At 35.6% G+C, this 275,201-nt stretch overlaps 2 protein-coding genes across 5 annotated transcripts; one reads left to right on the plus strand and one right to left on the minus strand.

Annotated features, from left to right (window-relative positions):
- Positions 1 to 54,711: 54,711 nt before the first annotated feature.
- On the plus strand, positions 54,712 to 202,498 carry LOC149533763 (uncharacterized). 3 transcript variants are annotated; one of them, XM_089804256.1, is made up of 9 exons: positions 54,712 to 54,912; positions 55,025 to 55,184; positions 110,072 to 110,160; positions 150,153 to 150,216; positions 150,407 to 150,484; positions 199,347 to 199,423; positions 199,607 to 199,673; positions 199,882 to 199,989; positions 202,160 to 202,498. In XM_089804256.1, exons 2-9 carry the CDS (start codon positions 55,113 to 55,115, stop codon positions 202,187 to 202,189), a joined length of 585 nt encoding a protein of 194 aa, XP_089660382.1. In that variant the 5' UTR covers positions 54,712 to 54,912; positions 55,025 to 55,112; the 3' UTR covers positions 202,190 to 202,498. The 3 variants fall into 3 exon arrangements, with proteins under 3 accessions (XP_089660382.1, XP_089660384.1, XP_089660381.1); XM_089804258.1 differs by having other exon boundaries at positions 54,723 to 54,912; positions 55,076 to 55,184; XM_089804255.1 differs by lacking the exon at positions 54,712 to 54,912 and having other exon boundaries at positions 54,932 to 55,184.
- Positions 202,499 to 222,446: 19,948 nt separating this feature from the next.
- LOC149533764 (uncharacterized) lies at positions 222,447 to 227,508 on the minus strand. Of its 2 annotated transcripts, none has more exons than XM_089802939.1 (6): positions 227,441 to 227,508; positions 227,009 to 227,130; positions 225,131 to 225,180; positions 224,646 to 224,772; positions 224,131 to 224,235; positions 222,447 to 223,251 (listed from the first exon to the last, which is right to left on the minus strand). In XM_089802939.1, the coding sequence occupies exons 2-6, from the start codon at positions 227,115 to 227,117 to the stop codon at positions 222,626 to 222,628; spliced, it is 1,017 nt and encodes a 338-aa protein (XP_089659065.1). In that variant the 5' UTR covers positions 227,118 to 227,130; positions 227,441 to 227,508; the 3' UTR covers positions 222,447 to 222,625. The 2 variants fall into 2 exon arrangements, with proteins under 2 accessions (XP_089659065.1, XP_089659064.1); XM_089802938.1 differs by having other exon boundaries at positions 227,334 to 227,508.
- Between the last annotated feature and the right edge of the window lie 47,693 nt (positions 227,509 to 275,201).

Consider the following 275,201-nt stretch of genomic DNA (forward strand, 5'->3'; position numbering starts at 1 on the left):
GAGGATTTTACTGATACTGGGTGTGACACTGTGTTGACTAGTCCAAATCATGTAAGAGTAGATATCATTAGGGACCTCTCCATAGGTTTGTTATACAACACTAGGAAGGCATTCCAGTCAATATGGTCAAGTTCAATGTCCTGGATCTCTGAATATTCATCCTCAAAGCTTGATTTTGCTAGAACACCTTGAAACTTGAAAACCATAGGTTTTGGAGTCATCTTTGCAATAAGGGAGGATGAAAAAGAAGCCATTCAATCTACACAAAATCAAGATCCATTAGTTTGGAGGTGGAAAAAACTTAATTAAGACAAACTCTAATGATGACAAGAAATAACCCAAAACCCTAATTTACCAAAACTAACTAAAAATATTAAAAACTCCTAAAAACCCTCTGAAAGAAAAAAAGAGGTGCACTATTTGTGCTTTTTTCTTTAGCAAAGCTTTGAAAAATAATGGTGTGCACCTAGTGCTCCTCATGGGGTACGCAGGCTACACACCTTTACAATCTTAAAGGGAAGTCCATGCAAAAATGAAAGGGTGTGCACCTAGTGCACCTCATGGGGTGTGCTAAATGTGCACCTTTATGATGCACAGGGAGTGTTTAACCTTAGCATAAGGTGCACAGCAATGCACCTTGGATAGGTTTACAACTGTGCACCTTATATTAAGTGAAGACCTAGCTTAGGGGTCTTTTTTTTCATTTTTATTAGTTTAGTTAATGAAAAACAAGGTGTGCACCTTGCACACCTCAGGAGGTGCCCAAGGTGCGCACCTTATACCTTCTTTTTTTTTTAATGTGTCGTGTCTGCAGGTGGTAGAGGAGAGATTAGGCATAGCAGCACACCTTAGAATTTACACTGGTGCGGGGGATTGGAGCTCAGAGTGAAAAATAAAGGTGAGGGGTGGGGGGTCTTGGGATTTATAGGCCCAGGATCTAGTGCACCTCTTGGAGGTGCGCAATTGCACAACTGCATAGCTGCACAACTATGCACTTCGAAGATTGAAGTGCTTTCCTTGATTTGCTAGTGCACTAGTGCACCTGGTGAGGTGTGCCAGGTGTACCTCTATCCTTTAAAATTTTGACTTTCTCCCTCAGAATCCTAGTTTCCAAAATCTAGGTTTTTAGGCACTGACCCAGATTAGCCAAAAACATTAGGAAAAAACCCTAGAAAATACTTGAACCCTAGATTAGGGATCTAGAAAGCTAAAAAAATTAAGTAGGTGGTCCCCATTTCTAAGAAAAATGGGGTGTGTGTTGTGAAACCACAACAATGTCCAAGTGTTTCATTAATATTTTAGAGGTGAAATATGAACCCATTGTTAAAGATGTGTTGCAGTTAGATTGTAGTACCGTCAAGACTATTAGAATCCTTAGAAATGTTGAGATGGCCCTACATGCATGCCCAAGTTGTACTGTAGTTCAAGATATATCAACTGTTGAGGTTAACCCACACTTTTCCATTTATCTTTCAAGGGATTTTACCGCTCAGATAGGTGGTTACATATCTTCTGATTAGTCATATATGTTTTTTAGAACTAGATATGGAACCAAAGCTTCAATCAAAGCAGAACCATTAGCCCTCCATTATATTGAGTCCTACACTCCCAATCTCATTAATATGAATTTTACCATCCTAGAAATAGATGAAGATGATATAGTGAATGATCCTACCACTTCTTTAGCTGAGATACCTAATTTCCTCTTGGATGAATGGGACAATACATATCAGTTTGATCCTATATTAGAAACCTTAGAGACAGGCTTTTGTACCTATTATATATCAGAAAAGGGTACTCCAATCCCCAACTTAATGAAAACCAAAGAAGATATAAGTGGGATATGGAGCATGTACTTTGATGGGTCAAGAAATAAAAATGGATCAGAGGCTGGTGTTATGTTGATTTCTCTTGCATTAGAAAGGTACTATTTCTCATTTAGGCTTCAGTTTAGTTGTACCAATAATGGGGTCTAATATGAAGCATTGATTCAAGATCTCTTACTTGTTCAAAAGAGAGGAATTCAAGCATTAAGTGTATACAAAGATAGTGAGTTGGTGGTAAATCAAGTGAGAAATCAAAATCTTACTAAGAATGGTTTGCTCAAATCTTACAAACATAGGGTATGGGATTTGCTTGAAGGGTTCAGTGCATTTAATATTCAAAGCATTCCTAGAAAAGAAAATATACATGCTGATAGACTTGTGGTAGTGGATGCATCTTATGATGTCCCAAGGAGCCTCAAAGATGAGAAGAGGTAGAAGATTAAAATGGTGGTATTCCTGATAATGATATCAATTGGCAAGTCTTTGAATCTGATGCATAAATTGTGAGTTTCTTGTAGAATGAAATAGAGTTCTCAAATAGAAATAAATTAAGATTAAATGGCTAGTATGGTGATCAAATCATCAACCTCAGCTCCAAAAAGTTACCTAAGGGTCTTATTACCTTAGAGAGTTTCTTCAATCCTAAGGACCAAGTGAGGGAAAGAGGTATGAATTTTGCTGCAAAAAAAGGAGACCATGCGCCAATCATAGTTGTTAATGGAAGGATGCTAAACATGGGAAAGGTATGTCCTAAAGCTAAGAAAGAAAGTTTTTTTCCGTCTGTGTCAAGAATTTAATGATATATTTTCTTGGACATATGATGATTTAAGGGGGTCTAACCCTAGTCTGTTTCAACATACCATAGATCTAGTGGATAATGTCAAGCATGCTAGGCAAAAAAATAGACTAGTAAATCCCAAGATTGAACCGCTAATGAGAAATGAACTGTCCAAATTGATTGAAGCCAATATTATTTTCCCTATCAAACACTCCTCTTGGATGGCAAACCTTATCCTTGTTAGGAAAAGGAATGAAGAAATTAGATTGTGCATAGATTTTAGGGATCTTAACCAAGCCTCCCTCAAAGATCATCATCATCTCCCTTCCATGGAGAAAATATTGTCCAAGGTCATTGGTTTAGAGAGATTCTCCTTCTTGGATGGATTCTCGGGTTATAATCAGGTGTTAGTCAAGGAAGCTGACAGATACAAAATTTCTTTCACTACCAAATGGGGTACCTATGCCTATCGAAAAATGCATTTTGGACTAACAAATTCAAGTGCCACATTTAAAAAGGAAATGGAGATGGCCTTCAAAAAAATGATTGAAAAATTTGCGTTGGTTTACCTTGATGATATCACAATATATTCTAAAGATGTAGCATAACATTTTGATCATCTCAAACAAGTTTTTACAAGATGTAGAGAGTATGGGGTGTCTCTAAATCCAAGCAAGTGTGTCTTCACCACCAAACAAGGGAAGTTATTAGGACATATTGTATCTAAGAAGGGTCTAACTATTGATCCAAAAAGAACTAAGGCAATACGTGCCCTTTCTCTTCCTAGTCAGAAGAAAGGTCTACAAAGTTTTCTAGGTAGAATAAATTTTGTGAGAAGGTTTATTCCTAACCTAACAACCATGGTGAAACCTCTTACAGCTATGTTCAAATATAATATGGCCTTCTCATGGACCAAGGAAGGGAATGCAATTTTTGAAGAGATCAAATGAGCCTTGGCTTCAACCCCTACTCTTATCAATCCAAATTTTGATAAAGATTTTATTCTGTATACTTTGGGGGGTGAATTAAGTATTTCTATTATTTTGATGCTATTAAATGATAAAAATGAAGAACAACCTATTACTTTTTTTAGTAAAGGATTGAAAGAGTATGAAAATAAGTATAGCTATGTGGAAAAGCAAGCTCTTGTAGTCATAAGAGCCTTGAAGAAATTTAGACACCTACTATCTCATAAAAAAATCTATTTGTCGGTCCCACACGCAAGTGTTAAGGACTTCCAATTAAGCAAAGACATTAGTAAAAAAAGAGTTGGTTGGATCACCAAGTTAATGGAGTATAATGTAGATATTCAGATTACCAAACTAATAAAGGGGAAGGGATTGTGCAAATAGATGATCTCATCTCATAAGCTTAACAAGTAAGTTGCCTTGATAATGATAGAACAATAGGAGGCAAGAAATGACAATTTGAGGAGTTGAGTAGATGACATAAAGACCTTCTTAGTTGGAAATGGATATCCCCAAGGACTAGATAAAGCCAAAAAAAGATAGTTTAGGCTGTAGTCCATCCCCTATGTAATTGATGGTGTTTTGTTTAGAAGAGACTTCAATGGAGCCTTGTTAAGATGCGTTAATGTGGATCAAGCAAAGAGAATGATAAAAGAGCTTCATGATGGCCCGATGGTAGTCACTTTTTAGTAAAAACTACCACAATGAATATTATGAGAGACAGTTACTATTGACCATCCTTGTTCCATGATTACCACAAACATGTAAGGAAATGTGAGAAGTGTGCTTTCTTCTTGCGTAAGCAGAGACTTGCAGCCCTTCCACTTCATCCTATCTAGGATGATCAAAAATTTTCTCAATGGGGATTGGATTTTATTGGTCCCATCAATTCTCCTTCTAGCTCTAGTCATAAATGGATTCTAGCTACTAAAAATTAGTTTACCAGATGGATAGAATCAATAGCACTAAAGGATGCCATAGAATCTTTAGTCGTTGAATTCCCTGATGGAATTGTGCCTAGGTTTGGTGCCCCTTCAAATATTATTTTAGATAATGCTAAATCATTCGTAGGAGCTTAGATTTGTACATGGAACTTGATCATGGTATTTAATTCAGCACATCCTCTAATTATCACCCTTTGGGTAATGGCTTGGACGAGTCATCCAATAAGAATTTGATCAGGATCATCAAGAGAACTACTGAAGATAGTCAGAGGTGTTGGAACTAGAGATTGAAAACTACCCTGTGGACTGATAGAATAACACCCAAGAGAGCTGTAGGAAATTCTCCCTTCATGTTGGTATATGGTAGGGAAGCTAGGCTTCCTATCTCATTAGATTTTCCACCCTTGAGTTGGCTCATAAGCTGGAATTAATTGAAAATGATGTTACATCTGTAAGAATGGTAGATCTAATGGAGCTAAAGGAAAAAAGAGGTCAAGCATTACAAACCTTAGGGATACATCAACAACAAATGAAAAGGAGCTTTGACAAGAAGGCTAAGGCCATAAGTTTCAAGGAAGGTGATCTTGTGTTGAAATGGGATGCAAACAAAGAAAAGGCAAGGAGACATTCAAAATTTGATGCCTTATGGAGTGGCCCCTATGTGATCATCAGTTGTAAGCAAGCCAATGCATTTCAATTGAGCAGGCCCAATGGTGAAATCTTAAGCCCTATTTTAGATTGAAATTAATATTCACATACATAGTCAAAATAGTTTTTCTTTCCTATTCTTTCTTATTTTCCAAGAAGTGCATGGGAACATGTTTTGTTTTGTAGTAGAGTGTTTTGATTCTAAGTTTGCAAGTTGCAAAGGAAGAAGGCATGTTATGGCTCAAAATGTAGCAAAAATGATGGATTTGATGATTTTTATGGTTTTAGGAACTCCATAGCCCAATGGATCTTTGATGGTCATTGGTCATGTGCTAAGTAGGCTTGCATCCCCTCCGAGTCACCAGAAATGTTAATCAAAATACCCTCTCACTAGAAAATCAAATTTAAATGATAATTCACCCAATAGTCACCTAAGGTTTCAAATTAAGCATTGGTTATATTTTATATTATGCCTTGGAATGTTTTAAGTGGCGACTATGTGATTCACATTATCACAGTTTGTTGAGTGTCAACTAGGGTCAAGGTGGTGAAAGTGCATTTTGCTTTGTTTTTTCCTGATCACATGATGATATTGACATGCTCTGGTTTAAGCTACGATAGTGTGGAAAAGGAAAATCTATAGTGCTTCAAAGACATATCTTGCACCATTAGATCATCCAGATCTACAGCCAGCACATGATCATCACAAGTCAAGAAATGGCTAAGTTTTGATTTGTGATTGAGCGGTTCCCTTTGTTTCACTTGGTTGCAAAGGTTGGGAGGAAACCTTGATTTAAAGTGGCGATGGTGTGGATATGGTCCAACCTCAACCTTCACAAGGTTGCAGAGGTTAGTAAAGAATGCTAAGAGCAGGTTATGAGGCAATAATGATCAATGGGTCAATGTTTTGCAAGTAGTAATGGTTATTAAAGGAAGGTGGTGATGAGGCTGCGATCATGAATGGTCAAATGCAAGGCATAAGGATTGAACTGCTGATAGAGTGGCATAATGGTAAGAAATTTTTGGTACATACAACAAGACTTGATGGTTAAACCTCAATTGACCAAGAGTCACGATCGATTCAGAAGTTGGTGGTAGCAGAAACAATTCCTTGAATGATGGATCTGATCTTTTCGAACTCCTGCAACCACTTTCATTAATCCCTACACTTAATAAGTGCAAAGAGATACTCCACTGCCATCTATTGATCCATTCATTCAGTCATATATTAAATGGCCATTGCTCCTGACCTCTCAGAGATTTTTTTGGTGAAGAAGTGATCCTCTCATGTATGGATTTATGCAATAGTCAAATCTTTTCAGTTTTGTAGTGATTATTCTCTGAAGATTTGATTGTAGTGGTTGATTTTTATCTTATGATGGATGTTATCCAAGTTATGTTAGCACTATAATGAAAAATATTGTACTCCTTCTTGGGGTCAGATCTTCTTTGTTTTCCCTAGTATTGCCTTGGCATGCTATTGTAAAATTCCCTATTTTCCTTTGAATTATATGACTTTCTGCCTTATCTCTTTCAATTGTCACCGTACTGTGCAAGCTTGCCTACCTCTCTTTGATGTACTATGAATATCTATAATCTACATTTTGTTTATCTCTTTGGCTCATGAATGATAAGAAGCAAAGCAATTTTTCTTGTGTCACTCATTTTGTTGTCTAGTCTTTATGTAGTTTACAGATTAAAGAAAGTTTGAATCCGTATATCTTTGGACTGTCATAATAATAGCATTGTGCATGTATGGATAGAGATTGGTCTAAACACCTTATTTTGGTGCATCACCTTTTAAAAATAGATTAGGTAGTTACTTTCATGTATTCCTTCTCTCTTTTCTCTTCAAGAATAGTTTAAGTGCATCCTAATAGTAGAGGAAGTCGGCCTTCTCCAGAGACTCAACCTCATAGTTCAAGTCCCACAACTTGGAGGTTGTTTCCATGTTTCACAAGGTTTTCCTTACATAATACTTTGGATAAGGGTGCAAGCTTTTGTGACAATAGGTACCTAGGGGCTTGAAATGTAACATAAAAGAAGAGATCTGCCTATGGACTCCTACAATAGTCCATTAATGCTTCCAACTCGCTCTTAAAGTGTAAGAGAAGAAGGCATACACAAACTTTAGAGGCAAGGGTTGGGACAAAGATGGAAGAGGTCAAAGAGGCTATGGTGGAAGAGGATCAGATTCTAGGCCATAAGGAGATAGCAAGTTGACTAAACAACAAGAAGGAAGTTTAGGAAGAGGAAGTTTTAGTAGAGGTGGAGGCTCTAACACTAGTTGGAGAGTAATGAGCAAAAACTAAGGAAGAGAATCCTACTTTACCACCATGAAGTGCTACCATTGCAATTAGTTAGGAAACCCTACATATAGGTGCCCTGAAAAAGGCTCAACTTCCCAAGGAAGCACAAAAATGGTTAACTATGTGCAAGAAGAGTCTAACAATAGAAGAAAACAATTTGAAGTACCTTTAGAATCAGAGGAAGGGCATAACTTGATGATAAGAAGAAAACTAATCAAGGATCCAATAAAAGAAGGGCACTTTTTAGAATTAGATGCAAAATCATGGGGAAGGTGTATAGAGTCATCATTGACTCAGGCTCAACTGATAACATAATCAGTGAAGAGGTAGTTAGCAAGCTGAATCTAAAAAGAATCCCACATGTCAACCCATATAAGGTCACATGGCTCAATGAAGGAAAATGTATTCTTATGGGTAGAGTTCACCATAGGGAAATACAAGGATAGATTGTTATGTGATATTCTTCCCATGGATGCATGCCACCTTCTACTTGGAAGGCCATAGAAACTTGATTACCAAGCCATACATGATGGAACCAAAAATGCCTACTCATTCAAGAAGCATGGGGTGACTTTCAAGATTTAGTCCTTGATAGACGAAGGAGAGATGAAGACCTCAAGTCTAAGTGTGCTCATGGTTGGCAAGAAAGAGTTCTTAAAGACCCTAGAGGAAGGAGATAGAGTTGGGTTTGCATTGGTTTTGAAACCTAAAGATGAAACTACTATCAAGAAAATAGAGATGCTAAGGTAAGTACAAGAATTTCTTGAAGAGTACATAGTTATTGTTAATTATGGACAATCAACCACCCTACCTCCTAAGAGACCTATTAGCCACCAAATAGACTTTATACCAGAAGCTACCCTTCCCAAAAAGATTGCCTATAAGATGAACATGTTGGAAATATAAGAGGAGTAATTGAGAGAGGAGGTGTGAATTAATTACCACTAAAATAAATCCTAGATCCCTTAGATGTCAATACAAATCATAAACTCTGTTAAAATTGTTGTTACTTGGTTAACACATAGGCACTCGGTTAACACTAACAATATGTTGTAACTCGGCAAGCAATATAATATCAATTGTTACTCAAAAAATAATAAACATGTAGATCTTAATATATTAACTATGATTAACCTTAATTAACTTAGTTTCATACACATAAAAGAAATAGGATGAATACAAGTGACACCAAGATTTGACATGGAAACCCAATTTGGGAAAAACCACTAATTGCAACTAGTTACTAATTTTCACTCTTCTGAAGTGAGCCTTGTTAGGAGCCAACCCTGTCAAAGGTTACAAAACACACTGTTAGGTGTGACCTTGTTAGAGGATTTAATCACCTTATTAGGAGTGGCCTTGTTAGAAGTCTTTAGATATTTCAATCTAGAAATTCCACCTTGTTAGAGGATTTGGCAATTAGTTGTTAAGCCAACTCTGTTAAGAGATTTGATACAATACTACAATAGTTAGAGAGTAACAATGATATGACCTGATTGTTGATGCAATTGTATTGCTGATTTCAGATCTCAATTCTAGCTCGAATACTTGATCCTTCCTAATCAAATTAATCTTTGCTACCCAACAAGGATATTATGCTTATCCTTCCAATTTTCTTCCTCTAAGAATCTTCTCATCTTCCAAACTCTCACACATAATCAATCCTCAACTTGTCCTTATACTTATTTTTTTGTCTTAGTTTGGTTTTGACATTTGAGTGTCAACACACTTAACCACTTTCTACATAGAAGTCGAGTACACTATGTATGTTGAGCCATAGTATGTGCCAAGCCAAAATTCCAATAGGTGTCAAATGACTTCAGGTGCCGAGTATTATACAGGTGTCAAGTGATATATAGGTGTTGAGTCATAGTTGATGTCAAGAAAATCAAAATCCTTCATGTGCCAAGTGAGCCAGAACTATGCATGTGCTGAGCAAGATAGAATGTAATAGGTGCCGAGAAAACTAGGATCAAACATGTGCCAAGCACTAGTAATCCAGTATGTGTCGAGTAACTCAGAATCAGCATATGAGTTTGTGGCTTCACAAACTTAGATGTAAACCATTTTTTGAGTTGACATAGAAGGATTTTGAAGCATAATAAGGATAAGAATGAATCTTTTATATTTCCTATGCAATCAGTATGCAGCCAATAAGAAAAATGGAGAAGGCATGCAACCAATGAGAAAAGTGCAAGGAATAAGTGGAAATTATATGAATCATATATCCATACCTAACCCTAAGTCTACAAAGTCTTTATAAGAAGGCTTAGACCCCATGATTTCATGTTGTTGAATAGAAGTTAAGGAAGTTGCTAAACAGATAGCAAAATTGCAAAACAGGGCAAACAACAGGGGCATCACAGACTTAGTGAATTGAGCAGCAATTACACATCCATTTGATCAAAACAATACAAGAGCTATGAACAGCTATCAGATCAAGCAAGGATCACATCAGAATTGAGCAGATCAAGTGCCTAAAATCAACAATTAAAGATTGTAAGCAATCAGATCAAGGATTTCTAATACTCTCTAACAATTATATTAGATAGTGAAAATCCTATGATGATAGGTTAGCTTAATAGCTATTTTGTAGATCCTTGAAGAGGTGACTAAATCCTTTAATAGGGTGACACTTCATGTAAAGTGTTTGTAAATCCTTTAGCTAGGTCACTATTGACATGGTGTAAAGCCTTTAACAAGGCAGGCCTTTCACAGGGTAGACCATCAGAAGTGGTCAAACAATTATTGTTGCAGTGATTTTGTGGGTATCATCCCCACCCTAGTTTTACCTTCTTATTCTTGGAGGGTTTCTGGGTTACCAATTTTTGGTGTCATGTGTTTACTTGCATGTGTTTACTTCATGTTTATTTGATATGTTTATATGCATGTAGTTTACTTTCAGTTAAAAGTTTTAATGGATAAAATGTATTACTTCTGATTCACCCCCCCCCCCCCCCCCCAGAAGTACTCTTCCCATTTGAATATTTCAACAATTAGTATCAAAGCTAAGGTTCTCACAAGGAGAAGCCTAACAGCTTAGAGAAAAGATCTAAAGATGGAAGTCTTCAAACTTGGGAAGATCATAGACAATCAAGTGATTGATGTGCATCTTGCTTTGCACAAATTGGAGGAAGCCATAGAGGAATTGAGAAAGTCCTTGAAAAGAAGGAAGGATATAGCCATAGCTAAAATTGACACACACTACAAGGAGATTGAGACCACACAAGTGTTTACCAATAGAGATTCCAAGGAATTTGATGCAGCAATAGCAGAATCAATGGAGAAGAACAGATCTCCAGCAGAAGAAATCAGAATACTCAAGCTTGAACGAGAATCACAAGCCATAATGCTTTGTGAAGTAACTAAACAGAAGAAGAAAGCCATTGAAGATAAGGCTATGATACAAGATGACAAGAGAAATCTTACCAATAGACTAGAGGAGAAGAAAATTGAGTTTGAAAGAATCTCAAACATGCAACTAGACACCTTAAGTCAAATGATGAATGCTTCTCCACCTTGAGAATGTAAAATAAACAATTGTAGAATGAATTAAGGAGAGAGAAGGAGATAGCAGAAAGCTTCAACAAGCCCAATGAGGCTATCAAGTACTTTGAGCAATTACTGAAATCACCAAGGGCTAGTAATGATACTTCGGGACTTGGTTACACCAGCATTGAATAAGGAGAATCATCCAAGACTGTAGAAGAAATGAGTAACAAAGGTAAGAATACTAAACCTACTTATCATTTTTGTGGTAAAAAGGGACATACCTATAATGTATGCAGGAGCAAGGATGGCCATCAGCATGATAAGCCTAAAAATGCAAGCTTTTATCACAAGTACAAAAAGCAAGGACATCAAGCACATGAATGCAGTTTTAAGACCATGAGAACACCAAGATTTGATGGTCACTGCTACAACTACAAGAAATATGGACATAGAGCATTTGAATGCAGATCAAAGCCTATGTGGATGCCCAATCAACCTACAAAGGGAAATAAACATGGTCACCACTGCAATTGCGACTATAACACCAAATATAGTTGTCATTATTGTCAGGAGTATGGACACATTCCTGAAAACTGCATAAGAACACATTTTAGAGGGAACTATAGTAGGTGGTTAAGCCAAACCACATGTTTTAGTTGCTTGAAGACTGGTCATATCAGTAGGTATTTCCCAACAAAGTCAAAGGCACCCAAGTCAAAAGTCAACAAAGGAAAAGAGAAGGTAGATGTTGAACAAATTAGAGGGCAAATGAAAAAGACTTGGAAGAAGAAAGATGAGTGCAGCACATCAAATGGAGGGATCACTTCACCCAAGAGGCCAAGTGATCACATCTAATCCAACTAAGCATGATAGGTGTATGGGGCTGGTATACATAGTTATATCATACATCAGTCCCAAGACAAAGAAGTACTGCAAAGAAGAAATCAGTATAAGCAAACATGCCAAGTCAAAATTTGAAGATGTCGAGCAAAGTTCTAGTGGATGTCGAGTAGTTAGTAGCAACCGAGTTGATGGTTAGTGTCAAGTTGAGAAATATCAATGGAAGTCGAGTGAAGTGGAAATCTAGTGGAAGCCGAGTAATGGAAATCCAATAGAAGCTGAGTCATGTTGAAACCTTCAAGTACGGAGTTCATAGTTCTATGCACTAAGCATTTAATGCTAGGTTTTGAAAGGTATAAGGTTAATTTTTGATCATTTTTATGCCATTCGAACACAAAGGAAAGATGAGAAGAGTGCAGAAGTGATCATACAGCAACCTTAAATCCATTTACATCGATTTCAATAGTGATTCAACATCATTTTTGTTGATCTAAGGTATTTATCAAGTGTCGAGCTATGAAGTGTTAAATTTTTAACATTTTGAAACCCTAGATCGATATAATGGCTTCTAGTTCCATGAACCCCAAGGGAAAGGAAAGTCATGAGGTCCAGCTAGTCAGTAATGAGGTCAAACAACTTGAGTTTAGGCCAATCCCTAAAGTTACCTATAAAAATAATCTTGTTGGCGCATTTTCCATTATTCCATCAAAAGTTGTCATGGTACAGGATGTCAGAAAGTGTTACAACTGCAAGATAGGAGTAGTAGGTGATCTTGATATATTCCAAGCCTATGACAAACTGTGTGAGAACAAAATTCTAAAGGACAAGTTCCAGATTGTAGAGAAGAAGGGTTTGACCCATGCCCTAGTTTATCCCACAGGTTTCAAAATAGAATGGATTAATACTCAACTTCTATGAACTTCTACTAAGTGAGCTCGATTAATACTCAACTTCTACAAACTTCTCTTCAACACCCAAGTGAACTTGGTAGACACTATCTTCTGAACTTGCCAAACACTAGAATGCTCAATAGACACAAGAAACTATCTTCATCACCTAAATGAGCTTAGCATACACTGATTGGCAAAGATATAACATTTGTGTAACATCAAAGACAATATACAATTGATCAACAATCTCCCTCTTTGGCATTGATGGCAACACAACATGTCATAATACAATGGAATTTTAGAGAAAAATAAAGTAAGGAAAATATCCTTAGTTTCATTATGATTCTCATCTACAAGAACTCCCTCTATTACTATGAACTCCTTCTGACTTCAATTTCTCCCTCTGTCAGCAAACTCTATCTTCAACATCTTCTTTTGATACCAAACTCTTGATGTTTGATATCAGACCAAGTTCTTTTTTTTCAAACAAAACTTATGTGATATGACACACACAAACTCTCCCTCTTTGACATCTTATGCCAAAGATAATATTTAAATGTACCTAATGTACAGATTTATACGCAATATGCTCTTTCATTACTACATCAACTTGATTGATCTTTAACATGCTCTGGTTGGTGCATCACTAAACTTCATTTAGTGAGCTTCAGATAGGGGAATAACCCCTAACTTACCTCTTAGATACAAAAATGCATTCTTTACCAATAGTGGCATGTTGTGATGATTAAGTTGTTGAGTTGTTATCCTTGCCATCAAGGTTCAAGTCTAATGCAGATGAGGTCCCCCATTTGTGGTTTCACTGGTTCATAGCTCCAGGTCAAAAGTTTTTACCCCTTAAAAATAAAATACAAAAATGCATCCTTAGGTCATGGCTTTGTGAATATGTCTACAATTTTCTCTTTAGTATTCACATATTCCAATCTTACCTCTTTATCTTGTACCAATTCTCTCAGAAAATGATATTTTATTGCAATGTCCTTGGTCTTGGTATGCATCACAGGATTCTTTGATATATTAATTGCATTTGTGATATCACAGAAGATAACCACTGGATTCTTGATTTCTACCTTCATAATTACCAATAGTTGCTTGAACCAAACAACATTGGACCAATTTTCTACTGTTGCAACATACTTTGCCTCTACTATAGACTGAGAAATGCAATTTTGCTTCTTACTTGTCCAAGATAGTAGTTTGTTACCAAGAAAGAATGATCCACCACTAGTGCTCTTCCTTTCATCAATAATTCTTGCTCAATTTACATCAGTGAAAGCTTTCAAATCCAAATTGCCTCCTTTCTTGTACCATAATCCATAGTCTTCAGTACCCTTTAGATACCTTATGATTCTCTTTATTCCCATCATATGATATTCTCTAGGATTTGTTGATAATCTTGCCACCATACCAACTGCAAGAGCAATATCAGGCCTAGTATGTACAACATACTAAATTTTGTCAATCATTCATCTGTATGTTCTTTAATCTGCCTCCTTGGAATCATCATTTTTGGAAATCTTATGTCCAGTAGAAATAGGTGTTCCAACTGGTCTTGAATCCTCCATTCTAAATTTCTTCAGTATCTCCTTGATATACTTAGATTGAGTAATGTAGATAAAATCTTTCTTCTGTTGAATGTGCAAGCCAACAAAGAATTGATTTCTCCAAACATTGACTTCTCAAATTCCTTACTCATTTCCTCTAAAAAAAATTTGCACAAATCATCATTTCCAGTAAACAATGTATCATCCACAAAGATTTATGCTAACACAATCTTCTTGTTTGGTCCTTCTTTGATGTATAAGACATTGTTATCATTTGTCCTTTGAAAACCCATCTTCATCGAGTAATTATGAAGTCTTTCATACCAAGCTCTAGGAGCTTGCTTGAGACCATACAATGCTTTGTACAATTTACAAACCATATCCTTTTTGCTAGGATCTACAAAACCTTCAGGTTGTTCTATGTAAACTTCTTCTTCAAGAATTCTATTAAAGAGTGTAGATTTCACATCCATTTGATACCCTTTAAATCCTTTATATGTAGCATAAGAAAGTAAGGTCCTAACACCTTCTAATCTTGCAATAGGAGCAAAAGTTTCACCATAGTCAATGCCTTCCTCTTGAAAATAACCTTTGCATAGTCACCATGCTTTGTTTCTTGAAACTTCTCCATCTTCATTTAACTTATTTCTAAAAACCCACATTGTGCCAATTAAATTTGTGTCCTTGGGTTTAGGAACAAGAGTCCAGGTATTGTTCCTTTTTATATGTTTTATCTCTTCATCCATTGCTCCAATCCAACTTTCATTATCCAAAGCATCTTTAACTGTTCTAGGTTTAAATTCAATAAGTAACATGTACCCTTTAATTTTTTCCTTGTCATTGTACAATATGACTTGTCTCCAATGATTTTCTCAAGTGCATGGTGCCTTCTAACATATCTTCCTAATACAAGTACTTTGGATTTAGAACTTGTTCCACTTGCCTCACCATGATCTTTTGCATCATGCATGGGTCCCACTATCTATGACTTGGGTCCTTCAAATTTGGACTCGGGTTGCACTGGTTGTAACTCAGTAGCCTTTGACTGTGACTTGGGTTACACTTACTACAACTCAAGTGCTTCTAGAGATTTTGGGGACTCAGGAGTTGAAGTCTTTTGACTTCTAATTGGATTAGGAAATGTATTAGGTTCAAAGTAAATAAACTTTCTATAATCTTTAGGTTCTTTGATGCTCTCTTCTTCACTCTTTTCTGCAAACTCATCAATCTTCACATGTGAACTTTCTATAATATTATGACTGGTTAGATTCCAACATTTGTATGCTTTACTTCTATTGAAGTACCATAGGAATATGTCGTCGTCACTTTTGACATCAAATTTACCTTTCCTAGGCTCCTTTAAAATATAACATTTGCTACCAAATAACTTCAAGCAACTTACATTGGGTTTATAGACATACCATAATTCATAAGGAGTTTGATTTGAGTCTTTCTTTAGTTGTACTATGTTCAAGGTATAAACTATTGTACTGATTGCTTCCTTCTAGTATTTGATTACAACATTATTTTCTATCGTCAAGGTTCTTGCACAATCCATGATTGATTTATTCCTTCTTTCTGCTATACCATTCTGTTGCGATGTACCAAGGGATTATACTTTTCTTTTGATTCCTCTTTAAGTGTAGAAATTATTAAATTCATTAGAAATGAATTCACCTCCTCTATCTGATCTCAAACATTTCAGCTTCTTTCCTATTTCCTTCTCAACTCTAGTCAGATAACACTTGAACTTCTGAAAATATTCAGACTTATCTTTTAGATACATTGTTGGTGCATCCTAGAATAATCATCAAAAAATAAAATAAAGTACTTATCTCCATTGTATCTCTTGACACCAATAGGTCCACAAAGGTCTGTATGAACCAGCTCCAAGACTTCTTCAAAATGATAGTTCTTGCTCTTGAAACTTGTCTTGCCCATCTTACCAATTTGACAACTTTTGCATAGACCCATATCAAGTTTCCTCATATTAGGAATATCTATTACTCTCTTATTTTTGCTTATCTTGATTAGGTTATCAAATTTCACATTACATAACCTTTTATGCTATAACCAACTTTCTTCTACTTGAGTAATGAAACATGAATTTTCACTAAGATCTAGATAGAATAAGTTACCTCTTGGTTGGTTACCAGACCCAACTATATTTACTTTTTCATCTAGCAGCTTGGCCTTCCCATTAATGAATTCTACCTTGAGTCCAATGTTATTCAATTATGACATAATAAATTATGTTTCAATTCTTCAACCCATTAAGCATCAGCACATCCGAGTTCATTGGTTAGAGAAATATAACCTTTTCCTTTTTATACAACATGGTTCATTGTTTCCAAATCTTACATTTCCGCCATCATAGTTTTCCATATGTTCAAACTTTGTTTTGTCACCAATCATATGATTAGAACAACCACTATCAACAATCCATTTATCATTTTTTCTAACATGAGAAATAAGTGTCATTTTATCTTCTTCATTATCAAATTCATCTTTTACAACAATATAGACCATCTCATCATCATCACTACTATCTGAATCTTTAGCCATGAAACAAGACTTCTTACCTTTTTCCTTGTAGTCTTTGTGGCTCTTGAAATCCTTCTTGCCTTTGTACTTTTTTCTTCTTTTCATCTTTGACTTCTCTATTTGGCACCTTGCAGCAATGTGACCAACGTCTTCACAAGAAAAATAGTTAGAGGAATTTTACCTTTCTACTTTCCTTTGTCTTTGGGATATTTCCTTGCAAGCAATGCTTCAATGGATTCAAGATCACTATCAAAATTGTCTTCCTCTTCACTTTTAGATTGTTTGTATTTAGAGTTTTTAGCTTTATTCTTGAGTGACAACTTAGATTCAAATGCAAACTCAAGATTTCCAGAACTAGGAATATAATTATCATAGTTATCTAGCTCAAATGTTGTCAATCTTCCCACTAGAGAATCCAAGGTTATCTTATTATTTGGATCACATCTCATCTCTTGAATAGATGACACTCTAATTGCATAGATAGGAAGAAGTTTTTTGAGAACCATTCTTATCACTCTCACATCTTCATTTGTCCCTCCAAAGGCTTTGATTGCACTGACACTAGCTTTGATTTTGTCAACATATTTTGCAATGTTTTCATCCTCTCTCATCTTCATCTGATCAAAATGACCTCTCAAGCTTTTGACCTTGGCTCTTATTACATTATCATTGCCTCCATAGATATCCTTTAGCTTTTTCCACATCTCATGAGTAGTAGCACACCTTTTGACCTCATCAAATTCAGCATAGTTAAGAGTTGATGCAATGTAAACCATCATGATATTATGATTCTTATTTTCAACAATATTTTCCACAATCATTGTTCCAATAGGAGCCTTATACTGAGCATTCAAATATTTCAAACCTAAATTATTGATAGTCACTATATGTAGCTTCATAAGTTCTTTCCATGACTTAAAGTCATCTTTTTTCAACTTGGGAATCTCTCTTTTGTAAGACATCCTGATCTTTAGCATAGGTTATTGAAACCTTTTGTGCAAGCACCAAAAGCTCTAATACCAATTGTTGGAAATATAAGAGGAGTAACTGAGAGGGAAGGGGTGAATTAGTTACCACTAAAATAAATCCTATATCCCATATATTTTAGTACAAAACATAAACTTTGTTGAAATTGTTGTTACTCAGTTAACACAAAGGCACTCGGTTAACACTAACAATATGTTCTAACTTCGCAAGCATTGTAATATCAAATGTCACTTGTAAAATACTAAACATGTAGATCTTAAGATATTAATCATTATTAACCTTAATTAAATTATTTTCATACACATAAAATAAATAACATGAACACAAGTGACACCAATATTTAACGTGAAAATCCAATTTGGGAAAAACCACCAATTGCAACTAGTTACTGATTTTCACTCTTCTAAAGTGAGCCCTATTAGGAGCCAACCATATTAAAGGTTAAAAAACACATTATTATGTGTGACCCTATTAGAGGATTTAATCACCCTGTTAGGAGTGGCCTTTTTAGAGGTCTTTAGACACTTCAATCTAGAAATACCACCTTGTTAGAGGATTTGGAAAATAGTTGTTAAGACAACTATGTTAAGAGATTTGATACACAACTACAATGATTAGAGAGTAAAAATGATATGAATTGATTTTTGATGCAACTATATTCCTGATTTTAGATCTCAATTCTAGCTCAAAAACTTGATCCTTCTTGATCAGATTAATCTTTGTTGCCTAACAAGTATATTATACTTATTCCTCCAATTCGCTTCCTCTAAGCATCTTCTTATCTTCCAAACTCTCACACACGTTCAACCCTCAACTTGACCTTATACTTATACCATAGACATTGTCAAGTTGGCTTGAATACAACTTAGAATAATTATTATTCATCTCCTTAGTCAGCTAGAACCAACAAACAAATCCATAAAACTCAATATTCCAAAACAAGAAAATCCTTTGTTAGCCGACCCTACTCAGTAGACACTACGCTAGAATGATTTTCATGTGTTAACTAAGTAAATTCAATTAACATTGCATCTTCAAAAACTTCCTTTAGTAACTGAGTGAGCTCAGTTAGTACTGGTTCCATCCAACTTTCCTTTATCAACCAAGTGAGCTCAGTTAATACTCAACTTTTGTGAACTTCTCTTCAACACCCAAGTGAACTTGGTAGACACCATCTTCTGAACTTGGAAAATATTAGAATGCTTGACAAACACAAGAAACTATCTTCATCACCCAAGTGAGCTTGGCATTTAATAACTAGTAAAGATATGACATTTGTGTAACATCAAAGACAATATACAATTGATCAACTAAACCCTCAACAAAATGAGGAAAATTCCAAGCAAATCCAAGAGCTCCTAGACCAAGGCCTAATTAGGAAAAGCATTAGCCCATGTGTAGTCCCTACTATTTTAGCACCCAAGAAAGGAGGAACTTGGACATTTTGTACTGATTCTAGAGCAATTAATAGAATCACCATTAGGTATAGGTTCTGAGTACTTAGAATTGAAGACCTAATTTATTGTTTAGGGGGAGCAAAATATTTCACCAAGATAGACCTTAAAAGTGGCTACCACCAAATAAGGATAAATGAGTGGAAAATAACCTTTAAAACTATAGAAGGTTTATATGAATGGCTTGTGATGCCATTTGGTTTATCCAATGATCCATCTACTTTTATGAGGCTGATGAATGAGGTGTTGGCAGATTACATTGGTAAGTTTTCTCTTATATATCTAGATGACATATTAAGTTTTAGCAAAACTAAAGCAGAGCATATCAAGCATTTATAGATTGTTTTTAAGAGATTGTATGAAGAAAATCTAATGATAAACTTGGAGAAGTGTGACTTTGTGAAATAGGAGCTAGTTTATCTTGGTTTTGTTTTGTCTCAAGGTAATTTGAAAATGGACCAAGACAAGGTGGATGCCATTCTAAGTTGACTACTCCCAAGACTGTATCAGATGTAAGAAGCTTCCATGATTTGGCCCAATATTATAGAAAATTTATCAAACATTTTAGTGGCATATGTGCTCCTATGTTAGATACAATCAAAGGTGGAATGAAGAAAAGGCTCCATTGGACCCCACAAGTTGATCATGGTATTGAGGCACTCAAAAGGAAGATAGCAGAACTGCCTACACTAGTACTTCCTAGTTTTGAGAAACTTTTCCAAGTGGAGTGTGATGCCATTAATGTAGCTATTGGGGTTGTTCTAAGACAAGAAGCAAGGTCAGTGGCTTTTCATAGGTGAGAAGCTCGATGATGCAAAGAGGAGTACTCTTCATATGACCTAGAGTTATATGACCTAGTCCAAGCTCTAAGGAAATGGAGGCACTATTTGCTTCCAAAAGAATTTGTTCTATACTCAAACAACCAAGTCCTCAGTTGCCTTAACTCCTAAGATAAGCTCAGTGGCAAGCACATGAAATGGGTAGAATATCTACAAGCCTACACATTTACCATCAAACATAAGAAGGGGGTGTAGAATAAGGTAGCTGATGCATTGAGTATGAGACTCCTCACAGTCCAATAGATTCAACTCCAAAGCATAAGCATTGAAAGCTTCAAGGACCTATATGATGATGATGAAGATTTTGGCTAAATCTACAAGGTATGAAAGGAGTTAAAAGGCAATTTTCATGCTGAGTTTTTTGATTAAACAACACAGAACAATTTATTGTTTAAAGGGAGTCAACTTTGTGTTCCTATAGGGTCAATGAGGGGAAATTTGATCCAGAAAAAGCATAATGGGGCACTTAGTGGTCATTTTGGAGTCAACAAGACTCAAGTGTTAGTTACTAGGTTCTATTTTTGGCCTACGATGAATAGAGATATTAGGAAGTATGTTGAACATTGTATGGTATGCCAAAAGGAAAAGGACACATCTACTAGTGACGGTCTTTATCAACCACTCCCAATTCCTAGTAGACCATGGGAGTGCATAAGTATGGATTTTGTAGTTGGTTTACCAAAGACAAGGCAAGGTTATGATAGAATTTATGTGATTGTAGATAGATTTAGTAAGATGGCCCATTTTTTCCCTTGAAAGACCATACATGATGCTTTTTAGATTGCTCACTTGGTTTTTAGAGAGGTGGTTAGGATTCATGGACTTCCCAAGAGCATTTTTTTAGACAAGGACACCAAATTCATGAGGCACTTTTGTAAGAGACTGTGGAGTTAGCTTGGAACTAACTTATCTTTTGGCTTAGCCTATCACCCATAGATAGATAGCCAAATAGAGGTGATTAATAGGAGTCTTTGAAACTTGCTAAGGTGTCTCACAAAGGAGTATAGTCAAACATGGGAATAACTCATTGGGTAGGTTGAATACGCCTAAAATGAAACAATGAATAGATCAACTAGTAAGAGTCCTTTTGAAATTGCTTTTTTTTACATCCTAGAGGGATATTTGAGTTGAGAGAGTTGAAGGATGAAGCACATGATTTTCCCACTCCATCAGGGAAGTCCATGAAAGTGTAAGGAGGAATCTCACTAACAATGTTGAAAAACTTAGACAAAAGGTGGATGCATCAAAAAGGGATGTTTAGTTTCAACTAGGGGATCTTGTGATGGTGTATCTGAATAAAGAAAGGTTGCAAAAAGATGTACCACACAAATTATAGATGAGAAGATTGGGTCCTTGTAAAATGCTTGCAAAGTATGCTAATAATTCCTATAAAGTTGAGCTCCCTGAAGACATAGGGTAGTCACCCATCTTCAATATTGTAGATTTGATTTCATGCAAAGGACCTCTTCAAGATGCTAATAAGAAACTTCAAGAGGTTACACAAGATATAGTAGATCTGAATCCAACTCCTGCTCCATCTCTGATAGCAGATAAGATTTTAGATTCAATAGTCTACAAGAAGACTAGGAAGAAGGAATACATGGCGTTAGGATTAAACCTCAAATAGAAATAACAGTTACATGCAAATATATAACCAATACCAAAAAATAGTAGATCACATAAAAGAGAACACAAAACATCAAGATTTAATGTGGTTCACCCAATCCCTAGGCTACATCCACCAATACTAAGTCCAATATTATTATTATCTAGTGATTACAATCTGCAATCTCTTACAGCTCAATATTGTTGCAAGAAGCTACAATATCACCATTACATTATGAAATCCCTAACCCTAAGCCTTTTTATACAAGTTTTTGTCGCTTACAAAATTAGGGCTAGAATAAGTCGTCCAATAGGAAAAATAGTAGCCGACACCTTTTATAATATAAAGGCATTTTTGGCTTTGAGGACACTACCCCAAAAACCCCCAAAAAGGCATTTCCCTTGACCCCACCCTATACTGTGACAGGGAGCACACCTAGCCTGCATGGGCACTACCCCTTAACCCTATCTTGGGGGCACTACCCCCAAACCCCGTAGAAATAATATGGGCAGAAAACTATGACGAATAAACCTCTGAGTTTGATTAGGCTCCACATCACAACAATCTCCCACCTAGAGACTAATCAGACTCCACAACAATAACCTCCCACTTGGAGACTAATCATAGCACTGCTAAACCTATAGCTCCCACTAGAATATATCAAACCACCCTAGACTCAGTTGTTCGTTTATTCTATTATGTCAAGAAGACCAACCAAAGCTGAAGAGAATTCAACTTCTCCCTTGTTACTACCTTTGTAAACATATATGTTCGATTTCCATCTGTATGTATCTTGTCCAACTTTAACTATCTATCATCCAAAACTAACTTAATGAAATGGTACCACAATTGTATGTGTTTTGTCTTTGAATACAGAGCTAAATTCTTTGTAAGATGAATGACACTCTAACTATCTGTAAACAAATAATTATCCTTCTGAGGGTGTTACAATTCTTCTAAGAAGAATTGAAGTCATATCATCTCCTTGGCTACCTCTGTAGCAACAACATACTTTGCCTCTATAGTGGATAAAGTGTTAACCTTTTATAACCTAGAAACCCAGCTCACGATTGCCCCACCGATAGTAAATACATAACATGTAGTACTTCACCTAGTATCAATGTACCCTACCAAATCTAAGTCAACATATCCCTGCAAATCAGTAGTAGAGCCCCCAAAGTGTAAACACTTACTGGATGTACCTCTCTAAGAATCCATTTTACTGCATTCCAATGCTCAATTCCTGGATGACTCATATACCTTCTAATGACTCCCACTACATGTGCAATATTTGGCCTAGTACATACGATAGCATACATCAAGCTTCCTATAACTGAAGCATAAGGTACCTTGGACATCTTGTCCTCCTCTTCTTGTGTCTTTGGACACATCTCCTTAGTCAAATTCAAATGACCAGGTAAAGGTGTGATGACAACTTTAGCATTCTCCATAGAGAAACGTTGCAACACCTTCACAATACAATTAGTCTCAGATAATTTTAATTTCTTGTGCATCCTATCTCTACAAATCTTCATACTAAGGATTTGTTTTTCTTCCCCCAAATCCTTCATAGCAAATGCATGTGCTAATTATTCCTTTAACCCCTTAATGTGATCCATGTTAGACCCAGCTACAAACATATCATCAACATATAAACATAAAATAATGTAGCTGCTATCATCCAACCTCTTAAAATAAACACAATGATTTGAGTGACACCTACTATATCCATGATCATGCATAAACCTATCAAATTTTAGATACCATTGTCGAGGTGCTTGCTTCAAGCCATATAAACTTTTCTTCAATCTGCATACTAAGTTCTCCTAACCTTTGACCTCAAATCCCTGTGGCTGTACCTATGTATCTCTTAATCCAAATCACCATGAAGAAATATTATTTTTACATCAAGCTACTCCAAATGCAAATCTTCAATAGCTACAATACTAAAAATAGTTTGAATAGAAGTCATTTTAACAATAGAAGAAAATATCTCATCAAAATCAATACCCTTTTTTTGTGCAAATCCTTTGACCACTAACCTGACTTTAAATATTTTCCTACCTCTATACTCTTCTTTCAATATGTAAACCCACTTATTCTATAAATCCCTTTTACCTACAGGCAACTTGTATAAATCCCATGTCTTATTTTTCAGCAAAAAGTCCATTTCATCTTTCATTGTAAACTTCCACTGAATCTAAGTGTCCACCTGCATAGCTTCATCATAACATTCAAATTCACCAACATCAGTAAGTAAAATAAAATAAAAAGAAGGAGAATCTTTCTGGAGGACTACTTAGCCTTGTTGACTATCTAACATTCACTAGTGTGTGTGGTATTTGTTGTTGTGGTTGCTGCACATCACAAGGAATTGTTGGAACAACATCTTTTAGAGTATCATCCAACACTATATAATCATCTTCTTTCTTCTCATGTTACTATAACAGATCTTTGTACAACACTTTCTCATTGAATATGGCATCCCTTCTTACAAATTTATGATTTTCAAAATCCCAAAGCCTATAACCAAATTCATTAATTCCATATCTAACAAATACACATTTCTTTGACTTAGCTTGCACTTTGGTTCTATTTTCAGAATATATACAAGCAAATGCTTCACAACCAAAGGTTTTGAGAAAAGAATAACTCACCTTCTTAGCAGTCCATGATTCCTCTTGAATACCATAGCCCAAAGGAGTAGAGGGACCTCTATTAATCAAATATATATCAGTATTGACAGCCTCCACCCACATATTTAAGGGCAACCCAAATGCAACCTCATGCTCCATTATAGTCCAGTTCATGTGTTCAGCCACTCCATTTTCTTGTGGAGTCCTTAGAACAGTTTTTTGTCTACGAATACCATTAGTGGAGCAACAATCTTCAAATTCATGATTGCAATACTCACCACCATTATCAAATCCGAGACATTTTAGTTTCTTACTAAGCATTTGACTTCTTAAAAGTTTAAAATACATCAGATTTCTATCTAAGGAAATAAACCCATACTTTTCTAGTTGCATCACCAATAAATGTAACATAATAATGAGAGACACCAAGGGAAGATACTTGAGCTGGTCCCCATACATTTGTATGCACAAGCTCTAATTTCTCACTTTTATTTTCCTTCCCAACCTTCACAAAACTCACCCTCTTTTGTTTTCCATACAGACAATTTTCATAGAAATCCATATTAACACATTTTAAACTTGGTAAAATCTTATTTGAATGAATCATTTTTGTACCATTCTCACTCATGTGCCCAAGTCTATTGTGCCACATCGTTGTATCAGAATCTATAGTAGCTATTTGTTCTCCTTGCTCAATTGTAGCAATTGTTCCTAAACATTCATCTTTCTCTAAAACAATCAAATTAGAAGGAACAATATGACTTGTATAAAGATATAAGGTGCCTACTTTCAAACATTTTGCTACTACAAGGGAACCTTTTGAAACCTTCTAATTTTTATCATTAAATGTAACTACACAACCCTCATCATCGAGTTGCCCTACTGAAAATAAATTCCTACTCAGTCTTGGAACATGTCTTACCTCATGTAGTAACCAATGATTCCCATTCGACAACTTAATCTTAATTTTTCTTTTCCAACAATTTGATAGGGTTCATTATCCCCCAAATAAACAAGCCCAAAATCTTCTTGGACATAAACAATAAAATAACCTCTATGAGGAATGGCATGAAATGAAGCACCAGAATCTAAAACCCATGAATCATCAATATTTTCTAAAGAAAGAAGTAAAGCATCCTCTTCGGATTTTTTACTTACCACATTTGCCTCCTTGTTACCTTTGGTTTATCTCCTTTATTGTTCTTTTGAGTCCAGCAAGCTTTCTTCTTATGCCTTGGTTTACCACAGTACCAACAATCTCTCGATCCTCTAGATTGAGACCTCTTCCCCTTTGACTCTCCTCTTGATTTCCCACGATTTTTGGAATTATTTTCTCTCTCAGTCATTTTGCCTCTACTTTGTGTGTTCAAAGCACTTCTTGATGTAGATCCACTTGAGGTTTTCCTATGAGTTTCCTCACTCAAAATAACACCAATCACATAATCATATTTTATGATATTAGATCTAGAAACAAAACTACTCACAGCCATTTCATCTTTTAGGAAAGAACACAAAATCAAGAGAGCCCTAATTTCTTCATCAAAATTAATACCCATAGAAGATAACTAACTAGTAATAGTATTAAACTCATTTAAATGATCTACAACAAATCCACCTTCTATTATCTTCATATTAAATAAACACTTCATGAGAAATACTTTGTTTGAAGCAGAGGGCTTTTCATACAATTTCGCTAGTGTTTCCATCAACTCTTCCGTCATCTTTGCTTTTGTAATGTTAAATGTCATTGATGGTGCCAAGCATAATCTAATGCTTCCAAGTGCCTTTCTATCTAAAATCTTCTAGTCCTCATTTTTCATAGTTCTCTGATTCTTAGTTTTTCCTTCCAATGGCTTCCATAAATCCTTTTGATAAAGATAGTCCTCCATTTACATTTTCCATAACTAAAACTTACACCCATTAAACTTTTCAACCCTTAACTTACTCTCATCTACCATCACTCCCACTCAATCATGAGACCTTCCTACAAAGGATCGCTAAAAAAAAAGACGACGGTCTAGCTCTAAAAAATGACAACCGTCTAGCTCTGATACCACTTGTTAGGATTACACCTCAAAATGAAATAACAATTATATGCAAATATATAACCAATACTAGAAAATAGTAGATCACATAAAAAAGAACTCAAGACACCAAGATTTAATGTGGTTCACCCAATCCTTGGGCTATGTCCACCAACAACAAGTCCAATATTATTATTATCTAGTGATTACAATTTGCAGTCCCTTACAACTCAATACTGTCACAAGAAGCTACAATATCAGTATTACATTATGAAATCCCTAACCCAAATCCTTTTTATGCAATTTTTTGCCTCTTACAAAATTAGGGCTAAAATAAGTCATCCAATAGGAAAAATAGCAGTCGACACCTTTTATAATATAAGGGCATTTTTGGTTTCGAGGGCACTACCCCTAAAAACATCCATGGGGGCGTTACCTCTTGACCCCACCCTATATTGTGATAGGGAGTGCACCTGGGGTGCTACACCAGGACCTCACAAGGGCACTACCCCTTAACCCCATCTTGGGGGCGCTACCACCAAACCCCCATAGAAATAATACGGTGAGAAAACCATGCCAAATAAACCTCCGAGTCTGATTAGGATCCACATCACAACACATGGAATATTTGATGAAATGGCATGGAAAAGATGATATTGATGATACTTGGATAAAAGAAGCAGACTTCAAGAGGATGGGCCTTGACTTCAGCCTACTTAATCCAAGGATGGATTAGCTTCTTTTTGTTTGTGGGAGTATTATGCAGGAACACTTAGTCAAAGCTCCTAGTTTTGATTTTGGCATGTATCGACTCTAGTCAATTCAGGAGTGTGAGTTTGGACCTTTCAAGGTCATGGATGAGTTTGTTCCTAGGTTGAGTTGACTAGGTTCCATCCATTCTAGGAGGTTTCAGTTTGCTTGCTTGTTTGCTTGCTTGTTTGCTTGCTTAATGTTGCTTGTGTTAAGACCATGAAAGCCTATGGTAGGTATGATTTTTAACCTATCTTGTCCTCCATGATTCTTTTACATCCCCTTGCATGGATTGGATATCTTATATACCATTTGGAGCAAAAGATGAGAAAGTTGTCAAAAATATGTCAAAGCATGACAAAACTATAAAATAGGGAAATGTGGTCAAAAAACCATGGATTGATGCTATAAAGGCTAAAGAATGTCTATAAATCATAAATAGACCATGTTAGACCCACTTTGAAGATTCCAAGTGATAGATGTTTTAAACGTGCAAAAATGCAAAAGTTGTCAGCAACTTTGAAAAGCTGCTTGACAACATTTGAACAAGAAATGAACATGTTATGGATTTGAGGTTGATAGTTAATATAAATGTTGGAAACCTCTTGGTAAAATTATAAAACAATAAAATACACTCATTGCAAACGTTGGAGGTTTGAAGAAAGAACTTTTGATATTGGAATCCACAAATTTTGCCCCAGTTTTGACAATTTTTTTGTTTTAGATTGCATGATCACAATAATGGATTGAAGTTTGAGATTTTGCATTAGATTATTGAATTTAATTCTTGTACAATTTTTTTGTTTCATATTACTAGGTTATAGAAGTTCATTTGATTATCTTTTGAAAATCTTTTATAAACAGATTGTGTGTTGTTCCAGTCTTGGCAGTTTTTACTAAAATGGATTCCCCATGAGTTCCCATCATGGATTCATCACAAAATTAAGAATAATGGAAGTGAATACTCCATACATTATTTATATAGCTTTTGAGGCCCTAGAGTGTTGGTTAATAAATTTTAATGTGATGCCCTAGGCAAGTCACAATCACTTGGTTAGGCAATCGCATCGTTGGCAAGAAGCTTTTGGAGATTTGAATGTGATGGATACTTCAAACCATGAGTTGAAAAATGGAGAGGGGTGAGTGATGATTCCATATACAAGAGGGGAAATTTTTAAAAAAAAAAATTTATGGGTATGATCAGACCCTAGTCGATGTTTTTGTTTTCAATGTGAAACCCTTGATTATAGGCATAATAATTGTTTTCAAGTGTACGAAGAGCTTGGGGACCTAAGACACACAAAATCATTTAGGCTTTCCAAAAGAGTACTCAAATATATGAATTTTTTTCTACCTTGTTCAAAGAAATTTGGGGTTATAGTTCAAAACCTAAGTAGGAGGGCTAATTCAATTGGCTCGTTTTGACAGTTTTTGAGTAAATACAAAGAACTTTAGGAAGACTTGTGGGATTTGAGTCCAAAAGTCTAGGTAAGGTTTAACACCTCATATATGAGCACCTCACTCCATGTATTTGAGGAAAATAACAAGATGGATCAAAATTGAAGTTGGCAAATTAGCTTGTAGAGGCATTTGGTGAATGAAGAAGCAAAATCCTTGGGGTAATTGTCAGGCTATCATTTTGCATGATGCTTAACGATAGGAATCCTTTCAAACTCCTCTCTTGAAAACTTAATCTGGGATCAACTCCAAGGTTCTAGGTGATCTATGACCTATTGGAATCTGTTCAGTTGAAAGATAAATGTGAGTGTTCACAAGGAGGCCTTTGCTAGTTCTTTAAACAATTTGGATAAGATTTTGAATCTGCTTGCTATCTCAAAATAGCAACCACACAAAAAGAAAAATATTTATATATTTTTTGTTTTATGATGAATGAAATCTAACTATGCAATGCTATGAATTACTAATTTAACCAAGGGGTTTGTAAAGAAAATAAAAAAGATAGGGTAATAAGAGATTTAAGAAAATAACATGAAAAATAAAATCCTAATGGACATAAGCCATATAAACAATGCATCTATGAGTTGAGATTTTCAAAAGATCAGTGGGTAACCAATGAAAATAGGAGCAGTGCTTCCTTAATTCCACTAATGCAATCGTCGATGGGAATTCAGTAACTATAAGATGTTTCACTTTTCATCAAATCGCAAGGCCATAAAAAGTATGCTCATGCAAGATGAAAAGCTATGCAAGAACAATATGGTGATCTCTTCTCGAACTAAGTACATCAACAAAGTTTGTAAGCCTGTAGCAAACATGCGAATTAAAAGATCACACAACCAAAATAATGCAATAAAACTATTCCATGAATATACATCCACAAAATATAACACACTTAGGCAAGAATCACTACACTCCAAATGTGAGCACCAACAATATATATTATTGCATAAAAAATAATGGAGGCCCGGAACACATATTACATTCTTGAATTTATAAGAAATGTTCTCCTCAATTTGTGTTGAGAGTGAGAGATATCTTTATGCAAACATATGCTTCTAAACTAATAAAACAAATCTAATTATATACAAATTAACTATCTAACTGGTGCTAAGTAGGACTCCATCCATAATTATATCATTAAATGGATGCATGAACCTTTATAGGTCTTAAAACAAAGAAAATATGAGAAAATAAGAAGAAGAAAGCCTTTAGATGATGTAGGAGTGTTTGGGAGTTCAAAAAATAGAAGCTTCATTTTCACTAGGTGTCTATAGGAGTTAAACTATTGTCAGAATGCATTTTCAAGGCATGGAAAGCTCTAAATTTAGAACTAGAAGCTAACTGTCGGCACACCTCTGACTTTTTCAAAAACTTTTGGCACACCTCTGAAAAAGCGCACCTTAGAAGCAGCGCACCTGTACACTTGGCGCAGCTACACACCTCAGAAGCGGGTTCAAAAAATGTAAAATTTCACCATAAAAACTAAAATTCTAGCTTCTAGGTTTTGTTCCCCTTCATACTAGAGCTATGTCTAGGTATTTTCTCATGAATTTCTTAATAATCTCGATGATTTGAGCTGCATTTGGAAAATCTAAGGCTTCATATTTGTTCTTCACTTTCTACCTATAGTTGCCCACCTCGATGCAAGTCTGCAAAATCTCCAAGTTTCACATCTAAATCTAGTAATGCTTCTTTAGTTCTAAATGCTTGTCTAATATCATCATCATTAGAAGCTTCTTCAAAACTCTTTCAGAATTGTTCGACAACTACCTCCATGAAAATCAATTTGTCCTTTGAATCATCCTAAAAAATATCTAAACATGTATCACTATAATATTTCCATGCCTCCAAAATTTGCTCTTGGGCTTGATCCTTGAGCTTTGAATTTCTACATGTAATGTCTTCATTACTTTATTGTCATCTGCAATCTTCTCTATCCAATCATCAATTTTATCCAACTCTTCCATCATGTATACCTCCATTAACATCTGATACCTTTGGCCTTTGATCAACTATAATGCTTGTAGGTCCTTGCCCTAGGTATGTACTTCATCCATCAAACCAAAATCCTGATTCAAAATGGCTACCAGCTTATCTACATTATTTTACATATGGTGTATCAGCTTATCTACATTATTTTGCATATGGTGTATCAGCTTAAGATTTCCTTGTATATTCTGCACACCCTTTTCCTCAAAACTTTATTGTCATTGCTGACCTTTCAAAAATGGGTTTAGCTACACTGTCTCATTTTCCCTTTTCTTCAATGCTACATTCAAAGTCTCCTCGGGATTTTCAAGATCTAAAGAACCAAAAATTTCATTTAGATATACTTTTAGGATCTCATTACATTTTCAAAGTGTTATTAATTATGTGTCATCCTATTCTAAGTGCCTAAACACTTCTTTAATCCTAGTTGTCACCATCAACTTAGCAGTGTCCAACGTGGGTTTCCCAAGTACAACCTCCCTAATCTAATAATCCTTTGGATTCAATTCTTCAACATCTGCATGTAGAAGAGGGATAACAACATGAGCAAATAAATCCTAGTTTTGATCACTCGTGATGAAGGCCAATGCCCGTGCATCTTTTGGCGATGACTCAAGCTTTTAGAGAACTTCAATCAATTCTCCCATTCCTTCTTCCTCAAAATATTATCATTGCCTATTGTTTCTAATCATTCTAATCACCTCTTTTCTTAGCCATCTTGGAACATGCTCCACCAGAGATTTTCCTTTTGACAATGAAGGAGTTTTCTCTACTATGCTCTTCCCTTTATCACTCCTCTCCAGAGTCTTCTCTTTTTGTGAGAGATCCACACCAGGAGTCTCTATACCTATGGAGTCCACAATTCTCACATGTGTCTTGGGAAGTCTATTGAGGTTTCTCACATATTTTCCCTTCCTCCGACCCTTCATCGATGGATATTTGTTGTGGCTCTTCCTCCTATTTTTCTTGAACTTGTTCTTATTCACTGCTCGAAGGAAGAGGACTAGCAGAACCTTTATCCACACAAAATGTAACTTGAATTGGCGATCATGGAGCTACATCAGGTCCTTGTGACTATGATGGCAATTGACTCCAATCCTCTTGTTGAGGTTGATTAGTTGGAGTATCCCTTATTTTATCTCCCACCAATTCAGTGCCAACTGGCATAAAATTAAAATCTGACATCTGAAAGACATCAGTGCCTTCACCCTCCTACTCATCAATCCATTGTTGCAGCTCATCTTCTGATGTAGTAGACTGAATAGGCTACTCAAGAATGGATGGTGGTGTAATTATGGAGATTCTTCTCTATTCCAACTTTGTGGCTCTAGCAAGACAAGTCCTCTGATTCAAAGGAAGGTTATCTTCTTTATCCTTATCATCCTATTCTTCCTCTTCTTCTAGAATGACTTTTGGGACTGGTGAGAAAGGAATAACTCTCCTAATTACTTTTTGTCTCCTCTTGACTGGAGTCTCATTCTTTCTTCTCTTAGGAGCGGATGGGGAGGCGTGTACCTCTTTTTGAGGTGGAGACACTTCTTATACTTTTGTTTCAACTCCTCCTTGCCCTTGTTCAGTTGGTGGCACTTGAGGATTGTCTTGGACTTGTGTAGCTTCAACATTCTCTAACCCTTGTACATTTTCTGCCCCAGGCTATGTCAGTACTTGAGTTGGTTCTTCTTTTGGCTCATCTTTTTGGGGAGAAGTTATCTTCCTCTTACCTTTACCTTTATGAGCCCTATAATATCCAACTTCTCTATCAAGTTGCTGCACTATTTTTGGCCTCACTGGGGATTGAGTTGTAAAAGTAGACATTGATACCTTATCCCCTCAACCTCTTTCTAGGCAAGCTATAGCATGTAAGACTACTCATTAAGGAATTGGATCCAATTTGAAAGGTCTTTTGATCCTATCCTTGGTTAGTTTGATGGCGTGCCTTGCCCTGTGATTAATAGCTAAGTTTTCTTCCTTATCAATCTCAACATTCATAATGGGTCGATCACCAATCTTGTCTCTATTCTACAATGGATCAAGGACATCCTCAGTATCTTGTTGCATAACCTGTAAAGGAACCTTTATTTTCAAAGAACTGCTTGCTAGATAGAGATTCATTCTACAATAATCCCTTATACGGATATCATAGTTGTCTACTGCATTCATCTAGTGATTCTTAATTGCATCTTCATGTTGAAATGTCTTACTAGCTACATATTTCATTCTCCCAATGTTATCAAAATAAGGGCAAGGAGAGTTATATTTCTCCAAGGGATATTGATCCCACTTAGGCTCAAAAGATGGAATATCATATCTCCAGACCACACTAAACAGTCCTATAGTAATAGGCCATACCCAAGTTATTTTGTGTTGCTTCTTACTCTATCATATGCAGACAAGAGTTGTCGAGTGATCTCCAACAATATAAGTATATCACTTAGATATCTAGGGAGCTTCTTGGGATTGATCATTGTACCTGCTACCCTCAAATAAGTGAAAGTTTGAAATTGGATGTAATAGGTGCCAACTTTTGAAATCTTTGTTGCTGCCTCATTTGACATCCTCTTCGCATAGTCTCCTTCAATGAACTAGATAATTGCAAATAGAAATGTGTCATTCACTATCATGTATTCCTTGCTATGCTCTAGAAGCTTTTTCTTCACCAACTAGGGATATACTATATATGGCCATGCATGTGCATCTTGCATAGTGCCCTTTTAAAATAATCGAGGATAGTTTGTTGCCCTTGCAACTAATAGGTACACCAAATAGGATGTCATGTAGCACTTATGATTATTCTTAACTGTCATTAGTTACCCATCTAAGTTCTCACTAAGAATCAAAGCCTAATTAGTTGGCATCTTTGTTGTCTTTATAGTCTCAATAAAATGCACCATGCATATATTCAGGTGTACCGATGTTGGCAACACAATAACTCTACTCAAAAGTATTAAAGAATACCTGATATCCTCTTTCATATACCCTCGTTTCATGTCCACTTAACCTGCTTTACACCCTAGAGGAGTCTTCTCAATGAGTTATGAAGACCAGATGATTTTAGATGCTTCCTCTACATGTTCTCTACACCATCTTTGCACTTGTGATAGGTTAATCTAATAAACTGGTTTGCTCTTGGAAGATGGAATACCTTCTCTATGTTCTTAGGTTAGAGATTTAGGATGATCTCTCTAGTTATACTCTTTACGACCCTTTCTTTAGAAACGTAGTTCTCTGTAGTGTCATGATCAGCTTCGAGGACTGTACCGATATAGGATGTGATGTAGTGTTGACTAGTCCCGATCGGATATCAATAGGAACCTTTTTGTAGGCTCATTACACAATACCAAGAATGCATTCCAGTTAGTATGACCAAGTTTGGTGTCCTGCATCTCTAAAAAATCATCTTGGAAGCATGACTTTGTCAGAACACCTTGAAACTTGAAGATCATTGGTTTCGGGACCATCTTTGTAGCAAGGGAGGATAATGAAGAAGCCATTGAATCTATACAAAAACAACATCTATTAGTCTAGAGTCAAAGAAAAATTGACTAATAGAAACCTTAATGATGACATGAAAAAATCCAAAAAACCCTAATTGCTAAAAAGCATTTTAAAAAACCTAATTTTTAACCCTAGAAGGAAAAAAAGGGTGCACCTCTAAGGTGCGCCAGGTGCACCTACCTTTAAAAAATTAGGGGTGCATCTAGCACACCTCTGAGGTGTGTCAAGTGCACACCTTGGTTAAGGTTAAGTTTATAAAAAGGGCGCGTAGCAACACACCTAGAGAGGTGCACTGCTACCCACCTATACTTAGATATAAGTTCTTTAAAGTTTTTAAAGTTTTTTTGCAAAGAAAAAAGGTGTGTAGCTACGCACCTTTATCTTGGTGTTTTATTGTGTTTGAATTATTGTGTAGGTGGAGCAGAGGCACAAGAGCACACCTACTAGAGTTATGCTAGTGTGAAAAAAAGAACTCAAAGTGAAGAAATAAAGTGAGGAAGGGGTGGGGGTCCCAAGTTTTATAGACCCAGGGCTCAGTGCACCCCTTGGTGATGTGTTGTTGTGCATTACCAAGGGGGGAATGCCTTCCTTGGGTGTTTGGTGCACTAGTGCACTTGATGAGGTGCACTAGGTGCACCATTTTTCTTGCAAAAATATGACTTACCCCCTTAGATGATATTTTTGGAATCTGGGTTTTCAAACCAAGACCCAAATTTGAATGAAGACGTTAGGAAAAACCTAGAAAAGACTCAAACCCAAGACTAGGGATCCAAAAAGCCAAAAAAAAGTAGGGGGTCCCCATTTCTAGGTGAAATGGGGGCGGGCATTTTGAAACCACAACAGTAACTAGGTAGTGAGAAGTTGGAGGATAAAATAGAGATCCTTTAGAGGTTAGAGCTCTAAAGTGAACCCTAGTAGGATAAGATAAATATTGAGTACAAGTCCTGGAGTAGATATGGACTAAGAAAGAAAACTACCCTAGTATTACACCATAATGGGTTTTTTTTTTCCTTCCAAGTCTGTTTCCCCAATTTCTCTTATAGAATTTCTCCATAACAAAGATTTTTATTTATTTTTTATTTGTGGGACACATGTTTAAATGAATATTCCATTTTCTCATTGATGTAATGTATTGTTGCATCCATGTATTTTTATGTTTTCACAAAATATCATAAAAGACCACTTTAGGTCATCTACCTTCACACATTTTTTCAGTTCTTTATAGATAAGTAATGAGGTGAACCATAGAAATTGCCTTGATAGGTGCAACCCCAAATTCACTTAACATAATATCATATGAATTATTTTTAATTTTAATTTTTAAACTTGTTTATGATCCAACACTTTTGGATATCCTCGATTTGTTTCCACTGAAAGACTGAAGTGTCGTTGGTTCATATTTCACAACCATAGAGAACAATTGGTAGCACAAGAAGCCTTGGAAATAAAGTCTGAGTAGTTTTATGATCCCAAACCTCTCTCTTTTCTTTCTACAACCTTCCTAGCTTAAATTTTTGTTGAAATCAATCCCAACGTATTTATACTCTAGAACTTCCTCAAGAAAGTTGCCCTCAAAATAGAAATTATGTTGATGTAGTTTTCTGTTTTTCAAAAGAATCACAAGTTTAGTTTTACTAATATTGGCTTGCATCCCTATCATTTTTTAAAAGTGCTCAAGAGAAAGTAAGTGATCTCGCGAACCATGAGTAGATTTAGCAACCAAATTGAGATCTTTTGCATAGAGGAGAAATCTTATTAAAAATCCACCTAAATGGATACCCTCACCATTTTTCATGTCTAACCATTCTTCAAGTTTGTCAATATATAGCCCAAATAGAGTAGGAGATAGTGGACAACCTTGTTGACTCCTATATAACTCTTAAAGCACTCTGAAATGCCATCTTGAGTTTTTATTTTTACTTTCACCTCTGTTGGTATATCTAACTATTGTTGTCTATTAGTGTCAACCACTTAGTCATTTACAAGGCACAGTCAAACAGTCATCACTACGACCAAGATACTCTACGTAGACTAAGTTATGTACATAATAAAGTATGTACCAAGCTCTATAGGAGTCGAGTAAGTGTATGGTTACTAAGTATTTTCTATACAAGAAGAGCTCAACAATGATCGAGCAGTTTTGAGCATACAAGTGCTAAGTGACATAGTATGTGTCAATCAATTTACAAACCAAGCAACAATAACATTGAGTGTCAAAAAATGGTAAAGGCTGAGCAATGTAGAGTTTTAATAAAAGTTAGGAATGGAATAGATTTTGAGGTAAAAAAAATTCAAGCTGAAATGGAAGGAATATTTAATGTTTGTAGAGGTTGTTACTGTAATACGTAAAAAAATATGTAGCTGGATAGGGTTTTTAGAATAGTGCACACGAAAGAGACCCTAAACCCATATTTTACACATACATATAAATTCTTATGATATGGAAAGTAAATCTAGATGACTAATATTGAAATGAAGAAATAAAAGGTACTTACCTTTGAAAAAGAATTGGTTGAAAACCCTATCAAATGATCTCAAAAATTGTTGATTTTTGCATTCTTTAATTGAAATTGCGAGATCTACAAAACCCAGAAAAAAAAATCTTTTCTGAACCAGGTCGACCTTGACCCAAATAGTGGGGTACAATCTTACCCCTTGCTAAAGGTTGTCCTTAACCCAAAAAATTGACCTTGACCTACACTGCTCCGACGTGAATTATGTTTGTGGATCCTAAAAGTTCGCCGAAAAGGGTACTCAAATCTACACTGGTATTCGTTGTTCCACACTTGATCCTACAAGAAAAAAAGGTTTTGTTTTTTGGATGGCTTCCTTGGTCAAACCCTAGTTTCGAATTAACCTTGAAATTGAAATTGTAATATAGATAAACAAACTAAATGAAACTATTCACTTTGCTTATGTTGTAACCCTTGTGGAGAATTTGAATCCTTCAATCCACAAGTATGGATACTCCAAATGAATGTAGAATAAGATGTAGGATGTCTCAACTCAATTGTCTGAGATCTTCAATGCCAATCTTGAATGGATCTTAGCATTGGAAAAGGCTTGGATGAATGTGGACAGAGAAATCTTCAACAAGAGGGCTCCATAGAGATTGAATCCTTCACTGGATAACAATGGATCTCCTTGATGAATTGGATATTGAATGCCTGAATACTTCCTTTCACTTGAGATCTTGATCATAAAAGTGGATGCTTGATAATGGATCATCTGATATGTTCTTGTCTTATCTTGTTCTTCTTATGTTTAGAGAAAATGAGAGGAGGAGGCTTCCTTATATAATGATCTAGGGCACAAACTCCTAGATAGGCCGACATATGAGAAATAAATTCCCATTGGGCCCTTACCCCTAGAAATGGACCTAGATTAAATGTTATTTAAAATTTTACCATTTCAAAGACCAAAACAGCTACGAAAATAATTCTTTCTGAAACTCGACATCAGAAAAATCATGGAACCTTAAAATTTGGACCTTGGGTCAAGGTCAAGGTTGAATCTAACCTAGGTTAGGGTCGAGGTCATCCTTGTCTTAGGTCAAGGTCAAGGTTGAGGTTGACCTTAACCATAAGGTTAGATATCTCAGGATCTCAATCCAGAATGCTCAAAAAATGTAGAATGAAACTGGAAAGGGGAGCATAATCATGGGAAAAATCTAGATCTAAGCCAAGGACCCATTCAAGGTTCTTGACATGACCCCAAATCACCTGCTCGGAGGGCTAGATACTCTTATCATGGAAGTGCTTCCATTTTAAGATGATACATTAAGCCCCCACTTTAGCAAGAGTATGGACTCGATGCAAACTCTTGGTAAAGGAGATCATAATGAAAAGATAATCTTATTAAAATCAAAGAGACAACAGGATCATCAAGCCCCTAGGGACTCAAGTCTTTGTCAACTCCAAGATTACAATAAGAGAGACATCACTATAAAAAAGAGATAAGAGGGAGAGAGGAGTGGCTAGCTCACCGAGTAAGATGTATGTATCTTACTGAGAACCACAAAATGAATAGGATGGACCACTAAGAAAGAACTTGATAGTCACCCCATAAAGCTATGTGCCTTTTGGCGGCTTTGTGCATGTATGTAGTGTGTCTTCTAACAAATTTTATAAAGTACCCATGGATCCATATTCTTGTATCACCATAGAATACATTTGCAAAATGTGCATCTCTTCAGGATTTAGCAACTTATGTACATTACCTTTCAAGGATTTAGCATATTTGAAATTGGAAATGTGTGTCTCTTCAAGATTTAGCAACTTATGTGTGTTACCTTCTGAGATTTAGCATGCTGCAAAAAAAATGGTTACAAAAAAGATGCATAATATAGAATGAGGGAGGCCATATATATGCCCCCCTCCTTAAGATGGAAAAAATACATGCTATTTTTACATCTTAAGGAAAGAAAAAAACAAGGACAAAGCCTTCTTCAATATTAACACAATATCCATAGACAACACCCAATTCAAGCCAAGAAGGTCATAGCTCCTATGAGGCCCTAGAAGGGACAAATGCAAAGAGATATCATGCAAGAAGAGAAAAAATAATCCTTGTGAGGGATAACACACAATTCAGTTTCCAAGGTGAGAGATTTATCAACCATGGAAACCCAATGTCCAACAATGAAATAGGTTATGATTAACAACATAGATCCTTGATACAAACCAAAATTTTCATGTATAATTGGATATCACATAATAGATAAATATTGCTTAACTAAGGAAAAGTGGATCCTAGAAAGACAAAAAAGAAGGATATAGGAATAAGGATGAAAGGGGACCTATTATATCTCTCGCAATACTATAGAAGATAATGAACCCCCAAAGATTAGGCTAACATTGTTTACATAATGCAGAGCTTCATAATAGGAACGTAAATGTTATTTAGAGAAAATAGGATTGAAAAACAACTCATTTCCACATGATATATAAATAACCTTACTATCAATGAGCTACCTAATCTTATAATGTAAAGTTGACATTCATTAGTAGAGTGATTGTGAAATCTATGGTATAAACCAAAAGGAAGAGTATTTAAGTGTGGAATATGTTTCTTTTTGTGTTTAGGTCTAGTAATAATCTTAAAATGAAGGAGTTTAGGCAAAAGAACTTCTTGGTCAAAATCCTTCATAGTTTCATCATGTTTTGAAGTGTTATTAACATTGATTTGTTGTTGAGGATTAAATCCCAATCCATAAGAATGCTTTTGCCCCCATTTTGTAAGGGCATTTGAATTCCCTATTTATGCTTACCACGTGCTTGACCATCAAATCCTTGTTTAACTAGGAAATGATAACTAGGACCATAATGAGAAGCCACTTCAGTAGTCACTATGTCATCATTAGTAGGTTTGACAATTTCATTATGGATAGAAGCAACAAAAAAGTTGTTACAAAGAGCTTTAGAAGTAAGAACTCATTGTTCAATCTCTCTTTGTGGCTTCATAAAATCAAGATAAAAAACCATATACTCTTTGATAAAGGTAGGATTAAAATCCAAGGTTCCCCAATCATCTCTAGGAAGAGCATTAGAGAAAGAAGGATTACTATTAGAAATAGGAGTAGTGTGGGTTTGAATTGTTAGACAAGGATTTGGTGCATCATTTGCATGAGGTGTATACATCGCATTGTTATGTATAAACTTGACTTTATGGTGAAGGGTGGAAAGGATAACATGCATCTCATGCAACCAAGGTCTACTCAAAAGAAGGTTATAATTGAGAGGTCTAGGCATAACATGAGTGGGTGTGTTCAGGATGATTAGACGTACTTTGATAGGTAAGGTAATGATTCCCAAAGTACTCTTAGAAATGTTATCCAAATCACATATAGGAACATTATTAGGTTGAATAGTTGAAAGATCAGCTTAAATTGCTTTGAGCATATCCACACTACAAATATTAAGCCCATATCCATTATCATTCAAGGTCCTACAAATGATACTTTTATTGATAGTAAAAATCACCATAAGAGCATCATATTGATTTTGAACTTCTTTGGAAGGCAAATCCTTTTGAGTAAATACAATGTCAGAAGCACTTAGGGTAGTATGCATGCATTGTAAGAAGTTATTGATGTTCTCTTGATTCGGAGGTGGAGTGGGAAGAGTCACTAGAGCTTTTTGCAAGGCTTCATAATAGGTAGGTGAAGTTTGAAGAAGCTACCATAAAGAAATATTGGCAGGGGAATTTTGCAATTGGTTTATCAAATCATACTCCTTGCTAGAAAGATGGGGTGGAGGAGGAAGAATGGGTTGAAAAGGTGGAAATGAAGTAGAAACCACTGGATTAGTTTAAAGGTTACTCCTTGTACAATATGTGTGGGCTCTAGAATCTTGGTCATTGAAAGACTCCAAAGACTCCATAGATTTACCTTTGATAGTAATGCGAGGACAAGCTTTGATAGTCAACAAAGGTTCTGGATAAACCATGTTAGTTGTCTCAACCCTACAAAAAAATCACAATAAGGAAGAAAAGAAGACACCATAGGAGGAAATTAGGTAAGATCTTAATTCTCCATGAGATCATCACTAAGAGAATCAAGGGAATTCATATCATTCGCCACTAATGCCTCATCACTAGAAGGAATCCCAAATGAAGGTAAAGCATTTATAATGTCAGCATAAGGGGAGTGTGTGTTAGAAAAAGAGTTATCATCATGTATGAATATGCCATCCATTAATAAATAACCCTCTTGTATCAAAGCTTCTTCATGAGGAGAGAATAAATCAATGTCTTTATCCAAGGGATCATCTATAGTGGTTTCATGAGGAAGAGAGTAATCAACATCAAAATCCAAAGGTTCATCCCAAATAGGAGGATTATCATCCCTATCAATAAAACACATTTTAGGAGTGCCATAAATCACTAATGATTGATACCTAAAGGGGGAAGAAGGTATATTATATTGTAAAGTAGGCGCACATAAAGGAAATATATTAGGAGAAGAATTGACATCAATCCTCAACTCATCTCCATAAAGAGAAATATGATGGAGAGATAGATCAACGTCATCTTCTTGCTCAAATATATCCTTACAAGGTAATTCAAAAGAGGACAAAGCAACATCACACATGCTAAACAAAGTCTTTCTAGGTGTAACACCATGAAATGGTAAGGTAAGAGGAGAATGTTGTGTAATCCCAAAAGTTATAGAAAAATATTTGGAAAACATTTGAAACAACTTATGCAACATGACAATGAATAAAGAAATGCATAAATAATAGATCTAGATGCATTCAAATATACTTTATAAGCATGAAAAGGAAATCGAACACCAGAAACACAATAGGACATATAATTTCACACAAAGCATGAAAAATGTAAACGTTTTTGTATTTTTGAAGAAATTTTGCAATTTTTTTTATATTTTTGAAAAATCCAAGAGCATAAAAGAAATCTACTTTTATATGTATGTAAGATCTAGCATAAAATACAAATTTAATTCCAAAAAGAAAGAGTTGTCTTTCGCAGGTTCACCAATATGTAAGATGAAGGTGAACACACAAGATAATATGAAGGGAAATCTAACACCAAAAACACAATAGGGCATCTAATTCCAAAAAAATAGGGGGTAAGCTTGCTGGTTCACCAAAATGTAATAGTGAAGTGAACACACAAGATAATATAAAGGAAAATCTAACACCACAAAACATAATAGGGCATCTAATTCCATAAAGAGAGGGGGTAAGCTTGTCAGATTCACCAAAATGTAATATGAATGTGAACACACAAGATAATATGAAGGCAAATCTAACACCAAAAACATAACAAGGCATCTAATTCCACAAAAGAAAAGAGGGTAAGTGTGTCAAGTTCACCAAAATGTAATATGTAAAATGTGTGGCTGAATAGGGTTTTAGAATAGTCCACATGAAAGAGACCCTAAGCCAATATTCTACACATACATTTAAATTCTTATGATATGGAAAGTAAATCTAGAGGACTAATATTGAAATGAAGAAATAACAAGTATTTACCTCCAAAAAAGAATCGATTGAAAACCCTTCCAAATGATCTCAGAATTTGTTGAATTTTGTGACCCTCATCCAAAACTACGAGATCTACAAAACCCAAAAATCTTTTTCTTTTCTAAGCCAAGTCGACCTTGACATAGATAGTGGGGCAAAATCTTACCCTAGGGAAAAATCTTAGCCCTCACTGAAGGTCGTCCTTGACCCAAAAAGTTGACCTTGACTTGCATTGCTTTGATGGAAATTATGTTCGCAGATCTTGAAAGTTCACTGAAAAGGGTACTCAAATATGCATTGATATTCGTTGTTTCACACATGCTCCTACAAGAAAAAGGGTTTTTTTTGTTAGATGGGGGGTTTGCCTTGGTCAAACCCTGCTTTGGAATTAATCTTGAGATTGAAATTGTAATATAGATAAACAAAGTAAATGGTACTATTCACCTTGCTTATGTTGTAACTCTTATGGAGGATTCAAATCCTTGAATCCACAAGTATGGATGCTCCAAATAAATGTAGAATAGGATGTAGGATGTCTCAAATCAATTGTGTTAGACCTTCAAAACAAATCTTTAATGGATCTAAGCATAGGAAAGACTTGGATGAATAAAGAGGTAAGTTAGGGGTCATTCCCCTATTCAAAGTTCACTAAATGAAGTTTAGTGATGCATTAACCAGAGCATGTTGAAGATTAGTCAATTGGTGCAATATTGACAAAGGCATATTGTAAATGAATTTGTACATAAGGTAATATTCACTGAATATTGTCTTTGGCATGAGATGTCAAAGAGGGAAAGTTTGGTTGTCATATCAAAAGAAATTTTGTTTGACGATGTCAACAAGGAAGAACTTGGTCTAATACCAAAGAGGCAGAGCTTTGTAAGGCAGAGGGAGTTCACATTAATAGAGGGAGTTCTCATGGATGATAATTAGAATGAAACTAAGGATATGCTCCTTATTTTATTCTTGCTCTAAATTTTCATTGTATTATGACATGTTGTGTTGCCATCAATGCCAAAGAGGGAGATTGTTGGAAACAATTGATTAATTGTGTATTGTCTTTGATGTTACACAAAATGTCATATCATTGTCAGTCAGTGTATGTTGAGCTCACTTGAGCATTGAAGACAGTTTTGTATGTCTTTTGAGCATTCCAGAGTTTGCCTAGTTTAGAAGACAATATCTATCAAGTTCACTCAGGCGACAAAGGAAAGTTTGTTGAAGTTGAGTGTCAACCAAGCTCACTCAGTTAATGAAGGAAATGTTGGATGGAACTAGTGTTAATCAAGCTCACTCGATTACCAACAGAACTTTGTGAATATGCAGTGTTAACCAAGTTCACTTGGTTAATACAAGAAAATCACTTTGAGTTAGTGTCTACAGAGCAGGGTCGACTAACGAAGGGTTTTCTTGTTTTGGCATATTGAGTTCAATTGAATTATTTTTTGGTTCTAGCTGATTGAGAAAATGAATATTAATTATTCTAATTTGTATTCAAGTTGACTTGATAGTGTGAAAGATATAAATATAAGGTCAAGTTGAGGATTAAAAGGATACAATGTGTGGAACATAATTGAAGATTTGATGATGCTTAGAGGAAGTGATTTAGAAGGATAAACAAAATATCCTTATTGAGATGCAAAGATTCATTCGATCAGGAAGGATCAAGTATTCAAGCCAGAATTGGGATCTGTAATCAGCAATTTAGTTGCATCAAAAATCAGGTCATCTCATTATTACTCTCTACCCATCGTAGTAGTGATCTAAATCTCTTAACATAGTAGAGTTAATAGCTATTTGTAAATCCTCTAACAAGGTGGCATTTCTATTGAATTGTATAAATACCTCTAACAAGGCCACTCCTAATAGGGTCACACCTAATAGTGTGTTTTATAACCTTTAATAGGGTTGGCTCCTAACAGGGCTCACTTTAGAAAAGTGAAAATCAATAACTAGTTGTAATTGGTGGTTTTTTCCAAATTGGGTTTCCATGTTAAATCTTGTTGTCAATTGTGTTCATGTTATTTCTTTATGTGTTTGTAACTAAGTTAAAGTAAGATCAATCACAGATAATATCTTAAGTTTTTCTTGTTAAGCATTTGCTGAGTTATTTTAGTGTTTACTAAGTTACAACTTTTTTCCTGTGTGTTTATCGAGTTACAACAAAGTTCAATTTTTATTTGTATTGAAATCTAAGGGATCTAGGATTTATTTTTGTGGTAACTGATTCACCCCTCCACTCTCATTTACTCTTATATTTCCAACATATGGATGGATAAATCTTCAACAAGAGGGCTCCATAGAGATTGAATTCTTCAATGGATAACAATGGATCTCCTTGATGAATTAGATCTTGAATGCTTGAATGCTTTCTTACACTTGAGAGCTTGATCACGAAAGTGGATGCTTGATAATGGATCGTTTGATATGTTTTTGGCTTATCTTATTTTTCTTATGATTAGAGAAAATGAGAGGAGGAGGCTTCCTTATATAATGATCTTGGGCACAAACTCCTAAAGAGACCAACATATGAGAAATAAATTCCCATTAGGCCCTTACCCCTACAAATGGACCTAGATTAAATGTTATTTAAAAGTTTACCATTTTGGAGACTAAAACAGCTGACTTGGAAGTGGGAAAACAATTCTTTCAGAAACTCAACATTTGAAAATCATGGAACCTTTAAATTTGGACCTTGGGTCAGGGTTGAGGTCATCCTTGACCTAGGTCAAGGTCGAGGTCTACCTTGATCCTAAGGTTAGAAATCTCAAGATCTCAGTCCAAAATACTAGAAAAATACAAAAAGAAAGTGGAAAAGGGGGCATAATCAAGGAAAAAATCTAGATCTAAGTCAAGGACTTATTCAAGGCACTTGACATGACCCCAGATCACCTACTCAGAAGGCTAAACACTCTTATCATGGAAGTGCTTCCATTTTAAGACAATACAGTTATAGAGAGTTTTACAAATGAATGACATGGATTACATATCTGTATGTTTTGTGATCAACAATTCAGATGGAGAGGCTATTATGGAACCATCTAGAAATTTCTTTACAAAACTCTTTAAATAGCGAAGATCTTAACCTAGATCAAAGGTACGATGGCATGGAGATGAGAAGAGAAGTATATGCATGCTAAAAATGTCTAATATGCAAGTGAAGGATTGAGATCAAATTAGAAGTCAATGAAAGGGTTCTGTTATCACTTAAAAAAGCAAGTGACCTATTCATACCAATAAATTGAAAGGGGAAGACAAGTTTGTCATATCAAAGGAGAGGATTAATTAGCAAGGAGGAGACTCAAAATCAACTTACAGAGCAAACTGAGAGTCAGGTACTAAATCAGTCTAACCAACTTGAATTAAGGTAAATCTCTTAATAGAGTGGTCTTAACAAATCTTTTTAAATCTCCTAACATAGTCTTTACTTTTTTGTAAGTGTAAAATCCTCAAACAAGGTGAGAACTAGTAGTATCTAAAGCTTTTAACAAGGCAGACCCCTCACAAGGTAGATCGTATTTTATGATGAAACATTGTAAGCATGATAGGATAAATTTATTACTGTAGTAGTGAAGATTTGTGGGTGTCATCCCCACCCTAGTTTTACCTTCACTTTGGAGGGTTTCTAGGTAACAAATATTGTGTTGCGTGTTTATTTTCATGCATTTGATAGATCATATTTACATGATACAACAAGTTATCATTACAAGTTTTACATACACAAGTTTACTGATAAATGTAAGAATTGGTGAAAGTTTTAAAGTGCCTAAGATTCTGATTCACTCCCCCTGCTCAGTATCTTGTTTACTGTATTTATATCTCGATTAGTCAACAAACTCTTAATACATCCTATGAACAACAACTCTGAGATTCTTAGGGATCCCCAATTCTTCCATCTTGAGCCAAATTTTGTCCTAAGGGACAGTGTCAAAAGCCTTTTGAAAGTCCACAAAGCAGCAAAAAACCTCATCCTTTCTCTCCCACACTTTTTTGATAATATGCCTCAAGGTGATACAATGATAAATTGTTGAGTGCTTTGGCCTAAAACCAAGTTTCCCTTTTGCGAGTTTATGATTTTCTTGAACCCATTTGTTGATTCTATTTTATATCATGTTGCCAAAGAGTTTTGCAAATAGAGGGTTGATCAATATAGTCATATAGTTGGAGTGATTATTGACATCACCGCTCTTAAAAAGGTGCATAGCAAGACTAATCGTCCAGTCTCTTGGAAACCCATGTTGGTTGATATTATTGAACATTACGATGCAAGAGTTTTCATGCCCCACTTGATCTACTCTGCTTGAAATTCAACCAAGTATTTTGCCTCACCTATACCCAACTTCTTAATACCCATCTCAACCTCTAAAACAATGAAAAGATCTTGCATATTATTGACCAAGGGTGGCAGATCCACCTCATCTTCTTTTTCATAATTTTTCTTAGCATACTCGAACCATTAAGTGGATGTAATAGTATTTCCAGTTTATGTCTTTCTTGGTTGTAATTTTTTCCAAAAATGTTTTGGGTTATTTATACCAAGAAAAACTAGCAAAATCTACTTGTACACTTTAATGTATGTTAAAGTTGTAGCTTCAATCAGATAAATTCAATCTTAGATACATTGTTGTCATTGGTAAATCATCATTTCCTATCTATAATTATTCATGTTACTTATATATATATATATAATATTTTTTATATTAATTAAATGATGATTAAACCTTAGAGACATGTCTCCTCATCTCATATTTATATGAGATTCAAATATGCATTTGGAACACTCCAATAACAATGGCAGTGTTATTACATTTTTAGAAAACGATTCTATAAAACTCGACATGGTATTATGTATTAGAGCATAGATTGAAAATGAATAGAAAATAAATGAAAAGGCTTTCATAGACGATAAGAAATAATTGTGGAATAAATCAAACTCAACAACATAAGAAGTCGAATGCCAGAGAGGGAATAAGGAAGCAAGATCATAATTTTGTCTGCGTAATGGAAAAGAACTCTAAGCACTCACTAAATTGGCAATTGGATAATATGCTCTATCAACATAGTCATACACCATTAGTAGGAGTATTGAAACATATCATAAGAACAACATTACATAAGAATTCTGCCATTCAATAGAAGTAGGAGTTACATAATTTAGAAAAAGAAATAACATTCAAAACATATGTGACATCTGTGTGTGTGTGTGTGTGTGTGTGTGTGTGTGTGTGTGTGCGCGTGTGTTTCTGAAGGAAGATATCATGTACAACTATCACACTACGTTAAGGAGAACATAAAGGTTTTTGAAGTCACCATTCATGACACCCACATGATCACAAATACATGAAGAAATATAAAGGACGGAGAAAAATTCTAGCGACTATTTTAGATGAAGGGGATATTGGCATCGACCATTACTCAACAAGACAATAATCTAGACATCAATTCCTTTGTTCCATAATATATCCAAGCAGTGGAAGTATATGCCAACATTCAAATCCATAGGAAAATGTTGATATGGCTCAGACCATATAAAGGGAATATAGATGAGGTAAAAGGAAAGATTATTCAAGCATCGTATGCCAAATGATCATCCATCATACGGAACACACCACTATATAGGTTTAACCTATACTAACAACAAATGAATCTTACACGTGAGCAGGCTTGAACTATGTAAAGGAAAAATTATTTGGGGGGATCAATGATTGATAAGAAGCTAGTGAAGGCTAATGGCACTTTCCTAAAATTATCGAATGGAGCTTAATTATTATAGTTAACATCCATTATTACTAGACACCACATAGGAACTGTATGAGGCAAATGGAACATTTATTATAGAAGATTGTAGCAAAAACTATTTATGCAAGGAATGCAAGCACAATTCTTGATGTTTAAGTCATACAGTTGATCTCTCACTGTAGTCTACGCTCATCCCAAGTTCCAATCAAAATTGTCTTCTACAAAATTTGAGAGTTTTCCATCCTCCTAGGTTCAAGTGTCAACCCCCCTTGATCAATGCAGATGAGCTAACAACAGGGATAAAAGAGGGAAGGCAGTACATAACACACAATGGAAGAAGATGGAATTTTTGTCTTAATGAAAGGATGTCAACAAATGATCTAATGAAGGAATAGGAGCTTAGATGAGATTCAACAACAAAGACATGCGTGGGGTACAAATGTAATATACAGGGTTGAGTCTAACAATATTTCACACCATTCTCAATACAATCACTATGAAGATAGTCTCGATGTCATATTTAGACCAACCCTTTCCTATAAGCAAAGAATATAAAATTGACATGCTTCTTATAATTATGAATACACATCAACAGAGATATGAACTGTCTATCCAAGCCATATTGATTAAACAAATCCACTATACAACATCGAAAATATTTTCAACATGGATAGATGATACGAAGGGCATAAACATACAAAGTGAACACAAGATGAGAATCTCATTTAAAGGGAAGATCTTGGACATTGCTAATTGAAATAAAAATCATATACAAGCCATTGGATGTGTTTGGAAGTTCAAAATGATCACAACAACAAACTATGTTGCTCCAGAGAAAAGCAAGAAGAGGTATAACACGTACATAGTCTATATTGAAGGAAAGGGGATCATTGCATATGTCTATTTTTGGACATTGATTTGACATCCTTTTTATCTAGTGTTTATATTGGAAAAGATCTATTGTGGTTGGTTATAGAATTATGAACACATGAACACCATCATATCCTCGGGTGTATATTACTTGTAGAGAGAACATAATCAGATATTCACATCTCTGTAAGTAATTATGGCTAACCATGTTTTCCACATTGAGGAGAATCCTTGGACTCAGAATGCTGAGACATGAGAAGCAAGTCTTGAAAATGGGCCTGGAAGATTGTTGCTTGAACCACTAAGTCTAGCAGTATTCGTATCTCTCTATTCAACATTAGCATTCAATTTAACTAGCCAACTATAAATTAGAGAAATAAGATGAATATGTTGTCAAAGTGATGGACAATAAACATGAATAATCAAGTTCTGAGATCTATTACATAAAAAGAAGTTACTATATTTAATGTAATGCAAAAATCATTCAAACGATCTAAGAGTGAGAACTTTACATTAGGGGGGGAATAATAATCAATGTTCCGTTCCACTTGAACTACCCTTAGAAGGAAGATGCTTCATCCTCAAATAATCTAAGAAGGTATTTTTGCATTGGAGTAACTTGTGCAAATAAGTATTCTTGTCCTTGAGTATTACATTTATCCACTTATTATAGTTTCTCTCATATTTGAAATTATATACATACAACAAAAGAATTATTTGCCTTGATATTTTCCTCTGCGTTTGGAGATGTTTTTATAGGAAAAGAAGGTTGGAACCTTATACATTCTACTGAATATTGTGCAGAACTCAATCTTATTATAAAGCAGTTGTGATTAGAATTCATTAGTCATTTGATGATCAGGTTGAAGCGAATATACTTGATGATTGAGATTATTAGTATTCTTCCACTAAGAGGGAGTATGCCACTTCTTCAAAGGAAATGCAAGAGCTTAGAATATTTGATACTTAGAGGGGGTCTATAAATAGATGTGTATGACTGCTTGAGATTATGAGCCTACTCATGTGTACATCTTGAGGAAATAATGAGTTATCACCAAAAAGTCAGGAAGATTGATATAAGATTTAGAGGGAGTTCGGCAGGCATCCTTAAGTGAAGAGAGCTCTAAGGGAGTAACTAGAGGACTTGACTTCACATGATTGTTATTAAGAGGGAGAAATTTGAAGAGTGATCTCTTCTCTATAAGGGAAAAGTTTGAAGTGAAATTCCTTTGTGAATGATATCTTCTCTCCGAGAGAGAAGTTCTAAGTGAAATTCATTGTAATGTATCCTTCTCTGTGAGAGAGAATTGAGGCGAAGCCCTTGTGCCACCCTCAAACTTGGTTCACGGTTGTTGCTATTTCACATATGATATGTAATGAAAGGTGATGATCTTTCATTGACATATATTAATAGAAGGTAACCATTGTAAGGTGGTGATCTTATAAGCGATTGTTATCATGAAAGACTTCATTAAGTTGTTGTCCCAGAGTGTTGGAAGTCATGATAACGAATGTATTATGATCATACTTTGTTAAGTTGTTGTCCCAGAGTGTCAGATATCATGATACTTGTCATAATAGAGTTCATGATATAGTGATTTCTAGTTACCTGATCGACTTCAATAAGTTGTTGTAATAGACTGTCGAAAGTCAAATAACTCATATCCTACTAGGATATATCATATTCTTTTGGGAGGCATCAAGGATTTGGTGCTAGTGCACATCCCAAAAGAATATACGTGTGATGAACATCATATGATTGACATTTTTTGTTGAATCCAAGTTGATGGATATATGTTGATATGCCATTCCAAAAATATCACATTGAGATGATATCTCTCCATATGCTTGAGAGCACAATATGTTCTATAAATCCTACCTAGCTAAGAGAGAGTGATAAAGTTGTAGCCTTAGTCAAATTAATTCGATCTGAGATACATTGTTGTTATTATTAAATCATCATTTGCTATATATATATATATATATATATATATATATATATATATATATAATACAAATTTAATATATTAATTAAATGATGTTTAAAACCTTAGAGCCATGTCTCTTCATGAGACATGTCTCCTCTCATATTTATATGAGATTCAAATATGCATTTGGAACACACCAATAACAATGACAATGTTATTACATTTATAGAAAACAATTCTATAAAACTCAACAATGTTGAGACTTGTTTTATTAAACTCTCTTAGCTTCCCCCTAACTAGTTTGCACTCCTTATTAAACCACATTGAAAAATGATTTGTTTCAGATTTCCTTTCCTCTCCTCTCCTTTGATCTCTTGCATTTGAAAAGAGCCTTGTGAATGAAGTTAAATAATGCATAGCTATCGTGTGCGCATGTTCTCAGTCCTTATATATTCTCTCTAAGTCAACACATCAAAGACCAAGATCATGGTCTTTTACTTGAGGAAAAGAAAACAACAACTTACTTTCATATTCAAAGGTAATGCCTTAGAAATTGTGGAAGAATACAAGTATCTGGGGATAGATTTCCACTACCGGCTAGGTTGGGAGACATGCAGATCAAAAAGAATAAATGGAGGGTGGAAGACCTCTTACCTTCTGCAAAACAGATGTAGGAAAGCAGAGTTATGAGATTGGAAAATTAGGAAAATCCTCTTTGGGTTGTTGGTGACTCCAATTGTTCTTTATGGCAGTGAGGTTTGGGGGAGCAACGTATCAGACCACAAATCGTAGGAAATTGAAAGAATATAAAAAGCATTCCATCATCACTAACCCCAAAGTCAAGTCAATGATCCCCTATGAGATTCTTTTGGTGGAGATAGACATGTTCCCGGTGGAGACTATGACACTTATTCGACTAGTGAGCTACCTAAAAGAAGTGGATAAAATTGATACGCATCGTTGGCCTAGAATGGTGGTTGACGAGGAGTTTGACAGAAGACATGGAAAAGACAAAACGACAAATGGTTCAACAAGTGGAACATTGACTACCAAGAATGGTTGGAATCCAACCTAGAAATAAAAAAATGGGTGGTAGAAAAAATCGGGCTTGTCATGTGGACACATTAGTTAGGTAGAAAAAAGACTCATTATGTCAAAAAATTTAATCCCACATGTGAACACAATGACAAAGAATACTTAGGGATTGAGATTAGAGGAAAAGGAAAAATTTTAATTGCCCAACTGAGGTGTGGATCGCATTGGTTGAGATGTGAAACAAATAGATGAGAGGTCCCTAAAGATGAGTGGGAGGACAAAGTTTGTAGGTTTTGCAAAGGAGTGGTAGAAACATAAGGATACTATGTGAAAGATTGCACCGCATATGAGGACATTCACAACCAACACAAGGACACTTTACAAGTGACCAACATATAAGAGCTTCTTGAAGGGACAAGACTCCATAAGGGGGCGATCTTGCTTATGCAGATCCACAGCAAAAGGGACAACTTGGAAAAATCACAATAGATTAACTAAAGATTCTCTGGCCCTATAGATCGTTGGTCTTATAGACGTCATTAAAAATTCATTTTATTTCATTTCTAGTGTGGTTCGGAAGAGTTATATCTGCCCGTGGGAGACGACAACGTCTATACAGCCACGGGCATGGGAGACACGTGATATCCCCAACACGATACGACAACGGCTAAAGGGTAAACTATTTTGTTTACCCTTGCCGCTATACCTAGGGCTGTACTGTCTGTACCGCCTGCCATGGGCCATTGTCAGTGCACAGTTGGAGCTTGTGCCCACATGTGGGGGAGTCTTGGCGTGGGAAAAGGTAAGTGGGGTGGATAGTTTAGTTTTAAAATTAGTATGTTTTTTTCAAAAAAGTTTTTGAAGTTATGTAAGTTTTTTTAAATAGTATTAGTAAGTGTTATTAGTATTTAGTCATTTTAGATTTTAGTATTAAGTAAAGTTTTAAATTTTAGTTAATTTTTTTATTAGATTAGTTTTTAGTTTTAATTTTTTAGTAATTTAATTAATATGTTTTAAGTATTAGTATTTTTTTTAAAGTTAAAGTGATTATATTGTTTTTTAGATTGTAGGTTACTTAAATTTAAGAAATTTATTAGTTTAGTTTTATTTTAATAATGAAGATTAGTATTAGATTCAATTTGTAAAGTTTAATAAATTTTAGTTAATTGTTAATTGTTTAAATATATACTTTTAGTCAAACTCTAGATAGCATTTATAAAGTATAAAATAATAGTTAGTATTTTTAAATAGAGTTTTGTTTTTAAAAATTTTTAATTTATAAATGCTAGATGTTAGACATGGTAAGTGATTAAATAGCTCTTTTTAAGTTTTATGTATGTAGATTAATTTTGTTTTATTTAATTGTATGAAATATGTTACGAATTTTGATGTTAAATTTTAGTATTAAGAAATGTTAGTAAGTCAAATTTAGTGAACTTAATTATTATTGCTTTAATCTTTTAAAAAAAATTTATTACGTGTGTTTTTGTCTGCATATTTTGGGCATGATAGCTTTATAGGTTAGTAAGCCTCTAAATTTGTTTTTTATTTTATTGTCTTATGCCCTTTTCAACACCCTAGTCGACCCTTACTTGGGGATTGCCTTATTTTATATATATATATATATATATATATATATATATATATATATATATATATATATATATATATATATATATATATTGGTAATGTCCTTTTCCATGTCACTTCTCACGCTGACATCTATTATTATGTAGGTGACTTAATACTAGTATTTATGTTATATCATAATTTATATTTATATTATTTTACTGTGGGGTGAATATTATATTGAACTGTATTGGGAGGGGATTTTATCAGCTTTTACCATACATTTTCCAGAACATAAATTTGCACCTACAGGCCTCACTTGGAGTTTTTGAGCTATTCCTTCCTTTCTCTTCTAATTCACCAAGTATATATATTGGATTGAGTTGATGAAATTTTCTTTTTATGCTATCTATTTCTTTTCTAGCTCATAGTCTTAATGGTGTGTCTTATTGGTTTTCATGAAACTAATATCTCATTAGATAGATTGTTTGGTTTCAGGGCCCATACTATCTAATCTTATCAATTGCATTACAAATTATTGCTTGTTCGAAGTCAAGAATTTCAAATGCATGGAACATCATCATCTAACATTTAGTTTATTATTGACATCTGTTAAGTCAAATCTATTGAATGCACATTCTACACCTATATAAGATTCAAGATTGGTCATATAATGCCTCTAGTTATTTCTATGAGAATGAAGAATAATAGTATAACAAGGTGCTAGTTTTATTTACATCTTACTAATGTCTACTATGATACTAAATCCATTTTCCCAATACATTCATATTCATGATAATAAATCTACAACAACAATACAATGGAATTCTCTCTTCTATTTCTCATATGATAAGCTTGTTGCATGTTATATGAGAAATAGAAGATAGAATTCCTTAACATTTCTTAATACTAAAATCTAACATCAAAATTCGTAACATATTTCATACAATTAAATAAAACAAAATTAATCTACATACATAAAACTTAAAAAGAGCTATTTAATCACTTACCATGTCTAACATCTAGCATTTATAAATAAGATTTTTCTAAAAACAAAACTCTATTTGAAAATACTAACTATTATTTTATATTTTATAAATGCTATCTAGAGTTTGACTAAAAGTATATACTTAAACAATTAACAACTAACTAAAATTTATTAAACTTTATAAATTGAATCTAATACTAATCTTCATTATTAAAATAAAACTAAACTAATAAATTTCTTAAATTTAAGTAACCTACAATCTAAAAAACAATATAATCACTTAACTTTAAAAAAATACTAATACTTAAAACATATTAATTAAATTACTAAAAAAATTAAAACTAACTAATAATTAAAACTAAAAACTAATCTAATAAAAAAACTAACTAAAATTTAAAACTTTACTTAATACTAAAATCTAAAATGATTAAATACTAATAACTCTTACTAATACTATTTAAAAAAACTTACATAACTTCAAAAACTTAAAAAAATAAAAAACATACCACCCCACTTCCCTTTTCCCACGCCAAGACTCCCCCGCACGTGGGCACAAGTTCCAACTGTGCACTGACGATAGCCCATGGCAGGCGGTACAGGTGGTACAGCCCTAGGCATAGCGGCAAGGGTAAACAAAATAATTTACCCTTTAGCCGTTGCCACACGATACGAGACAAATTACCGAACGAGTTATATCTGTCAGCGGGAGACACGTTAGTCCCGGCGGCCTAACTAATAATTCAATAAATTCGACAGGTATTTATGGAACTAGTTTTTTATTATAGAAATCGAAGATTTATGATGTAATAATACAAAACTACAGCTCTGGACTTTTCACTGCGCGTTTCAAATTCTTATGTTCTGGTAGCAAGCAAACCTAGAATATTCTCATGCTTGTCTGATATCATTCCAACGAAAGTGAAAGTCTAATAAAGGACGAGGGGGAAGAAGAAGATATGATTGGAGTTGGAAGACCTAAGCAGTATGCAAACGTGCTAGAAAAGCCTCTCGGCAAAGGCAAGCAAGAGGTAAATATAATCAAACACATCCAGTCATGTATTTAAACTATAAATTCATCAGATTTAAACTTGATTTCACATATTTGGGTCCCGTTGATCACAGCTACAGTATTAGCAAAACCCAATCGATTATTCGGTTTCAATAAGCAAGTCCTAGCTATTGTTTGTTCCACACCCGGGGCTTAGTCTGCCCTGAAACGTGCGGGGGATTGGTCCTAGGTTCAAATCTCTTGAATTGAGATTTTATGATTATGTTATGTTTTGAAGCTTTTGGGTTTGTAATTGCATATAAATTAGGAGGAAATCGGTTAAGGATCTTGACCTTGAAAGATTTCAATTCAACGAGTCTATTATATAGTTTTCCAGTACGTTAGGATGTCTGGTTGATATGAGTTGAACAATTGTGTATGCTTTGGTATGCGTTCAAGGTATCAATCTGAGGCCCATTTGAGCTGGGAAAATCCTATTTGCAGGTATGCAGAAATCGTTCTACCTGGTTTTTAATGTTTAACATTAATATTGTTGGGGGATAATCTTCCTGCAATTCGATGGAATTCACGGGTTCCACAAATTTGATGTAATGCATGAAAATCCGCTCAATACTACCTGAAACTAAGAATTTTTAGTGTAAGGAGAAATGGTTGTTACAAATGTAAATGGCGGAGTATTTTATTGATTAAACAGAGATCAAAACGATCAATATATACAAAAGGAGATTAGAATTTCTTAAACATTCTATTCTACACTACACCTAAATATTAGAAACATTCTAATATTTACAATAAACTACAACAGTGAGCATTAAAGATTATTCTAATACCCCCCCCCCCCCATAATGCTCAATCTATTTACTACACCAATAGATCCCCTAAATTTAACAAACTTGTCAGGACCAAGGGGTTTTGTGAAAATATCTACTGGTTGCTCTGAGGTAGGAACATAGAGTAACTGAATAGATCCATCTTCTACTAACTGTTGGATATAATGGCAATGAAGCTCTATGTGCTTGGTGCATTCATGAAACACTGGGTTTTTGGCAAGTTTGAGTACTGCCTGATTGTCTGAAAACAAAGAAGTTGGACCTGCTTGAGAAATATGCATATCTGCAAGCATCTGACGGAGCCAAACTGCTTCACAAGCTGCCTTGACAACTCCTCTATATTCTGCTTCTGTAGAGGAGAGTGCATGTGCTTGTTGCTTCTTACTGGTCCAGGTAATTGCTGTAGATCCGATACTGAACACATAACCAGAAGTAGATTTCCTGTCATCAACTGAGCCGGCCCAATCAGAATCGGTGAATCCACTGAGCTGAGGAGTAGTACTCCTTGTGAAAAGAAGACCATAATTTGAAGTACCCTGTACATAGCGTAACACACGTTTTGCTGCAATCCAATGATCAGTCTTAGGGTTCGTCATGAACCGAGAGATGTAGCTGACTGCAAAACTGAGATCAGGTCTAGTAGTGGTAAGATAGATGAGACTACCTACTAGCTGCCTGAAGAGTCTTTCATCTACAGGAGGAGAATCAGATTGTGTGGACAATTTCAGACCAATCTACATAGGAGTGGAGGTAGGTTTGCAATCCTGCATTCGAAACCTGTCAAGCAAATTTCTGGCATACTTGGACTGAGACAAAAAAAATACTGTTGTCCGTCTGCCAAACCTCAATACCTAAACAATAATGAAGCAATCCAAGATCGGTTATATCAAAAGTTTTGCATAGATCCTGTTTGATATCTGAAATCAAATGTTCTGAACTCCCAGTAATGATCAGATCATCTACGTAGACAACAAGAAAAAGAATTTCATTACCAGAGTGTTTAATATACAGATTACTATCTGACGGGCTGCACTGAAATCCCTGAGTAACCAAGTACTGATCAATCTTTATGTACCAAGCCCTAGGAGCCTGTGGATACTGCTTTTGCCCAATATTTTTTGGGAACATTTCTATGTTCTAGCATAGCCCTAGCCATTTCTATGATGGTACGGTTTTGACGCTCTACAACACGGTTTTGCTGAGGAGTGTGAGGTGTGGTGAACTGACGTCTAATGCCATGAGTAGTACAAAAGGCAAAGAAAGCAGAACATAATTCCCCCCCATTATCGGTCCTAAGAGTATGGATGGAGGAACCAGACTCTTTTTCTACTAGAGCTTTAAATTGCTGAAATACAGGAAAAGCATCTGATTTTTGCTTAAGAAAATATACCCACATTTTGCGACTGAAATCATCCACAAAGAGTAAGAAGTACCTGTTCCCGGAAATAGAAGAAGTATTCATAGGACCACATACATCAGCGTGGACCAACTGTAGCACTCTAGATGCCCGCCATGATTCACCATTCTTAAATGGTGTCCTATGTTGCTTCCCTGCTTGGCAAGCTCCGCAAACGCGATGGTTCTGGGTCTGGATGTTAGATAGGCCATAGACTAAATTATCCCGAGCAAGTTGTGCTAGATATTGCATGTTCAGATGACCATATCGTTGATGCCAGAGGCTGCTGAGAGCGGATGATTCGGCGATGAAGGCATGCTCAAGAGAATCTCCTGAATCTATAAGTCTATAAATACCATGATCCTCAAGACCTATAGCAAGGATAGTGCGAGAAGCACGATCAATAATCGAACACTTATTTCCACTGAAGATGACATCTAACTAAGGAGAGTGCTTCGTAATCTGACTAACAGACAGAAGATTATGTTTCATGCCATGAACTTAACATACATTGAGAGACATGAGTTTTCTTCCTCCAGACTGAATCTGAACATTGCCTTTGCCAACAATATTGTATTCTTCACCGCCTCCAAAGATTACTGAATCAGAATAGGGAGTGAATTCAACAAACCAATCACACCTATGAGTAAAATGTCGGGAGGCACTAGAATCGATGTACTAGGCAGAAGATTTCGCATGATTTGTAGGTATGCTGGCCATAAAGGCATGATAGATAGATTCTTTCTGCTTCAAGTGTTGGGCAGCATTGGCTTGCTGTTGAATTGAGTCTGACTTCTGATACCGTTGATATAGATATTCATAATGTGTGAATATCTCAAATGGCACAAACTTCGAGGTGAGAAAATTAAAGACCCAGAAAATTTGGAGAACCCAAAAAAGAGCTCGAAAAACCTAGAAATAAAATGTCAGAATTCGGATCCACTGGCTTGAAAATTGAGGCACGGAAAACAAGACACCCATAATAAACTAATGAAGACCCATTTGAGATCTCGAGAAACCCACCAAGAATATGAGATCAGAAAATTTTTTTGAGGTTAAAAACTAGGGTTTTGAAGAAAACCCTAGTCGGCAGTTATGGAGGACGAATTAGCAGAGAAAATGGTCGATTTTAGTTGCAGAATGGGGGCTTTTTTTTAAATTATTGAGACGGCAAAGGTAACATATAAAAAAACAATGATTTTACCTTAAAACTGCAAGTTTTTTGACTGAAAAATCGTGTTTTAGGAGCTCGCGATTTGCAGTCAAACTGAGAAAATGGTGGATTTATATTTCAGACGCTCATAGTAGAGGATGAGATGCTATTTGGAGCTGAAAACAGACGTAGTTCCGATGTATTTCAAACGTATTTTAGACGCTTAGAGGAAGAGACGTGATTTGGCAGATATGAAATAAAACACAGACATTTTTCCACGAATTTGCAGACTTTTTATTCTGAAACCCTAGTGCTCTGATACCATGTTACAAATGTAAATGGCGGAGTATTTTATTGATTAAACAGAGATCAAAACGATCAATATATACAAAAGGAGATTAGAATAGAATAGAAACATTCTATTCTACACTACACCTAAGTATTAGAAACATTCTAATATTTACAATAAACTACAACAGTGAGCATTAAAGATTATTCTAATACCCCCCCATAATGCTCAATCTATTTACTACACCAATAGATGCAAATTCGATGTAATGCATGAAAATCCGCTCAATACTACCTGAAACTAAGAATTTTTAGTATAAGGAGAAATGGTTCTACAAAACGATTAGCCAAGTCTATTGGCTTCTCAATAGAAGATACAGATCTGATTGGGGTCTGATCATAGATCTGCAACAATGGTATTTGTCAGCAGCAACAATGGCTTCCCAAGCCTCTTCCAAAATCTGAAAGTTTCTTCCTTGTTTCTCTTAAAATCATTCTCCAAAAACTGAAAAAGACTCACTCCAAAACTCACTCCCAAAAATGCTACGATTCCCACTAAAGAAGCGTCCCCACATATCCTTTCTTAAATGTCCACTAAATGCTCACTACTAAGCTGTTGCGTTATTTCTAGGACCACTCACAATTGCCAAATTAGAGTCTTCCTCATAAGTATTTAGGAGAAAAATCTAATGCACACACACTAGGGAAAGTTTGAATTTCTAAAATGGGGTTCCTTCCATGTATGCCCCTGTATCAGACACTCATGGTAGAAAGAAAAATGAATTTTGTCACTTGTCAAGAGGAAAAACCAAGGCCTCTGTCTTCAGCTTCTGATAACTAAATGAGAAATCAATTGGTCTGTCAAGGCAAAATTTCCCCTATCTCCTCCTTCTGTGAAGTAGATGCTGGAATATTCAATTGTGTTCCTGTTACATCTCCCTGAAATTCACCTTCCTGTTAGATCATATGTATTAAATATGGGAGAAATATTAAGCTCATTAGGTAACTCCACTTCATAGGCATTATTAAAATTGTGCGTGCTTACAATCTGGCAAGGCCCAAATTTCTTCTTCTTTAGCTTGTTGAAGTACCAACTGGAAACCTTTCTTTCCTCAAGTAACTATAACATCAACACCATACTGAAGCTTCACATGTCTCCTCTTTAAATTAGTTTTAGACTTGTACTGAAAAATCATTTTACTAAAGGGCTTTCTTACCTTATCACATAGGCTCTTCATGTGCTTAGTAAAGTTCTCGTCCTCTGATTCTGCACTTTTCATGTCTCTTCTCTCCAACATTTCCAGATCTCTAAACATCCTTTGGGCTGCTGCCATAAATAATCTGAAATGGTTATTCACTGGTAGTTATATTGATGGAGTTGTTATATGCAAATTCAGCTTGAGTTACAAGTAAATCTCACCCCCTTGGTCTGTCTCCAAGCAAGCTTCTTAACAAGTTGCCGAAGCTCCTATTTACAACTTTTGTTTGTCCATCTGTTTGTGGATGGTAGGCTGAACAACACTTCAAATCAGTCCTTAGCTTCTTCCATTATGCCCTCCAAAAGTATCTTACAAACTTCATATCTCGATCTGAAACTATGTTTTTTGGGAGACAATGTAGTCTCATCACTTCCTTGAAAAACAAATCTGCAATATGCATAGCATCATTAGTCTTTTTAGATGGGGTACATCATAAAATGAGCCATCTTCTAAAATCTGTCTACCACCACAAATAGAATCATGACCCTTTTGTGTCCTTGGCAAACCAAAAAAAATCCATACTAATCTCTTCCCATGACGTCTCAGGTATAGGTGGTGCTTTTTTAAAACCAGTGTTTTGGCTAACACCTTTTGTCATTTGACATAACCTGCAATGTTTAACATATTTCCTTACATCTTGCTACAATTGAGGCCAATAATAACTCTGTCCAACAACTGCTATAGTCGTATCATAACCAAGATGTCCTGCAAGACGTTCACTATGTTTTTCTTTTAATCAAATGTAATCTCATAGAACTCCTAGGAATGCGTATTGATTACCTTTGAATAACATACCATCTTGGATCAAATAATCCAACCACCTTGTTCTGTCTTTTGCAATAGGCTCCTTACAAGCTTTCCATGCTTCTCTAAAATTGGAATCCCCTTATACAACTCCTTTAATTCACCGAAACCAACCAGTTCAACCTGCATTTGAATTAACACATTTTGCCTTTTACTCAAAGAATCAACAACTCTATTTGACTTCCCACTTCTATGTTTCAAAACAAATGCATAGCTTTGTAAGAACTCAACCCATTTTATATGCTTTTAATTCAACTTCCCTTGACTATTCAAATTTTGAAGTGCTTGGTGATAAATAAACAAAACAAACTCCTTAGGCAAGAGATAGCGTCTCTGTTTCTTAAGTGCTTGAACAATAGCATAAAACTCTTGATCATAAACTGAATACTTATTCTTAGCATCATTTAAATTCTTACAAAGTAGGCAACGGGTTTACCTTTTTGGCTTAAACTATCCCCAATGGTATTATCACTTTATCACAATCAACTTGAAATACCTTGCTGAAATCTAGAGTGCTAACCTAGGTTCTGTCACTTTGGCCTTCAATAAATCAAAACTCTTTGCTCCTTTAGTCCACTTGAACTCCTTCATATGTCCCTTCACTGTCTCAGTTAGTGGACATATACTGCTGAAACCAAAGTTGAAAACTCAGAATTGGTGTGATTCGGCAGCCCGAAATAGGACTTGAACTCGAAACTTGACAAAGGAAAAAACTGTAGTTTTGCAAAAAAACAAAACAAAAAGAAATCAATGCAATAAGAGAACATAACTATAAGAGACATTAGTCAAACATCAGATCATCGGTGAGTCAGTTTTTTTGGGCCACATATGATCATCGGTTCCTTGCCAGTGGTATTCGATTATTGTCAACATCATTTATCATTCCCTTCCTTATTTAATCATACGATGACATGGTGTTAAACGTTTTCCTTATACCAACAATGTGGCTTATTTGATGGTGATCATGTGCTGTGTTATTTCTGGCATTCTAACAACAGTTGGCTCCTTGCATAGTAGCTGTCGTCTTTTTGCATTCCTTTCAAAAAGGCTTTTCGATTTCGAACGAGCTTCAATTGAAGATGATGAGAAACTACCGTGTGTTGGATTTATGAGTATTGGATGATGATACACTATTTTTATGCTTCAGAATTGATATAGACGATAGTGTGCGTGAATTCTATCTAGTGTTTTCTTGAGTCTAAATTACAATGATATATTTCTGGATTGTACATGATACATAAAAAAAGAGAATTCTCCTGTATATGATTGTGTATGATCATTGAATGTGCAAAAGACATTCTTGTTGTCAGAAGTATCTGTGAGATACTTGTAGCATTTGATATTTTGTATTGGCATAGGTAAGTGATCAAACTTGATTGATTGTTAAGTGTCAACAATCAGAAGCTTGAGAAGTTCTCTTTATCTGTTTTAGTATACAGTAAAGGATCTATATTTTGTGGGCCTGGGTTTTTCACCCTCAAGTTGAGGGTTTTTCCAGGACAATTTTGTATGTCCTCTGTTCATTTGTGTTTTGAGTTTCAGTACATTGCATTTTTATGTATTCTGGTTCGAAAATTTAACATAGTCTCATAGTGGGTCTAAGGAAACAATCCAGAGTCAGATTTTTTAAGCTTCAAATTACATTTTACTCTATTCTAAGTGTGCTTGTTTCAAAATTCTACAATAGTGAATGGACTCAAAGTTGAAGATAGGCTGGATGGAGCATCCAATTTCACTTCATGTTAATATAATTTAGGGTCCTAACTGCGCTTGAAGAGAATGATCTTTTTAACTACGTGAAACCTGATGTAGCTGAACCTTTTGATGATACTGAGAAAGCGTAATGGAGAAAGAACAATATCATGGCAGGAGGATTCTAATTGATTGTTAAGGATCATCTGGTACCTGTCATATCCAAGTTGAATTCAGCTAAGGAGATGTTTGAGTGTCTTCAAAGTTTGTATGAATTCAATAACACTAGCAAAGCTCTAGCCTTGAGATGTCAAGTGTTTCATATTAAGATGGCTAACGAAGAACTTGTTGTATCTTTCTTTATAAAGACTGCAAAATTAAAGGATCAGCTAAATGGTATTGGAGAATCAATTGAGGACAAGGACCTGGTTATGTTGGCCATGAATGACCTTCCTCACTCTTGCAATCTTTCATTCAAGGAATTAGTGGAAGAGATGAACTACCCAAGTTTGATCGCTTGAGAGCTGATTGCATTCAAGAGGAATGCAGATTGGAGGCAAGAGGAAATGGGTGAAGATCTCATCTTGAAGAGGATCATGTTCTTTCTGCTCATACATCTAAAGAGAATGGAACTGGATAGAGAAAATGAAATTTCAAGAGATTTAGACATAGGGATTCTGATTCAGCTCTTGAACCAAAGAAGAAGAAGGATCTCTCCAGAATTCAATGTTTCAAATGTGGCAAGTATGGTTACTTTGCCAGAGATTGTTTAGGAAGACCAAAACATCAAGTTGCTGATGCAAATGTTGATGTAGCTTCCCCTTTTAAAGAATCTGGTGACAATTTAAAAGGATTTTGTTTCTAAAATTTTTCTTTTCTGAAAGTAAAGGTGTCATTTTTATTGTTGAATCTGCATTTGTCTTTCATTCTAAGAAGGGTTCTTCTATATAGATTTGCCAAGTTCAACTTCCTTGCTAATGTTTTGTGCTGATTGGTTTATATTCTATAGTTAAGATATTATAACTGTGGTTGAGTTGCGTGACTGGAGATTCAGTCAGCAAGATTCAAGAATTCGTTTATGTTGATTCATATGAAATTAAAGTCTGGTTTGGGTATTTTGAAGTGATCAGCAAGCTAATTGTCTATTTTTATTGGATAGTCCAAAGTCAGTCTAAAGTGAAGCTATATTACTTATGTGGAAAATGATATTTCAATATTTTGAAGAAGATTGAACAAAATCTTTTTGATGATCTCTGGTTGATTAGTGATGGGTTCAATAGTAAGAGTTGTTTAGAACTTGAATTTATTTTGCTGATAATTTCAGATCGTTGAAGTCTGTTGTTTTGACATAAACTATTTTACTCAATGTTGAGGGCATTGTATGAAGCCTAGAAACTTGGTTGCCCTAGTTAATTGCACAATCTGCTACAACAGTTCCCAGATTTCAGTTGCATACGTTGTGTTGAGTTTCCAGATCACCGCAAATGTATTTGCACTGCCATAATGTCTGGTATGTGTTTTCCAAATGGCAGTGTCCTCTTGTATTTGTATGAGGAATAAACCGAGAGAAGAGACATATCCCTTCATGAGACATGTCTATTCCAATATGATTGATATAATGGCAAACTTAATTACAGTTGTGTGTGTGTGTGTGAATGAATCATTGTAATTAAATTAATTTCTCTTAGATCTCACAGGTTTATCCTACTAAAGATACCAAAACATCAAAACTCCCTCTTAGCTAGGGAGGATAAACACAAGACACATATTACACCATTGGTAATATTAGGTATGACAAATTTAAAAGATGTCTTTGATCAGAAGATATCCACTATTTTGATATCACATTTGATATCATGAGTATTAGTCTTCTAGAATATCGACACAAGATATTCACCAAGTACTTAAAAGGTTTTGATATCACATCTGATATCATGAGTCTTGGTCTCCTAGAATAGCGACATTTGATATCCACCAAGTACTTAAAAGTTTTGATATCACATCTGATATCATGAGTATTGGTCTCCCAAAATACATGATATTGACCAATTAATATCACATATGGTATCACGAGTATTGGTCTCCTAGAATATCAACATATGATATACGCCAATTAGTAAAAAATGTTTGATCTCACATCTGATATCATGAGTATTGGCTTCCCAGAATATCAATGATATTCACCAAATACTCTTTGAGCAATGGCCTTTTAGAATATCAAGTCGTGTGATATTCGCCAAGTACTCTGTGAGTAAGGACCTTCTAGAACATCAAGAGGCGTGATATTCACCAAGTACTTTATGTAATGGCCTTCCAAAATATCATTACGCATAACATTCACCATGTACTCAAAAGTGTTTATAAGGTATGTGCACACACATTCTCATAATGCTTACCATATAAACATCCACTATGTAAAGTATAATCTATCGTGATCCGCATAGACGTTGTAAGATATCCATCATAATAGAAAATAAAGTTATTGTAAGATTGTCAACTTCTAATAACTTCTGCAAATACAAGTGATAATCATTTGGAAGTCATCACTTCCTCATGATGTACACAGGGGGTAGGCCTATTAAAATCACATAGTCACGGGGTATATCCATGAATAACAGTCCTCTTGACTACTATGATTTATTGATCACTGGAGAACTTATCTCAACATGGTTCACTCCCTAGGAATCAATATGATCAAAGATCACCAAAGGTTGACTGAATCATATCCTCTATCTGCTCCTTCTCTTTCAAGGTTGCCTCTAATAAAATGTTAGGCTCCCTTTGAATCATAATCTCCCTCTTCTTGGCAATAACATTCTCGGAGGAAAAGATCAAGGCACATAGCTCTTTTATAGTCCGTATTGAAAAACAAATAAGAGAGAGACTAATTATGCTTTAAATGTATATGCATAATAATAATCAAATCAATTCCTTAATATAGAAAGTACCTCTAGTTCCATGATTATTAAATCATTTTTATATGCATTTGATGAGATTCTTCACACACACACACACATACATACATACATACATACATACATACATACATACATACATACATATATATATATATATATATATATATATATATATATATATATATATATATATATATATATATATGTATATGGTTATTAAATATATTTACATATTTGTTCCTTTATAAACATCTATTATATTTTAATTCACAGTTATCAACAATTATATGATCGGGTGCAATCTGCATATCTTATCCCTTCATCGATGGGAGTCCAAAATAGTCGTACATTATAACCTTATCTTCCACCATGGACAATGCCACATGGACATGAATGCAATTACCTTTTTCGTGACCTGCAGTCAATGGTCCACGTCTGCTATGGTTGTTTGTGCATTCAATAATGGGAGTGTCCAATAAAGGGGTCTCTCCTTTGCAAAATGAATTTCACTTCACATATGAAATTGTCCTTGTTAGGCATGCTTAATATTTCCATGTCTTTCACGCTGATTGGCCACATTGGATTTAAGTTTGGTATTTGCATAGGTTGGTTTTTATCTTTCCTCCACTTTTCATTTGCACATTGAGAGTGCCCGATAATGGGTTGCCTTCGTAGTATATCCTCTATTTGACTTTCAATGCTAATCTCGCCACTTCTAGTGTGTTCAACCCTAGCTAAGCATGCCTTATCCATTTTGCAAGAAATGTATATTGCTTTCCACGGTGGTAGTACATATTACAAGAGAATTTCTTATAATACCAATAGGTCAAATCGTAGTTATTTGTCCTTTGAATATGGGTTTCAATTTTTATATCTCTTTGGGACCATATCTTCCCATCAATGTTTTTAAAACCCTCTTCTCTCCCAACAAGTTCTTCTTCATCTATTTGTTAATTTCTTAATTCCAGTATCTAGGTAAATAGATCAGATCTAGATTTACACAACTAGATTTATTTAATGAAATAAAGCAACGAAAAACTTAGAAAAAAAAAACACAATTCATATGCTCTTCAATTAGTTCATCATTCAAAATAACTTCAGAACTTACAAGAGTTCCCAGTACATGGGAAAATGGCTTTGAAACAAGTTACAAATAAAACAACAAACCTGAAATATACTCGGTATTGCTACCTTCTCCTTTATTGTTAACTGTTGTAAACTTCCTTCTTTCTGCCTTGCTGAAAATCAGAAATGTCTTCTTTGATTTTCTCTCTCTCTCAATGTCCTTCTTGAGAAAGATTATTTTTAAATTTAATCCTTAGCTTCCTTTTATATAGCAGTTGGGAAAAGTAGAGTCCTACTTGAAGTCTACTTCCATAAAATAGAGTCCTACTTGAAGTCTACTTCCATAATGTAGAGTCCTACTTGAACTTTTCTTTTTAGGTGACTACTTTAATTAGTTAGGTGGATAAAGTAGAGTTCTACTTGAACTCTACTTCCTCAAAGTAGAGTCCTACTTGAACACTACTCTAACTTTTACCTTTATGAGCTACAATTATCAACACTCCCTCTCAAGCGTCTCGAAAGAAAACGAACTTCCCTTTTACCAAGGGTTTGGCGAGTATGTTTGCAACTTGTTCATCCGTCAAAATATATTGAAGCTTAATTGCTCCCTTCAAGACCTTGTCTCTAATGAAATTGATATCTAATCTCAATGTGTTTTGACCTATCATGAAACATTGGATTCTTTGAGAGTTTTATGCAACTTTAATTGTCACAATAAATCATAGTAGGCTCCAAATTTTGATCAAATAAACTTGTAAGCAACTTACGAAGCCAAATTGCTTCACAACTTGCAAAACTGGCTGCCATGTACTCAGCTCCAGCTGAACTGAGTGCTACTGAGGTTTGCTTCCTGCTGAACCAGCAAATCATGGCTGACCCTAAATTGAAACAACACCTTGAAGTACTCTTCCAATCCGAATCACTCCCCGCCCAATCTGAATCAGAATACCCTTGCAACTTTACCTCATCTCCACAGAGGTATTGCAAACCATACTCCACTATGCCCTACAAATATTTGAGCAAATGCTTTGCTGCAATCTAATGAACTTGCCTTGGCTCTACCATATACTATCTCAAGGTGTTTACATCAAAACAAATGTCTGGTCGAGTGTTGATGAGATACATCAATGAGCCAATTAATTGCTTATATTTTGTAGAATCTACCAATTCCAACTTTGAAGAATCAAACTTCTTCAAGTTGGTTACCATTGGAGTAGCCATTGATCTACTGATCTCCATCTTGAATCTCTTAAGGATTTGTAGTGTATACTTCCCTTGTCCAAGAACGATCTCTCTCGATCTTTGCCAAACCTCAAGTCCTAGAAAGTAATGCATCAACCCAATGTCCATCTCAAATTTTGTTACCAAATCTGACTTGCACTCAGCGATCAACTTCTTTACCGCTGTAAGAATTAAGTCATCCACATAGAGCACCAAGATGAGGATCTCAGATCCAACAAGTATGAAGTATAGGTTGGAATTCGCCTCACTCTTGGTAAGACCCATGCTTTGCAAATAACTGTCGATCTTGGAGTACCATGCCCTCAGAGCTTGTTTGAGTCCATATAAGGCTTTCTTAAGCCTACATACATGCGACACTCTGTCATGTACCTCAAACCCCTGTGGCTGCTCTATATATACTTCTTCCTGTTACATCCCAATTTTTGACCTAGCTTGAAATATAGCCGTTGAGGTTCGCATGAAATCAGTTGGCAGTTTAATTTGATATAATCTGGCGAAATGGTAAGATAGTTGGTCGTTATGATTTCAAGTGAAGATGACATGTTAGTTGATCGTTAATTGCAAATTCATGGAATTAAGATGAAAGGTTAATTGTTATGATTATTTAAGATTAAATAATTTATAATTTAATTAAGTAGGAATTCCTTGCAGGGAGCATGTTGAAGGGGTGAAAGCATTGTCAGAAAAGAATTTGGCAGGGTATCACCATCACTGGGCAGACAAATAAAAGACCCAGCGATCTGAAAGAGAATTACATCTGCGGGATTTGCATGAGTTATTTAGTAATTTAATTAAAATAATCGAGTTTAAATATAAAACGTATCTTAAAGGATTTTAATTTATCTTTTGTTATATTATTTTTAATAAATATTTAAGTGCGTGCTTTTAAATATGAAATGATTTGGCATTATTATAATTTAATAATTAATAAAGTAATGTTGCCTATAAGACTTTAATAATGTTCGAAGTATAATAACATTTCAATTATTATAATTCCCGAATTATAACTTTCCAACTCTTTGCTTTTCGATTTAATATTCCTTTTTAATGATAATACTTGGCGAGGAGATCGATTTAATTGTTTGATAATTTGAATTGTGTAATTATCTTTTTTTTTCAAACTTTATTTCCCTTTTAAAAGTATTTGATTTGAGTGGAATTCGTATAGTTTCTTGTAACGGTGAGAAGCCTTAGAGTCGGGCACTTTATTATTAATTTATTAGACTTCCATAGTCGTTTCAAGAGGAGATCTTTTTCTTCAGTCTTTCAAACCATTACCGCCAGACCAAGATAACATAACTCAGCGATTAATTTCATGTTCATCGAATTTCCTTATCATGCTGTGGGTAACAGTTTAGGAACGGAAGGTGAATAGGAGCTACTAGCAGCAGAGAATAGCGGTTATGCAAGGATTCGGCACCTCTTCACAGGGCACGATAATGGTACGCTCATGTCCAGTCCGAAGAATATATTACAGTCCAACAGTGAATTCCATAATTGATATACAAATGTTGATTCATATTGCACATGATTACCGTGAGAGTTCACACCATGCCATCGATTCATTATCAACACAAACTGCGACTTTTAGCAGACAAAGGATCAACCACAACAATTGGGTATAGGAGCTAAATGGGGGCATCATACCAATGCTAAGCCACATTTAGCGACTCGTATACCTAAGGACTGAGAATATCGCATACTTGTCATTACTGTAGTGACTGGGGTATATAAAGATCTCGGTAGCTATTAAAATGTGGCAACACAATAGTCATAGGTATTATTCATCACGAACCAAACATATAGACAACTAAAACTTACAAGTATCGAATGAAGTCTGCGAGCTATATGAGGTAGGGATTTAGAAGATGTCGTGTATACAGAGCAACTGAAATAGCCCATGAGGAAATGATCAAATGCGTGATTAAGTGTTGAAGGCACATATAAAGTCTCCATCAAGCTATATAGAATATAGGCAGAGTTGTGAATGTATAGTCAAGAGTGTTATATATCATGATGCCCAGTGGATGGTAAGATATTCCCTGTCAATTCCGGGTTGGGAGGGCCTTTCTTATTGGAGATCGTGTGGGGACATATTGTGGTCCGAGGTTGGGTGGTAAAGCCCCTGACAATGTTTCACCTCTCAAGATGTCGGACATGCGTCAGAGAGAGATAAGCTATGCATTCAATTGTTTATCAAAAACATGTATTATCATTTTTGTTTATGAGAAGGTAAGATTTAATTGAAGTATTTCATTTTTATCATCATTTTACTTTCATATAAATGAATATTGAATATAAGTATTTATCTAATCTTGAGAAACTGTCAGAGATAAGCAATCGAAGGAAAAGAAATCCAAGACCCTAATTGATTGTGTGACAGCTGGAATCTTAATTGTTACAGTGGTATTGGATGCCCTAACTGAATCTGTGGTATCAAAAGCCCTAGTTGAATCCATGGTCACAGAAGCCCTAAATTGAATCTGTCATCGCGAAAACCCTAGATAGAAATCCGTCGTCGCGGATGCCCTAATTGAATTCTGTGGTCGCGGAAGCCCTAAGTGGTAAAGCAGTACCAGAAGCCCTAAATAAACCAATGGTAATTGATGCCCTAATTGGTAAGATGATATGTGATGCCCTAAATTAAGTTATATTGGTATTTAGTGGTATTCATCAAATGATTTTTGAGATAGCAATCGATTTGAGAAATTGTTACAGTGTATTTGTGGACTAACCCGGGTGGTTGCAGAAGCATACTTAGATGATTTTCAGTCTCAGTTTTTTTTTGAGGTGTGTGATTTCAATTTCTGAAGTAATTTCTCTAAAAGGTATTTGAAGTATTTAGTTAAGAAATTTTTAACTGACTTTATTGGTAATCTTCTTCACATGAACATGAATGATGTAAATGCCGTCTTATGAAATCGAAGTTATAACTGTATTCTATGCTTATGTTAGATGTTAATTTAGACCTGGAAAAATTGGATTTTACACTTTTTGTCTTCACATCCATTTGGTGAATCCTCCACCCTAACTCTGAAGCAATGGATATAATAGCTTGAATAGAAGAATATCTAGCAACAGGAGAAAAATCTCTTCATAGTCTACTCCCTCTTTCTGAGAGAATCCTCTGGCCACAAATTTTGCTTTATACTTCTCCACATTACCATTTGCCACAAGTTTGATTTTGAACAACCATCTAGAAGTCACTATTGACTTTGCCTTTGGTCTTTGCACACATTCCCAAACATCATTCTCCATGATGGAGTTATGCCCTCAAAGCTAGAAGGCATTAAGTGACACTCCGCTGATGAAGCTAGCACATGAGATCATGGGATTGTACAAAGAGGTTTACTATGCTCGGCAGCGCGCGGAGTTGGATAGGGCAGCAGACAGTGTTGCAGCTCAGAGATCCCTATCGGTTGAGAAAGAAGCAAGAGAAAAGTTAGCCGCCAACTTGGCCGACCAGCAGGTAGCATGGGCAGCAAAGCGGGCAGCACTATTGAAGGATATGGCAGCAGTTGTACAGGATAAGGACGCGGCTATCCGGGATAAAGATGCGGCGGAGCATGAGTTGCAGTTGGCTAGGAGACAGGCTATGGATGCCGCGCTTCTACTGAAGGAGGCCGTAGAGGTTAATTCACAGATTCAAACAGATCTGCGCATCCGGACAGACCAGGTGTATGAGTTACGTCGTCAGCAACACTCTTCTGGGACACCTCCTTCTCTCTAGTATTTCTTTTATTGTTTGTGGGTTGTCTCCTAATTTTGTTAGTCGTCAGGAGACGACTTTTCTTTTTGGAGGGGATGATGTCGGTAGAAATTGTGTATCAGCCAACGAGTCCCTTCGGAAAGGTTCTTGTTATGTAGCCGACAGGTCCCTTCGAGAAAGTTCTTGTATGTAGCCGACGGGTCCCTTCGGGAAGGTTCTTGTTATGTAGTCGACGGACCCCTTCGGGAAGGTTCTTCAGAAAGTATTTATACACCCTTTGGATTATTGTAAATCATAAAAAAAAAAGCATAATGTACTGTTTGGCATATGCGAATAATAATAAGAAGACTTCTGCTGTTCGTGTTCGTGTTCATTATCTGTGTGCAATTCTTAATTAACCTATGCAGTAAACATAACTTTCTAAGCCAAACTGCTTCTTGAGAAGCCATTGCAGCTACAATGTATTCAACTTCTGCGGAACTTTGTGCTACTGATGACTGTTTTCTACATATCCATGATATCATTGTTGAGCCTAAACTGAAAGAGCATCCTGAAGTGTTTTTCCTATCATTAACACTTCCACCCCAATCTGAGTCTGTGAATCCATGTAAGTTTAAGTCAACTTTCTTATACTTAAGCCCAAGGTTAAGAGTGCCTTGTAAGTATCTCATAATGTGTTTGACTGCAACCAAGTGAATCTCCTTTGGCTCACACATAAACTGACTTAAGGCATTAACAACATAGTAAATATCAGGTCTTCTATTTACCAAGTACATAAGAGACCCAGTCATCTGTCTGTAAAGAGTAGAATCTATGGAGGGTAATTTGTCATTGTCTTCAGTCGATGCTCACACACATGCTCATAAAACTCACGCACACGCTTCCCTAATACTCAACATTCCAATGCGTGGTAATTTGTCATTGTCTTCAGTCGATGCTCATTCAGAATTAAAAGGACTTTTCTTGAAAGAATACAAAAAGACAACAATTACAATGCAAGGAGCCAACTTCTGTTAGGATGCCAAATGTAATAAAACACATGATCACCATCAAATAAGTCACATTTTTGGTATAAGGAAAACGTTTGATGCCATGGCATCATACAATTGAACTAAGGAAGGGAATGATAAATAACGTTGACAATAATAGAATACAACTGATAAAGAACTGATGATCCTATGTGGCCCAATAAAACTGACTCACCGTTATCATACAGTTGACCAGTGACAATATATAAAAGATGTTAGTTCATCTTCAAAAGAAAACATAGCATCTGGAATAAAGAATAGAGAATAGATGCATAGACACGATCGAGACTCTGACATTGATTAGAAGCAACTCTCAAAAATATACAAAAGAGACAATTAAAGCAAACAAACATCACCACATGTGCTCGAACCAAGAGATGATAGTTACAAACCAGCATAGCAAGAATACTTTAAGGAAAAAAACCTAAAAGGATCAATCTCAAGTATGAAAGATGTCTCATGCAGCTACCAAAAGATTAACACTGCCTCTTAGCAAGAGAGAGATCTTTCATATGATATAGTGTCTCTCAAACACAAGGGCTACACCCATATGTGTCAAAAACAAAACTTTGTTACGATTTCTCTCAACATCATTTTGTCATCTCAACATGAAGTTCACCATGGCTACTCCAAGAGGGTGAATAAACACAAGTACTAAGTCATGGAGTCTCTCACATGACATCCACCTTGGCTACTCAAAGAGGGTGGATCTACCATGGCTACTCCCTGAGGGTGGAACAAGGACTTTCACCTCCAACTTGTCTCATAGAAAAGAATGCATTAATAAGGATTTGCATCTCAAAATTATCTCACATAGAAGAATGAATTAACAAGGGCTTGCACCTCAAACTTCTCTCGCAAAGAAGAATACATTAACAAGGGCTTGCACCTCAAACTTCCAACATAGAGAAGAATGTGTTACCAAGGGCTTTCACCTCAAATTTTTCCATCTCGGAGAAAAATGCATTATAACACATAACAGCAACAACCATATACTCAGATCCCCAGTCAACAAAGACTCCCTCTCAACAGGGGCAGCATTCTCACTGCTTTAATAATCACAATAAATTAGAGTTGACTCCAATGATTGACCAACCAAGGAGCTTTAGCAGTCACATTGCTACATAAGCTTGTTGATCCTCTAGGATTTGAACCTTTTCCATCTGTCACTCAAGCTTCCTTGGAATCTTTATGCACTTGTATGAACCTCTTGACTTCCTAGTTCAAGGCTACCTACAATGCTTGCATTAGAGGAACAGTTACAATTTACACCTCTGGAACTTATGACATGATCAAATACAGAACTATCCTCCTTGATCTCATCCTGGATCACCCTATATAGAAAGATTGCAAGCTACCATTATCAAATCTAAATATGATGTGCAATTTTGTTCTCTGCAGACTTTAGCACCTGACCTTGCAACGCTGTAACTAATTTAGCTGACATATACACTTTTCACAAAACTCCCTTTTGATCCCTATTGCTTCAAATATTGCAAAGTTACCTGGAATTGAGTTCCCTCTTAGTGTCATATCCTCCTCTTAGAAGAAATTGATCACAAGATAGTCTAAGTCTTCATTCTTCAGTAGTCTAAGTCTTCATTCTTCAGCCTACATAACTTCCTCATAGGTTGTATCAAGTTCTTCCTCCCTTGCATGCAATTTCTCATAATTTAAATAAGCTCAATGCACCATTGTTGCAAACTCAATAATGAACAAATAACATTTAGCAATTATTTGTGGCTTTATATGATAGGAAGCAACCCTCCAACCATGATGGAAATAAAGACACCTCTGAAGATGACTTCTGAAATCACTCAGATCAGGATATTCAATTTCTGTAGCTAGAGTATCAGTCACCTATAAAAATCTGAAATACTATTAATTTGTTTGCAGTAGCAATCTGGGCAACCCAAACAGAGCAATCAGATTTCTAGACTTAACAAAAACCTACAATACTTGCACAAAATAGTCTCAACTACATCTGCAACTCATGTATCATCAATCCAGTCTCATGGCTACAAGCAGTGTCCCCATGTTTGGTTAATACTACAGCCTACATGACTTTCTAACAAGATGCATAAAGCTCTTACTTCCTTGAATTCCTTATGAAATCTCTCATCATCTTGTTGCTTCTTGATTCATCTTGCAAACAAGGGGGATTAATAATAATTCATAGAAACAAACTATGCCGCAGAGAAGTGTACAGACTAATGCAAAAAGAATACATGAATAACTATTCAAAAGTTTGAACTACATTAATAAAAAATACACGACATTATTCAAGAGAACGAAATACTTATCTCTTTTTTACTAAGTCGAGATGGCAATAGCTTCCACTTTGATCAAGGAATAAAGATTAAATGCTCCTACAAGATTCTAAGACTTGCTTAACACCTTCAATTGTTGATGTTTTGGTAGCTTTAGTAGGATAAACCTGTGAGATCTAAGAGAAATTAATTTAATTACAATGATTCATACACACATGCGCACACACAACTATAATTAAGTTTTCCATTATATTAATCATATTGATGAATAGACATGTCCCGTGAAGGGACATGTCTCTTCTCTTGGTTTTTTTCTCATACAAATACAAGAGGACGCTGCCATTTGGAAAACACACACCAGACATAATGTCACTGCAAATACATTTTCAGCAATCTGGAAACCCAACATGATATCATAGCCAACTGCAAATGTATCAAAGAGAAAGTCGAAAATAAAAAATTATCAAGACAACAATCTTTAATATAATAAGTGATGAATAAATATATAAATGGAAGGAGACATGAGTATTCATATTACTCAGATAAAAACAATGAACATCTGATAATGGGAGACTCTTCTATGCAAATGTTGAATGATTCATGGGCAGAAGGAAGGGAGTCAACTTGTAGTCTGAGAAAAACATTCATTGTGGAACAGGAAGGAATCACCATACTGGAGGAGTCAAATCATCACCCAGAACACACAGTCAGCATGGTTCGAATAGGATAAGGACAAGTCATGGTTATAATCGACCAACCAATAGGTTTAGTCACCTTAAGTCTGAGTAATAATTAAAGACTACCAAAGGAGCGATAAGTGCCCAAACAACATTGTGATAAGTGTTGACTTCAAGTGGGACTCTACTTTATAGAAGTATACTCCAAGTATGACTAGTTTATAGAAATAGACTTCAAGTAGGACTCTACTTTTCCCAACTGCTATATAAAAGGAAGCTAAGGGTTAATTAAAAAATAATCTTTCTCAAGAAGGACATTGAGAGAGACAGAGAGAATCAGAGAAGACGTTTATGATTTTCAGCAAGGCAGAAAGAAGGAAGTTTGCAACAAGTAACAGTAAAGGAGAAGGTAGCAATACCGAGTATGTTCAAGGTTTGTTGTTTTGTTTGTAACTTGTTTTAGAGCCATTTCCCATGTACTAGGAGATCTTGTAAGTTCTGAAGTTATTTTGACTCATGAACTAATTGAAGAGCATATGAATTGTGTTTTGCTTTTCTAAGTTTTCCGCTGCTTTATTTCGTTAAATAAATCTAGTTGTGTAAATCTAGATCTGATCTATTTACCTAGATACTGGATTTAAGAAATTAACATGGTATCAGAGTTGTAAGCTCTAAAAGAAAAGAACAAGGCAGATATGGCAGCCAGCAGTCTCACGTTCGAAGATAGGCTAAATGAAGTTTCAAACTTCTTACCATGGAAGGCAAGAGTCATACTGCTTCTCAAAGGCAAGACTTGTGAGAAAATGTAAAAAAGGTAATTCCACTACAAACATATCTTGCACTTTAGGCAGCACAAAATAAGGACACTAAAGGACAAAGGGCCGTTCCAGATGAAGTAAAGAATCACTTGATTCCACATATAGCAAAAAAGACAAAAGCCAATGACATGTTTGATGCCTTAGTTGCTCTCTTTCAAAGTGACAATATGAACCGGAAGATGGTTCTAAAAGACAAGCTCCAAGAGTGTCGGATGACCAAATCTGATAATGTTACCAGTTACCTTATGAGGATCACACAGATCCGTGATCAGCTTGCAGCAGTTGGAGAAAAGATTTTAGATGAAGAGTTAGTGAGTGTAGCTCTAAATGGTTTCACTAAGTCATGGGAACCATTTGTGAAGGGAATTTGTGCTTGAGAAAACATTCCAGATTGCCGAGGCTATGGGATGATTGTATTCAAGAGGAGACTCGTGAGGAGATTAGATCCAACAAGCAAGAAGGTGGTGATGAAAACTTGGCCATCATCACTAAGACTAAGAAAGGCAAAGGAAAAGCTTTCACCAAAAAAGGTAACAATTATGGAGAAGAAGAACATCTTTAAAAAAAGAAAAACTTAAGCAAGATCAAGTGCTTTGTTTGCCATAAGCAAGGTCACTATGTTTCTCAAAGTCCAGAGCAGAAGAAAGGCACAGGAAAGACACAAACAAATAGCAGAAGCAACAATAGCAAAGACTCAATTGAGTGTGTTGGGTGGATATTTTGCAATCGATAATTTTGAGTAAAAATTCAGTCGCAAAATAGGATGACCAGCCACAGCATGTGAGATAGAGTCTCTCTTACCTTAAAGGAAAGGCTCCCCCTTCTCACCGTTCCTTGAATTAACTCAAAGTAAGCAAGAAATTGAGAGATTTATAAACATGATGTTACTATTATCCTTTCTTCTTAGCTTTCAAGAAAGGATCCACTTATTCGTAAAGCGAATAATGGGCAATGTGAATCTCTAACTACACTTCTATCAAGAGATGGAAACAATGATACCAATAAACTTTCACTAACTGAAAGGCTAGCCAAAATGTACTAGTTTGGCTCTAAGTCCGGTCGTACTTCTATATGGTAAAAGCTTTACAATTAGGGCACAAAGACTCCTAAAAGTAAGAACAATCTAACTATTTTGCGAATTAAGACGAAAATACAAGCTACAGACAAAGCTTCTAGCTATGAATTTTCACAATTGTCCCTGGTCAAAGCTCGGGCTTCAATTGTTTCTTAACTCTTTTCAATTCAATTCACTAGAACAATTACCAATAACACAAGATGATATGAATCAAAGACAACTTGGATGAATCATAGACAAAGCTTACAATCCACACAAATAACAATCTCACTTAATCAAAGTTAAGTCTCAATTGCTCCTTTGTATTCACTTTCTCTCAAAATAATGCTTATACAAACAAAGTTATGTTGGCACAATTTCTCCAGAGTTTTCTTGCATAAAAATAATGATAATTTTACAATGAGGGGGCACTCCTTTATATAGGCAAAGAAGTTGAGGAAAAAGTGGAGGAAAAAGAGAGAGCAACTCAACCAACTTTGACCTAGTCTAACTACAAAAGAAAATAAAGGGTTACATGCAACTGCACGTGCAACTTGCATTACATCTTTTACATACACATGTAACTCGCATTACATGTAATTACACATCTTCATGCAATGCATCCTCTCCAACTACAAACATGAAAGAAGAAGAAAGAAGACGGAAGAGAAGGAAACAATTCTAAAGGGCCTTGTACTTGAAGATGCAATCCTGGATGATCACAAAAGCGGAAGTTCTTGTACATTGTACCGCTGCATTCATCTTGATAACCATGGTGTTACATCTTTTGATAACCTTTGACTGTGATGAATTGTCTGTTGTCATGTGGAAACTTGATGTGATCCAGCTTTTCTCGTTCAAGTTGTCATGAATTCTCCTTTGTAGATTGGCACATTTTGGATTCTCTGACACTTTGAAAACCTTTGACGATGTCCAGATGTAAACTCGGAATAACTTTCCATCAACATCTTTAACCTTTTTTTTTTTTTTTTTTTTGAAATAAAGTGCTTGATGCATGGGAATGCGTGGAAATGGAGATTGCTGATTTCCAAAAAGTGACTTGGGCTTTCAAGATGTCATTGCACGAAAAATTGATTACATGTAAATGCAACATGCAACAAGGGATAAAGGATGAGATGGAAAGCATGGAAAGATGCGGAAACATGTATTTGCTCATGGAGGCGCGAATGAATATGTAGAGGCAAAAATGGAATGAAGTCTAAGGGAAAATGAACTTCATAGATGCCTTTGAGGAAAAATAAGGTCAAAGTACATGGGAAAACATTTACATGACATCTTTTTGACTTTTCAAAAAGTGACTTTTAATCACAATTGGACCTTTGTGATGCAATTACACGTAAGGCATTTCATATAATCGTGTCGTGTGAATGGAAGCGAAAAGTGAGATGAGTGAAAACGGAAGTGGAAAATGGGATTACATGCATATGCGGATGGCGAATGGGATGAAAAACATGTAATCGCATTTCATTGAGTGAGAGATGAAGTGTTGTGACATGAAAATGGAAAGTGGAGTGAAGTGAAACGTGCTCAAGTTCTTGGAAAGGAACTTGCAATATCTTCCAAATGAAGAAAAACGAAAAAACAATCAAGCAAATAACAAAAACAAGCACAAAACAAACACATGCCTTAGGCAAAAGACTCAAACATGTCAATATGCAAAGCACTTCAACATGCAATTTCGAATTTGGAGTTTGGGAAAATTCCAAAAGTGTGAAAATGAGAGTTTTCATCCTTTTTAAAGGCAAAATGCGCTTTTCATGGCATATATATGGACAAATGGCAATCAGCAAGCAATAATATGCATGAAAATAGCAAGATAAACATGAATTGAAGAGCAAGTTAGAAAGAGTCCACTTACATGAAGATTAAGTGTCAAAAATGAAGGAGAAAGATCCAAAATAGCAAGTTTTATAGACTTAAGATCAATTCTCCCTTAAATCCAGATTTTCAAACAACCTTTTGACTTTTTCCACACTTGCATGTAATGGACATTCAATGGTCGAATTTGACATGAAAGTGCCAAATAAATGGTCTCCATAGACAATATCATGCATTTAAAACTCAAAAACAATCCCTCTTGATCAAAGGTATGGGCTAGAAATGCATTTTTTGAGTTTTGTGAACAAAAACATGACTTTTATATGCAAAAATTTGGGCCGTTTTTGCAAAAACATGGCCAAAAAATGCATGTTTTTGAGTCATTTTTGACTTGTGAATGCAAAAACGACTTCCCCAAATGCCTATATATGGATCAAAATGCAAAAAAGTGGCTTCAAAATGCATAAAAGTGGATTAAAACCCCAAATTTTCAGCCATTTTAAGCAAAAACGTGATTCATAAAAGACATGAAATGAATTCTTTTTCTTTTAAAGAAAATAAATCCATTTTAGAAGCACGGAAACTCATTGTCATCCAAAAACATTTAAAATGGAACAAATCCCATGCAAATCCATTGAGTAAAACTCAAGTTATGAGCAAAAATGAAGGAATTTGGAGTTTTTCTTCAAAAATGTGCCCTAGATTTGGACTCCCAAAAACGGTCTTCAGCACCTGAAACTCATTTTTGATGGAAGCAAAATGATCACCAAGCAAAAATGCCTTGAATGCAAAAGATTTCGTTCAAATCCATGAAGAAAATCCTAAGTTATGGCCAAAATCGAATCCTTGGGGAGCAAGAACACATTTTCTTCTCAAAATAGAACATTTTCATGACCATTACATATTTTAAAACATGTATTCATGTAAAATCGGACCTTTTGAGGTCTATTGCATGTTTTAAAATATGTCTTTATGCAAAATCACACTTTTCGAAGTGCATTGCATGTTTTAAAATGTGTTGATAGGCAAAATCGGACCTTTTGAGGCCACTTACTTGTTTTAAAACATGTCTCGCCTTTTTTATGCATAAGCACAAAAACTCTACATTTCATGTCATTGCATCAAAAAGGTCCACTTTCACAAGTTTTTGATGTAATGGCATGAAAAGTATCCTCAAAGTGAGTTTTTATATACAATAACATAAAAAGTTTCCAGTTTTCATAGTTTTTTACATGCATTTGCACATAAAAAGTTCTCTTTGAGGCATTTAAATTATGTATTTCACTTAAATTTATAAAAATGTTATCAATATGAGTCAAAAATAACATTTATGTATCATATTATTCAATATAATACATAAACATTATGTTAAAATGACATTTAGATAAGTATTTGATTTTAAAATCAAAAATTTAAAATGTAACTATATAGTTCTATAGTCACTTTAAGTGAAAAATTAAAAAGTAACTCAACTTAAAATTATAACATAAAGTGCACTATAGTCATTTTAAGTTATAATTTAAAAGATAAAGTAACTTAAAAACATAACAAAAAGTGAGTAAAATGTTATATTTTTTAAAAAGTGAATGTCAAAATGAAAATATAACATTTTTTTTTAAATTCGTGTTGTTGCACTTAAAATGTCCACTTTTGAAGCACTAAAATGATCATATCTCTTGATTGACAACTCCGATTGACCTCTAGGTTAGACCGAATTGAAGAGGAAAACAAAAGGCATGACATGAGCAAAACCAAAAGACTAAAAACAAACAAACGCAAACTCAAAAGCAAAGAACAGACTATGAAGGCTTCAAAAATCAAGCAAAGGCTCGACAAAAAGCAAAACGAAAAAGACTTGACGAAGGCCTTCAGTAAAACAATTTGATATTGAAATGGAAATGGATCAATGGATCAACATTAAACAATTGAAAATCAAATTCCACCTTAGAGAAACGCAAAACTAGCTTGAAAAAGTTTCGTGCTATTACCAACATTTTGTAGTGACAAAATGCAGGACAACAGAGTGAATTTGCAACAAAGTTTGAAAATGATTTTTCCCTTGTAGCTTGTCTTTCTACCAGCACTACGGTTAGTAGTGCTTGGTGCTTGGACAGTGGAGCCTCCCGTCACATGACTGAAGCACGAGAGTTGTTCAGTCATTGTCATGTCCCCTATTTTCCTACAATAAAAGTTATTAAATATATAATGACAAAAAAAAAAAATTAATTATAATGTTGAATTAATTTATTATAATTAAAATATAAACAAATATATTAAATCTATTACTATTATAATATAATATATCATTAATGTAATCAAAATTAAATATAATAATACAAATATTTTATATACTATAAAATTTAAAATATAAATATATATTAGTCAAAAAAAATTATTATAATTAAACCAACAAAATGAAAGGTCACAAAATTTTAGCCAAATTCATATATAAGAAGAATATGGAATGAAATACTGGGGGGGTGGCGGGGAGATAAGAGGAAATGCCTTAGGAAATAGAGAGCAGATACAAATATAGAAACATGTATCAAAGACCGTTAGAATATCCTATCAGCTTCTATATGCGGAAATTCAAATTAAAATAGAGAAATTGCAATAGGTGACATGCTGGAGCATCACATCTTATCCATATTTCGATCGCTACAAGAAATAATGGCTTTTCCACGGTAACTTGATTGCAAACAGTAATCAGAAATGTCAATACCGTTAACATTGCAGACAATGAACATTGAAAGATGAAGGCTCTGACGGGGCAAAACAAAGGCAGAGACCAAATGATAAAAAAAGGCATCTGCAAATAGACGAAAATTTACAGGCACCAACCCCAATAGACATCAAATAAGAAGGAACGAGTACAGACAAAATGCCATCAGAATAAAGGATTAACAAACACAATATTAAGAGCATTTAAGAGGTTATGACCATCAAAGAGATTAAGTCTAAATAACACCATCTGTCTGAGCGACTTGCAGACCCACTTCAATCAACATGTGCAGTAAATATACTGGAGAAAGACACTCAGTTTTTGAGGTAAGAAACTAATAAGGGAAAGAACAACAAAGAACAAGGAGACGATAATGTTTCAGTGGATAATCAGCAGCCAAAGAAATATATGCATCTTGGCATCAATAACATTGAAGAGGCAGCAGAAAAACCCAGACCTATTTTGCACGTACATAGTTTGCGAAATATATATATATAGGGTACAATTTTCAATATCTGATTTACAAAGATTGGCAATATAGAGGTGGAAATTATCTCCTACTTATCAATGAGTTTGACTCAAAATCACACAGTTAAATCCTGATAGCAATGTCACAATTTGACTTGCTGTGGAAATTATCTCCTACTTATCAATATAGAGGTGGTCAATGTTTGAATCTTGAGCGCATTCGAAGGATGTAAGAGTTTTCAGTTCTGCAGAGATGAGCATCTAGTCAGTAAAAAGTAAACAAGAATGACTCCCACAAAAAGTTTCAAGTCAGAAAAGAGGGAAGGTTAGAATATAGTGATCTTTACACCTTAACGTTTGGAGAAGTCTAGTTGAAAGTTAATATAATCCAATCAACATCGAATCTGAACCATACTGTAACCTAGTCAGCAATAGGAGGACATAATACAGCCACCATATTAATAGCCTTGGATCAAAACTCATTTCAACGACTATCATATTCACTTCAGCTATCTATTCACAAGAACATACCATGTCAAATACATATGACCTTCCTGATGGAAAGAGAATATAACTAGACATATCTAGCTAGTAAAGAATCAAAGGATTATCAAGAATCATAGATGCTCTCCATAATATATATATTTTCAGTAAAGATTACGGCAAGAATATCCCATCTATTGTATACCCAATAACATTATACAAGATGATAAACATATATGTTCATAATTGGGGCAACAAACATTCTATCACCTTTAGAAAATTGCGACAAAGAAGGGTGGTATAACTCCGGAATATATCAAGCAAATATCATTCTACTGATCAGTCTTACAGGTCATCTAATGTAAGGAACATTGTTGCATGGAAAATAGCCAGTCATATTGACCATGTTATTCATCACATGGTACAAATCACAAGGTTAACAAGGATAAGAATGTGAAATTGAGGAAATTTATTTGGCTCCCTATTGGGGACAGTACAGTCATCTTTCTGAATATGAATCTAGGATCACTGTGGAGCTTGGCAATGATGCCATGTATGCAGTCATGGGACAAGGAATCATGCAATTTCAGCTTGAGTCGGGAGGATTAATTGATGCTCAGGAAGTGTTGTATGTACCTGGTGATGGAGCCCAAAAAAAATTTACCTTCATTAGCGCCTCCATGAAGGAGATGAAAAGTTGAAAACACATGCATGAACTGCATAGTCATATTTCAAATTGGAGAAAACATTCATGAGTGATATTATGATTAAGTAAATAGCATGACGGTAGCATCATCATCTATGGTCATGTTATGAAATGCTAAAGAGGAAAAGTTACTGGTACTATCAGCATTATTGTCAAGATAAAAGGGGATTAGTGAATGGAGAGACAACATGTCATCATATTATCAAGTTCTATTAAAGCACATATCATGTATAAGGAGGTCATCAATATCCACTCTTGTATTAATTTAGTACAAAACAAAGCTGGATGCTAATGATCAGCATTATCATAAACAGCCAAATGGCAATGATATTGTTTTGAGAAGTCAAGTATGGAACATCATGGAGCAGCATTAAATTGCAGTTGTACAGATCAACCAGCATACCGATCAGAGTCTCATACACCAGATTCAAGATAGCTACAGTTGAAGACATTATATACAACATTTACTTCATCTATTCTTATTCACAGTAAGAATATGAATATTTCATTTGATATATATTTGTACCATGATTCCATTATGCTGAAGTACACCAGATTACAAATTTAGAAGCATTTGTAATATGAAAAAGAAACAACAGGTATATTGAACAGCGAATAGTTGATACAAAAATCGGATGAAGACAATACACATATGTGTAGAGGCTGAAGAAATCACACAACAAATGAAGGTTCATGCAGAGGCAATAAATAACTAAAGAACGGTGTAAAGTATCGGTTACACATAAATGAATCTTAAAAGGAAGACTTAAAAGGTTAGTCAGTCATGTTGAATCTCAAAGCAACATGTTATCCAAATGTCCAGTATCATCAGTTCAATCCTTGTCATGTGCAAATTTTCTGGGAAGAAATATCAGATTGCTATAAGATGGGCTGGATATCTCCCTGCTATTCAATATTTAGTTATGCAGAGCGATCGAAGGAAGTCGTGGATGACAAAGATCTGTATTTTGGGGAGGCAACAATATATATAGGCATGCATTGAGACAACAATAAAGCAGTATATTTTCATCAAATTTACAGCCTTCCGAAGAAACTAACAAACCTGCAAAAAAAATTACACTGAGAACAATAATAATGTCGAAAGATCAATTAAGTAACGATCAGTTTGCATATGAAGAAACGGTAATGAGGTTGTTATTACCAATGAATTCAAAGCATGTTTACGGAAACAACAAACTTACATAATATAATCTTTAGAGGTTTGACTTGTACGTATGGATTGAATAAGGATTCTTCCCACGTTGCACAGTATAATCATCGTGTATTTCTCCAAAACTTGCCAAGCAATCATCGGTGAACAGAGGCATTCGATGGGAGAGTTTGGGAGATACCGTCAACAAGAATGAGCACTATGAATGATGTGTGCTAGGAGTCAACCAATAATCTGGGAGCATTCACAAGACAACCTAATGAAAATCGCAAAGATTCTGAGTGTATTGACGTATTAGTGTAATCATTCGTATATAAATATCTGATGACATTCTTTTTATTTTGCAGCTGTGGAGATATGCACAGTGGGATGAAGATTTTCTGCGTATTTAGGAGGAACTGTGTATAAAAATCATGTTGGAGTGGCTCAAGAATGATGATTCAGAACTCATATTGTTGATTTTCTCCAGCTAAATCATTCAGTCAAAACTTTTGATTTATAAAGAATTAAAGTTTCCAATCCACGGATATGCTAATCAATTTATTAAGAATGTTGATTCTCATTTATTGACAAGCACAGCAAGTATAGACTAATTAACAAATGAGATTTTTAATTAATAGGCTACGGGAAATAGTAACAAGAAAATTAGTTTCTATTTTGAAAAGTCACATCGGTTGGATATAACCAAGTGATCTTTTAATGACTTATCAATATTAGACTCAAATTGAGAGATGGGGACATTTTTCAATTATATACACAATTTATATTACTCCCAAATTTTGGTGCATATTGAACGCATTTGATATATTATATTCTTTCATTGGCAAAGGAATGAATTTGAACAAAGCTTGTGGATTTGGATCGTTGAGTACAAATTTTCTATGCTCTTTGGAATCTAATTGCATTGGATGGGTCATTTGTAAGGAATATCTTCATTGCAATTTTAATTCCGGCATAACCAGTAAGCGTATTTATTTTTCTTATTTGCATAAAAGTTTTAGAGTTTTAAATTATTATTAAGTTGTGTCTTTTATAAATATTTTTATTAATTTCTATAAATATTTTAATATTCGGACAAGTGGATTGGATCGTTATTGCATTTTAAACTTGATAAACATAGATATTGTGAAATATTTAATTGTTTTTGTATTTATGTCTAGTTTGTCTCCCAACCATAGGAGTTAAAATGCATTCTAAACTAGTTTAACATTGTGTTCGTATGGTTGATCCGTCGCGTCTAGATTATTAATTTGTTTATAGTTTAAGTATATTGAACTTTATAAGGTTGTACGTTTCAACTTATAATATTCACTCTGTTTGCCCATTTAATAAAGCACTGGTCTTTATTTTACTCTTGATTCATAATCCATATGCAGGCAATTGTTTCATATCTTTCCTTTGAAGAATAAATATATTCATCTATTGCATTAATCTATACTTATTCTTATTTTAAAAACATTCATATATTCATTTTTTATTCTCAAGTTCATAATTTGCAAGTTTAAAGTTTTCTGCAATTCTTGCCATTTAGGAAACTTTCATTCAAATTCTAATCAATCTACTTTAACCATCTTGGATCTAAGTTGTTGTCCAAGATCAAGTGCACCCACCTTGGCCTTGCAGAGCTAGAAGTGCAGGGAACTCGAACTACGCTGTTCAGTTCCGTCAAGTTGGCCATAACAAGTTGGATATCCCAGCATTGAGTTGGCAAGACTCGTAGGATTCCAATCTGCAGTTTTGGGAACCAAAACCTGGTTTGAAGAACTTGTTGTCCATCTCAATTATTGTGGACAAAGGTTACACAATTACCTTCCAGAAAGGACAAGTGTTTACATGCCCAAAGGGAGCCAATCTAGAAACAACTATGAGGATTAGAGTTAGGGAAGGTAACTTATACAGGCTACAAGGTAACTCCATTCAGGCACTAATGCATAACAATGGGAGCTTGTGTGAGTTGTGGCACAAGAGGATGGGCAACTTGCATCACAAAGAACTACCTATATTAAGAGAGATCGTCAGTGGACTTCCAAACTTTGGTCTGGAGTAAGAAGGGGTATGTAAAGGTTGTGCTCTTGGCAAAAATGTCAAAGCTTCATTTCCCATGAGTGAAACTCGATCCAAAGAGATTTTGGATCTAAGACATTCCGATATTTGTGGGCCTATGTCATTGGCATCAATGAAAGGTGCATCCTACTATGTCACCTTCATTAATGATTTCTCCAGGAAGACCTGGATCTACTTCATGAAGACCAAAGATGAGGCCTTCACTCTATTCAAGGAGTTCAAAGCTCAAGTGGAGAATCTGGTAGGGAAGAACATCAAGGTGTTGAGATCAGACAACGGGGGTGAGTATACCTCAAATGAGTTCAGAGATTTCTACAAGGATGCAGGAATCAAGAGGGAGAAGACAATTGCCTACAATCTGCAACAAAATGGGGTTGCAAAGAAGAAGAATAGATCTATCATCAATTTTGTAAAGGCTATGATCCATGATCAGAGTTTGCCATTGTTTCTATGGGCAGAAGCATGCAACACAGCCGTATATTTTCTAAACAAGAGTCCTCACAAGGTTTTAGAGGACAAGACCCCGGAGGAGGTATTCACAAGGATTAAACCGGAGATAGGACATCTTAGGATTTTTGGTTATCCAGTTTAGATTCATGTGCCTATAGAGAAGAGGACAAAGTTGGAGCCCTCAGGTGAGAAAGGCATTCTTGTGGGATACAATGAAGAATCAAAAGCCTATAGGGTCTTTATACCAACACAATGGAGGACACGTTGTGAGTAGGGATGTCAAGTTTGAAGAAAACTTGGCCTCCAAGATATCTCATGATCCACTGACAATTACAGAGGATATTTCGCAAGAGGATTCAAAAGGCGAGAAGAGTTCACAAACCTTTAGTACAAAGGGCCAAACTTCAAGAGAGGGACAATTAAAACCTTCTGAATTAGTTAGGAGGCCCAGATGGTTTGAGCAGACCTCGAGAGATGCTTGAGAACATGTTGAGGTTCCCAGAACTACATTCAGCGAGAGTAGACCTTGACAGAAGTGTCCCAACTCTGGCTTAGTGGCCCAATTTGCCAACATCTCTGATGTCTCAACCGCCAGCCAACCTTCATCCACAAAACAAGTTTGAAATCTCTGAGGATAAACCCCACAAATATACGCTCAGATCAAATGCCACTCCTTCCGTCGAGTCAGAGCCTGGATTGCCACATCATGCCCCTTCTTCAATGCAGACTTCATAGTCCTGAGGTAGTCCCTGCACCTGTCCTCATTCGACTCGTAATCCTCCTTGGCGAAGCCTTCCAATGACCATTCCGCATCACTATTCGCCTCGTCATCAACTTAACCCATGCCCACAGTCGGTGCGGCCTCCTCTGCTGACGGCGCAACCACGGCCTGTGGCATTCCTTGCTCCTGAGGCTGAGGCTCTGGTACTGCAGGTGCTACTTCGGAATAGCTGGGAGATTGAATGGATGGCCCACGCGTGTCAGGAACGAGTCGGAATTGTTGCCTCAAAAAAACTAGCTCTATCCATCACCTCCGGTCGTTCGGACTGCGCTGGTTCTGTACACTCCTGTATTTCTCCATTTGGTACGTTCTCTACTGAAAGTTCCTGAACTTCTGCTGACTGTGCTATGGTAACTACTGTTGCTGGCTGAATTATAGCAAGTGCTACGGGTGCTGCTATCGGAAGTGCTTCAGTAGGGGCTGAAGAAGTCTCTCGGGTGACGGGTGCTATTAGCTGGGCAAAGCCTACAGCAAATCCAACTCCCGGCCGGACAGGAGAAGGCCGTACCCCGTGTTGCCACGATGTGGCTAGTGTAACTGCCTGTGATACACCATTCATCAATATTGGTCGCCGTGTCTCTCCAAACCTAGGAATGTGAGCCATGTGTAGACCTCTTGACACCAACCCAGAAGTCATAGGAACTGTAGTGCGCGAAAACAAGGGGGTAGCTGTGACAACTTGAACCTCCTCATCATCCTCGCCTTCCCCTTCTTCCACACTGTCCTCCTCAGAAGATGTCTCCTGTCGGCCGCTGCCCGTCTCACCAACTTTCGTCTTTCATTCGGTGGCATGTTACTTGGAAACTGTCCCGTCGACAAGTATTCGCCGATGCTTGTGTACCACTTCGGTAGTGCAGCAATCTGAAACAACTGTGCATTAGGAAAGTCATCATTCACATTGTCTGCCAGTTCCCCTGTTCTTATAGGTGACAAATGATCCGCGCTTACGTGTTTCTTCCCTGGCCGTATAATGATCTTGAAGGTAAACTCCTGCAACAAGAGTAACCATCGGCTGATCCTTCCTTGAATGACTGGTTTGTTGATCATATACAATAGGGCTTGATGATCGACATAGAACACGAACGAAGTAGCTAGCAAGTAATGTCGGAATTTCTGCACAACATAGACCATCCCCAATGCTTCCCGTTCGGTCGTACTATAATTTTGTTCGGCTTTTGATAGCAACCGATTGGCGAAGTAGATCGGGTGATCCAACCCGTGGCTTCCTGTTTGCGCGAGAGTTGCTCCGATCGCATAGTTTGATGCATCAACATGCACATGAAACTCCTTATTCCAATTTGGGTATGCCAAAATAGGTGCTGTAGCTAGTCGTACTTTGAGACCTTCAAATGCTTCATCTTGTTCCTTTTCCCATCTGAACGATTCTGTCTTGCAAGTTAACCTATCCAACGGATATGCTACCTTGGCAAAATTTTTGATGAAACACCTGTAATAACCTATATGCCCGAGGAAAGATTTTACCTCCGTCACATTGGTTGACAGCTGCATCTCCAATATGACTCGCACTTTGTTTGGATCTATCTTCAGTTCCTCCTTACAGACTATGTGTCCGAGCAACTTTCGCTGCGAAACCATAAATTTGCACTTTTTCAGGTTCAGGGCCAGGTGCGCACGTTGGAACCTTTCCATACACTCACCTAATGCTGCTAGATGTTTGTCCTCTGCACTGAACACCGACCAATCATCCAAAAATGCCTTGAAGTTTTCGACGGACATCTTATCAAAAATGTGTAGTATGATCCGCTGAAATGTGGCAAGTGCATTGCACAGACTGAACGGCATCCAATTATAGGCATACACCCCATCTTTTATGACAAATGTCGTCTTCAGCTTATCCTCCTCTGCGATTGAAATCTGATTGTAGCCGGAAAAACCATCCATAAATGAGTAGATCTCATGTCCTGCTACCTCCTCGAGGATGCTGTCCGTGAATGGGATCGGGAAGGGATCCTTGATGGTGATTGCATTTAGGCATCTGAAATCGACACATATTCGGATTTGAGTGGAGTCCTTCTTTAGTGAGATCACTATCGGGGATACCCATTCACTAGTCTGCACCTTGAAAATAATGCCGGCCTCTAACATCCGATTGATTTCCTCCATAAGCCGTGCTGCATAATTTTTGTTCATTTTGTAGGGCCGCTTCCGTACAGGTACTGCTCCTTCGATCAATTGAATGCGGTGCACACACAACTCCGGCAGTACTCCTTTCAGATCCTTGTACGTCCATGCAAACACATCCTTATACTCTAAAAATATCTTGAATGCTGCTGCCTTTAGTACCGGGTCCCAGTTGTCCCCCACCAGTATGTTCCGTGGTTCGGCTTCGTCTCCCAAATTCATGGTCTGCAACGCGACTTCATTGTATTTGATGGTTCCCCTTCAGTGAACTTATGTGTTGGGGTCACATCGAGTGGCGCATCCCCTTCCTTCATTTCGGTGAACTCCTTTGGAAATTCATCAGTACTGTGTCCTTCTATTGTTAGTATGTTGCAGCTCTAAAACAATTCATAGTCCTCTATCTGCCAATGGTAGAGACCATTTACTGAATCCAAATCGTCATCTCCTTCCAGTCGTAGAACTCCCTCCTGATCCGGTTCCATACTCTGCCCCTTTTCATCCTCTTCTCCTTCAGAATCTGACGATAGGGCTTCTTCCCCGACCATTTGAGTGTGCAGATCGATGACATACTTCCGACCTTTGCTTTCAAGTGATAAACTATTCTTCTTCCAATTGTGCTTTGCCTTGGCTTGTATCAGCCACCCCCGACCCAGAATAGCATCGTACCCTTTCCACCTTAGGGGAATCACGACGAAGTCCAACAGGAATGGTTGTGTTCCAATCGTCACCGGTTGCGTTGTGAGTATTCCCAATGGCTTGATTCCATGTTGATCAGCTGTTAACAACTAGAAGGTAGGTGGCCACAATGTTGGTTGTCCCAACTTTTTCCAAGTATCCTCTGGTAGGACATTGACCCCAGATCCTTCCTCCACGATCGTGTCTGTTAGCACAGTTCCGAGAATGCCCATTTCAACAACTGCCAGATAGCGTCCGGATGAAAGAGCTAACAGCATCGGGTCTTCTACACTTGCGCCCCCCTATTTCTCCTTTTCTTGCTCTACTGGTTGCTTAGCAATCGGGACTATATTCGTGAGTGTTGTACAGAGTTAAGGCATAGTGAGCAATAAATCATTTATCTTGACGGGTACCTTGGCTTGTAATATTTGCCGTACAATATTTTGTTCTACGCAGTTCTGTACAGAGGTACCCGGTGTTTCCTTCAGGTGTGCCGTTTCTCCCTGCGTTGCTCTCTGGATCTCTGCGCGGGCTTCCTCTAGTCTCTTCTTTTCCTCCGTCGGATCAGGGTAGAGCTTCACTTGCTTCCGAGTGATAGCCAGAACTTCTTCCTCATTCGTCCTGACAGTAATCAAGTTTACTCCGAACTTCGGGCACTTAGCATCGTCATGATCGCCAAGTCCACACCATCGGCATAGCAACTTTGGTGTATTCGTCGTTGTGCACTCTCGGGCGAAGTGACCCCACAGATTGCATGTGCGGCATTGGACTATCGGCCGGCCATTCGCATCATACTGGATTCGACTTCTCCCGCCATTATTGTTGTTGCCGCCATTGTTGTTGTTGCTCTGACCGCGCCGATTATTTCTATATCCACCTGATGTGGCACCATCCGTAGTGGTGTTCCCGCTCCCTCCTGACGGGGATGCCTCCTGTGTTAGAAACACTTGCTGCGGTGTTCTTGTTTTCAAATTGAAAGGGCATTCCTTTACTGAGTGTCCCATAATTTGGCAAATCTCACAAAATTGTTCTTTTGGGCATGATCCCTTCGTATGGCCTTCTTTCTTGCACTCTGTGCACCATAGGTCATTGCCCTTAGTCTCCTTGTTCATGTTTTTGAACTCCATCATCCGCAGCATGTCCTTCTGAAGAGCACGAACTTTCTTGCTGCTACCTTCATCGTCGTTGCTATCTTCTTCTGAAGGTTCGTCGTCATCTGAATCGGATGAGCTAGTCTTCTTCTTCTTCTTTGTCTTTTGTTCACTTTCGAGGTTCAATGCCCGATTGTATGCTTCAATATATGTTGATGGTGGCATGATCTTCATCTTTTTCCGCAGCTTAGGGTGAAGGCCTTCAATGAACCATCTTTTTTGGAGCCCATCTGCCGACTTGTTCTCCATTTTATTGATTAAGTCTTTCAACCGCCTAGTGAAGACCCGTATTGTTTTATTCTTCTTTTGCTTGGTATTGAATATCTCGACGACGATTTCATTATTGTCGCACAATATTTGAAATTCTGCGCAAAACTCTTTCTTAATATTATCCCAAGTGTTTAACTTCTGCGGATCTGTGTTAGTAAAGCAATCAATTGCAACACCCCGTAGGGTGGCTGGAAATTGTCGGACCCATTCATTCGTATCTGTTATGCCATTTTCTCTCCAGATCGTTTCACATGTTTTATAATGTCGAATCGGATCGGCGGCTCCTTCACCATCAAATTTAGGCAACTTTTCTTTTGGACCTGCCATTATTACTGTGTGTTGCGGGTTTTGTTGTGTACCTGCGCTGTTTTGAACACCCGTGCTGTTCTAAGCTCCTGCGCTATTTTGAACACCTGCGCTGTTCTGCACACTCGCGCTATTTTGAACACTCGCGCTGTTCTGCACACCTGCACTATTTTCTATACCCGTGTTGTTTTCGACTTCCGCGCTGTTTGGTGAAGAGGTTTTGTCAACTGAAGCTGTTCGTTTTGGAAGTATATCTCGGACGAAGAGGTCACTCCACGCTCGTGCTCCTTCGGCACTCCGAGCTGTGCGAGTCGATCTCCTTCCGTCAGGATTCTCTTCCCGTGGCGTATGTAGGTTCAAAAACTACTCCCTCGCTTCTTCCACCAAATCAAGCCGTTGTCGAGTCTCCTTCAACAATCCTTCCGCGCTCCTGTTTCCGTCGGCAATCTTCTGGAATCTCCTTCGGCGCTCTGTCTGTCGAGCCAAAATTAAATTTTCTTGCGCAACGTGTATGTCATCATTTTCCTTCGACTTATTCTTATCTTTGTTCAACTGATTCGACATTTAATTCATATTCGTTTGCCTGCATACCAGGTCCATCGGGCAACAGTGCCAAATGTTTACCGCATATTTTAATTAAGAATTGCACATAGATAATGAACACGAACATGACAGCAAAACTCTTCTTATTATTATTCGCATATGCCAAACAGTACATATGCTTTTTTTTGATGATTTACAATAATTCGAAGGGTGTATAAATACTTTCCGAAGAACCTTCCCGAAGGGGTCCGTCAGCTACATAACAAGAACCTTCCCGAAGGGACCCGTTGGCTACATAACAAGAACCTTTCCGAAGGGACCCGTCGGCTGATACACAATTTCTACCGACGACAAGTTACTTGTGGGATTATTTGATTAACCCATGAATCCCACTATCATTCACTGTGATAATCAAAGTTCCATCAAGTTTTCTGTGAATCCATCTTTTCATGACAGATCCAAGCATATTGAAATTCCTTACTATTATGTAAGAGATATGGTAGATAGGAAAACTGTCAAGTTAGAATACATTTGCATTGCAAATGAGACAATAGATATTCTTACCAAACCTCTCTCTTGAGTGAAGATAAATCACTTCAGAAAAAGACTTGGTATGGTTGAATAATAATACATTTGTATTCTTTAATTATTAATGAAATAATTGTGTTAAAATTATTATTGTCAAGCTATTGACTGTTATGGGCTTCACCATTTGTATTCATTATCTAAGAGGTGAAGATCTCTGAGATAATGAACACTTGTATAAAATACATTATGAGAGATGACGATCTTTGAGATAATGTACTAAACAGTAGAAAACTATTGTTAGATTTGGATGAGTTTAAGATTACATTGTGATATAGACATTTTATGTCTATGAATCACAACTTGGATAAAGGAAGAATTTAATTATTCTCTGGATTTTATCTTGTGTACTGGCAGATCGTAACTCAGGATCATATTGTGATATAGGCCTGTCAGTACCTATGAGTCACAACTTGGATAAAGGGAGTGTTGAGAAATGAGGATCGCTTGTAGATGTAATTGCATTGCTTGTAAGGTATGTGCTTTTCAAATGCATTAATCTCCTCTTATATGTACTGCAAATGATATATGGAGAGACATGTCTCCTCATGAGACATGTCTATCCATTATAATTAATAAAATAATAAATATATATAATATCTCATTTATTAATATACATATACATATAAATATATATATGTGTATATTATATATCACACGTATATGTAATATATATATGTATATTTATATTGGTTTCATGGGTTTAACCGACTGAAGCTACCAAAACATTAACAGGGAGAATTTAATCACTATTCGGATTTTATCCTGTATATTGCATCCCATGCAATACTGTTATCACAAGTACAAGTGATAAGTCATATCATAGGTATAGTAATATGACATAGTAGCATGTGTTCAATGATACCACATGTTTAGAAGATTTAGATAGATATAGAGTATCAATCTATGCTTATTCATCATAATTGATGATGCTAGATATGTTATCTCTCAGAATGATTATCAAGTTAAGAGGGAGTGATAATTTTATAAAAGGTAACTCTGATATCATACTGATCTGAATTTGCAGATCAAACAGATCCAATATATGCATGAAATACCCTTGAATGAATAGGCCTATATAATTGGTTATTGTCTTCATTATGATCGACATCTCCTTAGGGCACTTTTGCTAAAGTCTAAATGCATAAACATAGTTAGTTTAATTACTAACTAATTTCCATCCATAAGAGACTCCGATCTGATGAATACAATTTGTATAGGGTCGACCTAGAGAGGGACATGTCCTTTCTAAGGACATGCCCCTTGGGTGTTATATATATATGGGGTGTGAATGTAGTTAAATGACACATATCGAAATACAAGTCTACTCCTTTAGCATTTACTGCCTTATACAATTTATAGCAGAGATACACATTTTATTGTAGAACTATACATCATAGCAAGAACACTTAATATACTGTCTGGTATATCTAAGGACCATCTCCAGCAAGAGTAAAGGTATTATATCAATATTGATTAATCTGAGTTTGCAGAAATCTTACAAATTATTTGTGTTGCTTTGGAGTATTGCATGGTTTCTATATTTCCTTAGAGTAAGATTTGCTTATCTTTATTAGAGATAGTGTGTAGTTGAATGGAAGATATTTTGGATGCATCTTTGGTGAACTTGCTTAGACCAAACCGGTAGCTGCTTGCTAATAGTAAGTTTGCGTTGTATGGTCAAATGCCATATTTATGAACTTTATTTTGATTATTGTTTGCACATTGATATGCATCAATGGATGTTGTTGATGGAATGGTAATAGTTTGAACATCTTATATCTATCTTAGGATATTACACTAGTTTAGTTGGTGTCAATGGCTAAACTAAGCCTGGTATAGCCACAAAGGCTTTTATCATCTTGTTGCAAGTCATTTGATATGAAGAAGTTAGAGTAGTTGATATCCATTGATTAAACAACAATCTTCCTTTGTGATACCTAATGTATCACATCAGTACAATTGAGTGAAAGTCCACAATAAGAAGGAACCTTGGGTTTGTCTCATTCGAACACACAATCCATGTGCATTGTTTAGCATATGAGCATCCTTATTCAAGAGAGGGTTGGAGATTCGGTGTTTCATTTTGGAATACTAAGTACTCGATTCTGCATATTGTAGTGGCATAAAACTTGCATCAATATGTCTTCTACTTCCTCACATTCAAAGTATTATTCCATGTTGTTGATCCAATAAATCATTTTTTCTAGATTCAAATTCCCATAAAATGTAGGAATGTCAAGTTTTAGTCTCTTTAACATTTATGACAATGCCTTCAACAAAGGATAATTCAAACTGCTGCTGCTTCTTCAGCCTCTTCATCACCTGCGTCATTACCATTTTTTGTAGCTTCATTTTCTTCACTCTTAGGTTCTCTCCATTGAGAACAATCTCTTGTAATTCCCATCTTCTAAAGCTTCAACTTGCCTTCTTAAGGATCCGAAATCTTCACCATGGACAACATTTGGACAATTTCTACCTCCACTTCTAAATCTATTTCTATCCCAACTACGTGGGGTTCCTCTTGCATACATTTTGCTCAACTTGCAAGGTCAATCTTGGTGCAAATTGCCTCCTTTGGGTGAATCTACTTGCGCACTCAAAATGTACTATCTTTGATACTATTGACGTAAGGGCATAAAAATCCACTCAATACCACCTGAAATTAAGTCCAAAGCACTCAATCAATCTGCTCTATAGCAGCAAAATTAGATGGATTCAAACACCAAATTTGCAAACAAACTCTTTGAAGCTCTTATTGAAACTAGAAATGGTTTTTAGAAAATGATTAGGCAAGTCTATTGGCTTCTCGGTACAATATTCAAATCTGATTTGGGTCTGATCATAGACCTGCAACAATGGTGTTTATCAGCATCAACGATGACTTCCCAAGCCTCTTCCAAAATCTAGAAGTTCCTTGTTTCTCTCAATACCTTTCTCCAAAAACTAAAAACGACTCACTCCAAAACAACCCCCCAAAAAATGCTACCAAGAACTAAAAAAGACTCACTCCAAAACTAACCCCCCAAAAATGCTACGATTCCCACTAAAGAAGCATCCGAAGCATAGTAATGGGACTCACTGTGAGTTAGGCAAGTTTCCTGGGTCAGCAAGTTGGGTAACCTCAGCTGGGTCAAAATGACCCGTAACCCTGGCTTGGCAGGACTCGCCTACCTCGGCTGATTCGCTTGCTGACTCGGCTGACTCATCTAACTCGCTAGATTTTTAATTTTAGTTTTTAAAATTTTCTTAATACATCTCAAATTTACCTTTGTACTTATGTAATTGATGTATGTAATCAGATTACTTTCTATTTCATGATGTTATTGTCTTTAAGCTTTATTCAATAATGGGTGCATGGAATGTTCTTTAAATCCTAAAAATCTCTAAATTTCAAGAGTTTTGTCACTTTGCCGAGTCACGGGTGAGTCTGAGCCAGGTCATGAGTCGAGTTACCCTTGCTGAGTTAGGGCCGGGTCTGAGTCTCGTTACTTTGATCCAAAGAAAAACAAAACACTTAGATGCCAAAAAACGTGTGATATCCCCTCCTTTGAAATAATATCAATTAATAAAAAAAATTAATAAAATTGAAATATTAAAAAGATAACGATAATTAAAAACAAAAATAAATAGAGCTGAAATAATGCTTAGTAACAAAAAATAATAAAAAATTGAAGATATAAAACAAATAATAGTTAAAATATAAAAATAGGCAAGAGTCTACAATACAGTGGTAAATTGTGAGCCTCTTATCTAGGAGGTCTTGGGTTCATGTCTATTCGAGTTTAATAAATAATAATAATAATATATCACAACACATAATAATAATAATGAAATTGGATTCGGCCTCTTACCGATAAAACAAAAAAAAAGAAAAAAGAAAAGAAAAAAAGAAGAAGATAAATAATAACAAAATATAATATATAATATAATTACAATTATTTAAGTTGGGTGAAATATTCAAATGGGTGAAAAATTAAGTCAGATGATCGAAATATTAACATTACATAGAATTGAGTTAATAGTGGGAGATTAAATATTTGGCTGAAGACTATAGACCTCATGATGGTAATTATTATTAACTTTACATAGAATTGAGTTAATAGTGGGAGATTAAATATCTGGCTGAAGACTATAGACCTCATGATGGTAATTATTAATGCTTGAGGAGATATTATTATTATGATCGAATTTCTTAAATAAGGAAAGGCTGTTTGGGTGCTTGACTAGTGAAGTTTATACAAAGTTTGTATTTGGGAAGTCTGAGGGAGAATATTAGATATGATATCATGCTGACTATAAACATCGAAGATTATAAAGGATTAAAATGGAGTATTAGACTGGCGTGTGGTTAGTCAACTGGGCATTGCAAAGCATCAACCATTTATTAGGCTCTCCAATAAGAAGATCTTATCCTCAACTGATCATTCTAGCCATTCTGCTGATCACATTGTAGAGGAATGACATATCAAGATTCATGGAAATAATGCCCTCCCATGCAGTTACAACAGTCTCCAATGAATAACAAAGGCCAAATAAAATACAAACCAAGGAAGAGAGGTATCTATGTATCAATAAGAAGGATTGGGGTCAATTAACGTATGCTGTGATATGAACCTATGCAGTGATCCAACAGAGACAAACAAGTAATGAAAGAACGTAGGAATAATGGACAACATTTATTAGTCAATGCAAAGATCAGACACTTTCAAGTTTAGAAGTAGACGATTAGAGAGTCAGTGGATACATAGATTATTATGTGACAAGGAATAAATATCTTTTGTGAGGAGCAATAAAGGATAGTGATAACGATGATAAAATCAACATATGAGTGATAAAGCTATCATTAAGTGTGTGATTAACCGAAAGGAAAAATCGTAATTATGAATAGATATGAGATGTGTCTTTCAAGATCACAACCAATCATACCCAATCATAAGATATATAAGGACACTAAACTCGCTTCAGTCGGAAAAGGATGTAATAGGGAATACAGATCAGACTTATAAACATATAATAGATTTAGGCATCGAATTAGATCAACTGGGAGGAATAGAGGGAATATCATTTCAAGCAGATTTTGGAAGAAGAGAGTGTGAGAGATATGAATATAAAATAAGAAGTGCAGGGAAGTGAGTATAGATGAATAAAAATATATGAATATCATATAAAGACAAAGAAGATGTGTGGAGCAGTAGGGAAGATATATCTGTTGGTGTAGTTAAATATTAATAATTACACTTAAATTTACTTAAAAATAATGCATTTGCATGTTAGTTTTCATGTAGATGCCTAGGAGTTTGTATTCTATTTTAGCGCATGGTGTAGGAGAAATCCACTTGCACTTAGTTGTTGTCTCACACCTTGTTGTTTGTGAGCTCCATCTTTGTGTTCTTATCACATTATCATCCTCTCATTGTTGCACATGTAGCACATATTTTGTTACACAATGGAGGATGATGATGCAGGAGCATCCTGGTTTGCCTTGTAATCCTGCTCTTTTTTTGTTCATTCTAGCGGTGTTAATCGAGTATTAACTTGTTGTGTTAACCGAGTATTAACCTGTCGTGTTAATTGAGTTCAGTGTTAACTAGCAGTATTAATCGAGTTTGCAGTGTTTACCGAGTTCGTAGTGTTAACCAAGTGTTCCTTCATGTGCCTAGTGAACTCGATACTTGTTGATACTTGGAAGTGGTTTTCTGATGCTCGATCATGTCTTGGTTCCAGCTTTGCTTGAGTTGTCTGTGTTCGGTTTCTAGTGTGAGCCGATCTTGACAATTAATTTGGTTGTATTTAATTTTTGTTGTAAGCTGACTTGTGGCTTAAATGTGCATTTAATGCAAGGGTTTATTTAATTTGTAACATACTAGGCCAAGCTATGGCTTAGTTGGGTATAAGTAAGGGGTCTTGTGGAGTCTTTTGTGAATCATCAAGCTTGGAGAAGAGGATGAAGTAGAGCGAACTTTGAGAAGGGCTAGTAGCTGAGGCTTGAGAAACAAGGAGATTGCTTGGTGGGCTTGCAAGCACAAGTTGAGATCTTCCTTGGAGGTTTCTACCAGAGTGTGGATCTGGACTAGCTAGGTTTTAGGTTGGATCTTGAGGGATCTTGCAGAACTGTTTTTGTAATTGCTATTGTATTTGGCCAAACTGGGAAGGCCTTATAGTTGGGCACATTGCATGTAAACAATAATTTTATGAATCAAGTGTTGTGAATTGGTATCAGAGCTTGCATTGTTGTGTTGTTTCTGCTATGTGGTTATTTGTTGGGGGTTAGGACATCTCCTTTGGGGATTCTCTTGGAGGTGGCGACTCTATTGTGTTTTGATTTGTACTTTAACAAAAGGAGTGCCCGGATCATTAGTGACTCTACTGAGAGAAGTGACTCAGAGAGATGTACCTTTCTTATTCTTGAAAGAGCAGATATTGTTATTGCAAAATGTTCCAACCAAAGAAAAGGAAACAATATTTTCCAAGTGAAGATAGACCACTAGACCTGGGAAGATTCAAATATGATTCTAATGATTCATATTTGAGACTCACTTATTGTACCCAAATTTTATGGAGATAGAAGTGAATGTGCTCTCAATCATTTGAATGCTTTCTCCAGATTCTTACATGCATACAAAGTGGATTTGGAAAGTCATGCAATGAGGCTTTTTGTCAGAACCTTGAAAGATTTTGCGAAGGAAGCATTTGACCTATTTTGCCGACATAGAGTATTTCATTATGGAGGGAATTGAAGGAGTGGTTCCTTGCTGTATTTCATGAGGTGGGCCATGAAGAAGAGATATGTTATCAACAATATGAAGATCAGAATTGCAACATGGAAGAGGATCCTGACATGTCTCCATTTGATGCTTTTTTCAATATAGAAAGATATGAAGACGAGACTTCAGCACATTTGTTTTTGAGGATGTTAAACACTTACCAAGAGATTCCATCAAACCTCAAGCCTCCTTACAAGGAATTTTTGAGCAAAATTCTCGAGTTGAGAATCTCACCAAAGGACCCTGATGTAAAGCTTCTTCTTCAAATATGGGATGAAGCTATTAAAGATGAAGAAAAGGATGCCAAAGTAACACAAGAACATAATGACGTTTTAGATTCAAACGTAGAAGAAATCGAAGAAGAATCCGATCTTGATGAGACCGGTAAGGAATTAGATTGTGAAGAAAATGGAAATGATGAAGAGGATTCTCTTAGTGTGGATGAGATTTCGACTTTGTTAGATATGGAATATCAAAAGTATGTCGAAAAGGGTGGTCAAATTTTTCTTCCCATACATAGAGAAAAAAATTGACGAAAGCATAAATATGACCTATGAGACATTCGGTGAACAAGAAAATTCATTCATCTTGTCGAATCCATATCACTTTCATGATGAGGAAATTAATGAACTAGAATGGGCATATATTTTTTAGAAAGATGACATGTTTCGTGAAAATGCACATTCCAATGTGGGAGATGATTTCAAGGACAATGTGAACATACATAAAGAAGAAAATGCATCCAAGAAGGATTTTAAAATCATTTCAGATTTTTTATGTATTGAAACAATAGAGAATCCTGATAGAGTATTTTGTGGAGATGAAGTAGAACAACATGTGGCATATGAATAGAAGAAGATTTTAGATGAGGGATCTTATGGAGATATGCCTGAGCTTTCCATGTTTTGAGTCCATTGTTTGAAGATCAAGTATATCAGCATCATAATGAAGATATCATGCCTATTGATAATCATGAAGGCGATACAATTCATGGTATGCATTCACAAGGCAAGAATCTTTTTAGTTCATCCTATGAGCCAAAATTATATCAGATATATGAGGATGATATGAAATCAAACAAGCGCAATGAAGAGAGTGTGTTGAGCTTGAAGCATAGTTTTGAAACTTTTTCATGTATCATATCTAATCAGAATCTTGATCAAAGGAAACCTGTATTACCTGAAAGTGACCTACTTTTAAAACCTTTTTGTGACGAAAATCAGCATTTAAGGTGTGGAGATCAAGCAAATTGTATGCTAGAAGATGTCCGAGAAGAGAAAGTTGATCCAGATATTGGTATGACAAATCAATCGCACGGGGATCCTCCATTCAGCAAAGATCACGATAAACCTAATGACTTCTCAACAGCAAAGCAAAAGTCAAATACCAAGGATTGCATTGAGGAAGCACAATCAATAAGTATTATTCATAAAAGTTATGCATGCAATACACGTAAGAAGTATGAGCAACACACTGAGGTAAGTATTCCTAAAGACTCTTTAATAATATTTGTTGATAATATGCTTAAGGAAATACTTTTAAGATTTCAGCATATTTGTTTTGAGGATTTTACTTCTCTATATACTAATCAAATGAATGATGCAAAGGTCAGATATTTGGATTAAATGATAATGAATTTTTTTTCTTTTATATTGATCTTGTTGATAAGACAATGATAAATTTCTAATCTGAAACAAGTGATGAAGGAAGATGGCAGATTGTGCAGTGGTCTGAATTTCGCTCAAACAGCTAATTAGGCAAAGCAACGATATAATACCATGATCAGAAATAATGAGTTATTACGAGATCAAAATCGGGTGTTTGACAGAGGGAAGAGTTAGTGTTCATTTTTGGGGGGCTGGGGGCCACCCAATTTCATGTGCATCATGCTAAGCATGGATGCTCAATCTGCTCCTCCAGAGATAGCTGAGATCTCATTATGCCCGCAAGAAGCATATGTCCCCCGCAAGAGCCACTGATGGAGCCTAAAATTTGTGTCTCCATTTGTGAAACAATGTTGGCATTTATAGTGCTAGAGGATTGAAGTAGAACTATGCAAGCAACTACAACAGGGAGATATTTTAAAACTATTTTATCATTATTCCATATTCAATGAGGGATGAGTGAGCGGTGTATTTAGTTTATGAAGGATGCTCCTACTACACATGTAGCTATTCAGATTCTTTTATTACTCAGAATATGTATTGAACCTTGAAGACAAGACAATTTTAAAACTTGGATAAGCCTTGGTAAAGCATGTGAATTCTGGAAGTGACTAATGTATTACTATTTTCTGGTATATTTATGAGAAAGACATCAAATTATTTGTTCTGCTTAGCATTGATTGGGCATTAGACCATGCATAATTTTCATTTGTTGTATGAAGCCACATACAAGATGAAGCATTTAAAATATATGGAACAAATGTGAGATCCTTGTTATATGATTAGATAGCATTCGAAGTAATCTACACATGACAAATATATTTCTAGAATTGGAAGGTGTTATACTTCTTTCACTTTGGAATTCCCCAAGGGATAATTGCAGGGATTTTCTTCATGACTACGATAGAGACACAAGCATAAATAGACAGAATTAATTCTGAGAGATTTGAAGGATTTCCAATTAGATATCGTGAGCATCAGCAGTAATGGATTCTGGAATGAATATGAGGTGCCATGAGATGCCAGTCATAAACAGGAGTCACCAAGCACACAGTATGTTGGGGTGTGGAGAGTAAATACGCACCTTATCAGATGCTACAGCTATATACAAAAGTACAAAGAGATATTACAGATTCTAATATCTGAAACAAATATCAAGATGAGAGAAAGCATAATTCTCGGATGTGGGAGTATGGTCTTCCAAGAGATTCTTAGGCGCCCATCACTGAACTGTAGGAGGTTTTTTTTTAAATTTTAAATATCAATCATTGTCTAATAATTTATTTTGCGTTTGCTGCAGGTTGAAGCATCACCATGGAAGCAAGGATTGGTCATGCACATGGAAATATGCAGAAGAAAGATCTTTACCAGGTTTATGCCGTCATGAGCAATCTAATGGATATCCACCCACGATTATGGCAATCATACACAAACGTGTCAAACATGCAGAGGATTGTGTCAAAGATCGAGTTGCCGTGGAATGTTCAGATAAGATCAATAAAATGTGTCTGAAGGAACCATCACACACAAGAGTGTCTGGAGAAATGTAAGCATCAGAACAAACACAAGATGCCCAGACGAAGATGTTGTGAGAAAGAAAAATTGAATCACAGAGAGCGGCAATACAAATGAATGTTTCAGATTCCGTGTCTGCAATTTCTTCAAAACAGTTGTGGTCAAACTTAAGAACTATCCAAGGTTTCCGGAACCATTCTATTAACTGTTTTGTCCATCTTTGTCCGTTGATGAAGTTCAAATGGAGTGGAACTTGTGCGGAAGGAGAAAGGTGGGTGCGTGAAAGAACATAGCGATTCATTGCTCAAAACTCATTGGTGCGATCGGAGCACGGAAATAATCCTACCAAGTTTTTATTATCTTCCAAACATTAATCAAATTGGTTATAAGTTAATGCTTGGTGGGCATCAACTTTCCATATGATTTAACAAAACATACAAATTAGTTTATAACTTTATAGTTTCGAAATGGTATGATGTTTTTGAAAGATCTCATATCTTTTCGCTTGTTATAAATAAATATGAGGTGTAAAACTAAGAAGCTACAATTCATATTCCTACAAATGTTTACATACCCAAGTTATACATGTGTGCTTTGATATGTTTTATTCTTTCATTAGTAAAGAAACAAAGTTTTGAACTAAGCCCGTGGATTGTGGTTTATTGAATATATTCATATTCGATTCTGGAGTCAAACTGTACAATTTAATTTCCGGCATGATCTGTAAGAAAATTTATTTTATTTTATTTGCATGAAGCTTTAGAGTTAAAATATTATATAGTTTCGTCCTTTATGATTAGTATTTTAATTTTATAAATAATTTATATGATAGATAAGTGCACAGGATCAATCATAACATTTTAAAATTGAACATCATAGATATTGAAAAATATTCAATTGTTTCTAAATCTATGTTTGGTTTGTCTCTGAACCACAGGAGTTAAAGTACATTCCAAACTATTTTAAAATTGCATCCATATATTTGATTTGTCGCATCTTGATTACTAAATTGTTTATAATTAATGTGCGTAGAATTTTATAAAGTTGTATGTTTTAAACTTATAATAGTGACTCTATTGCCCTTAGGCACTGGTCTTTATATTTTCCATAATTCGTAATCCATATGCTGGCAATTATTTCATATCTTTCCTTTGAAGAGTTAATATGTTCATTTGTTGCATTAATCTATTCTTATTCCTATTTTAAAAACATTCATACAATCATTTACTTTTATTCTTAATTCATAATTTGCAAGTTTGAAGTTTTTGATAATTCTTGCCATTTTGGAAGCTTTCATAACATTCGCATTCTAATCAATCTACTATAAGTGCCTTGGACCTAAGTGTTTCGTTTAGGATTAGGTGCACCCACCTTGACCTTGCAGAGCTAGAAGTGCAGAGGATTTGGATCGCATCGATCAATCCCGTCAAGTTGGCCATAATGGGTTGGATATCCCAACATTGAGTTGGCAAGACTCATAGGATTCCAATTTGCAGTTTTGGGAACCAACAGCTGGATCAAGTGGTGAGGACATAACTAATCGTGTGGAGAGACCTATGGGAGATAGGGCTGGTTAGTTTGATAGACCTGGATTTCAGTTAAAGCTGAAGCATGAGATGGAGGTTTCTAATTTCTTAGGTACTTTGAATCCTGAAGATGTGATTGATTGGATTGGCGAATTGGAAGACTACTTTGAGCTAGAGGATATTGGAGATCTGCTCAAAGTGAGGTTGGTACAAACTAAGTTGAAGGGACATGCTGCTCTTTGGTGGAAGGAACTATAGCGAGATAGAGAAGAGGAAGGTGAAATGAAGATCACTAGATGGAGGTTGATGGTAACTAAACTAAAGGCTAAGTTCATTCTTGCGGATTATGAACTTGAGTTTTTTAAGAAGTTGCAGAAAGATATGATTGTGAAAGATTATACTGAGGAGTTCTACAAGTTGACTAGTCGGTCTGCACATAGAGAACTGTCTATGGAGAAGGTGGCTAGATATATTAATGGCTTGAGATTCAATATTTAGGATGAGGTTGGTATGCTGAATATTGCTTGGGTTGAGGATGCTTATCAGTATGCCTTGAAGGCAGAAGACAAGTTGAAGAGGAAGAATCAAGGTAGCTCTCGAGGAAGGAGAAGTAGGACTACTCGGAAAAGGCTAAACCGAGTGCAAAAGATGAACCAAAACCTGTTGATCAGAAGAGAAGGACAAGTAGAGGTGAGTTTAAGGGTATTTGTTTCGGATGTCATGAAGAAGGACATAAAGTTGATGAATGTCCTAAGGCTGGTGACAGAAGAGTTGCTCTTGTGAATGAGGTTGAAAACCATATAAGCGAACATGAGCAAGGAGAGAATTTGCTGGCTTGGCGAGTACTGGTTGGTCAAAGGACACTGGAATCTTGTCAGAGGAGTAATTTGCCCAAGACTCATTGTAAGTCTGGTGGTAAAGTCTTCAATGTGATTGTGGATAGTGGTAGTACTGACAACCTTGTTGTTGAGGAGATGGTTTAGAAACTTGGTTTGAGAAGACTAAGACATCCTTGTCCTCATAAGATTGGCTAGTTGCAATATGAACATTCTTTAGAAGTTGATTTTCAGATTGGGCAGTATAAGGATCAAGTGTTGTGTGATATTGTATACTTGATTAGTTGTCACATATTGCTTGGTAGAGCTTGGCAGTATGATTGCAAGGCTATGCATGACTGTGTCAAGAATGTGATTACTATTGAGAAAGATGGCAGGAAGCATTCCTTGATTCCTTTGCAGAATGAAGAACTCAGTAGGAGGAACCTGAGTATTGGTAGCCCAGTTGAGCTGAAGGATTCAGAGAGGGTTAGAGATCAATGTGGAAAGCAAACCTGTAGCACACCGGGGATGGATGTGAAGAAGCAAAAGTGGAACAAGGGAAAGAGTGTGCAAGTTGAAGACCTAGAGAATATGTATGTGAAGAACTAGTTTGGATTTGTGTGGTGAATCACAGAAGATGTTCTTCCAACTATTGAGAACATCTTTTTGTACCTAGGGTGTCTGATACAGAACCATCTTAGGTTGCCTTGTAATCTTGCTCTTTTTTTGTTCATTTTGGTAGTGTTAACCAAGTTGCAGTGTTAACGGAGTATTAACCTGTCATGTTAACCGAGTTGAGTGTTAACCAAGTATTAATCTATCGTGTTAATTGAGTTACAATGTTAACTGAGTATTAACTTGTCGTGTTAACCGAGTTCAGTGTTAACTAGCTGTGTTAACTGAGTTTGTAGTGTTAACCGAGTTCGCAGTGTTAACTGAGTGTTCCTTCATGTGCCGAATGAACTTGATAGTTGTTGATACTCAGTAGTGGTTTCTGATGCTCGGCCATGTCTTGGTTCCAGCTTTGCCTGAGTTTTTTGTGTTCGGTTTCTAGTAGCCGACCTTGGCAATTAATTTGGTTGTAATTAATTTCTGTTGTAAGCTGACTTGTGGCCTAAATGTGCATTTAATGCAAGGTTTTATTTAATTTGTAACATACTAGGCTGACCTATGGCTTAGTTGGGTACAAGTAAGGGGTCTTGTAGAGTCTTTTGTAAGAGTCATCAAACTTGGAGAAGAGGATGAAGTAGAGGAGCGAACTTTGAGAAGGGCTAGTAGCTGAGGCTTGAGAAACAAGGAGATTGCTTGGTGGATTTGCGAGCACAATTTTAGATCTTCCTTGGAGGTTTCTACCAGAGTGTGGATTTGGACTAGCTAGGTTTTGGGTTGAATCTTGAGGGATCTTGTAGAACTGTTTTTGTAATTGCTATTGTATTTGGCCAAAACCCAGAAGGCCTTACAGAGGGGCACACTGCATGTAAACAGTTATTTTATGAATTAAGTGTTGTGAATCGGTATCAGATCTTGCATTGTTGTGTTGTTTCCGTTGTGTGGTTATTTGTTGGGGGCTAGGACATCTACTTTGGGGATTCTTCTACCTTGTACTGCATTAGATGATCCACCTTTAGTGGACATGTAATTACACCTTGGCTAGCCAATAAAGCTATTACTTGCATTACTCCTAGTTATCATGCATTGTCTATATATTCAGGCACATCTACATTGTACACATTTGAATATTGATTTGGGTATCTTTATCCATTATCATTTGATCATTATTGAGATTCTCATTTGATTATCATTTTGTCTCTCTTGTGCTTATCACTTGAGCTTCTAGATCTTGGCATTACATTCAGTGCCTTAGGCAAATTCTTACAATATCAATTAAGTAAGTGAAATGATGAAGTTATTAGGAAATGTAAAATCATTCAAGAATTAAAAAGGGTAGAGATGAAGAAATAAAGATATATAAGGAGATTTATGAAGGAAGCCTTGCAACAATATTCATGAAGATTTGAGCAGATCTATTTTGAAGGAAGGCATTAATCATTAATGAAGCTATGAGTTGATTTGTGAAAGAAAGCATATATGGAATATAGATCATAAAATATTGGAATATGGATCATAAAAGTATGAGTATACTGATTACTGATCAAATGAATTCAGATCAGACGAAGATGAGCAATTTTAAATATATTTGACAATTTTCACTTTTCAGGGAAGAGTAAGGAAGCAAACTAGTTACAATGTTGATAGCAAAATTGTGTTACCACATATCTCTTTGTTTACTATTAGTTTACAAAATATTACATCCAAGTTCTATTAGGGCTAAGGACCTTATATATATTATAATAGTAGTTCTATTCAAAATTATATATCAGTTATATCATATATTAATATATGTCTGTAATATATAAGATACTAATATACACTAAGTCTATTTCTTGTTCAGTCATGAATTAGCATTAAGAGGATAGGGAGTTTGTGGAGGGAAAGGCAGAGTAAATTTGGTCACATGACAAGCCAAGATTGGTAAGAGCCTTGAGGGAGCTTGCTTGTAGACTAGTTCATGCGATCTGGGCATAACAATAACAATTCTACCATCCTTTTTAAAGGTTAGTAATTAGGAGAGAACTAAGGAATTGTGCATTATGAATTGTTCCTTAATCTGATTTAAAAACATAATGATGTGTGATAACCATCGGAAAGTAGTAGTTTCCTAATAGGGAACATTATAGACTAAGTGCAACCTAACCCTAGTTGGGAATTTTTGGGTAAATCAAGTAAGTCCTAGTTGGGGACATTACAAAATGCCTACCATTTATGCTGTTGTATTATTTCCTGGACCACTCACAATTGCCAAAAGTAGAGTCTTTTATCATAAACATTTTGAGAAGAAAAATCCAGTGCACACACCTTAAGGAAAGTTTGAATTTTCAGAATGGGGTTCCTTCCATGTGGATGCCCTTGCATCAAGATGTTTGCCTTATGTAGGCTGGTAATTATTGCCTGCTGGAAAAAATTCTGCAGCTAACCTTTGCTCTTGTTTATGTTGACAAGTGTGATTCAGTTCATGTAGCTTGAGCCTATCAACGCCAAATAAGGCTAGTGTTTGAGCCCCAAGTCTGACCATTTTGAAAGCATAATTTATAATTTCTTGGCTATTTTCATAAGAAAAGCATTTGAGTAGTGGATACTTATCACAGTCCTCAACTCTTTGCCTACCACAGTGTTTATTGGTTTGGCTATCTGCTTATTCCACATTCATTGGCCAGCAATGCATCACATTAAGTACATAATTTACCAGTGTAACACAGGGATGCCTCCACCCCCCTCCCAAGTCCCCATGCCTTTGGGTCAAGGATGTCCTTGCGTCAGGGACTTCACATTCCCAAGCCCCCCCACCATCACCATTGTGCCACTATCTCGCTCTGGGGGTTCTGCGAGCAAAAGTTACTGTTGTAGCACTTGTGATGGGAAGGGGGTTTACTGGCTACTGTTAAGGTCACTGTTACACACACACACACTAACATATGCATATTTATGAATGTATCTACATGATTTTGTACTTGTTTTCATATCATATTAGTCATTGTAATCATCTTTATGATATTTTTTATATTCATTTAGCAATTTTGCTATGTTCAAGTATTTGGTATTATAATTTATTACTTTTTATACTATTATACATCATTTCATAACTAGCGTTTGAAGTACTATATGTATAGCATATTACAGCACCTCCCCCCTCTCCTTCACCACCGCTGCCCCCCAGCCATCCCCCCAAAAAAGCCTTATTTTCCCCATCCCGAAAACCTATCTCGACATCCCTCAGTGCCTGTGTTAGATGTAATCTACCTACTCTAAATTGCTTAACAGAAATATAGACTGATGCATTTTGTTTTATCAAATACTATCATAGGCAACATTTTTGTTTGCAATTACATTACACATTTGTATGGAATATTTATTCAGTTGTGAGGAAAGTGGTTAGAATGTTGTCTACATTTTATTCTATGTCACATAGGTGAGTATTGATGGATAGTTATGATTGCAGGTTAGTCTCAATGCTTTTTCGTTCTTGTTTTCAGAGCTTGTGCAATACAACCAAACCCGAGTTGACAATATTGCAGAATTAGAACGGAGGTCAGTTTTATTTTCTCTCAACTAGGTTTGTTTGAAGAATGCTTCTTAATGGCTTAATATGGTTGTTTTAAATATTTTCCTTCACAATGATAACACGAATAATCATTGATCTTTTAAGTGACATGGTACGCTTGCTTCATGGATATAATCTCTTAGAAGCTCCTGGAATTGGTTTAGATGATAACATAATGGCAGGGCAGTTTCTTGTTGTATGTAATAGGTGTGTAGAGTCATTTCCCTGTCTTTCTTTGTTTTACTAGGTTACAGCCACCTCAGATCTATGAACTTATAGTTGAATCATAACTGTAGCTTTCAATATCTGGAAGAAAATTTAATGAATGAGTGCTTGTTGTAACAGAAAAATTTGAATGAGGACTTCGACATTGATTAGGTAGCTCTTTGCAAAACAAATCTTTGAATGTTTATTGAGAGATGTAGTAAATAAATAAAAATGTAAGTAATCTACTATCTAAAGAATTTTGTTGTTCATTCATAGAGGAACAAGACTCAACAATTTTATTTTTATCGATATCTCAAATTTGGGTTAATCTTTCTCACTATGTTGTTTTATGTAAATATTAAATTTTGAAACAACATCTCTCAACCATATAGACACCTAATAATAGCCTACAACTATATAGACACCTAAAAATAGCCTTAGCAATGCTGATTGTAAACATGTTTTTAGTCATACTAGAATTTAAGAACTGTTGATAAGTTCGTCAATAAATGCTTAGCAAAAGAAACAATGTCTTTGACTCGAACCAAAAATAGGATAAAAAGACAATTCAAATATCGAGTAGTCAGAATGTCAATTGGTTGAAAATAACAAAAGTAAGAAAGGCCATCTTGACACTGTCTACAGTGTAACTACCTCTCATGTTTCATCTTGTAAAGTTACAATTATAGCATTGCAAAATCCCATGGAGGATATATGGGTATAAGTTATAACAGGGAGATGAAAACAATATAAAAATTCTGTTGCTTTTGTTTCAGTTGTGATTGTTAACCAGTCATGGTTTAATCCCAAAAACATCATGTTACATCCTTCTGTATATTCTATCTCAATACTTAAGGCTATGATTCTTGAATACATTTATTTAATGTTTGCACTGAAGTTGTAATAAGCAATAGATCATCTAATGTTGTTTTTTCCATTTGTGTAAAAGCAAGAAGCTTGGCCTAGTGACAAGTCCCAATCTTGCAGCGTGCTTGTCAAAAGGGTCAGAATTGGTGTTATGGAAACAAAGAAGCTCAAGCCTTTCACAAGCTTATCAAAAGGGTCAAAATTGATGGTTTTATTGTGTGAAGTGTGAACAACAAATTATTTTTTCTCTTTTCGGTATGCTATGGAGATACTTGTCTGAAAGCATGGTTTATTGTATTTACTTTATCTTTTTCTCTTACCTTTGAGAAATGAATACAACATATACCACCATTGTAGTCGGTAATTATTATGTAGCCGACATGTAGCTGATGAGTAGAATTAATTAGATCCGAATGGGCGTGACGATTGAGTCACCCCTTCGGGAAGATATATGTACACCGTCCGAAATGGACTTTAATCATCATTGGAAGCACTTTGTAATCTCTTCAGCATATATGCGAATAATAAAAGGAGTACTGCTGTGTTACATGTTCTTGTCTATTGTCTCTATGCATTAAAATGTTTACCCCATGGGGGCACTGGAGAGGGTGAGAGCCCCGTCGGGCCCGAACCTTGTCACATTTTTGTAGTTTCCACGCTTGGCCAACCTCTTTCCTCAAAGCAATCTGTAAAGGCAGCCGGGCATGCTAATCTCATAAAAGATACCACTCCCTCCAGTTCCTTCACCACCGAGTCTAAAGCCTGCGCCTCCGCAGATGCCACCACCTGTCGAGTCCGAGTCACTAGAGCAACTATATCAGCAAAGAATGTTTCCATTGCTTCTGACACCACTGGGTGTTCCTATTGTACCCCCACAACCTTTTCTACTACTTCCGTCATATGCTTGTTGTCGGTAATTATTATGTAGCCGACATGTAGCCGCCGAGTAGAATTAATTATATCCGAATGGGTGCGACAATTGAATCACCCCTTCGGGAAGGTATATGTACACTGTCCGAAATGGACTTTAATCATCATTGGAAGCACTATGTAATCTCTTCGGCATATATGCGAATAATAAAAGGAGTATTGCTGTGTTACATGTTCTTGTCTATTGTCTATATGCATATGGGGTAAATAGTTTAATGCATACAGACAATAGATAAGAACATGTAACACAACAATACTCCTTTTATTATTCGCATATATGCCAAAGAGATTACATATTGCTTCCAATGATGATTAAAGTCCATTTCGGACGGTGTACATATACCTTCCCGAAGGGGTGACTCAACTGTCGCGCCCATTCAAATATTATTTATTCTACTCATCGGCTACATAATAATTACTGACGACAACTGTAAGATTTGATTTAGCATCTTCTTGCCACCTTATCAGTTAACACTCTTTCAAAAGACGTTGTTGATCTAGATCTATACTTTGTCATCTCTTTATTGGTGTGCTTTAGTATTTACTAGATTTGTATATTACATTTAGTCTCTTCTTTATTTTTCCATTGCTTAAAAAATTTCAGATCTTGTGGTGTGACTGTAAATCAGCATTTGCCATTTTTCCTGCACACCTAGACAACTTGGGATGACTGCAGAAAATATGTTGATGGAATGCTGCTTTAAGGGAACAAAATTTTGTATTTTTTTGTTTATTTATTTTTTTCTGAACAGTACATATTTCAGGATGATGCAGACAATGCTGACACAAGCAAAAATGGGAAAATAACGAAATCTAATTTTTTCGTTTTCTATGTTTTAGTATTTTGCATTTTTGGAGGTCTTCAGGGCATTTCAGAGCTTCACAGCCTTTAGGCACTTTACTTATGCTCCCGACACTGAATATAGAATTCCTGGAGATCTTTCCAGAAAAGTTAACAGTTCATGATTTCGAGCTAGGAGTAGAAAGTTACGACCTCTCCATGTAAACCTAATTTTTTATATATATTTCATAATGTTGGTATTTTCTAGAGTTTATTTTGTAAGTAATTAATATGTGGACTTTTCATACATGAGACTTTGTATATACTCCAATTTCAAATAGAATGAATCACTTTTTGGCTTGCAAAATCTTTAAATTTTATTGTTTTCAATTAAATCACAATACCACAGGTTTCATAGTTGGTATTGTAGTCCAAATTCTTAATTCGGATCAGTGGTATAAGAGATTGTTTGTTCTTGTATGTCCCATCGCATGTGGTCAGCTTACCAAAGGTTGGGATCAAGCATGAGAGATCCCTCAGATTATCTTCCTTTGAGATGCACATGGTCGCAGATGGCAAAACAACAAATTGATGGGGTAGAAGATTCCTTCAGAACACTAGTAGAAGCGGCATTAAATAAACAACATGAAGAAATGATGGAGTAGTTTTCACGGATGCTTGAAATTCGAGTGACATGCCAACCTAAGGAATTCAACATTTGGCGTGCAAACACCATTCAAAGTGTAGGTAAATTTCGATACTCCAACTTTTCAAGGGAATTAATTGATGCAGATGTTGTTGATGATTGGTTGTCCAAATTGGAGAGGTGCTTTTGTGTTAATAATCTCTTAGATATTGAAAAGTTCACCTTCGTCCTCCTCAAAGGTGAGAATCATGTGAAGTTGGCATGGGAAGTTCACACAACAGCCCAAGAAGCCTAAGACAGACGTGAATTTTTTGTGTTGTTTGATAGTAGACCCACACAGGAAGAATTCACAGAGCATATAAACCAAGAATATTACCTTGAAGATACCTATGAATATAAATATATACAATGGTAGTTACTCTGATAGAAGAAGGTCCAATTAGTTTAGGAGTACACCAACACATTTCATGCTCTCTCCGTGAAGCTTGGTATTAAAGACTCAAAAAAATCGAGTTTTGAAGTATTAGGGTGGTCTTCATAGATACATTAAGACTGAAATGGATTTCTTAAATATAGAGACATTGCCCAATGCTTTCAAACATGCATAAAAATTTGAGGAGAAGTTCAAACAAAAAAGGAGGAGGGAGGATCCCATAAACAACAAATGGAAGGGTGAAAGTAGTAAGCTTGTAGGAAAACAAACAACCAAGGAGTCATCTCCATATTCACTAGCAACAAAGACTTGGGGTGAAGAAAAAAGGGCAAGAATCAGGTATGTGGTGTGAAGTCCATAAAAGTTTTTTTCATAACACCAAGGATGATTGGAGAACTATAAAGAATCTAATGATGGAAACCCACGAAGAAACCATTGAACCCAAGGTGACGGGTTCTTGCAAACAAAAGCAAGATGAACAAATCATTGAGGCTGACCCATATGCCACAGTGGCCACTGCAAAGGTATTTCCCCAAGATGATACAAAGAGATTATTCCATTCATAGATGTGGGTAGGAGGAAAGGCTTTGCATTTTATTGTTGATAGTGGTAGTCAAAAGAATTTGATATTTGTTGAGATTGTAAAAAGGCTTAATCTAAAGACATCACACCCGCAACCATATTCTATGGGATGGGTGAGCCAAGGGTGAGATATTTGTTGTCCCACTTTTCATTCTCTAACCAATTTGCGAAGTGGAAACTTTTGTGTTCTAGTAAAGTCCTAGGTGTGTCCGAGTCTAAGTCCAAGTCCCCTGAGGTGGAAGGAGTCTTCATTGGATTTTTCACCTTCCCCTTCCCCACATTTCATAGCCGGGTGGTTTTCCTTTTGTGTTGTGAGTTTTTGTGGGTAGTTTAGTACCTAATCAAATGGAGATTCCCGTAACATGCAAAGAGCATTTACAAGAGTTATATCTGCTTGGGATTCATTGTTTTCTCCATGAGACAGAAGTTTGCGAAAATCTGGACTTCGCCTTCTCCTCGGCGGGTTTTCAACCCATGAAGGTGATTTTCCGTGGAAATCAGCAAATGATACATATGGGCCGAAATAAGAAGATAAAAAGGTACCCTATGACAAATTGATGTTCCTCTTACAATTATCTACTTAAGGAAACATTCAGAATTCGTCACAATTCTCAGAATCACTCCGGGTGGAAAACTAAAAACTGACTTCTCCTCAGCTGGTTTTCAACCCATGAAGTTAGTTTCTCGAAAAAGCTAATTATGATGGAAAAGAAGTAAAGGTGGATCCCTAATGACTTCTCGCACTACTTTTGGACATCTCCGAACCTAAAGGAAACCATGATCAAAAGATAAAGTTAAAAGACAAGCCTGGGCGGAGAAATGAAAATTGTCTTCTCCTTGGCGGGTTTTCAACCCATGAGGACAATTTTTTGGATTTTAAAGAAAATCAAGTTGGTGAGCGAATTAAACCCATATTTTGTGTGCTAAACCTCTCAAGATGATAATGGAAATAATCTAACCATTGTGGAAAAATCTATTAAGTAGAATTCGCTTCAGCGGATATTTTGTTACGGAATACTTTGTTTATAACTTTCCGAAACTTAGTGGAAAACGGGAAAGTAAATATGAGAGATAGAAAATTACCATTGGGCCAAACGAAAAGTGAAAAGACATCGAGATATCCGTTGAGACCACACATTTACTATTACAACGAAACTCTTCTTTAATTCATTCGTGTGGCGCGAATCCTAAAGATTAACGGATGAATTGAAACTCCTATATAGAGAGATACATGAACAGTTGCAAAAATGACCGCTCTTACTCAAATTGTTATTTTGTTAATTTGCACAACCTCTGTTTGAAAAGCTAGCATTTGTGCATTTACTATTCTCTGCTTTTCTAGATTTTGAAATTCACCCACGAACGGAATGACAACTAGATTCGTGGGTTTCGATGGATTAAATGGAATCAGGTCTTCTCTGCAAAATTTCACGGATACTTGTCTCTATTTCTTTGACATGCAAAATTTTTGGAAGAGAGTGAAATCGGAGCCAATCCATCCCATCACTGAGAAGCTCCGAGGATGCAGAGTAGTTGAAGTAGCCGGTTTCCTAGTTGCAGTCTAGGCTCCTGAATTGATTTACGAATGCATAAATCATTATAATCCAGACACCATGTAGATTGTATTGCCAGATAACACAGTATTGATCTCTATTGATAGGCAAACTGTGGTAAATTGTCTTTGAGTCCCAGAGCGGGAAGAGTTTTCAGATTTGACAATTGGTGGAACCGTCTCTGAGTTTTCCGCGAAGAAAATGGTCAAGGGAAAGGAGATTATGCAATCATGGTTCCAAAAGCCACGAGGCGCCAAGAGTAAGGTCCCTACGACTCTGTTTGGTACTAATCTCAAACTTGAGATTGTCGACATGATAGTCCTCTTGCACAGATTGAAAGGTGAGGTAGAAGCTTTGAATTTTGTTGAACAATACTTCTTCTTGGTGCAAGTGTAGTGCCTGCCCTTGGTTCACATTTTGTTATCGTTGCTGAACTCTTTTAGAGCTAGTTTTATGTTGTTGGTTAGCAGCATTCTTTTGAGATTATCAGATATTGTGCTATGGATTCAGTTTATTATGTGATGTGATTATTTAAACTCTACATTTCATATATGTATGATGATTATTACATTGCTTTCAGTTATTAATAATGATTAGTAAGATGATTTATTATCATATGTGCTTTTTTATGGATACTTACCCCATACTTGCATGTGTATGGTGTGCGTGTTTGCCTTGCGTGTTTGCTTTTGTATGGCGTGTCTGATGCGGTTAAGAAAGGGAGTCGTAGTCACCTGCTAGTCGGGATCTACATGATGCACCACTTCCTGCCATTGCCTGTTTAGTTTAGTATATATTGTGTTTGTACATGCATGGTTTTTATGCAAGTTGTAGGTACCGGGTATCGACTTCCCTGAATTTTCCAAGATGAGCGTACCCTATCATATTATCTTAATGATAAGAGAGGGGAGATAAATTCTCAAGTCCAAATCCCAACCCTTTGAGCCAAGTATCTGAGTTGAATACCCACCGAATGTGTCGGATGACATATTTCGTGATTTTTAACCCTTTAGATTTATTTTGTATGATTTGTTCTATGATGGGTTTTCATATTTTATCTTGGAGGTCTATGGTGAATTTTACATTAATTAAGTCTTAATAAATAGATTTAATTAATAAATTATTTATTTGAAAAAATTAATAAAATATCATGATCTTTGATATTTTGATTGTAATTAATTAAATGTGAATTATTGGAGAAAATGAATTAAATAAAAGAAAACTAGAAATTAAAATTAATAATAATTATAAAATAATAATAAAGTAATAAATAAAATAATAATAATAAAAGTTATAAAAATTAAAATGAAATTTATAAAATTTAAATAGAGATTATTTAAAAAGTAAATTAGAGTTATAATCTTGCATGAGAATTAACATGTGTCAACAACACGGGGGTTAGTGCATCAATTAAGCACAAGGTGTCTACAATTTTATGACTCGTTAAAAAAAGAATTGGAAAAGACCCATGCTTAGTTGGTGACACCTTTCAACGGTTTCAAGAAGCATTCCAAAGGTTTCTTGAGAGCTCTTGATATTCAGGCATTCATAGAAGCTTAAATGAAAAGCTTAATGGAAGCATCGAGCTACAAGCTAAAAAAAAATAGAAACTTCAAAGCTTGCATGCATGGGAGAAGATTCATATGCTCATATATTTTCTACTTGCTTCTATGCTCCTTCTAGCTCTTCTAATCACTTGAAGGATTCGATCGGCTTGGATTCTTGGAAGAATTGTGAATGATGGAGAAGGAAGGGATTTTCTATGGACTTCTGAGGTATGGCAAATTAGCATCAGTGTCCAGGTGCACTCATAATATTCTCATATTCCCTTTGCACTTTTTCTCTTCCTGTCTTCATCATATCTGTTTTATGTGTCTGAATACTCTCTGTATTTGAAATTGGAATCTAGATATTTTATTTGGATGAGAAGAAAAAAATAGAAAAATCCTAGATCCAATTAAGGAGAAATAATTAGATTTTAATCGGGTTTGGGTTCGAAATTATATTGTGAAATTAGATAGACAAAATTTGAAATTAAAATAGAAATTCTAAGTTGAAAATTCGTATGATTAGATGTAATCTTTCTATCAAATTATATTTTTAGATGCATATGAACAAACCCTTTTATGGTTAAATTTAGAGAACAATTATTTTAAGAGGAAATTCTTAATTCATCACAGATTGACCTGTCGCTGCCCTTGGATAGACCCGAACTCAGTCATTCATAACTTTTTATTGAGATCGAATTTATTCGATCGCTCCGGTCAGAATTGGCGCAACTTGGCCCTCTCTAACATATTTAAATTTCAGCCCTATCCAATGGTTTATTAGGGAGATATGGCCGTCGTACTGGGACTGTTTTATTCAAAGACAGATATTTCTCCATTTCCCATAACCAAGAGTTCTTTATGCTTAAACTTCACAAAAATAATATATCAAAGCATGGAATGAATTAAAGATATTATTGAAATCTTCTTTTATTAGAATCTTATTAATATGCATTAGTTTTATATGATTTATTATCTAATCTAATTAAATCAAATTTAATTAAGATTAGTTAATAATAGAAGAAGTGTAATTAATTATTAGTCAATCTAGATAAATGAATGAGAGAAAATTAAAAGAAAAGAGATTTTAATATAGTTTATATAGTGAACTTTTTATAATGTATATTGAATACTATTTAATATATATTAAACAATTTTAGAGTTGTTCAATGAAGATGATAATGTTAAGAATTTGGAGATTATTCATGTTAAAATCTACAATGAGTCTTATTGGTTTGTGATAGGGATCTCTTTCAAACAACGTTTATATAGAGAAAATATTATTAGAACAATTAGAAAATGGAGTCTAATGGTTGATTTTAATATTGATTAAATAATTGTAAGATGATAATTTATATTATGTTGATTTAAATTTAGAAACTCTGAATGATATTGGATTAAGACAGAATTATTATGTTATTGGTTAATACGTTTGAATACCTTAATGAAGTTAAGAGTTAGCCAAATATTAACTAATGAGTTTATGGAAGGATTCTATAGATCAAGTATGTATAGTTTGAAGAGTTTATTATTTATTAATGTTTGTAAGGACTAACAAACTATTAATAAATAATGGTTTAAATAGATATCAACAAATTTGATTAGAGTTAATCTAGTGGAGATTTATTGATTGAAGTTTGGTAAAAGATAATAATTTTTGGAGTTGGATTATAATTGATTTTTAATCAATTGATATTCATTGAGTTGATATTATAACTATGATATTAATAATTAAGTTGTGCGATAGAGTCTTATTTGAAAAGATTAATGATAATACGAATTTGTTAAGAGAATATTGGTATTCTTTGAAAGATGACGAATATGGTCATTTAAGATTTTCAATAATTATTATTGAATTATTAATATGATCTTTTGAGTATTATAGTTGACTTTTATCATATAGAATTATAGTTAGTTATTAGTCAACTGATATCAATTGGAACGTTGCTATGATTATGTAATTATTAATTAAATCAATTAATGAGAGTTAATTAGATTTAATTAACAATTAAGTTAAGTAATGAAGATTTAATTGATATAATTCTTTTAATAAGATTGTAGAAATATTGATATCAAGTTGATAGGTCTTATTCTTATGACTTGAATGATGGCCTTAGATATTTAATGGTGAAGACTTAGTAATATTTAATTGAGGACTATTAGAATATGGACCTACGTTAATTGATTGATGTAATTGATCATTTTAATAAAGTTATAATCTCTTATTCGAAAAATGATAATTGGTCCTATTATAATATAACGAATAATGATCCTAAAAAAGTTGAAAGGTTAATCAATTAGAATATGGATCATGGTTAAATATAAAGAAAACAATTTAATTAAAGTCAATGATGATCAGTTTAGTGAATATTTATCCTTAAGTTATTCTTAGAATGTAATTCTTAATAATGGAAGGATAATGCTATCGGGGAACAATTGGGTTGACTTGTAGGTCAAATGATGAAACTTAAAACACTTGAAAGTATACTTGCAAACAGAAAACTGGAAACCCCTACACATTATTCAACTATGTGAATTTAGTAAACCAAAACATGTGTTTGCATCGTGTATTCTATATGCTTCTTGTTTTGGGTTTTGGATTGACTAGTGTTGACCAGTCCTAGGTTGTTACCAGAGGCTCGGGGGTTATGAGATGTGATGGCATGTTGATCTTATTTGGCCTTGATCTTTATAAGCCCAACCATGGTTATGTGATCGTATGCTCTATGAAATGTTTGTATTTGTTTTTCAGCCTTCATGTGTGAAGCTGAGATGTATATATATCTGAGATGCTTGAGCTAATAATTTTTGAGTCATCGATCAGTTATCCTTGGATTACTTTCTAGTCGCCATGATGGGACTGAAATGTGGATTTATTTCTTGATGATGTCATGTTGTGACATGTTTGACTCAACCATTTTGGAGTCTTCGATCAGTATGATTTTGAGATATTCTTGGTTGCTTGTTGAGAACCATTTATCTTGAGATATATTTTGGTTATTGAGAACCAATTGATACTTATAATTATCAGTGATGCCTTCAGTTGCCAATAGAGAACTGTTGTGGTCATGATTTTTTATGGACGCTTTTTCAGATGCTCATGGAGATTTGATGATTCTTATCTTGGAGATTTGATGATTCTTATGGATATTTGATGGTTTTATGCATATTTGATGATTTTATTATGGATTATCTTTTATGATTTTGAGATTTATGATTCCATGAGCTTAGGGTAGGTAATCTACTTGTAGTGTCGGGAAGTGGCTTGCAATGGGGGCCGGGGCCCTAAGTGGCTGCCAGGGTAACTCATTGTAAGTTTGGTTAATAAGTGATAACATTTACACACTAAATGGGGATTAAATGAACCTAAAAAGATAATTGTTTTGGTTCTCGCCCATGCTTTGAGCGCTTGTACAGGCTAGGATGGGAGTAGTGAGAACGCATGGTTGCGACTGTGCATTCCGTAGTATGCCTCGTCAGTATGAGAGGATACTAGTGGCCGCATGAGATCAGTATGGACCTGTGGAGTTTAGCTAATTGCCAGGGTAACTTGTACGTGATAATTGCGATGACACTTTCCCGCTTGCAGAGTAGGTTTCCTACATGTCTTTGTGTGCCTCTAGGAATTAGATGTCGGTTTTGTGTGATGGAACCTTTGAGTTAGTATACTTTTAGGATTCCTGGACTTATAGAGATTTGTGCTTCGTGAATTGATATCTTGTTTGGGACTTGAGATTATCTCCTCAGCACGGTGGGAGTGGACCACTTAGGTTCCACGCGGTCGGGTGGTAATGTAGTTTCCACTCTTATCATTTGAGATCCGTCGGAGACACTGTGGCTGGAGCATTCTTGGTTGGTATTTATCTTCATTATGTTCTTGGAGCATTATGATAGATAATATACCTTATGATAGATGTATTTACTGGTATGTTTCTTATATTGATGATTTGCATATGTTAGAGGATGTTATCTTATGCTTTTACTTTGCATGTTAGTAGGATGTTTTAGGAGTGACATTCCTACTATGTTAATAGCCGATGATCTCTTTGGTGCTTTGGAATGTTACGCACGGAGGGATGGCTAGGATCCATGATGGTCTAATGATGCTATTAACGGTTGGGAGGAACCGTGCACTTAGTTATTTATGTTTGTGATATATGGTTATCTTTTGTGATGGATGTTTATATCTTTTGTGATGATGTATCATGTATGATATGTGGTTTCATTTATGTTATTGCATCATGGATTAATATTAGATGATGATGATGTACTTTATTTACTTGGATGTTTATTCTTTTAAGCTTTTCATACCCTGTGATATGTACAGTGGATGATTGAGCTAAACTAAAATATAATTACAAAAGGACACTTGTATATTGTTTAAGTACATTGGATGTATCATTGTTATTTCATAAGGATGGGATGTTAGATGAATAGTTAATTTAGATGTGATACAACGTTAAGGGATCTTTAAAGAATGTAGCCTGTTATGTATATATGTTATGTTTATTTTCATTTGAATTGTTGCTATTGCTTCCGCAAATGTTATGAATGGTTTTATCTTTCATGTTTAAAAAAAAAAAATTGTTTGGTAAACTTAAGTGTAATTCTTTGGATCCCTTGGCGGGGCATTACAGCAAGTTATTTGTTCTGATACCCAATACATTGATTGGGCCTACGAGGTAAACGAGAATCTGTCCAATGCTCTTAGTGCTGCAAAGTTCTACAACATATTCTATATGTCCTTTTTCCTCATTTATATGTTAGCTTCTCTGCAATTATGGCCAAGCCTCCCAAGGGTGGAGAATTTTCCTGATTATGTGAAGTCTTATGAGTTTTACCCTTGTTTACAATTGGAGAATAGTTATGCGGAGTATATAAGAGTTAATGATGCATTTACTATGAGAATTTGTAGGGAATTTCAAGGGTGTTCAGAAAGGAGATTTAGCCTAGAAGCTATGGTAGCTATCACTCAATTTGGGAGCTTTTTCATCCAGTTCTCATCCTTTTCGTATTTTCGTCTTGCAACTTTTGACGGGTTCCCTTTGAGGCTACTAAGGTACCTGAGTGACATGATTGTGTTCATCGAGATCGTGAGGCAAGCGATTCAGGTGAACATGCTGAGCGGGAGCTTAAAGAACAAGGGCTACGAGTTCCCTATGAAGGTGGGAGCTTTCAGTTGCGAATCCTGTTCTGATGCGAAGAACATGCTTAAGGTGTTTGAGATGAAGTACGAGTTGGAAATGTATGAGGTCTTGAGACCTATGTTTGATCCAAATGGATATGCAAAGGATGTTCTTCAGATTGGGAGTGTGATTAAACATATCTCCACCATAGAAGACTATTGGGCCGATTGCAATGATGAATTCGAGAGCCATGACCGTGCTTTCGCCAGGCTCACAGTAGATCAAGTAAAAATGTATGGAATCAATCTTGATGTGGAAGGAGTTGAGGATGATGGACAAAACATGTACAGTAATACCTATCTGACAAAGTTGAGGGGCACTCCTGTTAGTTCTGAGCCTTATGAAGATGCATGTGAGGATCTAGAGGTGATGATGGCTCGAATTATCAAGAGAACCGGGAAGTGGGTCCAGTGGACCATAGTAAGGAAGAGCCGAAGCAAAAGTGCGACAGCTCAAGCCTCTCTAGCAGCTGCAGCGGCTCCTTCCTCTCAAGGTGGTACATTGGATTTGATGTTGGCTGTCACCCAAGGACCAACCCAACCATCTGACGGAGGTGATCAATCTCCTGATAAGAATATCCCCATTGCACAAACTTGCCATGATGGCTTCCTCTCGGTGATCAGATCCCCGTCGGATGCTGAGAAGAAGAAGGCGGAAGAAGCCAAAGACACTGCGGTCACTCCTCCCCCTTCGCCTCATAGCAGTCCAGTTCCATCAGTAAGCCCTGCACTCCTTTTACCAAGTAGCCCTCATGTAGAGGTGGTAGATTTGGGAGACGGTGGAAGAAGTGATAGTGAATCCACTGAATCTGATGAGGCGGCAAAGAAATCCAAGGAAACAGAGAAAGTTCAAGGCTCGTCGCAGTTGGTTTCACAAACTCTGAGGAATCCTTTTTCTTCGACTGCCAAAGCCACTACTCCAGCCAAAAGGAAGATGTTCAGCATAGATTCTTTGGGAATGACCTCCAAAGTAATAAGTACAGATTCATGGTTGGAGGATACCTTATAGAGAAAAAGGAAGAGGAAGGATGAAGGCACCCCAAACAAGGATACTTTGTCCCTTGCCATCCGCTTTGGATCAGCATTGAGCAAAGTCAAGAAGCAAAAGACCTTGTCCATCCTTGGACAAGATCCTGGAACAGGGCATCTGACCATGGAAGTTGCCAAGCCCATCAAGGAAGGAAGATTGGAGGACATGTCCCTTGATGATTTTGCCTTACACTCCGTGGATCTTGGAGAGGCTAGATATGACACCAAGGTTGCTTATGGAAGTCGACAAATGAAGTAATTGAAGGTCAATTAGAAAGCCTCAAGTTGTCAAAGGTCAGAATGAAGGCAAAAATACAAGAATTGAATAGTTTCATCAGGGAATTGGTCACCCCATTGGCGAGCATTTCCGGGATGCCTATGACTAGTGATTCCATTATTGCAGATGTTCAAGCCCTCATCTCCCAGCTTCAGGAAGATAAGCATTTCGGGCAAATTGGTAGAGATTGGAGCGGAAAAGTCAAGATTGAAGGGCTCTCCATCATAGAGCAGATCGACAATGCTATACTAAGACTGGAAATAGAGAAGGACAACATATCATCAAACAGAGCCACCTTGGCTACGGAGAAAATCAAGAGTGATGATTGCGTTTCCTTATTGAAAATGATCATTCACATAAAGACAAAAGAGGCTGTAGAAGCAAAGATCTTGCCAAAAGGGGATGAGCCCTTCGTTGAATGGTTTCAGAGCATGCAATTCAAATTTGAAATGATCATAGCCTCAGAAGAGGGACTGAAGGAAATCGAAGCTAAAGTAAAGAAGGAGCAGGACAAAGACTATGAGTTACTAAGAGCCTTGCACACAGATTCACAGTCCAGTGGGCAAGGAAGGGCAATCATTGGAATACTAATTTTATAGATGGTTTGACAGAAATAGCTTCTAATCCTCAGAATAGGATATCTGAATTGCAGAAGCTTGGTGGAGGTGTGCACGTGGCCATGGAGAACTACAAGATTGTTTGGGCGTCGTCAAAGACTTGGCTCGAGAGCACTCTAAATGGCTCTTGAGATACACCAATGTACACGTCCATAGGCATGAGGAGTTAATTCCAATCATTGTAGCCGCTAAGGCTTATAGGGTAAAGGCAGAAAAGGGAAAGAAGGCGAAGTGATTCATATTCCACCCTTTCCGTTTTTGTTATGTAATCATTGTAATAAATGAACTGGCTGCTTGCCATTTGTCATTTTTGAGGAGATGAACCGATTGAACTTCCATTGTAATGGTCATCTCGGAATCCTATATGTATGTTAATGAAAGATTAATAAAGGGTCGGCAAATTTTTGGTGTGAAGCACTTAATGTTGCAGAGTCAATTGAATGGTATTTCTGTATCAATTATTTTCTGTTCCAATTTGTTAGATGTTAATAGTTTTATCTTCCCTTTATCTGAATTAAGAAGGAAAGAATAGAGCCTCGTTCCCTTGTTTTCAGGCAACAAACTGATCATGATAAGTATTGTCGTTATGAGTTTAAAAGGGATCTCTTAGGCGTTTTTCTGTGATGTAGTTTTCCTTTCTCTACAATTAGTTTTTGATAAATTTAGTTTAGTAGTAGCTAGCATGCATTTTAGAACCATTCAGTCTTATGAGTTCATAGGATGTGTGAAACTCATAAATTTAGTTAATCCTCTCTAAATCATTCCTTGCCTGGGTTAAAATCTTGTATAGTTTTAACTCGGTTAGCCTCTCTTGTTCTCAGGTTAAGAACATACCTCGTTAAACTTAGGATAAACAAAATTCATTGCAAATCTGCAATAGGGAGCTGTACCTAACAATTCAAAGGGAGTTAGCCTTCCTAGAAGCAACTTTCCAAACTGTTGTAATCAGAGTTTGTTCACAAATTAGGGCACTTGTGAGTCAGAACTGGAAAGAACAAATCTGTTTACCAACAATATTCAAGTAAACAAGCAATGTCGTCTTTCATATTCTATAAAACCATTCAAAAATGAGGTTATCTATGATGCAACTCCTCTTGATGTATGTGACATTTGTTAGGGAAGCTATACTTGTATCAATGCCATGGGGTGTATGAGTCTACACTGCGAAGTGTGATAATCAAATTGGGTGGACAAAAGTACCGGATACTGAAGGTAAGTCCTGCAAACTTTTCATCTTTGATCAGTGCAAATGTCATGTCCCCAATTTCTGCCCTTCTTTAGTGACAACATTTCTAGTAGGGTTGGTCTATTATCTAGTTCCCATAGGCCAACAGAGCGTAGAGGGAACCAGCCTAGGGGCTTTGAGAGTCATGCATGAGCTTCCCAAGTAGTTTGGAGCAGTAGACAACAATTTCCTACAATTTAGGAGGGATTCCTAATTTGTAGGAATTGACTAGGAGTGGTCTAGGAGGCATTTGGAGACCTCGGCAAATGTTTTGGAAACTTAGAGTGCATCTCCTATTTTTTAGGAGACATTCCTTTTTTTTAGGAGGAACTCCCAGTTCAGTGACAGTTCTCTCAGAGGTGCACACAGTAGGGGAGTCATTGGGACTCAATTTTGGTTGATTGGGGTCGGCTCCTACTTTTTAGGAGCATCCCTAGATTTTAGGGATGGACTGCCAGTTGACCCATCTTGTCCGGCATCAGTCACAGACATGTGACAAAGTCAGATTCATGTTTGATTGGTCATTTTGGGCCTTTTGGGACCATTTGGGAAATATTTTAATATATTTAAATATTTCCTAAGTTGGTGATTAAATAAATTAAAATAAGGTTAATAATATAACCATTTTGGAGTAATAAGGGGATTCTGGCTTCAGTTGATCAGGTACACCTATGCGTTATAGCTTGTTGGAAAGGTCTCGAATTATTATACATGGTTTTTACTATCTGTAGACTTTTTGGTGCCTTCAGCTATGGAATTTTAATAAAGTAATGTTTTTCCTATAACATGGACGACTTTAATTGGGAAAATGTTATTTTATTTTTTATTTTTAAAGGGCAAAGTGTAATTTCCCTTTAGGGTTCGATTTACAGTTGGAAGGGGATATAAGGAGATGGAGACCTAATTTCTTATTATCTTTTGCATATTGAAAAACTTGTTTTTGTGAATTGGCTCTGAGAGAACAATTCTTCATTTGGGACGCAAACCCTAGGTTGTGGATTGGCTAGGATGTAGCCCTCAGCAGTTATTAGCATTGGATTCTTCAGACAGTGTGCGTTTCTATTAGGGATAGAGTACGCCATTCTTTATTGTGGATTCAGGTTGCAGATTTATGGTTTCAGCGTTGCAGATTGATTCTTTCAGCTGGGATGTGATCCTTGCAGTCTTAGGGCTGCCATTTGCAGCAGGTACACCCCACGTGGAATATAGGGAATACTTGTATTCAGCCTCAGATGTATCCTTGATTCATGTTCATTATTCACCATCCAGTTTGGCATCATTGTTGGATGTAAGCTCCTTGGAACTGCATTGTATTTATTATTTGGCTTTATAAATCAGAAATCTGCCTGGGACAATTTATAGCAATTCTGATTTGGCTTTATGCTCTTATTTATTTTTAGTCTCCTTTCATGTTTATTGTTCATTATTCATTACTATTGTGAAAACTATCAAAAACACAAAACAAAAACAAAACCTTCTACAACTTTTGTCTATTCTCAAAGACCATCAAAGAAATCATAGGAAAATATAGTTTATTAATTTAAAAACTACAGCAGATCAGCAAGGGCATCCATCAGGATTTTTCAGTGGTATCAGAGCCTTGATTCTGCCAGTCTGTTGAGATTTCGCTTTGCATGTTAGTTTTTAGCAGTACAGGGTCGATTTTTGCTCTGGCATGTGAGTTTTAGTTGGTCAGTGTGGTAGTTCATTATGGAAAAATTGTTAAGAGATATAACCCTGTGGAAAGAATGGGAACAGTCACAACAAAAATTCAAGCTTCAATTGCAGCAGTTCAATGATTCTATGTGAAGGAAATTTGGACATGCTAGTGGATCATCATCTTCTTCTAGAAAGGATCCATTGCCACTAGATAGGAAAACAAAAGTAATTAGCATACTTGAGGAGTATAATACTCTTCCTCAATATGTTAGGGAGAACTTTCATTTCAAAGATTACATTGACATGCATCCAAAAATTTGTCATAAGGTTAAGCTTGCAAAAAAGGAATACCATGCCATAGTTGATGATATGTTTTCATGTGAGAAAGAAGATTTATGTCAACCTATCCATGTTCATGATAAAAACACTATAATGGATTAGTCACTTGCAGGGTATGCAGAAGAAAGGCATGAAGATGTGTTATCATTTGAGTTGCAGCCTATGAAAAACAAAAATCAGTCATCATGTGGGATTCCTAAAGAAGAAATAACTCTAGATCAGGAGGAGACACATAGCACACCATTGATTCATCAAGTTGATCACAAAATGGAAGAGATTACAATCATGGATCAGTCCATTAGGGATGCTGAAAGCATGTCTCCAAGGTCTGATACCTATTCTAATTTTTGCAACAGTAGCTCTAGTCATGTGGTATCATCCATTTCACATGAAGGTAATGAGGTTGTTGAGTCTTCCTATGATGGTACTCAGGTTAAGTGTGTTGCACATGAGATTTATATTGTGGATTCAAACCAAAAAGGTTCTGATTGTGTTTACCCCACCTTGGAAGATGTGAAAAAGGCTCAAGAGACATGCAATGGATGGTCACATAGAGCTAAGAAGGCCAAGATGCTTGCTGCCCAAGCAAGACAACACTTACAAGAGGTCAAGGAAAGATGCAATCAGCTTGATAATGCAAGAAGACAAAGAGAGTCATACATTAGATCCTTATTTCTTCCAAGGGAAGAAATTGAGGATGTTGAGCATACAAGCGAAGAGCTTCTTGAGGTAAGTCCACAAAAAGAGCATGTTGAGATGTGTGAAGAGGAAAAGAGTTATGATTTAGAAAACTCAGTTTGGTCTAATTTGCATCATGAAGTTTATGAGGTTCCCCTTTTAAAGAGCCCCTTAAAGGCTCCAAACAATGATGATATTAGTTTCACACTTGATGGACCAGCCACAAGTGTTATTTTTATTTGTGTGGAATGAAACATTATTGATTTTGATTTGGTTAGTCATGCATCATATACAATGGAAAGACAATTGTTAAGATCATATGAAGCATCTTGTCTTAAAGAGATGATTAGGGAGACTAAGAGGCTGCTTACTAAGAAGATATTGCATTTTGATAATGTTTGGTTTGTTTGACATACTACACCTTGGAGTTTGTTAGTAATGGAAAACATATCAGTTATGGAGATAGAGGTATGGATCAGATTTTGGGTAGCTAAGGCAGTTAATGGGACATGTTATATTCGTTTGAACACACCCCATGGACCAACACCTTTAGAGGAGTCACCTACCTTGGAAGGAGAGGCAAGAGAAGACCGCAAAAACATTGTGGAAAGGTATGAACATACTTTTGATTTTCTGACTTTGAACAGCAATTCTCTTTCATCTCATGAGTCAAACTTTGAACCTTGGGTTGGTTACATTCAAGTTGGGGTGTTCAAGTGTGAAGTTGATCCTTCCCTACCAAGAGTTGATGATATATTAAGTTGCATACCTAGTGGACCAGCCACAAAGAGCTTGTCTTTGTTGAGAATTAGAAACATCTCTCATTCATCAATGGTTTTATCACCTCTTCCATATGATAGGGCAGCGATGTACCTTTTGATTGAAGATTCAAACTTTTTAAATATTACATTGGGCTTTCAAGATCAGAATATAAGGGAGTTCGTTGGTTACATGGTTAAACAAAACATTTACTTAACAACCTTTAATGAAGGCACACTAATTTGTGGAAATATAGGTAAAGTTGCAACAGCTGTTTGGAGGACTTGGAAAAGTATTCAACAAACTTTCCTTGCCGATGATTGGCTCATTTGTGAATTCCTAACAGCATTGGTTGTTGGTAGTAATTGTGGCTTCATTTGGAGTGAAGTTCTTAGTTGGTTAGATGAGGTACAGTTTCACAACAGCAACATAATGAGTATCAATATGCTGGAGGGATGTGTCAGTGCAAAGATTTGGGATCTTGGTATCAACATGTGTTTGGCATTTCTTCAGTGGATTCATGTTGAGTTGCTTCACTTTTGGTATACAGATGTTTACATCAGAGTAGTGCAGTGGTTGGGTGGAGCAAAATTTCTCAGATCAATATGGGATTCAGGAATTGATAATCCTACAATGTTGGGTACAAATGACACATGCTTTGGTTTTTCTCATGATGGCATACATACTTCATCTTCGAGTTTTTCATCTACATCCATTGATATGGTAGTGGTATCCTTGTTGATTGGTGACTCCATACTCTTCGATTCCTTATGGACTAGTGGCTGTCCAAGCTGGAATCATTTACTACTTGACTTGGCATTGACTACATCCATGATTCAGTATGAGGGCATTGAGGAGTGTTTCTTTGGGACATTTGTTGTTTGGCATTGGTATGATGACGTCTATGATATCATTTGAGTTGCTGGTCAGAATTATAGCAGCATTGTTAGGTGGTCATGTGGGTTGGAATACTGGTTTATGGGAGTTCACTTTCACACCTTGCTGGTCTGCTTCATTGTATGTATGTTTCATGGAGTACGGTTGAGATACTTCTTCATCTCATTCAACACATTTAGTATTTTGGTTTGGGATTCGGGCCCTGGTCTCATTGATACATTGGTGCTTCAGGGTCCTAATGAATTGCTTCACAACTTGTGGTTCACTAATAGTTATATTAGAGTGACGAAGCGTCAGCATGGTTGTTCCCTTTTGAGGCGGATTTGGAATCCTGGAATCACTTGGATTTGCAGTTCAATAGTTGAGGATGTGGAAGCCAACGTAGGCTTACTAGAGTTTCTGCCTTTAGTGTTCTAGTTTGGTTCTTTTGGAGAGCAGTTCATTGAGGAGTTGATAGAGTTGGTACAGTATTTGATTGCTCTTCCTTCAGGGGGTTTTCAAGAGGTTACTTGTTTGGGTGCAGTGCAGGACAGTGTTTCTAAAAGATGGAACTACAAACCTTCCAGGATGGCTTGGGACCCTGGGATCATTCTTGGTTATGGTATGGACTTGCCTGATGTGTGTGGAGTTGGATTGACATTGCTTGAGGACAAGCAATCTTTGGGAAGGGAGGATTGTCATGTCCCCAATTTCTGCCCTTCCTTAGTGACAACATTTCTAGCAGGTTTGGTCTATTATCTGGTTCTCATAGGCCAGCAGAGCGTAGAGGGAACCAACCTAGGGGCTTTGAGAGTCATGCATGAGCTTCCCAAGTAGTTTGGAGCAGTAGACAACAGTTTCCTACAATTTAGGAGGGATTCTTAATTTGTAGGGATTGTCTAGGAGTGGTCTAGGAGGCATTTGGAGACCTCGGCGAACGTTTTGGAGACTTAGAGTGCATTTCCTATTTTTTAGGAGGAACTCCCAGTTCAGTGGCAGTTCTCTCAGAGGTGCACACAGTAGGCGAGAGTCATTGGGACTCAATTTTGGTTGATTGGGGCCGTCTCCTACTTTTTAGGAGCATCCCTAGATTTTAGGGATGGACTGCCAGTTGACCCATCTTGTCCGGCATCAGTCACAGACATGTGACAAAGTCAGATTCATGTTTGATTGGTCATTTTGGGCCTTTTGAGACCATTTGGGAAATATTTTAATATATTTAAATATATCTTAAGTTGGTGATTAAATAAATTAAAATAAGGTTAATAATATAACCATTTTGGAGTAATAAAGGGATTTTGGCTTCAGTTGATCAGGTACACCTATGTGTTATAGCTCGTTGGAAAGGTCTCGAATTATTATACATGATTTTTACTATCTGTAGACTTTTTGGTGCCTTCAGCAATGGAATTTTAATAAAATAATGTTTTTCCTATAGCATGGACGACTTTAATTGGGAAAATGTTATTTTATTATATTTTTTTTAAAGGGCAATGTGTAATTTCCCTTTAGGGTTCGATTTATAGTTGGAAGGGGATATAAGGAGATGGAGACCTAATTTCTTATTATCTTTTGCATATTGAAAAACTTGTTTTTGTGAATTGGCTCTGAGAGAGCAATTCTTCATTTGGGACGCAAACCCCAGGTTCTGGATTGGTTGGGACGTAGCCCTTAGTAGTTATTGGCATTGGATCTTCAGACAGTGTGCGTTGCTATCAGGGATAGAGTACGACATTCTTTATTGCGGATTTAGGTTGCAGATTTATGGTTTTAGCATTGCAGATTGATTCTTTCAGCTGGGACGTGATCCTTGCAGTCTTAGGGCCGCCATTTGCAGCAAGTACACTCCATGTGGAATATAGGGAATGCTTGTATTCAGCCTCAGATGTATCCTTGATTCATGTTCATTATTCACCATCCAGTTTGGCATCATTGTTGGATGTAAGCTCTTTGGAACTGCATTGTATTTATTATTTGGCTTTATAAATCAGAAATCTGCCTGGGACGATTTATAGCAATTCTGATTTGGCTCTATGCTCTTATTTATTTTTAGTCTCCTTTCATGTTTATTGTTCATTATTCATTACTATTGTGAAAACTATCAAAAAACACAAAACAAAAACAAAACCTTCTGCAACTTCTATCTATTCTCAAAGACCATTAAAGAAATCACAGGAAAATGTAGTTTATTAATTTAAAAATTACAGCAGATCAGCAAGGGCATCCATCAGGGATCTTTCAGCAAAAGAATTTAGAAAATTAATAGCCCCAAATGGTACATTTGTGTTATTAATGATCCATCTTAAGGAACCAAAAAAATAATGTGATTCCCATGCCACTATGACCATTACAACAAAACAACAAAGGTCAGTGGATCAAATTTTAACAAAATATCAGAATGTGTTTGAGTTACCAATAGGGGTACCCTCACACTACCAAGTTAAGACAATGATTCGATACCAGGAACTCCATTACCTAATGAGCTAGTATATGGCAGATTAGTATTAGAAAATGATGAAATAAAAAGGTAGATACAAGAATTAATTTAGAAAGGACATATTTGCACAAGTGCATGTCCCTATGGTAACCCAATTGTTCTTGCAAAGAAAAAGGATGGGACATGGGAACTTTGTATTGATTATAAATTATTAAGATCATCGTGAAAAATAGATATCCAATTCCTCGGATAGATGATCTCTTGGATCAGCTTAGAGGGGCAATTTTTTTCACTAAAATTGATTTGAAGTTTGGGTACCATCAAGTACCAATTGATCCAACAGATGTATGGAAGACTGCTTTTAAAGTTAAGGAGGGACTTGAATGATTGTTTAACCTCAAAAATGCTTCAACCACATTCATGAAGATTATGAATGATGTGCTTAGGCCATTCATTGATTCTTTTGTAGTTGTATATCTAGATGATGTTAATTTCTAGGATCTTTTTTGCAAATGTAGAATCATAGCCATTATTATTGATGATTTTCCAAATGCAGATTTGAGGACTCATAAATATGAGAGACATGTCTCATGAAGAGACATGTCTCTACGGTTAAACATCATTAGTCAACATATTAATATAATAGTAATATAAATAACTATATATGTAACTCATCTTAAACATATATGTAATATTAATATGTTAACCATATATTTAATATATTATTATATAATAATATATAATGTATAATATATATATAATATATAATATTACATATATAATATATATTTTATATATAAGATATTTATCTTAAAGATAATTTACCATCAACTAGGTATCTAATGATAAAATCAATCCGACAGAAGCTACAACCTTAACACTCCCTCTTAGCTAGGGACGATTTATAGAACACATTATGCTCTCAAGAATATGAAGAGATATCATCTTAGTATTGTTTACCGCATAGGGTAAGAAGTTAACACATGTATAACACGATTCAATTCAGAACAGGTACTTTATTCATGTATGCACTTGCAAATTACAATTCGATTACAATGACTACAATGATCTATGATGATTCCAAAGTCCATCTCGGACGTATACATATACCTTTCCAAAGGGGTGACTCAAGCGTCACCTGCCTGTTCAGATACTATTCTACTTGTCGACTACATTATACATTTTACCGATAACATCATCCCCCCCCAAAAGAGAGGTCGTCTCCGGACGACAATTACAAAATATCTGAGACAAATTAACCACAAAATACATTAATTGACTAACTACAACAAGATAGATCCGTTTCTATCGCATCACTTTCACATTCATCCTATGCCTGCACCAAACTGGTCTCCAACCCACGTTGTATCTGTAGCCTCTGCTAACACAATACTATCTCCTTAGTTGACCTTGATAGCCACCTGTGCTGCTTGCTTTGTTTCCAACTCCTGGTTACATTGAGCCAAGTGTCGCCATACTACCTTCAACTGGATGATCAGCTCCTCCCGAGCTCTCTACACATCCACCAAGACAGCCTCATGCCCAACACCTACTCCAAGTGCCTCCTCTGACACACAAACACTCATGCCTACAACAACAGCTCAAGGTCTCATCAACTGGTCACACTTGCCATGACTGATATCCGCAACGACTGGGGGTCTAGGGGCAGCGCCCCCGCAGGGTCCTAGGGCAGTACAGGGCGGGGTCGAGGTGCCACGCCCCTCGCTGCCAAGACCAAATTAGCACTTCGAAACCCACACAAAACTGCACGGAACACACCATTTCTGTCATTTTTTTCCGATTCCACACTCTTTCTGGCAACTGCTTATGTCTACCCTTCCCTTTGGCATCATGCATTACTCATTCCGAACTGTTTCAATCTGTCGTCGTTTTTTTGTTTTTTGCTTGCTCTTCCACATCCTCTTTCCTGCAAACTTGCTTTGTGAATCGGCTACAGCAATTCCTCTTCCTTTCCTGATACCCTTCGTATAGTTGTCCCAGCTTCTCCCTTGTCGTACGTTGTACGACCTTCTTCCCTTTCCTCTGGTTGCCCAATCCGTACGGAAAAGCCATACGGTCTTCTTACGCTATTCCTTGCTTATGTTCTGGGCCATATGGACATCAATGATTCTTTGTGTTTCGACTTACCTTAGGACCGTACGGTCTTTCTTTGTATCCTTCGCTATTCCATCGTACGGTATCATCTTTTCACTAGAGGTCGTACGGTCTATCTTCCGTACAGGACAGTATGGTCTAGTACGGTTTCATTTATAAACTAAACAAAAAACCTCAAGGCCGTATGGTCACTACTCTTCACCATACGGGCTTATATCTCCAGCCTATGTGAGTTTTTCAGGCTGTACGGTCATCCTTTTACAATTTGTTTTCTTTCAAGCCGTACGGTCTTCCATTTAGCTCTCCTCTGTCTCTCTCAGGCTGTACGGTCTTCCATTCAGCTTCCCTGTGTCTCCAAGGGCCGTACGGTCTTTCATTTCACTCTTCTATGCTGGGTCTGACGTACGGTCTTCTTTTATAGTCTCCTAGGGGCCATACGGTCCTTTATTAGTTTTCTCCAGGCATCAACAGCCGTACGGTCCTTTCTTGTCATAATTTACAACTTTATTACTTTAAGGTAGTATAGTATTATATATATTTTTAACTTTGCATTACAAAGCTCGAGTCTGTACGGTCATAAAGGAAGGCCGTACAATCATTAAGGACTCCTTTTTCAATTCTTTCTGAACTCACTTTATTAAAATTTCCTCCCTTTATTATCATTTTGTTATTTTGCTCCATTTTCTGCATACTTTTCATCTGATGATGTTTTCTATAGTCGTACTATAGGCTTTTGTTCCTCCAGAATTCTAATACGTTTTATGCTTCATCTTTCATTTTATCACTTCATACTTTTACAGTTTATCACTTGATTTTTTAACTATATTCGGCTTTAATATTATACATATGTACATTATTTACATTATTTACAGATATCTTTTCTTCGTTCATTTCCTTGCGCACAGAGGATCCTTGCTTTCCCGATGTATTTTCAACTTTGATCCATTTACGGCATCTGGTATTTCTTTTCCGTCCAGTGTCCACAATTTAATTGCTCCGTTATATCCAACTTCTCGTATCTTATATGGTCCAACCCATTTAACTTTAAATTTTCCAGGCCTTATTTCATTTCGTCCATTATACTTTAGTACTAACTGACCAAGTTGAAACCTGTTTAATTTTAAATGTCTCTAATGCCATACCTTCCACCTATTTTGTGCAACTTCCACGGCCTATTCTACATAGTTCTTATTCCTTCGGTACGGCCGCTTCCGTACGGGTACCGCACCTTCAATTAATGGTATCCGGTGGACACATAGCTCTGGTGGTACTCCTTTTAAGTCTCTATACGTCCAAGCTGCTGCCTTCAATACTAGGTTCCAATCATCTCCTACAAGAGTGTTCTTTGGATTTTCCTCATCACCCAAGTTCATTGTTTTCACCGTTAGCTCTTCATACTTCATCGGTTTATCTTTACTGAACGTATGGGCTAGTGTTTCATCGACCTGTGCTTCTCCTTCCTTTAGTTCACTGTACTCCTTCGGAAACTTATGGCCTTCTTTTCCTTCCTCGACACTCAAAATATTGCAACTCGAAAAGACTTCATAATCTTCCATTTGCCAATGTAGCAATCTGTTTACTGAATCTAGGTCGTCATCAGTTGACCCTCCTTTTATTCTCAGCACCCCTTCATCATTTGGTTCCATCCTCTTTTTCCCTTCGTCATCACTCTTGCCACATCCTTCTGAGTCCGACGACGCGGCTTCTTCTCCTACCATCTGTGTATGCAAATCGATTATAAATCTCCTACCTCCCTTCTCCATTGACAGGGTGTTCCTTTTCCAATCATGCTTTACCTTAGCTTGCACCAGCCACCCCCGTCCTAGGATGGTGTCGTACCCTCTTCTCTTTAATGGAATAACTACAAAATCCAGTAAAAATAGTTGTGTCCCAATTGTTACCGGCTGCGCCATTAGAGTGCCCAAGGGTTTTATCCCATGTTGATCTGCTGTAAGTAACTGAAAGGTGGGTGGCCATAGTGTTGGTTGTCCGAGTTTTTTCCAGATATCTTCTGGCATCACATTCACTCCCGATCCTCCGTCTACTATTGTATCTGTTAGCACCGTACCCAGAATGCCTATCTCCACCACTGCTGGATGTCTACCTGTCGTAAGTGCTAGTAACATCGGATCTGTTGCTGCTGCAATGGTTGTTTCCGTACTATCCTTTGCTTCCTCCGTTACTCTCGGGGACGGTGTCATATTTATAATAGCCGTATGTAACTGTGGCATGGTGAGAAGAAGATCATTTAATTTAATTGGTACTTCCATTTGCATTATCTGTTTCACCATGTCTTGTTCCGCCAAGTTTCTTTTCAAAGTTTCCATAGTGTCTTTTACTTGTGACTTCTCCTCTCTCATCTGCTTCTCTATCTCTGTTCGGGCTTTTTGTAACCTCTCCTCTTCTTTCGCATTCGGATATTTTGCCTTCCTCACCTGCTCCCGCGTGATCGCCAACACGTTTTCATCACATGTTCCAATACTTAATAAATTTACGCCTTGCTTTGGACATTTTGAATCTTCATGGTCCCCCGGACCACACCATCTGCATAGTAGTTGCGGCGTCTCTTTTGTAGTACAGTCCCTCGCAAAGTGACCCCAAAAATTACATGCCCGACACTGTATCATCGGTCGTTCACTCGCATCATATTGTATTCTACTCCGGCCTCCATTGTTATTGTTATCGTTTCCACCCCATCCGCGTCTATTATTATTTCGATAGCCACCTGAAGTTGCATCATTGCCCGTGTTGTTGCTATTGTTCGACGCTTCCTGTGTGAGTAACACCTGCTGGTGTCCCTTTGCTTTCAAGTTAAACGGGCACTCTTTTAGGGAATGCCCTGCCACCTGGCAGATGTCACAAAACTGCTTCTTCGGGCATGGACCCTTCGTATGTCTGTCCTCCTTGCAATCTGTACACCACAGTTCTCCTTTTACTGTATCTGGATTCTTTTTCAAATTTTTGAATTCTTTCATCATCCGCAGCATGTTTTTTTGTAGCGCTTTCACCTTCTTGTTTGATTCCTCATCACTACTACTACTCTTCGAGGATGAATCATCTGAATCAGAGGACTTATGTTTCTTCTTCTTACTTGTTTTCTGTTCACTTTCTAAATCCATGGCACGAGTGTATGCATCGGTGTACGATGATGGTGGTACAATTTTCATTTTCTTTTTAAGAGCCGGCCATAGCCCCTCCACGAACCACCGTTTTTCAACCCATCCGCTGGTTGACTCTCCATCTTTCCGATCAATTCCTTTAGTTGCCTGGCATAGGTTCGGACTGTCTCATTCTTTCCTTGTTTGGTGCTCTAGATTTCTGCCACTATTTCATTATCATCTCGGAGTAATCTGAATTCTTCTATAAATTCTTTTTTAACATTCTCCCATGTATTAAGTTTCTGAGGACTAGTGTCAGAAAACCAGTCTATCGCCACACCCCGTAGGGTCGCTGGAAATTGTCTTACCCAATCATCCTCATCTGTCACACCATTTGCCATCCATATGGTTTCACACGTTTTACAATGTCTGATAGGGTCTGCTGAACCATCATCGTGAAACTTGGGTAACTTTTCTTTAGGGCCAGCCATCGTTACTTGTCTTGGATTTTGAGGTACTTGTGTACCCGCCCTGTTCTGAGCTCCCGCGCTGTTATGGACTCCCGCGCTGTTCTGTATTCCCGCGCTGTTTTGTATTCTCGTGCTATTCTGTGTTCCCGTGCTATTCTGGACTCCCGTGCTGTTCTGTCTTCCCGCGCTATTCTGGACAACAGTCTTGTTCCCAACAACCGCGTTGTCTGGTGAAAAGTCTTCAAGTGATGTTCTATTCTCCGCCTGTATCCGTTTGTCTGGTGTATCAAGAACGAAGAGATCCCTCCACGCTCGTGCTCCCTCGGCACTCCGAGTCGTGCGAGTTGCTTCCCTTCCGTTCGGACACTCTCCCCTCGGCGTATACAGGTTAAGGATTTCTTCCCTTGTTTCCTCCACCAAATTCAAGCGTTGTCGAGTTTCTTCCAACAATTCCTCGGCACTCCTCAGCCTACTAGGTGAGTGCACTCCCTCCGTCTGTGCCTCTTCACCCCTTTGGTGCCCCTCGGCAATCTGCTGAAGTCTCTGTCTGCGTTCTGCTTGCTGTGTTAAAATTAAAATTTCTTTTGCTATACTTAGTTCATTCTTATCTTTCACCTTATTCCGATCTTTGTTTGGCAAATTCGGCATCAATCTTCATATCATTCCTTTGTTCCAGGTTCGTCTGGCAACGACGCCAAATGTTTACCGCATAGGCTAAGAGGTTCAACACATGTATAACACGATTCAATTCAGAACAGGTACTTTATTCATGTATGCACTTGCAAATTACAATCCGATTACAATGACTACAATGATCTATGATGATTCCAAAGTCCATCTCGGACGTATACATATACCTTTCCGAAGGGGTGACTCAAGCGTCACGCGCCCGTTCGGATACTATTCTACCCGTCGGCTACATTATACATTTTACTGACAACAAGTATGATATTCAATTCACTATGAGGCTAAACTTCTCACCTTTCATAACACACAATTGAAGCAATTTCCATAACTTTAAAACACCACCTTAAGTGTGGTCTATAGTAGTAACTATGGTGTCCAACAAGATCTAGCCCAAAGAACCAAAACAAGTTGGTTATCATGGTGTTTGGCAAGATCCGGCCCAAAGAACCATGATAACAGGTCTACCATTTATAAGATCACCACCTTACAATGGTTACCTTTTGTCTGTTCGTTACATGATTTCTAGCACTTTGGTACAACAATCTAATGAAGTCTGTCATGATAACAGGTCTACCATTTATAAGATCGTCATCTTATAATGGTTACCTTTTGTTCATATATGTTAATGAAAAATTGTCACCTTTCATTACATATCATATGTGAAATAGTAACCACCATGAACCTAGTTAGAGGGTGGTATAAAGGCTTTCACCGTAACTTTTCTCACAGAGAAGAAAGCATTACAAGGAGTTTCAATTTCTCCCCATAAAAAAGATATCATCCTCAAAGGATTGTATCTCTAAATTTTTTCCCTCTGAACAATGATCTTGGGAAGTCAGGTCCAGTAGTTACTTTGTTAGAGATTCTCTTCCCCAAGGATTCTTGTCAGATTCACTCTGAATCCGATATCTAATTTTCTAGTGATAAGGCATCACTTCCTCATGATATTTATAGGAGTGGCCCAATAAAATCATGCAGTTACCCACATGTATTTCTAGACTCCCTCTGTGTATCAATCTTCTAAGCTCTTGGGTTACCTTTAGAAGAAGTGTCATACTCTTTCTTAATGTAGAAGAATTTCATAATGTCTATCATCAAAGATGTTCGCTTTAAGAGCCTCACTTTATCCATCTTGATGATTGGGGTATTTGGAGGTACGATACATTAACTTGAGTCTGCACAATATTTGGTAGCATATGTAAAGTACTAACCTTCTTCTCTTGTAAGAGTATACTCAAATAGAACGGAAAAGATCAAGGCAAATAACCCTTATAGTATGTATAGAATCACAAATAAGAGAGAGACTACAATGAGTAGATAAATGTAAAAGATAAGAATACTTATCTGCACATGAAGATATAGAAATTGTCTTCTTAGATTGTATGTGGAACATCTCCCCTCTAAAGAAGGTTCAAGTGGGAATGGAACATTGACTATTATGCCCCCCACAATGTAAAATTCCCACTCATTCTTATATTGTTGAATGATTTTGCATAAGATGAAATATGGATTCCTTTGGCATCATCTCTCATGTTGATTTCCCCAAATCTAAGATCTACCCCTTCTGCAAGTAAAAAAAACCGATCCAAATATCAGATCTAAAAAAACCCATATCCGTGCTCTCATGTTATGTGTGGCCCAATGATTCCTTCCCAACCAAGACCCTCTTCAATTGTCGGGTTGTTTATTCGAGATGATCTTAGACAATGCTTGATCCACTTATCCAAACTGATTTGTGTTGCCCTTGCTGTCCAAAATGAGCTAAAGACCTTGATGAGCTAGTTAGATAGTGGAAACATTGAATATTATTATTTCCACTCATTTCATTTTATGGAGTCGGAGAATTTTGACCAATTTGCTTTAGGAGTAAGCTTGTAATCTATTTGAGATCTCAATGCATATCCACCCTATTAACAAAATGTTTGTTCAACTAAATCACATATTTCCTATCTTAGCTACCACTGTGATGAACCCTCTCCTTAGTAAGTTGTCTCTCAAAAGGTGGGCCCACGGTGCCTAGCACCTTTTGTATTAATTGAAATAAAGTTTTCGCTCTCGATTTTTTAAGGTGGTAGTTTATATGAATATCTTATTTTGACAGTAAATGTACATTCTTATTCATTGAATTTGCATTCCCATTTCATACTTCCTTATCACTAAAATTATGCTATCAACATTAGAGAATCCATCTCAACATTGTTAACTCCCTCTTAATCAATAAGACCAAGTTCACTGAAGGTTAACTAAATAACATCCTCAGTCTTTTCCCTCTCCTTCAAGGTTGCCTCTAATAACATGTCAGGCTCCCTCTGAATCTCAATCTCCCTCTTCCTGCAATAACATAATAGAGGAAAAGATCAAGGCACATATCTCATATAGTATGTATAGAAATACAAAAAGAAGAGAGAATAGTTTAAATAAATGTCTAATTGAAATATACAAGCATATATTCCATCTTCTATATATATATATAAGAAAAGTTATATAATAAACTCGTTTAACAAATAAAAACAAATTTTGTATTAATAAAACAAGTTACCTTTACATAACATACCTCACTTGTTTGACCTCCTATAATTTTAGGTTTCATTTTGGTGGCCCTTCATGACTTTATATTCTTTACCTTCTCTTATCGTGAGTGACATATTAAATACTTATAAATTCATTTCAAATGTGGTGATTATATGAGTTGTTGCCTTCGTTTATTAGCACCCTTCCTCTTAATGTGCACCTCGTATGATATACATGGATTTCAAATTGAATTCCTCTTTTCACACAAAGGTTGTGACTTTTCAAACTCAATCACTCCATATTTACACTTTTCCTTTATGGGAGACCAACTTATACTGATTTGCTTTCATCTTTGTCACCTTCATATTCGACCAACCATGATTTATTGTGTATGTCTCTCATTATTTTCTCATTAATTTTGCATGGGGTGGGTCCTCTTTGCTCTCGTGGCACATGAGATAGCTCACCTGGAAATGTATGTTTAAAATTCTTTTGTAATGTCCACACAAAATGCCTAGTCATCTAATATAGTAATCCATATCGTGCTTATTCGGTGATAATGATAGACATAAAATATAAAGGAAGTGTCTCCCGTAAATGAACAATTATGAATGCACAATCGGTCATGAACAAAACATAAGAACAATGAGTCTTGTATCAATACAACTTCTGCAATGACAGTTTATAGATAAGGATCCCTCCCTCTTATCCCCTTTTCCACTCGTGATCAAAATACTTTTCACTACCTCCAATTGCTTGATGGTATTAGGTACCCATGTCTTTAATGGACCCTCCTCACTATAACACTGACACACAAAATGCTGACTTCATACGTTCTATTCGATTCATGCAATATCCAATGTGGCAGCTTGTCTTCTTTCATAGAGGGGTCGATGATCTTAATATTGATTCCTCATCCTTTGACAAGCCCCTCCTCATGATAGTTGCTAACGTGGAAGTAGATAATTTCCAAAGTCACATTGTTGGTGATATTTGTGCAGATTATCATACTTCTATCTGATTTTTGATTCTTGGTTTTCAGATTTGAATCGACACAATTCTTGAGTGTACTTACTATTAGTCTCTCCTTCGTATGCCAAATGTCTAAGTCACTATCTATTACAAATGTTTGGAAATTAGTGATTGTTTGAGTTCTGAACCGTGATTCTTTCTTATATATTTTTAGTCTGGCCAATTTGTTATTTGGGAATTGCTCTCTTAATTATTTATTGTCCTCTCTATTCATTCAATGTCGTTGGTCCACTGAAACGGTGATTGAAATTATTCAGCCAACCATTGCCAATGATATATATGCGGGCTTTTATTCAAACCGAGGTCAAAACTGACATTAAAACATTGCATTATCTTTATAGGTTTTACTCCAAAGTCTATGCCTGTACATTGATTGTGCTCTTCGTTCTCTCTTTGTCCTATCTGATAGTGGATTGGCCTAGTTTCACCCATGTGCTAGTTTTCCTTTACTTTCAAGCAACAAAAATGTATCGATCTTAAGTTACAGTTATTTGTGTTGATTATTCTCTCAATTTCATATATGATGGACTTTGCATGAATATTAGTCTTGTAGTCTTTATTTGCAATTTGTTTTTGATACCATGTTAATTTCTAGGATTGTTTGTGCAAATGTAGAATCATAGCCATTGTTATTGATGATTTTCCAAATGTAGATTTGAGGACTCATAAATGAGAGGAGACATGTTTGATGAAGAGACATGTCTCTACGGTTAAACATCACTAGTTAACATATTAATATAATAGTAATATAAATAACCATATATGTAACTCATCTTAAGCATATATGTAATCTTAATAATATATGTAGTATTAATATGTTAATAACATATGTAATATATTATTGGTAATAATATATAATATGTAATATATATAATATATAATGTGTAATATATATAATATATATTATATTACATATAATATATATTATATATAAGATATTTATCTTAAAGATAATTTACCATCAACAAGGTATCTCATGATAAAATCAATCCAACAAAAGCTACAACCTTAACAGATGACATTCTCATTCTCAACAAAACTTGGAAGAACATCTGTAACATGTGGAATAGGTATTTTCTACTTGCAAGGCCATGGATTCTATGCGAACAAGGAAAAATGCTCTTTTGGTATGCAAAGTATTGAATACTTGGGTTATGTTATTGACAATGAGGGTGTTAATGTTGACCCTAAAAAGATACAAATAATTAAAGACTGGCCTGCTCCAAGGAATCTCATAGAGTTGTGTAGCTTCTTGGGGTTGGCTAACGTTTATCGCAGATTTGTGTTTGGGTTTTCACATTTTTCTTGGCCTTTAAATCAATTACAAGGAGGAGTGCAAGAAAAATTCAAGTGGATAGGTGCTCAATAATAGTATTTCGAGGAGTTAAAACAAAGGTTATTTTCTGCACCAGTTTCATCTCTTCCTGATTTACAACAGTCTTTTGAAATACAAATTGATGCATCAGAATATGACCTAGGAGCAGTCCTCATGCAACATGGTCATCCGGTTGCCTACCATAGTGAGACTTTTTTTGATACAGTGTGTAGGTATCCCACCTATGATAAAGAATTATATATTATTGTTCAAGCTTGCAAGCAATGGAAGCATTATATTTTGGGAAAGGAAACTATCATCCACATAGATCACAAAGCTCTAAAATAATTGCAAACACAAGGCAAATTGCAAAAAGATAGGCACCAAAGGCAACAAAGTTATCTTCAACAATTTCATCTCAATATTCGCCATAAGAAAGGAAGCACCAATAAGGTAGCAAATTGTTTGAGCAGGCTTCTAATTGGAGGAATAAGCATAATGTTAGAATCATGTGGTCACGAAACATAAACTTGGGCTCACTTGTATGGATATGATAATGAATTTGGTGAGGTATACACTCAGCTGTGGAAGGTAAACATGTGAATGATTATTATTTGCAAGGTGGAATGTTTTGTCATCTCAGCCAAACTTGTGTGCATGAGGTAGAACATAAGAAATTGATATGGGAAGCTTACTACAATAAGGTTGTAGGTTGTTTTGTAATAGGTAAAACTATTGCTATTCTTCAAGGATATTTTACTGGTCAAAAATGAAAAATGATGTGCTAACATAAATTCAAGCTTGTACAACATGTGCCATCGCAAAGCCTCTAAATTGTAAGCTTGGTCTATATTTGCCACTTCCCATTCCATAAAAACCTTGGCACTTAATTTCTATAGATTTTATATTTGGTCTTCCTACCACTAGATAGGGGCATGATTGTGTATATGTTGTAGTAGATAGATTTTCAAAAATGGCAATCTTGGTGGTCTATATAAAGGCAATCATTGCAGAAGCAATTGCAAAACTCTTGTTTGAGCATGTTTGGGCTACCAAGAAGCATTATTTCAGATAGGGATGGTTTCTTAGTAAATTTTGGTCTTTATTATGGGCAATGATGGACACAAAATTAACAAAGTCCATTGTATTCCATCCTCAAATAGATGGTCAAACAAAGGTTGTCAATCAAATGATAACTCATTTCTGCGTATCTATCACTCATAACATCCCTGTACATGGGATGAGAGCCTTCCATATGTGCAACATAGCTACAAAAGGACAATTCATAGTTCAACTGACCATAGCCCATTTGAAGTTTGTCTTGGATATCAGCCTTTAACACCAATAAATGCTTCTATACTAGTGCTGCAACCTGACTTGGTACCATGCTTGGATAAGGAGAAGGACAAAGTGATGAGGTATATTAATAAAAAAGTGATGAGGTTGATTAATAAAATTCATAATTTGCAGCAGCAAGTTCATGAAATTTTAGAGCAGACCACTAAGAAGTATAAACACAAGCATGATGATCATTAGAATCCTCATATCTCCAAGTTGGGTATAAGGTATGGTTGCATTTTCAAATGGAATGATTGCAAGGCCCTCATAGGAAGCTTCCCCCTCTTTGTTATGGTCCTATTGTGAGGTTCTCACACCATCGCCCCAAAACTTTGGGACCCCCCCTTTTTTTATTGCCTTGGCAAATTTTTGAAGTTGTCCAAAAAAATTTTTGATTCGATTTTTTTTTTTTTGAAAACATTAAATCTTGGACACCTTCAGGGCCAGTGGGGAGATGGTTAGACTCATTTTCAACCAGTTTTAAGCTTGATTTTCCAGAATGACCAATTTCATCCTTGGGCAGGACAAATTTCAAAGAACAATGCTTGGTAGGATAAAATCGTAAAATTTGTACTTAGACAATTTCTTTTGAAAATTTGGATATGATTGTATGAATTTGGATAATTTTCAAAAAAGTGAAATTTTGTTAGATTTGGGTTTTTTTGGAAAATCTTAAATTTTTAAAAAAATTTTTTGATGATGAAATCAAGTTGCAAAATTGATTTTAGACTTTAGAGAAATAATTTTATGTGTTAAAAAATTAAAATTGCTTAGCAAAATTGATTTGAATTGAATTGCAAAAATTGGCATTAAATGGATTAAATTTGCCTTGAAAATATTTTAAGCCTTTAATGAAATTGGTAAGTTAATATTGAAAAATGGCTTTTGGCTAGCCAAAATCTGATTATAATGACATATTAATGGCTAAATCATCAATAAATGGAAATATTTAGCATCTCCAAGGCGTTATTTACTTTTTTTTTGCAATTTTGGTCTAATTGGCAATTCAAAAAAGTAAGTTTCATCTTGGCAAAGTTAATATTTGGCCAAGCATTTAATTGGAGGCCAATTTTGGTGTTCTAATTAATATTTTCTTGCTTCCAAGGTCCTAGTTGGCCAGCCAGCTAGGAAGGAGAGGCAAGTTGGGTATAAGAGGAAGCTATTTCCCCTTTTCTCCTCACTTCTCACTCTTCCTCTTCATGGTGTTAGCGATTTTGACTTGGAGCAGCTCTATATCCTTTGGCAATTTCTCTTGGGAGAGCAGATTTTCATTGTTGGGCAATTTTGCTTGCAATTGTAAACATTTGCAGACCTTGGTGATTTTTTGTGTAGGCAGATTTTGCATTGTTGGGTGATTTTCTCCTTCTATTAGGGCTGTGATTTATGCCCTAGGTGACTTTTGGAGGGCAGATCTAAAACTTTCCATTGCTAGGTGATTTTTTTTGCAAGGTCTGATTTTTGCTTGGAAGCTGCGATTTCTGCCCTAATTTGGGCAATTTCATTTGGAGGTCGTCATTGTGATCAAAGGTCTAATTATTTTGGGTAAATGGTGGACAATTCCGAGAACACTAAATTCTGATTTTTTCCAGCTAGGACATCAAGGTTTGCAAGGGATTTGAAATTCTCAAGTTTGATCCTAAATTCCAAAAAGAAGACCCGGCTATTGGTAAAGGTAATTTCAAATCATTTAGAGTTGAAAGGGGTCTTTAAGCGGATTTCTCTCTTTCGTTTTTGTCTAGACATTGTCTCCCTTGGTTCTTCTCACATTCATCATCCACCACTTCACCATCCCATCATGGGTTGACAAGGTGGTAGATGTTAGTGCAAGCAAGAACCCTAATGGAACAAACACTAAGAAAGACAGAGGATATGATGCCCAAAACAACTTTCTTCTCGAAAATGAGGCAAATAACCAATACCAATGTCGGAACAGTAAATATGCTACAGGTAAAGGATAGATTGAAGAAAGGACAATCCCCCTTGGCAAAGAAGATATATAGAAGCGGAATTGTACACGTAGCAGCTTTTCCTCTTATATTGCCTTGTCCAGAGTTGGTTATGGAATGTGCATCTAGGTTTGATTTGATTAGTAAATCCGTCATTTTTGAAGACATCAAAGAAGAGGACATCAATGAGACAAGACTTGGATCAAGATTGGATGAGTTAGGAAAGGTTGCTATTAAGAAGAAATATTTGAACACCCTTTCCTCCCTCAATGCCTTTATCGGATTTGCAAAAGAATATGAGAAGGATCATGAGAAGACACTACATGCAGCAAGCAGCGTAATGAAATCGATAGAGCTCAAGATAAAGCATACATCTTGCCCTCCCTTGGAGGAAGTCAACGAAAGGCTAGCTAGGTTCATTGCCTTAGCTAAAAGAACGAAAGAAAAAGGGAGATTTATATTAGAAGATCATTTGATGTAAGCCCCAAGTGGCAATTTCTCTTTCTTCTAGAATAGGACAAGTGTCTAATTTTGATTGGCCACCATTTTGGTGCCTTCTCATTGTTTGCCACTTTCCACTTTTTTCATTGGTCCATTAACAAGGTGGCGTCTTCTCATTGGCCGATGGGGTGGCAATCCTAATTAGAGTTCCTAGGATCCAATCCGGATCATCAGTTTTGCCTCTTTATCTCTACCATCGGTTGTACATTTTGGCCTCTATATAAGGCCATTTGCTCTCATTTGTAATAGTCGGAAAAAATTGTTGCAAAGATAATGCCAAAATTCACTATTTCTTTCTCATTGTTGTGACTTGCATAGTGAATAAGAGCCTTTGGTATTATTGCCTGGTTTCTACTTCCAAATAGTTAGAGTAAAATTTCTTTTCAAGTTGTTAAAGCTGGTTGCATTTCAAGTTGTTAAGTGAGAGTAAAGTAGATGGATAGTTGTATGGTAGCATTAGTAGATGTTTGATAGGGATCAATACTAGGCCACTAGCATCCTAGTGGCTTGTTGGGAAGCCTTGTGTGGTAAACTAGTTTATTTTTCATCTGAATCATTGCATCTATGGAGGTGGAGCTGCTAGTTAACTTTCATTAGATTTGATCCCCGTCCATTTGCTAATCTTTCCATTCATAGGAGTAGGAGTAGAATAGCGAGTAGTTGAGTAGTCAAATTTCACTCTAAGAAAGTTAGGAAGGTAGAAGTCATTAGAAGCATTATTGCCTCCTCGTGCAATCAACATTATCTGGCGCGACATCCTCCACCATCACTGTCACCATCAACATCACCTGACACTAATACAAAATCATCACCACCTCACCAAAAAAACCCGTCATCCTTGAATGAATAACGTAAACGTGATTACCAACAAATCACATCGATAAATTGAGCGAGTATCCATAGGTGTAAGAAACATTGGAGTTATTCTCATGTCCCATGAGCATTAACTTTTCAAGAGAGGAATTGTGTGTTTGATCCTTTGTATTAGATATTCAATTGCTAATATGTTATGTAGTTGTACAAAAACTCACATCAATAGGTCCCTAGAAGATCATCAAGAAAGTTGGTGAAAATGCATTTGAACTTAACTTACCATCATTTTTGGGTATTCATCCAGTCTTCAATATAGAGTTGTTGAAGCCTTAATTCCCTCCTTTACTAGACATTGCAGATGTTGTAGAGGAAATCAATCATATAGAGTTGAATCTAGAAGTTACTAATTCACTCCACAGTGATCAAGTGGTGGAGGTTGTTGTGAAGAACTTAAGAAACCAGACTATCTATTTGTATTGTGTGGTGAAAGTGGGACAATTTGTTCATCGATGCAAGTGGCTTAGACATGAAAAAATCTAGGTTTGTTTTCCACATTTGCTGCAAAGTGTGGATGAAATGGGGCCCATTTCCTCTCAAGGGGGAAGGAATGTTCAAATCACAATTCAGGATGACGCAGAGGATGTTGGCACATGCAGAATTGGGAAAATATTGAATTCTATTTTTTTGGTTTTTTTTTAATGTTTTAGGATTGTGCATTTCAGAAGGTCTTCGGGGAATTTTAGGGCTTTGTAGCCTCCAAGCGCTTTGCTTATACCTTCGGACACTAAAAATAGAACTCTTGGAGATCTTTCCAACAAAGTTAATGGCTCACAATTTCAAGCTAGGAGTAGTAAGTTATGACTTCTCCAAGTAGACCTAATTTTTTAAATAATATTTCATAGTTTTGGTAGTTTTCAGAGTTTATTTTGTAATTAATCTATATGTGGACTTCTTATTTTCATTTCCAAGGGATATTGGTGACCCTTGGGACCCATTAGACTTTGTGTAAACTCCGATTTAGAATAAGATGGATCACTTTTTGGCTTGCAAAATTTGTTGTTAAATTTTATTATTTTCAATTAAATCACAATACTGCAGGTTTCACACTAGGTATTGTAGTCCAAATTCTTCATTCAGACTCTGAACTTCAGTGTCGGATAGTATAACTATATATAGTTGAGGGACTACATGTTTTATAAAGATACATAATTCTCAACATATATCCTTACATCACAAAGATGCCCAAAGTACATTTTTGTTCTTGTTCTAGCCTTTAACGACTCATGAACTTGAATTTATAATGTTGAAAACACCAATAGGCTTTTATTGTTAACTGGTTTTGGGATTTTTCCACCAAGAACATGAAATGGGCATGCTATTTGTGTGATATTCATGTGATGCCAAAAGCATTAAAAATTGAGATCACAAGAATTCCTATTTTTGGAGATATACAAAGACATGGAAGGCTTTTCTTGCAACTTCTTACATCATTGATTATTTTTCTCTGCCCTGGACATCAAGACCAGGCTTGAGGATGCAGGTTATGGTGTGGGGTTGAGAGTGTTGGAGCTCCTATGCTACAGAGAAAAGGTAGAATTTTTCTGTCTCTGTTCTATATTTTGATCCTTTTGGCTGTCATGTCTTATGTTGTATGTTCTAGTTAATTTATAATTAATGTTTAATTTGAGCTGAATTATTATAGGAAGTTTGATGAGAATGAATTTAGAGATTGCACCTCATTTCTTTTTCCACTCGTCTTAGAGGATATTATATTTTGCAGGGAAACAGAAGGGAGACGAGACTACTGGGCATTCTTTCATTTGTGCACAGTACAATATGGAAGTCCTTGTTTGGCAAGGTATGAAAAACTATTAAAAAATATCTAATCTGCTGGACACAAACAATTTTTTGTGGATAAGGAGCAATGCATATTTCTTTTAGAAAACAAACCAAAACTATACCAATTTCAAGGAATAGGTACATCGAATTGGAAATCAACCCCGGATCTTGTGAATTTCCAGACTCAGGTAGATGTCTTAGTCTTACTCAACTTATTTATCTAGATGTACTTTTAAAAGCCCCCATCCATCAGGGCCAAAACAATTAGACACTCTAACGTCTAAAGTTCGAAATGGAATTGTTGAACAATCAAACGAGGAAGATCCCCTTTTCAAAAACTAAAATTTCAAAGGCTATTTGAAGTTTGATATTTTTTTTCATTTGGAACTGGAAAGGATTCTGTCATCATGAAGAAAATTCTAGCTTCCTTGAGTAGAAACTGTATTTAGGAGGTCTTCACTGGCTTGATATCAGTATCTCCTTGCAAAACTTGGTAGGTACATCAGCTAGAAAAGCTATTAATTTTTTCATTGATTATAAACATAAATTGGCTGGATTCACATCTGTGAGAGCCATACAGTCGACTGCTATCATCCTTGATTCCTGCTTATTTAGACTCAGTCATCTCTTTGATTGTGTTGAATATGCCAGAAATTATTTGCCTGGCCTAAGCTCCACCTTGAGAGACTGTATAGTCTGTAGAAGTATCTTGAAATCTTATTTTTCATAATGTCCAGAATTTGATAGAGGAATACCGTTATAATGGTAGTTTAGGAATGGTGGACCTAAATATTTGAGCAGCAATTCTTCTTCATTCTAGTTACAGAGACAAAGTCAGAGGTAAAACTTGCAACACAAATTTGTTTTTGTTTTGTTTCTTCATCTTTGAGTTTTATGAGGCAAAAGATGCAATCGGCTTGCTTTCTCTTGTTCCAGTTGGAAAAAATAATAAATATTTAAAACACACTAAAATACTGAGTCTGAGACCACTGTTAAGAGTTCAGAATATTGGACTGTCTAGGTCACTACTTTCTTAGTAGTTTGTGTAACATCATTAAGAATGATATGATACTGCAACTGAGAGGTGGTTCAATGTTATAATAATGCATCTGAAGGTCCAATATATTACCAGAGACATGATGGGCGGGTCTATCTTGTAGTAGTGTTGAGAGTCTTTACAGAGGTGCACAAAATACTTTTTATATGTTTCAATTGATAAATATGAGTATTTGTATGGTCAGTGCATATTGTGCTCCGAGTCGTACTGTGAATCTTGGAGGATTCCAATCTCCAGTGGTATGATGTGTGTGAGTGATAACATCAATGAACAGGACTCTTCAAGAATTTATTAATGTAGTGAAAAGCATCCTAGTTTCTAAAAACTAATGGATGGCACTGACTGAGATTAATTGTGATATTACTTTGGAAGACTCTTTAACTCGATTAATCTTGTCTGCTGATTCCGAACGATTTTAGTAATTAGAAAATGATTTAAAAAAAAAAAATCAGTTATTTGCAATAATAGTTATTTGATAGATTTGTTCAACATTTTTGCAGTCCATTTTTCCTGATATGATTTCACTTTGGTGATTGACAAGAATTATTTAATTTCATGTATTTGTTTGCCTTGTACTTAGTAGACGTATCATGGAGCAACGGTAGTTTAAAGATAGAAAGAAAGAAATTATATTATTGCCCATGGATGAAGGAATGTGTCTATTATGCATTTATAGAATAATAATTAATTTGTCTAAAAGAACAGAGTAATGCCTTGAAAAAAGTAATTTATTTTTTGTATTCGTTCTGCTGATATTGTCTGAAATTGGAAGAAATTAAATGCACTATAGTTTAGGATTGTGGTGGGATAATCTGACAAGTTAATGATCTGAGGTTGTATTGGCTTTTAGTAAGCAGTGATCTCCTTTGGGGATTATCATAGTTGATGTTATTAGGAATGGGGAGGACTCTTTTATTTAGTGCACAATGATTGGTAGTATAATGGGTGTTGGGTAAGGACTTCAGTGGAGTTTTCCACTGATTCAGAGTCTGCGAGACACTTAAGTTGTTGCTTAAGCCTTATGAAGAGGCTATGTTAAGAAAATAATTTTGAAAACAGAATTTGACACTAAAGGTATATCCTAGATGTTATGTTGTAGGCACAAGAGACAGATGAGAGCTTTGATGAAAAAAATGTGATCAGTCATCTATCAATATCTTATATGTACATTGTTTTATGCTGGGGAAAGTTAGGTTTGTTTGTTGTGTGCCCAACTTTCAAATAATGACTTTTCTATTTAAATACACAACAACATTAGTTTTTACAGAAGTACATAATGCTTAGATACTACATTATGAAACAAATTACTATCTTAATGATAGAGATCTTTATTTGTTAAGGTTATACATAGCAAATGATCATCTTTGCTTGCATGGACTGTGATGCATTTATGAAAGAATTTTCTATTGAATTCTCATATGTAGCGTCTCATATGTTGAGCTATTAATTCCAATCATATCTCACATATTACACATAAAATAATACATGCTACCAACCATGCCATAATTCTTCTCCCTTTTCTTATACAGGATTGCATGGCTATTGTCTAAGAGGAAAATTGGTTTAGTTGATTGAAAATTAGTCCCAATCATTAGTTCCCCGGGGCCTGGATGTTATAGAATGAAATTAACTCAGTGTAATAAGACAGAGATGAGTAATAATAAAAATCACTATAAAAAGGTATTGTAAATCCAGTGATAGATATGGAGGTAAAAATCACTATAAAAAGGTATTGTAAATTCAGTGATAGATATGGAGGGACCTGCCATTGATTCTGAAGAACCACTTTTATCACCCAGTTTCTCTTTTTAATAAGGGGTCCACGATGCATTATTCGAAATAATGCTTGTCATTGATCTACTTGATGCAATGGCCGATGTGATTCTACATTTTCCAATGAGTTCTGTTGTGGGGTTTACACACCATTGCCCCATTGCAATGGGGACCCCTCTTTTCATTTCTGCAGTAGGCTGAGTGGTCTTAGGGTGTCTTATAGCAACATTTCTTCAAGTCCTGCGCCCTTTAGCAAAGTTCATTTCAAGGTAGATGAAGCAGATGGGAATGCTACACTTAGATTTTTTTTTGTGCAATGGCTGGAATGCTGAAAACAGGTTGGAATCTGACCCTTTTTGGGCATTATTTCCCAAGATGGGTAGATTTCCGCCCAATTTTTTTATGTCAAAACTTTGGTGCCTATAAAATTTGTTTAAATCTTGGCTAAATTCAATGGACAAATGATTATATTTGTGGTAGAAATGGCTAAGTTTTTAGTGGGATTGCCCAAACAGGGTCAGAATCTGACCCGTTTTGGGCATTTTGACCAAAATTATGAGAATTCCAACCTTCCACTTCAACTCAATTTCTTTGATGTCATCTTGGAATCATGGGAACTTGGCAAATTTGATGGAAAAGCCACTTGAAAGAATGAATTTTGGTGGGTTTGTGGACTTCGAAATATTCTGTTGCTGGCTCGGATTGCCCAAAATGGGTTGGAGCCGACCGTTCTGGGGCATTGTTGGAGCTGACCTTCTGGGGCATTTTGCCCAAATTTCCCCAATTTCACACCTTCCATATTGAAGGATTCTTTGACTTCAGCTTAGGAAACATTAAGTATTTAACAAATTTGGAGAGGAAACAAATGATGGGGGGCTGGAATTTAATAGAAATGATCAAACTTTCATGGTTCAATTGCCCAAATAGGGTCGTTATCCAACCCTTTTTATGCCCAAAAATCATAATATATCCACCCCATGGTTTCAGCTTGGGTTTTAGTTTCAAGTCTAATTGGAGGAAAATGAATGAGAGTTGAGCTAAAGGGCCTGATTGGTGAAGCAATTGAGGCAGATTAGAGTTCATTTTCAATGCAAGTGCCCAACAACACCCTCCTTGGGAAAATTTTGCCCAAAATGTTGGAAATTTCGCCCCATGATCACACTTCTTTCTCATCTCCATGTCTATGGTGCTGCAAGAAACATGGGTCTGGTTGGGACTTTGTTTGCACATTGAGCTTGCGCAAGAAGGGTCAGAACTGTTAGTGTTATAAGACACTGGGGTGGGGGGGTGAATCAATGCAACTACAAATCTAAAAGCCTTTCCAATTATCTTCCAAATAAACCATGGTGGGAATTAGCACCCACAAGTCTCACTACTGCAGTAATAAGATTTGTCTTGTTAGGAGCATTGCATCACCCTTTTAGGGGCATACTAGGTTAGGAATATATATAGCCCAGTTAAAGGCTATTACAAAAGCCCTGTTAGGAGCTATACGGTTAAGGGATCAAAAGACTCCTTAACAAATGGGAATCAAGAGGAAGAGACCAAAACCACAAAGTAGATCCAGTTAGGACCACTAGCGGGGTTGTATGCTCGATAGTCAATCCTATAAAAAGAGGGTAGGATTGAATAGTCTAGTACGTTTGTGCTCCTGATAAGCAATCCCACACAAAATCAAAGATAGGATTGAATCGTCTAGTGGGGTTGTATGCCTGATAGTCAATCTTATGAAAAAGGGTAGAATTGAATGGTCTAGTGGGGTTGTATGTCCAGTAGTTGATCCTATAAAGTTTGCATGTACGTTTATGTGTACTCCTCATGAATGGATTGCTCTCCATTATTTATGAAGAAATATTTGTGTGTGTTCTCTGTGGATGGATTGGAGTCCTTTATGCGTAGAGATATTTATATGTAAATGTAAATCCTAGGAATGGGCAAGGTCCACTTATACCCATAAGGGATTGCCTGGAAAAAAGTAAAAGTGCATAAATATAGTACAAAGGAGTGCGTATGTATGCCCCCCTCTCTTTGATGGCTATGTAGTCGTAGATATCATAAGAAATAGCATCATGTATAACTACTTCTAATAATAAGGATATATACTTAAACAACAATGTTTGCCACGAACTTAGCAAAGAGTGTTGACGCTAAGAAGCTAAGAAGTAGATAACCGTGAAAGGATATTTCACTTATGAGAGGAGACCCTTGAAAGGGAGAGATTTTGTTGCAAGACATCTATCTTCAAGAGGAGTGTCTGAACAAAGATAACATCTTCAAGACCAAAAAGGGGGAAGATAACAAGAATGCACCCATTTAGCTCCATATTTCTAGGGGAAAGAGGGATTCTTGATAAAGGATGACAAACTTTGAAGCACAAAATAACGGAATTATTTTATAATGGACATATTTTTGCAAATAAAGGAAGAGGTGATGATCAAGGATACACACCTCTTGTATGTAAGAGAGAATCTCAATCAAAATAACAATTCCTTTTAGGAAAAGAATGTCACATGATAAACAAATGCCATTGTACTAAGGAAAGTTGATCCTTAGACAAGAAGAAATAAAGAATGTACAAACAACCTTTCCCCCCAAGTGTAGGGACAAGACGCAACATAATATGTGTATGCTAGAAAATGCATCACATATGAAACAATAAGGAAAGAGTGACATTATAGATGATTATCTAAATGATGAACATGCCAATTTAAGACATGAGGAGGATTTGCTAAGCAAATACGTTCATGTCTTGCATGAAACAAAGTATCATATGCTAGAAAGATGAATGTATCATAAAATAATACAAACTATAGTAAGTGAAGAAAGAGAGAAAAATGATGGCACATTATATCATAAAAAATGACCACCATATTCACCAGATATGCCTCCTTATATAAGGAGAAATTTGTGAAAAAGGATACTATTCTCCCAAGAAGAAAGATCCTAAACCACAAAGCAACCCATATTGCTGGAAAAATAAGGAAACATCGTAAAGAGATAATGGATCCTAAAGAGAAAATAAGTCCAAAAGAATAGATTCCTTACAACTCACACTTGTAATGCAAAGATAAAGTTGCCCAAAAAAAATCAATGCAAAAGGACATCATAAAGGATACAAATCCTAACGGATAGAGAAAACATGGATAACATATTAAGCTCCCTAAATAGTTTCTCTAGAGGCCAAATATACACATTCTAATGAACATAGAGTTATGCACACTAGAAAAGAGATCAATGTACAAATAAACATGTGAACATAAAGGAAGCTAAATGGTTCCCGACAAGAATAGATACACGAAATAAACCTTGTTCCCTAGTCAGGAGAAACAAGGGGAAGGACCTATTATGCCACTCGTCAATACTTTATAGAAAATAACAGAGAGTGACCCCTGTAGGTGTTAATAATGCTACATTAATTTATGGAGAAGATGTAAATTATCATGTGTATAATTTATGGAGAAGATGTAAAATATCATGCATATAAGGAAGTTTACCTTGTTTAACTTTATCATGAATGCATGAGTGAGAATCCTTGCAATCACCAAGTAAATGTGCATTGCTATAATGAAAAGGACATAAAATTGGACAATATTGTTATGATAAAGCCTAAATCCTACTTTAGGCTCAGAGATGAGATTGTTAAACCCTTCTAAGCTAAAGTTTGACAAGAATTGATAGGGGATATATGTAAGGGGTTGGTTGGTAAAAGGAGATGAAGAGGGGGTCTAGGTGAAGGACATGTAGGGAAATGATGAATGGGAAAAAAAATTGGACTATTTTTATGTATTTGTTGAGGGGGATTAATAGGTACCTTTATGCCATGTTCATTAATACCAAGTCCCAAACCTTTATAACCTTCTCGAGTGGTAATATGATAGCCCGTGGTATAGGTAGTTCTAAGGGTAGATGGGGAAAGTGATTGGTCTTTAGGTGAATGAGCACATGTGGTATATGGAGGAATAGCAAAAAGAATATGGTCTTTGGGAGAAGTAGGTTTATTTGTGGGAGATGATGGAGGAGATGACTCATTTAGCAAATGTTGAATTGCTGGATCATGAACCATATTTTGAAGATATTGAAAGGTTGGGGAGGATTGGTCATGAATAGATGGCACAAGATTAGGAATATTAGGTATAGGATAAAGGTCATCATTAATGAAATCTCTTATGCAATCAAGAATGTAAATAAGAAAACCACACAAACTTCTAATGGTAGTCTTGAAATATGCTTTATCTAGAAACCTTTTATTAGTCAATCTCATAATACCTTATACAAGAAAACCATGTAAGGACATAAGCATCATGAAATAAAAGAAACTCTCATGCGCATCTTATGCATGATAAAGAGATACAATAAGCAAAATAACCATAGAAATGATTGTACACCAAGCTATGTTAGAGAGGTCCATGTTAATCAAATGAAATCAATGTGATGAATACAAGAAATAAGATCAAGAAGGAAAAAGGGAAGTACTCAATCAAAACGTATATAATATATAAAGTGTCAGGTTCACCAAAATGTATAGGAAGAAAAGGGATGCACTTATTCTCCTTTACAATTGGGAATCAAGAGGAAGAGACCAAACCCATAAAGTAGGTTTGGCTAGGGCCACTAAGGGAAAAGGGCTAGAGCATGAGACCTTAACCTTGCAAATTTGGTGGGCTTTCCTTGGCAGCGATCCCCTAGTTATGAAGAATATGATAAAATGTATGTGAATCTAATCTAGAAAGGAAGAAAGTAAGAAATAGAATTGGCAAAGAGGGAAAGATGCTTACCAAGATATAAACTTGAAAACAACCTGTCAAATTGTGTCCAAAACTAAAGCTGTCAGAGATCTGCACTGTACAAACTCAAATCTTGAAACCTCAAAAATCTAGAGACTTAAGGACAGAGACAACTTCCCAGGTCCTAGTTGAGGTGAGGAACAAGATGGGGTCAAGGTCGAGGTCGACCTTTACTTGATGAGATACTGGAAACTGGAAAAGTATATGCAAAATCTTGGAGTCTAAAGGACTCTGGATAGGGATGACCTAGATGTCAAGGATGAGGTCGTCCCTCACCTAGCCTATACAAAATTTGAAGAATCAAAGTTCCGTTTGCAACCCAAAACCCTAGATCTGCGAATGCGATCCATGCACTTGTGAATCTATATCTAAACACAATAGAAGGGAGATCTTGTTAGTGGGGAGGGGCTTGCCTCGGTCAAGCCTCGGTTGAGGAGTCAATCTTAAATTGAAATAAATATTGGTAATAGAATGCTAACATGTGGTAGATGCAAATATAACAATGTATAATGTCATAACATGTTGATGCAACTAAGTTTGATATGTGATCAACTATGTTAATGCAATAGCTTTGACCACATAAAAACCAAAAGGGAATCATGTAAGACAAAACCTCATGTATTTAGATGCTTGTAATACGTCTCAATGACGAATGCTTGTGAAGTAGAACTCCTCGTTGATGGGAAAACTCCACAATGAAGTTAGATCTAGGAGGAAGAATGCACGATGTTTTTTGACGATCTTGAATGCTTGAATGAAAAATACCATGCTTGCTTGCTTGAAAAATCCTTGAGTGTAGTTTGAGAGCTTGAGCATGAATAACTTGAGTGTATATGTGATATCGTGGATGCCCAAATGAGGAGAGAAGGCCTTCTTTTATAGCAATTATGGGGTAAACCTTGAGAGGGGCTGACGTAGGAAGGCAAGAAAAATAATATTTGACATTAGGCCTAGGATCTCCTTGAGCAAATCACATAAGTAAATGGGGAGGTCCTCATTGACCCCTTGATAAGTGATGACCTTGCCCCTCACCTTAGGTAAGGGATGAGCTCGTCCTTGACTTGGAGGTCTCATGCCTTGAAAAATCCTTAGAGTGCACTTTGAGAGCTTGAGCATGAATGGCTTGAATGTATATGTGATATTGTGGATGCCCAAATGAGGAGAGAAGGCCTTCTTTTATAGTGATTACAGAGTAAACCCTGAGAGGAGCTGATGTAGGAAGGCGAGAAAAATAATGTTTGACTTGGGATTTCCTTGAGCAAATCACATGAGTAAGGGGGGAGGTCCTCATTGATCCCTTGGTAAGGGATGACCTCGCCACTTACCCCAAGTAAGGGATGAGCTTGTCCTTGACTTGGAGGTCTCATGCCCTAGAAATGAGCTCCAAATTCAAGAAACATTGCGAGATTGGCGAAAAATAGTGACATATGTGGGGGAAATGGTAAAAAATGCATTTAGGGCACGATTTACGTGATCGAGGGAACAAATTGAAATCCAAGCATAGAAATTGGTGCCAAAATAGAGTTTTGATTGAGGTTGGAAGAAAGGACATTGATTTAAGTAATTAAATGCAAAAGGGAAGTCCTAGTGTGCCAAACCATACTAAGGAGGGCTAAAAGAGCTAAGTGGAAGTGCGTCCATTTTGAAACAATACACCATCAAAAGCATTAGGTCTATTTCTGCAAACATTTGGGAATGTGTCATCTCATGACAAATAGAACATGTATGAGTAATAGGCCTACTTCTGCATACATTAGTAGTGTGTCCCACCTTATGAAAATTGAAACAAATAGGTTTGTAAGATTTTTTACCAGAACTCCTTTTGGGTACCTATAGTGTAGACTTGTCATCTTGCTTGATCTTTTTGGTTCTAGAAGACTCACCCACTTCATAACTGTTATAACCTAAGCCACAGGTCTCTCCATGCATCGTTTGGTTCTTGATCTGCTCATGAAGCTTTGCAGAACTATCATTGAATTTGTTCAGTAGATAATATGTAGCCTTCTATTTACCTTTCGCTTGTTATTCCCCTTTATTAGATTATCATTAATTTTTGTCAGTATATCATTCTCCATCTGGAGTTCTTGCTTCTATTCATTGGTCTCATGGAGGTGTGCATGCAAAGTACCAACCTCTTGTTCAAACTAGAGAAGCTCATCTCCTTAGCCTTAAGGGCTTCTTCCTTAGCTTTTAGGGCTTCTTGTGCAGCCTTTCTTACTTCCATCTCTTGACTTATCTTAATGGACAAAGCTTCCGATTCTCTCTTTATATTCTTCTTTTCTTGATTCAACTGCTCATTCTCCATTGTCATGGCCTTCAAGGCTTTAGATTCATTGGACTCACTATTATTGTACTTTGTCTGTTGTTCAATAAGCTCTATCCTCTTTTCTTTTTAGATATTGAGTTGTTACTTCAATTTCTCAATAACGTAAAGTTTTGGCAAATTTTATGACTAAATAATTCAAACTTGTAATCTATCCTTGGTTGCTGAAAATGAACTTAATAATCTGAAGTATGGAGAAGTTGTTTGCTTTTATTCTGAACTGAAAGTTATTTATCTCTTTAATAAATTCGATTGGGTATTATTGCTTGAGGGAGCGGACTTGTTATTCTTGTGTGTCCTCAAATTGCAATAATTCCTACCATTAATATCATGACCAAAGTGCATATCCTTCAAGGGAACATAAACCTTCCTAGGTCGGCTTATACACCTTTCCAAAAATCGGTGACTTGAAGGAGATGATTAATTATAAACACAACTAACATACTATGTTAAATTTAGTTAACATAATTCTATCCTAAAAATCGCCGCCCATCCTAGAGGTGTAAGACAAGTATATAATGTCTTCAAGTGATATTAAAGGATGATATTAAATAATGCACTCTCAGATCAGCATATTATCACAGTTATGAACTTAACAAATAAAGCCCTCAACTTCTGCAAGTTGATTCTTAAATTGTCTTACATATCTTACTGATTCCTCCATACTTGCCTTAAGGATTGATGCAAAAGCATCTTGTGTGTAAGTGCACTCTTGTATCACCCAAAATTATTTCTGTTTTGTCTTTCTATAAGGGCTATCTTAGTGCAGAGTTGCTATTTCTGGGAGCTTACTATTTTCAGTAAATTGGTCGTTTGAGCTCAGAATGTTCTGACCTCTTCTTGGGGTTCATTTTATATATCAACCTACCAGTAGATTATTGAAAATTTTCGGTATCGGCAACGCTATATAAAATCTTTGAACTTAGTTTTGAAAGCTTTAGGGACAATTGATAAGGAGATATTTTCCAGAACAAGTCAAATTGTGATATTGCTATTAGGATTTCAAAAGGGGGTCAAACATTGATTGATTAGAGCCTGCGCAAGTCAAGCATTGAAGTGCAATTTGTGGCATTTCTGAAATGGTGTCATAATAGTCAACCAGAGCAACTAGTGATGAGTTATGGTCTTAAGAAGTTGGCCACTTGACATGAACGAAAATGAATTTCCTTTAAAATTTCTTTTGAGTTCCGAAAGTCATTGGAGCCCACTCTAATGTAATAAACTATGAATAATAATAATTTAAGGTTGGCTGGCCTTAGGGTCGAGGGTTAAAATTTGTAGAACCTTTTTGGTTGGTGGAAAATTGCCTATATAAAGAAGACTTGTAGGGCTGTCTAGGATAATTCTGAGGGTGTTTATGGTGGCTCTAACTTACAAAATATTGTAAGGAAAATGTCCATGTGGCTGTGAATGTTACATGTCTAAAATTTGTAACTCCATACTTTTGGAGATATTAAGAAGCCTAGTTTTTTGGTTCTTGCAATTTGCTGTTATTTCTCTATTTCTGTTGTGTGTTTGTGTTATTAAGGGGAGTACCCTTGATCCAAGATCCTTCCAAGCTGTTAGGCCTTTTCAGGGGAACTTGGCTCTGATGCCAATTATTTGTGTTATAAGGTGCTGAGAGGGTGTGTTGGGGTGAATCAGTGCAACCACATATCTAAAATCCTTTTCAGTTATCTTCCAAATAAACCAACATGCAATGGAAACTTTAACATACAAGCAAAGTAAATGAAACATCCACAACACACAACACAAGAATATCGAGAATTTACTCATGGAAACCCTTGGTCAGAGGGAAAAGCGACGGTGGGAATTAGCATCCACATGTCCCACTATTGCAATAGTAAGATTTTCCTTGTTAGGAGCACTACATCACCCTATTTAGGGGCATACTTAGTTAAGCATATCTATAGCCCGGTAAAAGCTTTTAGAAAAGCCATGTTAGAAGCTATTGGGTTAAGGGATTTGAGAACTCCTTCTGAGAGTTAGCTAGTTAGAGGATTTAATCTTTGGAGTTGTTAGCATCCTACTCCCCCTATTAGGAGTGGCCTTGTTGAGGGATTTAGCTCAAAGAACCTATTAGGATTCAACAAGTAAAGTGATATGGAAATAACACTCACTTCTTGTCAAATCCAATGTTTGTCTTCTCAATTTTTCTGCCCTAAATTGCTTCTACAACACTTCAACACTTCTACTAGAACTCTTCGCAACATCACACAATTTAATTTACAACTTCATTTATACAACTTTTTCATGTTGGTGGGAAAACCCTACACATGTTACAAAAGTTGGCTCATAAACAATTCAATTTTATGAGTGAGCATGCCAAACCATAAATTCAAGTTCCTTGATGTTGACCCCAAACACTTCAATAAGATTCTATTGGCTAAATTTTTTGTATGTCACTAAGTACGACTTAGAAAACAATGACTTTAGGCAACGTTTCATGAGAATTCTCTCTCCTCTCAGCAATAGGGGAGGCTCCCTTCTTACCGTAGGTGGCTTCAACAGGAACTTAACTGAAATTATTAAAAGGATGGTTCTCTTGATCAATTCCTTTTTTAAAAGAATGATTTGCATACAACTCTAACTTTTCAACTTAACAAAAAGTGCCTTATTGCTACGATAATACCTATGACTCTAGAATTGACCTAAGAACAACACTAAGGGCAGTAGTTTACTTTTTGTATTTTGTGAAACAAAATCATGAACCCAAAGTCTCTTGCATTTGTCTCGAATAAGGATTCAAGCAGAATAAACAGTAAGGCACAAAGTCTCTTACCAAATACTCTCAAATTTAATAAAAACACTTACAACTGAATCTCAAAGTCTTCAGCTCTAAATAATCAGCCACTACTATCAATTACAATTTCTTGTCTTGTAGCACAAAGTCTTCAAAAGTTCAAATTGGCTTTGAATGTAATAGGCAGCTCAAAGTCCGCACAATTAAATTCAAATCCCTCTTGATCAAACCTTTAAAACTCACAATCAATATCTAGAAAATGTCGTCACATAACAACTTGAATCAACACAAAGTTTGAAAGCAAGTTGCCTCTTTTATTGAAAGCAATTTGATTGACATCCAAGCACAAAGTCTTAAGTGCATAATACAAATTGGTGAAATTTTCTTGCCTTGCCAAAAGATGATTATTTACAATAAGCTTTCTCCTTTATGTAGGAAAATAAGAGAGAGAAAAGTGGAGGAAAAAGTAGAACAACCTCAACCACCTTGACTTATCTTTAACTAACTACTTTGACTTTATTCAAAGTTGCATGCCTAATGTGATTGCAACTTAATTACATGAGCTGGTTGTACAGGTGCATGTTATCTTGTACTTACAATGTAGATGCTATTCACATGTACCTTTATTATTGCTATTCTACTTAAAGCATATGAAAATTTGATTTGAAGTAGTCACATGGTATCAACTAGCTCTCCAAACTTCCATAGGGACTCGCGTACAACTACAACATCTGGTTCATTGGTGTGTTGCGAGATCATTATAACCTTTTGGAGTATGTTTGCTGCTTCAGATATCTCTTTGTTACAAATCTCCATTTGATTTTGCAGATTCTTCAATGAATACTTCCAGCTTGCAAATGTATCCAGTACATTGATGTTGAAGTCATTCACTTCAAGCTGTAAGCGGATGGCCTCTGCAAACTCTATGAGAACATATTCTTGATTCTTGAATCTGTTATCTTTTGTGATGATTTCGCATGATAGCCCTCTGAATACCTCTCTGATCATGCTTTCTTGGTTAGTTATCTTGGCTACTGCAACCTTTGCATCTTTTACAAGTCTTTGTAGAACTTTCTCTATATTGGTCATCACATGTGCATAATCATGGTATATTTCAACAGACGTGATGACTTGGTACTCACATAAGACGTCCAAATAAATCTTCGTCATGCTATTCTAGACACCAAGATCCTCGTCCAACAACTCGAGTTGATGATTGAGTGATTTGAGAATGTCATTTAATTCATCCGTAGTCTCTTTCCCTTTTGCATGTAACTTCTCTTCACGTTGCCAAATGGCGTGCTTGCGCAACTACCACATGAAAGTTCTATAGTGTATGAACATCATCATGTGAGGGGTCCATGGCAAGCGTTTGATGTAGAAATATAGATTTTAGGCAAGGTATGGATAGGTAGAATGAATGCAATGACTGAGGTTAGTGAATGAGCAAATGGGTCAAACTCAAAATGGCTCAAAAATAGCTAAAATAGCCAAAAACGAGTTTTTTGGAGTGGATTGCATATGTAGACAACAAGTTAAAATATGCAAATGCGGATAAAGTGTAATGGAATAAAAACATAGCATGCTTTAATAGGTGTAAGTCATACTTTGTATCTGGCAAGCATGTGGGAAATTCTTCTTCAATCATAGGGCAGCCATAGGGAGGTTCATGGAATGCATATTGGTGGGGTTTCATCTTGCATTCACATGTGAGGAAAACAGTGAGCTTGCCTTTCTTTTGAGAACGAGATTTTACACCCGACTACATATGCAAATAAGATGAGACCTTGCATATGCAACTTGGGAGAAGAAGACGGAAGATAGAAAGAACAACTTCAAGAATGAAAATCATACAAATCTGAAAATGGAAATGTTAGTGACTTTCATGAACATTCAAACAAAAATATATACAAATGCCTTGGAAAAAATAAGCAAGAAAAATTACCTCCACTCCACCAAAAATGGGAAAGACAAAAACCTTGTCCAAATCTTGAGCAAATCTGAAAATATCCAAGAGATGTTCGACTTTTAGATTTGCCCAAATCAAGACTTAAATAGATTTCAAAATCCTCATTACATGGTTCGAATTTGGACATGTGGATATGGTTAGAGAAATGCAATGCCCAAAATGTGGAACAACTTTGACCAAATCAATGCCATATGCAAATGCATTAAAAAATGACATCCAAAGCACATCAAATGATTTAGAAGACTTGAATGCAAGCTAGGAAGGATAGGAAATGCTTTCAAACTTACCTTGATCCAATCACTTGCTATTTTGGTGCAAATTGCTCAAAACTAGGGCATTTTTGAGCAAAAACATGTCCTAGATGGGTTGAGAAATGAAGAAAAAACTCAACAAACTCTATTATTGAGTAGCCCAAATTGTTCTTTGGGTGATTTTAGGCAAAAATGACCCTTAGATCATAAAAACCAACCAAGAAATGCTCTAAGATATGAGCATTTGAAGGTTGCAAAACCCGTTTTTGAAGAAAAATGGCCAAAAAAGGGAAGTTTTGGGAGCCAAAAACATGTGTTTTTTGCGCTAAAAGTCGCCACTTTTGGGTGTCTGATAAAAAAGTCTCATGTTATGAAGTAAAAGAAAACTTTTTTGTTTCATTTGCATGTGAAAAATGTGCCCAAAACCCCTCCAAATGTAGGCTGCAAGTTTAAAAACGGGATTTCTTTAGGCAAATGCATATATTTTAATGCATGCAATGTGCTCCAAAATCACCATTTTGCCTTATAGGTTTTAAAAGTCACTTAAACGCACTTTTGGAAAGCAAATACACATTTTAAAACTCATGCACTTGTTTGGAAAATTGCCACGATGAGCTTTTAGTGAATAACTTAGTGCGAAACACACTTTTGGAGACCATTTACATGTTTTTAAAAGACATGCAATTGGGCAAAGAATCGCTACTTTGCCTTGGTGGAGTTTTAAAACATGAAAACATATTTCAAAATGCATGTAGTTGGGCCAAAAATTGCCACTTTGGCTTAGGCTAAGTGAAATGGGTTTTTAAATATTACATACACATGCAATTGGGTCCAAAATTGCTACCTAGTGCATTTATATGTTAATAAACATGCATTTTAACTTGAAAAGTCCATTAAGTGGTAATTTTAAAAGATGTATATGCAATAGGTTAGAAAAACCCTATTTAAATGCATTAATATAATTAAAATAAACTTATATATGCAACAACATATGTAAATGGGTTAGATTTTGCCACTTACATTGATTTAATAAGTTTTAAATATGCAAATGCATATTAGAAACCCAACACATTAAACGTGTTATTGCATTGAAATAGTCCATATAAATTAATGCTAGGTCTTATATTTTATTGGAAGTGGGTTTTCACATAGTGATTTGCATGTTGATGTATGCAATATGTAATAAAAATCCCACTTTATGGACTTAAGTTGTCTCATGTAATTATATTTAATATTTAACTATAGTTTTTAATAAAGTAACATGAAAAATAGTCTTGAAAAAAACTATTTTCATAAACCATAAAAAACTATAGTTAAATCAACTTAGAATGAGCTGTAATTTTAAAATGGACCATAAATCCACTTTAAATACCAAATATAATCTTATGTCGTGCAATTGTCAATAAAAAATCCACTTTTATGAGGTTTTAAATAAAAATATGCAATTGACCTGAAAAACCCCACTTTTTCCCTTATAACTTGAGCTAGACAACTCCGATTTGGACCTAAGTTAGCTCAAAACGAGCAGAATTCCAAGGGCTATTATCCTAAGTTAAAAACAAGGCCAAAGACTATTTACAACACAAGAAAAAAAAATAAAAGACGTAGAAGTTTGACAAAAATCGAGCATTTGCAATCAGAGAAGAAAAAATCTTACTAGCAAACAATTGGGGATAATCTCAGCGGAGAACTTTCAAAAGAACACATAAACAAGACTACACAAGGACAATTCGGGGATAATGAATTGTTTTCACAATGCCTTATAAATGCATTAATCAGAGAGGATGCACCTACCAATCAATGAGAAAATTGCGTGGGTTGTCTCAATTTTGTGATGTCAAAATTGAGGACAATAGCTTCTAAGTCTTCTTTGACTTTTAATCCACTGGATTACTGATTCAAACCAACTATCCCTACCATTACTCTGGTATAATATCTATCACGGATTCACTTCATGAAATCTCTACCTGTATAGCAAACTGGCTGGTGCAATTTTAGACATAAAGTGATATTCACGATGCTTCCATATGAACCACACACTTTGAAACAGCCAAAATCTCCATCACTGATCATTTACTCCACAACTAGCTATGTTGTCACCAGTGCACTAAATACTTAGGAATTCTATCTGTTTGGTCCACTTCACTGCCGGTATAGCTGAGCCATCACCTCCATATTACTTTGTTGCAAAAACATTGTTACAAGACTCTGTGAGTCTCAAGCCTAGTCAAGCTTGCAGAGTCTTTTGGGCTTTGCTAACTGACTTAGTTGAGTCCTTCTAGGACTTTGCCGACTCAGCGAGTTCTATCAGCAGGACTGTGTTGTGACCAGCCAATGGAAAAAATGTAAAATTAACATTTGTTTTCCTCTTTATAATTTGTTTTGTGTTATATTGCCATTAGATGTTTAATATCAAACAAGTGATTACTTCAGATTGATAAGCAGCAGTAAACCTGCATATTTTTTACAAAGTATATCAGGGATGTCAAATGCTCTCAACACAATAGTAATCTCATTGCAGATTCACAAGGATTGCTCATTGATCCATTGTGTATGGTTACTATTATTACTTAAAAATATCTCTTTACATGACAGTTACATCAAGCAACATATGATAGATTGGATGTTATGAATAAGGTGCTTGATGGTTTTACTTGTCCTGCCATAGGTTCTATCACCTTTCTTGTTGATGTTGGTACTAAGTGCTTAGATGCTACATTTTCCATCATCCCTACCTCCAATCAATGTCATGTGAAATTAGGAGACAATTGGCTTAGTTCCATGAAAGCTATACCTTCTACCATCCATAAGTGTTTGAAGTTCCCTCATTATGGATACATTATCATGATCAATCATAGTTGTTGTCACAAAGGTTTGCACCCTTGTCCAAAGTTTTAACCTAAGGACAACCTTGTGAAACATGAAAACAACCTCCAAGTTGTGGGACTGTGAGGTTGAGTCTTCGGAGAAGGCCGGCTTCCTTTACTATCAGGGTGCACCTAACTACTCTTGGAGAGGAAAAGGGAGAATGAATGCATAGAAGCAAATCTACCTATTCTAACCTAAGGGGATGATGCACCAAAATAGAGTGTTCAAACCAATCTTTGCCCATACATGCACTATTGAACCATCATGACACCAAAAGATATACACATCCAGACTTGCTTTAATCTAACAATCACATGCAAATCGGAAAACCCAAATGAATGACACAAGGAAAGAGAGGATTCACTTATATACCATTCATAGACCAAAAAGAGATACAGTCATGCAAGATTGTAGATATCTACAATACACCAATGAGAGGCAAATAGTTCTTGCACTTCACATCAATGGCTAAAGGAGATAAGAATGTCATACAATTCAGAGGCAAAGGGGATTTACAGTGAAATTGCAGAGCAATATCAGAGAAAACAGAGAAGAGTCGACCAGAGAGGACAAAATCTACAAAAAATCGCCTTTATAGCTTAGGCATAACTGAGATGTTCTCTAATTGAAGTTACTCCACAACCACTGCCATTAAGTCTTGATAAAGATCTGGAGAAAATCTGATCTGGGCACAGATTCAGATACAATGAAATCTGATATTTTGTTGAAATAGGGCCCTGACAGAAACGACGCCATTAAACCATTTTGACCAAGTAGATGGATAAACTGGGGTGGTGGAGTGTTCTTCTGCTGTTTACTGGGTTCAACATTCATTCGAGAGTGGTTGGAATTGATCATGAGGATCAAATCGTGCAAGAAAACTCGAATTCCTTCGTTTCTGGCTTATGAATCAGCAAAGTCAGCAGGTCAACTGAGTCTTACAACCAAAATGGGTCACGTGGGCCAATGGTCTTTTATTTTTCTGCCACCTCGCAAAGTCTTCCTGAGTTTAACCACCAAACCAACTGACTGCGCCACCTCCTCAAGACCCTGACCGTGGCAGTCACATAACTGCCAACCTTAATTGCCAACGCTAACTGTAGTGTTATCTCCTCGGGCCTGCAAGGACACATGTCCTTTAGGCTCTTCCCCGCATTGTTTAATTTTCTCGCATCTCCATATTGCGGGAAAGCGTCAATCGTTGATCTCTGTAAGATCAACGATTGTGAAAGATCCTTCCTTATACTGTGCCTGCCCCTTAAAATTTTTGGGCCCACAAACCACTCAGCACAACCTGGCATCCAATTGGCATCACCCTGCGGCTTCGTAATAACCTGACCCCAAAAGGACACGCGGCAGCGAGGGGCTTGCTCGCATTGCTTAAAACTCATGCACCTTCATATTGCGGGTAAGCACTAGCCCTTGATCTAGGAGATCTGATGGTGTACATAACCCGTACCTTTTGAACCTACGTGAATATCCTTCGTGACGTCATTAGGACATGTGTCACCAGGGCGCTTGCCCACATTGTCAGGAAGTCTGACAAAAGACAGAATGCGGGAAAGCGGGCACCAATCAAACTGTCAGCTCATTGATGGCTCTCCCCTCTGTGGCCCACAAAAGAAGATGGACCCACCTGCCACGCGTCACAAAGGGGCTTCCCCGCATTATGTATAGGTAGTGCATTTTGAGAATGCAGGAAAGCGCCCACCGTAGATCACGAAAGATCTGACGGCGCGGAAAGTTGCGGGCTAGTGGAAACAAATTAGGAAATGAAAGAAATACCATAAAGTTTTAATCGTTTTATTTTTTTGTATTTCCAGGGCATTTAAATAATATTAAAGATGGGATGCGGCCGTTGGGTGGGCTCAAGTGTTTGAATTTCAAATTTTTGGTGGGGGCAAAAATAGGTAACAATAGTCTTTATACACCATTATCAAGACATGGAAACTTCACCCTCAACATCTTCTGACCTCAAACACCTACACCATTGAAACCCTGAGAAGGTATTATTTTACTATCCTATAAAAAATTCAAACATGAAATGATATCAACCTTGAGTAAAACCTAAGGATATTCCACCTCTTCATCTTGGACTGGACTCCTTCGAACACCCTCCACACCTTCTATGTATGTTTCAATCCCACCTCCTATGCCCTATGTCCTATAATCTTCCAGCATCTTCCATCTCTTAACCTAGTGAGGTTCCTTGTATTCCTCCTACAAAGGAAGAAAAGGACCTGATATTGATTGATCCCAAACCTTAACAAATTCCTAGCCAAACCAAAAGAAATCATATAGAGTTCCATCGATTCTCTTAATAGTTTCCTCGGAATCAAATGTAATGGGAGGTTCAAGCTTAGCTTATGGCTGCTCAATAAAGTTGACAACATAGTTGGCCTTGTCAAGCAAGTTATCGGCTTTCATCTTTTTAAGGTGTTAGGCTCAACATTGGTGGAATGGGAAGGTAAAGGATTAGTGAAGATTTTCAAGTTTTGGTTAGGGTGTGCTTTGAATTTTTTCCCTTTACCATGGACACCGTTGACAATAATGTTATTGAACCAATAAGGTCTTGGATAAGATCTTTCAACATAAAATGTGGACTGGTTCAACGGTGATACTGGAAAGGGGCTTTGGGATCACAAGAAGCTGCCAATGGTTTGGAAGGATCAATAGGTTTGATTGAAGGAAGTTTCAACACATTAGCATTAATCAACTTGAACATAATATTATGTAAAGACTTAGAAAGTGGAGTAAAGGTACAATATTTAAATTGATGATAAAGGAGCCACACCTGATGTTTGATTGAAGGAAGTTTCAACACATTAGCATTAATCAACTTGAGCATAATATTATTTAAAGACTTAGAAAGTGGAGTAAAGGTACGATATTTAAATTGATGATAAAGGAGCCACACCTGATGTTGCAGCTGCCACTTGTGTATCAACATGATTTCAAAAGTCGTTATGAATCTTTATGAATCCGTTGTTTTGCTTTTGGAACTTTTGAAATGATTGTTGAGTGGCATCATTCTTATTAACTGGAGCCATTGACAAAGATGATTCAAATTTGCTCATTTGAAGCTGATAATTATGAAGCACTACATACAGTTTTGTAAAGGATGTAAATTTAAAAAATAGCAACTTATCTCTAATGTTTGTTTGTAAATTAGAAATGAAAATTCTCTGAACATTACCATCAGGCATAGGATAAGCAATTTGATATTAATATCTAAGTTGCCGGTTTGGATTTGGGTACGGATTTGGGTTCGAAATTTGTTCAGTTTTTTTTGGGTTGGGTTCGGATTTGTTTTTAGAAGCATATATATATATATATATATATATATATATATTCATGTTTTACAACATGTATATATACAAATACACAGCAGCAAACAAGTCCATACACCACTATCCTAATATGAAAGCAACATAGAAAAATACACCATCATGTCAATGTTTCAGTTCAAAAACAATAATGTCAACTTTAATAATCAGGCATCAGGATAAAATATCAAAAACCATCAAGCAAATCATCGTCATTCTGCTGTTGCAAATTAGAAGTACAAAAAAAAATGCTTTAGGCCTGTTTAAGGCCAATGTTGTGATTGTGCCTATTGTAAGCTCCACACATTAACTGTGATACTCAATGATTCAAATAACGCAGCTTTGGATCAGGCTGGATGAAAAGCCAAGAAAGCAGGCTTTGGATCCAGATTTAACCACATTAAAGGTCTCTTTAGATTTGCTTCAATCCATAGTTTTCTATACATGTTAGCCTATATGCACAACTTAAGGTGTATTACATATGTTCCATAATAGATGTGTGACACTTTTAGTCATCCCGATTCTTCTCAAGTAGCATTTAATTCAAATTAAATATGATCAGTAATTGAGTCTAATCAAGTGCTTGAGTCTAATTTGCCATTGAAAACTTTTTCAAAAAGTAAACAAAAAGGTGTTTTTTGATCAAATTCTCCGAAATTCTGCCCGGGTTCCTATGCTGGAAGCCATAGTCGCTCAGAAGTTGTCTAAATTCTGCTGGAGTTCCTTTGAGAATTGCCAACAAAATTCAGTCTCTGTGGCAGACTTTTGACATAATTTGATAAGGACCAAACTTTTGAGAGAATTGAACTAGGAATTCGTAGGTCTAGGAGAGAATCTAGTAACTTAGATTAATATCTACTAATAAAATCAGTCACTTTTTCTTTAACCCCTTGTTTACAATAAATCAAGTTAGTCAAAGTAATTTGAGGACCAATATTATTTTGAAATTATTGTATAAATACATTAGCCAATTTTTAGCAAAGACTAATATCATTGCAAGGTTTTATCTCCAAAGATTCTAGGAAACAATTTAGCTAGGAGTCTATGATCATTTGAGAAGTTAGTACAAGAGGTTTGAAGTGCTTTCGTATGAGTCAAGGGATCATTGTTTCCATTGTATATCTCCAATTCAGGTTTGCCATGTATTGAGGAGTAATGGTAGGGACAATGTCATGGGAAAGTGGGCTAGCTATGTCACATGTTGGATTATCGAATTTGGATTGGGTTATGGAAGCCAATCATTTTTGTAAGGATGAGACACCATGGGCTAGGTTATTGATAGTGGTTTCAATGGATAAATTGATATTGGACATGTTTAAATGTGTAGGAGGTGCAATAGTGTGAGAAATTGATGGAGCATTGAAGTAGGGAAGCGAGAAATTATGGTAAGTGGGTAAAGGACATTGAAGACTAATGAAAGGAGGTATGTAGGAATTTTGGTTGATAGGGTTTTCTCCAAGACTAGCATGTGTAGGATTGACTTCTTGTGTTTAAGGCAGCTTATGATAGGTGGTGTATGTTAAGGTTGTAGCTTCTGTAGGATTGATATTTATGTGAGATACCTTGTTGATGGTAAATCATCTTTAAAATAAATATCTTATATATATAATATATATTATATGTAATATAATATATATTATATGTAATATAATATATATTATATATATTATACATTATATATTATTATATAATAATATAACAATATATTACATATATAGTTAACATATTAATATTACATATATGCTTAAAATGAGTTAAATATATGGTTATTTATATTACTATTATATTAATATGTTAACTAGTGATGTTTAATCGTAGAGACATGTATCTTCACGAGACATTTCTCCTCCTCCCATATTTATAAGCCTTCATTTGCATTTGGAATACAATCAATAAAATGGCAATTGTTAGTACACTTGCAGTGATCCTAGGAATCAACATGGTATCAGAGCTAGGCTGCAAATGTAAGAACACTGTGAAAGGTGTGATGAATACCAAGAAAAAATTATGACAAATTATGAGAGAAATATATACACAAATATGTGAAGGAAAGCAATGCGTATAGTTAAGTCTGGGCACAAATGGCTATATTGTACAGGAAGATGAATTCAGCTTTCCTATAGGGGACCAAGACAAACTGTGAACAGTCAGCCCTTACAGCGTACAGTCAGTGATTTATAGAAAGAAGGGAACCTTGCACCGCCTGTGATCATTTACAGACATGAGAATAATATAAATATAACCAGCGAAATAAGTAGAGTCTGGAATCAGTGAATATAAAATGAGAACATACTATTAAAATAGAGTCAGCTGTGAATAAATAAAACAAACTAAACTTTCACCATTCACTGCATTAAGAAATCAACGCTACAATTCACACTGAAATTCAAATCTACTTGGATCATGCTAGGAGTAGTACTAAATCTAGTATTGCTATATGATAGGAGTGTTGAAAAGTAGATTGTTGTGATGACACAATCAGAGAATCCTGAGCACATATTCATTCTATCTCTGCGATGTAAATATTGTGGCATTGATCATACGTTGTTACTGTGTTATCAGAGGCTAGAATAAGTAGCATACATCAGAGAAGGCTATTATATGAAATTGAAGATATATCAGGGATATAACAAGGCCTCTAAAGGTCATAACCAAAAGCTGTTACTTCAAAAGTATTCACTATAAGATAGTGGAGTCGCATATACGGGCAGTAGCAATGCCTAACATCAGTTACAGCAGAAATACAGAAATCATAGATGGTAGAGTCTCACTGACAGATACGTATAGAGAAGAAGCATCGGTAGAGTCAAATGTTTCTAAACTTGTGCAGAAATTAATTTGGTCAATGGTTACTATTGATATTACAAACAACTACATGTACAGTGATTTGATTCCCTTGGCATCGTATGTATGAATAGAAGGAAACAAGTATGGTCCTATTTGTATTTCTTCAAATGTGCCTATAATCGAGGCTTGCAGTATTTCATCAAGAGGTGTGTTAACACATCAAATCGCCATTGAACTGGACATCTATTACAGGCAGATCCTGTAAATAAAATCTCTGCAATATGATTCAAAGAACCCAAAATTTTGGATGGTCATCTTCAAGGCACATAAGAATATGACTTAGCACAAGGATCACAGCATGATGCATAAAGGAATGCCTTGATTAAGGATTAGCATGAATTGGAATATGAAGCAACTGGAGGAGTTTTGACAAAATGAAAATGTTCATGACAGCAATGCTCAAACCTCAGACAGTATAATATTTAGTAGTGGCACTTGTATGCAGTGATCAACAACAAATCCCACCCAAACATGAACCGTAATCATGAAAGCAATTCTCTAACTTTATCATGTGCAGAAACAGACAGTGAAAAACATAGAGATTATATACATCCGACTCAGCAAATTAATAACTAGCGCAACATTGCAATTGGACATGTATGAAGTCACAGAAAAACTCAAACAACATGATTCACAAAAGTAATCCAGCGTAGAAATCAACATATTAAATAAAAATAAATAAACATATTTGTTCAGGTTTTTAAATCTGATATATATTATAATTGAAGAAAAGTGTGCTTGAAAGAAATAATACACATGGAGTATGAGATGATTATTAAGGAAGATAAATAGAATTAAAAACTCATAGAATAATAGAGAAAGTACAATTTCAAATATTAATTAGGAATCATTGAGAAAATTAATGATATTCCTATATTGGGACACTGAAGATTCTGCAATATCTTTGAATATTTGGATAAGTTAAAATAGGGGGTCCTTGTAATAATTGTTTTCATACATTAAAAAGATAGTGCATTTTATGTGGATATTGAAGATGCATATTTCCCCAGCACAAAGTTACAAGAGATAATGTTGCAAGTATTAAAGAAGGAAAGTTGAAGTTGCATGTTGATGGGCTTATCATGAATGCGAGTTTTGTAGTATATTAAAAGAATTCTGTTTAACACACACATTTGGTATAATAACCATCAACATAACTCTACTCAAGTTATAGACACAAAACAAAAGTGGATCTTATGGGCGAACAATGTAAGAGTGGGAATTTTACATTGAGGGGGGAGAATAATAATCAATGTTCTATTCCCACTTGAACCATATTCAAAGGGGAGATGTTTCGTTCTCAAATAATCAAAGAAGGAAATTTCTAATTGGTACAGGAGCACCTTGGGGAAAAGCAAATCCCTAGGTCAATTTTGGCTTGTAAATGGTCTAGCCAACCATTTGATGAATAAGGACTAATGATGAAGTCCCATTGTGTGTTTAGGATGTGTGAATAGTTAAGTACTAGGGTTGAGTCATGATTTTGGTAGTTGGGTCCTATAAGCCTAAAAATGCAAAAATTGCTCCAAGGGAGCAAGAAGTGTATAGGAAGGGTCCTTAGGTGCCCTAGGATCATTTTAGAAGGGTTGAAACCAAACTGGACAAGTTTGGAGGGTTCAGATGCCAAATTGTAAAAAATTGTCAAAGTTGCTCATTGACAACTTTGCATTTTTGCGAAGTTGCAATGACAACTTTTTGCATTTAGGTGAAAAAGGCATAATGTTAACCTAGCATTCGACCCAAGGGTCAGGGTAGTTAGGGGAGGCTATTTAAACATAAGATAACTCCTTAGAAGGGGTTGGTTATGCCATTGTACAGACAGTTGATGAAAGTAGTAGTTGCTGATAGAAAATGTGGTTTTTGAAGGATTGATTGAAGATCTTGATTGATTTGCTTATTGTTTTTGATGGATTAGATGCTTATGGTCACGTAATCACTCTGTACAACCTTGGTTTGGTCATTAGCATTCATTTTATCAGGTTTATAAAATTACTTAGTTTCATTGTTCTTGCTGGTCGGATTTGGCAAGGTCACACAGAAATGACTAGAACTTGAATTCCCATAGTTGAAAACCTATGGCGTTTGGGAATCAAGTAACAACTTGTGTATATTATGTAAATGTGAATTTTGGAGGTTGGGGAAGATTGTTTGCTATTTTTGCAAGCAAGCCGTAGGCAAGCTAGTAGAAGCTTGGCAAGGCACAAATATGCTTGCAGGAAAGAAATGAAAGGAGAACTGGATTGGTGTGTGCCAATCAAGGTTGGGCAATGATAGAAGAGGGTGTCTAGTGTCCTTGAACTAGAGGAGGGAGTCTGAAGTGAAGTTTTACTCCCCTTATAAGTGAAGTTACTGTCATTGCCCTAGAACCCTTAAAAATAGGGTTTTCTGGAATAACGCTGTACGGACACTTTGAGGACCTAAGACCTAGGAAATCCTTAAGTCCAGGTCAGTATTAAAAAATGTCTAATAGACATCCATAGGTCTTGTTAAGGAATTTACAAGTTATTGAAGAATCCTTGTTTCTAGGAGGGTTAATAGGGGCTCATAAGGCTACCAGGACAAACAGGCCAATCATGGGTTTTGGGTATGTAAAACACAATAAATTGGTGTAGGATGACCTGAAATGTGTCAAGAACCTCATGAGGGAGGCTTAAACTTGGTCTTGCCTTATAGGTAGCATTTGGTGGAGTTTTGGCTTGGTAAGCCAAATGGATGCATAGTTGGGGTTTTGTAGTTAGAGGAGAGAAATTTGAATTGAGAGGAGAGTTTCTTGGTAGAAGGGGATTAGAAGAGGATCCTCTAGGTTAGGGTTAGAGTAGAGACCCTAAGAAGGCTAGGAAGTAGCCTTTGTAGAGAAAAAAGGCTCTAAGAAGAAGAAGCTCCCCATCACTAATATAATGGACCTTCATTAAATCAACTTGTATCATGGTTGTACAGATAAGTATTCATTATCCTTGAGTATTACATTTTTTCTACTTATTATAATCTCTCTCTTATTTGTAGTTCTATACATACTATAAGAGTTAAATTGCCTTGATCTCTTCCTTTATGGTTGAGGAAATTCTTGCAGGAAAAGAAGGTTGGTACTTTACACATGCTACCAAATATTTTGCAGACAAGAATTCATTAGTCATTTGATGATCAGGATAAAGTGAGGATCTTGAAGTGAATATCTTTAATACTCAGAGGGAGTCTGGAAATACATGTGTGACTACATGATTTTGATGGGCCTAAGTGCATCATGAGGACGTATTGACTTATCACTAGAAAATCAAAAGATTGATATAAGATTTAGAGTTAGTTTGATAGGCATCCTTGGGTAAAGAGAGTTTTGATGAAGTAACTATAGGAATTGACTTCTGAGGATCATTGTTCAGAAGGAGAAATTTTGAGATGCAATCCTTTGTGGATGATATCTTCTCTATGAGGAGAAGTTCTAAGTGAAATTCCTTGTAATGTGCTCTCCTCTATAAGAGAGAAGTCTGAGGTGAAAATCCTTGTTCCACCCTTTAGTAGTAGCTATGGTGGTTCATGGTGGATATCATGTAAGTTACTACATGATGTTGTTATGATATGTAATGAAAGGTAATGATCTTTCGTTGACATATATAAACAGAAGGTAACCATTGTGAGGTGATTATCTTACAAATGGTAGACCTATTATCATGACAGACTTCATTAAATTGTTGTCCTAGAGTGCTGGAAATCATGAGAACGAATAGACAGAAGGTAACCATTATAAGGTGGCAATCTTATAAATGGTAAACTTGTTATCATGGTTCTTTGGGCCAGATTTTCTGGACACCATGATAATCAACTTTTTCTGGTTCTTTGAACCGGATCTTGCTGGACAACATGACATAGTTACTACTATAGACCACACTAATGTTTTAAAGTTATGGAAATTGCTTCAATTGTGTGTTATGAAAGGTGAGGAATTTAGCCTCAGTGTGAAATGAATATCATATTGAGATGATATCTCTTCATATTCTTGAGAGCATAATGTGTTATATAAATCCTCCCTAGTTAAGAGGGAGTGTTAAGGTTGTAGCTTCTGTCGGATTGATTTTACGTGAGATACCTTGTTGATAGTAAATCATCTTTAAAATAAATATCTTATATATAATATATATATTATATGTAATATAATATGTATTATATATATTATACTAAGTTACCAATGCGTCTGGACTGGAGAGGGATGCGGGTGCAGATGTAGACTGGTGCATGGATGCGTGGGGGGTGTTGTCAGGAAGCACCATCTTCCCCTGCGGATGTCGTCTAAGCTCATTCCAGATAAATTGAGGGTGAGTAGATACTGCAATTATTTGAACTTTTTATTAGTGTAAGCGTGACAAATTGCTAAGTGATTTTTTGTGTTGACTTTTTCTTTTTTTTCTATACTTTGACTGTATTGTGCCATGACTTTCTCTGCCGTGACTGTGCTATTGCTGTGACTGTCTACTGAATCGCATTCCTCCTGGAGACGTCTACTGAATTGCATTCCTCCTTTGGCAAAATCGTTCCTTCATCTATTCTGCCCGTCTTCGTTTTGCCGTGAGCTGCTAGAGCCGAGTGCTAGGTTATTTAATTTTTAATTTTTAATGACTTTTCTAACAACCCCCTTACTGGGTGCATTGTGGCTCATAACGACTCTCACTCTGATGCAGTTCAAGGTTTCAAAGATTTGGGAGACATAGTCCTGCATGCAAATCTGTCGCCTCCCCGACCCTATAGTTTATTAAATTATTATCTTATTATTATAATATATATTAATAATTTAATAATAGAATTTAAAATCTATGAATTAATATTTGAAAATCTTATAATATCTTAATTTTATTGATAATATAATAAGATTTAGATAGATAATAATATTATGAAGTTAAAGAGTATTATATTAAATGTAAATATAATATAAATATTTTACATGATGATTTTTAAGATTTTAATAATATAATTAAATTACTAATTAAAAATTATATTTTGTAGTTAAAAGTAAATAAAATTTGTATAAGGCGAATTTAATTAAATTTTTTATCATTGTCGAATTTCATTCGAATTTTATTGTTGCCAAACTTGAACTCGAATTTGAACCTTGTGACTTAGGCCATGGGAGATCAAACTAGTGCAGAATTTTTTTAGATGGAATGAGGATGAAGGAATAAGTAATTATGGAAAATGGTTGCTGAGGCAAGCATACTCAACGTCAGGGGTTAAATCACGCAAAAATGGAAGGGTTTCTCTTTTTCTATTTAAGAACTGACACTATATTTTTCCTTCCTTTTCTCTCTTTTCTTTCTGATATTATATCTGATATTTAATATTTCTTGTATTTCTTTGCATACATAAATTATAGTTGACAACTTTACACACGCACACACACATATATGTGTTTATTTATATATATTTTGAAAAATGTATATACTTATGTATGGATGCACCCAAACACATCCAAAATCCCCCCCAAAAATAATCCGTGCATCCACCCATCAGCACCCCGCACCCGCATCAGCATCAGAACCAGAATCGTTAATTTAGATATTATACATGATATATTATTATATAATAATATAATGATATATTACATATATGGTTAACATATTAATATTACATATATGCTTAAGATGAGTTGCATATATGGTTATTTATACTATTGTATTAATATGTTAACTAGTGATGTTTAACTGTAGAGACATGTCTCTTCATGAGACATTTCTCCTCCCATATTTATAAGCCTTCATTTGCATTTGGAACACAACCAATAAAATGACAATTGTTAGTAGATATGCAGTGATCCTAGAAATCAACAGTGTATAAGTAGGCTTACTAGGAAATGTTTTTGATATAGGAATTGAACTATTAACATGATTTGTAGGATAAGTGAAGTTGAGAGCTTTAACACAACTTTTCATAGGCATGATATTATTATTAGTAATATGAGAAATGCCATGCACCACTTTCATCACTTTGAATCATTCCCATCAATCCTTCGATCAAGGAGATTGCCTCATTATTAGAGTATTCTTGACCATCCTTTGTCTAATCTTTTACAAGTCATTGACAAGCTTTCCCAATTGGTCGAGAGATACTCATGGTAAGGAGTCATTCTCATTATGAGAAGTATGGGATAAATGGTTCTCCACTAGAATAGGCATGTCATCTGTAGGCACAAAGGTTTTGCCTAAGCTCCCATGGAATATGCTATTTGACTTGGGCTCTATACCGTGATGATTAAACTCTAGGAAGCCATAAACCTATAACGTTTTACAAGAATATTAGAGGCATGCTTAAGGTCATAAAACTCATGCATAGAGCTAGATATAAAAAAATGTCCATACAATGCAAATTCTTAATAGATTTTTCAATTAACCGTTACATAAATGAGGTATATAGATCAGATCTAAACATGCAAATTAGAAGAGGGTTGTAAGATGCATCGGGTTCACTAGAATGTAACGGTGAGAAATAGGGTTCAGTAGCTTTTGCATGCAAATTATGAAGCCAGGCCTCTCTTTTGTTTACATTGAGAGGGGAATGATCCACTTTGGTCAAGGTATTAGCACAAATTGGTTTCAACAGTCACTTGTGAGGAACTGAAAATGTTATTGGAATTATGAGAAAGAAATATGGAAGCTAGGGCTAGAGGTTGAAAAATGAGGGTTTTCAACATATATAGAATTACAAAAAACAAATGTGCAAGAAAAACAATAGATTTTGGAAATGAAGGACAAAAGGGGACTTCTTGGAATGGCGCGCGAATGGATGATTTCCCTGGCTAGGGCTTGCGTGCCCTAGGTTTGGTTGTTTGGGCGATTCTGCTGTGAGTGTGTTCGCTGGGGAAGCGGTTGGCAGGGACTGGGTTTTGCAGGCAGCGTCGGGGAGTGTGTGGAGAGGCAAGGGAAAACTTGAGTAGCTATTCGGGGTTGGGGCCGGCTGGGGCTGGTCGAAGACTGCAGGGCCTTCATTCGGTGGTAGTGTGGGGTCAACAGCAGGGCGAGGGTATTTGAAGTTAAAAGATTTTGTTTGGGTGATTGGGTCTTTGAATTTGCTCATGGGGCAATTGGAGGTCCCGTCTCATATATTATTTGATGATTTGGTGATGGCTGATCCCTCTATTTTGATGCGGGGAGGGGTTGAAGGCCAGACTAACAATTTTCCATCTGGGATGAATGCTCCACCGTTGAAGGGTTCTGTCCGTATTAAGAAGATGAATGGGTGTTTGGAGCGATCTGATGATCGACCAGTGTTAATTATTCAACCAGAGCAGATTTCAGAGGATGTGGAGTATTGGGCAAGCATGCACTCATATGTAAGTTTTTGGGTCTCTGGCTTTCTCTCCCTCTATTGGAATCGTGGGCACATCGGATTTGGAACCCGGAAGGAGATATGGAAATTCTTCTAGCGGCCAACAACTATTTTATGGTTATTTTCTCAAGCATGTCAGAGAGGAACAAGGTTTTCGAAGGAGGCCCATACTTCTTTAACCAGGTTGGACTTTTCATCAAACCTTGGCACATTGGATTCAACTCCACTGAGGAGATCCCGTCTCGGGTCCTTGTGTGGGTTCAACTTCCACGGTTATCTGTGGAATTTTGGAGGGAGGATATTCTTCATTCAATATCACTTCTGCTTGGGAAACCGGTTGGGTCGGCCACACAAACCCAAGATCGAAAGGTAATTTCATATGCACGAATTTGTGTGGAGGTTGATCTTAATAATTTGCTACCTGATTCTATGGAAATATGCTTGGGCCCTTCTTCGTGGATTCAACAGTTGGACTATGAGACTTTACCCTTCAGATGCAGGATTTGCCATGAGTATGGGCACTTACAATGCAAATGCCCCCGGAATAAATTTCATCAATCATCAACGACCACTGTGCCGACCCCTAAGGATGACAAGGGTAGGGCCCCTATGCCAGAAGGTCCTTTTGCGGACAAGGAGGGTTTTATCCCAGTGAAGCCGCGTAATAAAGGAAAGGGATAGAAGAGAACTTGGATGGATAGACAAAGTGATGGCACCTTTAACAGGTTTAATGTTCTGGAGAATTTGGTATAGGAGGAAGGTATACCTGCTGAGATATCCCTGGGCGATGGTTCCTTTTTGGGACCACAGATAGAGGAGGATGGGAATCTAGTCCAGGTTCCTGAGAAAGAACAAGGCCAAACAGTTGGATTAGATGGATTGGTTTAGGAGATAAGTTGTGATATTCCTGGTGGGTCGCATCCCTGTGACGCCCCAAATACCATAGCTTCTACCCATCTTGGCAAGCAAGGGGTGCCCGACAACACAAAAGGCTCTAAAGCTGCTTCCACTTTAGGCTTACAGCAAAAGCCCTTTAAAAAAGGGACCTCAGAGAAGTTTGCTAAGAGTGGAAGGAAGACGGATCAGGAGAAGGTTAAGATGATGGGAGAGACTTTGGTTGAGGCGGGGTCTGTGAAGCCCATTGACTCCCACTTCTTGCAGTCTTCTAAATGATTATTCTTTCTTAGAATGTGAGGGGGTTGAACAACATCCCTAGACAAAAGGCTATTCGTAGATTGATAGATTCTCATTCTCCAGATGTTATTTTCATTCAGGAAACTAAGCTTTCAGTTGATGAATTGGATAGATGTGGGCCAAAGTTATGGCCCCATGGTAGCTGGCAGGGAGTAGGTGCTCAAGGGAGCTCGGGTGGTCTTGCTTGTCTCTAGAATCCTAAGAAGGTGACTCCCTTGTGGTGGATTGCAAGTAGGTCTTCAATCTCTTTTATGGCTTCTCACTTTGAGACAGGTGAAAGGTGCTTCTTCTCCAATATTTATGCTCCTAGAGATTTGGTAAGTAAATCTCTTATGTGGTCACATATTATATTTGTCCGATCTTTGGATCCTTTCCTTCCTTGGATTGTGGCTGGAGATTTTAATGCTGTTACTAATCTAGAGGAAAAGAGGTGCGGGATTTCTCGATTGGGTCCTTCTTCTAGTATGCTTAGAGATAATATTGGTTCTTTGAATCTTATTGGTGTTAAACCTGGTTCTGGTACATTCACCTGGAACAACAGAAGGAGTGGGATGGAGGCTATTTTAGAAAGGCTTGATAGGTTCCTGGTATCTTGTTTTTGGATGGATATTAGATGGTCTACTAGTTCAAAAATTCTAGATTGGAGAGGCTCTGACCACTGGCCTATTAGACTCTCTGTCACTCCTTTCAAGACTTCTAAGAATCCCTCTTTCAAGTTTCAGCTGATGTGGTTGAGGGATCCCTCCCTACAGGATCTTATGATAGCCTGATGGTATGAGGGCAAGCCTCCTCATGGTACTTCCATGTATACCTTCGAGAAGAGGCTTTAGCATGTGAAATTCAGGCTGAAACAGTGGAACAAACACTGCTTTGGAAACTTTCAAGAGCATTTGAGAGGAGCCCAGGCCAGGATGGACAATGCCACTCACCAGATTAGGGACCAAGGAATGACTCCAGACTTGATGTCTGAAGAATCCTCAGCTTTGAGGGAGGTTGAAGAATGGGAGCTTCGGGAGGAAATATTTTGGAAGCAAAAGTCTCGGGTGGACTGGTTGCAGGAGGGAGATAGAAACACTGCTTTCTTCCACAACACTGTTAAAGCTCGCAAGTTTGGAAATTCTATCACTTCTCTTATTTTTGCTTCTGGAGATCAACTCTTTTCCAAGGAGGCAATTTCTTTAGAGGCCACTAGTTACTTTTCTCAACTCTTCTCTAAGGAGGAACCTGTTTCTTTGGTGGAGACAAGGGCTATTTTAGATTGCATTCCTCATCTTGTGTCTAGCAATATGAACAGAGATTTGTTAAAACCTATTATGCTTGAAGAACTGGAGAAGGTGGTATTTGGTATGACGAAAGGTAAAGCCCCGGGCCCAGATGGTTCTCCCAATGAATTTTTCCAGGAGTTTTGGGAGATTATTAAATTTGATCTTCTAGAAGTTGTCCAGGAATCATATCAAAATAAACAAATGCTCAAGTCTTTGAATGCTACTTTCCTGGCTTTCATTCCCAAGATTGATGGGGCTAACAGGTTGGATCAATTCAGACCTATTGCTTTATGTAATGTCACGTACAAAATTATCACAAAATTAATTGCTGAGAGGCTTAAGCCTTTTCTTGCCACTTTGATTTCTAAGGAACAGGGAGGTTTTGTTGGTGGTAGACAAATTCTTGATGGGGTGGTTATTGCTTCGGAGGCTATTCATTCTATGGCCACGTCCAAGGAAAAGGCTATGTTTATTCAGCTGGATTTAGCTAAAGCTTACGACCGGGTTAGTTGGGAATTCCTGGGTCATGTGCTTCTAGCTTTTGGATTTGATATGGAATGGGTTGATTGGGTTCTCAGCTGTGTGACTTCCCCATCCTTTTCGGTTCTTATTAATGGAGAACCTACTGACCTATTCTCTGCTTCTCGAGGACTTCGACAGAGGGATCCTATCTTTCCATATCTATTTATCATTATGGCAGAGGGCTTGGGCAGATTTATAAAGTCTCAAGCAGAACTGGGACTTGTTCAAGGGTGGAAGTGGCACAATGATATTCCAGCATACACGCACCTCCAATTTGTGGATGATACTAGATTGATGGGCTTGGCTACTATTAATGAGGCAAGAAACTTCAGAATGATTTTGGATACTTATTTAAAAGCTTCTGGACAGCAAATTAATGAAGGTAAATCATCTATTTATTTCTTTAATACCCCTCAGTCAATTCAGCTTAGGATTGCTAGGATTCTCAGGTTTCAAGTTGGATCCCTCCCATTGATCTATCTTGGAGTACCATTAGCTCTGGGGACTTAGTTGAAAGAATATTGGCAAGGTCTTTTGGACAAATTTCATAGCAAGGTGAGTCACTGGACTCAAAGGTGGCTCTCTTTTGCTGGAAGGGTTATCCTCCTCAAGACTGTGATTCAGGCTCTTCCCATTTATAGGTGTTTAGTGCAAACTCCTCCCATTGGAGTTATGAAAGGTTTTGATGCTTTGTCACGAAAATTCCTTTGGTCAGGCAATCTTCTCTCTTCTAAATGGAGCTTAGTCAACTGGGACACTATTTGTTTGCCTAAGTTTGCTGGGGGTCTAGGCCTTAAATGTATGGCTCTAGGAGTCAAGGCTCTAGCGGCAAAGTTATACTGGAGGTGGTGCAAGAATCAAGATCGGGATTGGGCTAAGATTCTGGCCCATAAGTATTTCCCGGGAGTGGAGTTTTAGGATATTCCTAGATTGGAGCTAGATGGAAAGGGATCATTTATTTGGGACACTCTTAAAAGGGGTGCTCCTCTTATCAAGGAAGGCCTTTTCTAGGTATGTAATGAGGGGTCGAGTGTGTTATTCTGGCAAGACTCTTGGGATGGCCACCCTCCCATTCTCTCCAGCTACCCCCACCTTCAGCTTTTGTGTCAGGTTTTTTCAGCTGCAGGATGGACCAAGGTGGCTCACTTCAAGACTATTAAGAGGTGTGGATCGATGGATGTGGCTAGTTGGAAGGATCCACAGGATTGGCCCCCGGGGGCTCCTCGGAGATTCGAGCTGAGCTAGCTAATCTTCTCTCTTTTTGGCTATGCAACTCTTCTAAGGACAAAGACATCCTGGTTTGGGGTCCTTGCCCTAAAGGAAAGTTCAGTGTGGCCCAGGGATATGCTCGGCTAGATAGTCAATGTAGTGGAGTTCAGGAGGTTTCCTGGTGGAGGAAGGTTTGGAATAAATTCTCTTGGCCGAAATGTAATTTTTTTCTATGGTTGGTTGCTCAAAAAAAGTGTCTTACGTGGGATAATTTCCAGAGGAGAGGGTTTTAGGGTCCTTCTTTCTGTCCCCTCTGTATGTTGAATGGAGAGGATGTTTCTCATTTATTCTTCTTATGCCCTCTCTCTAGAGAAATCTGGCATAAGTGGTGGGAGGCGTGGTGTCATGGATGCATTCATGCTGAATCTCTTATTGAATTTTGGGATAGCCTTGGCAGACCCCTTGCGAAAACTTCATTCCTCCAAGTGGCTTGGCCTGTTGGACCTTCTTTCATTCTTTGGAATCTTTGGCTAGAGCATAACCGTCGGATTTTCTGTAATTCCAGCTTGGGAGTCACTAAAATATGGTAGCTGATCTTAAGCAGGCTTCAAGAGACTATCTATGCTAAATGCGATATGACTAAGCCGGTGGATCCTGGTGACTTCAGTATAGTTAGGAATTTGGGATTGGTGGACAAAGGATTGGGAAGCATAAGCGGTAAGAGATCTCAGCCGCTCAAGAGAAAGGTGGCTAGGGTGGGGAGATGGAGACCTCCACCAGATGCAGTCCTAAAGATTAACACTGATTGCTCCTCCCGTGGGAACCCTAGACATGCTGGTGTGGGGGGGATTGGGAGAGATACAGATGGCAATGTTATTTTCATATTCTTTGTTCACAAAGGAGTTCATTCCAATCACGTGATGGAGGCCTTGGCCATTAAGGTGGCTATGGAGCTGGCTTGCTCTCTTGGATGGAGGAGAATGGTGTGTGAATCAGACTCTCAGATTGTTGTGGATATGATAAATAACCAGAGAGTGGATGACTCTAACTGGCAAATTGCCTCTCTTGTTAGAGAGATTCTTCACTTGAGTAGCTTTGTGGATGGGATCTCCTTCTGTCATATTCCTAGGGAATGGAATGGAGTGGCTGATGTCTTGGCAAAATGGGCATCGAAGAAGGGTGCTGGTTGGGATATTTCCGATAGGGATGATCTTCCTGCTGATTATGTTGGGACTTTCGAGCAATTAGTGGAAAAGGATAGAACTTAATTAATTTTGGGTATGTGATTTGGTTGTTTGGGCCTGAGGCCTTTTGTATTTTGGCTTTAATTGAATAATTTTTTACCCCTTTTTCTAAAAAAAAAAAGGGACTTCTTGTAAAAATCAAGGACGAGGTTTCAAGAACAACATTGGCCAGGGCAACCTTGACTTGGGAGCACCAAATGTGGACAAAACTGGAAGATTTGGGATCAAAGTGTTGCTCAAGAAGTTTCTCAAAAGTTACATAAAAAAAGTTCAGGTCAGTGTTGGTCAGGGCAACGTTGACCCTACTTTTCCGGATTTATGAAAAGGGGAACCATAGGTCTCTATATCCTTGAATAGAATATAAAATCGTGCCTTCTTAGCTTGTTACTTGCTCACAAAAAGAAGGAAATTCTTTATATTGATGGGTTTTTCCCAAGGTCAAACCCCAATTTTGGAATTAACCAAGAAACTAAAATAAATTGAATTGAAAAGGAAAGTGCGAGGTAATGTATCAGAGGTTAGATATGAAAATCGAATTGATTATACCTTCACATGTATTCTTTATGTCGAAATTCTTATGAAGATGCAGATGTTGATTTGTAGGGTTGACGTTATGAAGAATTGATAATGGATCCCATCACTAATGTTTTCTTTCTGAACTTTACTTCTTGCCTTCAATGCCTTAGATGATGCTTGATCATTTTCTCTTAGGATATGCTTGAATTTGAACTGCATGCTTCTTGTTGCTTGAGATGGTTATGAAATGAGGAGTAAGCTTGCTTTTATATCTCTCCTAGCAATCATGATTGTAATATCCAAGCCAGCTGACACGGAATAAGGTTTTCTGGCTCCTGCAAGCTAGTTACTGATTGGTTCAGATTTGGGACATTTTTATTGGGGCAAGGTGGCCTCTTCCGACCTTGTCGTGGGCCCTAGGCGAGCTTGACCTCTTGACAAAGCTGGGGTCAACGACCTGAGGTCCATAATGCAGAGGAGAAGCTGGAATCTGAGCCAGTGCATGCAAAATCAAGCATGATTGGACATGGGAGGCCAGGATCACTAAACTGAGGCCTAGGTGAGCACAAAATTGTATGTTGATACAATTAATGACACTATAACTATCAAAGAGCAAAGCCCAAATAATCAAACAGAGCCAAATTTAATTCTAATTGTGAAAATAGGATTGCTTGTAAGCTGAGTTGAATGTATCCTCTTTGCAAGGTTTGATTAAACTGATTTAACTGAAGCAATTCATTTGCATTTTGATTTTAAGTGAGCCAAGTGAACTAAAAACTAGAAATCCAAGCATATTTGATCAGGAATCACAGGGAGCAAATTGAACTAGGAATGGAAAGAGGTTAGAGGCAAGTTTATGGTCTTTTGTTGGTTATTTTGTACCAATTTGAATCTAAGTTTGAAATAAAGGGTTTAATTTTGAATGCAGAGTTCATGAAAATGTAAAAAGAAGAAAGATGGCTGGATTCTTGATTGTATTCTGAAATTAAAAAAATAATAATTTGTGGGGAACCATTGCTGGAAATAATTTATTAAAGCCTCAGGATAAAATAGTGTCTGCTGTGAGGATTTGGAAGGCTGTATGGAACGGACAGAGAGAAAATCCCTGGAATTAAATTAATGTATCTGAAACTGGCAAGGAATTTTTCTTCTGTGACTGGTCTCAAGATTGAGTGCTGTCCCCGATTAAACATATGTGAATATCACTTGAGGAAGTTTGTAGTCCCTAAATTTTTGAAAACCCTAGTATTCTCTCATGGACTGGAATATTATAATGAGAAAAATAGTGATTTAAAAAATTTCAAGCGGCAGGTGATTTGGATTTTATTGCAGAATCAATTTTATAGGCTTCTAGACTACACAGCTATAATGTGAAGCCTTCAATATGAGTGACTCCTTAAGACAGAGTACAAGATGACTGAGTCCATACAAAAATGTGGAATTATAGAACCATCAATATTATGGAGACTATGTTTCAAGGAGCACAGACGATGACACAGTCAAGGCCTTCAACATTGAAATACTCAAGGTATATTTTAGGGTGACTTTGTCACACGACACCTTTGTCAAATGGTAGATTGGAGAAGGACTGAGTTGCTGATAAAGTTGTGCTACCATTTTATACGACATTCTCCATACCACCCAGTCGTGTATGGCTATTGGATATTTGTCTCAACTGCCTGACAAATAAATAAAGTAATACAAGAAGAATCCACTGCTTAAGGCATTGGACATTTGTATCTATATTGCCTTGTTCTAAAAGAGGCTAAAACATGAGATTAGAGAGAAGTCTGGCCAGCTATGAAGTACAAAAATGTCCAAACACTACATAAGAGTTGGTTACAACAGATTTGAAGATTACTTTGTTAGCCCATTGTTCAAAATCATTTTTGGAAGAGAGGAAGCCAGGTGATTGTCAATTTCAATGAATATTTTCATTTTGAGACCCCAACACATTTTGATTCCAAATGATTTAGGACATAACTAGGGCGATTGGTAGCTTATTAAGATTATCAGTATTTGCCCACTTTCATTTGCGTTGTGACTCCATTAAGAATTTTGTATTTGGAATTTATTAGGTAGTTAGCATTTATTTACAATTTTTTTGGAGGAGTCAACAAGAAAGCATTGATGGTGTTCTCAGAGGTACTTGGGTATTTTACATCTAACAATAGGCAACTTCTACATCTGACTAGTCTAATTTTGCAGCAACCAAATTTGGATACCTTATCATAAAAGAGGCATGATCCGAAAAGTATCTCGAATAAAAAAAAATTGCTACAAGCTTGAGGAATGGATATACTCATGATTTTGAGGAGACTAAAGATCTTAGGAGAGACTATGATGGATTACATATATATTGTAGAAAGAAAATCATAATGGACAATGTTTAAAATTAAAAAGGCCAAAAGAAAGAGGGAAAATCCTTCCTATCTTGGTGCATTCTTGGACAATGATAGCTCTATTTGTATAACAATAACGCCTACAAGTATATTGATCTCACTAAGGCAAAAAGACAACAAATGGCTGAGAAAGTTTGAGGAGTTGAATGACGTTGAGGAGATCTTAATCCAAGTACCCAAAGAAATTGTGGCACCATGGAGATTGAATAGGAGGGTGCAACCAAGACTGAGGAAACCCTTGCAGATGAAGTGAACGTATTGCTGAGAGAACTTATCTTGCCACCCATAAAGGAAAAGAATGCCATGAACAAAAAGTTGATCTTGAAATTATCCAAGTTTTGGAGACTCGTGCTACAAGACCAGGGGCTAGTCAAGCACTGAGCATCACTTAGTAATGGTGAGTTCATCGAAACTAAGAAATAAATGAATTTTGTGCTGGCCTATTGGTATCAAAAGAATAGGGATAGGGCAATGAAGCAGGTGAAGAAGCTCACAATACTGCGACTACTAGTTTTAAAATTTAAGCCTTTCCTGCTGAAATTGACATTGATAGTATTACATCTGAGCAGTGTAGAAGTTGTAGGGAGTTGTGGATGCTTGTTTTTACCTTTTTGGATGATAGTATTACACAAATTGGTTAATGCTTGTCACTTGGGCTGTAGGTCTAACTATAAAAACTTTCAAAAATTTCTGCAAACTTGGGAGATGACTGATCAACAGTGGGCATTGAGCTCGGCAAGAACAAGGAGCCGAGTGACATCAAGGAGTGCAATGAGCAATTTATGCCCCTTGGAAGATAGAAATCATTATCTGACTTAGAGTGAAAAATAGGGCCAAATGCCTCAGGATCCATGCCAAAATAAATTGTTTTGTGCAAAGGTACCTAGATGTGCGTGCCAAAAAAAGTGATTTGCAACAAAAAATCTCGATTTGCATGCCAAATGTAACGCCCCGCTCGGGAACCCAAAAGAAATAAACCTAATATGTTACAAAGTTTATTGAACAATTTAAAATAAATAAATTTAAACAACATCAAAGTAACAATAATGTGGAAGCAATATATACATATACATTAAGAACACATAATCAATTACAAATATAGTTTCAATTCCTCAAGGGTTCCTTCACGTTGAGTCACATTTAAGAAAGTTTTATTAATAAGTTTAAATCTCAATTACATTGTCCATAATCATAAAATGAATAAACACATACATAGTCATATAAGCAAATGCATAAGTACAACTAATAATATGAAAGCACATCTAATGAATAACATTCACTACACATGTCATAGTGTATGTGAAAATAGATACAAGTACATCAATATACAATACAATATCTCGTAGGATCTCAAAAGACATGATACATAGATACATCAAATGAATAGAAGTCTTCAAAATAAGAGGAAGAATGATAATGGTACTACTGTAACAAGGAGCATCCAACATCTGTCAATCTAAGGGGGACCCAAATGATAAGAATACACTACCTCCCGACCGCGTGGTCACCTAATCAGGCTCTCACTCCCACCGTGCAAGAGAGATAATGTACGATCCACACACAAAAAATCAAATCATAAAATAATCCTAGGCAAGGAATCCTGATAGCCAAAACTACCTCAAAGGTAACACTTACTAATCAAGAAGATAAGATACTCCAAAAGAAGAACACTCAATCCAATACCAACATCATACATATATCAAAAATAGATCAAATCACCAAAATCATAAGATAAATTCAACAAAAGATATCCACCTCAAGACAAAAGCCACATGCCAAAAGTACATCAGCCATAAATCACCAATCACCATCAATGAAAGTAAATAACCACATTAAATACATCCAACAATAAGTACACTGCCAATAACAACACCACCAGAGGCAAATACAAAAAAAAAAACTATGGAGGAGACTTAGGTTACATTCTAAGGAGTGTCATCACATGGTCAACTACTTGAGTTACCCTGGATTGATCTCTCAATAGATCCTGGACTCTCAAGCGTTGAGTTACCATGGACTGGTTACTCTGATTCCCGAACCCTCAACGTGACACATGCAGAACCAGAAAATTCTCTCAAGAAGATGAGGCAAACCAATCATATTGTCATCCCATTCCCATCCTTAGTTTATACAAGCACTAAAGTCATGAAGGGGACAAATATCTCTAACTTATCTTTTTAGCGTGCTTCTCCAAAATATTAATTACTAGATTATCACTTATTACATAACTTACAATAGGTTACCCTGGCATTGACCACTTCGAGTTCTAGACCCCTACTGTAAGCCACTCCCAAGGATATGTACCTAGATAACTTCCCAAAGATCAAAAACCACAATAGTGTCCCATACCACAATAGTAATATTGATCGAATTTGGTTCCGTAATAGGCAACCCAAAAATAACATTGGTTCTCAAAACCCAAGTTCTCATAAACACTGAATAGCATAAAGCTCATAAAACATAAATCTCAATTCGAATAATAAAGCTCATCATGACATCCTGTCAAATAATCATAAAAGAAATCTCAAAAATGCCTCTAGTTCACATCCTAATTTGGCCAACTAAACAACCCACAAAGAAAAAAAACATCATGACAATAAACATCACAAGACTATAAATAGAATATTAAATAACACATAGTTTTTAGCCACATGATATAAAATATTATGCAATATTATCATGTTATTAATTTAAATAATCATAAATCATAAATGATTTAATTAATAACATAAATGTATATTATTAGATTAAATAGTAATATCAATTTCATTTCTTAAATATTAATTTGACTTCTATTTTAGTCTAATATTAACATTTAATTCTCTTTTAATTCATAATGCAAATAGAGATAAAATTATAAATGTAATTTAAAATTATAAATTTAATTTAATTATTTATAATTTATCTCATAAAGTCAAATAGTTATTAACTAAATGATTACAAAGTGAACTCTACCACAACTTCTCTTAAAATATAATAAAATTATAAATATTTATTAATTTCCCTCTTGCATTAATAATTATAAAATCATTTATATGTAACTAAGAGTTTAATTAAACTTAAATAATCACTAATACTAACATTCACATTATAACTAAATGGATAATATCTATTTCATTTTAGAAATTAATAAATTATTATAATTATTTTAAATAAATAAATTTGAAAATTAAGCAATATAAAATAAAAATACACATGCAATTAGTATTTTCACATGTCTTTGATCTGTCAAATCATGCAACCGTTTTCTATTTTTAGCATATTTGATTTCACATGCATGTAACCCTACTATACTTAGCTTTCTATTCTTAGCATAATTGTTTTCACATGCATGTAACCCTACTAAACTTAGCTTTCTATTCTTAGTATATTTGTTTTCACATGCATGTAACTATACTATATTTAGTTTTTATTTTTAGTATATTTGTTTTCACGTGCATGCGTAAGTTTAGTTAAAACATGCTTTGCTCTCAACTAATCTTTTTCTTTTTCCAATAAATTTTGTGATTGAATTATTTTAGATATAAGAATAATATTTATCTATATTTAGAAAATTCATGATAATCTCATGGTTCTAATGACAAATTTAAAGTTAAAACCCTAACTGTTCAATTTTTATTTTTTTTCCAAATTTTCATTATCAAATATTCCCTATATTATTTAAAATGTTTTAAAAGAATACAATCATAATAATTTTCTACAGTTTTTTCATAATTTTCCTCAGTCAAATTTTCTTGATTAATAAGTTTTCTTTTTCAAAATCTACAACATAATTCCTTATTCAACAATCAATACAGTAAATTAATAAGTAATATGCAAACACCCAGGAAGACAGGAAGTAGACAGATATTTCAATAAAATTCTACAATGGGTTTTCAAACCCTATCTCAAAACCACAACTAAAATCTGAGACAATTTGTGAATGCATACAAATCTTGACCCCTTAAAACTTTTAACAATTCTTTTGATCGAATTTTGAATTTTGCTCCCCAAAACTTGTGTGTAAAAATGAGCTCGAATCCTTAAATAAAGAGTTTAACTCTACCTAAGATTTCTGGTTTTTGAACATGCAAAGGCCTCTCCTTAAAATAAACTTTTATTATTTAATCCTTTCATGCACACTTAAAGAAATTTTTAATTAAAATATTCTTTTATATATTTTTTTCCTTTAGTTTATTAATTAATGCAAGCACTAATTAAAGCATAGTTTATTATATAAATTATTAATAATAATCAAATCTCATTGTTTAATGCAACTCTAATTTAATTATTATTAAATAAATAATTATAATAAAGCAATATTAAATCTTTAATATTTTAATATTTTAATTCTTTTTTTGTCCAACTTCTTAAATTAGACTTTTAAATTAAATCTTTTAAGCTGAAGTACATATTTAATTAATTAAATATCATTATATTCTAATTTCTCTTTAACTAATTTTCTAAATTTAGACTTCTAAATTAAGACTTTTAAATTTAAGCACATATTTAATTAGTTTTTAATTAAATAAATATTCTCATACTTTAATATTTTCTTTTTAATCAAATAATATTTAATAATTTTCAATATTATATGTTTAATTGAATTATTATAATTAAATCACTTACCAAATAAATCACATAGCAAAATCCACATAAAAGCAACATTATCAAAATAGAACAAAGCTCAAAATCAAACAACATAAACAAAGATAAACTCGTGGGTTTTAAAAAGGGTGGAAAGTCAGTTATGAGTCCTCGATGCAAGACAAGTATTTAGGTTATGGCTGGGATTGGACCAGAACATTATCTCCCCATTCTTACCATTGAGTTATTGTGATAGGGCACGCTCATCTTGGTAATTCAAGGAAGTCGATGCCTGGTACCTAGATTTTGCATAAAAGACGAGTATGTACATGTATATAAATATATCTAAACTAAACAAGCAATGGCAAGGAGAGGTACATCGTGTAGATCCTGATTAGCAAGTGACTACGACTCCCTCAACCACATCAAATAGAAAAGTAAAACAAACACACACACCATACACATGCAAGTATGGGGTAAGTACCATAATAATTATAAGTCAAACATCAAATGCTGAGATAAAATGATGCATTATTACGAATATGAGGTAATTATTATTAAAGCATTATCTGACATTGCTATGAAAGAAATCACATTTATTAACTACAAATAATGAAAGTATCATTAATGCACCAGTAACCAACCATAATCATTAAACAACACATGAGATATAGTCAAATAAGTAATCATCGTTGATATATCTCTAGTCCAAGTTATGAAATAATATTCTTGAAACTAACGCATCCATGAAATAGGCATAAAAGAGTTTGGTAAATATAATGGAAAAACAAACTATGGGTGGGCATTACATAAAAAATCTCAAATTGCGTTCCAAAAACTCTTGATTTGCATACCAACAATCAAAAAATCACAGCCTTGGGAAATATACCAAAATCTTGATTTCAAACCAAAAAATCTCGATTTGCCTATCGAAAATCAGAAATTGCCACCTTGGGAAACATGCAAAATATCAATTTTTCAATTAGGAAAATCTCGGTTTGCATGCTGAAAATCAGAAAAATCACCGCATTGGGAATTGTGCCCGAGCTGGTAGCAATATTATTTTGCCTCAAATTCCAGTTGTGTCTAAATTGGACAAATTTTATATGAATTTGGGGGTTTTTACGCCTTCTAAATCCAACCGCGAGGTTTGTTTGGCCTTAAAGTGCTTCGAAAATCAGAGACCCCCTATTTTCAAAAACAATACTCGAAAAACGTTAGATCTGTTTTGTCAAACCTTCGTTCTTTTTTTTTTCCAAATACTGAACAAGCTACAGTAGATCCGACTCTAATACCATGAAAGATTTGAGCAATACAAATCCATAAAACCCGTAGGACACCTGCATGCAAGAACCTATCATAGAGAAGAAAAAACAAAGAAGAGGCAGGGGTTTTGTTTTGAAAATATGAGAACTATATTATCAGACTGAAAAGATGAGAGATAATTAGAAAAGATGAATCTTTATAGAAAGAGATAGAAAACCTAAAAGGGAAACCCTAAGAGGTAAATGACATTTTATAATTACTAATTAATTATTAAATGAAAATGCAAAGTGCATAAGTGAAATTTTAAGAAGGGAGTAAAGGTGATTTAATAAATGAAATGAAATTAACGTTTTACTCTAACATCTCCTCCTTCTGAAACCCCCATAAAACTATCTCTTGCATCTCCTGCCATATCAAACACCCAAAAAACTATGCCCAAACTCACAAGGATGTGAGGCCTTATAGAACTAATACCATGTGAAAAATTTCAAAAATTTCTGCTAACTTGGGAGATGACCGACCAATAGAGGGCACTGAGCCAAGAACAAGGAGCCGAGTGACAACAAGGAGTGTCGAGTTAGCTCAGTACCTATAGTGACCAAGTATGTTCGGTCAACACTGAGGCTCGGTGGACACTAAGCCAAGTTAACTCAATTAATAAAGGAACCGAGTGAGCTCGATCAACTCGCTCAGATAAGGACCGAGTCAGCTTGGTTAACACAATGACCAAGTGAACTCGGTCAACACTACTAGGTGGAATACTCAATCATCACACAAACAAGACAAAGGTTTGAGCTAGAATTGGAACTCGGTTTTCAAGGAGACCGAGCTAGAAAACAACTGATTAATATTCTGGTTTATCCACCATTAAAAACACAAAAACAAGAACAAAGACTTGTAACTCTATGTTGCACAAATACCAAATACAATGCAGAATTAGAAATGAAGACAACTGCAAAAAATACAATGAGCTGGAGATAGTCAAATATGCTTGTCTGCTTTCTATTTAGAAATGATTCAACCTACTACAGATCTGGGAGTGTATGGCTTCAAACCAGAACCAAAAATACATTAAACTGCTACTCCTAATGTTAAAATAAACTTGCAGCTTTAAGGGCTGCATACAATAAAGGCCTGGAGCAATCACTGCTTCAACAAGATGACATTCACTTGCAGAATACGGAAAGAGATCCAACCTTGCTGCTGCAAACTCTGTTATTCCTCCGTCGTTGTTGCTCTGCAACTTTCTCCTTTTGCTCTCCTCTATCTGCTCTACTCTGTCTTCTTTGTCTCTCTCTTTGAAAATGGAAGACATTCCTTCTATTTGTCTCCTTACAAAATTCGTCTCTCATTTCGAATTTGAACTTACCTACCGAGATAAATGCTCTGCCAGGTAGGTGAGTGGTTGGCTCAAGGGGCAAAATAATAGTTTAATATTTCAACACTAACCCCTAACAGGCCAATGAATGAATTGACTATAGAGGTTTCCAAGGGGCAATTATCTTTGTTAGACGTTGGGGATGTGGAAATCTAAGGCATCTGTGAGGTTCTCTTTAATTACACCTAGTTCAATTAGTATGATGTTGAGAAAAATAAAATATATTATAAGATGCTAGAGAACATAGTAAGAGAAATAGGATGGTAAAGAGAATAGAACAATGCCCCCGAATCACACAGGCACCATCTGTGCCTCAAGACTGCAGCACTCACTTTTCAAGCTGGTTCCTCCACTGCTTCAACATCTGCTACTAGTACCACTGAAACTCAAGGACTACAGATGAAAATAAAGGATATGGTAAAAAAAATGAAGTAATTCACAGGGTAAACAATGATCTTGATAGAGCAAAACATAATGCTGGACATCTTGGTTCAAAGGAAGGGAAGATAGAAAAGTTGGTTGATTTTCTATGGAATTCAAGAACAAAGGCTAAAAAGTCTCTATTTAAAAAAAGGATGCCTCCAGATGATTGGCTGATTTGAAAAAATAATGGTCTCCAAGATTTAGATGGTTGACCAGAATTGTAAAAAATGTTAGTTGGGAAATGGGTGAGGATTCGAGACATCCAAGAGAAGGGATATCCATTTGGATGGTAACTTAAGCATTACTTTAAACCTAAAAGGACATTGAAAATGGGTCAGGGTATGAATAAGGTGGAAGCTCCCAGCCCCTAGATTGGAAATGTGATTGACAGGATGGAAGTCTTGACACTTAAATCAGCATTGCATATTCCTTCCTGCTTGGTGAGGATGGGGCCTAAGGAGCTATGGCAATCCATTTTTCCAAAAAAAATGTACAAACGAAAACAGTCTCTATATTCAAAGAAGTAAACAATGCTTTATAATGAATCACCTCTGAAAAGATCTATATGGAAATGTTTTTCAAGGGAGTTATAGTTGTGGCAGAGGCACCTTGGGAGAACTCACAAAGGTCTTGCCAGTTTAGTTCCCCTCAGATGTGCTACAGTGTAGCTATAGTAATTTCTTGAATATTTCATCTTTTGGAGGGTTATATGTTGCTGCTACAGTGTTGCACATCATATTTGATGATTTTTGCAGTGGCTTTCAGGCATCTGGAGAGTTATTGTGCATCAAAAAATGTTATATTTGAATTGTTTATGAATTTCCAGTCAACCCTAGCTAATACTGCCTTTGGAGGAGTAAATCAATAAATCCCAGGCCTGAGATCAGTTATACATTTGCTGGTTTAGTTCATTCCAGTCACCGGTAATCACTCTTGGTGTTATATCAGTCATGTAAGGTGTTGTTTGAGTCTTTAGAAGGTTAAATCAGGCATATAAGGTGCTGTTCCAGCATTTTGGAAGGCTACATTAGTCATACAAGGTGTTGTTACAGTTAACAATCTTGAAGTTTATTTCAGACATTAACAGTGCTGTATCTTGCTTTGAGATTTTTTGTAAATCTTTTGGAGTATCTAATCAGTAGCCATATTGCACAACATTTGTGAGCTGATTTTGGAAAGCGGTAATCTGCTTTTGTCATATTGATTTCTAATCAGATTTGAGTTTGATTTAAAGTTGATTAAGGTTTTTTGTGAAGTTTTCCAATTTGGTTATAACAATTTGATTGCACCATTAGGTTCTTGGTTACAATCAAAATGTAATACCAGTCATATAAGGTGCTGTACTAGTCATAGAGGGTTATAACATAAAGAAGGGTACATTACATTTACACTTACGAATTGTTTAGACTCTCAATTGCCTTTGATTAAATTACTTGTTCGAGTTTACTATCTTGTTTATACTTTATACAAAATCATACAAAGTGGTAGTTTGCAAATTTTACAGGTATTTGTTGTGTACAATGTTAATCTACACAAGCGTGCGTTCTTGATGATATTTCTTTTGTCTGAGTTTCAGGTGGCCAACTCCCTTGAAAAAGGGACAACATGGAGATGAATATATGATTTATTTTGTTGTCTGAGTTTCAGGTGGCTGACTCCCTTGAAAAAGGGACAGAACATGAAGATGAATATATGATCAGTGAGAGAGAACTTCTTGTCAATAGGTGAGCAGCTCCACTATATGTAGGGTTAATTATCCAACCTTTTAATGGGAGCTGTACCTTTTGTGCTGCAAATTTTCTTGAAAGATGTTTTTTTATATGGAAAATTTATTAGAATCTCAACCATTTTGTTCACTTCTCCAGCTTTATGGAAGTAGTTCCTAATTAATGTTTTCATTTGTGCAGATTTATATCAGTTCCCAAGGACATGGGAAATTTCAACTGTGGAGCATTTGTTGCAGGAATTGTAAAGGTACATGTTTAAAATATCAATATGGATTTCTATGAAAATATTTAATATTATTTGAATTTTAATAGTTTCAAGAGATGTTCAATTTTGTGATTCCTTTATGCATTTGGAGGATTTCATTTGAATCAAATTGGTTTTGAGGCCTTGTATGTTTGAATTTCATCTGTTTACTTTTCACAATACTTAACATTTCAAGTTTTTCCATGTGAAGGGTGTCTTAGATGGTGCAGGTTTCCCAGCTGTAGTGACAGCACATTTTGTTCCTATGGAGGGTCAGCCTCGACCACGAACAACTATTTTAATCAAGTTTGCAGATGAGGTAGAAATAATTGGAGAGTTAAAATTACACTTTCAGTTTCCTGGTTTTTGGGATGTTGGAAATTGTTGTGCTTCCATGCTTGTTTCTCGTCTTAGATTCGTCTCTTTTACAGGTTGCTATGTGAAAATTGTTTATGCTATGCTATTGTCCGTCAAAAGCATTTTGATGCTTTGTGATGAATGTGTTGTCACACCCAAACTTTATGGACTTAAATGTCTTGTTATGCTCCCATGATAACATATATTTGCTGCCTCTATAAGATTAAATTTTAGAACCAAGGTGATGTCAAGAAGCATGCCTTAAGACCTTAAATATTCATGCGGTTCTTATCACTAAATTGCTAGAAACACTTTCGCTTGCCATCTTATTAAAACTTAGGAGAAATGAACCATAAAGACTAGAGTATCTCTCAGCTTTAAAAGCCAATTCAAGGGGTATCTATCCCATCAAAATATGCCCAGGACCTGCTCCCAGCCCTGTTTAGATTGACATATATTAACATGGGGAGACTGGAGAACAATTGGTGGTGCTAAGCTATGTCATTATCATGGCAACTTCTGAGTTACAAGTAGAGCATGCTACACTGGACCTTGCATTCTGTGCATAAAACCTTTTTTAGCATGCAAATCGGTGGATTTCAGGGGTCCTATGACTTTGAGGAGCCTTTCACTAAGAGAAGTGTTAATTGCATACTCAACAAATTGACAAAAAACGAAAACAAGATATGTGGCAGGGAACCAAAATTAGGCTGTAAAAGAGTTGGTAATTTTATCTTTAAAAAATTAATAGCCTTGCTAGGATTTTAAGAAAAAATGGACACTAATAATTTGATAGGAAACACAATTTAGATCCTGGAATGTAATTTCATTCGAAAATATTTCTGGCTTCCCGATGATGTCATCTTTGTGATTAGACTTAAATTGATGTTTTTGTTTGTTTAAAGTTGATTCTTTGTTATTAACAACTTGTCAATTTTATCTGCATTGTATCTAAAGTTAAACATAGAGTTCACCAGGTTGGGGCATTTGTCACATCAGCATCAATAATTGCTTTTCTTGTGTTCAAATTGGCACAAATGAACCTTATTTAATATGCATTAAGCCATCCTCCCCCAGCACTGAAGATTCAAGAAATAATGACAAATTGGGGAACTAAGGGGGATCTTTACTGGTATCATTGATCTAATCATTAACATAAGGCAGTCAAGTATCATGCTCAGGTTCAGAGAGTCTAGCTGAAACTCAGGAATTCGATTCAATTTATTTCAACTTTGTCTGGGTCTGTTACAGCTTGGGCTTGAGTTTCAAAATTATAATTGGTTAAGAGACTCTCACTATGAGAAATATGGGCAGAGAAAAACAAAACTTATAGTAACAGAAAACAAGAAAATCTATGATTCTCCATTTCAATCAATACATCATGTGTGTGTGTGTGTGTGTGTATGTATGTATGTGTGTGTGTATATTTATATATATGTATGTGTGTGTATAATATATGTGTATCTATAAATATATATGTATGTATGTATGTATGTTTGTTTGTACGTATGTATGAGATTCCACTCGTATATAAAGGGAGAGATTATCTCCCCAAAACCCTATTTAGTTGTGATAATTATGTATGTAGCAATACACAACTCAAATTATATGAGTTGTTAAAACAACTCCAAACTGTAATATATATCAGTGTTACTATAACAATAATATTATTAAATACTAACACTTACATGATAAAATTACTCACATAATTATTATTTACCCACATACATGGAGTACTGACAAATATTTCTTAGCAGTCACAACATTTTTCTTCAATTATCTTCTTTACTCTGGAAATTTTGTAGTTCCTATATTTTTCCTTCGATGCATCATTGCATTTTAACTTTAGAAAAATAAATGCTTTCAACCTTGGATTGAAGTTTAAATGAATATTAACAGTGTTAACTATTTATCTACAAGTTAGATTATAATACCTAAAATAGTGTTTATCTATACATACATGATACATGCATTCTTGCCTCACTTCTTCAGGGTAGACTCATCATCTCGTGCATTAACAATTCAATTTCACCTTTAGGTTCTTGGTTACAAGGAATTTCATGCATCACTATGAATTAAAACTGACCCTTTTTAAATTTTTAAAAAAGACTTTGGTTTGTTTTCATATACAGGTACTTCAACGGGAGGCAAGATTGAGTTAAACTTGGGAAAGAGAATCAGATTTATAGTGTCATTGATATGGGCACAAAGACTTAGAAAAGTTACTTTTTAATCTTGGTTTTTTGACAACAGGAGCTGCCAGTTTTTGCTCTCTTTCTTGTCATTCTGTAATTAGATATAACATGTTGACTTTAATTGAAACTAAAGAGATATTTACCGTCCAGTTTTTTTTTAGGTTTTATTGTTATCGGGCCATACATTAAATTTAAACAAGAAAGTTTTAAACGAAATTGTACTGTCTGAAGATATTACATTGACAATAATGCTAATGAATTATGCAAGTTTTCTCAGTTCCTTTTGAGTTGACAATCTACTTAATGTGGCATTTGAAAAAGCCTCTATTTCATTCATGAATATGCTTTCAGTAGGCAACCTTAACAGCATACTGTTTGACATACAAAGTTAAGTGGGATGTATTAAAAAAATTGACCATTTGATAAATACAAATTATTTAGCAAGGCTTCATGTTTTTGGCCGAGGATGATTATTGTATTTTTGTTAGTTATATTTTAGAGCTGGTTTGAGCCTAATTAAGCATTGGATATCTTCTCTTTGTAAAAGAACTAATAATCTTCCTTTAAATTCCTAATAGACAATTGTTTTAGTTCGAACAGTTCTATTTCAGAAATGAGAGAAGGTTAACTGAAAAAATTTTATGTACAAAACTTGCACTTGGGAGCAGCCTGCTTAGTATCTGTCAGTTTAGAGGGAGGATAATGCCAGTCATACCTCGTAGCAAATTTTGTAGTTCACTTTTTAATTTGGCGATCAATGGCCAGTCAAGCTTTTAAAGGAAGTTCTGGCTGAAGGGCTGTGAATGGTACTTGTGTCTGATCTTATTTAAAGCAAATAGTGATTTTGAGAATGAGGTCAAACTTATTCATGGTTAACTCTGGGTCCTTGCTGCTTGATGTTTGAAGGCAAACAGTTGATGAGTTGTTCCTTATGTAGGGTTCTCTTCCCACCTCAACAACCACAACATACTGACTGTTTAAGCTCTTCCAGTGGTTAAGAGATAATTATTTGGTACCCACTAGATTTTGAATAAACCTCTTTGTTCTCCATGAAGTATATGGTATTTATTTTTCATTTTTGTTTTCATTAGTGTGTTGCCTACACTGCGATATGAAAATCTCCCACAACATTAGCAGCTTCCCCAGCTAGATTCTTAAAGAATTAAATGGAGCCCGTCCTTTCATCTTGCTGTCAGATACTTGCAAGATGGAGCATTACACTGCAATTCTCAGGTCTGTGACATATGTGAACCGTGCAAAATGTTTATGATATCAGATATATATGAATCGTAACCTGAGTTTGTGTTTTACTTTATTTAGCATTTTGCAATGAACCTTGATTAAGCTATATATAATGGCATAGGACCAATATATTCTCATTATCAATGATTTTCAAATAATATCTCATTCCTGATTCATTAAACAATTAATTAATACAATTTATTCATTATCATTTAAATTCAATCGTTAAGCCTATTTAAGAATTAGTTTTGTATTCTTGATAATATTGCATTTCATAATGTTCTCATTTAAGTTATCATTATGTCATGTGGTATGCCATCTATTAGAATGTTGTTACATTATTAGTTCCTGCCAAAGAGGATGCTATTGCTTTCATTCAATTCAATTGACCAATGAACTCATAGAATTTAAAAGATTAAAAGAAACTTTAAATGTTTATATCTTTTTCTAATTTTTCATTATTTTATAAATCGCATTTTTCAATCATTCTATTGGACCATACTATTTTTGGTAGGGAGAAAATTCAATTTTCTTCAACAAAAATTCAAATATTTTCTAACTCTATCATGCATTAATTACGACTTTATCTTTTTCACATTTGTGACAAGTTGATTAGATTTTTTTTTTTTAAAATCATTTTTATCTTCCACCTCACTACTTTGGACAAAAATGAATGTCTTATCAATATTAATTATCACAATCTATTTTATTACAAGTTCAAATATAGAGTTATATGTTTTATATTTATTAATATTTTAAATATATTTATTAGTTTTACATTGATGTTTATTTTTGCCAATTATAAAATGTTATTTATTTAAGTTTACATTGTTTTACTAGCAACTATTTTACGCTCATGCTCTAATTTTTTTATTATACCAATTTACAAATTGTAAAACTAATACTACCCCTCAAACTTACTAGATATTTTGGTAGTTTGAATTAAATAATCAACAATTTATTTTTGAAAATTAAATATTTCAATTTATAATTGAATTGGTAGAAATGAGTAGTTCATTCATATAATATAATTTCTATTGCTATTTATATATTTCTTAAAATAATATAATTATTAATATTTTTAAAATTCCCTTTGACTGTCTATCAATCTACATTTACTTGTCCTTATAATAACATATCATTCTCTATCTTAGCACTCTTCATATCCTTCTTTTAGGAACTTTGACGCATTGCATTAAGCAATGCATACTCAAAATGATTAAATTAAGGGGATCAAATACCAATTAAACGAACATCGGTACTATTATTACTAACAAATTGTATGAATGAATCACTACATACTAATTAACCTATAATCATGCACGTAGAAGGTGGTGATTGTGCGATCAAAAACTATTCATGGGATGCATTGCTAAGTGGGCCCAAGGCCAAGTATTTAATGGACTTATGAAATAAAGCATCAATCATCATATTTAGGAGTTGAACATCGATTAGACTACAAAAGGATTGGATTGGCCAAGTTAGATTGTATCACACAGTCAAAGGAATCCAAACACACTTAAGGTATGGATGTTTATTAATTAATTATTAAGAAGGGTATGAATATATATTTTGTAAATGAGGAGGGTATTATATTCATGGTATGAATATTTTATTAACGAATGTATCAATATTTGCTTGGTAAATAATTTATATTTATATACAAAAGTACATTTGTTCATGTATAGATATGATGTATTAAGAAAAGGCTAAACTTAATATGATCAATTGTTAAGATCAAGAGAGTCCTTTTGGGAAGAGAGTGATCTTAATATCTTAAGATCAAGAGAGTCCCTTTGGGAAGAGAGTAATCATAATATGGTTGTAAAGCGAAAATATTCAATAGATGTTAACATATGCATGTGTGACAAGGGCGCTGGATAGGGAATGTCTCTTCTAGGAAAGACATTAAAGGGAGCACTTCATAGAAGACATAGTAGTAACTCAAGATATAAGGATCTTGAAGGGGGTTATTGACCCCGATATGAAGATGTATTTAAGGTTAGGATTAGGTTAGAGGGTAGAATAGTGAAATATAAATTATTATTTAATAATTATAACATGGGTTTTACATATATTCTTATTCAAACTGGTGGAGACATTAACCATTTTATTACCTTCTTAATGTTGTTTGTATTATTTTCCTTTCCATTTCTTTTGGTTCATTGTAAGGTGGGAATTATTTCCAGTAGACATAAATTAATATCTAAACTAGAAGAGTAACCTCATGCGTCTACATGATTTTTAATTATTGTCTGGTAATTTTTTTTAATGGATTCTTACACTTTTGTAGATGTTCTCCTTATTTATGTTTGAACTTGTAGCATTTATCTAATTATTGTTTAGAAGAAACAACACACACACACACACACACACACACACACACACACACACACACACACACACACACACACACACACACACACACATGCACGCACACACGCACACGCACGCGCGCGCGCGCACACACACACACACACACACACACACACACACACACATACACACACACACACACACACACACACACACACACACACACACACACACACACATGCGTGCGCGCACGCGCGCACAGAGAGAGAGAGAGAGAGAGAGAGAGAGAGAGAGAGAGAGTTATTGTTGACTATCCATAATGATTCAATTTGTTTTAGTATTGATTCAATCTTTGTTATGATGCAGCAATCACACTCTGATAACATCACAGTTTGCATGAATCATGGATGCGACTATTTTATCACATACTATTCTCCCACTAATGTGGGTTATATTATTATTAATCCATTCACTGACTGTGGTTGGACATGAATTATAAGAAATTGATTATGATTCGACTCATGAGGTATGTAATCATTGAATGTGATTTGTGTTAATGGGCTATAAATAACGTTGATAAGAGTTGTCTCATGTAGAGACATGACCCTACAAGCCCAAAGAGCACATCGAGTCATGTCTCTACATGAGACAAAACCGTTCCATCCCTTATATATATTGAGTGCTATGATCGCTTGGAAACACATCAAAAATCACATGTTAATACTTGTGATTTGCATATAGATTCATTTGCAATCAATAAAGGATTAGTATTATTCATTGGAAGATTCAAATACAAGTAAGATACCAGAATTCACATAAAGCATTATATCTATATCTCCATAGTTGATTGATAACATAGTTGAAGCATTCATAAACAATTAGATCTATTAACAAGAACATATTTCCACAATCAGTCATAATAGAGAGATGCATATTCTGGATTTGATTGTGTGCCATATTTTTGCATCAACGTTTCAAATGACACTCTTTGATCCATCATTAGGATGAGAAGAGCTATAAGAGATAAAGGATGGATCAATTTATCTCCTATAGCTCTTCTCATCTTGATGATGGATCACAAAGTGTGATTCAACACGTTGATGCAAAAATATGGCACATAATTGAATCCAGAATATGCATCTTTCTAAGAAGATTAACTCTACCATTGATCTATATTCCTTAACATAGTATCAGAGCTAGATTGGTAGAAAAAGCATTAAACTGATTGTGATATTTGCTTCAAGATCACTATTTTTATTTATTTATTCAACAAATCAATCATGTTGAACACTATTAGAGTTGAGGATATACTCAAAGACACCTCTAACTTTGTTTCATGGAATATTCAGATTATAACAATACTTCAAGAACTTGAATTGGAGTTATTTATAGAAGAAAACAAGAGAATGTTTGAAGATGAATTAGAAAAGAGTACATGGAAAAGGTGTAATAATAAGGCTAAGAAAGTAATCATTGACGGAGTTAAAGACCATATTCTTCCATCAATTGCAAAAATAATAACTTCTTATGAAGTGTTCAAAACTATTTAAGATACATATGAGATAAACAATGCAAGTAGATTGCTTACCTTAAAAAAGCAACTCATAAACATCAAAATAAATAAAGGAGATACGATTTCATCCTATTTCTCAAAAAAAATGAGTTAAGGGACCAACTCTCTACTAATGGAAATAATGTAGATGATGTGGAATTATCTCTAATTACCCTTAGAGGATTACCATTATCATGGGAATCCTTTATCCAGTGCATCACTCATCCCACTATAACTAAATTTGGTCAACTAAAAAATGATTGCACCAAGAAGAGTTGATTAATCTCAAGAGGTATCATCTCTAATAAGGAGGAAGAGATCCAAGCATTACATGCAAAATCAAATAATAAGAAGGGTAAATCCAAAAGGAATAGAGGAATTAAAAACTATAAGAAAAGAGATCTACCAAAATTTCAATGTTACAGATGTGACAAATTTGGACATACTTACATGTATTGCCTAGAAAGGAAGAAAAATCTTGTCAACGTGGCTAAAGTCAAGGAAGCATAAAAATCATTATTCCTTCTTGCCTTATCAAGTGACTTAAACACTAATAAAAACACCTAGATAATTGATAATGGAGCCTCTAGGCACATAACTGCATTTAAAGATCAATTCGAAAATCTTGAAGGATATTCAATCAAAGAAATGACAATAGGAGACAACTCCACCTACCATGTGAAAGGAATTGGGACTTGTTTAGTGCAACCAAGTACCAGAGTTAACCTACACTTAAAAGATGTCCTATTTGTTCCTGGAATCGAGATAAATATTAACTCCATATCTGGTCTAGTAGATCAAGGGTATCTGGTTTCCTTTCAAGAAAATAAAGTCCTAATGTTGGCCTAAAAAATCAAATATTAAAAATGTAATTTCTATTGGATTTAGAGAATAGAGTCTATACAAACTTTGTAATTTCTCAAATTTAGCACTAAACTATGAAATTGGGAAAACAAATGAGATTTGTCATAGAAAACTAGGGAACCTAATTTTCTGAGCTCTACCTTCTATAAAGAAAACTATAAAAGGCTTACCTAACCTTAAACTTGAACATGAAGGGATATGTAAAGGGTGTGTATTAGAAAAGAACTCTAAAACTTCCTTCCCTCATAGTGAACATAAATCAAAGAGCATTCTTGAACTCATTTGCACTGACCTATGTGGACCTATGTTAGTACCTTCATTAGGAGGATACACATACTACATCATCTTTGTGGATGATTATTATAGGAAAAATTGGATATATTTCCTTAAACTAAAAGAGTCAAATGAGGTTCTATCCAAATTCAAAGAATTCAAAGTTTTAGTTGAAAATAAAACTGGGAAGAGATCAAAATTCTAAGATTTGATAATAGAGGAAAATACATCTTCGAGAACTTTAAAGAATTATGTATATCTGTTGGGATTAAGAGGAAGTATATTGTACCATATAATCCTCAACAGATTGGAGTACTAGAAAGAAAAAATATAACTCATTGAAGTAGCTAAGGCAATGATGCATGATCAAAATATGTATACAACATTCTAGGCCAAAGCATCTAATACCACATAATATATTCAAAATAGATGCCCTCATGCAATTCTAGAAAATATAACACCTGAATAAGTCGTCTCAGGGAATAAAATTGATTTGAGTCATTTACGAATCTTTGGTTGTCGTGTATATATTTGTATTCCTACGGAGAAAGAAAAACTAAACTACAACCCTCAGGAAAGAAAGACATATTCATTGGCTACAATGATTCTTCCAAAGCCTACAGAGTATATGTGTCAGGGTCAAGGACAATTGAAATCAAGAGAGATGCCAAGTTTGACGAAGATATTGCATACAAGACTTCTAAAGATATAGAAGAACCTAATGATGATTGTGTTCCTAAGAATATTGAAAGTTCTATGATTGAGAGGGAGAGTGGTGCAGAAGATAATGGACCTACTACACCCAACTCTAAGAATAATTCAAACTCACTCAATAAGAAAAAGTCCTTATGGGCAAGGAAAATGATTGAAGAAAATAATGTTTCCCCTAATGAAATCCTTAGAAAAACCAAGAAGACAAGAAATCATTCATGTTATGAGACTCACATAAATGAGACTACTAATTCAGAACCTTCTAATGTTGAAGGTCTAAAAATCCAAGCTTGGAAGGATGCCATGATTGAAGAATATCAATCTATATTAAAAAATATTGTTTGGGATATTATGCCAAGACCTAAAGACAAATCATATGTCTTCTCAAGATGGTTATTTAAAATCAAATAGACACCTGATAGAAGTATTTAAAAACACAAAGCTAGATTTGTGACTAGAGGATTTTCAAAGAAGGAATGAATTGATACGAAGAAATATTTTATCTCGTTGCCTATTACGCATCTATCAAAACTGTAATTGCAATAGTTGCATCTAAAGGTTGGAAGGTACATCAGATGGATATAAAAATGACATTCCTGAATGAAGTCATTAATGAAGCAGTATACCTAGAACAACCATAAGGTTTTATTATCCATGACAAGAAATCACATGTGTGTAGACTGAAGAAAACTCTATATGGTCAAACAAACCCCCAAGGCATGTATGAGAGAATAGGCATCTACATTGTCAAATTATGGTATTCAAGGAATAAAGAAGATTCTAATATATACTTCAAGAAATCAAAGGGAGACATGCTAATACTATTTCTCTATGTTGATGATCTAATAATAGGTAAAGACCACCTTATTGTTAAATGTAAGCAAGACCTCATATCTTAATTCAAAATGAAAGATTTAAGTCTTCTACACTATTTCTTAGGATTAGATTTATGATAAAAGGAAGAATATATTTTCCTAAATCAAGAGAAGTATACTATTGACAAATTGAATAGATTTGGCATTATGGACTACAAACTATTATCCACACCTATGGAGATAAATCTTCATAAACTCAAAGCTGAAGCACATGGATCTGAGGCCATTGATCCTACATATTACAGATAGATAATTGGATCCTTAATGTACTTAGTGAACACACATCCTGAAATTTGTTATGCTACAAATGCTCTAAGTCAGTTTATTTGTGAACCTAAGAAGATTTGTCTCATGGAAACAAAGAACATTTTGAGATACTTGTGAGGCACTATTGAACTTGGTCTCAAATATGACGAAGTTGAGCGACAACTTCACAGATTTTCATAATTTGATTGGGCCGAATGTTCTAATGATCGAAAGAGCACTAGAGGATGTTGTTTTAGTCTTGGATCTGCAATGATAGCTTGGGTTAGTAAGAAGCAATCTTCTGTCGCTCTAAGTTCCACCGAAGCTGAGTACATAGTCGCATCAATGGGAGCTCGAGAAGTAGTATGGTTAAGGAAGTTATTGGTTTGACTATTTGGGAATCCTCTAAACCCATAGTTATACATTGTGATTATCAAAGTTGTATCAAACTCTCTATAAATCCAATCTTCCATAACATATCCAAGCATATATAGATACTCTTCCACTACATTAGACATATGGTAGATAAGGGTGTCATCAAGTTGGAATATACCAACACTGAAGAGAAGACTGATGACATATTTACCAAACCTTTCGAAAAGTTAAAAGTGAGTTATTTTAGAGGAGAACATGGTATGACAAAATTGTAACTCTTGAGATCTCAATTTTGTGTTATATATATATATATATATATATATATATATATATATATATATATATATATATATATATATATATATATATATATATATATATATATATATATATATATATACATGTATGTATATATATATATATATATATACATGTATGTATATATATATATATATATACATGTATGTATATATATATATATATATACATGTATGTATATATATATATATATATATACATGTATGTATATATATATATATATACATGTATGTATATATATATATATATATACATGTATGTATATATATATATACATGTATGTATATATATATACATGTATATATATATGTATATATACATGTATATATATATATATTTATGTATATATACATATATATGTATATGTATATATATATACATATACATATATATATATATACATATACATATATATATATGTATATGTATATATGTATATGTATATATACATATACATATATATGTATATGTATATATATATACATATACATATATATACATATACATATATATATGTATATGTATATATACATATACATATATACATATACATATATATATATATATGTATATGTATATATATATACATATACACATAGATATATATGTATATACATATACACATACATATATATATATGTATATACATATACATATACATATGTATATACATATATATATTACTATTGTGCACATGCATTTTATCCTGGAATGTGTCGTAGATCAAATAACAAAAATCTTTCTAGGATAACAATGTTGATGAGAATCTTAATGATGTCAATATAAGATTGATAAAACCTAGATCATCATTTTGTGAGATAGTCATATCCTCCCTTGCTAAGAGGGAGTATTGAACTTGTAACATCTATCAGATATCTAATATTTGATTATTGTTTAAAAGAAACAAAACACACACACACACACACACACACACACACACACACACACACACACACACACACACACGTATGTAATGCCCCTCCAAAGGGAACCAAAAAGAATAGACCAAAGTTGATAAGTTTGATGAGTAATTTTTTTTTACATCCCTTTCCTGTTAAAACTCATTAATCATATATGTAAAGTTCTATTCTGGTTCCCTTAACATTCATTCTTTACTTCTAAAGTTATTCCATGCATTAGTGTTTATTGTCATGAAGATTATATAGTTCTTAAATATAAAATACAAAATGTCATAACATCATCATAATTGACTAAACTAACCTTACAATGAGGATAATCAAGAACAACATCTATAACAAGATATTCATCATGATTTACATAAGGCAAGTAGATAACATAAGTAATCACCATCATACATATATACCAAGATGAATTTTATAAAAGAGAGACAATTTTCATACATTTACTTTTCAAGAACCAAACCCCTTTCTTATTTAACTAATCCTTATACATGTCCTTTCCTTAAAATGTATCAACTAAATCCCCCCTTCTGTGATTCATCAAACTACATCAAATTACATCAAGTTACATCATTTATATTAATGCAATTAACATGAACATCCTTAACCATCATCCAAACATATCTCCAAGAAAGAACTCCAATGCAAGCCACAGATAAGCCTCTTGTTTTCCACTCAACCACGTGGAATCATAAGGAACCACTCCCCTGAGCTAGGAGACAAAACCATGATCCACCTAGGCTCTAAGCTAGTTTAAGTCCTATACCCAAAATCAACTACAAGTGTAACATAAGGTCACATAAAAGCATAAAGCTCAAAATGAAATCACAAAGAAAAAAGACAACCAAAGGCATAAGTAGAGTGAGAGATTCAACCACATCTAGGTGAGTGTCATTGTACCTTCCTAAGGTGTTGGGATCCACCTCCCGAGCTTAAGACTATCTTTCAACACAAAACATGTTACCCCTGAGTACTCGAACAAGGACAAGTACGACCAAGTATTGGGATCAACTTCCCAGGTTAGGAACCTATGAGTTATGAAAAATGTGCCTTCCTTGAGTACTTCAACAATACTTTCACAATTATCTTATATAATGTGTGAATCCTAAAACCCAATCCATGAGTTAATTTTTATTATGTTATCACTTATTAGCTAACTCATAAATGGAACTAACCTGCATAGGGCTTTCACTTCCAAATATAGGATCCCTGGCAACCACTTCTGGGCCCCAACACCTAGGGTGAGCTACTCACCTAGGGTTTTGTACCCTACTCTAGATCCAATACACAAGCCATGAAGAGTTATGCAAGTCAAGACATCTTAGAGAAGTCACATAAAAGAAGCAAGGACAATTAGGATCAACCAATAGAGAAACTAACTATAAGATATCACTCAGTAAACCACAACTAAGAAAATAGTAAAACTATGCATTTGTTTCTTATAACCCCTCTTTCATTCAATGCTGACTCACATTTATTCAACATTGACGCACATTTGGTCAATATAACCACACATTTGTTCAATATAATTGTGCATATAATATGGCAAGGTGACACATTGGTTATGACTGGACAAAAGGGGTAAATTGCAGAGTTGCGCATATATGTAGCCTTCCTACGTATTTATTCCATAAAACTAAAAAAAGAAGGCTATGAATTGAATTCCAAGATTTGATAAGGTGGAGGTGGGTTTTCTGGTACCATCTGGATTAATATCCCAAAATACATCTTAAATTAGGTTTCTAGGGAGGAATTACAATCTCTCTCTCTCTCTCTCTCTCTCTCTCTCTCTCTCTCTCTCTCTCTCTCTCTCTCTCTCTCTCTCTCTATATATATATATATATATATATATATATATATATATATATATATATATATATATATATATATATATATGGATGGATATATAGATAGATAGATAGAGAGATTTGTATTTGACTATACAAAATAATTTGATATGTTTTAATACTGATCCAATCTTAGTTATGATGCAACAATTATACTGTGATAATATCATAGTTTTCATGAATCGTGGATGTGACTGTTCAGTCACATACTATTCTCCCACTACTGTGGGTTATATTATTATTACTCCATTCACTAATTGCGGTTGGGTACTCATGAGTTATTAGAAACCGATTATGACCGAGCTCATGAGATATGTAATCACCAAATGTGATTTGTGTTAATGGATTATAATTGATGTTGTTATTGGTCATCTCATCTTGAGACATGATCCTATGGGCCCAAAGGACATGTAGAGTCATGTCTCTACATGAGACATAACGATTCCATCCATTTTATATATTGAATGCTATAATCGCTTGGAAACACATCAACAATCACATGTTAATACCTGTGATCTGCATATATATTCATCTGCAATCAATAAAGGATTAGCATTGTTCATTGGAAGATTCAAACACAAGTAAGATATCGGAATTCACATAAAGCATTATATCTATATCTTTGTAGTTGGTTGATAATCCAATCGAAGCATTCATAAATAGTCAGATCTATTGTTATTTGGACATTAAATTGAAAGATAAACTCTACCATTGATCTACATTCCTGAACAATTTACAATTTTTTTGAAAATCTTATTTTCCTAATATTATTTGTTATGACAAGTGCCCATCAAGGTGGTATGGGTGTAGACCAACATGACATATTAGTAGATCCCCAACTTAATAAATGACTAAGAAATGTACTTGGTCTTTTGGTATTCTCATCTGAATGCCATTTCTATGGTTTTGCATACTTTGCATTCCTCATAGACTTGTTTGTGATCTTTTTGTCCCTCCATCTTATCTTGTCTCAAACATTGTACCAAACACAACCTCATCTTCTCTTCCTTTCATACTTCTCTCTCTACGCATGGTAGCTTACTTCTCTGCCTTGAAACTATTGGCATGAATGTTGGTGATATTCCTATGGGGGAGCATATTAGCATTGCCGAGGACATGATTTAGAGATTTTGTGTTGCATTCATGACTATGTTTGTTATTGATGTTAATGTACTTGTTATCGTATGAAGAATGTCAGAGTTACAGAGGAAGAAGTGTTTGGCACAGTTCATATATTGAAGATCAGATTATGCGCACTTGAGGTTATATTCTACAGTATGTCTAGATGTTACAACTAAGAGCACATACAAAAATATGAAGACTAGACAATATTATGAGGATTTTAGTGAAGACAATTTTCGGACAACATTTCTGGAAAGAAGGTACTAATGTTTTGATTCTATCTCCTCACAGAGATGGAATTGGCTTGAGTGGATTGAAATAGAGGTTGAAGACATGTCATAGATGCCTTGGTTCAGAGGGAATAATCAGAAGATCATCGAGTGAAAAAGTTATGAAAACTATGAGCTGACGGTTTGCTTGTAATCTTGGATAAAGTGTAAAATTTTAATATCTTAAGATGGTCCTATATTATTATTGTAAATTGGGAAAGCCTCAAGGTCGACTCAATACTTACTCTTTAGGGCTTGGTATAAAGGAAAATATGGTTTCCTTGGGTAAATAGTGTGATAAGTGGTCATATCTATGCAATATGTAATGTGTGAGCTTAATATGCGAATTTGTGAAGATCAGAGCAAAGTTTAGTGCTGTTAAGGCACAATGAGTTTAAAAGGAACTATGTTTGGCAAGAAAAGTTTCTATTTGGATAGTTGTTTTTTCGTACTTGTATTATTTAGAGAGAATAGTAGTGAGGCTATTTGGATAGTAGGTTCAGTTGTCCTCTTATCAACTCCTAACAAGGTTGACACAACTCCTAACAAGGTTGGAATCTCCTAATAAGGATTCAAAGTTCCCTAATAGGGGCTCATATGTACTAATTGTATTCCTTTGAATCCTAACAAGGTCTATACAAGGTCTATCCTTTCACAATAAACTTTTATATTAGTACATCATCTTCTGGACATCATTCCCACTAGGGTTTTCCCTCTGATCAAGGGTTTCCCTAGTTAACATCTCTAGTCGTGTCAAACTTGGCATGAAGGGATTTAGAGTTTTTCCTTCTTTGACTGTGAACCACCCCTTTTCCATCTTAACAACTCTCTACTAGGACAAATATTCCATTGAAGAAGAGCACCCACCTTGAGTTAGGACAACAACAAAGAGACTCAAAAAAAGGGACAACATGATCAACAACAATAGACATGAAAGGAGATTTAGAACATGACCAACATAAACCATAAGGCTAAAAGCAATATTTGAGATAGTAGGAGTGTGAATTCCAATAGAATCCAAGTAGACATAAACACGTGCATCAAAAGAGTCCAACAGACCCTCTAGCAAAATCAGTTAGAAAGGGACAACACACTCGTTGTTGGACCAACAAATCAAAAGCCCAATCCATATTGGAAGAAGGTCAAACATAAACACCACCCCTAGCAGTGGCAACATCTTATGTAGTTCAAGTCCAACAACAACGGTTTGTTGTTTACAACCAATAGAGGCAAAATGAAAACCAATATCCTTACGTATAATCATGACTTCTTGAGTCACACCTAACCTAAGAACCGCTTTAGACCCAAAAAATGCATTAGAACCTCCCACAACCACATCAATCTCCACCTCATGGGATGAGTTATTAAATACCTTATAATACTGCGTCAACCCCCTTCCACCAAGAGGAAGGTTTCTTAGCCTCAATTCTTCATATGCCATGTGACCAATTTTAAAACATTTTTGCATCTAAAAGGAAGACCTTCATAATCTAAAGATTGAAGCTGGGACCCCTTTGGAGTACAAAATTTAAACTTCATAAAAAGACCTTTAGTAGCATCTATATCAACAAGGATATGAGAATAGGTCAAGTGAAGAAAATCAAAGGACATTGAATCCACCATTAAAAAATATCCTAACTTGTCACAGACTCGAGAAGTGAATCCCCCTCAAGATGAAGTGAGAGATTGGGGAGATGAACCCAAATAGGCATTTTACAAAATGACTCAGAAGAAGGGTTAAAATCCTGATGCCAAGGTTTAACCATCAATGGGTATCAATTTTTCCATGTAAAAAATAGTTTGCATAGAATAACCATCATATCATTTAGATTGTCAAATTTGTCTATGAAAACACCTTTTGCTAAGGAAAAATCTGAAATAAGAAAGTCCCAATGTTTAGTGATCCAAGCATGAAGCCGAGAAGAGTAGGTTAGAAACCCCTAAATCAATAGATGACCACATCAACTAAGATAGCCTTGATACATTACTCAGTGATTGATATTGTTTCTTCATCAAGATCCATAAAAATAGAAAGGCAAACAGAAAAGGGTAGAGTCTCCACTCTATTTGTAGCAAACCCCAGACGAACACTAGTTGATAAAGTTTGAGCAGAAGAAATATTACCCTTTTCCCACAACACAACATACTCAGATCCATTGCGAGAGGTACCCACATTCCTCCCAACATCAACTCATTCTAAAGACCTCCAACCAACCTTAGCAACATTCGTGATAGATGACTGCGAACCCCTAAAACCCTCAATTCCAACAATAGGAGAAGCTTTGGTTGGAGCACCCGTGGACTACCTTGGACGCCAGTAGAGGGCCTATGCAAATATCCAATGAGACATTCAGAGGCATTCTATGATGACACTACAAAAGCCCTAAACACAAGAGTCTCCATGAGGTTGTAATCCCCACTTGATAGAGTATTAATGTTGATAACTTTGTCTAAAGTTTATCAAAAGTATTCTAGAGATTTGGTTAGTGTAATTCTCTTTAAGCATTTCTTTATGTAAATTAAGGTCCAATTTAAAGTTTTGAATAGTTAGTAAAAAACAAAATAAAAAACTAAGAAATATATTCTAAATATTGAAGTTGATAAAATTGCAAATAAGATTAGATAAAAGAAAGTATGAATACTTTCAATATTCATTGATTTTGTAACATTGATTTGGAAAAAATCTTGACTCGGTGTTTTGTCATTGTTGCCAAAATTCAAAATTTACTTAGTTTTGGCCAATCTGCACTTCTTGGGTATGAGTATTTTTGTAACTTTATCTCAAACAAAACACATTGGTGTTGTGTCTTGATATTATTTCAAAATAACATAATTGTATTCCTAGAACTTATTGATATGCCTTATTTTCCCCCCCAATTTTGTTCACTTGCCCCTAAACCAATTGCTAAGAATTTGGTATGTAAAAGTGGCGAGTGATTTAAATTATAAGGTTTGAAAATAGCCCTCATGATCCCTTCAAAGGAGGGTGGGTAACAATTTCTTTACTTTGTGGATGAAATTATCATCTCAAAAGAAAACAACCAACATATTATTAACTTGAAGTCAAGGTTTAAGGACGTGTTTGAAATGGCATATATGGGTATTCTTTATTGCTTCCATGGTTTTGAGGTATGGCAAGAAGATATTTTTCTTCCACAAATTCAAGATAGAGTATTCTAGAATTTCTACAACTCCAATAGTCACAACTATAAAATTGGCCAAAGAAATGAATGATTATGATATCAATAAGACACTTTACAAGCAACTTTTTGGCAACTTCATATGTTTGACACGTACCAAATTATCTCTAATATATTTTATGTTTCTTCTATCATGACTTCTTTAGAGGTTCTACATTGGAAGGCTAGCAAAAAGGATACTTAAAAGTATGTCCATGTTGCTTTGATTTAGTCATTTGATACTTATCTTTTGAAAAACTAATCCTTACAAGATTTTCTAATGTAGATTGGGCTAGTTGTACAAATGACTTGTTTGATATGTTTGACTCATACAAATCTATACATCTCTTATACACTTGATGTTGCCTCTAGAATTATGTCTTCTTTTAAGTTTCAACATTACAAGGTTTAAAAAATGATATTAAAGCATGTACACGACACTTTGAATCTAAGTCTTCAATATTTATCTTTTAGACTGCTAATCTTAAAAGGATTTATCAGATTTAAGTTTATTATTATTATATTAGACATTTTTTTCCCTACAATAAGTGCTTAATCATGAATCCTACAAGACAAAAGACCAACTTGCTAATATCTTCATCAAGGCCTTAAGTGAAGTCAAGTTTGATTATCTTAAAGGAATTTTCAGGAAGGAGGAGGTTCTGAGAGGAGGAATTTTCTCTATAGTTTTCTTGGGGGTAGCGATTAACATTAGTGTCCAGGTAGACGCTTGTGATTATTCGCTCAAATTTTAATGCGCTCTTTCTTTCTTGTCTTTATCATGTTTGTTAAAATGAATGTCTGGATAATTCTTGTGACGAATGTGTCATAGTATGATTTCCTGGTACGCTTGTTAATTCTTCTGTGCATGGGAAGTTTTAAATGATCAATATATTCTCTCTTTCCATAGATTTTAAATTTGGAAAAATAGGAACGAGGTAGGGTTTTGCAATAAATTCGAAGATTTCATTAGAAAGTTCGACTGGTTGGCCATATTTACCCTATTAGGGTATTGCTGGAATTTTTTACTAAAAAAAAATATATTAAAAAAGATATTATGTGGGGGAGGGGGGGTTGTTGATAATTTATATTATTTTAAAACAAAATTATTTTAAAAAAATTATAAAAATAAAATAGTATATAATAAAATGGGGTGGGCGAGGCCACCAACCCCCCACCCCCTCTTGCCGACCTCTCATATCGCGGCAAGTATTGTTGCGACAGTAGTACTCCTGCGGCAACAGGTACTACTAATGCAACAGTACATTGCTGCAACAGATTGAAGTCTGCAGGCGCACAGGCCTTAAGCACTTAGTTTAATTTTCTTTTAAAATTTAATGTAATTGTTAATTTATTAATAAATATAAATATTATTCATTAATAAATTTTATTAATCGTGTTTTATTAATACTTATTAAATTGATAAATATTATTTATTAAATAAATTTTATTAATAAGTTTTTAGTTAATATGTATATTACTATTAATATAGTTTTAGTTAAAATGTATTGATTAATTTAATAATTAATGAAAGATTAATATGATTAGCTTATATAATTATTAATGAATTTAATTAAATGTAATTTAATTAAGATTAATTAATAATGGAAGGCGTTCAATTAAGTTTTGAATTTATTTAATTATTATAATATAGATTTTAATAAAATCATAGATTATTTTATTTGAAAATCAACTAGTGTTAATTATAATAATTTAAATAAATAATTACCTTTGGAATATTTAGAAGATTGACTTAAAATCAAATTAGGAGTAATTGTACATTTTATTCGAATATAAAAATGGAGTAAATTGTAAGGGGTTAAATGGCAAATTGTAGGTGTTTGAAAACTTATATTGAAAATGAAAATTGAAACCTTACTGTAAACTGAAACTATGTGTTTTTTTAAAATCAAACCAAAACTTTGATACCTACACTCTGTTATTTGTGTGTTGTCTATAATTTGGGTTTGGGTTGACCTAGTTTTGACCAGTCTTAGGATGTTACCAGAGGCTCAAGAGCTCTGTGAATGTGATTGTGATGATGATGTTTTGATCTCGATCTTTTATAACCAACCATGGTAATGTGATTAGTATGCTCTATGTTGGAATGTATTTATTGTTTGTTAATGCTTTCTAGTGTTCTTGTGTGACGCTGAGGTGAATGTATGACATGCTTGACTTAACCATTTTGAGTCTTCGATTAGTTATTTTCGGGATGCTTTCTAGTTGCTAGTAAAGAACTGATGTGTTATTGTGATTATCTTTTGATGCTTTCCAGTCACTTGTATAGGATTGAGGTGATCTTATATGATTATTTGATTTGTGATTTTATGAGTCTAGGGTAGATTATCTATATGTAATGTCGGGAAGTGGCTTGCAATGGGGGCCAGGGCCCTAAGTGGTTCCCAGGGTAACCCATTGTAAGTTGTTTAATAAGTGAAAACAGTACACTAAATGAGAATAAAATGAACTTAATAAGAGTCTTTGTATGTTCTTGCCCATGCCTCGAGTGCTAGTACAGACTAGGATGGGAGTAGAGAGAACGCTTGGTTGCGACCTTGCATCCGTAGTATGCCTTATTAGTACGAGAGGATACTAGTAGTCGCATAGGGATTACTAGGGGGCCGAGGTCCTGAGAGACTACCAAGGTAACTCTAGCGTGATTCATGTGATGACACTTGCCCGCTTACATAGTAGGTTTCCTGCGTGTCTTGTGTGTCTCTGGTTATAGATGTTGATCTATCTTGGAACCCTTGAGTTAAAATATTTTTAGAATTTCTCGAGCTTAGAGAGTACTTTTGATATTTGGTTTGATATCCTGTTTGGGACTTGAGACTATCTCCTCAACGCGATGGAAGTGGGCCATTTAGGTTCCACGCGATCGAGTGGTAGTGCTTTTTTACTCTTACCATTGAGATCTGTCCGTAGTCACCATGGCTAGAGCATTCTTTGTCTGCATTTCCTTTCATTCTATCTATGTATCATTATGATGGATGGATATATCATGTATGGTGGATGACTTTATATATTTTCTTTTACTTTGTATCATGGATCCGAGGAGGAGGATGTATTTCTAGTTCTACATATGTATATTGTTTCAAGAAAAGGACCAATCACATTTAAGTTTATTATTATTATATTAGACATTTTTTTCCTACAATAAATGCTTAATCATGAATCCTACAAGACAAAAGACCAACTTGCTAATATCTTCATCAAGGCCTTAAGTGAAGTCAAGTTTGATTATCTTAAAGACCTTTGTTGTTTGAGGTCATGTACGATTTTGATTGTTTGTCATCCGGTGAGATTGTTGTGAACATCACGAGGGAATTTTTTTTATGAAAGACGTTAGTGTTCATCTTCATCTTATATAACCCTTGACATTAAGGTGGGTTGTTAACATATTTAAACTAGTAGCTAGGAAAGTTACTCTTATTGGTTGGGATATTCAAGAAAGAATCGACCTCTGTTCCAATCATACGTAAGTGTTATATTTATGTATCATTGTTATGAACAAAAATCAACTCCGTTCCTTTAACAACAATTGCATTAAGGGCACGATTATGCTATGCCAATTTAACATGATTGTACATTTATAATTAATTAGGCAATAGCATGAAGTATGTGACCATATCAAGCTGGTTTAACAAAAAAACAAGGTTAACAAATACTGAGAGGTATTGAATCGCAGTTGATGTCATGTAAATTATAATAAGTAATGGCATGATCAAAGAACGGTAGAATCTCTTTCAAATAATGAAGCATACCTAGTAGCATGATTGGACGATTATAGAATCCCAGTAGAACAATGGCATGGTTAGAGATGCAAAATCCTAGCGTAACAATGAAACATACACAAATAATTCCAGTATTTCACATTACCCCTGATGAATGAAGCATGGCATCTTATGAATTAATACGCAAGTGAAGAAGAATATTAAAAGAAAATTTGTTTTCACGCTGCAGGTCCAAATTAAGTTTTAAACGACAAAAAATTGGGAATTGGAATGAGAAAAAGATAAAACTAAAAACAAAAAAAATTGGTTTTCTAATTAGAAACAATGTACCAGCAAGGTAGGTATGATGCAACAGGACCAACACCAACTCTCTTAATGTGACCAAAACCATCACTACAAAAGACACTTTTTATTAATAATATATAAAGCACAAATGTTATCAAATCTGATAACAGAAAAATCGTCCTTCTGTGCAAACAACAAATGCTGCTACAAGCTTATTCCCTTTGCATTCCATGACTAAACTAATTAATGTATTACTTTATTATTTAACCCATCTAACTATCCACAGAGAACTTATATATCATAGAATGCTTGTAGACTTTCCCTGGAGAGACAATAATAGACGGGAAATTTGGTTGGTTGACTGCATTAGGGAAGCCCTGTGTTTCCAAGCACAACCCTGCATGCTTATTGTAAACAGCACCTCCCTTACCAGAAATACCATCGACAAAGTTCCCTGTGTAGAACTGCATACCAGGTGCATTGGTCCACAAATCAAGAACCCGAGAACTGGAAGGATCTTTAACTTTGACAGCATGCTTTAGACCATCATTTGTTTCACCACAATCAAGAACATAATTATGGTCATATCCTCCAGGAACTTGATCAATTGCGCTTCTAATAATCTTTGCAATTCTAAAATCAAAGGGTGTTCCTTCCACAGGAAGAAGCTCCCCCGTGGGAATCAACTTGTCATCCACTGGGGTTACATGCGAACCGCAAAGTTGTACTGAATGGCCAAGTATATCTCCACTGTTATGACCTGCCAAATTCCAATATGTGTGCTGTGCTAGACTCACTGGAGTTGGTTTATTTCTTGGTATGGCTTCCATATCAAGTCGCAGTTCCATTTCTCCACTCAGAGTGTAGGTTGCAGTCACATCAAGATCACCAGGAAAGCCTGCACGAAAAATTGCTTCAAATAAGATAACATTTGATAAAGATCTTTACAAGACTGACACTATTTCTTTGACTATTTATGTGATTTACAAGCAGACAAAACATAACTTAATTAAACAATTTCCTTCCCAAAATTTACACTAGTATTTTCTATGACTGGATACAGAATCACACGCCACAGGAGCTTATATGGAGTGGAAGTGGTTAATTATATGCCAAGCTTTATCTATATTTATGCTTTGTCAACTAGGAGGAAATCTACGAATCCACAGATTCTGATTCACAAGGGCAATTCTTGTCCCGTAATCTCAGAGAAAATAAGCTGAATTGGACAATTGCTCGGTACTGAGAAACATATGAACCTACAGTAAATGGTAAAATCTCAATCCTCAGAAACATGAACTTTTAAGGTTAAATTTCACTATTCAGAAATATATGATCATTGAGAAATCTTGTGTGAAAGTTTGGCGCTCAGAAACAAACTATTGTGAAGGAGCCTTAAGAGTAAACTTTGATACTCAAAATCATATGATCTTTGAGTAAGTACCAAAAATGTTATGAGAAAATTTGCTCCATTTTGATACTGTGTTCTCTTTATTTTTGTTAACTTGATCTACTAATGTTTTGAACATTATTAGCCCGTAGGAAACACTGGAATCCAAAACATCAAACATCAAAAGAAGCAGAAGGGAGGGGGTAAGAAATCAGTGACAAATTTTGAAGGATGAGTATTTTCTTTTTGTCCACTGAAGCATCCTTTTTTCTAGAATTTCATATAAATTTCTACACAAACTTCTAGTATAGGTTAAACACAAGGCCTAGAACATATACTCAAACTGGAAGAAGCATAATCACCATTCATGAAATAAATTATTCTTACCTTGTTCTCCATCATTACTATGGTAACTAAATTTGATAGATGGGGTTTCTCCATCCTTCTGCTCTTCCACTTTCCACACAACCTTGTCAAACCCCTTTTCCCCGCCTGCATTCGGATATTAGATAGGCTATCAAAAAACAGACACAAATAATTTCCCATGGTGTTTAACTCCAAATTTTGTATTGAGAATTGAACTCTAGGACTTAAATTTTCCACTGAAAACGTGATGTGACAAATACTTTCCTGCAATAGATATAGAAGATAGCTACACCAATATTAAACCCTGTGAATTGACTCTCTCACTGACATAATAGAAAAGTGCAATGGTTGCCTATGATAGGGATATATTGTGCAGGTTTAATGCACAGTTTCTCTGACAAGATAATCTTCTTATGAAGAAAATTCAAAATTACATCCTACATTCCATGATTTCCTAAGTCATGAAAGAAGGCATACACAATGGTATACAGACACACAAGAAGCAATACTAAATATAAAATAAACTGTAAACTTACCATGTAGTGTATTAGGTCCATTGTTGACTGGTAAGCTGTAATGCTCTCCATTCAAAGTGAAACCTCCATCCTTTATGCGATTGGCTACCCTCCCAACAATGCAGCCAAAGTATTTTGATGTGCCATCCTGTGAATGCAAAAACAAAATAATAAGAAGATGAATGGCTTAACACAAAATTGTTTACATGCTCACATCTACCGCATTCATAATCAACATTTAGAACCCCATGGACCAAAATCTAGTAGCACAGAAGCACCATGATGATGATAACGCAGATTGAGAATGCTCCCTGTGTTAACGGTACATTACCCATCAATGAAATATCACAGTGTGCAATTACCAATTAACACTAAATTATAATGGTCAAGGTCTGCAAGGATGTTATAATTTTTTGACAAATCAAATTTGAAGGATGTTAACATTTTGTTCATTTCAAAGCAGGAAGAGAAAGCTCCCTTGTTACCCTAATCAGAGGTAGACTTACCATGTAAGGAGTGAGTGTGTCAAAACCCAGCACAACATCTGCCAAATTGCCTGAAACTCAACATAAACAGCACTACAGTTTAGAAAATTTGGACAAGGTATACAAGAAAACCACAAGAAAAAAGAGGCTAAAAAATTATTGCATAGTCTAATGATTATTAATTCATTCAAAAAGTTGTGTTGTTTACATAAAACGGTATGTAAGATACTGTCACCAGTGTAACGAAAGTGCAAGTCCCCCACTCACTTCGGAAGGCAAAGATGCAGTCAGATATTGGTATAATTATTCTAGGTCATCGGTTAGATAGAAGTATTACGTGTGCCAATCTTAAAGAGATTGGTTCAACCATAGCCCAAATAAATTAAATTTCACATGTCACTCAAGATTTACCAGGCAAAACAAATGACGATCAAACCAATTTTAAGAAAATAGACACAAATACCCATGAATATCAATGCACGAGGAAGCCCAAACTGAACCAAAAATGGCCATGGAACACATCTAAAGGTTTCTTTAGCAGAACAGCAATGAGGATACGGTGAAATCATTATGGGTCTCTGATGCACAAGCATCCTTGGTAATAGAGATCCATTTTACCCAAAAAAAAATAATAATAATAATAATGAAATCGTTATTTGTAATCATTATTTCTGTTTGAGTTCTTATCAGGTATTGACATTTTATCAAACAATTGATTCACAATGCATAGTCAATGACTGGAGATATTCAGGGTCAACATTGGATGCCTTATCTGGTTTTCTACACATGTACAAAATTAACACAACTCATTTTCGTGAATCTGGAAGCTTTACCAGGAAGTTTTGGCGATCCAAGAATATTATTAGTGATCCACTACATGTAGCCGTGTCTACTTGAGGACATGAAAGCATAGATCATTGTTTCTTTGATAGAAAAAGGGGCAACATCGGTTAAAGGAGGTGATCTGGTATCTGAATCGGCGGACAACATTCCACGATACCCTAAATCCTCTGGACGTAGATTATTAACCGGGAATGCAGCATCTGCCACAAGATATGGTAGAGTTTTCCTGGTTGAGCAGAGTGATTTGCACTCAGAAACAATGCAGAAAATATTCATCAATGTGAGACAGCGGGTTACTAAATTAACTTCTCCTATGACATGTTTTACTTCCCATGGTGTTTGAACGCAGAATAAGATATTTTATGGCTGTCCGTATCATCTGAATTATCATTGAAACCAATGCAGTTAGTAGATCCTGTTAATGAGATAACAGTAGTTTAAGTCAAATCTTCCGTTTGCACCATGATTTGTATGAGAAATTTGAGTGTGTTAAGTTCAACACTTAGGTACCTCTATAATAGAGCCCATACCCTCTTAACAGAGCAATCCAAGCATTTCTGATAAGAGCACTCTAAAGACTAAGTTCGAAAAAGAAACGGAAAATCCCCAGATAATCTATCAAGCAACCCATGAAGTTAATGCCTAATGGAAACTGAGCTTAACAATTGACAAGAAATATATGGAACTCATCTATCATTCTTATTACTTATTATTTTTTTTTAAAAAAAGCGAAGAGTTCGACAAGACTCTTCTTTAACGAAAAGAAACTAAAATCATACGATCAGACCATAAACACAATACGGTAAACTGCAAGAACCCATAATCCAAACATTGCAGATAACCTAGAAATCTTGTTCATAGATTATAAGAGAACACACCAAAAACAACAAATGGTGCAAGTTGAAGAATTTACTGCTTGCAAGCGTATATCGAATTCGAATAAATTGTTTTTCAAGGCCTGAATTTCGCTAATTCATCCAGTCGAGGAAATTCTCGGAAACTATTCATGAATAAGATGTAAATACAGAAATGGAATAATTAGAGTTGAGTGGGTACCTTGTGCATCTGGAACTTTTAAAGAGGTGATTGTGCAACCAAAATTGGTGACTGTCAAACGCAGATCGCCCTTTTTCAGTTGAAACATTTGTGGTTGTTGCTCCGCCATTGTTTTACCCTCTCTGTGATTGGATCAGTGGAAAACGATATGATCGGTAACGATTAAACCAATTACTGAAAAATGCTCTGAACTGCTTTCTTAACAATCATTCCGAAAATTATTGCGCAGGTGAAGATTTGTTTTCGTTTTAAATGCACGCACGCATACAAATCTAAAGGATAAGAACTGAAATGCTTCACTGGGATGAGTGAAATGTTCAATTACCTTACAGTTATTACCCCCAATACTGGATAAAAAGTGTCCCGTAATTATACAAATCTGACATTTACGAAATATGTCTTGGATGCAAATGAATAAACCCTAATACAAACCTGGAAAATTATGCAGATTGGGGCAAGACAAGGTAGCTTATTTCTCGGTTATACGGATTCCAGGGACTACTTATTTACTGTTTAAATCTCATAATTTAAGGAGACACTTGAGAGCAGGACGTTACAAGGGCACGTCTTCACGATTTACAGGGACTGCCCCCTAAGTTAGCGGGATTGTTTTTCCCTACATTTCTTTATTATTTTTTATACAGTGACGGATCCCATATTTTTTATAATATTGAATAGAGCATAATGTTTAAAGAATAATTAAAAAGGACTGTGAAACAAGTGTGAATGAAACTCAGAAGCTACAAATCATTTCAGTAGAACATATATCAAAAGTCCAAATTTAGGAGGGACATATTTTTTATTTTGTGCTTCTGCATTATCTTTTAAGGTTTCCATGATTTAGGTGATGGTCTTTGGGGGTGGTAGGATCTATTTTGAAGGAGTGTCATCTAGGAAAGATTTTTCTAATATCTTCGAAGTTAAAAATAGTCTATGAGACATCAAGTATTGTCATATCTATGTGTAGATTATTTTAACTTTAATGAGATTAAAAAATAGTTAATGGAACATCAAAGTCTTGTTATATTTATCTTTTTCATTTAGTCTTTTTATTCACGACTTTGATAAGCATTCCGAGCTTCTCAATAGTCTTCTCCTCACTAATATAACATCTTCTTCTCTCACCTCAATATCCCAATCCCCAAGAAATGAACCCAAATGAGGAGATGTAGAAGATCTCTTTCTTTTGTAAACTTTTCCCTTCACCATTTGATACAATTCCTTTTTTTGAACTTTGGAAGCAGTTTTTGTAGAGGCAAAAGTAGAAGTCCATTTGAACTTCACTATAGTTGACTTATATGCTTCAAGAGATTTCTCTTCTTCTATCACTTGGACAAGTTCCTTATCTTTCTTTTCTCTTTCAATCTCATCCTTAGAATTTTCATGTAGCTCATATACAATCGTCCTCTCATTCTTGTATACTATATTGGGCTTCAAATGTGTGGGGGGTTGAATGTCGAAATATTTACCTTTTTCCCTTTGTCTTTCTCTACCTTAGAAGTTGGGCCCAACTATGGATTTACTAGGATTGGAACCCCAAATGGAACAACTTAGATATCCATCTTAATATCAAATCAATTACATGCCTCACTTGATGTTTAACATCATCACTCTCCCCATCAACTACCTCAACATTTAAGAGTGGTTGTAGATAGAGCTTATTTATATTGTATAAAGGATCCAAAATCTTGTCAAAATCCTTTTCCCTAGCCCTTTGTGGATTATTTACTTGAAAAGTATTTCTTTCTAAGGCAAAGTCCATTCTTAAGTAATCATGAATCTAGATTATATTACCTTTTCTACTAATGTGGTTGAAGAACCCAACATGATCATACACTTGCTAAATTACCTTGAAATCATCCAATGAGAACTCATCCCACTTCAGTGCAATATACTTACAAACCTTAATGTCTTCTATTATACGGGCCCCAACGAAAATGGAGAGCTCCCAATAATGTTTCTTCTTATGCTTGATGTTTTCATATGCATTGGTCAACTGCCTACCAATCTCCATGAGTACTAATCTATCTGATAGATAATGTGAGAGTTTCTTGTGGTATAAAGTACATCTAAAAATTAAAATGTATGTAAAGGTCCTAAACTGTATGTAATAGACCTCAATAAAATTGTATGTGAATATGTTGTCTAGCTTGAGGACCAATACTACGTCTCCTACTAAATTCTTGACCACTTTCTTGTCTTCTATGTAATGATGTGCCAAAGTTAAGACCAAATCATGTGACTGCATTGACATTGGATGTGTTGTAGTATTCACCAATCCTCCTAGCACCATTATGGTACAAACTTTAGTTTGAGTGTTTGGTTAAGCGCATTGACATAGGAATACATCCCAATCAAGGTTCCCAATCTTTGTATCTAAGATCTCCAAATGTTGGTTACCATCAATGAGGGCTTCTTGTTCCCCATATAGTTGTACTTTACTGGCTAAGGAGTAGACATCTTAATGAAAACTACATGAGAACATATTCATTAGAAACATTTCATTAAATTAAAGCTATCAATCTAATAAGAAATGATAAACCAATCAAGATTGACTCAAAAACCCTAAAGCATTAAGGTGAATTTAACAAAACTGACTAAAAAACCCCAAAAGGAAAATAAAGAAGGCTTTGGACTTTCACATTGTTGGAGTACAAAAGATGGGTTGGAGGCCAAAATATAAAGAAGGTGAAAAACACATAATTTGAATATATGTTAGAGTGACCAAGATCAAACTCTTAGAGCTATCAGGGGTAGAATGCAATTTTGAAGTGCGAAACCCTGAAATGTCAAAATAGCAAATCCTTATGCTCTTTGTATAGAGTGGAGGTAGTGGCGTGGTTGGGGATTTTAGAGGTGTCAGAGTTGATGGTGGTTGAAAGGCCTAAATCACTAGAAAAATATAAGACTTGGTCTTTTTAATGGGGAATTTGAAGAAGTATTCGACACATTGAAGTGTCGAAGCTAGAAGACCACGACAAGTGCGACATCGCCAAAAATCTTTAAAACCTATATGAAATAGATTTTGCATGCAAGAACCCTCAAAGGTGATGAATTTGTTAGATTTTTGGAGGTCTAAAACTTTGACAAGTGTGACATTATGCAACACTTACACAAAAATAGAAACTCTAAAACTAATGATTTCTAAACCTAGTCGATAATGAAGATAACATTTAGAAACAAGAAGAACAAGAAAAAAGGGATTAAAGAAGGAATACTCATAAAACCCTACCTAAGACAACAATGAACACATTGTAAACTATGAGATATCTACAAAAGAGCTTGAATGATGAACCACGACCAAAAAACATGCAAAAAATTGCAAAGTCATAGAGAGAAAAATTACAAAAAACTCACATAAAAAATGACCAAAATGAGCCCTTTGACCCAATTTATAGACCTAGTGGGTTTCTACATCAACATCAATCTTTGACTATTAGAGTCTGAAACTTTGAAAATGATGGTATAGTGGAAGCCAAAGAATCAAATATGTTGGGTTTTTGGAGGTCATCAAACCTTCGCAACTCCAACATTATGAAGTTGAAGGACTCAAACAATTCAAATTCAAAACTCTAAAAAGTTCAAAAAAAAAATAGTAGAAAAAAACCAAGGGGCACACATAGGGATCAAACCTTCATGGTTTCAAAGGCCTTAGAACGTCCAAAACACTAAATGTTCAAAAATAAGAAACACCTAGAAAATTAAGGGAAAATACTAAAAACTAGAAAACATGATAAACCCTAGTGACCTAGAAGACTCAAAAGGACTTCCAGGGATCACATAAGAGAAATCTTAACTATCAAGAACACTCAAGAAGTGAACACAATGCAAGTGAAACCTCACAAACCCTAGACTCAAACCAAAGTATAAGACTCAAAATCAAAAGAGGGGAGTCCCTGTTTCGGGAAAGTTCTTGAAGTGAGGAGTGTGTTGTGAAACTGGAATAAATATGAGCTAAGCACATGGTGGAAAAAATTAACAAGGCATATCCATGGGTCTAAGCTATTTTCCAAAGTTTTAGAGATATTTTCAAGTGACTATTCTAGTGAATATTTTATCAAACCAATTTTTTTTTTTTTAATATCTACATTATGGTGCTTTAGCATATTTTACAGTTTTAGTTGTAGTATGTTTTAATATATTTCAAAGATGCTACATATTAAAATTTTGAAGTTATGCTTATCTATGTATTATTTTTACACAAAAAATAGCTACTCCCAAAAATGATTTGCACATTGGACTTTGTTTTCATTTTTTAAAAACTTTTTAGTGATACATTTTTTTGATTTGATATTTTTAGATCAAGTGATGTTTTTTTGGTAATTCTCATTAGTAATGGATATCCACAATTAATTTTTTTATTGCTTATTGACTTACATTAGTTATGTCTTATCCTTTAAGGTTGAATAAAGATGCTTTTACTCTTTGATGGTATAAAGTGATTATGGTGAAGTTTTTGGATCTTTAGGATGGTGTATCAACTTGCTTGATGCTTCACATACTTTTTTTACTTGCACATGCATTGTAGATGGTATTTGGAGCTAATGATTCATGGATTACATGATATATATTTTATTAGGATAATCTAATTCATGTTATTTTATGGATATGTGTATGTGTGCGTGTGTGTGTGGACGTCCTTGAAATATTTAAGAGTCATGTATAAAAATGTATGATGTATTGTGAAGTGTTAAAGTTTGAATGCGTAGATAGACAAAGATGAAATATATCACATATTTATCAACAAAAAATGTTATCAATATTGCAAAGAATGTACTTGTCATCACTTTATTTTATATAATTCATCTCGATCAATAGTACTGTATCTTTTCATGAAGAAGTGATCTTCAATATTTTCCTAGTCATAATTAGGAGAAATGAGCTCCTTGGTGTCTAGTTTAAAACTTTTGTAATGAGTTCATTATATAGAAAGTGTTTTTTCACCATTTTTATGATCTCACGAAGTTTTTTTCATAAGGTTCTAGTGTTATGTACATGGTGTTATTTCTATTTCAGTTATCTATTTCTACATACATCATAAATAAATGAATGATTAGTGAATAGCTAATTTACCTAAGTCTATCTTGATTCACCTTGAGATTTGGAAGTGTTTAATTATTGGTATCAGATATATATTTATGGAGAAATAGTTTAAATGGAGGTGGATCTATTATTTGAACACCATATTTGAATCTATGAGAAATTTAAATGATATGGAATCACATGAATGGGGCATTAATGTAGTAGTGGTTGTTGAAGGAGAATTGAGATGTCCACCTTTTCGATTTGATAAATTTCAAGAAAATAATAAGATAGACAAAATTACATTATCCATATGAAAAAGAAGATTGAATAAGTGGGCTCTTGAGTATAGTGAGATAAAACTCTAAATCAAACCCAAAGACCTCACAAGGCTTGAAAAAATTTTATGCATAAGAAGGAATTGAAGGAAGAAAAAGAAAAAATGAATCTTGCAAACTATAGTATGTTTGATTTTGAACTTGAAATGTTGAAAAGGGAATTAAAGGATGCAAAGGAGAAAATTGGAAATAACCCAAAGCATAAAGAAATAATGACCTGCTTAATTAAATATTGAGTTCCAAGAAACTCTAAGGGACAAAGGTGGACTTAGTTTTAACAAAGGAGCAAGCTTTAAGATTCCAAACCAAAAATTATGAAGGAAGGAAAATGATCAATGATGAATCCATGAAGGATAAAGAAGACAAAAAGTGTTTCACTCCACTTTAGAGCAAGAACAACTTTATAAGACATGCCCTTGCTACCAGTTAAACAAGTTATCTTGTACCTTTTAATAATAATTTTGTTTCATGCAATAAGTTTGGACATAAAGCTAGTGAGCGTAGAAGTTAGATCAAATAAAAAGATGTTCAATGTTGTGCTTTTAATAATTTTAGGCATGATATAATTGACTATAGAATTAGAATGGCAAGAAGTAGCTTTCAAAATAAATTTTATCAGAAGAGATATGTTAATAATGCTCATATATGATGGATAAACATTAAAATATAGGTCATGCGAAAGGATCACTTGGTCAATACTGTCTAACCATGTTCATTAGAGATAGAAAATAAGTATGAATATGTGAGAAGTTCATTTAAAATAAGACTAAATAAATTTTAAAAAATCAAACTATAGTGAATATCTATCACTCAAATTTGAAATCACAAATCAATAAGGTGCACCCATGACAAAACTCATTATTGCAAAGTAAAAATGGGTTTTAATATAGAAAAGAATTTGTAGACAAATTATACTGTTCTTATAATAGATCATCATCAAGACTAATAATATCATAATAAAAGTAACAAGAAGGTAAAACAATTGTTGCTAATTTTCATAAGGAGCTCAATAACTTTATTTGTAATGTATGACCTATCACCATGATTATATTACCTTTAAAAATGTGATCACTCTATGAAAAAATTAAATATTATGGTAGTGTCATCACAAGTCATGTTATGATGGGAACAAAATAGATGTTAATAAAAAGTAGAACTATCAAGATTCATAATAGAGATATTAAATCTTAAAATGATATAATGTAATAAATGAGAAAAAAATGAATAATCATTGCACTAAATAATGTAATAAATGTCAAGACATAGATTAGTACCAATAATTATTAAGTATAGACATAATGAATAGTCACACCTTCAAATGAATTTTTTGAAAACAAAATAGTAAGCATATTGAATTAAAAAATTTAATTTAATAAAGATATACTATGTAATCATACCATTAAAATTCATTATGATAGACTCAAAACTATGTAGAAAAGGATAGACTAGGGAAACTTAGTTGTTTTGATCAAGTAAAAATAGGTTTTGAAAGGACCCGAAACCTTGTACAAAGGGACAAGAAAAATATAGCAATGAAAATCAAATACAACTATGGAAAACCACCCGACAAACTTAGAGGGACACACAAAAAATCCCAACAAGAGGGCAAATAACCCAAGCCACAAATAGACCATCAAGATTTACATTTTGGTCCTTTCTTTTGAAATCTTAAAGCCATATCAAATGAGGGAATGGAGGACTTCACTTTTTTCCTTTTAACTATTGTCCAACCATCCTCCACCTTCCCCGCCATGTTCTGCCAATCCACACAAGCCCCTAGAAACCTTCTAGCTGAAGAGCCAGAAGCAATTTTCTGGACAAAAGGGACAACAACAGAATTTTGCCTCAAAGCAGGCAAAGAGTCAAGAACCAAAAAGTCGACGGGAGATAGAACATCAACTACACTATGAGGCTGGACCGTAGAGGGGGCCCTAGGTACAACATCCGAGATATCAAAAAAATCCTCAACCAGAGTGAGATTATTATGCGAAGGACTAATCTATCCCTCTTTAACTGATGCAACTATAATAACCCCAATAGGTTATAACTTCTTCAAACACCAAAAATCTTTATACTTTAGTTGTTTGACATTTCGTCAAACACTTTGCAAGCAAGCTCTGAAACCACTGTAATAGCCCTCCTCAAAACTGTACTAACCCCAATAGGTTATAACTTCTTCAAACACCAAAAATCTTTATACTTTAGTTGTTTGACATTTCGTCAAACACTTTGCAAGCAAGCTCTGATACCACTGTAATGGCCCTCCTCAAATCTGCTCTCAAAAAATACTGATGAAAGCTCAAGGAATTTCATCAAACAATTCACATGTAAGTGATGTATGACTGATATAGTTTTTCAGCTTGCTTTAAATGACTCTTTTTTTAATTTGCATCACTGAGAATCTTGTGCTAGAAGACTCAAAATGGACTACACAATGACCTAACATGAATGTGCAACTTATTCTAACAATATTCAATGCATATATGTGATCTAAGCATGAGAAATGAACACCTACAACCAATTGGCATTTTTACAAATAGTTGGTATGCAAACTAACTCGCTAATAAATAATGATATTAAATTGCTTAAATGACACCAGCAACTATTATCTTCTTAATTGCAATGAAAATTACAATGCTCACGAAATATGGCCAAAACTTTGGCATTTACATGGATTACAAAATGATAATGCTGGTATAATGCACACTTACAGCTGAAAGCTTATAACACCCTAAAAAAACAATACTAACAAAAGAACCTGGTTTTAGATGGCTGAAATAATTCCCTTCTATGCTGCCCCTTCTGCTTTGCTTTTTTTGAACTGCTTTTTCAGCCTGCTTTTTCGTATCCGCTTTTTCAGCCTACTTTTTCAGTTCTGCTTTTTTCGACAACTTTTTTTCGTACCCGCTTTTTTCAGCCTACTTTTTCGGTTTCGCTTTTTCGGACTGCTTTTTCGTATTTTCTTTTTCGGATTGCTACTATGTTGAATCTCAAGACGATATCTTTCAATGGCGTCAAGATTTCTAGCTTGAAGGGATTTCGTCCTCCAAACTATTGAGACATAATCTCCAGAAAATTTTCCAATTTCTTTGATATTTGCAAGCATGCTTAAAAGAAGCTCTTCTATTTCTTTTATAGTGTTCTCACAAGAGCTCCATCCTTCGTTTTCTCAATGTGGGATAAAACATAACTCCCTTTATGTAACTTATGTCTCCAATGTGTTATAAAACAAAGGGGACTCTTTTAATTTAAATATTTCCCACAAACTATAGTCTATGCATTAATAAAGTTAAATATTTAAATTTAACTTTATAAAATAGTTTTATCAATGCAAAACAAATCTTATCAATGATAAACAAGTCTTCCTGCCGAATTTAAACAATTACCATCGACATACCACTGCCACTGGATGTCCACCCATGTTCAAGATGACTTACTATAAATAGTAAGTATGCCCAAAGTTGCCTCAAAACCCCTCAGAAAGACCTGCAACTGAAACTATCTAGGCCAAATGGCCTCTAAGCCCCTTTAATGTCCTGGTTAGCCTATGGGACCGTGGGGAAATAGGCTAATGACAACATCATGCTATGAATGCTAAAAAGGGGACATTACAGTCCACCCTTCCCAAAATTGCTTGTCCCCAAGCAATGGCTGTCCCAAATGTAGTTATGAACTATACTGCTGTTAGTCAACATAGGCTCCTGCAACAACCTCTAAAAATTAACCAAGAGGAATCCATAATCAAATTGGCGAATACAACTCACCCAAACTCCAAAGTCAAGAACCCATGAGAAACAAGCTCTCGAAATATCAGAACCCAAGTAGAGTAGATAACCTAAACTGCCAACACAGTAAATACCATCAACGCATCCCACTGGTCTATATGGAATGTACAATCCAACTTTGCAACAATGGTGACCACTCCCACATGAAACTGCACCAAATACAAAGAATCCACACACTGTACATCTACTGCAGTTAACACAACTCTGTAGATTACGGGCCACTGTCTCATAACCATAACTCCCATGCACCGCTGATGGTGAAAAGACATCAGAAGATAAACAACAAGAAATGGAACCCAAACCAAATCTGCCTGCAACCAACTCCTCAACACAAGGATCAAATGCTAACTGATGTACATACCCTGCAGTATAATGCTGATAAAAAGAACCAACCCAGTCAACAACTCACCATGAACAAGTGATACAACCCACTGCGACTGATCACCAGCTAAGTTAGGAGATGTCATAGCCAAAGGAGTAGAATCAATAACAACAACCGCTGAAGCATCACTCCCAAACTCTTTCTCTAAGTCATGTATTATCAAGCTATCAGCCACAGAACCTATTGCCATGTCATGCCCATCACAACTCTCAACATGTGGCGTCAAACCATCCCATAACTGATGACAAGCACTAGGAATCAAAGTATATCTCCGTATAATCATCTCATCAACATGGTCATCAAAGGTAAATTGATGAGCATACCTCACAGTGTAATGCCGATTGAATGCACCAATCTTAGTCAATGGCTCAGACTGCAACCCAGATGAAACTAACTGCAATTGATCACTAACCAAGATGGAACTAACTACTACCTTTGAAGACATCGCCAAGGGAGTAGTATCACTAGCAGGAACCATGCCAACTGTCGGCTCACCAACATCACACATGATCTTTGATACAACATCTCTAGTCTCCGTGCCATCAGTACTAGAGGCCACCACCATGTCAGGCATACCACAACAATCTGCTATAGCACCCAACTCAACTAAACCTAACTCTAGTAGGAATGAAACCGATATGCCAATGTTAGTATCAAGGGTGGATGCATCCCCATCTCCACTGTCTCTGACAATCTCGACCATGGACATTCTCGGATCACTAGACACCACAACTTGTGACTGTACAAAATCTGGTAAAGACTGCAGTCGCTCTAACTCCATGGTCACCTTAGCCGAATGAAACTATGACTCCTCGAAAGCCAACTGTGTACTCTCAAGAATCTTAGAAGTCACCTCGAGCTGCTGAGTAAACTCACTCACCTCATCTTCCTTGGCCAATAATGCATCATATGCTGTACTCCCCCACTGCATAAGATAATCTCTGTCAGCTACCAACTGCATATAATCCTGTCTCAAAATCCGAATAGCCTCCCATAAAGAGTGGATCTTTGTTAAGGAAAGATAACTACCTCCCTGCTCATTACTAGTAGGAAAACCCCATCCATAAATTGCTAACAACTAACGAGCAGTATCAAAATGCCGGCAAGCGATAGAAATGTCTCGCTCACTAACTCTCAACTGACTAGACACATGATGGCACTGGCTAGACTGTCTCCTACAAACCTCCTCTGACACACTATCTAAAGGAGCATCCTCAAAGTTACTGGTCTCTAGACTATTACCATCCATATCCTGTGAATCAACTCCAAAGCTCATATCAACATACATAGTATCAAAAGCTGTAGCATCGCTGTCCAACCCCTCCATACCATAAACAATTGTTGAGGAAACTAAGTCCTCAAAACTATCCACAACATCCCCCTGGGTGTCGTCTGTAATAATTAGATCCTAGGACTCTCCTGTAAACTCTGTCATCTTTGAGAAATCATCAACATGTGACCTGACTGTAAAAGAAAATTGAGTCCCTGCTATAAGCACTAACTCCCGAACTAAGCTCACCTCAAGACAAAGCTCGTCCACATGTCTCTCAAAATCCTAGAGAGCCAACTGAATACACACCAAGGAATTTCGAGTATCCTCTAGCTCATGAGAAAGCTGGTCAACCTCCTCCTCCTTCTTCTTCAATGCATCTAAATAGATCCCTACAAGATTAAATAGATGATCGCGATCTGAAAGTTGGTGTATGTAACTTACCTTCATTGCCTCCATGCCTTTCTTGATCTACTGTAAGTTGTCACAAGAAGAACCTGTTGTGACTCCTTTCTGTCTCTCCTGCAGTTGAATCATCCAAATATGATTCTCAATCAATCCATACATCCTATCATGATGAGATAAATTTGCGACAATATCCTTGTCCCTTGTCTTCAGCTGGCTTGCCAAACCAAGTGAAGAGCTACTAGCCTCTATCTCATGTGAAGAAGCATCTAACTGTGCTTGATACTCATTTTCTGCAAAGTCCTGAATGCTCACTTTCTAATCAACTGTACTATCCTCAAACATGATAGTATCCTCAACTGTTGTAACTTCATCTAGCCCAACTGTACTGGAATCACTATCTGTGTCAATCATGCAATCCGATGTGCCTATGCTATCACCTTCTGATGCAACTGGCTCAACCTGCACAACATCTGAAACCCCTTCTTCCTGTGAAGATGATGCAGATAAACCATTACCTGAAGATGTGCTGAAGTCTCCCTATATCGAATCTGCATGTCTGTTAAACTCCTCATATAAGTTTTTTCCTGTTGTAGGGAAGGTATGATCCTTAGGCCTATCAAAGCGTTCAATCAGTCTCTTTGAAAACTCCACATATGAGGTAATGTGTGCATGACCCATAGTGACCATACCATGATGCCACCACTTGTGTGCTAACCCATCCAGGTGAATTGCTGCATACTTAATAGCTTCTTTCTCAGGCATAGGGTTCATTTGAAAGTATGTGTCAAGCTTTTGAACCCAAGCTCTTGCTGTAGACTTCCCTGAGCCATCATAATATGGTAACTGAAGTTTCCCTACTTTCTTCTGTAGCTCATAGCTCTGGCTCCTGTCATGTGCACATGGCATATGCTTCATCTGCACATCTATATACTCCCTAAAGGTGATTGCAGCAATAAAATTTGGACCTCCAGCTTCCTAATCTCTCCTTAGTTGGTCTTGTATATCAGTGATCTGAGGCTTTGGTACGAGCTGCTCTGGAGCTCTAGGAGGAAATGTTCGAACCATGGGCCTCGAACTCACTATCGTAGTTTTCTGGGGTGCATGACCGAAATTGTTCTCAACTTGTTCGCCTCCATTATGTGCCCCATCCTGATTATTACCATTCTGATTATTTCCTCCAACCACATTAGCATTCAACCCCATTTGATGAGCCATCACCTACATCATAAGCTCAAATCTCTAACTCTGTTCCTGTGCTCTTTGCTCTGCTGATCGCAGTCCCTGTGCTAAGGTGTCTAATAATTGTAAGAATCTTTCCTTTCCCTGATCTGGACTGCCATTCATTTTGTCAAATGTTTTTCTCTCTCTGGCTAATCCAAATTCCCTATAAGACCTCCACAGGATGGCAAGACTTATAGCTCTGATACCACTATAATAACCCCAATAGGTTATAACTTCTTCAAACACCAAAAATATTTATACTTTAGTTGTTTGACATTTCGTCAAACACTTTGCAAGCAAGCTCTGAAACCACTGTAATGGCCCTCCTCAAAACTGTAATAACCCCAATAGGTTATAACTTCTTCAAACACCAAAAATCTTTATACTTTAGTTGTTTGACATTTCGTCAAACACTTTGCAAGCAAGCTTTGATACCACTATAATGGCCCTCCTCAAATCTGCTCTCAAAAAACACTGATGAAAGCTCAAGGAATTTCATCAAACAATTCACACGCAAGGGACGTATGACTGATATAGTTTTTCAGCTTGCTTTAAATGACTCTTTTCTTAATTTGCATCATTGAGAATCTTGTGCTAGAAGACTCAAAATGGACTACACAATGACCTAACATGAATGTGCAACTTATTCTGACAATATTCAATGCATATATGTGATCTAAGCATGAGAAATGAACACCTATAGCCAACTGGCATTTTTACAAACAATTGGTATGCAAACTAACTCGCTGATAAATAATGATATTAAATTGCTTAAATGACACCAGCAACTATTATCTTCTTAATTGCAATGAAAATTACAATGCTCATGAAATATGGCCAAGACTTTGGCATTTACATGGATTACAAAATGATAATGCTAGTATAATGCACACTTACAGCTGAAAGCTTATAACACCCTAAAAAAACAATACTAACAAAAGAACCTGGTTTTAGATGGCTAAAATAATTCCCTTCTATGCTGCCCCTTCTGCTTTTCTTTTTTCGAACTGCTTTTTCGGCCTGCTTTTTCATATCCGCTTTTTTAGCCTGCTTTTTCTGTTCCGCTTTTTTTCGTACCCGCTTTTTTCAGCCTGCTTTTTCGGTTCCGCTTTTTTGGATGACTTTTTCGTATCTGCTTTTTCGGATTGCTACTATGTTGAATCTCAAGACCATATCTTTCAATGGCGTCAAGATTTCCAACTTGAAGGGATTTCGTCCTCCAAACTATTGACATAATCTCTAGAAAATTTTCCAATTTCTTTGATATTTCCAAGCATGCTTAAAAGAAGCTCTTCTATTTCTTTTATAGTGTTCTCACAAGAGCTCCATCCTTTGTTTTCTCAATGTGGGATAAAACATAACTCCCTTTATGTAACTTATGTCTCCAGTGTGTTATAAAATAAAGGGGACTCTTTTAATTTAAATATTTCCCACAAACTATAGTCTATGCATTAATAAAGTTAAATATTTAAATTTAACTTTATAAAATAGCTTTATCAATGCAAAACAAATCTTATCAATAATAAACAAGTCTTCTTGCCAATTTTAAACAATTACCATCGACATACCATTGCCACTGGATGTCCACCCATGCCCAAGATGACTTACTATAAATAGTAAGTATGCCCAAAGTTGCCTCAAAACCCCTCAAAAAGACCTGCAACTGAAACTATCTAGGCCAAATGGCCTCTAAGCCCCTTTAATGTCTTGGTTAGCCTGCGAGACCGTGGGGAAATAGGCTAACGACAACATCATGCTATGAATGCTAAAAAGGGGACATTACATCAACTTTCTAAATTGTATAATGATCATCAGAAGCTCCCGACCACCAAGACAGAGATTTCTTTGATCTAATCTTAGTAAATGAGCACTGAGCAACAAGATGACTGGTATTGTGACACTTCCTACATCTGAAGAGGATGCCTTTATAATCGAGAAGTTGGATCCATGTTTTTGACACTTATGTCAAAGGGTTCTAAGGAGTAATACCATACTTAGCCAAAAAATTACTATTTACCTCCATTATTATTTTCAGAGTTGCATCCCAATTCTCCAAAGTAATGTCAAGTGACTTGTACTGGATGGTAGTCTCTTCAGCAAGGTGTACAAGTCCATCAAGTGTAGAAAGATTAGGATCTTTCTTTAGAATTGTTTCAGCATATACTTGCTCCTTGTGGAGGACTTCCAAATGTGGGGTGGTAGAGGATTGAATTTGTATCAATTTAACCTTAATATTGGCTTCCTTTGCTGTGAGTACAACTAACTCCCTTTGTGTGTGAAGTGATTGTGCAAAATGCTTCTCACTTTGAGCTGGATCCTTTGGCAGTTGCGTGCTAGAAAATTTCAAATTTCTTTCCGAGCTCATTATTCTCTGACTTGTTTCATGTGTGAAGTTGGAAAAATCACACCGCTTTCTGTACAATGAGAAAATGTTCTCAAGTATAGCTTTGACCTTGTCTATTTTCTTGGCCAACTTCACCTGTTCAAGTACTGTACCACTTGATATCTTTTCATTTACCTTCCCTTGAAATTTTCTTTCTGACCATTCCATGAGTTTAGCATTAGTATCCTGGTCTTCATTGGTCACCTGGTCAACTATATCTGATAGGTGCTCCACTATGGGCTTTGATTCATATGGTGACTGCAAGCTGAAGGCATCCATAAAGATGTCCTTAATGTCATGTAGTGCTTGCTTGTGCTTAAACTTTTTCCTAAGTATTTCCCGCCTCATCTTTCTTTCTAATGCATTTTGCATTTCATTGATTTGTGCCATTGTGATGGTCTTAGAGTCATAGGAGGGTATTACAATATCTTCATTTAATTCAGGGTCTCCATAGTGAAGTGCCCTAGCTACTCTAGTTGAGCTTGAGCCTAGAGTTGAAATTTGCAAAGGTGTGACTTTAGTGCTCAGCTTGTGAAGGGTCTTTGTAGGAGTGCCAATTTTTTGTAGTTCCACCAATGTCTGTATGGCGGCCTACTCCTTTTCTTTTGATGTATCCTCCTTCTCATCTAACTTTCCTTCCACTACACCCAGCTTCTGAACAATATCACTTGTTGCACTTGGTGGAGGTGGTGGTGGAAGCATCCAATTTTTTTGTGCAAGTAGCTATATAGGTGAAAGGTAGTTCCTTTGGTTTCACCTTTTCTCTTTGTGGTGTTGCTACTACCTTTTGTAACTCATCTACACTCACCAATACAAGGCTTGTGCATAATTGTGCCTATAGAGTGGATTGGTGAAGGATCTTGGAGAGATCCTTTGTAGTTAGGGGATTGATGTTCCGAGCTAAATTATCAGGAACATCCTTAATGATTATTGTATTTTCAGGTGTGATGGTTGTATGAGGTGGACTAGGAGGTGGAATTTGTGTGTCTTACACACTCTATTCCTCTTCTTGCCACTGTTCAACTATTGCCATATCTTCTTTTGTGTTTCTTCCTCCTCACCTTTTTCTTTATCTTCCTCATCTTTCTTCTCTTCCTCCTCTTTCTTCTTTTCCTCATCAACTCTAGCTATTGCTTCCTTCTCTACCTCTTGCTTCTCTTTCTCTCCTTTCTGCTTTCTTTTCCTCTATCTTTTCTTTGGCACTGGTCTCTGCCTTATTTGTTTCCTCTACCTTCTTATCAGTTATCTTATAAATTGTTTTCCACAATTGTGTGGATTTATTTACTACATCCTCTATCTTGTTTTGTAAGATGCTAAAGGCTCTATACTTAGGTGCAAATTTTCCACCATATTTCTTATTAGACTTTTTTATTTGACCTTTTGTCATGTCAAGCTTTACTTAAGCCAAGGTAGATTCTCTGATCTCCTTTTCCATTTTAGACAATAATGGCATTTATTCTGAATTATTTTATATAGCTCCTTGGGCATGGTATTGTCAAGTTCTAGAGGTGTGTTTTTAAATTCTACCATCATGGCATACACAAATTCCTCTACTTTATTTTACTCTTCTCTACCGAGCTTATTAAAATCAAGAGTCTTTAAATCATTTGAGTCTACATTCCTAATCTTTTCACAAAGTTTGTCAATTGCAAATTTAGGAGGATTGCTCACCACTCTGAATTGGCTAAGGTCCTCTGACTCTATTCTCTCCTCATCATTAGTATCTAGCTATGCCACATACTTCCTTCTCTTCTTTAGCTCTTTAGTAGGCTTTTCAGTGGCTTTCTTTTTCTCTTTTGTTGCCTCTTTAGCCTTTTGTGTAGATGCCCTTGTAGTAGCCCTTGTTGCTAGAGTTGGCTTAGTTTGAGCTGGCTTAGTGACCTTCTTAGGCTTGGGCTGAGCTATAGGCTGTGTTTTTGCCTTTCTTTTCTTTTGCTCGATAGGTGTAGGTGCTTCCTTGGCTTCTTCTCCCTCGGCATCTTCCTCCTTGTCTTCTCCTAAGCCTTGTGTTAGCTTTACTAGGCCATGACCTTGCTCTTCTTTTTCTTCACTATCTCCTTCTACTTCTTCTTCTTCTTCTTCTTCTTCACCTACTTCTCCTTCAATACTTGCCCGAAATTTCTTCTTTATCTTCTTAACTATTTTATCTTTCTTCTTAATAATAGAAGCTATCTTTAATTCAGTTTCAACTTTGGACTTGACAACATCATATGTTCCAAAGTGAGGAGCCTTCTTGTCTATCTCTTCTGCAAGAAATGTTGTGATTGTTGTTGAGGCTTCATTTACATCAAGCTCATATCCTGATGGCCTTAGCTATCTTACCCTTAGTATTTTTGCCTGGATGTAGGTGTTGTCAATGTCAACCAAGAAGCATATGTCATTTATGTGCTTTTCCATTAGGGAAATTGGTATTCTAACCCTTTGCTTCATGGATTTCTTAAAATCTTTAAAGTAACTTATCATTTGTGCCTCAAAATTATCACCCATCTGATCAATGAACTCATTGATTTGTGTGATTGTAGTTTTGTTGGGGTTCCAATTCACCTTTCCTATTGATGGAAACTCTCCCATAACATAAAAGAATATACACATAAGAAGTGAACCAAATTTTCTTTGGGCACCTTTTGATCTCCTTATTGCTCCTAGGTTTTCATTAATTTGCTACAACATAAGTTCTGATAGATCATATGTGTGATCTCTCTTCACTAGTTTGTAGGCTACATCAACAGCTATGCATGGCACACTGCTCAATCTATTGGATTGATATAATTTGTGGGATATTATTCTCATAGAAAAATATAGAAGGGAATCAGTTATACTATCAATGGTCATACCCCTCTTGTTCCATTTGGCACCAATATTCTTTTCAATGATTTCTTTGGATTCACTGCGCAGGGTCTTAGGCCGATCTAGGGTTGAGAAACTCGTAACCCTATGTACTATCATTTTAGTGATCTTTACTGGTCCTATTTCTAGCCATAAACATCCATTGTGAATTATGCTTAAAACAATTCGTATCCATTCAGTTTTGATTCTAGTAGGGTAAACTAGGGCATTGGTCAAACCCTTCTTCTCAACAATCTAGAATTCATCCTTCAAAACCTTGTTCTCACATAGTTTATCATAAGATTGGAATATCTCTAGATCATCTATGGCTCTAATTTTTTAGTTATAGCATTTTCTTACATCTTGCACCATGAAAACTTTAGGTGGGATAATGGATAATGTGCCAGCTAGGTTGTTTCTGTAGGAAACTTCAGGGATTGGCCTAAACTTGGGTTGCTTTACCTCACTGCTAACTAACTGGACCTCACGAATATCTTTTCCTTTGGAGTTTCTTGAACTAGAGGCCATTTTACCTAACTAGGGCTTAAATATATTAAAAAATTTAACTCTGCGTAGCTTGACACTTGATAAATACCTTAGATTGTTGAAATGTATGCTGAATTGCTGTTGAAATTCATGCAAATGGCTATTAGGTTACTGCTTGATTGCTTCTTTGCTCTTCTTGTCTTTGCTCTGTGTTTGAATGGCATGAAAATGAGCAAAATTCAACCTTATACCTGTCAAAACCTAACATTAAATTCTTAGTGCATACAGCTGTAAACTCGGCACTTGAAGGATTCAACATGACTCGGCTCCCATTGGATTTCATTTACTCAGATTCCACTAGAATCTATTTCACTTGGCTTCCATTGGCATATCTCAACTCGACATCAACCATCAACTCGGTCGCTATTAGAACCTCAACATCCATTGGAGCTTTACTTGGCATCTGAGGATAGTTCGGCAATATTTGCAAAAACTTCAAATTTTTGACTTGGCATCTTTGCTCATGCTGATTTCTTCCTTGCAGTACTCCTTTGTTCTTTGGGACTGATGTATGATATAACTTTGTATATTAGTCCCATACACCTTTCTTTTGCTTAGTTGGATGAAGTGCGATCACTTGACCTTTTAAGTGAAGTGATCCCTCCATTTGATGTGTTGCACTCATCTTTCTTCTTCCAAGTCTTGTTCATTTTCCCTCTTATTTGTTCAACATCAACCTTCTCTTTTCCTTTGTTGACTTCTGTCTTGGGTGCTTTTGACTTTGTTGGGCAATTCCTACTGATATGACTAGTTTTCAAGCAACTAAAACATGTAGTTTGACTTAACTATCTATTGTAACTCCCTCTAAAATGTGTCCTTATGCAATTTTTAGGAATGTGTCCATACTCCGGACAATAGTGACAGCTATACCTAGTGTTGTAATCCCAGTTGTAGTGATGTGCATGGTTGGTTCCTCTTGCAGGCTGATTAGGTGTCCACATAGGCTTTGATTTGCACTCAAACGCTCTATGTCCATATTTTTTTTAGTTGTAGTAGTGACCTTCAAATCTTGGTGTCCTCATGGTCTTGGTTCTACATACATGTGCTTGATGTACTTTCCTTTTGCACTTGTAAGAAAAGCTTGCACTTGTAGGCTTATCATGCTGATGATTGTTCTTGCTACTACATACATTAGAGGTATGTCCCTTTTTACCATAGAAATGACAAGTAGGTTTAATGTTCTTACCTTTGTTACTTCTTTCTTCTGCAGTCTTGGATGATTCTCCTTGTTCAGTGCTAGTGTAACCAAGTCCTGAAGTATCATTACTAGCCCTTGATAATTTTAGTAGTTGCTCAAAGTACTGATAGCCTCATTGGGTTTGTTGAAGCTTTCTGCTATCTTCTTCTCTCTTTTTAATTCATTCTACAATTGCTCATTTTGTATTTTCAATGTCCTTCATGTTCAATTCATGATGAGCATTCATCATCTGACTTAAGGTGTCAAGCTGCATGTTTGAGATCCTTTAAAACTTAATTGTCTTCTCCTCCAATCTATTGGTGAGATTTCTCTTGTCATCTTCTATCATGGCCTTGTCTTCAATGGCTCTCTTCTTTTGTTCAATCACTTCACAAAACATTATGGCTTGTGATTCTTGTTCAAGCTTGAGTAATCTGATTTCTTCAGCTTGAGCTCTATTTTTCTCCATCATTTTTGCTATTGTTGCATCAAATTTATTGGAATATCCATTGGAGAACACTTGTGTGGTATCAATCTCCTTGTAGTGTATGTCATTTTCAGCTATGGCTATATCCTTCCTTCTTTTTAAGGATTTTCTCAAATTTTCTCTGGCTTCTTCCAATTTGTGTAGAGCAAGGTGCAAATCAATCACTTGATTGTCTATGATCTTCCCAAGTTTGAAGACTTCCATCTTCAGACCTGTTCTCTAAGCTGTTAGGCTTCTCCTTGTGATAACTTGGGCTCTGATACTAATTGTTGGAATGTTCAAAATGGGAAGAGTACTTTCTCGGGGGGGGATGGTGTGAATCAGAAGTAACACACTTTTACCCTTTTCTAATCCTTTAAATCAAATAACTGAAAGTAAATTGCATGCATGTAAATACATCAAATAACCATAAAGTAAACACATGACACCAATTTTGGTAACCCAGAAACCCTCCAGGAATAAGAAGGTAAAACTGGGGTGGGGGTGATACTCACAAAAATCACTGCAGCAATAAATGTTTGACCACTTTTGATGATCTTCCATGTGAAAGGCCTACCCTATTAAAGGCTTTACACTATGTCAATAGTGACCTAGTTAGAGGATTTACAAGCACTTTACATGAAGTGTCACCCTATTAAAGGATTCAGTCACCTCTTTAAAGGATCTACAAAGTAGTTGTTAAGCTAACCTATCAACATAGGATTTCCACTATCTAATACAATGGCTAGAGAGTATTATAAACCTTTGACTTGATTGTTTACAATATTCAATTGCTGATTTTAGGCACTTGATTTGCTCCTTCTGATCTTGATCCTCTAAGATCTGATATTTGATCATGTCCGTTGTTCTATTCTGATTAACTGGATATGTAATTGTTGCACTATTCCTCTAAGTCTTTTTCCCTTCACACTGAATTTTGCTATAGTTTTCCCATACACTGTTCTCATCCACATATGCAATGGGGTTTTCGACCTCCTTTTAAAGATTGTGAAGACTTAGGGTTAGGTATGGATCTATGATCCATATTGAATCTTAAGTTCCCGCTCATTCCTTGCATTTTTCTCATTGGTTGCATGCCTTCTCCATTTTTTGATTGGTTGCATGCTAATTACATAAGAAACATAAAAGATTCATTCTTATCTTTTTTCTCCTTTGAAATCCTTCTATGTTAGCTCCAACAATAGTTTACATCTGAGTTTGTGAGGGCACAAACTCATATGCTAATTCTGTGGTACTTGACACATACTAGACTATTGGTGCTCAGCACATATACTATCCTGGCTTGCTCGACACCTATTACATTTTGTCTTGCTCGACACATGTAAGATCCTAGATTGCTTAGCACATATAGTTTTTGATTGCTTGACATTAACTATGACTTGATGGCTATATATCACTTGAAACTTATATAATGCTCAACACCTATTGAAAATTTGACTCGACACACATTGTGGCTTGGCATACATAGTGTACTCAGCTTCAATATAAAAGGTGGTTAAGTGTGTTGACACTCAAATGTCAAAAAGGAAGAGATTAAATAATGTTTTGAGGAAGATAGGGGGAGAAATAACAAGTAAGGAAAATATATCTAAGGGAGATGAATACTAAAATTTGATTACATTCTTTTATGGGGAGATATAATGTTTTGGGGGAGATATGAATGAAACAACACACATGTACAGATTACAGATACAAAGCAAAGGCAAAAGAATGTCAAGGTACAATCAGCTTAGGCAGAGTTATAAGGTATTTTGAACAATTTTTGAAAAAAATTTGAATTTTTTTGGATAAGGTACTCATAAGGACAGATTAGTAATGATTAGTTAAGTGGTTTTGACACTCATGTCAAAGGGGGAGATTGTTGGTCCTAGATGGTTTTGAAATTTGAGTTTCAATACGCTTAACCACCTTTTATATTGAAGTCGAGTACACTATGCATGTCGAACCATAGTGTGTTGAGTTAGATTTGCAATAGGTGTCAAGCATTATATAAGTGTTAAGTGATAAATAGATGCCAAGTCACAGTTAATGCTGAGCAATCCAGAACTATATGTGCCAAGCAATCCAGGATCTTACATGTGCCGAGAAAGACATAATGTAATAGGTGTCGAGCAAGCTAGGATAGTATATGTGCCAAGCACTAGTAGTCCAGTATGTGTCGAGTAACACAGGATCAACATATGAGTTTGTTCCCTGACAAACTCAGATGTAAACTATTTTTGGAGCCGACATAGAAGGATTTCAAAGGAGAAAAAGGATAAGCATGAATCTTTTATGTTTCCTATGTAATCAGCATGCAACCAATCAAAAAATGGAGAAGGCATGCAACCAATGAGAAAAATGCAAGGAATGAGCGGGGACTTAAGATTCAATATGGATCATAGATCCATACCTAACCCTAAGTCTTCACAATCTTTAAAAGGAGGTCAAAAACCCCATTGCATATGTGGATGAGAATAGTGTATGGGAAAACTATAGAAAAATTCAGTGTGAAGGGAAAAAGACTTAGAGGAATAGTGCAACAATTACATATCCAGTTGATCAGAACAGAACAAGGGACATGATCAGATATCAGATCTCAAAGGATCAAGATCAAAAGGAGCAGATCAAGTGCCTAAAATTAGCAATTGAAGATTGTAAAAAATCAGGTCAAAGATTTCTAATACTCTCTAGCCATTGTATTAGATAGTGGAAATCCTATGCTGATAGGTTAGCTTAACAACTACTTTGTAGATCCTTTGAAGAGGTGACTCAATCCTTTAATAGGGTGACACTTCATGTAAAGTGTTTGTAAATTCTCTAACTAGGTCACTATTGACATAGTGTAAATCCTTTAACAAGGCAGACCATTAGAATTGGTCAAATATTTATTACTATAGTAATTTTTGTGGGTATCATCCCCACCCCAGTTTTACCTTCTTATTCCTAGAGGGTTTTTGGGTTACCAAATCTGGTGTCATGTGTTTACTTTATGGTTATTTGATGTATTTACATGCATGCAATTTAGTTTTAGTTATTTGATTTAAAGGATTAGAAAAGGATAAAAGTGTGTTACTTTTGATTCACCCCCCCTCTCAAAAGTACTCTTCCCATTTTGAACATTCCAATAGCAAGAACCATCGGGAGAAGGGAACTTAATCATAGTAGGGAGCACTTTAGAGATATCCATCTCCACAAGAATACAAGCATGCGTTGTCTTGAAGATATTGGATGAAATCGAATCAACCATTAAGAAATCCCCAAGGCCTTCCCCTATAGCCTCCAAGACTGAGTCTTGCCAAAGATGAAGGGGAAGATTCGACAAACAAACCCAAAGAGGAATCTTATTGAAGGATTCCTTAGTAGGGTCAAAAGTTGGATACTAGGGTTTGACCATCAAGGGGAACCATTCCTCCCAAGAGAATTCACAATAATGGACAACAACCCTCTCCTCAATATTAGCAAATTTCACAAAAAAAACCCCTAGTAATAAGGTAGATCTGAACTAAATCTGAGACAAGAGGTTTCCAAACTTTGGATATCCAAGCATGCAGCTCTATGAGAGAGGGTCAGAAACCCATAAAGTGACAAATAGCAACAGTAGTAGAGAAATCATTAGCAGATAAGTTGACTTCATCAACAATGTCAGCATCAAGGTGAAGCAATAGCAGGTTACTAACAGGAACAAACATGACCTCTAGATTAACCATAACTGGACGGGACCCCATCCTCAAAGCCAGAGCAATACCAGCTTCAAGGGCTGCCACATCTACAAAGAAATAGAAGAGTGACTAGCAACCTGGCTAGAAGAGGCAGGAACAACTGCACCCACATCAAGAAGGGGGCCAAAAACCCTAACTAGCGTAGCAGGGAGCAAGGATGAAGCAGAAGTCGTCGCCCCACCACCAATAGCCACTGCCACACCACCATCCACCCCAACACCAACGTAGGCAAGAAAGATAGGATCCGCACCCGACACAATAGATCCCATGGCAGTAACAGACCCAACATAGGAACTTGCAAAAGCAACAAATGACAATTGCCCATGGGTAGGAACGCGAGCGATAACCATCGTTCAAAATCATTCTAGGGAAACTTAATTGTTACACATTTGTGGTGGTGCACAATTTTAAATGTTTGAATTACTCCATTAAATAATTTACACATCTAATAATTACAAATCGACAATAGATTGAAAAATAATATTGAAAAGTAGGGTTGAGTTTTCAACAAAAATGTACAAAAGACAAAGTAACTGTTGACATATTTTTTTAGATTTGTGAAAATACAATGATATTTTTTCAAAGTTTTTACAATTTTCTAGCATATATATCATGAAGGACAAATGTTGAAAATTTTGTAAAAATTTGCTTTATTCTAAAAAATAAAATAAAATAAATAATATGTTTAGGAAGAACTTAAAATGTGGGTATGTGCAGGATCATGGTGTGTAAAAAAGTGGCTATATGAAAAAAGTGGAGTTTTAAAAAGTCTAAAAGCATTTCAAAATCCGCTCTGACTTTTTTCTACCCATCCTGATACCAAGGCAAAAAGGTTGGGCCAAACCTTATCGGGTATCCGATCCATTGTCGGGTACTCGATATCATATTGGGTATTTGATATGAGATCAGATACCCAAAACCCGTGACTAGGATTTTAAAAAAAAAACTCGAGAGCAAAAAAGGTCATTTGTGGCCGCAATATTTTTTGCTTCTATTTTGAGTATCAAATTTGAGAATGGGTATACAATTGAGGTAACTATTTTTTTATTACTCTTTTATGATTTTGAATGAATTTTATTTAAAATTCAAATTTTTAAAATATAAATTATTGAAAATTAGGCTTTTTTTAATAGAAATTATTGATTTATTTTATTTTAATTAAAAACTTAAAATGTTGTTTTTCAATTTGATAGGTATGGGTGACTTGAATGATATTGATGACATTAAGCTACAAAACAATGTTCCTGAAAACCCTCTACCACATAATCCAGTGCCCCCTCAAAACTGTCCACCAAATGATACCCTACCTCCTCAAAACCCTCCTCAAATTAAATATCTAATACAAGAAAATCTTATTGAACTGAGGGGTTTGCAAACCACATATAACACTATACATACATTGGCTTCCATGTTATCCATGTTAAACACCATAGTGGATAATATTCAAACACTTACTGATGAACAAAATGTTGCTCGTTACTGGTGTGAGAAAATGCCTACCATGTTTGATGATGGGTTGGACTATGATGAGGATGTGGTCCTAAACATAACTAAAGATGATATGGTTAACCTTTTTGTAGACCCAAAACCAAGTAAAATAGTAGACCACAAAAAACTCCAAATTATCAATTAAATGGTGCACAAATGAGGCTATGCATTTGAACTTTGGGATTGTTGGTGGCTGGTTTTTGACAAACCCCCACAAAGAAATTTAGAGGTGCTATTCTATTTCATTAGAAAATTGTATGCCAAATTTGTGTTGGGCCTCAAGGTGAACTATTGGAGCATGAGGCCCAACATGGTGTAGGAGGAGGAGCTCCTCAGGATAGACCTTTTGCTCAGCGGAAGAAAGATGACACTTTTGTCCCTACTAGTGATGTCTCCCCCCCACCTCCAGTGCAACATCCTGATATCATTGCATAGGCTAGCTCTCAAACTAGTAGAGCCATCCATATATTGAGTAGCCTATTGATATCCTAGGCTAGGTTAGTGTTGCTTCCCCATGTTGATGATGCTGGCGTGAGTTCATCATCAACAAGCTCATCACATGTTTGTGTGCTCCATACTTGCATAACATGTAAGAATATTTGTTAGGGTCCAATAGGTGATCTTTTTGAGTATCAATTTCTATTTGAGGAGGATGATACACTAGATGCACCCAGAGATGCTACACACCCTGATGTGAGAGAGAGGAGGGCCATGCAGAGCCATGGGATCCTTTTGTGTCAGCACGTGTATATATATTTTTGTTACAACATATGTGATTTAACGTTAATCTTTAAAATAGAGTAATTTTAACCCATATTGACTTATACATGTATGTGATCTTCATTTATGTTTAGTTGTAGACTGAGGAGGAGCTTAGATAGGTTGATGATGTCACACTCTTGGCTATTTCATTTGGCCTTGAGACATCTACAATGCATTATATTGTGTTCTCATTGTTTTTCTATTTGATATAGGAACATATATGGTTTCTAATCTTTCTTTTCTCTCCAGGTATCACCTATCAGTTGGGGGCAAAGTGTAGGGGGTGAGACACAACCCCTTGACAAGGGAAAGGTAAGTAGGTGTGTTTGAAGTGATGAAATTTTGATGCATTCTTGTAAAATGTTTGTATTAATAGAATTTAATTACATTCTTTATTGTATAGGGTGTGGCTATAAGTGTTGAGTCTAGGCAGATTTGGCATCATAGACACTCTAGCATTTCCATTCGTAGTGAGAGCTCCATCATATGTATAAGTATCATTTATTTTTATTTTCCTTATTTTCATAAAAAAATTCAAAACCAATTTCCATGATATTAACAACTAGGCTTTTGTATCTCATAAGAAGCACCTAGTGCATAGGAGGCTAGATGTCAACATTTTGTATCTTTTCTCACACAATGATTATATCCAAAGGAGGAGTTGATAGAGGTAAGTTTTTGTTTGAATTCTTGATTATATGTTATAAATTTAGTATGATATGAATTATAATGTTATAGTTTAAGTTGTAGATGCACATGAAAACCATACTTGAGCATATATAGGCCACAATCAATGAGGTTCAAGTGTTGCTGAGGATATATGAGAGAACTCCTGACCATCATAAGAGGTTGATGAGAGAGGTATTTATGATGAAAGTTTAAAACTATAAATCTTCATTAAAAAAGGATCATTATGGATTTGAGTAATTCAATGTTAGATACATAAAATCATATAAATTCAGTAGTCTAACTTTGGATTTTCCTTTTTTGTTTATGTGGGAGGCATCTGATCCACCTAGATCAATGAAGATGCTACATTTTGATGATCCACCAACATCATAGGATAGTATAGTTGTCATAGGATGCATCATGAGTCATTTTGAGATGGAATATGCCATATTGTATATAGAAACATTGATATTATACACATTTTGATGGCATGATCAACCACATTTTGTATATGGATATATATTTGCATAATTTGTTTATGGATACATGAAATTTGATATATATTTGCATAATTTGTCTTTGGATACATGCATTTTGATATTTTTTTTTGTCATTTATGTGCACAAGGATATACATATTAATTTAGTATAATATTATTTAATTTATCATGGATCATGTGGATTGTTCATGTTTATGGACTATCATTAATTTTGATCATGTTTGTTATATTCAATTCAAATTTAATAATTTGTGAAGAACATTTTAACAACCTTCATTATGAAATTTTGATGCAATTTTTAATTTGAAAATATATTATATATGTATAATTTGAAATGATCTTTGCAATCCCTTAAGATGTCTACAATTAGCCAAATCCATGGCCAATTTGGTCTTTGGAGCCCATATTTGGTCATACAAGAGATTTCAGTATGTATTGGTGGAAAACATTATAGGGGCTTCATGTTGAAAATAGGAGCATCACTAGCTTATTATAGAGATCAACATGAATGTCTTATAGAATTTGATGTTTCATTGATAGCCCCCATGAGCTTCGAGTTATGATCCTCAGAGGATTGACCTCCAAACACACTTAGAGCACATTTGAAACTCTTTAGTATGGGGTGGCCTTGAACGTTGTTGGCTCTCCATGGCTAGAACAAGGGTGTCACTAGGGTTCATTCACCCATCTCAAACTAATGGAAATGATGATTCGATGCCAAGATCAGTGGTTTCAAAATTATGCAGTGATGCAACAAAGAATTGAGGCACACTACAAGTTTTGGCATTGAGTGACATCGCTGTGATGAATCCCAACAGATTGTGATCTCTCTAAAATGAGATAGGTTATCATAGGCCTAGACATGATTGTCCTATAGCATTCAAATTTTCATTGATAGCCCCTATGAGCTCTAAGTTACGACCCTTGGAAGATCAACCTCCAAATGCACTTAGAGCATCTTCGAGACTCTTCAGTATGAGGTGGCCGTGAACATTGTAGGCTCTCCATGGTTGTGTTGGGTGATGCGACGCGCTCCCCTACCCACAGGTGGTTAATTATGTGGTGTTCCATGCTCACTAACAGTCATGGCTTTTGGTGCAACGACAAGTGGGACCTACAAGTGGTATCAGAGCCTGGTTTTGGCTTGGTCATGGGTTCAAATCTCCCCGATGCCCACCCGACCCGTGTAAACACCTAGTATGCGCGTCGAGGGGGAGATTTTTGGGTGATGCAACGCGCTCCCCTGCCCACAGGTGGTTAATTATGTGGTGTTCCATGTTCACTAACAGTCATGGCTTTTGGTGCAAGGGCAAGTGGGACCTACAGGTTGGAACAATGGTTTCAATAGGGTTCACCCACCAATCTTGAGCTAATGGAACTGACAATTTTATGCTAAGATCAATGGTTTCAAAGTTATACAATGATGCACCAATGGATTGAGGCACACTACAAGTTTTTGCATCAAGTGAGATCGTTGTACCAAATCTAAATGGAATGTGATCTCTCCAAAATGAGATAGGTTATTATATACCTTAACATGACCATCTTGTATCATTTGACATTTCACCAATAGCCACCACAAACTCCAATTTAAAACCCTCAAAAGATCGAACTCCAAATGCACTTAGAGCATCTTTGACACTCTTAGGTATGAGGTGGTTGTAACTATTGTAGGATCTCTATGGCTAGAACAAGGTTGTCACTAGGGTTCACCAACCTATCTAGAGCTAATGGAATTGATGATTCAATGTCAAGATTAGTGGTTTCAAAGTTATTGCAGTGATGCACCAATGAACTGGGGCACACTGCAAGTTTTGGGATCAAGTGAGATCGTTGTGCCGAATCCAAATGGAATGTGATCTCTCCAAAATGAGATAGGATATTGTAGACCTCAACATGATCATCTTGTAGAATTTGAAATTTCACCAATAGCTCCCATGAGCTCTAATTTACGACCCTTAGAAGATCGACCTCCAAACACACTTAGAGCATCTTTGAGACTCTTTAGTACATGGTGGCCATGAACATTGTAGGCTCTCTGCGGCTAGAACAATGGTGTCACTAGGATTCACCCACCCGCCCGAAGCTAATGGAATTGAGGATTTAATTCTAAGATCAGTAGTTTCAAATTTATGTAGTGATGCACCAATGAACTAAGCCACACTACAAGTTTTGGCATCGAGTGAGATTGTTGTGTTGAATCCAAATGAAATGTGATCTCTCAAAAATGAGATAGGTTATTGTTTAGCTTGATATAAACTTCCTATAGAATTTGACATTTCACCGATAGCCCCCACAAGCTCTAAGTTATGACCCTTGGAAGATCAACTTCCAAACACACTTAGAGCATCTTTTAGACTCTTTGGTATGGGGTGGTCGCGAACATTGGAGGCACTCTGCGACCGAAACAAGGGTGTCACTAGGGTTCATGTTTCACTGATAGCCCTCAAGTTTTTGGCATTGGGCACAATGCAAGTTTGGTGTTAGTATTAAGTAAAACCATCATTTTTTGGGTCCATCCATATTAATTACATTAAGTAAAAACAACCTTCTTGCTTACATTAAATCAACAAGTTTACATTTACAATATCTCAAGTGTTTCATTATTATTACATCAATACACAACTACCAAAAATTGTAGTATTAAAAATAGAGTAGATTTTTCTTCATTCTACTCAGTCTTCATGATGTACCTACATTCTAATGTCATAAAAATTATCAGTAAATAATCGTATTAAACAAGATAATCATCGGTTCACCAAATCATTATGAACAAAAGAACATAAGAAGTAAATATACTTAGTTGAGCATTCTTGTAGGGTCCTCTCTTTGCTTTAGGGTATCCAATAGGGCTTCATGATCAACATTAGTAATAGTAAAAAGTTAGTTTACTTTTGGTCTTCCTTGATGCTTCAACAACTTCACATTTGTTGCTATAATAAGATGTGAATATATGAGAATTGTTTTGTGCTTTTGATAGTCTTCAAATGTGAGAATTCCAATCCTTCTAAACATGTATGTCTTTAACCATGTCCCAACAACAACAACAAAACCAGTAGGATATGTGAATCCATCATCATCTATAATCAATTGTGCAAGATTTTGTTTACCTCTTACACAACGTGCTAACCAATAATCTAATTTCTTATCATTCCCATGTGGTGCAACCAATGCAAAGACATGTCCTAGTTGAAGAAGATTTGATAGATGGCTATGCTAAATTGAACTTTTTATGTTATCATTTTTGATAGAGGGTATGATAGACAATGGAGTAAGATAATGTGTAGCCCATGTGTTCACCCACTCAATTGACTCACAGTAATCCCAATCACACTAGAAACAACTAGGACAAAAGCAAGCTAGTTGTCGTGTCCAAATGGTCCAAGTACTAGAAATAGAGTTCTTGAATGAATCCATTTCTAATAGTAGCACAATATGATCTATCAATTATGGAGCCTTCCTTAACCAATCAAAAGAACCTACATATTTTTGAATCAAGAGTCCCCCCCTGTGATAATGCTAAACTAAACCAATTAAAAATTCTATGAGCATCAAGATCTACTTGTGAAATCTTCAATTGCTCCTTAACTAAGCTCTCTTCACAGATGCCCCTACTCCATCATGCTCCCCTTTCCCATGGTCAGACTCAAAGAAACTTCAAATAGGAGGCACCCCCTCTCTACGTGCATCCTACACAACCAATAAAACATGTGAGCATTATTGAATTGACCTATGTAATTATCAAATCAAAATAATTCTCAAAACAATATTTCACAAACTTCTAAGAGTGAGATCTATCATCATCATGTAAAAATGGTACTCTTTAATAATCTTATGATTATCTTCCACATTATTTGGAGCATGTCTATATGTTATGTGGATAAAAATAACAATGTGAATGGAGTTGTAATACTGAGATTGTGTCTCATTTTGGGGCTGCAATGTGTAGTTCTCTACAAAGTCAACAATTGATATAATAGTGCCAATGGGAAAAGTCTCCTTACACATTCTAAATTGCTAATCCAACCACTAAAACCCATGACTATGCCTTTCATACTTGTAGAAAAGACTTGTCTTGAAATATGAAATAAAACTAGCCACACTAATTTCTTTTGCAACCAATTCACATCTAGAGCCCTCATGTCCACTATTCAATATGTATTTCACCATTTCATATACCATTTTTTACTACTGTCCTCCTAAGATCTTGTTCGCACCCCTCATGGAAACATGTGTCAAACTTGGATAAGCAACCACATTTTGAACACTTCTATTTAAGCAAGAATTTCTATAAAAGAAATAACCATCAACTCTAGGACATAGAAATTAATCTAGCAAGTCTCTTGATGATTTTGGAAGCCCATTAGCACCATAATTCTCCAACATTTCATTACTATGAAAAGTAGAATGGATGGAGTGTAATAGTTTATGGTACATAGAAAACTCCCCTTTATATTTGAAACAACATCTATTTCAAATCTTAAGTGGCACACAATACAATGGCTTCAAGGATTCAAAAGCCCTTTGTGATATATGCAATCTTGGATGACTCTCTCTAAATTTTTTGAACAACATAGTTTGATTTATCTTCAAATAATGTTTAGGATGTGGCATGTGGTCTCTAATTCCAATTCTCAACTTCAACATGTCTTTAGCATTGGGTGAGACTCTTGAGCTAGAGTGCCAAAATTGTGTAATTTATTGGTTCACATCATCGGTTAGCTTCTTATTAAAATGTGGAAGTTTCCATCCAAAATCCCATGTATCATTTTGAGGAGGATCATCAATTCTCTATCATCTAGTAAGTTCTCTTCTCAAATTAGTATGATTTAGGTTCAAGTCAATACAAGTTTGTATCATATATCTACTCTTTCTCAATTGATGACTTACCAAAGAGGTTGTAATAACCCTTCGAGAAACTCTCTTATCCTTCTCCCAACTATTCTTACCAATGCTATTGAGAAAACTGGAAAGATTCCTCACAATAATGGCATTTCTTTCCATTTTTTTATTGACAAGAATCTTCAATTTGGAAAGCATATGTCTCATCTTTTTCATCTTTAATAAGTGCATAAAAAGTTAGCATTGCTTCACCATTGTATTGTTGCCGAAAAACATCTTATATAGTTTTGAAGCCCATAACCGAATGATTCTTTTTTATTTTTCCCTTCCAAATTAATAATAATTGTCTCATCTATTTCAAGTATCCATTTTGGTGTTCTAAAACTTTCATTTCAGTTATAATTAGGAGATATGTAACGTTCTTGTACATTTTCATTTTCAACATGGTCAATCATGGCATTTACATTATGAATGGTAAATTTTCACTCTCCAAATTTTCAGTCCTAACATTGTCATTATAAATTGATACATTGTTACTCCCCAACTAAACCTATTCATTTTCTGACTCTATGATTTCACCTTCAATCAATACATCTTCAACTTGATTCATATTTAACATACCTTATCTCTTCTTTTAGTGATTTACCCTATCTCTTTCCCTATATGTTGCAATGTCTTCACTCAATACCTTCCTTTTGTGTTTAGCCTTTTGACAACTAGTGCTCCCTATTCAGACAACAATACCAGACACTTAACCAAATCTTGTATCAACCTTTTCAAACAATGGGTCCCAAACAAACTTTTTTGCAAACCCATGAAAAAGCCAAAAAAAAGTGATTTTAGGGTTTGTAGTGACAGAGAATGTTTTGGTTAAAGTCTAGCAGTAAATAAATTTGGGTACTCGATCCCATATCGGGTATCCGATTTTATATTGAGTATCATATATGATATCAAGTACCCAAAATTTGGAGGGAAATCAATTGGAAAATTCGCATCCACATCTCTCAATCAATTGTCTATCTTTACTTTTCACACTTATTGCTATAGCAATAGTCATAACCTTATCACTCATCACTATATAGGAAATCCCCTTTCTACAACCTTCAATAGGTGTTTTCGCTATAGAGTATAGAGATCACAAGTTCTAGTCTTTTTTGTGAGTTTTCGTCTTATCAATATAATACATAGTGATAAACAAATGCCCATTGCTCATCGCTATGTCCATTATTATTCAAATGTGATTTGTAATAAACTCTGATCCATTGCTATAGGCAATAGAGAACCCTTTTGAAAATTACACTGCTTTATCACTGTAACACATCTCAATCAACTGATCTTATTGCTAATTGTTGCAACACAAACTTCCATTCTTTGATCACTAAAAGTACTTATAACCATATCATATAGCAATACAACCCACTTCATCACTGATTTCCTTAACCAAAACCTTATCTCCCTGCTTATTGAAGATTATATTAATACACCTTTCTTTATCGTTCATCGCCATATTAACAATATGCCTTCTCTGCATAGCGATAAACTTCATCGCTATATGTTATAGTGGTATCTCAGTCAAATTTGAAGATGACCCTGTTGCTATCGCCATAGTATACACTGATACTAGAAGCTTCATTGCTATAGCTATAGTGATATACAAAAAAATCATATATCTCATAGTGTTTCAAGAAAATTAGAACCAAGATCCATAGATAGGGACTGCCATGTGATGACTAAGCCTTAGGAATGCATTTTGAAATAGGCACCTTTGATTTAGATGAAAAATCATGATTTCTTGCAAATAAAAAGAAATGAAGTAAGTAATTCTTTTATTTTATCACAACCATATAATCAACCTAGGCTATGTAGAATATCCTCAAAATGATAAATAAATTGCAACATTAAAATAAGTCAATAAAATCAACTATATTACAACAATAGTAGGTGGGAAATACTTAAAATATTGAGTTCCATAGGGACATATGGTAATCAATCATATGGGTCGAATAACCCATTGCATTGTGATGCATACATGTCCCTATGGGTCCTAGGACTCATAGGGACATATGGTAATCAATCATATGAGTCAAATGGGGTTGTAGGCTAACCTACAACCCCATTTGACCCATTGCATCATGACATGTGTTCCTAGGGGTCCTAGAACCCCTAGGGACATATGGTAATTGATCATATGGGTCGAATGGGGTCATAGGCTAACCTACGATCCCCTTCGACCTATTGCATTATGACTTGTGTCTAGGTCCCCTAGGGACATATGGTAATTAATCATATCCTATGACCCCCTTTGACCCATTGCATCATGCCATGTGTCTCTTGGGGTCCTAAGACCCTTAGGGACATATGGTAATTGATTAAATGGGTTGAATGGAGTTGTAGGCTAACCTACGATCCCCTTCGACCCATTGCATCATGACATGTGTCCCTAGGGGTCCTAGGACCCCTAGATACATGTGGTAATTGATCATATGGGTCAAATGGGGTTGTAACCTAGCCTACAATCCCATTTGACTCATTGCATCACAACATGTGTCCCTAGGGATCTTAGGACCTATAGGGACATATGGTAATTGATCATATGGGTCGAATGGGGTTGTAGGCTAACCTACAAGCTCTTTTGACCCATTGCATCATGACATGTGTCCTAAGACCCTTAGGGACATATGGTAATTGATTAAATGGGTTGAATGGAGTTGTGGGCTAACCTACGATCCCCTTCGACCCATTGCATCATGACATGTGTTCCTAGGGGTCCTAGGACCCCTAGATACATGTGGTAATTGATCATATGGGTCAAATGGGGTCGTAACCTAACCTACAATCCTATTTGACTCATTGCATCACAACATGTGTCCCTAGGGATCTTAGGACCTATAGGGACATATGGTAATTGATCATATGGGTCGAATGGGGTTGTAGGCTAACCTACAAGCTCTTTTGACCCATTGCATCATGACATGTGTCCCTAGGGGCCCTAGGAACCCTAGAGAAATATGGTAATCAATCATATGGGTCGAATGGGGTGGTAGGCTACCCTATGACCCCCTTCAACCCATTGCATTGTGACATGTAACCCTAGGGGTCCTAGGACCCTTAGGGACATATGATAATCAGTCATATGGGTCAAATGGTTTGACCCATTACATCACAACATGTGTCCCTAGGGGTCCTAAGACCCCTAGCTCTAAGGGTCCGAGGAACCCTAGGGACATATAGTAATTGATCATATGGGTTGAGTGTGGTCATAGGCTAACCTATGACCCCCTTCAACCTATTTCATCATGACATGTGTCCCTAGGGGTCTTGGTAATCAATCGTATGGGTCGAATGGGGTTGTAGGCTAACCTACAAACCCCTTCAACTCATTGCATTGTGACATGCATCCCTAGGGTTCCTAGGACTCCTAGGGACATATGGTAATTGATCATATGTGTTGAATGGGGTTGTAGGCTAACCCATGACCCCCTTCAATCCATTACATCATGACATGTGTCCCTAGAGGCACTAGGACCCCTAGGGACATATGGTAATTGATCATATGGGTTGAATGGGTTTCTAGGCTAACCTATGACCCCCTTCAACCTATTGCATCGAGACATGTGTCCCTAGGGTTCCTAGGACCTCTAGGGACATATGGTAATCAATCATATGGGTTGAATGGGGTTGTATGTTAGCCTACGACCCCATTCGATCCATTTTATCATAACATGTGTCCCTAGGACCCTTAGGGACATATGCTAATTGATTATATGGGTTGAATGAGGGGTCGTAGGCTAACCTACGACCACCATCAACCTATTGCATCATGACATGTTTCGCTATATTTCCTAAGACCCCCAAGGACATATTGTAATAAATCATATGTGTCGAATGGGGTCATATGTAGGCTAACCTATGACCCCCTTCAACCCATTTCATTGTGACATGTGTCCCTTGGGGTCCTAGGACCCCTATGGACATATGATAATTGATCATATGGGTCGAATTGGGTCGTAGGCTAACCTACCACCCCCTTCAATCCATTTCATCACATGTGTCCCTAGGGATCCTAAGACCCATAGGGATATTTGGTAATCGATCATATGGGTCAAATGGAGTCATAGGCTAACCTATGACCCCCTTTGAACCATTTCATCATGACATGTGTCCCTTAGGGACATATGGTAATCAATTATATGGGTCGAATTGGGTTGTAGGCTAACCTATGACCCCATTCAACCCATTTCATCCTACCATGTGTGCCTAAGGGTCCTAGGATCCCTAGGGACATATTATAATCAATCATATGGGTCAAATGGGATGGTAGGATAACCTATGACCCAGTTAACCCATTGCATTGCAACATGTGTCTCTAGGGGTCCTAGGACACCTAGGGACATATGGTAATCAATCATATGGGTTGAATGGGGCCATAGGCTAACCTATGACCCCCTTCGACCCATTGCATCATTACATGTGTCCCTAGGGGTTCTATGAAGTCTATGGACATATGATAATTGATCATATGGGTTGAATGGGGTCGTAGGCTAACCTATGACCCCCTTTGACCCATTTTATTACAACATGTGTAGGACATGTGGGAATCAATCATATGGGTCGAATGGGGTCGTAGGCTAACCTATGACACCCTTTGACCCATTGCATCATGACATGTGTCCTTAGGGGTCTTAGGAACTCTAGGGACATATGGTAATTGATCATATGGGTTGTAGGTTGATCTATGAGCCCCTTTGACCCATTGCATCGCAACATGTGTCCCTAGGGGTCCTAGGACAACTAGGGACATATGGTAATCAATCATATGGGTCGAGTAGGGCTATAGGCTAACTTACAACCCTCTTCGACCCATTTTATCATGACATGTGTCCCTAGGGGTCCTAGGATCCCTAGGGATATATAGTAATCGATCATAGTGCAATTTAATAGACTATGCAATACTATGTTCAAATATATATTATAGTAGTATATGTAATAATATATATTTAATAAATAGGCAAGAGCCTATAACACAATGGTAACTTGTGAGCCTCTCAACAGAGAGGTCTTGGGTTCGAATCCACTTGAGTTTAACACATAATATTAATCTCAAACAAACAATAATAATGAATCTAGGCTTCGGCCCATTACCTATCAATATATATATATATATATATATATATATATATATATATATATATATATATATATATATATATATATATATATATATATATATAATAAATAGATAATATTAATAATATTATAGATAATGTATAATACTATATAATAATATATAGTACTATGATCCTAATATACTATCTAATCATATTTAATATCATATATAGTATTATAACAATAAAATTTGTTATATAATATATGATAATAAAATAAAAATAATAATATTCAAATATCATTATATCTTAAATGTGAAAACATATTTAAATATGTTTGTAAGTTTTTGGTTTAGAATGTACAATTAGTTTCCACCATCTCAGATCAGGTACCCAATTAGGCTTGGTATTTACCAAACCTCTTTGGTCAACTCAAAAATTGTGTTTGAGACATGTTTCCATGACATTCAGACTTTGACTAGCCATCTGACAATTTTTTTTTCATCCAAATTCAATAAAACAAAAAGGGTTTTTTGAGAACACTTTGAAGATTCCATCAATATAATTGTTGTCAAATTATGAGTTTGATAAGTATTTATTAGTTAATTTCTAATGAAGATGTCTATAAACTACTGATTAACATTTTGATTGAAAAATAACTATAGCTTTCAAATGGTATAACATTTTTGAAAACCAAAAGTTGTGTCACATTCTATGCTTTTCTCGGTATAAGGAAAAAAAGAAAACATTAATTTTGTAAAGTTTTCAATTAGTTAAGGTGGTCAAATACAAGAGTTTTTTTATTCTAAAAAAGTTATAGAAGAAAATTCATATTTAATTATTTATTTGGAATAAAAATACCCAAAAATATGCATCACATCTAGACATGAGTCTACTTTTTATATCTATAATTATATTTTAAAATATTATCATTCGATTTTGATTAAGGTGGTAAGACATATACCTACTTTTTCGCCTTGAAATTTTTGTCGTACTACATTAAAATCCAAAATTTTGACCAATCAAATAATTTTTTTCTCTAGATAAGGCCTAGTAGTTTATAAACTACATTCAATTTCCTATAGATTCTTTTCTTGCAAATTTTTGATATAAAGCCCATAACTACTTTAAAATTATGTGTCAACATAACCCTAATTTGTTGGTTTTTCATTACCACTTAAGGCCATAGTTTGGTTGACCATGATCTTAAGCATACCCATGTCCTCATCCAAAAATTAAAGATAGAATAGAATTTCAATGATATATCTTATAGATCAAAATAATAACATTTATTGACAAGTGCCATATTTTCCTAGTAGCTAATTAAAAGTATAAATTCTAATTACAATATTCATTATTATAATTATAGTATTTGATATAATTTTAATTAATAATAATATATTTTAAAGCTTAGTGTAATAGTATATTATAATTGTAATGAATATTATGATTATAAATTATATTTTTAATTTTTCTATTTGAAAAATGTTAGTCATTATTGGCACTTGTTATAATGGAGAATATATAGTCTTTCTATTTTTTTTTAATTGGTAAAAGGCTAAAGCCATTATATATATATATATATATATAAAGAGGAAAAGAAACATAGTGATACCTCCATTCAAATAGACATTGGTAGGAAAGAACAGAGAAGAAAACCTTTAGTCTTGCCTAGGACTTTCATCCTATACACTTACAAATTTAAAAGGGGCATACCCCAATTTACATGGAATTCTTTATTCTTTAGTAAATTTGATCAAATATTAACTTTTTGAGAATCTTCCTATTGGTTTGCAATAATAGCAGAGTAACAAAGGATAGGTCACACTTCAAGGGAAGTGATGATGAATGGGATCAAAAGACCTCAAGGCCTTCATAATGAGCGAAATAATATTAGCTATCTTCTTCCTTCCTATTGTCAATAACTCCAAACTCATTTAAGCATGTTAGCAATGTTATGAATCCAAAAGATGTTATCTTACTAGTTTACATGCTTTGCATTTTAGTTTTATTTGTTATTACCATTAATAGGCTTATCATGTATAATCCTTTTTCTATGTTTGTTGATATATACTGTTAATATTGATATATATTCCTTTAAATTTATTAGAAAGTAATCCTTTAGCGTGAGAGCTTTAATTTTCCAATTGTTAATAGGATGATGCTAAAATTTAATTTTGTTTGCATATATTTTTGAAATGCCAGGGTAACATTACTCATTTTAAAATTGAATATTCTAGTTGCAGATCTAAAGCAATTGACTAGTGCTGGCAAGGAAAGGAAAAAAAAGTCAACTTGATACCATAGAAAAGATAAACCAAGGTGAACCTTAGTATGAAGCAATGAAATAGAAAAACTTCAAGAAAATTAGTTAAAGAGTAAGCGAACTATACAATAGCTGAAGTAATCAAAATACAAAGAGCAAGGTTGAAACTAACATGAAAGTAACAACATTGCAATGATACTGAAACTAAAGAAGGGATATTGCAAAAAGATGCAAGAGTCAAATTAGGAAAGTATAACTATTAATATTCATAATATTTATAGTATTTGACAAAGGCTCTACCATGATAGGGAGCCAATAAAGCAAACCAAAAACTACATAGATTTAGTAACCATAGAGAGCAGAGCCCACCTCCCAAAACAAGGCTAGACAAAAGATCAGAAGAAAAAGGAAGAAAAATACAAATAAAAAAGAAGAAGCCAAAAAACCACTAAAAACCCCACCCTAGGTGAGAACTCTAATCAGATCCCCCCTCTGATTTCCAAGTTACCATGATGATTTCAATAGCTTCGTCGAGATCTTTAGCCCTAGAACTAGGTGGAAAGATGAATGTTGTCTTCTCCTTGCTGGATTTGTACAAATTAGGCAAGCTAAAGTTCAATTTATTAATATCATCAAAACTACCCCTACTTGGATGTACGCATTAAATGTTTGAGGATATTGGAGGAGCCAATTCTTGTTGGGGTCATCCTTGATTCCTCTCCAATAGCGTAGGAAATTTATGTTGGCTTCCATCTTGGGCCACTCTTGGAAGAAGTGGATATTATCTTGAATGACAAAAGAGGGGCACCTAGGTATGATAGCTAAAACCAAACTCTTGGGTGGATGGGACATGTAGACTTTAGGCAATGAAACCCTCAATTTTTCATCGATTTTGAGGACTGCATGCTCTAAACCCTCTAGCCATACTAGGTTGAAGATATTCTAGCAAAGCCATATGATCTCCTCTATCCCAACCTTGGCCCTTGCTAAAAAACTTGTAAAGTAACCTAAGATAATACTATTGGTTCTCTAGGTGTAATCATAGTAGAAGACTCCTTCACCTAGCACTCTACTTATGGCCACCCTTGATAGTCGTCTACTAGATTTAGAATCCTATTCTATCTCTTAGGCTTGACATTACCCCTAAAAGCCATCGTGTAGACCTCTAGAGCATGATATAGATAGATGGCCGAATCCATATTAAACCTAAACAGTTGACACCCTAGAAAATTTTTGATAAGAGTGATAGAAAGTGACCCAAAATTGAGTATTAAATACTCTTTTTAGGACACAAGAAAGATCTAGAAAGGGAGGAGGATTAACATCATCTACTAATTATGAACAAATGTGAACAAAGCTAGGTGCAAGTAATAAAATTACAATAGTTGGCCAACTTTTATTCTTTAAAAGTGCTACTATTATAGAAGATATGATAAAATTAGAGAAGTTATAATTTTATCTATAAATATAGGAAAAAATATCAGTATGATTTAAAGGTTGGGGTGGATAGGTATCCCTTTAACCTATGATACTTCCATGTGAGTAGGACTAATTGCCACTAGGAGAAAATCCTTTCCATCTGCTCCTTTATTAGCTAATTGGTCTACTTCAAAGTTTCCTTCTCTATTAATGTGTTTGATCCATACTTCTTTGGAATTATCCATAATGTTAACACTAGTAGAATTGGCCTCATTTTTTGACAAAAAAAAAGAATTTTCTACTTAAGTTGGTTGAATTATCTAAGAAATATTTTGTCCCTATTTTCCTCATTGAAACTTTGACCAATCCTTGTCAACATTGAAATTTTGACATACAATTTGGTCAAAAATGGTCTCCCTTGTTTGCAAGAACATGTGTCAAACTTTTGACCAAAGCATCAACATCCTGATCAAAATCTTGGTCAAAAGTTTGACCAATGTTGACCCTCAATTGACCAAAACTTCAACCAAAGCATTGACTAGGATGCCAAACCCACATTAACATCCTAGTTAATGCTTTGGTCAAAAGGTTGACCAATGGTGATCCGTCAATCAACTAAGATGCCAAACCCACGACAACATCCTGGTTGATGCGGTCAAAAGTTTGACCAAACTTGGATAAAAGTTCAACCAATATGGTTTGTTAATTTTTTTTTACCTGAAGATAAATATCCAAAGTAATCATTAATAGTAGCCTGGTCAGAGATTAGTTTGGATATTTATCTTCAAGTCTTTGGTGGGTCTACTACCACCTTGAGATGAGATTTCATAGACCTATACTGATGACACTTATAGAAAGATGAGATTCTAGTATGACGTTGTTCCATCTCCTAATTGGGAGATGTTGGGAGTTGGCCATTAAATTAATAAACATCTATATGATCCTATATATTCTCATACATGATGAACAAGTTATGATAGATAAACCTTTGATAGCTAACATCTATGTGTCATGTATCTATAAGGTTATGGTAGGTTACTGGATGATAAAGGACATCTCTACTTGTGGTTTCTTGAGTAAGGATGGTACCAAATTCTATTGATGTGGTAAATTTTGATGACCACAGTGGCACTATAAGTGGCTATAGATGAATAAGTTTCCCATCTATTAGGGTGTCTCATTCCCTACATCTAGAACATGGAGAGGGAGAAAATATATGTTGGGGTCATAACATGGTGGCCCACCTAGACCACAATCTCAATTGCTACACACACCATGAGTATCACAAATCAAAATTACCAAATATATTAGGCATGGATTTCAAAGCACATCATGTGCATTAGGCATGTGAGTTAACCTTATCCTATTGATGCTTAGCTCCCTCACACCCACACATGTTCATAAAAATCAAGACAAAAGGAACAAGGAACTAGTTTTCCTTTAGGTGAGATTGAGATAACACCTGCTCCAAAACTAGTTTAACACCTTCATCCATTGAAATAAATATCCTAAATAGGGTCATGATTGATTGTGAGAAAGTTATCAATTAAAAAAATTTGAATTTAGGAAATGTTTTAGGTGAGGGAGCTTCTTTAATTGATCAACAATCCCTTGAATGACTTATATGTTGCAAACTTGAGGTTGAACCCAAAAAGACACATCACCCACTTTGTTAATCTCCCTCAAATATTAGCTTTGGAAAATAAATCATAAGTAAATTTTTCTTAGTGAGGAATCAAGTTTTTGTATGTTGAAGGTGGTGCCTCAACTTCTATGCTATGAAAACTATAGCAAGACATTATTTTTCCATGGAAGAGTTATGAGAGTTATACTCAACAAGGACATGACTAATATAATAATAAACTTTATTTTCCCTTGTCGTCATACTAAGCTAATAAAGTTGCTGAAACATTGTGCAATTCTGAAAACATAAAGGGCCTATCTTATGTAGTGTGCATCAACATGGAAGGATTAGTAAGTTTGTCTTGATGAAATCAAAATCCCCCTAGCATTCACCTCCCCATTTGAAGTGCACATCCTTCTTTAACAATCATGTGAATAGAATATTTATCTCAAATAAATGATTAATCCTTGGATTCATGAAAATTTTTAAGCATGTATAAGTTAGCATAACATTAATATGAATAGTAAATGCAAGTAGATTAATGTCTATAGATTTTTGGACAATAAGGAAAATTAGACTATATTTATTCCTAACAAGGAAATCAAATATAATGTCATACATTATACACCAAAACATTGTCCCAATATTGTTAAGTCAATTACAATATGAAAACATTATAACTACACTCATAATGTTGACTATCCAAGTGAGCTATTGAGCTATAAACTTGACTTCCCATATCATTGCACAAATATGCTTAATATATTTAATTTGAGCTTGATACCAAGTGGTAAGGTTTTCTAAGGTCTATATAAATCATGCACTTTAATAATATTATTATATGAAAGAGGTAAAGGTTTGCAAGGAGGAGTTGGAACATTTTGGAATACGAATGAATCAATAAAAATAAGTATCTTTCTAGAATATAGTTGATGGACATAAAATGGAAGATTCCTCTCATTCTTCTTCTTCATCAATAGATGCCACATCAACATTTACAAATCACAACTTCACTATGAACATGCTTCAAGACCAAGATAGCCTTTCTGTGTCACCACCCATTCTGCCACTTCCTCCTCATTGTCAATGCCAATGTGCCAATTCAAGAATGAAGGAGATCAAAAAATCTAAACAATGCATCCCAAGAATCATTCAATCATTGTCAAGCACAATTGCTTTACCTCAATCAAAGCATACATTACAAGAGAATATGCTATGACTTATTTGATTAATACATCTTGCTTTCCATTTAATCTCTGGTTCATGTTTGAACCTCTTTCTAAAAAGAAGTTATCTGGGATTTTCTAGCAAAAGACAATTAAATACTAGTGTAATCAATCTCTATTGATGATATTTGTACCGTTTGAAATTCAAATAGACATGTAGAATCCCTCATTTAATGTACACTTGAATCCTTTCTTATGTGAATATTCCCATTCCTTATTCACAATGTGGAAAGCCAGTAACAATGAGAAGAAATATTTAAAAAAAACCTATGCATTAAAGCCAATGGAACAAGAAAAACCTAGAAATATCAGAAAATATCATTTATGTGATGCCTTGTAAATGCTACAATGTATTCATATGGAGGTCCATTGTGAAATCTTATCAAGCATGTTTCACCATTGATCCCATCCTTCTCAATTGTATATGTGGGAGCCCTTATTTTATCAACAAGATCTGGATAAAATATGTTGAACTTATAACCCTGTACAATCTTTGGAGGAGGATTATCATGGTCATAAAGAGTTTGATTATATTTGTTCCATTCATATCTAGTGTGCACTCAGTTGAAGTACTTGGGCTTTCAAGGATGATATTTATCATGCCACCACTAAACTTGAACATCAAGGCTATCGATACTTAAGTAGATAAATTTAAATACAAGCATCAAAAAATAATAAATAACTTAAATATATTTTTGACAAAATAAAATAAACATGACTCCTCTCAATATTGAAACCAAAAGAGACCTAAAATAAGTAGATTACAAAATGAAATCTCAATAAACCTATAATTCAAGATTTACTTTAGAACCATAACCAAAAATAGCATCTCCATCTTCCATGAATCCCATTGCTTTTATAGAAAGTGTTCTTTCTTGGTTTGTCAGGTCAATGTCATCAACTACACTAGGTCTCATAGCAACCTCTTGCAACCTACATTGCTGCTCTTCCAATACAGAAGCCTATCTTATTTCCTATTAAATTTATTCCAGGCATCATTAGCAACTCAAGTTTCTCATAGAAATAACTTAAAAAATTCACTGGGTCTACTATAAAGAAAATACATTAAATACCATTTTGGATGATTGTGACACCGATACACTTCAGAGGCAAACATTACTTTTTTTGTTACTTGGGAGTTGACAAAAAAAGCTTCCTTATAAATGGAATTTGTCAATTTTGAAGATTTTAGCATGTGAAATAATAACCTAACTTCTTAGTCCTAGTACAGGTTTATTAGTGTACATAATATAATATAGTATACATATGCATGTATGTATGTATTTATAGAAATAAGAACTCAATATAACTTAAATGACCTATATTCTTGAACTTTCATATTTTATTATGACATAAATGCAATATGTCAAAACTTCATATAATTTTGACATACAATATTCTATTGATCCCTCAATCAACGCTTTCAACATTGAAAGGATTTATCCATTATGGTCTCTCAACTCTCTTTCTGACTGGTCAAGCTCCCTTCATCAATTTTTGAGGGAAGGAAAAAATTAGAAGGATGCAAAAGCATATTACACTTCCTTTAGAGTTTGAAATGGAGCATATTGGCATTAATTTATGGTATGCAAAGTAAAGATCAAAAAATTGTAAACACTAGCACTTGAAAAACAATTGTATGCCTAGTTTCAGATAAGTATAGATTTGAACAAGGAAATCTCCTGAAAAGATTAGACAGGTTACTCTTCACAAGAAATAATACAAAAAAGAAGAAGAACATTTCACCTTGAAATATGACCAGAATCACAACTAAACATATGGAATAACATAGGACAATTCAATAAATATTAACAAAACATGGATAGATAAAATTATCTTAGATCAATATACCAAAATAACTAATGATGCATGAGCCTCCAATTGGGCACATGCAAAGTCTGCCCTAGAAATCCTGGGTACAATGTGACACAGAAGGATCCACTACAAACCTGGGGTGCCTGGGTCAAACCTTGGGCAACCCCCAGGCCATGCTAGACTTGAGTAGGGCCAAGAACTAGTATAGTGGCTATTATTGTAGAACTTGGTAACATAGATACTAAATTTTATTAGGGGAGAGAACTAGGAAAAACATGAAAAATTTGAAATAAGATAAAAACAAAAGATGTAGAAAAATGTTATAAGGAACGTAGATGTGATAATAGACCTAACTCCCTCAATGGTAGATGAGGCACTTAAAACTAGTTTCTATTTTAGGAAAACTAGGTTCCTAACCAAATGAATGCATGGTTCAACTATTCCCATAGACCACTTACTTGGTTGTGAACAACATGCTGATACACAATGTTTCCTTAAGTTTACACAAATGAAAAAGGATACAACTAGTGGACAAGTAATATCTTTTTCCTTTTACGATTTAAATAAAGATACATCTAGATGTTAAATAAGCACCTTCATTTAGGTTGATATTCAAACATAAATCAATATAAAGAGATAAAATTGTGAAGAAAACAAGAAGAATTAAATAAAAAGGCCTTACTAGTTCTGCCTTGTCAGCTTCCAAATCCAAGCCCTCTTCTTCATAAACATGCAAAAACTCTAACAAAAATGATCTAGGCTCTTCATCAAGTTCCTTGGCTGCTTCTTCCACTGAGATCACTTCAGGGCTATGAGGTCCATAATCTAAAATATTTCAACTAGACTTTTAGTTTCTATTTTTTGTTTGAATAAATAACCACACTACTATTAAAAAAAGAAAAATTTGCACAATCATCATATACAAAAATATTTAAAAACAAAATAAAGTTTCTATGAGATGGAAAATATAATAGTACATATATAATTACATGAAAATCATCACTAAATAGGAATTGTTGCAAATTATAATGAAAAAAGTATGCCCTGGCCAACATTTCAAATCATACCTTCTATTGTTCTCTCACTATACTTGATTTCAAGTTCTGCAACACTCTCTTCTTTAGATTTTTTCTAATTTCCATCTAAATCTTGTAGCCATTACAAATGATGATGCAAAAGATCTACATGGATTTCCCTAAGATGAGCTTAAAACAAAAAACATAATCTTGTAAGTGATAGTATATAGCAAGGACAATGAAAACCCAAGAAATTGAAGTCGTATAAACTATTCCATGAAAATCAAATTGAATACAAATAGGAATAGAGGATATACATTTATGAAGGAATATGTTTAGAAAAATCACTAATGAGGAAAAGAAGAAGAATAAATGGTCATTCTTTCCAATAGTTAGCTTTTAAAAGTCATGCTTCTTCATCACTTTAGCTATTAAAAGTAATGTGTGATTTTTCCAACCATAATTCTTTCTAATGTTTAAAAGGCATCTAATGGAATAATTTGATTATTACAAAGCACTGTATTGGAACTTGTTAGGTTTTCACTTTGACTCAAAAGTCCATGAGGTACCCTCAACAAGTATGCAACAACATGTAGACCTACCAAGTCTTGTTACTAGACTTGCAAGATTTTCTAAAATTCTCAAATCCTACTATGGGGCTTGCATCACACTTGAGAAAACTTGAATGTCTTTGGGTTTTTTTGCCTTCAAATAAAAAAATAAAAGTAGAACAAATCAAATGTAAAACTAACAAGCTCCTGAGACATTCAAACACATTTCATTTCCCTTTCACCCATTTTCACTTTCTTGTTTAATTTCAAACTATTTTCACTCTACTTAGATCTCATTTTTGTTTTCAAAGCATATGAGCATTCTTGTACAACAATCTTATAGTGTAATGTCCGCTTCTTGAGATGACAGGGTTTATGATTGGATTAGCCAATTTCCTTGGCCCTTCTAGGCCAACTATTATGGATAAGTGGTCTTTAGATGTAGTTTCTTGGGCATTTGGTGACATTACTCATTGATAAAATTGGTAAGTGAAATAGTTCAAATTGATCATTACTAGAAAACCTTGAAGAAGGATTGCTTAACTTTGGTAAGAAGAATTAAATTGCTACTACCTCTTTTTGAGGAATCAAAAGGCATGCACCATGGAATATGATCTTTGCCTTGGGATTATCTTCCTTGTATTTCTTCCTTGGAAAAGGTCAAAAAATCTACTAAATCTTCACTTCAACTCTTTTATAATGGAAGAAAACTCCACCTAGTCTTCGAGAGCGAGGTAATCACAAGAATGTTTCAAAAGTTAAATGAGTTGTGTAGGAGCACCTAGGATAGGTGGTTAGCAAGAAAACAAGAGTTTTGGAAAGAATTAGACATAATAAGGTCACTATTTTGGGGGTCCTTATGCATGCAAAGAAATAATGCAATGCATTATAGGCAACTTGGTGTAAAAATGTTGCATTGGCAAAATGTTGTCAATTAGGACCAAAAGTGCTAAAAGTTGTCATAGAGGGCTAGTTAAGTGTAGGCAGATATTTAGGCATGGAAATGGCCTAAAAATGGTCTAAATAACTTCCATGGTTAACTTGGAGTCATGATGTTTAGCCTCATAAAGTCTAAAGTGTAAAAATGCAAAAAATGTTAATTTTACAATTTTATTGTCCGAGAAGTTGGAAAAGTGGTTAGAAGGTAGAAGGAGGTTACCAATTAGAAAGATTTGGTTTAGTTAGTTGGAGAATGAGATTTTTAATCCCTCAAAGTCACCATTGTAGAGTTTGGAAGTTTTTGGGAGTGCCGATGCAAATGAATTCATGAAAAGTGCTAACAATTTTGAGTAAATGGAATGGATTTGATAGCAACATGATACATATGATATTTTGGTGTTTAGAATTAGTTTCTACATATTTATT

The sequence above is a fragment of the Cupressus sempervirens genome, chromosome 10 (assembly GCF_028749045.1).
Source record: "Cupressus sempervirens isolate cs-2001-9-10 chromosome 10, ASM2874904v1, whole genome shotgun sequence".
Lineage (NCBI taxonomy): Eukaryota > Viridiplantae > Streptophyta > Pinopsida > Cupressales > Cupressaceae > Cupressus > Cupressus sempervirens.

Excerpts from the sequence above, each read along its gene's own strand:
- LOC149533763 (XM_089804256.1), top strand. The coding sequence starts at position 55,113 with ATGATTGGAGTTGGAAGACCTAAGCAGTATGCAAACGTGCTAGAAAAG. Across the intron at positions 55,185-110,071 it reads TCGGCAAAGGCAAGCAAGAG|GTTAGTCTCAATGCTTTTTC; the intron begins GTAAATATAATC and ends TTATGATTGCAG. Across the intron at positions 150,485-199,346 it reads GGAAGTCCTTGTTTGGCAAG|GTGGCTGACTCCCTTGAAAA; the intron begins GTATGAAAAACT and ends TCTGAGTTTCAG.
- LOC149533764 (XM_089802939.1), bottom strand. The coding sequence starts at position 227,117 with ATGGCGGAGCAACAACCACAAATGTTTCAACTGAAAAAGGGCGATCTG. Across the intron at positions 225,181-227,008 it reads AAAAGTTCCAGATGCACAAG|GCAATTTGGCAGATGTTGTG; the intron begins GTACCCACTCAA and ends GTTGAGTTTCAG. Across the intron at positions 224,773-225,130 it reads ACACACTCACTCCTTACATG|GATGGCACATCAAAATACTT; the intron begins GTAAGTCTACCT and ends TTGCATTCACAG.